Here is a 266581-nt window from a genome sequence, read left to right as displayed (position 1 = left end):
CCTCTGATCAAGCCATACCTGAAGTCAGAACTATACTTGGACTTCTCAGCTTTAACAACTTCTGCTTTTGATTAAGCCTCTTTTGGGTCTAATTTTTGGTCTCTTGCAACTAAAAATGTCCTATTTGGACTAGGAAGATGAGTCAGAAAATAATAGCATTAAAAAATATATATAGGAAAGAACATTCCAGGCAGAGGTAATAGGAAGTACAGAGTACAAAAGCCCTGAAGTGAGAGGGTATGTTCAGGAACTGAGCCCCTTCTAAACTACTGTGCTAAGCTCTTTATGATCATTTTCTTTTGAGCCTTCACAACAACTCTGAGACGGCATTATCACTCCTATTTCACAAATGAGTAAACTAAAGCTTACAAAAGGGAGGTGACTTGCTCAAGGTCACGGAATAAGGACACAAACCTAGGCCTCTCTGACCCTTAGATCTAGGCGAATGATCTTCATCTTACATGTTTCTATCCCATGTATGATCTATGGGGACCTCCATCCCTTCCCTTTCATCCCACTCCTCTGACCAGCTGGTTTCTAGTTGGGTTCAGCCAGCGGAGGCACAGAAGAGGTTAGAAGGCGAGAGGAAGGGAAAAGCCAGCCTGGCTCTGGCAGCATCGTGGTGGTGGCTGCAGCTGGGTTGGAGGTAAGGGGTGGGCATAGGGGGTGGCTCCTCCAGCAGTGAGGTGTGTGGCCTCCTGGGACGTAGCAGCCCTCTGATCCCTGGGAAACACATTTGTCATGCTTGTGTTTCTCTAGCCCTTCCAACACCTTTAACCAATTCCCTTCATTAAAATTGCTTTGCCTGAAATAACTCGTGGTTAGTATTTTCCTAGCTGGCTGCTGATTGATATAATCATGATGGGGTGACTATTGCGAATTGCTGCTCTCATTGGCAGAAGGTGTCACTTCCAGCTGCTGCCGGGATAGTCCACTGGGATCAACAAATAGCAGATAAGGCAGTGATGGGGTCTGATCTGGCTTCTGTCTGCCCTGAGATCTCTTAGCCACTGCACTACAGCAACTACTCATTAAGGTTCTTCTGAGGCTGGAGGCAGACAAACTTGAAGAGCTTGAGTTAGCTCTGGAGAATTATGTCCCGCCCGGGCCAGCCATGGGCTTAAAGTGACTCTAGAAGGAAAGGTTTTCACTGAGAATCAGATTTTTATTCCAGACTCGAGATCACCTAGGCCAGAACCAAAAGGTGGTGATGAAATAGCTTGTCCAGGAGTCAGAACTGCACTCACCTCTGACTGCCACCAACTCCTGTGTGACTTGACTTGAGAAAGTCCCTCTCCGCTCAGGTCCCCGTCTGTAAGAGGAGGAGCAGAGCTGTTTGTTTCCTACCTGACACCTTCTTCCCTCCTCTCTGCGTGTGCTTCCTGGGCTCTTCCCAGCCCGTGGGGTGATGCTTGACTGGTTTCAGCCAATCACGGTCACTCCTTTCCCCGCATCAGGGATTGGATCAGTCATGGGCAAGTGACACACCCCTGGTCAGTGGGCTGTATGGGGTGGTCCGGGGGACAGAGTGCAGGGGGTTTCTAGGAAAGTTTTCCTCGCTCTGAAAAAGAGACACAAGAGAGACATTTGACTGCTTTCTGCCTCTGGAGTGGCTCGGTGAGAAAGTGATGCCCGGAGCTGTTTGAGCCACCTGGCCACCGTGAGGGGGAGCTGCCAACCCCTGAGGTGAGGATGGCAGAGTGGAAAGATGGACAGAGCCTGTGTCATCGCTGTCCCGAGTGCAATTACAGAACTGCTGGATGAACCACCTCTGGAACCGCCCAACATCTGAACTTGTTATGGGGTGTAAAACATTTTTGTTGTGTAAGCTCTTTTCAGTTGGGTCTTCTTTTATCTGCAGCCCAAAGCCTTCTACCTTACATGAGGCCCCCAGACGAACTTCCTTGTCCTCTTTAGAGATAGCATTTTGTGATTTAACTTCTCTTTTCAAAGAAAGAAACAGGCTTGGCAAGAGGGGACTTGCCCAAGGCCACAGCACACGGGTGGCAGAGCTGGGACCCCCAGTCTGCTGCACTCTTTCCCAGTGCACCCCTTTGCCTGACCTCTTCACACAATGATGGATATCAGTGTGAAACAGTTCTTGTAGTTCATTTCATTGTGTCACTCACAACCTCTCTGAGCTGAAGGGGAGTATGAGCTGGGATAAAGATGACCCTAGGTCATCTCCCACCCTGCAGCCTGCCCCTCTGCATGTGTGCCCTTGGGACCCAGCAGAGTTCAGAAGTCCAGGCTGGGACAAGACTCTTCTTCCCAGCACATGATTAACGTGCCTGGCAGTGATGGTGCTGCCAGCTTCCATGGGTGCCCAGCTGCGGCTAATCCTGAGTTTCAGAGGGGGTGAGTTCAAAAAGGCTCCTCCTCCTTCTGAGATGTGAGCATGTGCCAGGGCCCACGTGATGGCCACAGAGCACTCAGGGAATCCTGCTTCCTGGCCTACCTTTGGTAGGAGACCCGACGTGTGGAAATTTTGTGTTCTCCTGGCCCACAATGTCAATTTCTGAGATTCTCTTGGTTACTGGCCATTCAAGGGACAGAAACTGGGCCTCTACTGGAATTAGCCCCATCCCAAAGTTAAGCAGGGAATCTCAGACAGGAGAGAAAGAAGGAGAAGGATTCTACCCCTCTTATGGAGACTCAGCTGCAGAGGTGTCCAGAGAAGCAGGCAGAACTGAGTCATTTCATTACAGCGAGTGTTTTTCTTTTGTATTTTTACTTATAGATGTCTATGTAGGTATGTGAAAGCCGGGCTTTCTTTACCGTCACAGTGCCTGTTCTTGGACCCTGGACGAGCTGGTCAGATTTGTGAGATTTGGAGTGAGAGTCACAGAGGGTGCCTGCAGCCCAGGAGCCCACCTCCCCCTCTCCCTACACAAGGCTGGCAGTCTAGGCTGACCCCCAGGCATCAACCAAGGGTTGTGGCTATAAGTCACAGAGTCCAACTCTGGCTGCCTTAAGCAAAAAAGGAATTTTGAAGAAGGGATATCAGGGTGCTTTGGGCTATAAGCAGCACAATGACAAGAAGATTTCTTATGTCATGTAACAAGAAGTCAGGCAGCAGGTGCTCCAGGATTGGCTCAGTGGCTCAGTGACGTCATGTGGTACCAGCCACCAACATGGTCCAACGACCCCCAACCTCCTGAAGCTCGTGCCCCTGTGGAGGGCATTCAAGAGGGCTGGCCCGTGTGGCTACTGCAGAAATGACAGTGTGCGACTTCGAGACTACATGGTAAAAGGCATGTAGCTCCCACCTCATTCTGTCCCTTGGATCACTTGCTCTGGAGGAAGCCAGCCTCCAGGGGGTGAAGACACTCAAGCAGCTCTAGGAGAGGCCCATGGAGAGAGGAACTGAGGCCTCTTGCCAACGGCCTTGTGAACGAGCCATCTTGGGAGTGGATCCTCCAGCCCCCATCAGGCCTTCGAAGGACTGCAGTCATGACCAACAGTTTGACCTCAACCTCATGAGAGAACTCAGCCCAGAACCACAAACTTAGCCACACTAAGCAGGCCTTGGACTGAGTTTTTGCATGCTACCCTGACAACATCCATGCAGGAGGTTTTATCACTCCCCGCACCACAAAAGAGGAAACAGGGCACAAGCAGGAAGTGGCTGAGATGGGATGCAGCAGAGCCCTCTCTTCAAGGGTTGGGCTGGAAGAGTTGTCCCATCTCTGCTTATCTTTACCCCTCTGGGACACCCTGTGCTAGGCCACTTGCCCTGGGTGTCTTGGCCCCTAGTATCTCTCCAGTACAGGGCAGTACAGGGCTCTGCTAGTACCTTCCAAACCACCCAACCTTCTGGTGGAGCCAGAAGGGAAATCCTTCCTTCCAGGTTCACTAGGTCTTTGTGCATAACCCTGCCTTGTACCCTCATCCCCAAGCTGACAGCTCACCCTCAGCCTTATCCACAAACCCAGACAGTTCCTGGGTTGCGCAGGTGAACCTGAAGGCTGGATGTCCAGGAACAGCGATGCCTTGTTAGAAACAAGGCCACCTGGGGCATGATGCAACACCCCAGGGAGAAGATTCCACCCCAAAGTGGCCCCTGGAGAGGTCCCTGCAGCAGCAAGTCCCATACAGGGCTGCTACCAGCAACACTGTCTGCTGTCAGGTCTCTCCTGGGGGTTTAGGCTTATGCAACTTTTTCTAGGATTTCATTTCCTTTTTCTTTTTGGTCTCTAGGTTCATTGACATGTCTGGGTCTGAATGAATTTTGTGCAACTCCTACGTGAGTGGGCAAGAGTAACTAAGTAGCGGGGGGGGGGGGTGAGAGTGGGACAGTGGGTCTGGCTGTCACTATTCTTTTGAGAACCAGTGGCTTTCAAATTGCTTTTTAGGAAGGGAACCATTTTGTTAAAAGAAATGAGAGCAGGAAGCACAGAAGCCTTCGGCGAGATGTGGGTAGAAACTTCACCTTAATGTTAGTCCCTCCCTCCCAGGGGCAGCCCCAGAGGCAGCGCTGCCTAAAACAGTGAGCACTTTCACGACCGCCCCCGCCCCCACACGCCCAACCCCTGGCATAACAGACTAGCATCTGTCAAGGCTTTAGTCCTGTTTCTGTGCAGCTGCATGTGTCAGAAAACCCGGAATAACAGAAGCTTAGACTACATGGATGCTGATTTTTCTCTCTGGTAAATAAAGCCCATAGACGCAGGCTCAGGTGATCCAGATTCAGGACAACCTGAGTGGCCTGAACTCACTATGCAGGCACCGTTCTGGCGGCCCAGCCTTATGCCATCCTCAGCACGTGGCTCCACCTCCTGGCTCCAGGCTGGCTTCACTCACACCCCCATACTAGTCAGAAGGAAGGAGGGAGAGATGAAGAACACGAGGTGACCAGCTCTCCCTGATTGCCCTGGACAGAGGGATCACCATGACACGGCACTTTCCGTGCTAAAACCAGGAAAGTCTCATGCAAACTGGGACAAGTCAGTCACCCTATATGAAAGGCATGGACCCTCCCTGAAGGACACACTTTGGAAGTCATACCACATACTTTATTTCATTGGCCAAAACTTAGTCACGTGGCCCCATTTAGCTGCAAGGGAGGCCGGGAAATGTCAATTTTATTCTACGGCCATATGTTCAGTTGAATATTTAATAAAAGAGGGGGCTGTGGGGGGCGATATAACTCAGTGGTAGAGTACATGTCTAGCATGCATGAGGTCCTGGGTTCAATCCCCGGTACTGCCATTAAGATAAATAAACAAATAAACCTAATTACCTACCCCCCGCCAAAAAAAATTAACAAAATTTTAAAAGAAAAGAAGGGGAAACAGATATTGGGATCAACAAGAAGTCTCTGCTGGTTTCCCTCCCTCATCCCAGCCTGCTCCGACCTGCTGAGCATTTCGTGCTTCTGCTGCACTTCACCCAGATGCAGGCTTTCCTCTGGGCAGTGACCTTTATTTTTCTGCTTGGTTGCAGTTAAACTTTCCCTTCAGCAATGTGGCTTTCAGCTGTCCTGGGTGTTCTCACCCCAACCTGTCCTAAATCCAGACAGGAGACACAGGCTCCCTAACCACCCCAACCAAACTGCCATCCAGGCCTGGGGACTGGGCTTCCTTACTGAAGAGCTTCACAGGCAAGGAGATCTCAAGACTCATGGGCAAGGCAAAGTGGGTGACACCAACCTTCCCTTTCCTCCCCTCCCCGCCTTCTCCTTCTCTTCCTCTTCCTTCCCTTTCTCTTTCCTTCCTCCTCATCACACATCAGGTACTAAAGATACTGTGAGCTTACAGATTAGCGTACGGGACAAAGAAACAATCCATTACAACAGGCATGACAAGGACCAAGACAGAAAATCAGAGTGCTATGGGGGGCCTAGAACAGATTTCCAATCTAGATTTGGGAGTTCAGAGGGCTTCCTAGAGCAGAAGACCAAATTTGGTCCTAAGGATAAATAGGATTTGGGTCCTGAGGGATGAGTAGAATGAGCCAAGTGGCAGAAGGAAGCGTTTGAGTATGTACAGCAGCCTGTAGAAGAGCCACAAGGCAGGAGAGAATGCAGCCCCTTCAAGGGACTGGAGCAGTTCAGTGAGGCGGGAGCTCAGGGAAGGGAGGGGCTGTGCTGGGAAGTGGCTAGAGGTGAAATGAGGGGGGTCATCAGGGGTGGGACCACAGTTATCCTTATGCGCCATGATGAGGAGTTGGCACTTTGCCTGAAAGCACCCACTGGGCCATCTGCCTCTTAACCACCCAGTTGCCCTTGTACCGCTCAGCTGCTGTCCAGTGCTTGTCCCGGGTCAGTCCCTTCATGAACTGGCCTGGTGTGCAGGGGCTGATAGAAGAAGATGAGCGTGCAGCCGGACCCCCAGGAAGGCCTCTTGCCTGGTCAGGCCAGAGTTGAAGATGAGCCAGCCCTGCCCACTGCAGCGCTGTGGGGTGACAGATGTCCCACCCTGTGCCACATGTCTGCTATTAGGTATCATATCTCCTTGTCCAACTCCAGACTTGGGCCCTGCTGCCCCACCTCCCTCTGGTCAGGAAATATTCTGATAGCCCATTCCAGCAGGACCTCAAGATGGAGGATTGGGGGCCCCTGCCTGGGGACACACATGGGTGGGCATCCATTCCTAGGCAGGGCGGCCCTGTCATCGCCTCACACTCCCTGGAATCAGGGTGTGGGACCTCTCCCCACCCTTCCCGCCCTAGTCACACTCCACCCCTTTCCCTTCTCGGGTAGAAATCTCTCTCTCCCTCCTTTCAGCTCTTAAAGGCTCACTCTTTCTTCCTCTTCCAAGACATGTTACAGAATCTCCACAGAGTCAAGGTTATTACAAAAAGCACAGCCACTGACTTCTGGAAGCTTCTGCACTCTGACTACCAAAAATACCCAAGACAAGGAAGTACCAAGGGACTGGCTCCCTGCTTGAAAGAGCCAAGGGAGGGAGAAACACAAAGTTAATATGTCAATAAATCATCTTCCTCTCCTGCCAGAAGGAGGGCATGTCTCTTACTGTCACGGGTTCAGCTGTTGCCAAGCACTTCCTGCCTCTCTCACGCACTGCCCTTACCTGGTGACTTCCTGTGGCTGGAGCTTCCCTCACCCAACATCGTCCTGGAGTACTTGGACCCCCTTGGGTGCTGTCGGATTAGTCATTCTTCATGACACTCTGCAGAAGTTAGAGGCAAACTTGGAATCTTAGTGGTTTACAGCCTTCAAGATTTCTCCAGGGGGGTTGGGTGGGGTGGTTGTAGCTCAGTGGTAGGGCACGTGTTTAGCATGCATGAGGTCCTGGGTTCAATCCCCAGTACCTCCATTAAAAAAATTAAAAAAAAATTTTTTTTTGAAGATTTCTCTCACACTCACAGCATAAGTCAGCTTGGGGGCTGCCTGTTCCGTGTGTCCTCTTCATCCTGGGCCCAGGCTGAACAAGAAGCCTGTCTCTGACACATGCTGTTCTCTAGGGAGGCAGGCTGTTTCGGTGGCTCAGAGCACTGCCTTGCACTCAAATAGGCCTGGGTGAAAATCCCTGCCTTCTCAGAGTTAATGTTCACAATGCCTCTGTGAGTTAGGAGGTGGCATTAGTCTCATTTGACTGATGAGAAATCTGAGGCTCACAGAGGTTGATTATCTCGCCAGGTCACACAGGGATGTGAAGAAGTGGAGCTGGAACTCAACCACGGATGTGTCTGGCTCCAGAGCCCACACCCTACCACCCTCTCCCTTCCACCCCTGCGGCATAGTCTCCAATCTGCCAGCTGAATGTGATAGATGGAGCACATGCGTTCAGCTGTTTTCTCTCAAAATCCCACTAAAAAGACAGGAGAGAAACAAAATATAAAACAAGGGCAAAGAACAAGAGTAGCAACGATAGAGGTGAGACATGTTAAATTTCAGAAGATGAGAAGTAGAAGGAGGAGGTGGTAGAGCTGAGAAGGCAGAACCCTAAGGAGTCAGAGGCACCTGTTACTGCAGAAGGCGATGAAGACAGGGGCCAGGCTGGAACAGAGAACCCAGCCTACTCACCCACCTGGTACAGGCAGGTGACTTTCCACCCCCGCCCCCAACACACAGACACACACATACAGACACACACACAAACACACACACACTGAGGAAACTGGAGTTTTGTTCTGAGAAGAGGTGGAATCAGGGAACCAGGCATAGTGGAGGGGAGGAGGCCCTGTACTTTAAAGGAGAGATGAAGTGAGAATTTATAAAGTGAATGTTGGGCACCACCTCCTCCTCCTTTGTGCCTCTCCACTCCCAGATTTCTCTCTGCCTGATGCATACCCCTCAGGCAGGATGCTGGAACATTCTTCTCTAGAGAAACACAATGACCCCAAAAAAGAGATCTGTAGTACTGACATTTGGGAGTTCCTCCAGTGAAATGTCTGCTCCTGGCCCTATTACGCCACAGTGAGTCCCAACAGTTGATAAGTTTTATCTCTCACAGCTCCCAGTACCCAAACAACAATCTGGGGCCTCACTGTTAAGTATGGATTTTTCAAAAAGCTCTTGTAAATTAAAATTATGGTAGCAGGAGAAAAGTTGAGAGAGAAGTTGGAAGATAAGCTTAAGGACGATTTCCAGAAAGTAAATAAAATCATAAAGAAAGAGACAATAGAAGAAAGGTTAAAAAAAGTAGAAGATAAATCAGGAGGGTCCAACATTCAAAACAATAGTTTCAGAAAGAGAGAAAGAGGAAGGGAAAGGAAAGTATCAAGGAATGAGATCAAGCTTCCCAGAACTCAAAGACTTGGATTTGCATATTGCAAGACGCGCCTAATTCCCAGCACGATGACTGGAAAAAGATTCATTATGATGTTAGAACACCAAGGATTAAAAAAAAAAAAAAGATTCTAAAAGCTTGCAGAAAGGAAAAACCCATTCACATACAAGTGATCGAGAATCAGAATAGACGGCATCAGATTTCTCAGCCTCAACATTGGGAGCCAGAATGCAGGTGGATAGTCTTCAAAACTGTCAGAGAAAATGATTTCCAAACTTAAGTTCTATTCCCTGCCAACCTAGTAACGGAGCATACTGATAGAGACATTTTCAGATATGCAATGCTTCAGAAAATATTATCTCCTGTGTATGCATTCTCCACCAAAATGAGGGAGTAAACCAAGAAAGAGAAAGACAAGGAATCCAAAAACAGTCGATCCACACAGGAGGGAGGTGTAGGAGAGTCCCAGGAGACAGCTGTGCAGCACGCTGGAGTCAGAGGGTGGGGGGCTCCCCGAGGGACATCTCCAGGAAAAAAGCTAATCAGATATAGCGTCTGGTGTGTTTGACCTACAGAAACTAGGTCTCAAGGTCTTTGGCTTTAAAGAAAAAAATAACTTTCTTTAAAAATTTGGGAAGAATTCATGATAGAAACAAAGAAAACTGAGCAATAAAAAGGAGGCAAACATAGTATTATATGAGCTTGAAAAGGTACACGTATTTCGTATTCTAACATTTCTGTTATTGAGATGCATCCTGCAAACGATGACATGTCACAGTTTAGTTGGGAGCATGCTTTTTTTTTTAACTTTAACCTGCATTCTTTAAAAATTTTTTAAAAAAATTAGAGTTGATTTACAATGTTGTATTAGTTTCAGGTATACAGCAAAGTGATTCAGTTATATATATACACACACACACACACACATATATATTTCAGATTTTTTCCATTACAGGTTATTATAAGATACTGAATATAGTCCATTGTGCTATATAGTAGGTCTTCGTTGGTAATCTATTTTATATGTAGCAGTGTGTATATGTTAATCTTAAGCTCCTAATTTATCTCTCACCCCACCCTTTCCCCTTTGGTAAACAGTTTGTTTTCTACGTCTGTGAGTCTATTTCTGGCTTGTAAATAAATTCATTTGTATCTCTTTTTTTTAGATTCCACATATTTGTGATATCATATGATATCTGACTTACTTCACTTTAGTATGATAGTCTCTGGGTCCATCCATGCTGCTGCAAATGACATCATTTCATTCTTTTTTATGTCTGAGTGGTATTCCACTGTATATATACATCACATCTTCTTTATCCATTCATCTGTTGATGGACACTGAGGTTACTTCCATGTCTTGGCTATTGTAAACAGTGCTGCTGTGAACATTGGGATGCATGTATATTTTCAAATTAGCGTTTTCTCCAGATATATGCCCAGAAGTGGGATTGCTGGGTCATATGCTTACTCTATTTTTAGTTTTTTAAGGAATCTCCATACCGTTCTCCATAGTGGCTGCACCAATTTTACGGGTGCATACTTTCTTGGCATCTTACAATATTAGATTAGGAGAATTATAGTTATATCTCCAGAAGGATAAAAAGAAGTGTAAGGAAGGAAATATAATTATGGTATGCTATGTAGTTCATGAACAGACAAGACACACAGCCATAATGAGGTAAACAAGCATTAATGGAATACGGCTTTTACCAAAAACTGTGATATTACAGTATTGGGAGGATGAAAGGAGAAGTAGGGCATGGCTGGTATAAAAGAGTCAACGCTTCCTCTTCCATAATGGGGAGTAAAAAGACAATATCTAAAATCAATAATTCCAAAAAAATAGCAGTGTGAGTACATTATTTAAAAATATGTAGGTAAATACCAGAAGAAGCAACTGAAGGAGTCTGAAAGGAAGAATTCAGGGATGGGGAGGTGGGGTAGGGAATCGCTGGAATTTTTTTCCTGTTCTTGTTGTTGTTATAAACCTTATGGTACTGTTTGACTTTCACAATCATGTATATGGAGTACTACGGTTTGAATGGAAGGAAGAAAGGAAGTGAGGGAAGGAGGCAATAAATCGGGGATTCTCTGTGGATCCCAGCCCTTGATCAGGAGCTTCATGAAGGTCGATGGGAAGGGGCAATGAACAATTCTGAGGGGGCCCTGTTAATGGAGAGACTGTAGTGGGATGGCAGATCCTGCAGGAGAATTTTGTTTTCAGGTCCTACTCTCCTTTAGAGGCTCTGACTTCCTCAAAAGAAGGAGGCAGATCCCAGCAGCAGCCTCACCCAGGCCCTCCTGGGGCTCAGCTCTCTACAGCCTGCGAGCCAGGGATCCAGACTGGGGTGGGGTCATCCACAGTCTGGCAGAGCAGGACAGTTCTCTCCCCGTGCCTGGGGAACTGCAGAGGACAGAGAGCCGATGCATCCACTCCACCTGGTGGAGGAAGGGAGAATGCAGCCCCGAGCTGTCAGGATTTTTGCAACAGCTTCCCTACTGGGAAGAATCACTACTTAGCTACTTTACTGTTGCAAGATAATCCTCAATTTCATCTTTCTCTTATGTCATACTTCATCTTAGGCTCCATGACCAGACATCTTTGATTCCTACTCTGGAGCTGCTCCAGTTGTCCACTGCTGTGTAATAAACCCTCCCGAACCTGGTCACATCAAACAACCACTACCTATTATGCTCTTGGAGTCAGCGGATCAGGAGTTTGGATGGGGGCACCCTAGGGATGCATTGTATCTGTTCCCTGATGTAGAGGCCTCAGCTAGGAAGACCCAAATGGCTGAGGGCTGGAACTGCCTGGAGGCGCCTTCCCTCATGTCTAGCATTTCAGCTGGATGACCTGAAGGCTGGTCTCAGCTGGGACTGCTGACTCATGCCTCCCTCTGACCCCACCGTGTGGCTAGGGCTTCCTCAAAGCATGGTAGTTTCAGAGTAGCGAGATCTCCTACCTGGTGCATCAGGGTTCCAGAGTGAATATTCCAGTGAACAAGGCCAAAGCTGCCCGGCCTTTTATAGTCCAGTGCCATGGACTGAATGTGTGTGTCCCCTCAAAGTTCATACGTTGAAGGCCTAAGCCCCAATGTGATGGTTTTTGGAGGTGAGGCCTTCAGGAAGTAATTAGGTTTAGATGAGGTCATGAGAGTAGAGTCCCTGTGATGAGTTTAGAGCCCTTTACAAAAAGACAAAGAGAGACCCAGCCAGAAGGTGGCCATCTGCAAACCAGGAAGAGGGTTCTCACCAGACACTGAATCTGCCAGCATCTTGATCTTGGACTTCTTAGCCTCCAGAACTATGAGAATTAAAAGACTGTTGTTTAAGCCACCCAGTCTATGGTCTTTTGTTACAGAAGCTCAAGCTGACTAAGACACCCAGCCTCAGAAGTTCCATAACATCGTTTCCCTCAGAAATTACTGTTTGAAGTGGGCACGAGCCTGCCCAGATGAAAGGAGAGGAGGCCTAGACTGGCCTCAATGGGAAGAGGGTTACAGAATTTGCAGTCATCTTGTAAAACCACCACAGATGTCCAATACCGTTCATCAGAACAAGAATAATTTAAAGTATTTACACATATATCTGTTCATTGGGTAGATTAATGAGGAAGCCAATATATTTTGATGGCTAAGAGTCTGAGATTAAAGTCAAGGAGAACTGGGTCCAAACCTGGCTCAGCCACTGAGCTGTGTGTCCTGGAGTAAGCCACCTCACTCCTCTACACCACAGTTAAGATGGGGATAGTAATACCTACTTCGTAGGTTTTTTTTCTTTTTTTAGGATTACACAGGATAGCGTATGCAAAGAACTTGTCCCACAGGAAGTATTTATAAAATGTTAGTCTCTTTTTTCTAAGTTATTTCAAAAGCTGAATTTCTGTTATTTCTGTTATCTCAGACTCTAAGATGGCTATAATTGCAAATCTTTATAGATATATGGAAAGAATAGCCGCCTTTCTTCAGGGGATAGCACCCCCATTCTTTTGGGGAATTGCTCAGCCCCCTGCCTCCAAGCAGGCTGTCCAAACAGGAGCCACCATCTTCTGCCTCCCAGGTCACAGCAATGGATCTGGGAGTGGACAAAAGAGCCAGACTGGACTAATCATCACATCTCACCTCCTAGGCCTTAATGGTTGTCTGGAGGAACACACGTGACCCTGGAGAATCAATTACACTCTTGAAGATTTGCCCTTTTATTCCCAACTAGCTCTCAGGGAAGTGAGCTCCCATGTGAATCCACGATTTTCTGATGACCAGGATCCCAGCCTTATGGAAAAAGCCAGTTCAACAGCAGGACGCCACCATGCACACACAAAGACACAAACACAATGAAAAGCAGGGGCTGAGAGGTATAGAGAGAGTCCTGGAGCCATGAAGTCCCTGGGTCTTGTGACCATGACCTAGAGTGGTCCCCTTGCAACTTCCTGGTGACAGAGCCCATCCATTCCTTTTCTTATAAATTACTTCTTTTCTGTCATTTGCAACCAAAAGAATTCTGAGTAAAATACCACTCTGATTTGCATATTTTTTATTAAAAAGGAAAATTGTTCATAAACTCCTGTACTTTCACTGTTATAAGGAAACCAATAAATGTGACACACCTCACAAGTGATAAAACCCACAGTGTGTTAAAAGCTGCAGACTTGAGCTTCCTGGAATTCATTCCAGCTTAAGTAGCTGAAAATGATGGAATTTTTCAGTACTCAATGGCCATGCCAGCCACCAGACTTTCTCACCTTTGGCTTCTGTTCTTAACAAGATGACCCTGGTCCCAGCCCCCAGCATTTGGCCACACTCTGGCTCAGAGCAGCTGACACCACAAAAACAGCTTGCCCCAGACCCCAACAAAGGCGATTAGAGGAGATTAGAGATATTTGCTCTTGGGGCACTGCAGAAGAAATGATCCCTTGAAAGCTGTACGCTTTGATACAGTTTATTTCTCTTCTAATTGAGGCTTTGGCTTTGAAAACAAATAGTTCAGTTAGAATATAAACAAGTTGATGCCTCTAAAAGTAAAAAAGACTCTTACTGAGAAGCCAAGTTTCAGGAGATAAAAGCCATCTTTAGTCTACAAAGTGAGTTTCTGATCCCATCCCTAAATGACTTATCTTTTTTCCTTGGAAAGAAAAGAGAAAATTTTCTCTTGGGAGGAGGGGGAGTGGGGAGGGGTCCTTCATCAGTTGGAGCTGAATGATGAAAGCAGCCCACGTGGTAGCTTCCCAGGCCTCACCAGACTCACTCTCATTGGCTTAAGCACATGCAGTCACTGGATGCAAAGTACATACTGACATCTGGGAGAGCTCTGGCATTCTGAGTGCCAGTCGTCAGCTGTCGGTTATTGCCGTCCTTACTGTCTTGAAAAGATATGAAAGTTGACTGTTGGGAGAGAAGTCAGTTCCAAATGGTCCTTGGAAGCTCTATGTACACTTTGCAAGGCTTGGTGGGCGTGGTGGGCCGGAGGGGCACTGGTTGGGGAGTAGGGAGGAATGCCCTTCTGCTAGCTCAATCTTGCTGTTCTCCAAGAGGAGGGAATGCAGATCTAATATTGTGGATTGGGCCACATTTACCCATGGGCCAGGTCACTGCTCATTCACGGGTTATGTACAGCACATCAGCCTCTTTTCTCCTGCCTGCTTCTGTGAGCCTGAGGTGCAAAGTTGGTATGACCCTGCCTCGACCTTTCTTTCTCTCTCCGGTGCTCTCCTGTTACGAAGCTGAATTGGAAAATTTTGCAGTTTGGCCGAGTGGCTCTCTCTCCACTTCCTCTCACACATATATTTGGATTCTTCTCTTTCCTAAGTGGGTGGTATATTTCAGATTTGGACTTTGTTTGAGGGCGTGGTCATTTTTTGGGCTCTAGGGGACTGCACCAGCCCCACGCTGCCAGAGAACCAGACTGGGGTGATGGGCACCTCATTAGTAGTATCTTGTTTCCCACTTGTTCATCAAGAACCTCCCACGGAAGAGGCATAACTGCTCTTTCTTCCTGCCTGTCTTGCTCTTCTTGTCCACTGGCAGGGTGTCTGCAACAGAGATCCCAAACACTGACATGTACAAGACAGATGCTCTTCTCTCCCACAAAGTCTGCGCTGTCACGGCAGCCTTGTGCTCCTTCTGACTTGTGGCTGCCCCATCCCTAGGGTGTTGCTTTTGTTTCCATTACCTAAGGAGGCTCACCTGCACATCTGTGTTCCATCTGGCATGGGGCCAATGGTGCAGTGTACCACGGACATGGAGGATGAGCCCCTTAATCTAAGGCAGAGGTCAGCCAACTACAGACTGTGGGCGGGCCACCTGTTTCTGTAAACCCAGTTTTATTGGAACATAGCCCCTTTCATTTGTTTAACTATTGTCTAATGGCTGCTTTCAAACTACAAGGGCAGAAGTGAGTAGTTGCAACAGAGATAATATGGGCCAAAATTTCTAAAATATTAATTACCTGGCCCTTTAAGAAAAAGTTTGCTGACCCCTTCTCTAAGGGCATGATCTAGAGACTGCCTCCTTGACTTCTGCTCACACTCCATTGATTTGATCTTCGTCACATGGCCATGCCTAACTGCAGGGAATGTTGGGAAATGTAGTCTTTAAGGTGGGCAACCATTGGCCCAGCTAGACCCTTAGTTATTACTAAAAGGAAAAGGGAAGAATAACTGTTGGAGGACAACCAGCTATCTTTCCTATGCTGGGTCATGTGTCCTCCGGCCAGATTTTGATGCCTGTTACTTAAAAATTCTTATAAGCCAGTTTCCTGATGTTTATTCATAACTGATTTCTTTTGTCATCTCTGCCTTCCCTGCCTCACTGGGAGATTTTACTACAGCAGAACCTGAGTTCTGTTCAAGAGCTGGCTTTCCACTCAGAATCTTCCTGAATGCGTTTATCTTCCAGTGTGGAGTAAGTGCCTGGCTGGGCCAGCCCCCACTTCGCTTCCAGTCACAAAGTCTCTGTTGGCATGGTTATTCCCACTGCACAGTTCCACATCTTTCTCAGAACTCGGCCCAAAGCAGCAAGTCCCCTTCACCTCTGGGATGGAAATCATCCCGCAAGCAAGTCAGGAACTTGTTGTACCCTTGATGGTGGGTATGTAGGAGTCCTAGTTAATGTCCCAATAGATAAGGTCCTCTACCCCCATTCTTATCCTATCTCTGGTCCCTTTTGTCATCTGGGCCAGGACTTTCTCCCATTCTCTCTCTCAATGACAGCTTCTCCTAGTATTACACTCTGAACATGTAAGCCCTCAGCTATGAGGATTTCTGAAGCAGGCATGTAGCTTCTTAACACTCACCCTTTCTAACAGGTCTGCCTCTTTTAAACATCCTCCCAAGGCTGTATCCGCTCTTTAGTCCAGACACATCATCTTGGTTACACCCATGATTTCACATTTACCACCCTGTGTTCTGGCTTCAATCTTGGGCAGTTCATGACTCATGAACTGTCTGCACATGAGTGCAGAACAACTACGAATCAGGTCTGGGGCAAATTTTGAGACTATTACGTGCTATGTGAAAAACAACTGAAAGAACTAAGGGTTCCTAGCTCAGAGAAAGGAAGACTGGATGGCTACCATCTTCAAACAGTTGAAGGGCTGTCATGTGGGAAAGAGAGCAGAACATTTCCATGATATTTCTATAAGATTTAACTTCTTAAAACTAATGACCAAGTATTACTTTGCTTAAAAAAAAAAAAAGGAACAATAAAGACACACATGAGATTGGACTTGTTCTGAGCTGCCCAGAATGGCAAAACTGGGATCAAAAGGGAACCCTTTTGGATGCAAAATCAAAAAGAACCTTCTAAGAAGTAGAGCCATTCGATATGCAACAGGCTGCACGAAGAGGCAGTGAGATTCTTGTTTGGGTGATATTCAAGCAAATGATGATGATGATTCCAAGCAGAATGGGGAGTTCAACAAAGGGGCTATCCTGGGCAGTATCCTCTTGATTACAGAGTAAAAGGAACCTTCTCTCATTAGCTCAGGTTAGGAGGGATTTTGGAAAGAATTCAGCTCTCATTGAATCCCAGGAAAAGCTGAGCAACAAGGCTGCAGGAAGGGTGGGAATGAGATCAGCTCCAAGTCAGTCCCACTGTGGTGACTCAGCTCTCAGTTCTGTTTTGGGTTTGTTTTTTTTTTATTTGAATTCTTCCCCAAGAATCTGCAAGACCATTGGCAAGATTGGTGGCTTTGCTTCTTTTGAGTTAGGTGTTCAGTCCTGGTTCAATCAGTGATGGTCATGGGGGTGGAGTCTCATGATTCAGACTAAAGTGTGATGACAGAGGCCATCCATCTGTGCAGTGGGTGTAAAACTCAGAAAAGTTGGGAGGGGCAGACACCCTCAAAATGACACAGAGAGTCCTGTCCAAACTCAGAGCTCACTAATTCTGAGTCAAAAGTAATCTCAAGCAGATGACGTTCTTCATGTGGTTGTGAGAAGGTCAGGACTAAGTCATCCTCAGCTGAAGGCAGACGCTGGAATTAAAGCGAGGGGACTGCAGGACCATGGGAAGAAGTGGTGGAAAAGGAGTAAATGTGACCTATTGATCAACACACAGACCTTGGTGGGTTGCCTCCTAGGACACGCACTGTCTAGGACAGAGCCACCCACAGGCTGAATTACAAGTTACAAAGCACCTGCATCAATACAGGGGTTTTTTTCCCATGCAGTTTTTAAACTAAACTTTAAAATTTTAGAATCATTTTAGATTTACTGAAAGGCTGAACCAATAATACAGAGTTCCAATCATCTCACAGACTCCTCACCCAGTTTCCCCTGTTGTTGACGTCTTATGTGACTATGTTATATTATCACAACGAATGGACTGATATTAATATGTTTTTAACTACACTCCATACTATTCTTGGATTTCATTAGTTTTTCTTTAACGTCATTTTTCCATTCCAGGATCCCATCCAAGATGCCTGTATTAATTTCTCAGGGCTACTGTAACAAATTACCACAAATTTGGTGGCTTAAAACAATAGACATGTATTCTCTCTGGAGTTCTGGAGGCTTGAAGTTCTAAGTCTGTAGGCACACTCCCTCTGAAGGTTCTAAGGGAGAATCCTTCCCGCCTCTTCCGGCTTCTGGTGGCCCTGGGTGTTCCTTGGCCTGTCACCATGGGGTGGGTGCTATCTTGGAGTGAATAATGCCAATCTCTGCCTCCATCTTTACATGGCCTTCTTTGTGCATCTCTGTGCTTGTGTGCCTCAAATTTCTTTCTCCTTTCTCTTATAGACACCAGTCATTGAATTTAGGGCTCATACTAAATCTGGGATAATCTCATCTTGAGATCCTTAACCTAATTACATCTGTAAAATCCTATTTTCAGCTAAGGTCACATTCACACATACTGGGGGTTGGCACATGGACATTTCTTTTGGGGGACACAACTCAACCCACTACAACACACATGACATTTAGTCATCATGTCGCCTTAGGCTTCTTGGGGTTGTGACAGTTTCTCAGACTTTCCTTGCTTCTGATGACTGGTCAATATTTTGTAGACTGTCTCTCAATTTAAATTTGTCTGATGTTTTTCTCATGGTGAGACTGGGGTTATGGGCTTTGGGGAGGAAGAACACTGAGGTGAGGTGCCCTTCTCAACACAAGATATCAAGGGTATATGCTATTAACTGGACTTACCACTGATGAGGTTAACCATGACCACTTGGCTAAGGAAGTGTTTACCAGGTTTCTCTACTGCAAAATTCCTTTTCCGTTCTCCCACGTCCGCACTTGTACTCTTTGGAAGCAAGTCACTAAGCATAGCCCACACTTAAGAGGTGGGGAGTTAGGCTCCACTCCTTGAGTGGGGAGCGTTTGCATAAATTATTTGGAATCCTTCTATTGTCCTTGCAATTTTGCATGCATTCTCTCCTAGGAAAGGCAGGTTTCATGGATTCCAACCAGAGTTCTACGGCCTTTACCCCATTCCTCTTAGAGAATCTGAAATTCAGGACAACCATCTGAGGAGAAAAGTCATTGATGAGTTTTCATTAACAGAAAATACTATAGGACAGAGCTATTCACAGCATGAACTGGTGTGGTCCATGTCTGCTTCATGACATTCAGGTCTGTAGTAACGTAAGTATAGATGTTGAAAGTGACATTCAGAAACTGCATAGCGGTTTCACAGAGTAATCTTATGTTTGTTGAATCTAACAACAAGGAATTAGAGCTTGTATGTTATATGCCATCATCATTATTATTATTATTAATTATTTTCCTCATAATTCACCTGTATTGTCTTTTATACAAGTACTGGTCCAGGACAGATTGGAGGGAAATGGTCAGAGAGTGGGAGAGGCACAGAAAGTGGACCCCTCTGTGTGTAGCCTCACAGAGGCCCTGGGGTTCCAGGCTGCCCCCTCCCCTCACCCACACGGCACATGCCCCTTGCTCCCCAAAATGAGAGGGCAGCCTGGGCCACCAGTAGGCTGCTGTCTGGGCCTCATCTTGCTGAGCTCAGGGCCATGACCTTCCCTGCAGGGCATACTGTTCTCACCACCCCTACACACACACACCCAGGCAGGACAGCCCCCACCGCCGTGCACCCAGGGCCAGCACTCTCCGGCTGCTCTGAGCCTGTCTGTGGTCAGCTCCATGGGCAGCCAGAGCCACCCTGCCTGGGGGAGGTGTGCTCTCACCAGGATCTGGGCATCCAGGCTTTTCCAAGAGTAAAGACTGTTCAATTTCTTTTGCTGGTGATTAGGCACGTGCAGGGCCCAGCAGAGAGATTCCACACAACACAGCTTGTGGAACTGGATGGCAGGCGTTCAAGTCCTGCCTCTTCCTCTTCCCAGCTGTGCTACATTGGGCGACTTAACCTCTCTGGGACTCTGATTCCTCAACTAGGGATAATAACAGCACCTGGCTCACAGGGTTGTTGCACGGATTGAGTTAGAAAGTATGAAGCACTGAGAGCAGGGCACTGACAGAGTGCCCTGTACGCATCTGCAAGTAGCGCAGCTGTGTAGGCTAAAGCAGTTTGAATTATTAACCAACATTTCCCAAATTATTTCCCACGGAAGCCTCAACTAGGTGATGCTTCCACCAAAAAGGTTCTTACAGCCAAATCTCGAAAACATCTGCTAGCATATCCGCATTAAACCCTGACGAGTCCACAGCAAAAAACATACAACCACCACCACAACAAACCCTAGCTTTATTTAGCCCAGCGTTTTCCAAACCTAGCGGATCCTGGAAACCTCTGCACACCTCGTGGGACAGTGTTCCACAGGACACCAGTTTGGGAAGTGCTATGGGTGAAGGCAGTGAGGGGAGTCTCTGAAAGTAGAGGAAGGGTCTCCAGGAGATGCTGTCTGGGAGGGGTGAAGCCACAGCAAGACCCCAGTGCCCAGAGAGCAGGAGGGAAGGGGGCACCTGGAATGCCAGGGCTGAGGGCCCAAGAGCAGAAGGGAAGGGCAAATCTGAGGGCCCCAAGTCAGGGGGGATGGAGATGAGCAGGGTGCTATTTGGATGCAGAGGGGAGAGAGGAGGCAGCAGCAACCCTGAGAATTTACATTGTGGGAGGGAGGAGATGGGAGAGCAGAAGGGGTGAGGAGGGAGGATTATCCCTCATTTACTTACAGAATCACTCTGCCCAGTCACCCTTCCCACCTCTGTGACTCGGGTGGGTCCAAGCCCTGTGGTTTCCCCAAGCCAGGGGCTGGAGAGGGAAAGATGAGGACAGCTGCTTCCTGGCGAAGAATAGCCCCCAGAAGGCACAAAGATGTTCTATCCCCACTATGCACAGATCGTGTGATTGTAAAATCGACAGCAGTTTTCCAGGGCCGTTAGGCTGAAATCCGGGCTGGTGCTGAAAAGAAGCAAAGGCTGCAGTCTGAGTTCCAGGCCTGGCTCTGCTGGCCACTAAAGGCTGTGCAACTTTGGGAAAATTGCTCCATGTCTCTGGTTCAAACTTCCTCTCCAAGTTTGGTCCTCAAGCCCCACTTCCCCCTCCCGTGGTCACATCAACCATAGCCAGAACATTTCTACCCCTTGCTCTGGTGCTAAAGGCATCCCCTGGTACTCAGGCCTTCTGCTCCTCCTCACCGTCAGTGCCCCCGCCCCCTGGGCCAGGCCCTCACCTCTGGAAGACCTGACGGCAGCACTGGTACACCTCAAAGCTGCTGCTGCTGAGGGTTGTGTTCAGGAGGGACAGGCAGTCGACCTCAGCCCCCCTGGGCACGTAGAGGATCCCTGTGCAGGGAAAACAGCTGGTGGGCAGGGCCCACGCCCTCCTACCCCTCAACTCCGCCCAACTGCCTGGCCCTGCACCAGGGCCAGCTAGAGAATCAGGGCTCTGAGTCCTGAGCCCGCCAGGCTGCACTCACCTGCCACACAGGCGTTCACTATGGACACAATCGCCCCTGTGCAGAGTGCCCGGAGCACGATCTGGGAGAAGTCGCTCTTCCGCTGGGGGGCCATAGAGGCTGCAAGAGGACAGGAGTGCTCAGGGCCAGGCTGCCTACACACTGAGCTTGGGCTGCATCTGCTGACCCCCTTCCTCTTCTGGTGCCAGAGGGGCAGACCTTGTCCCCCTGATGGTTGTTGACTTTGGGAGTCCTCCTTGGCCTGACTTGGGCCCCTAGGTAGCACTCCACACCTCCCCACGCACCATCAGTGGCAGGTGTAGGAAAAAACTGTGAGTTTAGAGTCAGGCTGGCCTGGGATTAAACACAGGTTCAGCCACTTATTAGCTGAATGACTTGGGACATCACTTCGCTTTTCCAAGACACAGTTTCTTTCTCTGTAAAATAGAATAAATAGAGTCCCCCCGCTGCAGGGGACTCTAAGGGGTGGAAATGTTTCTTGAAAAGAGCTGAGAGCTGTGCAGAGCCTTCCTCCCTAGGCCCCACCAGGCCTGCCTGTCCATTGTGGGTGTGAGCACTGGAGACCAAAGCCTCAGGAGACAGGCCACCACCACATCTCCCATCCCTCTCCAGAGCCCTAAGCCAGGCTTGGCCCTCAAGGCCAAGGTGCAGACCTCCTGGGCCACACCAGCAGCAGAGAAATCATGAAATTCTAGGGCTAGGTTGAGGTGGGGAAGCTCTGTGGTCATCTTGTTCAGGCCCTGTCTTAGACTAATGGGAGAGCTGAGGCCTGCAGACCCTCAGGAAGTTGTCTCAGAGCCAAGACTGGAATCCATCCCTGACCCTCCAGGATACCAGGGACCCACTGGACTCACTCAGGCCTCCCAGCATGATCCCAATGGAGCTGAAGTTGGCAAATCCACAGAGGGCAAACGTTGTGAGGGTTTCTGCTCTGACCTGAGAATACAGAAGATGAGTGGGGAGGGGCTTCCCTCAGAGGTACCGGGAGCACCCCCTCACCACCCGGCTCCTTGGCCTTAAATTTCCCTCAACTCCTTTGTGTCTCTGACCTTTGATGCGCTCGATGCCGCCCCCTTTCCAGGCCTTGCACACCCATCTCTAAGTCAACTCAAGCTGCACCCCCTCACAAACATAGCCCCCTTCCCATCCACCCATGAATCATCTTATCTTAATGACCAGCCTTCTGGGTATGATTCAGGCTGGCTCAATCCTCAGTTGGGCCCTTCTAAGCTCTGTACCTGGGGGCACGTGGGTGAAGGGCCCTTCCCTGAATGCTGCTGTCCTGGGCTTCTGCTCACTGCGAATGCACTCAGGCTGAGGCCCTCGGAGGGTGCTATCATGCCCAGAGAGGGACTGCGGCCCAGTGAAGGAAGTGTGGGATTCGGAGCCCAATCAACCTGGGCTTGTTACAGCCTATTTTCAGGTGGAGCAAGTCCATAGTCTCCTAAGTTTTAGTTTCTGCATCCGGAATGTGGAAATAATAGTACCTGCCTGAAAGGACTGCCATAAAGGTCATATAATGTATAGGAGGTACCAGGCATAGAGAGCGTACTTAAGCAAGGTAATTTTCCTTCCCTTTTGCTCTGAACAGTTTAACTTCTCAGAAATAAGGGTTAAGAGCCAAAATGAAACAATTTGGGGGGGGGGGGAATGGCTTAGACCCAGATCTCACATCATATAAAATTAAATCTAGATTATTGAAACAAATAAACATCAAATAACAGAAAATATAGGACAGTAATTATCATAGTTACAAAGTAATAGTATTACCTTTATTTTCGAGAGGAGCAAACTGAGGCTCAAAGAGGTTAAGTAACTGAGAAAGTTCACACAGCAAAAAGGCAGCTGTGTCAGAATTTGAATTCAGTTTTATCTGGCTCCAAAGCTCATACTTTTAGCTACCATATTGTTTCAGGAATTTAACACTTACCAGGTTTTTGGAATGGAGATAACTTTCTAAGATAAGAAATAATAGAAGAAATCACAAAGGCAAAGATTTGGTGTAAATTTTGTCTTAAAAGAAAAACCCCTAAATACAGAACAAAAGGGAAAAAGACTAGGAAAAATATATATAGAAAATATAACAGAAAAGAGTTAATTTCTTTATAACATACAGAGCTTTTACAAATTGATGGAAAAATATTAAGGTACCTGCATTCTGCTTGCTCGTCTATAATCACCCTCAAGACAGTAGCTCAAGTAATCTTAGAATGTAGACTGTCAAATCTTCAGTAACTTCCTACTGCTCCGTGGCCTGTGCCACTCTCCTACAATTACCACCTGTTCTAACCTCATTTCTCTCAGTTCTCCAAACAAGTGCTTTTCAACCTCAGGGCCTTTGGCTGTGTCTCTTTCTTGGCTTGGAATGCTCTTTCCAACTTCTCCTGGCCCCTTTTACCACCCCTCAGGGAGGACTTGTCTGACCAGCCCAGTCAAGGAAGACCCCTCCCTGTTTCCTCTTCTTTCCATTGTAGAACTTACCACAAATTGTGTTTTAAAATTTTTTATTCCTTTGCTTTCTTATGCTTTTCTTGTGTCTTTCACTAGATGTAAGTTCTATGATACTAGGGACGATGTCTGTCTAGTTCTCCTTTTTATCCCTGGTGCCTAGCAGAGTGCCTGGCACCTCAGAGGTCTCAAGAAATACTTGCTGAAGGAATGAAGTTCGTGTAAAAAGATCCTGGAGGAGCATATCACCCGTTATCTCTAGAGGAGTGGAGAGTGGAGCTGAGGATGAGGAGTGAGGGGAAACCTGGGCTTTTTACTCCATACTAACTTTTTTTTTAAACTAAAGAGCACATTCCTTTACAATTAAAAAAATAATTTAAAAAGCAAGAAAAGGAGGGTGGATATAGCTCTGTGGTAGGGTGCATGCTTAGCATGCATGAGGTCCCAGGTTCAATCCCCAGTACCGCCATTAAAAAAAAAAGGCAAGAAAAAATATTTCATGTTCAAAGTTTCTAGCAACCCAGGAAACACAAATTCAGTTCAAAATTCCTAGTAACCCAGGAAACAAAAATTAAAACAATGAGCTATTATTTGCCCATTAAAGTAGCAAAACTTTTTTATTTTTTAAAAAGGCTACTCAGCCCTGTTCAGTGTATGATAAAATCAATGCTCACAGGCACAGCTGGGGCAGTTTCAGTTGCTAAGACCCTTTGGGAAAGTTACTGGCAGCAACCGCTCGGGGATTCGTGCCATGTGATTCAGTCATCCCACATCTGGGAAAGCTCCGGAGGAAATGATCCGAGGAGGGAAAAGTTTCTGTGCAAAATGTTATTCACACACAGACACACAAAAAGCTATTCACTTCAGCATTGTGTATGATAGCCAAATAATGGAATTACATATTATATAATTATATTTATTATAATATAATTAGTTATAATTAATTATATATTATAATAGATGTTATTTTGGGATAGTGAGATAAAGGGTGATTTTTTTCATTCTTAATCATGTTATATACAGCTGATATTCTTTGAGAAAGTTTCATTTTAGAAAGTTTTATAGTTATTAAAAATAAATCTTAACAGAATGAACCAATCCCTAAGCTGAATCTAATATGCTGATGGTGAATGTGGTGGTGAGGTCTCCCTGTTTCCCTCTCTTACTAAGCTCACTGGATGCTCACATCCATTTCTTTGCGGGCAGGTGTCACACTGGTTTTCCAACAGAAGAGGAAGGTGCAGCGGCTGGACAAGGGCACATGGGATGGTGGCCCATCTACAGGTAGAGCTCAGCTACCTCCAACAGGCAGGTCCCCGCACCTCAGCCTCCTAAAGGCCTTGAGAAAGATGGCAGTGAAACCTGAGCCATTGTGTGGCCCAGGGCAGTAGGATGTGGGAGGCCAAGCGCCACCTCATTGTGTCTTAGCCCAGCCCCAGGGCTCTCGGGAGCAGCCGCATTACTCCCTGCCCCAGGGAGGGGACAGGGACGGGACACTCACAGAGATCCATTGCTTCCTGGAGCCGACCCACTCCTCGGCCCCCGCGAGGCGGCGCTGCTTGTACTCAGAGAGCTCCTGATAGGCCACAAACTCATTTAGAAACAGCTTCACCCCCAGCAGCTCAGCCACCACCGAGCAGTCCTCCCAGGCCACGCCCATCAAGAAAGCCACAGGCCGCAGGATGTAGGAGCAGATGAGCTGAGGCACAAGGCAAGAGGAATTGCTGGGACCACGGTCAGCCTGGACTCTGTGGGCATCCACCCACTGTCACCCACTGACCAGGGCCACCCCCTCCACAGGCTGAGTGGGCAGCCAGAACTGCACCTGGAAGCTGAGACCTTGGACGTCCACCATTTCTCCCAGCCAGGAGAGGGCAGCGTTGATGAAGGCCAGCACAGCCAGGAAGGCGATCAGGTTGGCTATGATGTTGGTCACGACCTTCACAGACAGGGCGGCCCCATTGCTAGCTGCTTCTAAAAGGTTTTGAGCATCTCTGTTGATGGGATCAAGAGCCATCGTTACTGGCCTTTACCCACAAACAGCAGGGCTCCCCAGACAGACTCAAAGAGGAAACTTGGACAAAGCATTTCAGAACCACTGGTCCTTGTTTTTCCTCTGAGAAGGGAGAGAGAAAGGGGCTGGTCCTACCACTAGGATAAGGCCCAGACTTCGGGAATATACGCTGTCCAAGATGGAAACCATTAGCCACATGTGACTTTTGAGCACTTGAAAGAAGGCTGATCAGAATTGAGAAATGTTGCAAATATACACACCAGATTTCAGAGATTTAGTACAAAAAAAAAAAAAGAATGTGAAATATCTTATTAATGTTTTTTTACATTGATTACATGTTAAAATGACAATATTTTGGATATATTGAGATAAATGAAACATTTTCTTAAAATCACCTGTTTCTCTGTACTTTTTTAAGACGGTTACTAGAAAATTTTAAATTATAGATGTGACTCATTATATTTCTCTAGGGCAGTGCTGCTCTGGACTTTCAGGAAGTTGTGAGGTTAGGGCTGCTATTCTATCCCCAAGCACATTTGTCAAAAGTGGTGTCTTTTGACATTTTTTAAGGATTAAATGTTACACAAAGGTTGCTCACTCTATGACGAAGAGATGCTAGGAAGCGAGTGAAATCAAGGGAGGCACTCACTGTATTAATGTGTGATTGACACTGGGGGGGGGTAGAGCTCAAGGCATATAGAGAAGGTGGCATGGAGCCTTTTCACGACCCTCCTCAAAACACACACACACACACACACACACACACACACACACACACACACACACACACACACCAGGCATATCCCCAAGAACCAGGCCAAAATGCCTTGACTAGTCCATGTTTCCTGCTGGTCAGAGACTGGAAAATAAGATGTGAGAACTGGAGCCTACATTTTCTCAAGGGAAGCCTCAACCAGGGCAGTGAGCAAAGAGAGGTGGGCTGGGCTTGGTGGAAGACAGCGATGGGCAGAGAAAACAGGACCTGCTGTTGCCCCTGCTCTGCTCCAGTCCCCACCCCCACCCCACTCCCCGCTCTGCAGGCCCTCCTGCTGCTCACCCATAGGTCAGTTTCACTCCTTCCTCACTCCTAAACTTGGACTCCTCCACCTCTGGGTAGACCAGCTTGGAGAGGGCTAAAGCACAAGGAGCAGCCATCACGGAGGCAGCAATTAAGGAGGCAGCATCGATCTGCAAGAATGAGAAAGAGGGTTATAGAGAGACAAGTCAGGAAATGTGGAGGCCAAGAGGTGCAGCTCAGGGCAGCAGGAGAACATGGTATTCTACCCCACTGGTACGTCATCATTGTTGGTACTTCCAGCATCACTATTGATAATAATAATACCTTTTATGTGTAGAGGGTCACAGGCTGTATGCACAGAACCTCATATTTTACCCCCAGCACTTCTGTAAATCAGGCAGGGCAAGGATTATTAACCCATTTGACAGACAAGGAAACTGAGGTTCCAAAGGGTTAAGAATGACTTGCCCAAAATAACAGAAGAGAAGCAGTTAGACTTATCATGTCTTTGGGCTCCAAGTTCAAGGTTCTTCCTTCTCTTCTAGGCTGACTACTAATCTGAGGGCTGATTCATCATTGGCCGAAGGCTTTGTGATGGTTTCAGACAAAGCTCACAGAATCTGAGAGTTGGGACAGATTCAAGATGTGAGCTAATTTGACCTGGGAGTGAAGGAATGTCCTACCTCTATAAGATCCCTCCTTGAATCCTTACTGTGAGAGGGAACTCACCACTTCAAGGAAGCCCATCATCCACTCCCATGGTCAGAGAGCTGTTTCTAAGGAAACCTGCCTCCTTCAACAGCCAGCTTTTGGCCCTGAGTCTGTCTTCTGGAGCCACGCGGTAGGAGCCCTTCCCAACAAGATGAAGCAACCAGAGCCCCTGGGAATCTCCCTTTCTGAATTTGTATCCTCGCTGTGATCCCAAACCCTTTGCTTCCCTGTTCTCTTCATAGAGATGGGACACTCTTCACCACTGTGTTATTTACCAAATGGGAAAATTAGGTCCAACCCAAACATCTAACAATGGGGGATGGCTAAGCATTGTCAAGCTGCCATCAAAAATGATGGTTACCAAGGCTTCACAATAACGTGGAGAAATGCCCACAAACTTGCACACAGAGCGTAACCACAATGGTGGAGAAAAAACAAACCCCACAACTATGCATAAAAAGAAGATCAGAAAGAAACACACCAGAATGGCAACCAATTGTCTGTTCCTGGCTGCCAGGGCCAGAGTGATTTTCTGTTCTTTTGGCCTTTTTGTCTATTTCTAAATGTCCACAGTGATATATATTGCTTTCATAAACAGAAAAGTAAAATAGACTTATTCTTCTTAAAATTTATAATAAATCAACTGCAGTTCTTAAATTTTAGATAAAAAGGAAAAAAGGTCAGGAGGGGAGTTTAAGCTACATGTTCAGGCTTATAAAAGCAGAGGGCCAAAGAAGCCCACGGAAGTACCAGGAACTGCTGATGAGGAACCAGACCTGGGAGACCCTCTGAAACCCAGGTAATATCCTTCTTCTTCTTCTTTTAAAGCCCTTTTGTTTCCTTTCAATGGAAGGCGAAACCCCTTAAGACGTGTACAGCATCAGCACCCACCTCCCGCACACCCCCATCACTGGCACTGGGTGCACAGGCTCTGCTCCTTGAGGGGATGGCCAGCCTCATGCAGGTGTCCTCTCTGGGCTTTCCGGGCTGGGCTTCGGGACGTCACTGGCCTCCTTCTCAGGTGCCAAGTTCCAGTGGGCATGATGCCATACCTGGAATCTGGGGTTTTCCCTTCACCAGCCAGGACTCTCCCCTTTCCTCCAGCTTGAAGGTTACATCTGGTTTGTCAAGTCAGCTTCCAGTGGGGAATACACCCTGCGGTTGTCACATCCCTGGACACTGCCCATTGAGTGGGCCATTCGTGGCCACCGCTTCAGATGCCCCAGGTGGTCATCTCCCGCTCATCTTGGACAGGGCTGAGTCCTGCACAGGCAGGGCTCCCTGGGACACAGGGTCAGCCCACACGCGGCTTCCCTGCTGCTAGCTTCTCTCAGTGCCGGGACATCCCCCAGCCCTTCCTCCAGGCACTGGGTCAGGAATGCCTTCTGTCCCAGCCTCTCAGGGCCCACTCCTGCCCAAGACCCTCCTCTCTCTACTCAAAGGTGTCCTATGTGAAGAGGGATAGAGGGAGACACAGAAAACAAACTTACGGTTACCAGGGGGGAAAGGAGGTGGGAAGGGATAAATTGGGAGTTCAAAACTTGCAGATATTAACTACTATATATAAAACAGATAAACAACAAGTTTCTTCTGTATAGCACAGGGAACTATATTCAACATCTTGTAGTAAACTATAATGAAAAAGAGTATGAAAACGAATATATGTATGTACATATATGATTGAAACATTATGCTGTACACCAGAAACTGACACATTGTTAACTTACTCTACTTCAATAAATAAAGAAATTAAATTAAATTAAATTAAAAAAAGAGGGATAGAGGGTATGAGCTCTCCACTTCAATTTTCAAAATGATCTTTACTGAGAAAGGAAATAAATCAGACAATTACAAAGCATAAAATGGGCTAGTTTCAGAAAGATGGATTTCCTTAATATGTCAGAACAATGACCATGTCTTAGGTGTTTTCTGTCTATTATTGCATTCAATTCTTAAACTGCTGCAAGGTGGGCAGCAATTCTACCCATTTTATAGATGTGGAAACTAAGCATGTAGTTGACTCTCACGTGGCCCTGCCTGGGACTTCACAGACTGTCCCAGGGGCTCCCAGTCTTGCACAATTGATTGTGGCCACCTGTCAACCCAGCCTGTGTTCACAGCCCAAGGCACACATCTGGATCCCCTTTCACAGTGGTCCTGAACCAAAGGGCTGGGTAGAGAGGCCAGTGTCCGGGGTGAGCAGAGAGAGTTAGTGCCTGCCGTAGAGCTTTTGGGGGAAATGCTGAAAAGGGACATGTATGTGGAGGTCTCAGTGAAAGTATTCAGTCAAGTGACCCTTGGGACTTCAGACCAGGGAGAAGGTCTAGACCAGTGTTGTCTGACACATATAAAATAACCTGTGATTTAAATTGTCTAGCAGCTAATTAAAACATAAAAAGAAACATGAAATTAATTTTGATAATGTGTTTTATTTAACCCCATATATCCAAAATATTATCCTTCTACCCATGTAATCAATATAAAACTTATGAATAAAATACAGTAATTGTCTTTTCATACTGTCTCACAGCAGCTCTCATTTCAGACTGGCCGTACTCCAAGTGCTCAAATAGCTAGTGGCTACTGGGTCAAACAGCTCAGGTCTAGAAACATCCATATTTTAGCAGAAGGAGGGGCACAGGGCAGAGGGAGCCAAAAGTTGAGCAACAAAGAGAAAGGAGTAGAGAGTAAGGGGGATCTCTCTGGAATTCAGGGCTTAAGGGCAGAGCCAAGGACACAGCGAGGGATTGCTTCGAGGAGGAGAGAGTGGGAGGAAGCCCTGGGTCTGCTGCAGTGGCAGCCAAGAGCCAGGTGGGGGCAGAAGAGGGCTTTTCTGTTACAGGACTGGGGGCCCATCCAGAGGCAGGAAGGAAGAATGGTAGGCTGGGTGCCCTTCACTTTTGGCTAGCTATGGTGGTAGCCTGGGGCTTCCGTGCCAGAGGCTATGGATGGAGACCCACAGCCACGTGGCCGATGCTGGCAGCACATTCTATAGAGCTAAAGGGCAGTGGGTACCCCGGCCCCTTCGGGGGGAGGCCTGACTGCCTGGGGCTGGGGCTGGACGCTGGCCTGGGAAAGGGAAGGAAAGGAGTCTGAATTGTAAGGCAGCCTGTGAAAAAGGGAGAGTTCTTCCAGTATTTTAGTCTTAAGTAATGGCAGCAACGCACATGCAGTAGAAAGAATACCATTCTTCCAACTGGCTGTGGGATGCAGAGCAAAGTTAAGACATTTAAAAACCCTAAATCTGCCCCCAACCCCTCAAATAGTAGGGCAACATCTCCCCCAGTACACCGCCATGAAAAAAATTTCAGGAACAAAGTTCAGAGTTCCCATTTTTGAAACATCAAATTCCTTCCCAAATCAATTGGTGGTGAGGTGTCTTTGTTGGGGGGTTCTGATGGGCCCTTCCTAGGCCTTGGTGAGACAAGATATGAACCTAGATAATCTCTAAAATTCTAGATGTGAGTGTGCCAGGCCAAGAAGACAAAGCCCTGGAGCACAAGGGGACTTTCTGAAAAGTCACGCAGCAGCTGCTCTGCCCAGACAGCTCTGTGAGCACGTGGAACTGAGCCTCCTGGTGTGGCCAGGTGTCCTGAGGGAAGAAGGGACTGAGAGGCAGATTTGCTCATCCCCTAGGCCAGCCCCAGGGACAGAGATGAGAAAGACAGGTGGAATTTGGGTCCTGAGAAGGGGACAGTGTGGGTCACTCTGTCATCCGCAGCATCATGCACAGCATCAGGGGAGACTAGGTGCAGTGAAGGCAGGCTGCTCTCCTCCAAATCCGCACTGAGTTACAGTGCATTGCATGGATGAGCTTACAGCTTTACATTTACATTGTTTTGTGTTTTTTTTTAATATCACAAATAATGTTGGAATTTTGCATCTTTTGACCACTTAAGAAAATATTTCTGTATCATAATATTCCTAAACTGGATCAAAGGGAAGGAGTAGTCTTAAGTTGACTGATAGGTGTTCTTCAAAAAGTTTAGAGCAAATTGTACTCCCATCAAGAACATACGAATTTTTGCAAATGATGTGACTGACAAAAGTTTAATTTCCAGAATATATAAACACTCATACTTAATAACAACAAAAAAAACCCAATTCAAAAATAAGCAGAAGACTTAAACAAGCAATTTCCCGATGAAGAAATACAAATGGCCAATAGGCACATGAAAATATTGCTAATTATCAGAGAAATAAAATAAATACAATGCGGTATCACCTCACGCCACTCAGAATGGCCATCATTCAAAAGTCCACGAATGATAAATGCTGGAGAGGGTTTGGAGAAAAGGGAGCCCTCCTAAACTGCTGGTGGGAAGGTAGTTTGGTGCAGCAATTATGGAAAATGGTATGGAGGCTCCTCAAAAAACTAAAAATAGACTCACCATTTGATCCAGCAATCCCATTCCTGGGTATATATCTGGAGGGAACTCTAATTTGAAAAGATACATGCACCCCAATGTTCACAGCAGCACTATATATAATAGCCAAGACATGGAAGCAACCTAAATGTCCATCGACAGATGACTGGGTAAAGAAGTTGTATATTTATACATTGGAATACTACTCAGTGATAAAAAATAATAAAATAATGCCATTTGCAGCAACATAGATGGATCTGGAGATCATCATTCTAAGTGAAGTAAGCCAGAAAGAGAAAGAAAAATACCATGTGATATCACTCATATGTGGAATCTTAAAAAAAAAAAAAGAAAGAAAGAAAAAGGAGGACATTAATGAACTCATCTACAAAACAGAAGCAGACTCGCAGACATAGTAAACAATCTTATAGTTACCGGGGGAAAGTGGATGGGAAGGGATAAATTTGAGAGTATGAGATTTGCAAATGTTGACCACTATATATAAAAATAGATTAAAAATAAATTTCTTCTTTATAGCACAGGGAAATATATTCAATATCTTGTAATAACCTTTAATGAAAATGAATATATGTGTATACATTCATGACTGGGACATTATGCTGTACACCAGAAATTGACACATTGTAACTGACTATACTTCAGTTGAAAAAAAAAAGAATTAGAAAAAAATAGAATATGAATACCTCACAGCCTTGCTGTTTAGAGGCATGTACAATGTTGCATATCTTTTAGAAGACACATGTTATTATTGTTTTATTTCTTTGACTATCAGTGAACTTGAGTATCTGCTTATAATGTAGGAACTATTTTCTCCTGATCAATCATTAAACTTTTAAAAAATTGTGACTTTTCTCACCATTCAGAGGTTTTTCATTTTTATCAGTCAGTTCTGTTAGCTTTTTCCTTTACACTTCTGGATTTCATTTCATACACAGAATTTTACAAGAAAAAGGCAAGTTGCAGAAAAGTATGGATAGAATTACCTCATCTTTAATAAAAAAAAAGAGAGGGGAGAGTATAGCTCAAGCAGTAGAGCACATGCTTAGCATGCATGAGGTTCTGGGTTCAATTCCCAGTACCTCCTCCAAAAACAAACCAACAAACAAACGTAATTACCCCACACCCACCAGAAAAAGAAAAGAAAGCAAGTGTGTGTGCTTTCTGGTATATACTTAAATGACTATTTACACAGAAGTATCTGGAATGACATATTTTAAGTCAGTAGTTCTCAAATCGAGTGAGTATCAGAATCATCTGGAAGCATGTTACAATACAGGATCTTGGGCCTCATCCCTCGTGGTTCTGATTCAGCAGGTTTGGGGAGGGACCCAAGAATTTGTTTCTCTATGTGGGGAGGGTATAGCTCAGTGGTAGAGTGTGTGCTTAGCATGCACAAGGTCCTGGGTTCAATCCCCAGTACCTCCATTAATAAATAAATAAACAAACCTAATTACCCACACTCCTCCTCAATACAAAATAAAATGGCCTCAAGAAAGCAGCATTAATTTAAAATACATTAATTGAAAAAATAATTTGTATTTCTAACAAGTTCCCAGGTGAGGCTGGAGCTGCTGGTCTGGTCGATGGACAACAATTTGAGAACTACAGTTCTAATCTAGGAAAAGCAGTTATCTGTGGGAATAAAGTTGGTTTTTTTACTTTATTAACTTCTGTAAGAAGCAAGAATCTTTTATAGTGAAGGAAAAAATTTAAGATCTTTAAAGATTTGCGTGTGAAAGTACACACAAATGCAAACATTATTACCAGGCACTTTGCTGGGGACACACTGAAGATCCATCTCTGCTTGCCATGCAATAGGATGGTGATTGGTTTAAGGGCCCGAATCATATCATTGGAACTTGACCTAGAATGTATTGTGCTCAGAAAGCTGCACAAGTTAAAATTTAGGAGTAGAGGAAGGACTTGTGCCCAGAAAGGGTGTCTAGAAGAGGAGGTGGGAAGAGGGGGTACAGGAAGAGTAGGATAAATCTCCAGGGATGGTCTAGATGAGGGACTGTGTGTATGAGTTTCAGAGCCAGGCAGATCTGGGCTCAAGTCCTGGCTTTGGGCATCTCATCTCACTTGTTCTCTGTGCCTCAATTTCCTCATCTGTAAAATGGGGATATTAAAAGCCCGAGCACTCTGCCTGGTGCATAGTCGATATACCAGTAAGCTGAACACTGGAAGTCTTTGCTCCCACTGGCCATGTGAGAAGCCCAAATAGTTCAGCCCACTTGGCCCACTTCAATCAGGTGAAGCCTCTCCTCCCACCATCACAGCAGCCCACAGGAGAGGACCCCTGGTTGCTCTGGCCAGGAGTTGTGTGGGGCTTCTACAAAGGTGGGTTTCAGGTTCTCAGTTTTCAGCAAGCAGAAGGAGGGCTCTACATACCCCAAAGGAGATGTAGGCGCCCAGCAAGCTGCCGGCAATCGTGGCGTAGCCTCCGGTCATGACAACGTGGATTTCAGAGAGTGTCATGTCTGCCAAGTAGGGCCGGATCAGTAGAGGGGCCTCATTCTGCAAATGGGAAAGATGTCAGGCAAGCAGTGCTGGCCAGGCAAGCACTGGCACCTGGGGTGTTCCTCTTCCCCCTGGGAGTGGGCAGGTCACAGTGAGTGCTGGGGACCCCAGGGGAAGAGTGGGGTGGGGTGAAGACCATGGTCTGTACTTGGCTGAGCCTCTCTGAACCTCAGTGTCACCCTGGCTTGGTTAGAAGGACCCCCAGCCCTTTCTTTTGGCCTGATTATGCTGCCTCTGGGTTAAGTGCCTCCAGGGACCCCATTAAGCACTTCACACTCACTACTTACAACCTTCTGAGAAAGAAATGGTCATCTTATTTTCCAGGAGAGCAGAGATCAAAGAATTACCTCTATTCATGCAGATAGCCAGAAGCAGATGTAACTCCAGGCCTGAGCTTTTAATGAAGCCATGCGGGTTGCCAAGAAGAAAGGAGCTGGCGCGTTAGCTGGCATATTTACTTCAGGGCACCTTGGGAAGCCTGAGCCATTTATTCATTCAATAAATAATTACAGCACCTACTATGTTCCAGACTGTTACATGATATGGGGATACAGCTGGGGGAGACGGAAGGCAGGTGGGCAAGCCAGGGTAAGGAGTGGGTTTGAATAGGGTGTCACATGATCTGACTTGTGCTTTTAAAGGGTCACTCCAGCACGTGTGTGAAGGATGGATAGTAGGGGCAAGAACGTAGGGAGGGCTGGGAGGAGGTGATAACAGTGCCAGGTGAGAGACTCGTAGCAAAGGAGAAGAAAGGCAACAGGGCAAGACTGAGATGAGATGTAGGGGCAGAGCTGGCAGGGCTTGCTGATGGATTGGATACAGCTAGGAGCAAGGGAAGTATAGGAAGAAAGTATGACTCCTCGGTTTTTGTCTAGACAACATTGTGCAAGATGTTGCCATTTACCAAGAAGGGAAAGACTTGGAGACGTGCAGGTATGTTGAGGGAGGAAATCAAGGGTAGGACTTAGCCTAGTAAATTTGAGATACCCCTTAGATATCCAAGTGGAGGGTCAAGTTGGATATGTCAGACTGAAGTTTAGGGGAGAGGAAGTGTTTAAGCCATGGGGCTGGTGTGACCTGCCCCCCACCTTGACACCAAAGTTAATTCAACTTCAGAGCTCTTCACATCACCCAAGGTGACATTCACCTAAGATTTGTATTTTCTCAACAAAAACCATTGATCACTTTGCAGCATTTCATGTAAAGTAAGTGCTTTTGTATTTCAGTATCCTTTTCTCTTTTGCCTCATTTTGAACATGAAGGGATTTTGGACAATTTATCTGACAGCACATCTGTCTTAATTGGCTTGGGAAAAAACCTTTAAGATCAACAGACTTGCATCATAGCAAAGAAGATGCAAATATTCTCCAAACTTTCCTAAACTATCCAGTGAAATATAGCATACTTTGGCAAGTATGTTGTTTTGTGACTCAAGTGTTAGGCAGATGGGCCAGGATCCTGGACAAGTCACCAGAGTCTCACCCCTAGGAGAGACTTCTCAGAAAGAGGGAGAGAAAGAAGGCAACCTGATGTTGCAGAAAGAACCCTGGCCAGGAAGGAGAAGAGGTAGATTCTAAGTCTTGGTTTATGTTGTGGGATCTTGGAAAAATCATCCCCACTCCTGAGTCTTAGCTTCTGCATATATGAAAGAAGAACACTGGACTCCATCTGTAGGATTTGTGAGTCTCTAAGCTGATGAAGACAGCCTAGGCCTAGGGTGGTTGGAGGTGCCAGGCAGGTGCCATCCTCCCTGGCATGACCCAGGCAGGGAGTGCATCCTCAAACAGAGCATCCTAGGGCAGCAGCCTTTGGTGACCCTGGGAGGTTTGACTGGCTCTTCTGATGACTGAATCACAGCTCTAGGGAGCCAGGGCACCTGAGGGCAGGAGGATGCGGTACCCACCTGGCTTACAAAGATATTTCCAGCCACACTCAGGGTCTCTGTGGCCGTGGTGCCCATGGTGACCTGCATCAGCCAGGAGATCTAGAAGGAAGCAGGGTGCTTTTTGTGGGCTGGCATCAGCAAGCCCAGGGGAAGAGAGAGTCAGGGGTGGAAGAACCTTAGAAGCCTTCCTTCCAACTCCCAACCCAGGTAGGACCCCCCTCACCTACATTTTCCACCAAAGTCCATTCATCTCCTTCCAAACTTTCATTGATGGGGGCTTACCACCCATTGAGAATTGCTATACACCTACACCTTGGAGATGACCAACACTTCTTAGCTTAGTAAAGGCTCTGAGAAGTCCTGCATGAAAAATTGTTTGAATTTGTTTGGCCTGGTGTCTAGCCTAGCTTCACAAAATTATTTGCCCATAGGATCCCTTTGCCTAGTAGCATTTTTTAACCTGTTAAGAAACTAGAGTTTTGTGAAAAGGCTTCGGGAAACTTCTTCCTTTCAATCAGTGTGAATCTGCTTCCCTGGAATTTCTCTCCACTGCAGGTGACTTTCAGGCTGCCTGTTCCCTAATCTTTCTTCTACAAGTGTTTGGAATCCTACACCAAACCCTCTTCATCCTGCCTTTTTTTTCCAGGTCCTTCATCCCTACTTCCTTCAGCCATTCTATGGAAGGTATGGTTTCAGGCCCTTTCACTCTCCTGCTGATGGTTCAGTTTATCACAACCCCTTGGTCAAACACATTCTCCAAATTTGGGGATAATGGCCTCCCTCATGCCATGCACTGTGCACTATTAACATAACCACAGGCGGTTTTTGCACTTCTGGCAATTACCTGGTGGTACTGGTTTGTTCTGAGCTCAGTCAGCTAAAACCTCAGAATCTCTTGCCATGCCCAGTACTATCCAATGCTGTCTCCTGCATCCTGGTTTTATGCAGCAGATTTTATGAACATAAGCACAGGATTTGACATTTATGTCAGCAAAGTATGGCCAATATGGCTCATTCCTCTCAAGATCTTTTTGGTATAAATTATCTTTTCCCCTAACACTTCTCCTTAATGCAGCTTCAGTTCTGTTAACTTCACTTCCACCAAGACCACATTGGGTCTTGGTGCCATTTCTCCTTAGTATCATGACAAGAGACTCTGAAAGGATGTTTGGTTAGCAGTAGATTCTGAGAGGCTGTTGGCCCTGGGAGCAGGCGGTTCCGGGAAGGTCCAGGCTCTCGGAGCAGGGGGTTGGGGGGGAGGGTTTGGGCCCTGGGAGCATGGCATTCTGGGAGAGTGCATCCCCATGAGACCGTGACTCGAGATGGGGGCCCCGGCCAGGACATTGGGAGCTCACCTTCAGGATCACCCACTGCATGAGGCCCACGTAGTAGAGAACTGACATGGCGCAGCTGAAGAAAACAATGACAGGCAAAACCTGCCAGGAAAGAGCACAGGCCCCCGGGTGAGAGGCAGATGGGTGGCAGGGTACCACGCAGGGCCTCGGGGCCCCCAGATAGCCTGCTTCATCCAAGGCCTCTCCCTGAAGAGGCCTGACAGGGTCGGGGAGAAGGTCTAAATTGGTACATAAAATCACACGTGGGACCTCTCTGGAGACAGTGTCCTCACCGTTCCCCTCTAAACATTAACCATCCACCCAGCCGTCCCTCCTCCTCCCCTCACCATGGATGAGGGCTGGGCTGTGGTGGAGAATTGCTTTTGATCATTTGCTTCTTTATCTTTGAAATGAGGAGGAAATGACTCCCTCTCAGGCTGTCCAGAGTATTTAAGGAGCTGGCCTACCACCTTGCGCAATGTCCATCTTCCACCCTGAGCTCAACCCCTGGCCCAAGACTCTGGCCTTAACCTCACTCCTGTGCTCTGGGCCTGCATCAGGGGCCCCCCATCTTCCTAGTGTTCTACTTCCACTCATGACAGCGAGCGCCGAATGCCACTCACTTGGACCAGCAACCAGTATTGCCCCCTGTCACCCCATCTCCTGTTACCAGGCTTATCACCACTCTTCACTTACTCTGAGCCTCTTCAAGTCTTCCCTCCAAACTTCCTCAGGTCCATTCTTTCCACCCCAGGGGCCATGGCCCCGTCCCCTCCTTGCCTCCTCACTGCAGGCTGACTTATAATAGCAAGGACTGGCAACAACTGAAATGTCTCCCAGTGGAGGACTCCTCGGATAACCTGGTGCACTCAAAGTCAGGAAACAAGAATGAGGACACTCTCTATGAGCAGTTTGGGGATGATTTTCAAGACAGGTTGTTAAAGGAAAAAAAGGGAAGGTGTAGAACTGGGTGCCAGCTGTGCTACTTTCTGGGTAAGGAAGGTGGGGGCATGGCACCTGCTCTGGTGTGGGCACCCCCCCATCATTAGGGGGATATGCAAATAATGGGAAGGGGAGCTGCCTGGGGGAGGGGACTGGGGAACTTGGGGGTCAGGGGTGGGAGGAAGACTTACTTTTTACCATATCCCCTGTTGTACCTCTGGAATGTCCTATCTGTTCCAAACAGATTTAAAATAATAAAGTATGCAGAACTGGTAATAACATGGGAGCATTCTTATGCTAAAATGTTATGTGGGGAAACTGGAATATTAAAAGCATAGAAAGAAGGAGGCATATAGTCAAAGTAGTCGCTGCTGTGTGCTGGGACTGTAGAAATTTTGTTTTCTTCTTTCTTCATTTCCAATTTCTCAGCTGCTCCTATAATTTTCTATAAGAGGTGGACACTTCTCAAGGGAGGGGAGCCTGGGCAGAGGAGAGCCCTGGGGGCAGCTCATCAGCTTGGTTTTGGACTTGCTGAGTTTGGGATGCCTGTGGAACATCCAAGTGGAATGTGGAGTGGGCCAGGCAGTTGGGTGAAGGGTCCAAGAGCTCAGAGGAGAGGAGAGGTCTGGGCCGGGCCTCTGTTTGGGACTCATCTGCACAGAAGTGCAGGCTGAGGCTGTGGGGCAGACGCAATTCACTGAGGAAATTGCCCTAAGTGAGAAGAAAAGTGACTGAGGACACAGCCCTGGGGTCAGCGTCGCTGAAAGGGGAGAGAGGAAGGAGGGGTGCTAGGAGGAGATGGAGAAGAAACAGAGAGGTTGGAGGACATCCAGGAGAGGGGTGCGATGGAAACTAAGGACAGCTTTTCTAGAAGGGACGGTCGGTCAGCTGTGCCAGACGCATCAGAGAACTCTGGAAGAGTAAGGACTGAGACAGACCCTTGGCACCCAGCCATTCAGGGGCCTCTGATGACCTAGGTGAGAGCAGTGTCAGGAGGGATGGGGACAGAGGCTGGGAGTCGGCGCACCGTGAGGAAGTCGAGACGGCAGGATAGGCAGCTCTTTCGAGGAGCTCAGCTGTGCAGGAGGGAAGAAGGGCTGCAGAGAGGGGTGAGGGTGGAGGAAGAGTTGTTTTCATTTTTAAGAAGGGAGAGTCTTGGACAATCGAAGTCAGGCGCCCGTTTGGAGTGAACCAGGACTACGGAGTGGTCGTTGAGGAGAACAGAGACGGCGCAGGCGGCTCCCCCGGAGGAAGCAAGCCCTGCTGCCGTGGTTCTCCCTTTCCCCTCCCAGGCCAGTGCTGTGGGATTTATCTGGACCTGCTCCACTCTCCGTCTCTGTCACCAGCCTCCCTGCATGGGCGATGTCACCTGACAGGGAACACAGGCACCGGGTGGAGAAATCCTTTTCCTGTCCTGTGACTCCCCCTGGCCGCCTGGTGCTGGACACACCTCCCAACACAAGGGGTGGTGACAGCATCTGGCTCTCCCTTGGAGGAGAACGCAGAGAGGATCACGCACTGTCTAGACTGCCTCTCCAATTTATCATGCGAGGGGCAGCTAGGCAGCCTGGCAGGGCTGCAGAGGGGGCCTGGGCCAGGAGGGAGAGTGCCTGGGGCAGCAGGACCTGACTGCAGAATTGAGACTTTCTCCTGGTAACAACCAGGAGACATTTTCTATCTGTGAGATGGGGATCTTTGGTGGAAGGGGAGCTGTGACTGTCTAGGGAGGGAAGAGGAATGAAAAAGAAGAGAGGTGATTTCTCAGGTGGGACATTTAATGCTAATAAGGTCCCCGAGGTCAATATGATCTTCCCGCTTGGGAAATACCCTTGGGACCTGAGGTCTGTGAGATGGCAGAAGACAGGGCGGGCAGCTGGACAGTGCGGCCATGGAGAGGGGGAGGAAAGTGCCATTAAGTATGTGTCTACTATGTAGTCCTGCTGTGATCCCGGTACCCAATGTGTGGTGACTTGGATCCTCAAAGCAACTGAGGTGGATGAAAATCCACTTCACAGTGGGGACACTGAGGCTGCGAGGTACTGGTTACCTGCCCAAGGTTACACACTGAAAAGAGACAGAGTACCTCCTGGCCACAAAGCAGGTTGCCAAGGTCACACTATGTCCCTGAGGAGGTTTGCCCTGATGCCAGTCCTGGAGCCTCATTTCTCTGTCTTCAGGAGAAGCATCCTCCAAGGCAGAGCTTAGCCCAGGATGTAGCAGCCCCAAGTAAGTCCTGACCACTGCTTGGTGGGCACTCAGAGCAGGCTGGCCCTGCTAGTACCAGTGCTCACCCTTACTCAAGGGAAAAGGAACTTTGAGTGCCTCTAAGCCAGTGCTTCTCAAAGGGTGGCCCCCGGACCATCAGCATCACCCGAAAATTTGTTAGAAATACACTTTTGAGCCCCACTCCCAGAGTTCCAGATTCAGGAGGTCTGGGGTGGACTGGAGAGTTTGGCTTTTCCAGCTGCTGCTGGCACTGCCAGTCTGGACACCACACTCCAAGAACCACTGCTCTGGAGTCTACACCAGACCCTCTGGCAGACACCATCTCCTTCCCAGGAAACAGGCTCTGGAAGGAGACTAAACCCTTTAAGGACCTGGCCCTGCTGCTTCCTCTCCCTGGAGGGAGCTGAGCCTGGGCTTCTGATGCCTTTCTGAGGCTGTCCTGGCAGCCCCCACACCCCAGGCCCCAAGGCCTAAGCCCTGCAGACAGAGCCCTATCACCAGAGCCAGGCCACAATGAACCACAAAAAGCCCAAAGCTGGAAGATTCCTCAGCGGGGACTGCTGCAATGCCCACCCCCCAACATTACAGAAGGGACCTACTCCGAGGCCAGATAGGCTGGGCATGACTCCTGGTTTCCTGGTCATGCTGTCCTTTCACCCAGAACGACCACACCACTCGGCCCCTCCTGCCTGTCTCTGCGTGTTGATGTCTCCCTCGGAGGCCTTCACAGATGCCGCATTCTCATCAGATCTTCCGTTGTCCTGTCTCCCTCCTTGCAGCACCCACCCCATCTCCACTCACTTTCCATTCCCTTCTCTGAGAATTGTGCTCACTATGATTACCAGTGAGCCCTTAATTGCTAAATCCAGTGGCACCTTTCAGTCCTTATCTTATCTGATCTTACCTTTTTTTTTTTTTTGGCTAAATTTGGCACTGAGGACCCTTGGGGATTGCAGAAGCTGCATCAGGCAGACACCCTGACACCTTTGGGAGATGAAAACACTTTCTTTCTCCCTAGGGGTTAAATGTAGGGAGAACATTTAAGCAGCACTGCTGAGCTTAGAGGGTGGGTTTGTGTTCCTGAGGCCAGACCCAGGAAGGGTGAGGGAGCCGGCGGAGGCAATCATGTGGCTGGAAAGTTACTAGAAGGGAGATGGGGCCAAGGTGGAATGACTAATCAAGGCGATACAGCCAGGAGGTGGCTGCCACGTTGCCTGGGCCAGGGGAGATGGAGGGCTGAGGGGTCCCAGGCAGAGACTCGGCTTCCTGGAGAAGCAACGAGCTGGACTGTGGCCCAGCAGGAAGCAGCTTGGATTCTGAAAATCTGCATGAGCTCCGAGACTTCCCGAGGCTGACACGGGCCAAAGGACTTGGACTAGGTCCACATGATTCATGGAAAGAATGGAAGGAAAGCTCTTGAGCCTTCTATTCGACTCAGCAGTAACAAAGCTAAAGCTACCCACAGCCTGAGGACAAGTCCCGAGCTCTGCAAGTGCGTGAGCGTGTGTGTGCGTGATGCAGGGAGGCATGATGAATTACTGAATCTTATTGACAAAGGGAATTCTGTGGCCATGGAGCATTTGTCTTGCGTCCTCCCTCACTCTGGCCTGCCTTTTCTAAGGAGGCCACTGGCTAATACACTGACCAGGAGTTTGTCCAGAAGACAGGGCCTCCTGGGGGCCAGGAAACAGTTAGCGTTTGACTAGGAACTGCTGAGGCTGGTTAATGATAAACCCACCTCCCTTGTTTTTCTCTCTCGATTAAGCATCCAATCTCGAAGTCTTTTGCAACCATTAATAGGTTTTAAATTTACCATTATTGTTATTAGGGATGCTTTTTGTATTTGGAAGGGAGATGTGATGCCATTGACTTCTACCCGGAGTATGAAGAAGAAAACATCACTTGCCTGGAAGTCCAACAACCTGGTTCTAGCCCTGATTCTGCCTTACCTCACTGGGCAATTGTGCCCAGGTCACTGCTCCTCTCTGGGGCGTGGCTTGACCCTCTGCAATATAAAGAGGAGGCCCAAAGATCAATGAGCTCCCTCCTAGCCCAATGGTCTATGAATCCATGGTTCTAAAGGGTGATTTGGGGAGAGATGCAAGTAGCAGGTGTGTGCACATTCTTCTACAAAGGGAAGAAAGACAGGAGGACACAAAACTAACACTGGCCAGAGGATGGATGTGGCAGCAAGCCAGGTGATACTTCCAGTGCTGGAATGGGAGAGAAGCCAGACAGGGGCTGCGGTGTAAAGCAGCTGCCTGGACTGCCCAGTGCCCCTTCAGTCACTTCTTTTGGAAACAAAGCTTTAATTTCCTTTGGGAAACCACCCTTCCTCCACTCTCAGCCCAGAGGCTCCAGGTTTGGCTGACCAAAGCCATGTATCCTCCCTGGCTACAGTTCAAAGATGACATATACTGCAAGCTAGGCTAGAAGGAGACTACTCCTGGATTTCCTGCTGGAGCTAGTGGAAAACAGGGTCTCTCTCTTTCTCTCCCTCCACTAAGGTTGCCAAGTTGGTTGGATGTAAGCCTGGTACCTCTTTGCCATTGTCTTAAGAGAGCCTACCCAAGATTAAGACCAAAGCCAATACTGAGAACACAGAACCAGGAAATAAGCAAAGCAAATCCCCAGTGATGTTGAGGACCTGGATCTAGCAAGACCTGAAGCCTTTGGATTTTTTAGTTATTGAATCAATCTTGTTTTTGTTATTTTGTTTTGTTTTGTTTTTTTGCTTAAGTCAATTTGAGTTGTGTTTCTGTCATTTACAACTGATGAACTCAGGAGCTAAGCACCCTAGTCAGGAAGTACAGCCTAGACTCCCAAATGTGGCCCCACATATGGCTGGGAGGGGCTATAGATCAAAGGGTCCATGCCATTGCTGTCGCTCCCAGGCAGGTATGCTAGCGAGTCACCTGTGCCCTGCTCCTATACTAGACCACAAACACTCACTTGGAACACAAGGGCACCCTGAAAATGGAGCTAATGGAGGTCCTACAGGAAGCTGTCTGCCTTGTTTTCTATAATGGGGCATTAATAGTACCTGCCTGTCCTAGGCAATAATCCTTCAAATGATGCATTTTGGAAGTAGCTTCCACTCAATCAGAGACCCAACTCCCTGGTTTTGGGTGGGAGCAGGAGACTCCAATCACTCCAACTGCAGTATCCCATGCCCTGGTCTTCATGGTTGGTCCAAGAATGGTCATAAAGCAGACCAAACCAAAGCCCACCCTGGGATTTTTTAATTTGAGCTGGCAGAGGAGAGTTCCCCCATTCTGGTGGACATGCTTTAAGAATGAGCATCTGGTGTTGCTGGGGGCCAGGGGAAGATGTGGTATGAAAGAATGAAGCTGACACTCTGGGATAAGCAGAGACACAAGGCTGAGGGCCGTGAGCCTGGCAGCTCTGGGGCCTGGTTCCAGCCGGCACCAGCCCTACCTTGCCTTCCTCCAGTTTGTGAGCCAAGAAACAGTCCTCCCTCTCTCTTCCTTTTAAAGCAAGTTTCAAATGGGTTTCTGTCACTGGCAACCAAATAGTCCTAAAGAATACTGTTTTCTGCTAAACCAAGGGGAAAACAAAGATCTAAGTTCTAAGTTACCACTGCCTACCAAGGAAAGGGCCCTGATATCAAGGCAAGAAGCTAATAAGAGCACTGGACCTGATTCCAATCTTGAGTCCAAGACTCACTAGCTTTGGCACCCTGCACAAGCAACAACCACTCTGAGCCTCAGTGTCCTCATCTGTAAAAAGGAGATAATGACAGTATCCTCCCTACAAGGGTTGTTGTGAAGGTGAAGTGAGTGCCTGGCACACGGTCCTGGCTCCATACCCAGCAGCTGCTGTTATGACTTCCTTCTCCCTAAGCTTTTCTTCTCTGTTCCACCAGGATCTCAGGTCAGAGGGGGACAAAACTGTTTCTCAGGACCCTGGATCTTGCTGCAAAACCTGTGTATAGCTGTTGGCTCTAGAGGATTGGGAAGCTCGGGCCTCTGCTGGGGAGGTTTAGAGAAAGAAGAGCTCAGCCCTGGTCTTGGGCCAAAGGGAAAGCTGCTCAGGATCACACAGTCCTGGGAATGGTCGTCCAGCTGGGGAGAGGCTGGTCGTGTGGAAGCCCAACCCCCAGCCAGGGGCTCACAGAGCCAGACGTTCTCAGCAGGCACAGAGGGACTTCCTACATGCACAGAAGAACAGCCATTCATTCACTTCACTCACTCAACAAGAAGCAATGTACTAGGCACCAGGCAGGGCTTTGCAGGGCTTGGGGTCAGTTAAAGGACACAAGGATGAGTAAGACCCAGGCTTGGTCTTCCAATAGCTAAACACAAACACAGCTGCAACATGGAGCTAAGTGATGAGCTTTATACAGCTAGTCTCTCTACCCCCACCCCCCACCTTCATTCCCCAGAGCGACCTCTCTTTGGGACTGTGGCAGGCTGGTGGTCCCTGCATCATCACCTGGGTGTGAGGCAGCCTCCTCACTGGTCCCCTGTTCCAAACATCCTGGCAACAATCGCTTCTACCTTCTATTGACATAATAACCATCCCAAAGCTCCAATCAAGTTCCTCCTTGTTCAAAAACCTTTAAGGCCCCTTATTTCCTGGGAACAAAATCCAGGTGTCTCAGCCTGGCATTGAAGACCCTTGAAGATACTGCCCCACCCCACCTGCAGTTTATCTGCTAAGCCATCCCTTCCTTCAAATAGCTTACATGCCTGTCAGGCTGAACTATGCCCTGTGCCTTAGACGGCCCAGCGCTTTCTCACCTCCATGCTTCTGCCCAGGTGTCTCTTCTTCCTACCTATCTCCCTGTGCCCAATTTTCTCCTGTCCTGAAGCTCCACATCAAATGCCACCTCCTCAAGGAGGCATCCTCACTGTCCCGAGTTTAAACAATCTCTCCCTAAAGGAACTCCCCAGGCACTTTCCTTTGTGCCAGTTACACTTGAACAGGCTGCTTGGGGAGGTGGAGTTGCAGAGTGCTGTCTGTTTGCCTTGCAAAGTGTGAGCTGCTAGCTCTCTGTCTGGTGGACACAGGAGTCACCCTGGAGCAGGACTATACTGATATTCCCTGAAACCTTGGCTGGCCTCTACTTGGAAATGCAAATATGAAGGGAGCTGTGTCCCCCCTTTTCCCTGCCCTACGGGAATAGGGTGAGGGGACCTTTGGAGGGGCTGACAGAAGCTTCCCTCCTGATCTTCCCCCCACCTAGAACTGGTCTCAGAGAAACATGATGGACAAATTTGTCCTGAGAGGACAGGAACCTGGTCCCTCCCCCTTTCCTCCTAGGGCTGACACTATTAGAACCCCTTGGATGGAGTGGACATTTCCCAGAAAGTTGCCGGCACAAACAGACACTGAGGCTCCCAGAGGACCTCATCACGAGTCAGGACAGGGGTGCTCTGGAGGAGGTGTCTGGACCCGTGACCTGGCTTGACACCAGCCCAGGGGTTCATGGCCAAGCCCATGGCTTGGGGTAGAAGCCTCTGGGGCTCAACACCACCAGCAGAGTGGGGATGCTCTGGGAACAATGGCTGAGTAATGGTGAAAAGCAGAAATTCTGGAAGCTACATATGGGATCCTGCACTGCAGCCCCATGGTGACAGTGGTCCAGGACATACTGAGTGGACGGCACCAGTCCCCATCTGCAGTGCCATGGCAACAGTGGCAGAAAATTGGGGCCAGCTAATGGGTAATGCGGCCCCAGGACTCTCTCCCTACCTGGCATTTGGAAGTGGAACTTAAGCCTGGAGTGGGCCTCAGGGTCCTGAGACAATTTGGGTGTGAGGTAGGTACACGAGCTCTTCTTAGAGTTCTTATTAAAGGAGGCATTTGGGTGCTTGGGAAGTCAATTGGAGAAAGAAGTACAACCACAGTCCACCTGAACAGTGAAGCAGTCACACCATCGCATACTCAGCAGAGGTTGCCCTGTTCTAAGTGAGGGTGGGGGCTCCACCATCGCACAATAAGTCTTTGAGTCTTTATCCCAGTTTCCTCGATAGCATTTTGTCCTGAAGTAGGCACACAATACATTTTTGTTGGAAAGAGGGAAGGAGGGAGGGAGGGTGGGAGGAACTGTGGGTCTAGGAGAGTCCAGAGGAGAGAGTTACAGCTTGCAACAGGACTAATACAGGCAGGCTTCCTGGCAGAGGTGGCCCATGAGGGGCCCTGAAGGAGGAACACCCTGAAAGGATCTTTTGAGCCTAAGGGTTCCTGGAAACCATCCCTTACAGTTCTAGGGCCCCTGAGCACATCAGGGGTGAAGGTCACAGCAGGTCCCATCCCCAGGTCTCCTACCCTCTCTTCTTGTCCTCAGCCTCCTAGCAATTCTATGACTTGGGGATTCATTTTTTAAGAAAAAGAATTCAGATTTACCTTACTTTCACAAGTTTTACAAAATACACTGAAAACACACCCTCAGGCAAACACATTGCCAGGGCCCCTCTCAGGACCCCGAGGCTCAACTTCATTAGCTTCTGGTACCCAGACTCTGCCCGCAGGAGCCCTCCCACTCCGCCTGGGCTTGGCTCAGACTCCCCACTAGCTGGAGGCGCTGGGCAGAGGGGGCTAAAGGCTATGTGGGCCAAAAGTCAAGCTGACCTGAAAGGCGAAGACATCCTTAATCAGAGTCTCCCCAAACACGAAGCTGGAGCCGGCCTCGGTGTAGCTCAGGAAGATCTGAAAGGAGAAAACAAACAAAACATAAACCAGGGCCTCGCCTGCTCCTTGTGCCTTCCCAGCAGCCTGAGGGGGAGAAGGACACAGAGGCTGCAGGCATCCCGGCCCCAGGCAGGTTGATCTGAGGACAAGTCCACCAGGCCCTGGGCCTTACAGGGGCAGGAGCACCATGTGCATGGTGAAAACCACACTCATGGGTGCTTGCTCCTTCTGAACACGTCCTCCAGAAGAGACACCTTTTCAATAAACTTTAAAGAAATACTCTGAGATGAGAGCTGTTAGGACAATCAAAATAGAGACGAGACAGTGGAGGAAGCAAACAGGGAGACGCACGGAGAAGGCTGTCAAAGGTGGTGCTCTCTGAGCCTGTCCTCTCCCTTCCCCTCCTGACCCAGGATGGCACAGCCCCGTCCTGTCCCATTCGAGGCTCTTGGCCTTGGTGTCCCAATCTGGCTACACGTTTGCTGCAAGAGTCCTGTATTTAGAACCAGATCTTGCATTGTGATTGCAGGGACAAGTCACTTCTCTTGTCCAGGCCTCAGGACTCCCATCTATGAAATGGGGGTGTGCTCAGAGCAGCAAGTGTCTTTCCTGCACAACGCCCACGGATACTGTTGGGGTGGTCAACAGGCATGCAGAGTCAAGATGCGTGGCATTTCCCTGCTCCACCCCGCGCTCTCCCTGTAGACAGCACGTGGAAATTCGAGATGGTGAGTGGGGATGAGTATAGGATTAACCTTGTGTCCTCAATGATTTATATTTTAAAAAGTAAATCATTATGGTTGCCCAACAATATGAATGAACTTAATGACACTCAAAAAGTGTTAAAATAGAGGGGAGGGTATATCAGTGGTAGGCTGCATGCATAGCATGCACAGGTCCTGGGTTCAACCCCCAGTACCACCATTAAAAATAAATAAATAAACAAATAAACCTAATTATCTCTCTCCCAAAACAAACAAAAAACACACAAAAAAGAATTGTTATATTGTTTTAAAAAATGGTTAAAATGGTAATTTTTCTGTTATGTCAATATATATATAGCACAATTTTAAAAATGGAATTAAAAAAGTATAACTTCAACAAACTGAACACTATTTTTAAATACACACATACACAAAGTAAATCATTTGCAATTTTTAAAGCACTTTTAACTATCATAATTTCAACTTCACTGATGACTACTGAGAGCCACGTGCCTTGGTGCCTGTGTACCCCAGGAACCTGCCTTTTTTGAGATTCTTTTCCACATCAGACCCAGCCTCTGAAAGAACTGTTCTATCTGGGCAAGTGGTACCAGGCCTGAGGGAAGTAGCAGCTGCACTGCCCAGCCCCCAGCTGTCCACCTGGTCTGGGGTCCCAGTACACACCCACCATCCTGGTCCCAGTCCCTTTCTGTGGCCTCACTGCCCACCTCCCTCCAGCAGAGAGGCTCCTCCTCCATCCCCAGGCAACCCAAGATGATGTACACACCTGGATCTGGTCACCCAGCCACTGAAATGCAACAAATCCTGGTTCTGTTCTGATGACGAAGAGTCCGAGTACAAACTGTATTCCAAGACCCCAGGACACAGCCCGCCAGGACACCTGCCACCCGATAGAAAGGTCCTGGTGAGCTCAGCAATTCAAGAGATCCACAGGGAAAAGGGTGGGTGAGGGCAGAGGGCACGGTACTGCTGAAGGGCCTTGGAGCTTTGGACAGTCTGTAGGATGAAGGCTGGACCCACGTAGACTTCTGGGCCTGTTGCCAATGGTTACATCCCCTGTGGAGTTCAGAATAGGCCATGCTCTTGGCAGCAGTGGGCCTGGGCAGTGGGCAAGGGTGGGGCAAGGTCTAACCAAGGACCAGCCCTGAGCATGCCATGGCACTTGGTGCTGGGTCATTGCTGGGTAGATGGAGCTGGAGATGTGGCCTCAGAGTCTGGCTTCAGTGTAACCTGTGCCTGGATGCTTCCCCATCCCTCCTACATAGTCAGGGCTCCCAGGCACCCTGACTCCAATCCCTACATGGCCCCCTCAGCAGAAGGCAGCTGGACTGCTAAGGGCCACTACTACCTCCCAGCATTGAATGATTCCTTAGACGTGATCCCTAAACTCAGGTGTGCATCAGGATGTCTGGAGGCTTCACTGGAGCTTGGAAGAAGGTTTTAACCACACTGTGAAACAAAAAGAGGTCCTGACATCAGAAAGAGAAGGGGTTGTGGCCCACTCTGGGCCTGACAATTAAGCACTCACTGCGCGGTGATGCTTTGAGACAGCAAAAAGAAGGCCGATGAACACGCAGACTCCTGCAAAGGACACTAGCTGCTCAGGCCGCTGAGAAGTGTCCAGAGCCAGCCACAGGATGAGGCCCAGGAAAGCGACAAGTGCTAGACCCCTGCAGGGGAAGGGTAGGAAGCCATTACTGTCAGCATCACCCCCACCGCCCGCACAATAGCACCCAGGGCCCCAGGGAAAAGCTACTCAGGGCTCGTGGGAGGAGAGAGAGTGCTGTGTGACCTTGGCAGATCACCTAGCCACTCCGAGTCCAGTTTCCTTACCGGGAAATGGAAGCCAAAGACAGTCTATTTCTCAAGGTTGCTAAGAGGACTAAATCAGAGGATGTGTGTACTCAGCTCAGCCCAGACATTCATGTGCAAGTCTTTGTGTGGCTGCATGCTTCCATTTCTCTTGGGTAAACACGGTAAGTGGAATGGGTGAATCATATGGTAAGGCCTAACTTTTTAGGAGCCTGTCAAATTGTCTTCCAAAGTGATTGTGTATTTTCACATGCCCATCAGCAGTGTATAAAAGCTCCAGTTCCTCCACACCTTTGCCAACACTTGGTATGGTCAACCTTCAGAAATTTAGCCATTCTAACAGGCATATAGCAGTATCTCCCCACGGTATTAATATGCATTTCCTTGATGACTAATGATGTTGAGCATCTTTCCATGTGCTTATTTGCCACCTACATATCTTCTTTAATTAAATGTCTGTTCAAATCTTGAGCCCACCTTTAAATTGGGTTGTTTTTCTTATCACTGAGTTTTGAGAGTTCTTAATAAGTGATTCTGGATACAAGTTCTTTGTCAGATAGATGATTTTCAAAATTTTTCCTCTAATCATGGCCTGTCTTTTTATTCTCTTAAGTTTTTTGAAGAGTGGAAGTTCCTAATTCTGATGAAGTTCAATTTATCATTTTTTAAAATGGATTGTGATTTGGGTTTTGCATCTAAGAGATTTACTTAACTCAAGGTCACAGAGATTTTCTTATAGTAATGTTTTCTTATAGTAATTTTATAGTTTCAGGCTTTACATTTAGGTTTATGATCCATTTTCAGTTAATTTTTTATGTAATGTGACTCCTGGATCAAAGTTCCTTTGTTTATCTCTCCTCCTCCCCCTCTTTCTTCTTCGGCATATGGATATCCCATTGTTCTGGGAGAATTTGTTGAGATGATTATTAGTCCCTCACTGAATTGCCTTAGCACCCTTGTCAAAAATCCATTGGTTATATATATGTAGATCTATTTCTGTACCCCCTATTCTGTTCCACTGATCCATTTGTTCTGATGCCCATACCACATTGTCTTGATTACAGTAGCTTCATAATAAGTCTTAAAGACAGGTAGTGTAAATTCATAAACTTTGTTCATCTTTTTCAAAGTTGTCTTAGCTATCCTAGGTTTTTAGCATTTTTAAAAAATTTTATTTTACTGAGTTATAGTCAGTTTACAATGTTGTGGAGGGGGGTTCTTAGCATTTCTATATGAATTCTAAATCATCTTATTAATTTCTACCCAAAAAGTCTGCTATAATTTTGACTGAGATGCTATTAGAATCTATAGATTAATTTGAGGGGAATTGATATATTATCAACACTGCTTCTTTCAATCCATGAACTTGAATTTTGAATATTGCTCCATTTATTTAGGTCTTCTTTAATTTCTCTCAGCAGTGTTTTGTAGTTTTCAATGTATAGGTTTGCAGAACTTTTGTCAGACTTATCCTTCAGTATTTCATGTTTTATGCTGTTCTAAATTACATTTTTAAATTTTAATTTATGATTGCTTGTTGTTAGTATATTGAAACACTATTGTTTTTTATGTTGATCTTGTATCCTTCAACCTGGCTGAACTCATTTATTAGTTCTACTAGCTTTATGTAGATTCCGTAGGATTTTCTATATAGATAATCATGTTGTCTGTGAATAAAGACAGCTTTAAGTCCTCCTTTCTAATCTACATGTCTTTTATTTCTTTTACCTCCAGGACAATGTTGAATAAAAGTGGTGAGAATGGACATTCTTATATTGTTCTTGATTTCAATGGAAAAGTACTCAGTCTTTCACAATTAAGGATGAGGTTAGCTATAAATTTTTAGTAGCTGGCCTTTGTCAGATTGAGAAAGTTCCAGTCTATTCCTAATTTGCTTAGAATTTTGATCAGAAATGGATGTTGAATTTTGTCAGATGCTTTCTCTGAGTCTATAGGCATGATCATATAGTTTTTCTTTTTGGTCTGTTAATATGATGTGTAATGTTGGTTGATTTTTTTAATGTTAACCCAAATTTGGATTCCTGGGATAAACCCTTCTTGATCATGATATATTATCCCTTTATATGTTGCTGCATTTGGTTTTCTAAAATTTTGTTTGTAATTTTTGCATCTTTGTTCATAAGGGTTATTGATCTATACATTTAATGTGATTATTGGTATGGGGGAGGGGTTAAATCTACCATCTTGCTATTTATTTTCCATTTCCCCCATTTTTGTTCCTCTTTTCTTATTTTTCTACCTTCTCTCTGATTGACTACTTTTTAAATTATTCTCCTTTTTTTTTTTTTTTAACTTGTTAGCTATAACTCTTTGCTGTGTTACGTTAGTGGTTGCTTTAGCATTTATCGTAAACATATTTACCCTATCACAGTCCACCCTGAAGTGATATTATACCACTTCACATGCAGTATAAAAATCTAAAAGCACTATGATTTCATTTCCTCCCTCCCAGCTTTTGTGCTATGGTTGTTTACTTCTACATATAACATAAACTCCACAATACTTTGTTATTATTCTTGCCTTATAAGCTGATTACACTTGAAAGAGATTTAAATAATAACTAAATCAGTCATTTTATTTATCCATGCAGTTACCCTTCCAATGATCTTCATTCCTTTGTGTGGATCTAGGTTTCCGTCTAGTACCACTTTCCTTGTTTGAAGAATGTCCTTTAACATTTCTTGCAGTGCCTCTCTGTTTCTCGTGTGTCTGAAGATTTCCTTCAGCTTTTGTATGTCTGAAAAATTCCAATTTTTCCTTTTTTTTTTTGTAGGATATTTCACTGGTAAAGAGTTTTAGATTGACATATTTTTTTTAGCTTTTCATTTTTTACTGTTCCACTGTTTTCTCATTTGTATTGTTTCTGAGAAGAACTCTGCTGTTCTTTGTTCTTCTGAACGTACCTTTTTTTCTCTAGCTGTTTTTAAGATTTTCTCTTTATTGCTTAAAAAAGCAATTTTTAAATGATATGGCTTGGTGTAATTTTCTTTATGTTTCTTGTGCTGTGGGTTTGTGGAGGCTCTTGGATCTTTGGGTTTATAATTTGCATCAAATTTGGAATTTTTTAGACATGATTTCTTTGAGTATTTTTTTCTCTCCTTCTTCTTTGGAAAATTCAGTTACCCATCTGTTTGTCCACTTAATGTTGTTCCGTGGTTAACTGATGCTCTGTTTGACTCTTTCAAGTTTTGTTTTCAAGATCTGTTAGGCAGAACCTGAGCAGGGTTTATTCTTCGGTTAATTTTTCCCTGTTACTGACCCAAGATCTTTCTTGGTATTCTAAACAATGCCCTGTGAATTACGAGGTTTTCCACTCTGACTGTTGAGAACAAACACTGTTCCTGGCCCTGTGTGATTTCTGGGCACTGTTGCCTCTAATCCTTTTGGGAGGTTCTTTTCTAGGTCTTGGATATTTCCCTCACATACATTCACTGATCAGAACTCAGTTGCGTACTGAGGGAAGACCCTCTGAAGATGGCTGGAGTTTTCTCTCTGCACAGCTCTCTCCTTTCTGGTACTCTGCACTGTGAACTCTAGCTGCTTTGGCTTCCCTGAATGCCAAGCTCAGTCTGCTCAACTCAGGAAATCTGCAGGCCTCACCTTGGTACCCCTTCCCTGCACTGTGGCCTGGAAACTCTCTTAACGCAGTAAGTTGGGGCAATCACAGGGCTCACCTCATTTGTTTCCTCTTTCTCAAGGATCACTGTCCTTTGTTGCCTGATGCCCAGTGTCTTAAGAGTTATTGTTTCATATATCTGTTCTGGTTTTTTAGTTATTTCAAGTGGGAGGATAAACCTGGTCTCTGTTACTCCATCTTGACCTGACTTTGGATGCCGAAATCATATGCATGTATTTTAAAAACAGTTTTATTGAGACAAAATTCACATACCATACAATTTGCCCATTTAAAGTGTATGGTTCAATGGTTTTTATTATATTCACAGAATTCTGCAACCATCAGCACAGTCAACATTTTCATCAGCCCAAAGAAAAACCTTGTACCTCTACCATCACCCCTCAGTCTTCCCATCCCCCTCCAGCCCTAGGTAATCACTAATCCACTCTCTGTCTCTACAGATTTGCCTATTCTGGACTTTTCATATAAGTGGAATCATACAATATATGGTTCTTTGGGACTGGCTTCTTTTACTTAGTATAGCAAACAATACAAATGAGAAAATAGTGGAACAGTAAAAAATTAAAACTAATGTTTTCAAGCTTCATCATTATTGTAGCATTTATGAATACTACATTCCTTTCATGGCCAAATCACATTCCATTATATGGATATATGATTTTATTTATCCATTTAATGGTTGATAGGCTTTTGGGTTATTTCCACTTTGGCTATTGTGAATAATGATACTTTGAACATTTGCATGTAAGTTTTTATACAGATATATGTTTTCATTTCTCTTAGGTATATATCTAGGAGTGGAATTATTGGATATGGTAACTCTAGTTACTGTAAGTTAACTCTAAGTATAATGTTTTGAGGAACTGACTAATTGTTTTCTAAAGCATCTGCACCATCTTACATTTCTACCAGCAGTGTATGAGGGTTTCAGATTTTTCCACGTCTTCACCAACACTTGCTGTCATCTATCTTTTTTTGTGACAGTCATCCTAGTGGATGGGAAGTGGTATCTCATTGCGGTTTTGATATGCATTTTCATGATGGTTATAATATTGAGCTTTTTTCATGGTTATTTGAGTATCTTTGGAGAAATGTCTATTCAGATCCTTTCTCCATTTTTCAATTTGGTTGTCTTTTTATTGTTGAGCTGTAATTCTATATACAAGTCCCTTATCATTTACACAATTTGCAAATTTTTTCCCATTCTGTTGGTTGTCTTTTCACTTTGTTGTTGGTGTCCTCTGAATCAAAAAGTTTTAGTTTTTATACAGTCTAGTTTATCTGCATGTATTTTTTAAAGGAAACTTTACATCAATACCTCAAATGGAAAACCAGTATCAATGATTTGTCATAAATAGAAGATAATTATAAAAATAAATCCTTTTATAAATCAATTTAATAAAGAAAAGTCTAATGTAAAGACAAATCTACTTAGAAATAAAGTGAAAAATTTTAGGCTGGCTCAAATCATGCTGTGGTATGTGGATCTTACTTTGGGAAACACCATTGTGCCCTGAACCTGCCTGGCTTAGTCATTGGATATCTTTGGGCACCAGTTTCTTCATCAACAACAAAAAAAGAATACTGGAATAGATTGGAGGCCTTCAGACTTTTTTTAAGCCATAGAAACTTTTTTTTTGTTGAAAACTTGCTTACAAAACAGATAAAATAGAGCTGCCTTCTTGAAATGGAGATTGGGAGGCGGGGTGTCTGATGTTCCCCTCTCCAATTTCCCTCACCTGCCCTATGGCATCTCCAGGGTTTCTAGAGCTGTGAGGAACTCAGCTTGAAAGTCAGGGAATCCTGAACGTGGCTGGCTACATTAGCATCCCCTGGTGGCTAAAATGATTGACACCTGGACCCCAGTCCAGACTGCTGAATCAGACTCCAGGGGTGGCCCTGTGCAACTGTATGTCTCACACACGCCCCGGGTGATCTGATAGGAGGCACTGATATGGGCCCTCCCTGCTTGAATGGGCTGGGATCTCTGAATTTAGGAAACTGTTGAGTCCTGCTCTCAAATGTCATAGTCACCTGTTGTAACCAGACAGGAATTGGCAAAACACCATAAAGATGCTACAAAGTTGCCTTTTGAAGCCACCCACCCAGCAACACCTGCCCTGGGGCTCCCAGGAGGCAAGCAAGTATGGTGTGCTCCCCATGGCCCAGGAGCCCTCTGGTGGGACGAGGACTGAGGCCCTCCTCACCCAGCCCTGGAGCTGACTCAGAGGCCCTCAGCCAATGTGCCCGCCCCCTGCCCCCAACCCCATGCCCCACCTGGGGGGCTCACTTACCTCTTAAACCAGAGGTTCAGGCGAGGATGCCCCAGAGGCTTGACACATCTCTGCAGCTTTGGCCCCAGCAGCCTCTTCAGCAGGCTGTAGGCCAGGAAGACGAGGACCACACAGGTGAGGACAAACAGTGCCAGGGCCCTCTGGAAATCCAGGAGGCAGGCAATCAGCAGGAAGGCAGCGAAAGCTGGGAGTCGGAGGGGGATGAAACAGAGAAGGGGTCATCAATAACGACACTGGCCTCTCCCGGACCCTGCAGTCCTGCCCTCCGGCTCCACCTTACTCCAGCCAGAGTGCAGAGAGAGAAGTGTTACCCAACCTCTCTGAGCTTGTTTCCTCATTTGGAAATAAGTCATCTCTACCATGTCAGAGGGTTGTTATGGAATTAATTGACAGAATGTGTGTGAGAGGACTTTTCAAACTGCAACGTGCTGACCAAATGTGAGGGAGATGTGTAAGGACAAGAAAAGACAGCATGAATCTCTGAGCATCAATGGAGCACCTACTATGTTCCAGAGCCATGCTAAGTACTGTGGAGGACAAAGATGGATAAGTCAGTTACTCCAGGAAAGTGGTTGCTTGTGTGAGCCAGCATCCCATTCTGAAGTATTAATCAATGACCATTTTTCTTCCTGGAATTTCCTTTTCCCCCTTTGCCCTTCTCCCCTTCAAGCAGCTAAGCCAGTCTGTGCTGTATCTCCAGAAAGGAATATGACCGTGGCTAGCAGAGGGGAAATAGCTCTCCCTGGCCCTTGAAGAATGGAAAGGACTTACAGGCTTTCCTTTGGATAAAAAACGAGGGATGAAAGATTATGAGCAAGCATAATCCCTACCCTTACTTGTTCTGCAGCCAAACTAGTTGGAGGACACTAGTTAGAGGAGATCAGTGGGTCCCAAGGGAAAGGGCTCGGAGTCTGGGGAGGTGGCAAAAGCCCAGATGTGTTTGTGGCATTGCAAGCAGAGAAGCCCTGCCCTAGGGAGGCAGAAGAATTTCAGGGAGAGGAACACCCATGGAGTGTGTGGGTAGGCAGAGCCATAGAAATCTCCTGAGATTCTGCACACCTCAGCAGGCAGAAAGCAGCAGAAGCGATCTCCGTGAGGGGCTCAGAGAGGAAACTAGAACAGGCCCACGATGGAGATGGGGTATCTCCATGGCTACCAGCAGGGGCAGAGAACCTAGGACCAACTGGAGAAATGGACAGGTTGGCAGACACCTGAGGATTGGTAGCAGATAAGCCTCTTTCTAAGGAAAGGGGTAGAGGGATGTTCCAAACTGACCAGACATCCAGTTCCTATCATTCAGTGGAAATGACGAAATCGAAGTGGGAAATAAGTTGAGTTGTGGAAAATAAAGTTACTTTTCTCTCACATAAAAGCTTGTGGGCTGGAATTGCTACCTGTATGGGTGTCATTTAGAGGCACACAGGTGAGGCTCTGCCAGTCAGTGCCCGGGACGCAGGCACAGGACTGTGGGTGGACAAGGGAGGGGGAGCTGGCAGGAGAGAGGCGCCGAACTCAGTACTTTACAGCACTGGCAGGATTGCTCGCCACAACCGTCTCACAGGTACTATGGTGATGCCCATATAGACACAAGAAAGGAAGTGACTCACACAGGGAGGATTCCAACCCAGGTCTGTCTGTGGCCAGCGGGGACTCAGGCACGTCGTACAAGAGAGGAGGCTGTTTGGACAAGTCCTCCAGGCAGCACACAGGAATAACATGTCTCAGGGAGTATTTTTAACCTTCTAGGATCAGTTCACCACTCTGGTGACAGGACTTTCTGTTCCTTTGGGGCTCCCCTCCCCATTCCTAGCCCACGTGGTCCGGTGGTGCCTGATATGCTTCAGGGGTGGGAGACCACAGCATCCCCCAGGCCCAGGGGTGGGCACATGACCCGAGCTAGGCACATCAGAGACCTCCAGGGACTTGGCCAGAAATATGGGCAAGAGAGGCACACTCTTCTGAGATTGGGGACACTGAAGCCCTCTATGTCAGCTGGCTACTAGTGCTGTCTTTGTGTCCAAGGAGAAAGCCTGTCTAAGGTGAGGAAGCCATTGCTACAGCTCCGACGAAGTGCTGAGGACATTAGCTTCATTTCTCTGCCATGCCTACTTTCAGGAAGTACAGGAAGGGCCTCCTCACCATAGAATACGTGACTCCATAAAAATATCAGAATCGGAGGAAATCAAAATCACTAAACATGGAGAAAGTAAGGGATGATTTAAGGATGGAGACTGAGTTCCTGAAGGCCAAGAGAAAAGTGGAAGTAGGTAGGATATGGGAGGTAATTCCCATTATCTGCTAGAAGGAAGTCATTCATTTCTTCAAGAGAAATAAATCTGAGTCTGAGTGGAGGTGGAAGCCAGGGAAACAGAAAGGCCCTGATCAGATCCTGCCGAAGGAAGCCTTCTCTATGTCAGACATCTCTTGGGGGGAGCTGTGAACCAGCCCCATCTCAGCAGATGACCCTGCTTTTGATTTCATCACGAAGATTGGGGCCACCACTGCCATGTCTCCATGTCCTCTCCCCTGCGGGACCCCCTGTGAAGGTCCGTGCGGCCACACCCACCTCCCTGCACTACCTCCCACCTGACAAGCCTTGGCCAGCCTCCAACCAGGAAGACCCGCCCTTATGCCTGGGCCAGGAGCCCTCCTTCTCCATGCCCAGGGGGACCTTGCTCCACCGGTCATCTCTGCCTCCTAGCGTGTCACCTTCTTCCCACAAACTCGCTGCCTCAGCTCAGAAACACAATCAAAGGGTCTCCCTTCACAAATGCACCTTCTTCCTTGACACTGCCACACCCTTCCATGAATATTCCCGCCCAGTTCTCATAAAAAATGTCTCGGAAGAGCTGTCTAGACTTACTGTCTACACTGCCTCACCTCCTGTTCTCCAGTCTAGCTTTCGCACCTCTGCCCCAAGTCATCATGACCTCCTTGGTCCTAAATCCCACGGACGCTGCTCAGTCCCTGTCCCGCTGGGCTCCCAGCTGCAGAGATGCTGCGGATCTTCCCTCCTGCCTGAAAGCCTTGGCTCTCTGGGCTCCGGTGCCAACTCTGCTCCTGGTCTCCTGTGGCCACCCCTGTCTCCACTCCTCTCAGGCTGTTTCAGGGCCCTCTTCCTCTCCAGCTCCTGTGTGGCTGGTCCCCAGGTTTCTGTCCTTGAACCACCTCTCAATTCATTCTCCAAACACTCCTGGGAAACCAACCTCCTCTCCTCCTGGAGGGCATGGCAGCAGTACCTACAACACACTGTCCAAGATGACTTGTCATCCCTCTCCCTGCCAAGACCCCCTCCTCCACCCCTGTTCCCTACTCTGGAGGGCAGCAGCACCCACACCGTGGCCCAGGCAGTACCCTGAGGCATCCTGAATTCCAGGGCCTCCTTCATCCCGCACAGGTGATCAGCTCCCAAGGCTGACTGGCGCTGCTTCCGGGGATTTCTCAGATCCACCCCCTTCCATCTTTTACCACTTTGTCTTCTCACTCATGTGCTGTCATCCTCAACATCTCCTCCCCGTCTTTCCAGCCTGCCTCTTCCGGGTTTCCACAGTGTGAATTTGACCTTGACACTTTACAGTTTAAATCTTTCCATGGCTTTCTTTGGCCTTAAGGGTAAAATTCAAGGCTCCCAACCCCCTCCCCAAACCAGGCCCCTTCACATCCCTCCAACCTCATCCTCTGGCACACCTGGTCTAGAACTTTACCCTCTAGCCACACTAGATTGTTCATCAGCTTCCTGCCCATGTCCCGCAGGTTTTCACCTTTGCTCCTGTGGTTCCTCCGCATGGAATGCCTCCTCACTCTTATTGTGCTTCTCCTCTACCTGGCTAACTCCTGCCCAACCTGTGACACTTGAATATCACCTCCTCCTGGAAGTCTTCTATGATCACCCCCACATCCTTCCTTCATGCTCCCAAATGGCTCTCTGCATTATGTGGAAATACTTGTTCCTCTTTCTATTACTGATCAGAGAGTACCTTGCAAACAAGATCTGGTCTGGTTTAAATCTGATGCTCCAGCCTCTGGAATAAGAGCTGGCCCTGAGCTGGTGCTCAACCAACCTTTGTTGAGTTATTGGGTAAGTCAATGACCCTGCCCAGGGACATGGGTGGCTAGGATGGAGGTGGCTGAAACCAGAGTGGTGGGGACTTGGGGGCTAGGACGGGGGTGGCTGTCCCAAGTAGGGCTGGGCCGCAAGCTCACCAGTACAGAGCAGGCCTTTGCAGATCCACCGAAACAGCTGTGTGTGCTCCCTGTAGAAGCGTCTCACTTTCAGGGCTGGCTGCAGGCTCCTCCTGGGGAGAAGACCAGCAGGGTCCACAAGTGGTTCCCCCAGACTCCCACCCTGTGGGGATCCTCAACACCTCCAGGTAGAAGCCACGCAGGTACATCCCCTGTAAAACGGCAACATGGGACATCCCACAGGACTGAAGGGCAACCCTAGTCCAGAGCAAACTAAGGAACAGCTCAGGCCATCCACTCCTTCTGGCCTCTGTCTGTACCAGCTTTGCCTGGGCCTGGAGCAGCACCACTACCCCAGGGATAATCCCGTCTCAGGCTCGGAAAGGAATGAACTGAGACAAGGAGAAAGAAATGCACAACCAGGATGGCTGCCTCCCCGGCCTGTCCCAGTTCCACCTGTCCCTGGGGTGAGGTGGGGAGACTCCCAGCCCTGCATCTACTCCCTTGGGACCCCAGACACTTATCCTCTGAGTCAGTAGCTCCTCCCAGCAAGAGAAAGTGTGAACAGCCCACTGGCAGCCATCATGTATGCCCCCTGCCTTCCCGGTGCAGTGCAAATGCCAATTCCTGCCTGGTCATTTGGTTGCTTGTCTGTCCCTGGAGGAAAGGCTGGTACCTGAATAGCCCCTGGGGTCCCCAGGCTGATTTTGTAAAAGATGCTCACTCATGTTCATTCAGCCACCAGCCACTGTTTTAAGGAAACTTTCTCCCCTCTCTCTGTCCCTAACTCCCACCTCCCGCATGAGGAATTCTTCCCCAATCTCCCCCCAAGGCAGATAGATGGAATCCTCCCCAGCTCCCTTCATGCTCTCTTCAGCTCAGGAACTGGCCAGGGAGGGACCCCCCAGTAGGCCTGGGTGTCAGGAGGCTGAGCTCTAGGCTTGAACTTGCCTGTGTCACTTGGGCCCATCCCTCTCCCTCTCCGGGCTTCAGCCTCCCCATGTGAAATGAGGGGCCTGGCCCAGTCTAGGGGTTTTCAAACTAAGCCTCAGGGTTCCCTGAGGTGCCCCAGAATGGGGTAGAAGGAAGATGCGGGGAGAGAGGGGACCAGGCTGGTTCAGGGGTGCTGTCCAACTTCAACCAGAGCAGTCCCACAGTATAAATCAGGATTCCCAATGGGATTTTATTCCGGCTGCTTCAATACAATTTAGAAACCTCCTGCCTGGCTCACGTTGGAGGCAGAGGCCAGCAGAACTTGTTTGTTGGCTAAAACATGTTTACCCATTTCTTCAACAAAGGTTCAGGGAGCCCCCTCCCCAACAAGAGACCAGATCCCCATCTGTGCTCCCCACGAGGGCCTCCTCCCCAGGTTCACCCACATCTCTCCAGAGACCACCTACCATCCTGAGGAGGGCTCCAGGCCAGTCTTGCTCCAGCTGTCTCCAACTTCGGTGGGGTTTGGGTCACTGCCAGGGGCCTGGTCCTCCTCCTAAAGCCACCAGAGAGTGACCAGAGTGTGTCTCCCACCTCAAGTGAGAACACTAGCTGGGGGCCTGGAGCTGGGAGAGATCCAGACTGCTACCAGTGTGCCCACAGCCACCTCAGGAGTGGGCTGGGGTGGGGGGAGGACACAGGAAGTAACCAGAGGGCAACTTAACTAAATCCCAAAAAGCATGCATTAAATGCCTACTCTGTGCTGGGCTCTGTACCAGACACATCCTGCCCTCGGGGAGCTCATGGTCTGCATGAGGGAGGGACGCTCATGCTTCAGGGGAGGTTGGGAGGGAAAGGGTGTCACTTAGGGCCCCAGTGTTCTGGTCATTCTAGAGCAAGGCCAAGATTGCCAGCTCCTCAGAGGCTGAGGCGTCCCCAGAGATCTCCTGTCCTCACCATGAGGTTTCTCCTTCTCATCCTTTAGATCACAGCTCAAATATCACTTCCTTGTTGAGACCTTCCCTGACCTTTCAGACAAGGGCAGGCTATACAGGCACATGGTAGGTAAACAGCAAATGTTTAATGAGTGAAATAAGGGGGCTTCTCTGTGCGGAGGAGGTCAACATGCTTGGGGTTCCTAAGTGTTCAAGCAAAGACGTGAGGAGGAGGTGGGAGCGGGAGGAAGATGGTGGACAAAGGCCCCTCCCAACAGGGGCTACACTGGGATGGGGGAGGGGACAGACCAGGCTTTCCGACAGCTCAACGCCCATGTTCTCCAAACCACTGGCCACGGATGTGAGAGAGTTGGACTGTCTTCGTCTTGGTGTGTGTTGCTCCATGTGCCAGAACTTCCAGCTAAAAGACAAAGTAAGGGCCCAAAGCTGAAAGGGGAGGCCAGGGAGGACCCAGGGGAGGGGAGGGGTGGTGGGAGGAGGTGGGGGGAGGAAGGGGGCTGGGAGAAGGGAGCAGCAGCCTGGCACAGCCTCTACCATCCCAGAACTCAGGTGATGTGCCAGGGGCCCCAGTGAGAGAGGAAGGCCCCCTTTCCTGCATTCACTTCTGAACCTGTGAGAGGCAAGTCCTTCCTTGTAAATCAGGAAGGCCAGGTAGAAACAGGGCAAGTTCCACCCACTTCACAGGGAAGGAAAGGAAGGAATTACACAGAGCATATGCATATACCCGATATAAGCATTTTTCTGAAGAGAGGCCCTCACTTTCCTCACTCCCCACAACAGGTTAAATGATTGCCATTAAGTGATACTTCCATTGTATTATACTCTCCCATCTCTGAAAGATGGAAAAACAATATCCTGAAGACATCATTCTAGTACCTGGATCCAACTATTCCTGAAACCAATCCTACCCCTGGACTTTTCAATGACAAGAGCCAATATAGTTTTTGTTTGTTTGTTTTGCTGAAGCTCAGTTCATACGCCTAAACTTATCTGTAAATAAGAGCTCTAAGACCCCATTTCTCCACACTCCTGTTTCCTGTCTTTCTCTTCCCCTTCTGGAACACCCTACCATATCCAATGCCAGCCTGGCTCAGCTCACATACCCAGGGGCACACACGGGTGCACACATGAGTGGGGACATGTGAGGGAGGGTAGAGCCTGTGGGCACACACGCAAACACACACAGCTGCACCGAGAGGGGCAGCCTCCTCATCCTACTCACATATTTGTGGTCAGCAAGTCCCTCTCAGGGACAGACGGAAGCGCGTGTTCCCACAGGGACAGGCTGGATCCAACCCGCTTACGCTTTGGCCCGTCTTCTCATTTCAGTGGAAATCCCTGGGCAGAGTCCAGAGTTGGAGTAGGTTGGGCTTTCCACCCAGCTCTGCTAGCACCTTCTCTAGAGCCCAGGGCCACGGCCAGGGTGGGGACCCCAGCCTCTCTCAGGAAAAAGAGAAACCAGAGCAAGTGGGCCCACTCTAGGCCTGGCCCACGGAGCTCCTGCCTAATCACTGAATCTGCCTTCCTCATCTGGGACGCCCTCCTCTCTACTCTGCCCTGCTCCCAAACAGGCCCACCTCTTCCAGGAAGGCTGCCTTTATTATTCTCATCTTCCCCACATCCCCTCCTGGGGTCTCCTTTTCCACCTGCCATCAGTGCTACTCAGTTTTTTAGATCATGCATTTTATCTCTCATTTGGCATCTTACCCAGTCTCCCTTTTCTCACTAGATCAGTAGTTACAACAGCAACATATTTTCCTGAGAGTGAAGATAAGGAAAGCAGTGAAGCACCACAAGTAAAGTGTTTCAAGTCTAAGCAAAACAAAACAAAATCACATTGTTTGCCCTTGTTCCTTTTTTTTTTTTTTTAACTGACACTTAAGCAACAATGTGCAAAGTCAAGGAACAAACTCTTTAATGTTTCAGTCCTCAAACTAAACATTAAACTTATCTGGTGGGATTGACAACATTTCTTTAATAATTAATCAAACACACTCAGTACAAAACCCTTTATGATGCACAAACACTTCCTGGTACACAGAGGCAGAGTCATCGACACATGCTGGTTGTTTTGGAAGTGTAGGGACCGTGATGGATGAAGGGTGGGGGAACTCCCTTTCTTTAAAAACATTTTTTGTCTGTCATTCAGATCATCAAAGCATTACACATGCATCATTAAACATTTAAACATTATGGAAATATATAGAACACAGGAAGTTAAAAATCCCTCTAATCAGAGCCCTCCAGAGATGACTACCACTGAGCTGGTGGAATTTTTCTCCAGACTTTTTTTTTATAAATGAATACTCTTTTATGTTATTCATTTTATACAAAGGGGGCTCATACTATACCAACAATTTGCTTTTATGGGTGGTGATCCACACCATGCTCCACTCACTCTGTTGGGGACCCAAGTGCTGCCTTGATTATAAACTAAATGTCTGTGGTGTCATCTGGTTTATCCTGAGCAGGACACCTGTCGCCATGGGTAGCCTCCACAGGGATGGGCTTGGAGCTGCCCTAGCAGGGACCTCATGAATTCCCAGTGAAGGGCAGATGTGACTATATCTGTTTCTCTGCCTCTGCCCTCTTCTAGCCTCGCCCCTCCCCTCTTTCCCTTCTCCCCTCCCCTTCCCCCCTTCCTCCTCCCTCCTCTCCTTTCCCTTCCTCTCTTGATTTCTCTTGGGGCTCAGAGAGAAGCCAGGAGGCACAAAACTTTCAGTAGCAGCCAAACTTGTTTCGAAATGTTCCCTACACTGGACCTTAGAGCCTTGACAGCTTCGTGTGCCCTGATCTCTAAAACAAGGATGTAATAGGCTCTGTGTCTTAGAATGACAGGGTTGGAACGAACCTTGAGCTTAGAGCCCAAAGGTCCAGATTCAGTCCTGACTCTGAAAGTTAACTTGTTTTCCTCATCTGTAAAGCAGTGGGGGTGGATAATAGTACCCACCTCATAAATATATATTGATGGGGACTAAATGAGCTAATGCAGGTGAGGTGCTTAACAGAAAGGCTGGCACTGCCAACCTGGCAGGTGTCATCACTGTCACCGGTCCCATCTCGGGGCTGTCCTGACACACTGCTCTCCTCCTCCAGGACAGGAGGCCCAGTGTGGCTCCACTGCTCCTGCCCTCAAGGAGGGACAGCCAACAGTAATTCTGGAGAGAGATTCTGGGAGGAAGTCAGATGCTCTTTTTGGGTGGAATTTGGCTAAGAGTCACAGGCTGGGTAGTTGGGATGAGCCCCAGGGAAAGAACGAGAGCTGGAGGACCTCTGGATGCTGGGGTCTGCCCCATCCAGCTGTGTGACCTCAGCATGTCTCTTGATGCTTGTGGCTGCTTCCTGAGGGGATGATCTCACTGGGGTGGTAGAGTGAGGCCTGAGACCGAGCCGGGGCAGGGGTTCTGGGTCCAGGGCAGAGGTAGGCAAGGACTACATATATATATATATACATATATATTTCCCTTCCAATTTCCCTTCCAATCATAACAAAACAGCACTTGGAAGGATTTATAATGAGGAGGCTGCTCCACCTCTCCCATCCCCGTCCCATTCCTCAGAGGCAACCCCTTACCTGTCTCTGGTTGAAGTTCTCTGCAGCCACTCCTGTTTCAGAGGAATCCTTGGTCAGAGAAGAAGAAAAATCTCCTTGCCAGGCTCTGATATAACAGGATATTTTTGTAAGTGGCGAGTGAGACATTCGGAACAGTAAGAGGCGGACCTCATCAGAAGGGGTGTTCAACAGTCCCCTTATTTTCTTCTCACGGTGTTGCCCACACTCATTTCTCTGCTCTTCACAGATGAGGTCTCTTTCATCACATTGATTCATGTGTTCAAACAGTAGCCAAAAAGAGCGGCTCCTCCCTGGTCAAGTTCCATGAACACGGCCTTGTCATTCCTTTTTCCTAAACTTGCTTTTCTCTCTTAAACCTGGGCCGTTGGCAGAAAGGATATCCAATACAATGTCTCCTTTCTCATTTGGAGCATTGAAAGATGGGCTTTTTATAGTCATAGTAGAAATATTTAAAAGTAGAAAGCATTTACAAATTCTGATGACACAGAGCAAAATAAAAGCTGAAGACATAGCTTAGACAGTTGAAAACATCAACTCCTACTTGAAACCCTGACACATTTTCCATAGGAATGGGCCCACCCAAGACTTAGAGCAGAGTGCTCTTCTAGCAAGTATACAGCAAACCCAAGTGTTCACAGGGAAAGGAAACACTCCCGGTATCCCAAAGGCCAAAGCTCCCTGCCCCAGCTTACTCGTAATCACTAGCCAAGCATCTCCTGATATGGTCCCTCCCTTGACCCTTTCTGTTCATTGGGAACAGATGGGCACAAATGGCCATTATCCAATACAAAATGAAAGAATGGGTCTGGGGCTCATCTGTCTTAGCAACAGTAAAGAGCTAGTAAGGTAAGGATGCCTGGTCCCATGCCCATGAGGGCCCACGGCCACCAGGCAGGGGGATTTTCCCCAAGCAGCTAAGAGATCGGTCTTTCCAAATATTTAACTGGCTGCCGCTTTGTGAAGTGTGTTTCCCTGGTTGTTGCTGCTGCTTTACTTTCTATCCCTCTTGCCATTCCACCTCATACTAGTTGTGTATATAATGAGAGACTGACATGTTTCCTTTTTCAGTTCAAACCAGGTTAAGATGTTCCACAAACCAAGGCAGGTCTTAATTCACATCATCTTGTCGGACTCAAGGATGAGATCCCTGGCTTTTGTGGGCTTTGTAACAAAGGCTATTTCTTCCTCTTGAAGGTGCACCATTTTCCTTCTCCAGCCATTCATTGGCAGGGGCTGTGGGGGTTATTAACTTGGGTCTCCATTGCCTTGTTGGCCCAGAGCCTGACACTGAGTTGAAGTCGATAAGCTGGTTACTTATATAGACAAAAATAGTTCCTTGGTTGTTCCATCTTCTCCCCATGTCAGGGAAGTGGTCTGATGTGACACCCACTGAGCCTTAGAAAGAAATCAGATATTTTTACAGAAGTTTCCCTGAAGAGGACTTCAGGCCTCCTGCGAGGAGCCAGTAAATGAACCTGCCACAGATCTGCAGTGTTGTAGCGAAGGCGCCGACAAGTGGTGGCATCACAAATTAAGTACAATTGTTAGGAAGAACAAAAATGGACACCTCTGAGTGTCACATCTAGACATGGAAACTTTCCAGGCATATCTTGCCTCCCAGGACCCAGATGGAATTCAGCCAGTAATATCGTGCCATAGAGCGCAAGGCACAGCCTCCTCCTCCCTGACTTTCCTCTGGTTAGTACCAACTGTTATTCCTGGGTGGGCCTGCCAAGTATGATCATGACTCACTTTGAAACACTGCTTTCCGTTTCACTATGCCTGTAGAAGCAGGCTTCCTATTCCAGATGTTGTGTCCAATTCCCTTCAGTTCCATGACCGTGGGAGTCTGTGGAGAACCTGACCCAGCACAGGAGCTAAACGTTGGCCAGCTCGTGAGTCAGGAGGCAGTGCCGATTGTTCCCTATGGGATGAGACCTGGAAAGACAGTTTTCAGGGGTGCGGGTAGAGATCTTTGTCAGCCACCCCACCTTGTAGGTTGGGAGAAACACCAGGGTCTCACAGCTTGGAGGAGAAGAGCAGCATGTGAGTGGCCCTGAGAGGGACCCTGTAGTTCCTAGAGAAGGTGACAACAGTGGCACCAGCTGAGAATCTTATGTATGAGAGCTTGAGAGCTTGGTATGTGCTAAGAGCTTTACTGCATGATCTCAGTTAACCTTCACAATAACCCAATGAATTAGGTGCTGGTCAACATTTCCCTTCACCTGTCCGGCACAGAGGTGTGTGACGGAGGAGTCAGGACCTTAAATGGAGCAACTATTGAGAAGTTGAACAGCCTGAGGTGGAACCATGGGCCACTATGCTACATGTTTGTATTTGGGAGCTCTGAGCTGGCGTTTCAGGTGTCCACCATGTTTTCACCTTCAACTGCTGCTTGGCAGGCAGAATGGATTCTGGGCCCACACTTAGGCCTAATGGCTGTGAATTGTTTTGGTTTTTTTGAGGGGGTGTGGTAATTAAGTTTATTTATTTAGTTATTTTAATGGAGGCACTGGGGATTGAACCCAGGACCTTGTGCATGCTCAGCACGCACTCTACGCACCGCTCCCTGTAATGGCTGTGAATTGTATTCTCTAGTCAGATTCCATGAAATCAGGGATAGAGTGTCTCTGAGCAATTTCCTAAGTAAGACCCAGCACAGATTCTGCAGAGGCTGATTTACTGGACACTCAGCCACATAACCTGAATAACCACATAACCCCAATTGCTCCGAGAACACAGATTTTGCCTTGTTAGAAAAGCAGAGCCCTAGTGAAATTTCTCTGCTTCTAGTGAGATCCAAATCAGTGACAGTCTACAGAGCAGGAGGCCTGATGTGTCTTAGGCAGGTTTATTCACCTGAGGTGGGGATTCTTTTTCAGACCATTTACCTGGGGTGGTGATGGGGATTGTGCTCTGGGCAGAAGTGGGGTAAGGCAGGCAGAACAGGGCAAAGGTAAAAAGTGAGAGTGTGGTCTTAGCTAGAGTCTGGCTTTTGTCTGATCCCACAGGGAAATTTTGGAATACAAACTGTCCCCTAGGTTAGTCCCACCTTGAGGCAAGGCCCAGCCAGTCAGTCATGGGCCAAGAACTGGGGAAGGGTTTGGGAGGGGAGGGGGCATTGCCTCCCAGGTGAGATGGTTTCCATTTGACTCATGGCAGTTCTTCAGACAGGAGGTAGATGTGAGCTAACTCACAGCCCCTGGGAGCTAGGCCCACAGTAAAGGGGATTTGAGCTGGGCACCAGTGGCCTCCACCAGTACCTCGTGGGTTCCAGGACCTCTGGGTGTCAGTAGCGGATGCCCGTTTTGTTTTTTTGTTTTGTTTTGTTTTGTTTTGTTTTTAAAAAAGGACAACACACCCAAAATGGAGTCACTTGTTCCTAGAATTGCAAATCAAGACTTAACTAGACTTCCAGCCACTCCCAGGAATGTGGCCTTTAACCCATCAATCTGTAATTACCTGATCAACACAGTGAGATAATCTTCATGATAGATTCCCCACTTCCCCCAAGGAAAGGTGACCTTGCCTGAAATAATCCTTCCTTTCATTTATGACTTCCTTGTCCCACCCACTTCCTGCCTTTAAAAACCTTCCACTTTGTACACCTCCTCAGAGCTCCATTCTACTTGCTAGGTGAAATACTGTTCAATTTATGACTTGTTGAATAAAGCCAATCAGACCTTCACATTTACTCAGCTGACTTTTCTTAACATTCCTACCCAGAGCTAGCTCCAATCATGCAACTACAGCCACCTGAAGATAGGTATGCCTGTCTGGCCATCAGTCTCACATTCTCCATTGCAATTTAACATTAGAGTTCAAATTTGCCTGGTTGAATGGGATATGATCCAATTTCTGATAGGCAGTTCCTGAAGCAGAAGGAGCTGGGGACCTTCTGTAGATCTTTCTAGTCCAAATAAGTGACGGGCAAAGGAAACTTAAAGGAAGCTCAGCACTAAGCTGTCTCAGGGAGGCGAGAGCTGGGAAAACCAGAGAGCAGCCCCGCCCCACCCCCAACCCCCCACTCCAGACAATTACAAACAAGCTGTTCTTGTTTTTTCACTTCTGGTAGTAACCTGTATAAATAAAATAGATGAATGATGGATGGATGGACAGGTAGATAAATAAAATATAGGTACTATTTTTTATTTTCAACTTTAGACATTATCTATTGACTCTACTATATATAATGAAGATTTAGCGCTCTGATGTTTGGCTGTTTGGCAGTTGTATTACTATTTTGGTTCTTCTACTCATGACATTGCAGTTGGGATCAATGACTACTCCTGCTTGGGCTGGCAGGGCAGAGCAGGCAGCTAGAGGAGCGTGTTTCAGCAACATCCCAGAGCTGCCACGCCAGCCCTAGATCGACCACATCCAGATCTCCTACTGCCTACAAACTTCTTCCTGACGAAGAAATAACTTTGTCTTGCTTAAGACCACTGTCATTAGAGTGCTTCTCTATTATTGCCAAATGTAGCTGATCTTAATGGATCCTAGGGCTAAATGGAAATGTCCTTCCATGGCCTGGCCTTGCCCCTCTCTGAACCTCATTTTGCAATACTACAGTCCACTATTCACACAAGCTTCCATTCTGTCCTTCTAATACAACATGACTCAGAATCCTTGCACTAGTCATCTCCTCTGCCTGGTACTCTCTCCTGCTTTCCCTTCCTCAGACTAAAATCCTTCAGATCTCAGCTCAGGTCTCACACCCTCGGATTGCCTTCTACAGCCCTCAGTCTAATTTGGGCCCCACACCCTGGTATTCTCTCCCATTCTTCTGCTTCGTAGCACTACTTAGTACTTACATACTCACCATTATGCATTTATTGGTGTGTTTGTTCAATGTTTGTCTCCCTGACTAGACTGCAAACGCCATGAGGGAGGGATCTATGTCTGTTTTGGTCACTATTACGTACCCAGGGTATATAATTATCACATATGATAAGCAGTCTGTAAGTATCAGTAAAATTATTTTTAAAAAAGATAAGGAATCTCAGATCAGAGAGGGTAAGCAACAAGTCCAAGTTCACATGACCAGTAGAGCTGGATTTGAACTGAGGTTTGTCTGACTTTTCCTAAGCTCACCAAACAACTATCTGATAATTTGGCTTCTCTTGAAGTTTTCCTTTCAGAAGAAGGGAGTAATTCACTTGTCAGGTAAAGACAAGTGTCCAGTCTTCTGGATGGTTACATTTCTCATAAAAAGTTAGCAAGATGCATTTTTAGTATGCAAATTCCATTTCTTTGTATGTCTAATGAATGAGACAGCCTCCCTGAGTGTGAGCAGCTCAGGGGTACTGACAGCATCAAGTTACAGATTTGAGACCCTGACCCTGCCCCACACAACACTGTTGATCTGCCAGTAACTGGTGTCTATGCTCAACGTAACCCAGGGGATGAGAGGGAGAATCAGACCAGGAAAAAGAAGAGTTACTCCCAGAAGAAATTCTACGAGCTAGCTAGTAGACATTGCCAAAAAATATAGGGGAAATTTATGGAAACTTTTTAAGGCTGTTTGACCAAGATAGAAGAACATAATTTTGATTCAAATTTTGTTTATTGATATGTTCACTCACCAGAGATTCTATAGAAGCTCAAACAGCCAGTTAACAGTTCTTACCATTTGGGCATGGGGTGGTGGGGTGGGGAGGTCAACAGTACAAATCTGGATCAAATGTTGACTGATGCTAAATTATAACAAAAGACCAAAAATCCAATAAAGGCAGGAACTCACAGATCTCAGGAGACGAGAATGCTTTATTGGGTCCCTGGCATGCATCCAGCCCATCTACCCTTTCACTGTCCTCTGCCAGGACCCAGAAGATGGTCTCACTCCTTGCCTTGAGAAGCTGGTGAGGCTCTGCTGGCTTTCCTCTCCAGGCCTGGAATGCAGGTTGGAAGAGCTGCTATGAAAATAAACTCTTTGATCTCAGCAGCAGAGAGAGATAGAAGGGACACAGTAGGAGGAGTCATCGTAATAGACATGGGCATAGAAACCAGACCCCTAGCTGTGGTCAATCAGTCATTGGGCCCCAGGAATGAAAAGACCAGACAGTGCCTAAGATATCACCTAGTTTTTTACCATAACTAAAGACTTCCGGGTGGGCAAAGAGGTCTGTCTCAAGCTGCCAAGGTAGAGTCAAAATCTCCCACTTAATTTCCAGACCTTCAATGGAGAGGAAGTCAAGCATCTTTGAAGGAAAACTTTATTTTAACACTTAGAGGCATATTGTGAACCTTCCTTGCAGCCTTTCCCAAAGGGATCTATGTTCACTTATCTGGGAACTACAGAAGGGAAGGGAAAATACTCAAACTTGAGGAGAGAGTTTCTGTAGGACACTAGCTCCAAGCTAAGTCCAATTTCTGGGGACAATAGAAAAGCCTGTGGTCTGCCAATCCAGAGAGATGTTTAATAGACCAAATTCTGTGCCATAGTAGACCCAGTGGAATCTCAAAGTCAATCAGGGGTTAGAGTGTACAGTTGAAATGGATATATTTTGAAACAGGTATAACCCCCACAAAGGCTCTGATTAGTGGGGTAAGAGTGACTATTGTGGGACAGAGTAAGCACAAGCCATTAGAATCCCGCCCCCCCCCCAAAGATGGTAAGTCAAAAGTGATACTGTATTCATCGGGGAATTATAGAAATTAGTGTTACTATCAGCTTTGAGAGTGAAGCCATAGTGATTCCTACCACAGTTCAGCTTGACCCATGCAAAACACCAGGAGGTCTTTGGATTGTTGTAAACTTTAAAAAATGATGACTCCAATTGCAGGTGCTGTTCCAGAAATGGCCTTCTTGCTAAAGCAAATTCATCCAGCTCTTGGCATTTGATATGAACACTTTGATCTAGAAAATTCATTTTTTCCTTGATTTTGATGAACAGAGAACATCAGAAGCAATTCGTCTTCACTTGGCAGGGCAGTAGAACTCCATTGCTGTCCTGCTTAAAGATACATATTACCTTAGCTGTCCTGCTCCGTGCCACAACCTGGCTCACAGGGACCTTGCCCTCACCACTACAGTGTTCCATCACACTGATGGCATCATGCTGATAGGGCCTGGAGACCAGCCATTTCCCTAGATGCCTTGGTCAGACGTGAATGAGTCAGAGGTAGGAGATAAGTCACGTGAAAATGCAAATGTCTGCTCCCTTGATAGAGTTCCTGGGAATCAAGGGGTCCTTTGAGGGCAGAATTGTTCCTCCATTAATGTACACCAAATCCCTATGTTTGGAATCTGTTACCACTAAGGCCCAATTCCAGGCAAAAATGTCCCTTTGGGGCATGTTGATCCAACACATTTACTTACTGACCCAGAGGCTACCAGCTTTGGGCTGGGCCCTGAGCAAGTGAAGGCACTCCAGCAGGGAAAGCCTTTAGCACAAATGGTTTTGCCACCAGGCCATGTGACCTGGCAGATCCAGTAGTGCCTGAGGTTTCTCTCTGTGGCATTTTGGGAGCCACATGGAGCCTGTGGCAGAGCAGAGTGATGTATGGAGCTTGTGGCAAGACTTGATTGAAAAAATATGGCAGGGGAATCCAGGTTTTGGAACCAAGTGATAATCTGGCCAACAAGTAATTATTATCCTTTTGAGACATGGCCATGGCTTGCCACTGGGCTCTGGGGGAGCCTAACTGCTTGGCTACAGCATACCAGGTGGCCACGTTGGCCCTCATGAACAGGGGTTGTTGGATTCATCCAGCCATAGTCAGATGTGACCAGAAGTACTCCATCTTTAGGTGGGTGCTGCAGGACAGAGCTCTGGAGGCACAGGCAAGCCGTGTGTGTAGGACACTCACTCACTGTCCCATGATGCCTCTTCCTGCCCTGCAGTTGAGCTGGCCTCAATCTACACCTATGCTATGGCTTTAACAGGCAGGAATTTGTCTTGATCATTATGAGCCCTTCTTCTGGATTTGGATTTGCTTTCCTTACCCATCCTGCCTCTTTGCCATCAAAATCCATGGAATTACCAAATGCTGTAAACATCGTTGCGGTATCCCCACATATTGCATTCAACCAAAGAACACACTTTAGACCAAAGTAAAGTAGATGCCTATTGCATTTGCTCATTTTGTCAAGATCCCCACAGTCTAGAAGCCTGTGGGGTTAGCCTGATAGTTTGGTGAAACGGTTTGTTGAAAACTCAGCTATGGCACCAGCTGAGAAATAATACCTTGCAAGGTTGAGTCAGGCCTGCGAGATGTAGCATAAGCTCTGAACTGGCAACCACTTCGTGGTGCTATTTCTCAAACAGGCTAGGAAAAAGGGCGGAGAGGGGCATGTTATCACTACATCTCAATGCTTTTCTCGTCCCTGAGGTTTAGGACCAGACTGGTGTAGAAGTTTTAGTCCCCAAGGAAACATGTCCTCAAAGATTCATAGTAATAATTCAAGTGAATTAGAAGCCTAGGCACCTGGCCATTTCAGGTTGCTCATACCTCTGAGTGACACATAACAAGAGGTTATGGGAGTAGCTAGGATGATTAACCATATCAATCAAGGGAAAATATGATTGCTGCTACGTAAAAAGGGGCAAGGGTACGGATGGGTGTGGGGGGTTGCTAAAGTGCTTCCTGGTACTGCCATGTCCGCTAATGCCTGACACACAAGCAGGACCATTAAGGAGCTGGACTTGAGAACTGAAGATTTGGGTCAATCCAACAGGCAAAAAATCCCTAGTCATAAACACATTTGTTCTCATGACCACTTACAGAAGTGGACTGTAACCTTTACTCATACTTCCCTTCTTGCTGGGTTATATCATTTCCATGGGTTGCAGAATTTCAAAATGAGATTGTGATAAAAGAGGGAAGAGTATCACTAGTGACACTGGACTTTGGAGAATTGTAGCGCTGGTCATTACCCCTGGACTTAGTCACTGGATATGACCTTGAATGGCTTTTGGGTGTATGTGGGAGTCATAATACATCAGATGGGAAGAAGGGTTTATGTGTGTTAGGGTGTCGTCTGTGGTTGCCTACCAAGCCCTTTCTATCCTCCCAGTTTCCACCATTCTTCTGGTAAGAATCCCTGTGCTTTGGAAACTTCCTCTCTCCCCTCTGCAATGCCCTGAGCTCCAGGACAGGAATTTGAATGTTGAGTGGAGGGAGACCCCCTGGAGCCAACAGAAGTGGCACCTGGGAGGCAAGCTCTGGTGCTCCTGCCTTTCTAAAAGCCAACTATTCAGCTATTCCTTTGGTTCTGTGAACTACTCCCAACACCCTTTTCATGAACCCTTCTCCCCTGCTTAAGTTGGTCCAAGTCCATTTCTGTTGCTCAAAACCCAAGAAACCTAATGGAAAGAATCTCTTCTGAGACCACCTCATACATCTTTGCCTCCCAACAGCAGTCAGCTCAGGGTCTGGCATAAAGTAAGTCTGCTCAGTATGTCTGCTGAATGAATGGATAAATGAATAAACAAATCAACAATATTCCAGCTTTCAGTTCACCAAGGCCATCTGGATACACAGGCTGGGAGAGCTGAGGGCACACTGGGGCAAAAGGAAAAAGTGGGGAGAGTCACCTGAGCACAAAAGGAGGTAGAGAAGTCAGAAATGTCAAAATGGAGGCAGGTAGATATTAGGTAAAGAAAAGACTGGGTGGTGGGTTTGGGAATGAGAAACCTCTGCAGCTTGGGAAGCAGGAAACAGTCAGTGAGCAGCTGAGAGGCAGGCACTGGCTATCTCCTGGGCTGGTCTTGCTACAGTCGAGGTAGCCAGAGACACTGGGCATTTCCCCAGAGCCCCAGCTCTGCTCTTCCTTCCTGGGTTCCTTCCTTTGCATTCTTCTTCCAAATGAAGGAGCAATCCCAAAGGTCTAGGTACCCTTGTGCTAAGGGGCACAAGCCATCATCCCAGTTGTACAAGAAGCACAGACTGTCTAGCTGTGGCCACAGAAGGCTGAGACTGAATGTCAATCCAGGAGCCAAATCATGGATTAATTTTTCCAGTGGGTCCAAGGAATACAGGACACCTTCAGAGAACTTGCCTGGGGAGAGGGGACCCTGACCCCATACACCTACAACCACACCAGATGAGGGCGAGCAGGATACAGGTTGCTGCATTTATTGCATTCCAAGAGGAGCAGGCTAGCTCCAGACCTACCCTATCCTAGGTCTCAAAGAAGGGCTTTCAGAAAGGACCCAGGGTGCTGGGCTGAGCACTGCAATTCCCTGGGAGCCTATATATGAGGCCCAGAGCTAGAGCCCCAGGATCAAGAGCTAATAGTTGCAGGCAAGGGTCCTAATTCCCAGGCACAGAGACACCCCTCCATACCGCACATGGATGGACTGCATTCTTCCTAGAACTCCCATGTGCACTCCCTCTGGAGATGAGTCCCAGCCCTCTATCCCTGGTCAAGACAGGATGTGACCCCATCTCCTTTCAGGATGGGACACAAGGTCCATCAAAGTCAATACCTTCCCTCTGGCCGCAGTTGCTGATGCAACCTGTGTGCCAGCTCTCACCTACTGAGCAGAGGGCCTGGGAGAAGTAGGGGAGGAGTGTACTGGGGTGGGCTGAGAGGCCAGAGGATCTGCTCCTCATCTGGGTATGGTAGGTACGGAGCAGGGTCAGGCTAGGGAGCCCTTGGGCAGAGGGACAAGCAGAAGTCAGTGAAAGGCAGGCAACAGCCTATAACTGGGCTCAAAGCCAGGGATGGGGGACCATGTGCAAGGGAGCATGGGAAGCAGGTGAGTGAGTGCCTGAGTGATGGGAGAAGGAAGAGCATGAACACGCATCACCAAAGACCACCGCACAGGGATATGACAGGCTCTGGAAGGGCCCTGAGCCCTATCCAGGATCAAGGACAGGTTAGTTGCAGGATAAGCTGGGATGAATGAAGCAAAATGGCTGGAAGGAGAAGATACCCTGAGAGTCACCAGGCCAGACACAACAGAGGAAGTCTGGAGCCCTGAGAACAGGGAGAGGTCAGGGCCAAGTGAAGGGAAAAGGGTAAATGCTGCCCTGCATGCCTGCAGAATACATCATTCACAGCAGGGTCTGGGGCAAGGGGTTGGATGCAGAACTCATGCAGAGGACTCAGGGAGCCTCCAGCAGTGGCCAGTGTAAACTTCAAGGAGGGCCTAGGCCGCCAGGCACTTGGAGGTGGGGCCTGGGAGCCCTGGGGGATGATGGCACCAGGAGAGGCCACCAGGCTGTGCGCCTTGTACCAAGCTGTCTGATGAGGAGAGGCTGCTCAGAGAGGCCCCTGATTGGTGCCTCCTCAGTGCACCTTCTCCGGTTAGTTCCATATTGGGAAAATCTCCATCGGTTTGAGCTGCTTCCTTGTTGGTCTGCTGCTGGGTGGAGGCCCCCAGCCTCCTGTGGGGGCTACCGCATGCCCTGGGCCTTAGAGCCACCCTCTTGGATGGGAGGCTGTCCCAGTAACTGGGTGGTGACTGCCTCTGAGGCCTGAGGGGTGGCCTTGGAGCTTGGGGCACTCTTCCGGGTGCCCTGGGGACTGGGGGGGCCTTTCTTCTGGGGCTGAGGACTCAGTTGGGGTCCCTTTCTTCCAGCAGATGGACTCTTGGAGCCTTTGGCCTTGGCTTGAGGGTGGGCAGCCTCAGGGCCCTTGAGGGGTTTTAGTCCCAGCATTTCACAGAAGGTGTTGCACTGGTGGGAGGAGGCAAACTGGTCCAGCAGGGCAGGGAAACAGCTCTCCTTGAGGCCTTGGTATCTGCAGCCAAACAGTAAGAGCTGAGTGGGAGCTCCACCCAGAGAGAGAGTCCTTGGGGGGCCAACTGTGGGATGGCCATGGCCAGGGTATCATGCCCAAGGTACATCTGACTGTACCTGGGGGTGCTGGGGAGTCCACCTGGTGCCACCTGAGGTGGCAGCATCCAAAACCTCAATTCTAAATTGAGGTCTCATTACACCCGCCCATGAAATTTATCATGTGGGACATTATTTGGCATAAGGATGCTCTGCCTTATTAATATAAAGTAGAGCAGATTCCCGGTCACCACTCTACTCATAGGGCCCCTGCTCCTCTGCATCATGATGAGCTTTCACAGTGAGAAGGAAGAGGAGCAGGTACACTGAGAGCCCAGGACTGCAGGGGGCCCTGCGTGTGGGTGTCAAGAGCTGCTGGTCCACACCTGGGGTCCAGGGCACAGTGGGTGGGGATCAGTGGGCCCTGTGAAGTCACTACATGGCCACAGTGCAACTGGGACCATTTAGCCACAGGCCCAGCATCTCAGGGATGGAGAACCAGAAGAACTTTGAGCTTTTACGCCCTGAGCAGATTCTCAGAGGGCACTCTGTCCCCCAAAAGCACTCACCCTCGCAGTTTGGTAGCAATCTGCACATCAGTCATCTTCCAGTCAACCCCTGAAAAGAGAGAGAGTTGGGAATTGATGGCAGCCTGGGCCAGTTTTAGGGACCCCACGTGTCCAAGATGGATATCACTTTAGACAGGAAGGTGCCAGATTTCAGGGCACATCTTCAGGTACCCTTTCACTGGGCGTCACCGCTGGTCTGTCTCATGGTAAATGTGGGTATCTCTGTATTATTGGTAATAACAATATTCCCATTTTCACATGTGAGTAGATAGACTCAAAGTTAAGCAACTGGAGCAGTCACATTTATTTATTAATTTAATAATTGCTCACAGCGAAAAAAATGCAACAATGAATATATGAATGTTCATGTATAACTGAAAAATTGTACTCTACACTGGAAATTGACATAACATTGTAAAATGACTATAACTCAATTAAAAAATGTTTAAAAAATTTTAAAAAATGATTGAGCATTGACTGTGCAATGGCCGCTGTGAAACAAAGTTCAATTTTCTTACTCCTAGATCCAAAACACTTCCAGCTTTGCAATCCTGCCTTGACTGAATGAGAGTAGGTCACAAACTGGGCTGGCCTCTGGCTTTGAGCTAAAACTTTCTCCTTCCTCTTACATTAGCCCATCTGGGCAAAAAAGAGAAAGTGAAGGTACATCAGGGCTGGGCCAGCAGAAATGTAACACTGGGTAAGACTGGCTTCCATATACTCCTAAAGGCAGCAAGCAAGCACTCCCAGAAGCCCAGACGGGCTCCTAGGTCAAGACAGCACTGGAAGAATAGAGCCAGGCAAATGGTGATGGAGGAAACGTTTCCCACCCCAGCCAGTCTTCCCCAGCATCTTAGCCTTCATGCATTAGGCCTGTGACTCTCTTTCCTCACTGGCACGCTGTCCAGTTGTGTTCCTCCAGGGGCCTACCTCTCACTAACGGGGCTGAGTACCAGTGGATGATAGAGGGGCACAAATGTGGGCTTGAGAACAGGCAGACCTGGATTTACATTCCAACTCTGTCATTATGGAGCTGTGTGTACTTGGCCGGTCCACTTACTATCTCTAATCCTTAACTGTAAGAGTAGGGATAATACTGCCCATCTTGCAGGGGTATTGAAACAATCACAATATGTGTAGGACTCTACCTTAGTGTCTGAAACACAGTAGTTTTGCAAGAAACATGAATTTCTTTGTCATTTCTTTTTCAGCATTTATCACATCCCATTTTGCATTATAGTCATTCTGATCCCTTACATTTGCACAGAATTTTGGTTTGCAGAAGGCTTTCACAAACACAGCCTCATTTAATCTTCAAAACAAGTCTGAGAGATAGGCAGGGAAGATATTATTATTCCTACAGAGGAAAAGGAAATGGAAGTGCAGAGAGATTAAGTGACCTAACCTGTCTGAGCTAGTTTTCTTCTCTAAAATAGAGACCCAGCTAGAAAACAATGAGACCTAGACCTGAATTTCTTTGACCCCCAAAACTTTCTGCTATATTGTGTTACCATCTCATTTTAGAAATTGGTATACTTATCATAGCTTCTCGAGGACAACAGCTAGTCTTACTTCACCTTTTTATTTTCCCAATATTTAGTAATGTTAGATGGATGGATAGATGGAAGGATGGAAGGAAGAAAGGAAAAAAGGAAGGAAAATTTTATGCGTTAACAAACAGTGAGTGATAATGGTTTAATGTGTTACTAGCTACCCTCTCCCTGCAATATATAGAGTTATATATCCAATATTCATTGTACAGTTTCACCCTAATGAAAAGCACATTTGAGCCAGTATCCTAGCTCTGGTCCTTAGTTTTCTCACTTATTTATATCAGGGACAAGACATAATAATGTGTGATATTCCCAGCATTCTATTCCTCCCACTGCAGAGGGAATTTTATCTTTTCCTCTCCCCTGCCCAGTTCTGGGACTGGTCAAAGAAGGAAGGTGAATTCATGCTTGCTGGCCTTCCTTTGTTGGGGAGAATCTGCGTAATGGGAGAAATAGAAGTAAATAAAAAGAAGCAAGAGAAACTACATTTGTTTCCATAATAAAAAGCTACCAAAGATGGAGTGGGGAAGGAGGAGACAGTAAAGCTATGTGTGTGAAGATGGAAGAGAGAGTTTGGTGAGTATGAAGGGTAAGAAAGTTCAGAGCAGAGCTGTGGGGAGGAGGAGAAGGGAGAGTTTGAACAGATGGTTGTGATGATTGAATTAGATTCCATGTAATGTTCTTTGAAATAAATTCCTTTTTGATTGTAAGTGGAGCCTTGAGTGCACTCCTTCAAACACAACTGCAGTTAGACTGGGTTACATGAGGCCCTGGTCTGTAATAAGGTTGCATACAAAGTGGTTCCTGTCCAACCCACTTTACAAGGTTACTGTGAAAGCCAGAGAGAATACGTGCGGAAGTGTGTTGCAGACTAGCCAACGGGCACTGTGGCGCTGCCCCTCCACGTGCTCCCCTACACATGTACGTGCACACCCTCACACCCTCGTACCTGCCAGATCTGTGACAAGGAAGCTGCCGTTTGTCCACAGATACAGCCAGTGCTGGAAGGTCTGACATTTCTGCATGGCCTCAGAGCTGCTAGGTGCTGCTGGAGCCACAGCACAGCCCCATTCCCGGGAGCAGAAAGACTCCAGAGGCTTCCCCAGGTCCTCCTCCAGAGTAGCATATGGGATATTGTTCGCAGGCCGGTAGATCAGATACAGTGGGATGATCCTAAACACAGTGTCACCCTGCAGTGAGCTGGAAGCATGGCCCCAGAGAGCTCCTCCCTCCACCTCAATTCTATACTCTTGGATCCAACAGGAAGGCCCTTCCAAGAACAGAACTCTCAGCTCTGAGCCTGAAGGACAGCAAGGGAGGGGGCTTCTACCCTGAGTTCAGTAAAGAAAAGGGAGGTCACTGGCTTCAGAGTCCTGTCTGTTCTCTGAGGTCAGGGGCATTAGAACTAAACCTTGCTATGGCCCCAGGAGGCCTCTGTGCTTGGGTGAGGGACTGAGGTCAGTATGTGTCAAACAGAAAGGAATAGATCTAGAGAAGATTGAGCAAGAGTGTGCTCAATGTCAGCTAGACCCTAACACTCAAGAGTTGAAGTTCAAGTCTCAAAATGGAAACAATTACCATTTATAGCTGACTCCTGCAAAAATCCACACTGACTCTGCCCACCTACCACATTAGAGTCCTGACCAGTTTGCCCAGAAGCTTTAGCCCACCCCATCACCTCCAGAGAGGCCCAGAACCTGCTGTGCCCAACCTCTGCAATCAGCAAAAACTGGGCAAGGGGATGGGGAATTAGGGTGGGTGAGAAGAGACTGAAGACCAGAGCAGAGGCTTTCCTAAAGTGGGCAGTGAATCCTGAGGTCTCTATTCCTAGACTTTGTGGAACCATCGAACTGAGCACGGGGTTAGCTGGGGGCCCGTTTGCACATGGCTGTAAGTCAGGATGCCCTGGGGAGGCTGTAAAATCACAGCTCTTTACAGAAGCTGAAGTCAACAGGTCTGCGCACTGCATGCCCCCGTCCCTGTGCACTTACTCAGGCACCTCCCCAAAGCCAGGCGCCGCCCGGGCTTCAGCTGCAAAGATTTTGCAGTACTCCCGACTCATGTTCTGGATCTTGCACCCCTGTGGATTAAAGAGAACCGACTCTGCTCAGCAAGGAAGCTGCCCTGTTCTCTATCATGCCTCGCTCTAAATGGGAGGGCCATCTGCTAGAGGCTTCAAGGAGGATTCCAGCCCTGGGAGAGGTGGGGTTCACTCCTTCCCTCCACCCTATTCTGCGCCTCATTTTTCTCATTTGCAAAACAAGAGGATTTGGACTTGTTCTCAAAGTGGTTTCCAAAGTATATTTCCTGGAGCCCAAGTGAGAGGTGCTGTGCCCCAGGGGCCATGCTGTGGAAAGCAAGACACCCACCCCACTCACAGTCACTCGTCTTTTATCTCACATATAAGGCTTCTGTGCAAGACATATTTGATCGCAGTGGGAAAGCTTTCTGCTGCAAAACTATAGTTTTAAAACTATGGCCCCAAAGGTGTAGCCTACGCTACATCTCAGGCTCTCCTCAGGGCCTATCCCAGGGGCCTCATAAAGCTGAGATTCAGATGGCTTCTGCCTCCATATTGGGCTTCTCAGTAGCACGCAGGCTGGGAAAGGAGAGGGATAAGAGAGTGGAAGGATGGGGCAGGGGGATGGACATAGTACCTGGATGGTGACGTCATAGTTTCTGCCGAGGAGAGAAGTCTCACTGCTGGACCCAAACACGAGCAGGCTGGACACCTTGATGATGCAGGTGCGGCCTGACTCGAAGATAGGTTCCAGCCCGTAGATGACCTTGGCCTGGGAGGCCTTCCGAAGGCCATACCCATGTCCACCCTCTCGCAGCTCCTCACTCACCAGGCGCCCAAAGAGCTTGTCCCCCCAGCAGCCAGAGTCAGCCAGACCCTTAGCAAACACCATGGGGGTCATCTCAATCTCTTCTCCAACTGAAGGGAAACAGGAGAAATGTGGAAAACTAGAAGCTCCCACCTGACTGATGTGGGTACGCAAGGCAGGAAAAGGCTGAAACAGTCTCCCACTCAACTACTCTGGGACACTCAGTCTCTGTCCATTACTGCTCTTTGGGTGTGCACCCTCACTGGACTGTGAGCTCCTGAGGGCAGAAAGTGTATCTGATACAACCCCTGTCATTCAACACTGCTCGTGTGTGCCTATCACACAGTAAGTGCTCAGCCAGTGTCTGTGGAAGACAGGGGTTTTCTGACGAAGTAACAATCAATACAGAATATCAGAATTACTTTGTTTTTTAATCTGTTGTTTTGATCAAATGAATAAATGCCTCCTTCTCAACCAACATGTTTGACTGAAACAAAAAGTTTACATGATCAATCCAGTAGCAGTGAGCACTCCCAGTGCTCAAATTGTGATCACTAAATACCATTTTCCATTAAAAGGAACCAGAATTCCCTAAAGAGATAGTTGATTCCAGTTCTAGGGCAGGAAGTGTCTTGGATTGACCTGAAACATCTTGCTGGACCAGAAAGCAGGAAAGCTACCAAAAATGATTGGAGGCTTATCAAAACGACACAGGAGCCAACCTGAAGGGGCTTCCATTGGCCAAAAAAAAAAAAAAAAAAAAAGAGAGAGAGAGAGATAATTTTAACAACAACAACAAAACACTGCAATGTTTTGTTAAAAATTCATACTTTCATAATTGTAAGTAAAAAAAAAAAACCCTTACCCTCACCTAAAAAAACCCTCATTGGTGACCTCTGGAAGATTCTAGGGCACCAACTCACTATTCTGAAATCTAGCAAGGAAGAAAAGAAAGTATTTATCCCTCATCTTCTGTTGGACCTATATATAATAAGTGTTACCAAATAACCATTTCTTCTTTATTGAAAAACTTCAGCTAATGAATAAAGAAGTAATGACAGAATTAAAACACTCCATGTTGCAAACCTTAATGAAATACTGGATTTAGGTGATAATCAGTGACTGCTACAATCCCTAGATAAGGAGAGAGGTTGTATCAGGTACAATTTTTTTAAATTTAAAAGGGATGGATCAGGCAGAAAACATCTGATCAATCTTAACATTACTAAAACAATCAGATACCATGTGCCTCCAGATAGGATGTAAAAGGAAATACACAGCACACCTGTGAAGTGTTCTTGCCCCCCAAAATTTGCACCTGAATCAGAGAAAGCCCCTCAAGCTAATTACCAATTTAGAGGAAGCACATTAATGAACATGTTAAATGGTGATAAAATCAACAAAACCCCAAATGTAAGAAAATCAAGTGCCTTCAACAAATAAATGGCAAGGAAGGAAAACAAATGGAGAAGGAGCAACATTTGATAGATTTAAGAGGTATGTCAGCCAAAAGCGATGAGTGGTTCCTAATTCAAATAAACCAACACTTACAAGATAGTTGGGGAAATCTGATTGGAAATCTGATGATAATAAAGTATTATTACTAAGTTTTTTAGGTGTGAGGTTATATTTGATATTGATTAAATTTGATTTGATAACTGAACAAATATTAGATAATTTCTCTAATTTTTGAGCCTTTAAAATGCTTTGGGGCATATCACAATCACCAGGGAGTCTAAGGAAAATGCAACTGTGTTAGATCCTTCTCCAGAGATTGTGATTACAAGTATCTGCAGTAGGGCTCAAGATATTGCATTTTTAGCAGCCTCCCTATGTGAATCGAATGCAAGAGTCCACAGGCCACTGTGAGGAACTCCAGGAAGGGAGCTGGCAGGTCAGGAAGTACCCAGTGGCCAGTCCTGCCCTTGACCAAGGGCTCTGACATGGGCAAAGGGCACAGGCTGAATTAGCTCCTGTGGGATGGCCCCTTAGCCACTTCTTCCCCACAATCTTCTGAAACAGCAGTCTTCCTCCTTCCTCCTCCGTAAGTCTTATCTTAACTAGGGGCAAATGTAGCTGTATGTGGAGACAAACATGCCATTTGGAACAGATTCCCAGTCTTTAGAGAACTCCCTGCAGATAGCAGGGGTAGAGACAAAAGCCCACCCATTCTTCCCCCTGAGGGGCACCATACCTTGACCTTCTTCTCTGGAGATGAATCCTGACAGCACTATGGAGAGAAAAAGAAGAGAAAGCAACTGCCCTCAGGTTGGTCTGCCCAGAGAGAGCTCCATCGCTGCAAAGGTGACTGTTCCCACCCTCCACTCAGCAGCCAGGCTGGGCAGAGCCCCGGGGGATGGGGGAGGAGGGCGTGGGGGTCACACTCACCCTCGGGGCTGAGGCAGAAGTCAGTGGAGGCCGAGCCGTGCTCATTGTGGATGGTGCATCGATACACGCCACAGTCTACAGGGGACGCCTGCACGATGGCCAAGGCCGCTGGCCCCTCATCCCCTGCACTGCAGAGTGGAAACCCTTCCCGTGAGGCCATCACCAGGGCATAGCCCAGGACCAGACTGTGGTCCTGGGGCTCCTCAGGCCCTGCTCTCAGAGGCTGCTGTGAACCCCGGCTCTGAGAGCTCTGGGCAGGTGGCGTGAGGTACTGGGGTCAAGAGCTGATCCCGGTCAGGTTTGCAATCCTGACACTCACCTGCTGTGTGACTTTGGGCAAGTGACTCACTACCTCTGAGTCTCAGTTTTCTCCTCTCTACCATGGGAATATCAGAATCTCCTTCAGGGGGTTATTGTGAGGGAGAAATGAGGTGACAGATCCAAAGGGCTAGGACAATGCCCCCAATATTCTTATTACGGTAATTAATTAGGGAGCCAGGTCAGGTGGAGGTGGTATCCAGATGGCTTACCTCCTGCTCACCTCGCCCACTGGGCGCTGATCCTTGGCCCAGGTCAAGACTGAGTCACTAAGAATGTTGAAAAACTGGCACCAGAGCTTCAGGCTGCCCGAGGTATCAGGAAACTGCTCTACCCGAATCTTCCGGATCACCTGTGGGGCTGGGAGCAGGGGTACAGTTAAGAGGGACAAGCTACTTTCCCTCCATCTCATGCCCTCTCTGCTCCTACCCTGCTTCCCTGTGTGTCCTCGGTGGCACAGGCGGAGAGAAAATAGGATTCAAGTCTCCACACAAGCCCATTACTTCACAGCCCCGCCTGTATCTCTGAGGCTTCTGCCCTGACTTCAAAACACACATCTTATCTAGAAAGAACCCACTACTGTACCCCGACTCCAGGCCAGGGAGAACCTCACAGCTGAGGACACAGACAGCAGTCAAGGGAGGAACTTCAATTTGCAGTCTAGGCTCCTGACTCTAGGAAGCTGCACTTGAATCCTGTCTGTACCACTCTGTACTGGGACAAGTCTGCAGAGAGGGGACTACAGTGGTGGTGATGATGACAGAGACAGAACGCTATGGAAGCCAGGCCCTGTGCTAAATACTTGATTTATTCTCTCCCATCTAACCCTCACAGTGTTACCAAGTTGGTACCATTACCAGCTCAAGAGGCAGAGCCAGGACAAGAACTGGGCCTTTCTGATTCCAAAGCCTGTGGGATTATTACACAAGGATACCTTTATGAAGGCACACTGTAAACCCCTAGCGGGCACGTGTCACCCCAGCAGTGTCCTCTTCTGGGCAGCCCACTTCCATGATGTGGTACCCATCCCTTCCACTGCTCACCTTTCAGCAGGTCTTTGGCTTTCCTCGGCTTGGCCAGAGTATCTTGCTTGCCTTCATCCTGGGCCAGCTCTGCATCTGGACTGCTGGCCTTGTTGGGGCTGGAGCTTAGGTCTCCTGCTGCTGGGTCCTCCTCTGCCCGCGGCACCTCCAGCATGCCTGCCTTTCTGCCCTGAGTAGGGGAGCGTTTCTCCCGCCCTGGAGTCCCTGGGGACCCAGGTGCAAGGCCCTTCCTGTGCCCCCGGGGGGAAACCGAGGGGCTTTCCCTTTCTTCAGGCTTAGTTGCCTCCCCGTCTCCTGCTGCTCTGACCTTAGGGAGGAATCTCTTCCTCCGGGCCCCCAAAGCCAGTTCCTCAGGTGTAGCTGCGGGGAGACCTGTCAGAGCTTCCCCTGGGGCCTCCTTCTCTTGGAAGGCCTCCTGGGCTCTGCTCTCTGCTGACAGCACTCCCTGCCCAGGGGCTGCCTGCCCACCCACCTCCCTCAGTGGCCCACCCATGCTACTCTCCTGGGAGGTCCCCAGGAGGCCAGGCCTCTCAAGGGAAACCTCTCCCTCACCCTCACTGGATCTTTCTGAGGCCAGCCCAGGGCCTTCCTCTTCACCTACCACAATGGCAGGGACGGAGAGGGGGCTGGGGCCAGAGCGCCGGGCAGCAGCCAGGGCCTGACGGCCGGCCTGCACCTCGCGGTCCAGGAGGCCGGTGAGGCGGCGGGAAGTACAGGGGCTCAGGAGCAGGGTCTGCGCACTCTGCACCAGATGGTTGTTCTCCACACGCTCCAGGATGCGCCTCGATGTCTGTGGACTCAGACCGGCCACTTCCACAGTAGGGATCAGTGTAGGCGAGGGCACCAGACCCCCAATGGCAGCTTCCCCCTGGGACTCTGTGCCCCCTCCACTCATCTCTGAGCTGGATAGCTTTAGCAGCAGGAGCAAGTAGTTCTTCAGGGAATCTATGAGGCCAGGGTCACAGGTCCTGGGACCTGAAGTCCTCCCTTCCACATCTGGCACCTTGGCACAGGCCCCCTCAGTGTTTGCTGCCATGGTTTCTGGTGGGTGACTCTGGGTGGGGGTCCCTGGCCCCAGGTGCAGTCCAGGGGCAGAACTCGGCAAGGCCTGGTTCCCTGAGGGCAGGAAGGCAGTTGCACTCACTTGGGGAGAAGTTGGGGTGCCAGGCAGCCCCTGCTGTGAATGATCAGTCAGGCTAGTCCTGGGAACGGAGGGTGGAGGGGGCACCTGCGGGCTCAGGCCAGCTGGAGGACAGCCACCCCAGTCCACAGACAGCACTTCTTCCCGTTGCTCCTCCTTGGGGCCCTGGAACAGGCCCTCTTCTGGCTTGTCCTTCTCTGGACCTGACCACTTCGGCCCTCCACATCTCTCTTCTCCCATCTGCTCCAAACTACCCTCAGGAGGCAGCTGTGCCCGGAGTGGGAGGCCCCCTGCCAGGGGACCCAGCACAGCTTTCTCATGGTTCTCCGGGGCTGTTCTTGCTGCCTTGTCAGATCTGAGCAGAAAACCAGGTTTGTCTGGGATAGATAATTCTTCTGGGGTCTGTTCAAAACATTCAATAGTCTGAGGAGACCCAGGATCCTCTGAAGGTGGGTGTTCCAGGGCTCTGGACCGCGGGCTGAGATTGGTCGGCGATTCCTTCTCTGACTGACCTTTCACGGCTGTGGGAGTGCTCCCCGCTGACTGTGTCCTCTTGTCTTCCTGCACTCGTCTGTGTTCCTGCGTCATCTCATCTGCCTGTGTCTTCCTGTCTGCCTGTGTCCTCCCATCTGTCTGTGTCCCCACCCTTTCTTGTGCCACCACATCCTTCTGGGAATTCCTGTCTGACTCTGCCCTCTCACTTTCTTGTGTCACAACATCCACCTGCATCTTCCTATCTGCCTGTGTCCTCTGGGTTGTTTGTGTTCTGTCTCCCTGTGTCCTCCCATGCACCTGCATCTTCCTATCCACCTCTGTAATCTTCTTGCCTCCAGTTTTCTGATCAGCAGATGTTCTCCTATCCTCCTGGGATTCTGTATCCATGGGCTCAATGATGCCCTGACTTCTGGAGGTGCTGCACCCAGCAGGGACTGTATCAGAGCTGTTGCTGGATGATACGGCAGGAGCCATGGTTGCCTGGGACTCCTGGACCTGAAAACATATGGACAAAAGCAAAAACTTAACTACATGTGCCTTAGGATCTCCTTCCAATCCAGCATCCCAGCCTCCTCTGACCTCATCCAGAACTGCCATGACTGGAATCCTGCCACGTGGTTTCTCAGGCCTGCTAGGGGTAACAAAATCCCAAGCCCACCCACCCCAATCCCTGATCCCAGGATCTAGACCAGGGAATATCCGAAATCCAGATCTAGCTCTGCCCCTTCCCACCTCTACCTCAAGGAATCCTGCCTTTCCTGAAAGACCCTGCTCCAGTTCTATCCCACCCCTCACCCCTGCCACTTGGAGGACAGTGTCTCTCCCTAAGGCTTCTGAGTATCAATCTGTCCCCTTCTTGTGGCACTAATTGCCCTGCACAGAATTACGGGTGAAGTGGGAGAATGCCAAAGGGTCTCCTTGACAGCATCAGTGACAGCATCCACCATTCACATTGAGTGAATGGTAATTACACAATGCCATCCAAAGTGAGAGGGTTAAAGGAATTATGAATGACACCTATGCCAGGACATCAATGAAACATTGTAACATTACCCCTCTGAACACCCACTATTTGCAAAATACTATGCTAGGCCTCTATTTATTTTATATATAAACCTCACTTACTCCTCACAACAATATGAGAATTATCTCTATTTTAGAGATGAGAACACCAGTGGTCAAAGAAGGAATGTTATTTGCCCATTATCAGATGGTAAGGTGGTAGAGTTTAGCTTAGAAGCCAGGTGTGTCTAGCTTCAAATCCCATGTCCTTTGCTGTTATACTATAACATCATGCATTTAAATATAATTAAAGGACTTTCTGTCTAAACATACTGGCATAAAACAGTAATTTGCCTCTTTTCCTCTTGGATATAATCAAAACCAACAAAAAAATAAGAAAAAACAGAGCAAATTCCATTGTTAGTGAACCTGGAGGCAAATAAAACCCACAGTCTCTAGGGAAAAAAAAAATGGCTAAGAGCTGCCAAAAGCAGACAGATGAAACTCTGGGAGATTGCAAGAGCTGTAGGATCATGGAGCACTGGGTGGAAGTCAAACAGAAGACACATAAGAGAGGTGTCCAATGGAGTCAGGGGAAGAAAAGTAGAACAGCCTGCCAGAGACAGATCTCAAAAAACAGCAAAAATACACTCCTGAAGAAACTTCCTGAAAATTGTTAAGAAAATTGTTTTTAAACATACAGGACTTAAGGAATGTTATTCCTGGGGCCCTGGAGGGAAAAACTACTGGAGAATAAACTTGGGTCAACCAAAAGATGGTCAGGGAAATCAAGGCAAAAGAACTGATGGTAAGCATTAAATACTTAACCATAGAACCAAGACTAAAATCAAAAAAGTTTAGAGTGGTAGATCAGAACGTCAGTGTTTGTGCCCTGACAATGCAGAAATGATATAAGTAGCACAGAATGGGAAGGGGAGGGAGGTGACAAGTGGAGTTAAGTGCCTAGATTGTATCACTTATACAAGCCTGCAATCAAAGGATGACTCAAAGCTGAAAACCCAGGTAACAGGAAGACAGGATATTTAACTATACAGACAGTCCCTTAGAAATAAAACTTTGGGCTAATAGGAGACAGAAAATGAAAGGGAAAAAAGGTAGGGAGGTGGTGGAAACACTTGAACATTGCTCATCATAAAAAATTAAAAGACACTGACACAACACATAAAATAACTGATATTTTATAAAATTTAAATTATAAATTACTACACACAAATATTTCTAAGTATAAGAAGAACCACACACAAAACCAAAGTAAACAGATCATATAATGAAAGACTAATATATAATTAAATTATATTTAAATTAAGTATAGAATTTAAAGTTATTTTACTGAATATGGAATTTTGAATGAATGGTATAAATATAAGAAAAATAGAAGAGCTTGGTGAATATCAGGAGCCATCAAATGTAAGTCTGACTGACTGAAGTATGTTAATAAAAACGCTCCTCCAACTTCTCTGACAGCCAGTAAGATATGAACAGACAAAAATGCCTTGGAGCCAGTAAACAGCACTTAGTAATATAATAGCACCTTCCGTTAACTTCTTATATTCTAGGATTAGGAAATATTAATATGGACGTGAAAGCTATAAATTTACAAAGAAAATGCTGACTTTGCTCACAAGACTCATGTGAACAGAACTTTTGATAAAAGCTATCTTCATTCCCCCTCACCCCAAGACTAAGCAGTCCCTGAATCCTACTGAATCTACTTCTTCAGAATCTCAATATCCATTCCCTTCTCTCTGTCTCCATTGCCAACAGCCTAATCTAAGCTGCCGACAATTCTGTCTTGCTTGGACTACAGTAAAGCCTCCTAATTGGTATCCATGACTCTCATCTTGCCTCTACTAAAACCGTATCCTCAATGCCGCTCAAGTGATCTTTCCAAAATATAAATCTGATTGTGACACTACCCTGCTTAAAAGCCTCTCAGTGGCTTATCATCACTTACAAGATAAAGCCTAAAAGCCCCAGCCTAAAAGAGCAAAAAATTTAAGAACATTGTCTGCTGGCCAGGGTATGGGGAAACAGGCATCTGCAAAGCCTCTATGGACAGGAATTTGGCATTATCTAGTAGAATTAAAAATGCTGACACTCTTTGACCCAACAATTCCATTCCTAGGAATTTATCCTATAGATGTGTTTTCATGTACAAGGATATATATAAAAGGATATTCACAGCAGCATAGTTTATAATAGGAAAAGACTAGAAATTACCTGAACTATATCAATATAAGACTGATGCAGTGAATTATGGTATATCCACATCCCAAATAAAATAAATATCCAAATAAAAAGGTAAGGTACAGGATAGAAAGTATCATATGCCACCTCTGTGTGGAAAATACAGACACACACACATAATTGTAAATGCACAGAAAATAGCTCTGGAAGAATCCTCAAGACACCAGTAACAGCAACTGAATTTAGGAAGAGGAATGGGGTGGTGGTTGTAGAGAAAGAGGGAAAATTTTAATATTCTGTAAATGTTTTTCATACTTTTTGAATTTTATAGCATGCGCCTATGACACATATTCAACAAAATTCAATGAAGAATGAAAATAAATAAGTAAATAGACCCTTGTGAGATCAGTGAGGCCCATCCTTCAGCAAGGGTCTCAGGTCTGTCTCTCCAGGTTTATCTCCTGGGTCCCTCCATCCAACAACACTAACTTATCATACTGACTACTGTGCTATTTTGTAACCAGTTTGTTTTTTCTCTGCTGGACATTCTCAGCCTTCTCATTGATCACCTGGAGGACTCCTTCTCTTTCCTAAGGTTTCACTCAAGTTTCTTCTCTTCTTTGAAGACTTCTGAATTCCCTCCTCCACTTCCCAAAATGTAAGCGGCTTCCTATCCTAGGTACTCATGACAAATGTACCTAATTCCATCATTATACCCTCATTCTGTGTGGTAGTTATTTGTTTCATGCACGTGTCACCTGCTAACCTGTGAACTCTTCCCCTCCCAAAAGGGCCCAGCACAGGCTCAGGGTTAGACTTGGTACATAGTGGTGAATGATTGGTTGAATACTTTCTGAACACTTCTACAAAGACATATCCCTCTAAACACTGTTGGGTGTGTGTCTGCATCTGGAACTATGTAAAGAGATAAGGAGAAATGTCGCGTATTTCTTAAAAATAAAAATTGTGTGAGCTGGGGTGAACCTCCTGGTTCTCTGTGAGATTTTTTCATTACGAAGAACATTGTTAGGTTCTGAGGCACATAGGAGGTTCACAGGAATAAACCACTTAATGACAAGTACTATGGCTTATAACCCTCTAAGAGGGCATGGCCCTGGAGTGCTGGTTTAGCGGGGCAGGAGACAAAACCAGGGGCTTAATAGGGATGAAGCCGGGCAGTGTCAAGACCTGGAATTTACTTCCAGGGCTCAAACTGAGGCTTCGTCATCTTTAAATGTGTGGTATAATTTCCCGGTGAAACCATCTGGCCCTAAAGATTTTAGGGGGAAGATTTTAAAAGACAAATTCAATTTCTTTAACAGTTATAGGCTTATTCAAATTATCTTCTTTAATTTTTGCAAGAGTTTTAGAAGTTTGTGTTTTTTAAATTGTTTTATTTAATGTTAATTGTTGAACTTGAGTGTTTTTTTTTTTCTTCATAGTAGTCTTCTATTATTCTTTTAATGTTTGCAGGGTCTCTAGTGATATTCCCTTTCATTCATTTTTTTAAAAAAAACTTTGAGATGTAATTGACAAATAAAATAGTATGCACTTAAAGTGTACAACTTGATGTTTTGGTATATACTGTGAAATGATCACAATCAAGCTCCTCTTCCATTCTGAGTGCAAGTAATTTCTGTCTTCTTTCTTTTCTTTTTCTTTTTCTTTTTTTTTTTTTTTTTGAGTCTTGCTAGAGGGTTATCAATATTATTGATCTTTTCAAATAACAAGATTTTGGCTTAGTTTATTTTTTTCCTAGTTTTTCTGTTTTCAATTTCATTGTTTTCTGTTCTTTTCTTTATTGTTTCTTTCCTTCTGCTTGCTTTAGGTTTATTTTGTTCTTCCTTTTCTAGTTTCTCAATATGAGAGTTTAGATTATTGATTTGAGATCTTTCTTCTTTTTTAATATTTAATGCTATAAATTTCCCTTAAGACACTGATTTGGCAGCATCCAAAATTTTAATGTATTATAGTTTCACTTCCTATTTTACTTCTTTTTTAACCTCCATTGTTTCTGATGAGAAACCTGCAGTCATTTGAGTTGTACCCCTATAAATAGTGCATTATTTTTTCTCTATTTGCAAGATTTTGTTGTTATTGTTGTCTTTAGTTCTTAGCAATTTGACTATAATGTTTCTTGGCATGGAATTCCATGGGTGTTTCCTATCTGCTGAACTTCTTGATCTGTAAGTTTGTGTCTTTTGCCAAATTTGGGAAGTTTTCAGACATTATTTCTTTACATATTTTTTTCTGTACCACATTCCCTCTCTCCTCTTCTTCTGGGTACCCAGTGACATGAATGTTAGACATTTTTATATTCCACCACAGATTCCCTGAGGTTCTGATCATTTCTTTTTCTATTATTCAAATTGAATACTTCTGATTATTAAAATTAAAAGTCAAGTGCACTGACTTTCCTCTGTCGTCTTCATTCTGCATCTTGCCAACCAGCAAATCTTCTTATTTCAATTATTGTATTCTTCAGTTCTAACACTTGATCCTTTATGTTTCGTATTTCTTTGCCAAGACTTTCTATCTTTCCATTTATTTCCAGAGTGTTCACCCTTACTTTTTGTCACATTTTTGTAGTAGCTGCTTTAAAGTCAGATAATTCCAACATCTCTGCCATCTTGACATTAACTGCATTTTCACATGCAAGTTGAAAGTTTCCTGATTTTCTCATATGCTAAGTAATACTTACTATATCCTGGACATTTTGAATATTATGAGATCTGTTCTCCTGTATAAATCCTATAAAGAGTATTAATATTTTTGACTTAGCAATATACCTGGTTGTGTTCAGGCTGCAAGTTCTGTTCAACCTTCTGAGGTTGTAGTTTCAATGTCAGTTCCATTTTCAGAATCTTTGCAGTGCTATCAGATCTGTCCTATATGTGTGCCACCCGGTGGCCAGTCTGGGACTTGAATGATGGTCTCAGTTCTTTTCTCAAAGTTCTTAATACGATGTTCAGAACCAGATCCACACACAGCTTGGGAATAAGCCCAGGAATTTATAAACAGCTTATGAAGTCACTTTCCTAAACTTCTTCCTCCCCATGATCTACCCTTTACTTTCTGGGTCCCTAGGATTCACTTTTCCAGTCAGTCCTCTGGCCAGATGGATGGGGCTTCATTTACCCCTCTGTCACATACTTTCACACATGAGCTGGTGTCTTGGCCACAGAAGAATACCCAGGAGAGAGAAAAAGCAACAGGATTGATCCCAGCTCCTCTGAAGGGGGAAGGGGGGCCGATTCTCCTCTGTCAAAGTTTTAGATCTCCGTGGCTTCTGCTACCACTACTGTCACTACCAGAAGACCGCTTTCCTATCTCTCAAGCCTGATCTAAAGGGCTTCTCCTAGAGCTCTCTCTGTTCATACTAATGCCTCCCCTCATGAAGGCAGATCACCCAACCCTCCCTCCCTGAACACCTCCTGCATTAACTTTCACCACAGCCTCTTTGAACTTATGATTTGGTGTTAAGTCTAATCCCCTTGATTCATTAGGTAATTCCTTAAGGCAAAGATCATCTCTCTCTTCAAGCCCTCCCCCTCAACAGCTGCCAGAAAACACTTATATTCATGTATTTCCTGAAAATCAAAGAGCCCTAATTATAAGAGGGGTGTTCCCACATCTTGAGATGATCATCCTCAGGACTTACAGGATTTCTCAAGAAGAGACATTCTGAGGGCTTAAGGCATTCAGCCATGCTCTCTCATGCCTATACTGTCCGCTAGGAGGATCTGAGCAGATGGGGTGTTTCACCACATCCCCAAGCCCCTGCACCTCAGGTCCAGAGATCTGAACCAGTCTCAGAGAAGATCTCAAATTAGGGTACAAAAAGCAAGCTTTGAGGGCATTGAAGGCCAGTTCCCATTCACCAAGTGCCTTTAGGCAAGTCTGCTTCTGCCCAGGGAAAGTGCTCCCTGAATAGCGTGGCTGGGCTCAAGGAGAGGGTCTCTGGGCATTCTTCACAACCCAAGAGGACTCAGTTTTATCACCTGCTCCTCATTTATAACCAAAATGGAAGCCTAACTTGAGCTGCCAGAGATAACCCTTATTTCCAGGAAAGGAAATCAGGACAGAGTAGGGGAGCAGCAGTATTATATCCCAGACACAGAGACCCTTAAAATATCTAATGCTAACAAGATATATGCTGGACCCATATGAAGAAAATAACAGAACTTAAAAAGAAATAAGAAAGAAGGCCTGAATAATGGAAGTAAAGAAAGAAAGAAAGCTAATGTTAAGATAATGATTTTTCCAAATTAATTCTTCTACTTAATGCAGTCTCAAAGTACCAACGGTATAGAGACAGAAAGCTGATTAGTGGTTGCCTGGGTCTGGGGTTGGAACAAGAATTAACTGCATAAATGAACAAGGATATTTTTAAGGTGATGGAAATGTTTTAAAACTGGATTGTGATGATGGCTGCACAACTCTGAGTTGTATATATTGAATTGGACACTTTAAACAGGTGAATGTTATTGGTATATAAATTATACCTCAATAAAGCTGTTTAAAAATATATATCAGCAAATTCTACTAAAAGACCATTCAAAATTCAAATCTGACTAGTCTTCCATGAAAGGATTTAATAGGCTTTTGATCTTATTAAAAATAATTAATCACTTTTTTTTAAAATGTGGTTTTTAAAAATGGTGAATATAAAGATACAGGGTAAAAATCAATGGTATCTGGGAGTTCGGAAAAATTCAAACAATGATTCTAAACAAGAGGCATAAATAAGAGAGATTAGCTCAAAAAATGTTTAAAAGAAGTATAAGAGGGTTGCTCTGCCAGAAATTAAAGCTACAATAAAAATGAGATCATTCTGTTATAAAAGTCAATAAACAGATTAATGAATTATGATAGATTTATATATGGGAACAAAAAGTCTTTAGTGGATATAAAAATTAGTATATAAAGAAAGAATCACAAACTAATAGGAAAAGGTTGACTATTCCACAAAGATTGATATTGGGGGAAATTACCTACTTATTAACCAAAAACTGAGCTAGAGACTGATGCTATGCTATACTCCCCAATAAATTCCAGGTTAATTTAAACGTCAAATGAAGGAATTCAAACAACAAAAATCATAAAAATATAGATTTATATTTAACTAACCTTGGAATAAGGAAGGAAAACATAAACACTTTGGAAGAAATGATAAAAATAGGCATATTGTGGCATCTACATAACCACTAAAAATGATGTTTTTCAGATAATTTTAGGAACCATGAGAAAATGTTTATGAAATAATCAGGAATAAAGAAAGCAAGATGTAAAACTGAGTAACAATGTAAATTAAATTTAAAAAATAATAAAATGCATTATAAAAAGATTGGTAGATATACCAAGATGTCTCTAGGTGGTAGAATTATAGCGAATTTTTACTTTTTCTTCTGAATTTTTAGAATTTCCCCCCATATTTTTTACTATGGCCATGTGTTTCTTTCACAACCAGAAAAATAGATTAAAAAAATATGTATATGTATATTTAGTAGAATGAGAACATTAAAAACCAGTCAAATTCAGCCACTAAAAAGCAACAGCTTCAACATTTACATAAATGTTAAATGCCTTTTTCACATGTATGATATATTTACATTTTTTAAGCATAAAAAAGTAAAATAAAAGTCACAAAAGCTCTTTGCAGGAACAGCAGAACCTCTGTAGACAGCTTCTCCTGTACCTGCACTGCCCAAGCCCATTCTTCCCACATTTGGGAGGCAAAGAGGGTCTTGCCGTCCTGGCTGTGATATTTGCCACTGCTGTGGGTGGAAAAGCTAGAGTCACTCACAGCCTTGGCCACCAGCCTGGTCTCTTTCCAAATGTGCTCCCCAGGAGGGGTCCATGAGGGCCATCCCTACAGTAGGCCCTGCTGTCCAGCCTGTGGGCTGTCAGCCACATGGAGGGGCCCCACCTGGGCCACTAGGAACTCACCTCTCCATCTCCTGAAATCTCCTGAGACCACGCATGCAGGGGTGAGAGTCATGAACAGAGTCCACAGAGTTTGGTTTGAGGTTCACCCCACTCCAAAGACCTCTGAACTACTGTCCCCACAGACTAACCTCAGCACCCACTGAAATAAAACCATTTCCCCTGACCACCCTTAAAACTGGTCTCTCCCTCCTGCCCTGTGAGAGTTCTCTCCATGGGAAAGGCAGCCCCCTCACCCCCCGTTCCCCACCAAGCATCCCTTTCCCATTGCCCTCCAGGAGATACTGCGGGGCTTGTCCCTCATGTGTTTCCCTTCACTGTTCTAAGAAGCCATCTGTCCTCTGCCCTGACTCCTATGACACACTGCTTGCAGCTGCTCCTTCTGTTGCCTGGGACCCACGCTCCTGTTTCCTCCATCCCAAGAAACAATGTCATCTTAGTTCCCGCCAAAATGCTGTCTCCACTTAGGGTTGTCAGATTTAGCAAAGAGAAACACAGGACACCCACTTAAATTTGAATTTCAGACAAACCACCACTAATTTCTCAGTATAACTATATCCTATCTACTTTATCCACCCCACTCCCACTCCTGAAATGCTTTTTCTTTCTGCCACTCGTAAGAAATACTGTCTTCTTTCTGCCCCACTATAAGTCACTCCGTCTCTCTAAACTCCTGTGAAATAACTGCCTGCCGTTTGCCCCCTGAAACATGAAACACTGACCAAATGGGACAAACTGTTTCTCTTCTGTCAATCCTCTCAATCCCGTTCCTCCCTTCCCTCTTTCCCCCCCATCAAACTCCTTAATACTTAATGTCACCCATCTGCCTCTTTCTTTGAAGAGTAGATACACCCATCTCCACACAAAACTTCTTTCCTCTGTTCACTACCTGATAGTCAGAAAATGACAGCACTTCTGTTCCCAGCTAATACCTTAAACTTACCGCCATTTATTTCATTCTTAACATGCACCAGGCCTTGTGCCAAGCACTCTGGTTCTCACAACAGCCCTACGAAGTAGGCATTATTACTATTATGGTTTTATGGCTTGCCCAAGATCACACAATTTTAAGGGTAGTCAGATTTGCATATAGGTTACCAGATCCAAAATCTTAGATAAAAACCTGGGTTAAGCCAGAATTTTCTGGATATTGGATATTTTTTAAATATTCTAATAAGCATCCAGGTCAAGATCCACTGCACACTACAGACACTCATCACTCTCTCCCTCCCTTTTCCTCCCCAAAGAACACTGTCTTCCTCCACTTCCCTCTGGGGTACAGACCCCTGGCAGTGAACTCCCATGCTGTCAGAGAAAAGGGTCACTGTCAGGCTGTGCTGCCCACATGCCTGGCATCTGGGGACTGCCTGGAGAGAGGGCCAGACCTGTGGTCCCCTGCTCCTGGCTGGCACTCCATCCCCACCTCACCCGCTTCTATAAATATCCCGCTGCTCACTGGCTGCCGAGCTGTTGTAGCAAGAGTTTCCATGAGGTCAGCTTCCCTGAGTGGCCTCCAGGCACCCAACACCCATGCTTACCTTTCCTGGAGTCCTGTGGGCTGCTCGCCCCTGCAGTGGGCTATCCCGGGTGCTGTGTCTCCGCCGGGCGGGGGGTGTGGGCACTTGGGCAGAGGCCTGAGGCGTGGCCTTCCCTTGGTCCTGGGCCCCAGGTTCTGGATCTTGACTCAGGGAAGAATCTGGCTTGCTGCTGGTGGTGGGCTCCCCTTTGGGCTTCGGAGGGGCAAATCTCTTCCTGTTGAACAGCTTAGTCTGCTGAGGGGCTGAGGACATGGGCTGGCCAGGGGCTGCAGGCCCCCTCTCACCTCCAGCCTTGCTGGGTGCCTTCCCTGAGGGCATCTCTCCAGGGGCCCTGCCGCTGGGGGTCTGGGACTCCTCCCTCCCCTGAGGCCTGACTGCCCAGGTGCTCTCTAGATACATGTCCTTCAGGGAGAAATACACTTCCTGGTCTGGGCCTGGGACAGGGGCTGCGGCAGGGACATTCTGGGCCTGGTCTTGAGTGCCTGCAGCAGAAGCAGGCTTCCTGGTGCCATCCACTTCAGAGGACCCAGGCCCTCGTGCGGCCCTGCCTCTGGGCCGGGTCTGAACCTTCTCCGTACCCATGGGCCCCTGTGTCCCACGGGAGTCAGGCTTGTCTGAACTGGGGACATAATTTTCAGAGAAACGGTGGCTTCGAGCTGCCTTCTCTAACTCTGGCTTCTGTAGACCTTGCTTAGGTTCTTCATCTTTCTTTTTCTTCTTGGCCCCAGACTCCTTTCTGGGGACTCTCTGAGGCCCCAGCTCCATGGCCTCACAGATGTATGTTAACAGGCCATGCTCCCCATCCTCCCCATTCTCAGGGGCAGCCTCCCCATTGGTGGTCACCTCTCCTGAAGCAAAACTGTTGATCAGGCCCAAACCTGCGTGTCGATCAGGCTCAGTCTCTCCTTCCTGCCAAACCATGCGAGTCCCATCCTCGGCCTCCCGGGTTGGGGCTGAGGGGGCTGGCACCTTGGCCCCACTCAGCCGCCGCTTTCGCTGGAAGCGGTCAGGGCTGAGCTTGCGCAGGGTGTCGGCCTCTCCCACCACCTCCTTCCCGTGCTTCCAGCTCTGCTCAATCTCCCGCAGCTTTGCTGCAGCCTTGCGCTTCAGCTTGGCAAACCAGCGCTGGTGGATCTTGTACTCAGTCATGGTGCCCACCTCCAAGACCCCTGAGCAGGACACAATGCCTTTGGCATTCCGGGCAGAGGCCTGGTAGATGGCAGCATCTTCTTCTCGACACCTAGAGGGAGGAGCATGAGAGGGAGGTGAGAGCCCCCACGCCCTGCAGCCAGGGCCTCCCTGAGTTGGGTGTGCTGCCCCACCCACTGCCCATCCTGCCCTGAGTGCCACGCCCTGCCTCAGATGTCACCACATCCAACACTCTCCATTACAGCTGAGGAAACTGAGGCTGGCAAGAGGGTGGGAGCTGACCAAGGTCATGCTGTTCCAGGAGGGATTAGACTTGGGGCCCAGGAGAGCTCCCATCAAAAGCAGGTGACCCACACAGCCCCTCGTGAAGTAAGGATGACACAGGAGCTTTTTTTGGCAGCTGACCTCATGGAAAATGTTTCTGTGGGTCAGGACCTCCACTGGTTGCGCTCAGCTCTCTGGCTGTCAGAAATACTCCCACCCTGGCCTTAGGAGATCCCAGACACTGGCAGGCAGACACAATTCACCAGGTGGTTCAACTCAGCTGCAGAACCCTTGATCCTGCCTGGACATCTTCATCCAGCTGACTCCATTTCTGAGGGCAGGCTTGGACCATAGGACCCTAGGGAGGGCGGAGAGAGCAGAACAGGCCCCTCTCCCTCACCTGTAGAGCTGCAGTGTGTGGCGGTTGCCCTGATGAGTGATCTCATATTTTGGCAAGCCACAGTAGCGGTCCAGCTCTGTATCATCCTTGTACCAGGTCACCTCTGGCTCTGGGTATCCTAAGAAGAAAGCGGGAGATTTTGTTGCAGGAAAACCAGTTCCAAAATTGTGGGAGGAGAGAACAGAAGGCCATGGCTTCCCCAGACCACCTGAAGGACTGGTTTCCCCAGACCACCTGCCCCAGGCTTGCAGGAAGAGGAGGTCTATCATATGGCTCAGCTTATTTTTAGAAGCTAGGCCCTGTCAAACATGAAAACTGTTCCCCTTCAGCAGCTAGAAGGCAAGTATAGAGGACAAACTTCCTAACTTCTGGTAAGAAGGGAAGCAGGGCATTTCCATAAAGCTTTGGCTGGTAGTAATAAGCTCCCTTTCCTCAGTGGCCTGTTTCACATCCTTAACTGTAATAACAGCTCTACCCTCAGAGGTCTTTCCCCAACACCCAACATCAACACCACTGCCAAGAGCCCTCTGTCTCCCATTCCAGGTTCCTGAACTGTTAGTATTCCTTGATGACACAGCTAAAACATCCAGCCATCCAACCAGTCATCATCCATCTATCCACCCATCCACACCTACCTTCCCACCCTTTCACTGTTGTGAAACTGACTGAGGTGTTTTCCCAGCCTCTCCTCTCTGGACTTCCAGCCCTATATACAAAGAGAGCTTCCAACTGTGAGAATCACTTGTCCCTGCCTCCACGGCCACATAACTGACTGGTCCAGTAATGTGTATCAGATTGTGTATCAGATAGTCTAATCCAATTCTTTGACCTAGTATTTGGGAATAAGAACCTAGAGACAGTCTACCCTAGTGTCTAGTAATAACTTTGAAAGGGTACAGCTGTGTTCTGCCACACGGACTGAGAAGCAAAGTTGGTCTACAGCGAGATGGAAAGTGAAGCTGACGTTCAGGATACAATAAGAAAAATGAGACAAGAGTCCCAACATCCTTCCAAATACTAGCTCCATTCCCTGTCTGGGTACAGCTACACTCCTACTTGTCAATTCCACAAGAAACCCATCTAAGCCTTATCAGTGAATTCTGCTTCATTTCTTTCTTTCTTTTTTTTTTTTCCCTACTAGGAAGTACTTTAATCTTTTTTCTTAGAAAAAAAAATTCCAGACACTAACAGTTCACAACATTTCAACAACAAAGTACTGGTTTAGAGAGGTTTCCGGGAGCTGGGGGTTCTAGAGTATTAGGAAGAAAAGTTGCTATTCTGCTTCACCACATATGGATGGCATAGGTCATAAATGGGAGACTTCTGGCTACTAAGCCAGTATCCGAACCCAGTGGAATGACATCTGCTTCATTTCTTAAGCTGACTCCAAGTAGTTTGCAATGATTATTAGAAATCAAAGACTCCTAAAACATATTCCCTCAAATATATATATTAGGTGTGTGCTGACTGCCAAGCAAGGTTATGAAGCTACAGAAGCTTGACAGACAGCTCTGTGCTCTCAGGGAACCTATTATACAACAGAGAAGATAGGACAGGCCTCCACAAAAGGCAGGGGTGCACATGCATCTGTGCACGCAGGCTCTGCCATCCCTGCTGTCTATAGGTACACTGCCCACATGCCTGTCTAAAGCCACCCTCACTGGATCCCATCTCCTCTTGATGAGATGTCTCATCAAGGACATCTCCTTAACAATTATTCCTCCTCTCTACTGTATCATCAAACTTTTCCTCTCTTATGTCATTCTTACCACATAGAAGCTGCTGTACTGTCTCCCTCCTTTTAGAAGAACTTCATTTGAGCCCACATCCTCCTCCAGCCCCTGCCCCCATTTCTCTGTTCCCTCCTTTACAGAGAAATTCTTTGAAAGAGTTTTCTGTACTCACTGTCCTCACTCCCTCTCCTCCAGTCAGGCTGTTGTACACACCACTGCACCAGAATGCTCCTGTCAAGGTCACCCATGACTTGCACATTGCCAAATCCCCTGGCCGTTCTGAAGCCTCGTCTGCCTCATCTATCAGCAGTGACCCTCCCTTCCTGAAACCTTTCCTCACTTGCTTCTGGATGCCACTCCTTCTGAGTACTCTCCCTACTTCACTGGCCACTTTTCCTAATCTCTTTCACCTGCCCCTCTTCACCACCTAGGCCTATAAATGTTAGATGCGCCAGGGCTCAAGCCTCAGAACCGTTTTCCATTCTCTATCCATATAACCTAGGGGATCTAATCCTGCCCTGCGGCCTTTAAATATCTATATCCTCATGACTCCCAAATTTGTATCTCTAGCTCAGACCTCTTCCTTGAACTCTCAGTTCTTATTTCTGACTGTGTACCTATCCCCACTTGGAGATCTAATCAGTATCAGACTTAGTAAGTTCCAAGCCAAGATCCTCATTCCTCTTTCCAAGCCAGGTCCCACATATCTTGGTAAATGGCAACTTCATTGTTCTGATTCGGCTCAGGCCAAAACCCTGGAGGAAATCCTTTATTCTTTCCTTTTTCTCACACCCACTCCATCAGACCATCCTAATGGCCCTCCCTTAAGAATATATCCAGAATCTGGTCACTTCTTGCCACTCCCCACCATCAACCTGGTCCATCTCACACCTCAATTTCTGCAACAACCTCCTTGCTGATCTCACTACTTCCATCCTGGCCTCTCTTCAGCCCATTCTCAGCACAGCATCCAGAGCCTTTTAAAATAAAATCAGGTCCTAGCACTCCTCTGCTCAAAACACCCTGACAGCCCCCATCTGATTAAGGCCCTCATGATCTTGGCCCCTACAACACTGGCCTCACCTCCTCTCACTCACTGCCTTGCTGCCGCAGGCCAGCCACACGGCCCAAGGCCTCGAACACCATGTGAGCATCACAGCTGATTCCTTCTGCCCCTGTTCGCGTGTGACCTCCTCAGGGAGGTCTTCCCTACCACCCTGTGTGAAACAGCGACTCTCTCTCCCTGGCCTTCTTATCGCTCTTACGTTTCTTTTTCTCCACAGAATGCATTGCTACCTGACAGATTATACCCTTATGAATTTGTTAGTTTACATGCCTCTTCTCCAACCCCCGGGGGAAAGAACAGCTCCGTGACTTGTCCGTGTTATTCGCTGCTATGTCCCCAGTTCCTAGAATAGTGCCTGGTATGGAATCAACACTCATTAAATATTTATAGATGAATGAATGAAGCAACGCACTAAGGGCTCAGGGTACAGAGAAGGGAACAAGCACCTCTGGCTGGGGAATCAGGGAAGGCTTTATGGCATGAGTGGCATTTGAAATGGCTGCGAAGGGCGGGTAGAATTTCAGAAAATGTGGGTTCAGTGCCTCTGCTTCCCTTTCATAGCACCAGTCACGATATTGTAACTGACTATTTCCTTGTCTGTCTCCCCTCCTAGACTTATGTCCTGCGTGAGTCAGAATCATCTCTTCTTCACTTCTATAACCCCACCATCTCAGACATTGCATGGAACATAGTAGTTAATTAATAAAAATCTGTTGGATGAGTGAGTAAATAAGGAAGGGCATGAGTGAGCAAACAGACAAGAGGTGAGTGGGAAGGGCATGCCTGACAGATGAACCACAACAGTAGAGTGTAGGGTGGAAAGCAGAGGGCATGTTGAGGAACTGCATACAGGAGCAGGGAGCAAGGGAGGCGAGGCTGCAGCTGGGTCGGCCAGGAACAAACTCTGGGCAGCCCTGACTGTAAAGCGAGCCCCATGTTTCCACTGTGAGCTAAAGCCCCTGGTTACATCACTGTGTGTGTCCTCACCATCCTGTGGGATGATCTCATCCCTACAAGGGCCCGGCTCAGAGCCTCCTTGACCCATGATCTGCCCAGTTGGGCCTCAGCCTCCAGGGCATCTGAGTCCAGTCAGGCTGGAGCAAGGGGGCAGGGACGGGGCAAGGAAGGAAACGCTGAATGGACCCCACAGCCATAAGCCTGGGGCCTCAGCCCCCATGTCACCTTTGGTGCCTTTTCACAAAGTGGAGGCCAACCTGTTAGCTTAGGGTTTGATGACAACAGTGGGTTCTGGAAACAACTTTATTTAGGGAGGAAACATTTCCTTGTCCCCTGGATAATGTGAACTGTACTCTAAAACACACAAAAGCAAGGGAGGTCCTTCACTCCCAGCTGCACACACACATAAGCCCATGTTTGTGCCCAGAGGTAGGTGTGCATACGCACACACTCAGCCCTGGCCAGGAGAGCCCACAGCGGTGGCCTTCTCTCCTCCCATTCACACCCTGACACCTCCGCTTCATGGCCAGCGTGCCTGAGTCCGGAGCTCAGCTCCAAGACTATCAGCCTCATCCCAACTATTCCTAGTTTGGAGAAGCTCAGATTCAGGAGAAGAATAATGATGAATGTAAATTTAGAGTTTTCAAAAAGTTTCAAATATAAAAGTTCATTTGGCCCTCATAACAATCCTGTGAAAAGAATTGTGAACATTTATTTATTGAAGACTTACTATGTGCCAGATACTGAGATGAACATTTTTTCATGTAATCCTCATTTAATCCTCACGAAAGTCCTATGAAGAATGTACTTTTACTAATCCCCAATTTCCCCAAGAGGAAATTAAGGCTTCTGCCCAGTCATCCAACTCGTATGCAGAAGAGGCAGAATTCAAATCTCTCTCTTCTACAAAACAGGCAGGGTGTTTGAATCTCTATTTTACACAAAAGGAAGATGAGACTCAGAGAAACCAAGTAACTTACTCAAGGGCACACAGCTGGCACATGACAAAGCCCTTGGTTTCCTTCTCCTTATTCCACTGCTCTTTCCACTGGTGATTCTGGGACCAGTATGTAAGTTTCTGCCCCCAGCAGTCATTATCTTAGACTTATTTCTTTAAAATGAGTATTTTCAGGAACTTAGTTCTGTCTGAAGGCTGAGTCCCTCTGTCCAGCCAGCCTGCTACTGATGCTTCCTTCTCCTGCCCCAACACACACACACACACACACACACACACACACACACACACACTAACTCAGAATCTACAACAGAGTTGAGGAGAGTAGGGGAAGGGGGCCACCATGCTGGATAGAGATGGGCAGCCTCAAGGAGGACAGTGGCATTCTGGCCAGAGGGCTCCCTGGGGGAGACAGGAGCCAGAAGGCCCAGTCAAGGATACTGTGAGAGGGAAGAACCTCACTCAAGGCCACTTCTCCAGGTCCCCAAGGACTTCCCCCAGAGCTCAGCCAGCCAGGGCACTGGCACAGACTCTTCTTCCTCACCTGGAATAGGTTCTGACCCACTGAAAAAGAATCACCTACTCCTGGCAGGGCCTTGGTTAGGCTGATTCACCCCAACCTCATTTAGGGAATGCTACCAGCAAGGAGGGAGGAAGGGCAGCAGGTGTGGTCACTCAGTTTCCATGGGACAAGCCAGGATCACCATACCAGTCTCACACGGAGGCCAGTCTCAGCCATACATCCATTCACCATCCTCTATTCTAGATGGGGGAGATCCAATTTCTAACGCTCTTTCCTTTGTTCTCTGATCTTTCTGCACCACCTCTCACCTACAATCTACATGTTCTCCTTGCTAATTAAGAAAGGCTTGTTTACCGTGTGTGTACTGTGGTGATCGTAGAGACTTCTTTCCTAATCTGCCAAATAAAACTCAGGTAACTGAAGACTTTTGATAGACGTGGGGTGGGGGGCAGGCAGAAGGAGGGAACTAGGCACAACCACGGACTAAGGTATGGATGCTCGAGATAGCTAGAGCCCTGGAACTCTGATAGGCTCAACTGGTAGTGCTGTAGATCTCAGCAGGCAGGTGCTTCTGAGCAGAAGACCACGGACCTGACTGGCCATCATGAGACATGGGCATTATGGCAATTGAGAGGATACATTTTGTTAATTTGAGTTGGGCTTGAGATGGGGATAAGCTTACTCCCATGATGAGACTGTGGGTATTCAATAAAACACCCCAAGATTCTGTAAGTCAGAGTCATGTCAGCTTCACGATGTTCTCAGAGTCCATGGCTACAAAGGACAGAATGGAAGAAGGAGAGATGGGAGGCCCCCGCAGCAGCTGCTGTTGTCAAGTCACTGAAGGTGCAGCTGAACGAACAGGCAATGTGGACAGTGGCAAAGACACTGATTTTGTCATCAGCACAGCCAGGTTCACCGTGGTCATGTTGGCAAATGTGCGCTGAGCACCTTCGTGCTGCTGCAGAGGCACAATGTGTCCGCTGGGTGCTCTATTCCTGCAGACCTCACGATCTTGTTCCGGAGAGAGATGTACGAACAAAGAAACTGTACTATAAAGACAAAGCAAGAGCTCTCTGTGCAAATGCTGGAGGTGGCCTCCTGGAGGATGAGCTGTTTGAGCTGGCCTTAAAAGATGAGAAGAGGAGGCAAAGAACAAGTGGGCTTCGAGGTAAAAAGGTAGCATAAGCACACCTTCTGTTTCCACTCTCCCCCCAAACCCACTAAGCTACACTAGTGAGGTTTTTTATTAAAAACAAATAAATAAAGCCACAAAGAAGGTGAGAACAAGCAAGGAGAGGAACAGGAACAACATTTTGGAAGTTGGAAAGCAGATGGACAAGTAGAAACTGACTTAGCCGACCCAAGACAGCTTAATTCTAAGCTAGCAGTGGGGAAAACTGAGAACTATCCTTTGAACACTGGAAAAGTCCCAAAGGGCATAGGAACTGGCAACCAGATACTTCTGGAACTGAGGGTCAAGGGGAAGGAGAGGTTAAAGGATGCGTGAAAAAACAATCAGATCTCTGGATCCCCTCACCCACTCCATACCACTGTAACTGCTCCTTCCCCACCTTGGCCAAAGATGAGGTTTATTATCTGGAAAGGTAAAACTTTGCCCTAAGGGTAAGCCAGCACAATTAAGGGCTTGAAAACTGAAAAATTTAATAGCCATATATATAAAATAAATGCTTTAAGCTGAGACCCACCCAACCCTCTAATCAGCATAGCTCCCGGAAAACTAGGGCAAAACACTAAAGAAACTTACTTTGTCAGTTCCCAACAGTGGCCGCCAGATCACCCTACAGAGAAAACCTGTTTTCAAGCCCCTTCTACTTGCTCAGAACTTCCAATCAGCTTTTTAGTCCCCATCTATTAATCATTATTTAACAGCCAAAGATTCCTAGATATCTGAGGAAAGCCTATAAATAGAAGATTAAGGACCAAAACAATTAAAAAGAAAAAAGCAAATTGGAAGAAACACAAACTATGCAGGGAGAAGGAAACTTTTAGAAAACTATCACTACTCATCCCACAAAGCTAAAAGAAGATATTATATTTATAAAAAGAACAGATGCTATGAAAAAGGATTTAAAAAGAACTCTTAGAAATTAAATTCCCATGATGACACTGTGGGTATTCAGAAGAGTTGAATAGAAGAGTTGAAAGATAACACTAAGGGAATCTCTCAGAAAGAACAAAAAGACAAATAGATGAAAGGGAAGAAAAGATAAGAAAATAAGAGAATGAGTCCAGGGCAGCAGACATGCATGTAATAAGAGTTCCAGAAAGAAAGAACAGAGAAAACAAGAGGAAGAAATCAACAGGAAAACAATCTCAAATTTCCCAGAACTAAAGGCCATCAGTTTCCAGACAGAAAGCGTCCAAGCACGCTCCAGGATGAAAAGACACCCATATCAAGATACATCATTATGAAATATCAGAGCACTCTTAAAAACTCCCAGAGAGAAAAACCAGTCTCATGCAAAGAATCAGGAATCAAACCGTCTTCCTGTTCTAAACAGTAACATTGGATGCTGGAAGGCAATGCAGTAATGTCTTCAGAATTCTGAAGAATTCTTTTCAACTTAGAATTCTATACCTAGCCAAACTCTCCATGGAGAATAAAGTAGGGGAAAAAAAGACATTTTCAGACACGAATTGTCTAATAAAGGAGAAAGAGACAGATGTGGAATACAAAAAAACAAAACAAAACAGGAAATCTACCACAGGAGAGGTGAAGGGAGAGCCTAGGATGACAACTGTGCACCAGATACAGATAGCAATTAAATCTCACTGGAGCAGAATGACTCAAAGAGTACAGAGGTCGAGAGTTGTCATCACATTGCCTCCTGATGTTGTACCATCTTTGGGACCCGATGAAACCACTGGAGGATGTAGCTCAATAAAGCCAGAGAGTAAACCAAAGAAAGGGAAGACATGAGGTCCAGGAGACTGAATAAAACCCAGGAGAAAGGCAAAGGGAAGGCCTAGGATAACAGCTGTGTATTAGGCCTAAAAGGCCACCAGTTCAGATGGAAAAATAGGGACGTCTCCGAGGGAAGTAACCGACAGTACTGATGGCATTGACCTTGTGAAAAGTCACTTTAAAGGCTATTAGAAGCTATAAGAAAAACTAGTCATAGACACCAAAAAGCTAACTAACTGAAAAATTAAAGAAAGTACTAACTTTAGGAAAAACAGAAGAAAGAAATACAATCATAGCATACTACAATGTTTGGTTATGAATAATACTGCACAGGTGTAACAAGGTAAACAGAAATACTGATTTAAGCAAAAATTATGATATAGCTCTATTGAGAAGATAAGTGAGGGGAAGCTGAGAAAATAATGGTGAAGAGAGCAAATTCCCTCTCTACCGTAACAGGAAGACTAGACAGCATCTAAACCTAAAGACTCAGAAGTTAGCAGTATTCACATATTACTCAGCATTATAGAAATGTATATACACCAGAAGAAAGAGTTAAAGGCTGAAAACAGTTGTTTCTGGGAAACGTTGGGTGAACAGGAGGAGTGAACTTAGATATTTTTTGATATATGCATTTTAGCACAATCTGAAGCCTTAAGCTTTTGCATGTATTAATTTGATAAAATAAAAATTAATTGTCTTTAAAAAGAAGGATTAAAGACATTCTATATAGGGAAGATAGCATATGAAAAAGCAGAGTTGTGAACAAGCCGAGTTTTTCTAGAAAACTGTTAGTGCCCAGGAATGTAACAGGTGCAGGCATAAGCAAGCAGCTTCAGATGCTGCAGAGCAAAAGCAGTATCTCCTCTTCACCAGCTTTGTGGGCCTTGTGGTCACCTAAACTGTTCTAGTTTCTTTCCTCTGTAAGATTTGACTAATAACAGCACTGCCTTCATAGAGTTTTGAAAGAATTCAATGGCAGATGGAAACAGATGAATTTTTGCAAAGCATGTTACGCTATACAAAGGTAAGGAAGGCAGGCACATCTCTGTCCTGCGGAAGTGTTCTCGGCTTCGAGCTTGGAGGGTTCCGGGCAAGGCAGAAAACTGCCTAGGGGAGCCCAATCCCAGGGAAGCTGTTCAGCTGCCTGGGGCAGATGAGGTCCCCAGAATCAGAGCATATCACAGCTGGAAACCACCAATGCCATGATTTACTAAAACAATGGGCTCTTGGAGAGAACCCTGACCTACTGGCTGCAGAGCTGGGAGAGGTAAAGCACCTGCTGGGGAGTCCTGCAGGCTGTGAAGCAGGTGGAGTTAACACAGTGGGAGAAGCTGCTGGGAGGTCTGGGGGAGGGGCAATGCCCAGGGCCAGCTTCCCAGTACTCTCAGCTCTTTCCCCCACCCTCCAAGGAGTGTCACTCTGTTTCCCATTCTACCAACTTATTGCTTCAAATTCCACCATGGAATTCAGTGACATGCACATAATGACAGTCTTAATTTCTAACACTTATATGATACTTACTGTGTGCCAGGTACTGTTGCAAATGCTTTGCATGAATTAATGCACTCAGTCTCACAATGAAGTTCCTACTATTCTCATCCCCACTTTGCAGATGAGGTGCTGAGAGGCCATATAACCTACTCAGTATCACATAATTGGAAAGGGGACGAGCCAGCATTCCAAGCCAGGCAGTCTGTCTCCAGGGTCTGCAGTCAGAAACACTATACATCACTGTCTCTCAGGCTTGAAACTCCCAAGACTCAAACTGCTCGACTATAAAATGGGGATATTTGAGGGAAAGGCCTCAAAAACTTTTTTCAATTGGAGAGCTTCTTTCCTTGGAATAAGATTCATCAGTCATGCATATATATATGCCTGAGGGTGAGGAACTTTTAGGGAAGACAGGTTTGAAGAAGAGCAGGGTGTATGTGTGGCTCCAGAATGGGAGGAGAAAGGGACCCCAAGCCACATAGGGAGATCAAACTGGAGAGAAAGCTAAGAAGACAACTGTCAGCTTGCACATTTTTGTGCACATAGCCAACCCCGTTCCATGCCTGTCCCCACAGCCCCCTTGGGCCCTGATCTGTGCAGCAGTCCTGGCATGGATCATACAGATGGCCTCGTTACCTGTGACGATGCAGGTGAATCTGACGTCGCTGTCCTCAGACACAGCCCGGGACTTGAGCGTGGTCTCAAATAGTGGCTGGGTCTCCTCTGTTAGCTGAGCAATGATGGAGCAGAAGGTGCTCCTAGGAAAGGCAAAAAACTACTCAGAGCAGTCTTCCCCCATTCCCACCACAGTATACCACAGCCTGGTGTTGTCCAAGGCAGCTTAAATCTTACCATGTCCGTCCGTCATCTCGTGGCCATGGCTCTAGCACCTGGGCAAGTCTTTCTTCAAAAGAGACTAGGTCTCTTGGCCAGGTCAGGAGCAGGGATGTTACCAAGGGGCTGAATGGAATCCTGACTCAGACTCATTACAACAGGCAGGCTTCTGACCATGGACCAGGCTCCTGAGCATGCCAGACCACCAGTCCTGGCATCCCCATCCCATCCTTACTGGGGGGGGGCCTGGCTTCACACTCCACCTTTCATCTCCAGGGAAGCTCGTGCACAGAGGAGACACACACATGGATAGGCCCAGCCTCAGAGATGGAGACCCCAGCACAGCAGAGCCTCCATTCATGCCAAAGAGGGAAAAGATGGCTAATCCCAAGGATCCATAGGCCTAGGAGCTCAGGGGCCTCTCCTAAAGCTTCAGCTCAGAAGAAAAGCCCCTGCATTTGTAAGCATAGGCCCATAGTAGAAAAGAATAAGCTGGCCGATGCCAGGGGTCTAGACCCAATGGTGGACTGTAGCTCCTAGGAGTATCAGAAAAGAAAGATTTAAATGAATTCTGACCCTAAACAGGGCTACAGACCTACAATGGAAAGCCAGCCATGGCTCCCTTGTTCCACCCTTGGATACCACATGCTCAAGCGAATACATGGCTGGCAGCTCGAGGACCAACCAGCAGGACTGCCACATCCAAACAGATCTGCTCCTGCAAAAGCCAGGGCTTTTAGTTCCCTTGTGATAGTCCATCTCGCAGGATTCAGGGGCATTTGTGGGCTCACTGAGTCCAGTACAGACTCACCAGCACTGCTCAGCATTGACAGCCCTCTCCTGCCTGTGCACACGAAGCAAACCACCATGCCAAGTCCTTTCATGGGCCAGCAGAGACAGTGCATCCCTAGGCGTGAAGTGTAACCACATAGCCAGATTGTATGGTGCACAAGTCGTGCCCAGCCCTCCTCCCCCTCCCAACTCACACACCCTATTGTGAGCAGCAGGGAGGACTGTGAGGGTAATGTGAAGAGGAGCAGGAGGAACTGTGGTGGGAAAGACAAATCATTCAAAGCTGCCCTTCTCTGTGCCTCAGAGGAGGGGTGGTCGCCCGCGGGCAGTGTGTGTCACCCACGACCTGTCCATCAGGGCAGGTGAGAGTCTGGGAACACAAGCAAACAGGAGCTGCCACCCTACTTTGTGGGGAGGGCATCCACATTCAATTTATCATTTCTGTGGGTGTCATTCTGGACTTGAGTTTGAGGAGAAAGGCTGCATCCCAGGAACAGTGTCTAGAATCAAGGAAGACTTCTGCACTGATTGGGGTCCAGCTGTGCTTCCTGGACAGGAATGCAGATGCCTGGGCCTTCGGAAAGTTGACAGGAGTCCTCCCCCACAAAGACTACCTAGAAAGGGGATCCCAACTTCTCATGTGCCTGAACACTTGAGTTGGGACTGCATTTAAGACTTCCATAACACTCTCTACAACACTCTTGCCTAGAACTTACTGTCTAATAAGTAACTTATTAGAACTAGGAACTGTCTTTTCCTTTCCCTTTTAATCCACTCAGAAGTAGTGGATCCTTTAGGATCTAAACTATCAACTCTCTGGAACTCAGGAATTACAACATCTGAAAACATTTCTTGCTGCTCTCATACTAACAGTAATTTCTGACTTTGGGGAATATCAAATCCCAACCAACAGTTTCTGGAGAAAATTGCCATGCCAAAAGTAATCAGAGTTCTACAATTTTGCAGCTAATTCAAAACATCCATAATTATGTCCTCCCTACATAATTTGAATCCTACCCTACTCTTGAACATGAGCCTGGATCTAGTATTTAGCTTAGGCTCTTAGGGATGAAGCCACTTGGACATGAAGTCTAAGAAAATAAGCTACTGGGTAAGAGAAAAACAGGGAAATTATGCTTCAAGAAAATTTGCAGACGGGGGTAGGGTGTAGCTCAGCGGTCGAGCAGATGCTTAGCATGTATGAGGTCCTGGGTTCAATCCCCAGTACCTCCATTAAAAAAATTAAGTACACTTAATTACCTCCCCACCAAATTAAAAAAAAGAAAAGAAAATTTGCAGAGACAAGTGCTCATGCTAGATATTCAACAACAGGTATTTATGTTATTTCATTATCTTTTTTTGAGTGAGAAAGAATGCTTATCTTCCCAAACTTTCCACACTAGGTCCTAAGCTATATTATAAAAAATGTTTACATTGGGAAATCATAAGTAACTGCTGAAAAGGATAACTAGAAGAAGGCCTTCTAGGGGAGCGGATCTGGGGTGTATTTGAGGGGGACAGGGAGAGTCACTGCATACACCATCATATTTTATTGCATGTCACCGCTTTCTGACCCCACTTTCCAAACCACGTAGATGTGGGATGGACTCTGAGTGTGCTGATTCCAGTCCCTTGGAAAGCCAAGAAATCTTCACATCTGGAAATGGTCTGGTCCCACCCTGACACCTCCAAGTCCTTCCAGTTCTGTGACTTCATAAGGATATCAGAGCCTAATCATGTGCCTCTACAGAATGCCAGAATCACTGGTTTACAACACGTTCAAAGGAACCTAACCCTACCCTTAGGTTTGGTTATTCACCTTGCTTTAAATAAACTTCCAAGATCCTCTCTTTCAGCACTTACCATGCTCCGCTTTGAATTAGTTGTGATACCCTCTCTTCCACCCTTTCAGACCATGAGCCACTCGGAACAAATGTCCCTCAGTATTCTCCCCTATCAAAGGAATTGTACATGGTAGATACTAACTATGTCTGTAGACATTATCAGCTGTTCAGAAACCAGTTAGCTACTCAGAAATCTTTCTTGGTGTAAAGAAACTGTAGTCATCTTTTCCCAAATCGACCAGAGTCTGGGATGAGGCCCAAGTGGTGGGAAACCTTCCCACTTCGATCATAAATGTCAGTTCAGCCAGGGGCAGAGAGCTGTCCCCAGCTCAGGAGGCATGAGGACAGTCATTCAACAGGCAAGCCTTGACCATGGGCCCTACTCAGGCACTGCCCTGGCTCTGAAGCAGATTCAGAGAACAAGCTAATGCAGGAATATGCTAACATGGTATTCCCTGACCTTACAGAGTTCACAGTCTGCAGGGGTGGAGAGGAGCCAAAGGAAAGGGAAATTCAGAGAAAGAGATGATAGAAGGAGAACTTCAAGAACAGAAAAAAAAATTTTTTTAAGGTAGTAGCCAGGGTTAGAAGATAGACAATAAGGTATCAAACCTAGATATGTGGTTACAAAAACCATGAAAACCTAGGATGGGGGAGAAATGGGTCACATGACTGGTGGCTCTCTGTTCTGGTCCCATAGTGCTTCTCCCAGGGGCACAGAGATATAGTTGCAGGCGTCTTGGGAACCCTTGCCTATTTCTGGGTCACTGCACCCCTTTCAAATGGTCCATGCAAGCATTAACTCTGGCCCCTGTGAGACCCATGCTCACATGAGTGCCCTTTCACACCCTCCCCAACCACCCTCCAGCCCTCCCTTCACCACATGCAGCCTGGTTAGTGCACAAGCAATCACCCAGAGGCCCCTCAATGCCCAGACCCAAGAAAAAAAGCAGTCAGAGAAAAGTAATGCAATGGTGCGTTTACCTTCCAGAGCTGGGGTGAGACAACCGGTTGCTTGATAAGCTAAGCAAAAACAGCAAATGGAATCATTAGGCCAAAAAAGCAAGGAGAGGAGGAGGCGAAATCAACAACAGTCGGCAAAGAATTAATCGGCCACCATCTGGGGCCTAAGGGCCTTTCTATTAAAAGGGACCAGCTGTCTCAGTTGGCCTGCTCCAGCTAGCAAGTGGCCTCACCACCTGACACCAACGTATCTGAAACCAAGAGCTCGTTAAATGCAGCAGAGTCCAGGGACGTGGTTAGGCAGGAAGGAAGCCCCTCGGGGCTGCACTTTGAGAAAGGTGTGTCCTGTGTACTTGAGTCACTTATAGGTGCCTGGCATGTTTCCCCAGCCCGCAGCACACCAGCTCCTGCTTCAACCCTTGATCTTTTGGGGGAGAAGAGCTCCCATTCCTGGAAATCCCCTCACAGGCTGGAAAGGAGATAGGTGGCTTGGAGAACACCCATTAATATGTTTAAGTATGGTTAAAGAGGCCACGCAAGGCAAACCAGCTGGGAGAGTAAAAAAGAGGAGAAAAACAAAGCGGTTAATTCAGCAGGAGCCAGGAGGCACCCAATTTGGTCAGACTAGCACAAGGTCCGTTATGCTTAGAGGCCCTGATCATTGATCCCTTCTGCCCTGGGGCAGCTGAAAGCAGACACCAGCTAGGGACTGTGTAAGCCACGAGGGTGGAGGCGTTGAGGACCTACACAGGGCCTCCCCTTAATGGATATCCAGCCCACTTGATATGAGCCAGCTTTTACCTCTGCCTCCGCTTTTCCTAACATAGATATCTCCAGTGGAGTCTGGGGCTGCTATCTCCCACAGCTCTCTGAGAGATCCCAGGGCCACTCTATCCACACACATTCCTTCAGCTGTCCCCACCATGAGAATAGCTTTTCCTTTGTTATCAGCAACCCAGCCTGCTCCATGGAAGTTTCAGTCTACATATCTAACTACTGACAGCCTGTATCTTTATAACCAAAATATCCAAACTCATCCTCTACCCAAAAACACGGCTTCCACTCTAATGCTCCTGTGTTTGTGTATACCGCCAGCACTCTCCCAAACTCCAAAGCTGTAAATCTGCCATTTTGGTCTACTCTTTGTCCTCCCAAGCCCAGTCAGTCAATAATCTCTTCTCTCTACTCCTTCTGCTGTGTTCTGATCTAGACCCTTATAGTTCCATATTTAATGACCACCTCAACCCCTGTTCCTTTACCCCTCATATCACACCATCTCTCTGAAAAAAAAAAAAAAAGCTACAACCCCCCCACTGTATATTACATTGTCTACACTCCTTGACTGGGCACTTAAACCCCTCTATCACCTACTCACACTCCTACTACAATCATAGTTCTCTACTTTCCAACACTCAGGTTCCACTGTAACCAGACCTGCCCTTCACTAGCATGGACACGGCCACTCCTGGCCTCTGAGACTTCAGTTTTGTCCTCCCTGCTTGGAAAGCCCTCCCACTTTCCTTCTGCTCATCTAAATCCTGCCCACCCAGGCTTCAAACCTAGATCTTTTCGTAGCTTCTATAGTTCCTAGCACAGTGCTAGGCATACAGTGGGTCTTCAATAGCTGTTTCATGGAAGGAAGAGAGAGAAAGAGGGACAGGAGGGAGGGAGGGAAGGGAAGTGCATCTTTCAAACCCAAAGGGTCCCACCCCCAAGAGGGAGCTCCTGCTCCAGAATGAAGCTGCCTTTGCTCAGAGCTTTAAAAATCCCTCAGAGGCTGTGAGGGTAGAACTTCCCATGGTTTCAAGGCACTGGCCAACTGCATCCTTTCCTGACCATGAACTTCGTTTGCCTTTCTTCTCAAAATGGAGAGATTTCTCCTTTGCTGAGTCTGGATCTCCTCCCTGGGAGAAGGAGAGCATCAGCTCTCTAATTCAGACAGAAAGTGACAGGATCCACAGTTTCTGCCTGCAGGTGGTGATGGTGACCCCTCCCTGGCTCTCTCTAGGACTGGCTGTAATGCTCTGCCCTCTGGCTCCAGGGTCCTGCTTTCTCTAGGCTTCACCCTTAAATAGTTAGCCATGTCAGGAGTCCTGAGTGATGGAGGAAACTTGTCTTCAGAAGGTGGGAGATCTTTGTGTACCCTGCTGACTGGGCCAAAGGTAGGCTCAGGGCTCTCACCCTCAGGTGAGAAGGGAACTCCTCATTTACTGATTATGAGGGGGTCAGAATCAGAGACGTCAAATGTTGGAGCAGAAAGGCCTAAAAGACCTATTCGTTCTATAGAATGGGAATTCAGGGTCTAGGAAGGAAAGGTCTCTTCATAAAGGAGAAAAGGGCAGGAGGGACGAGGACTGGCCATGGAAGCTGCAGCCACCCATTTTTTCCTGGTTTTCATATATTCTGGGACATAAAACGCCCTCAGAAAGTCCTGGCCTGATGCCCCAGTTTCCCTGAAAGTTCTAGATAACCTGCCTGACTCAAGCAAAATGGAAGAGGTGTTACAAAGCTGTAGCAAATATCATGAGTTCTGCTGCTCCTCTGAGCCCACATGGACCAGGGCCTCCAAGACATGATGGGGCAGGGATTTCTGGAATTTCTAACTCCCTCAGAAGCTACTTAGTTATAATTGCATCCACCCAGCTGTGGTTCCTTAACCAACTCTAGTCTATCCATGCCCCACCTTCCTGTAGACACTGGATACCCCAGGAGGTAGGGCCTAAAGTTTGGTGGGACTATATGCATGTTGGACCTCTGACCCCAGTAGGTATTAGAAATATCCTTGAGCTGACTATGGACTCGAAACCTCTCCAGGCTTGTGGGGAAGGGAAGGTACACACAGGAAGATAGGTTCTAGACCTGGGCCAAAGCTTCTGGCAGCTTGGCCCCCAGCCTAACTGTCCATCAGCTCCCAGGAGCAGCCCACCCTCCCAAGGGCCCCCGAAAATGATGACTCACAAGCTCTATGAAAGATCTGCATAGAGGTGGACCCAGAAAATGTTGAAGTCAGTACTGAGTGGGACAGAACTTGTCTCTGAGGACGCTGGGATAGTCAGGGCTCATCTGGACTGGAGCCAGGGACAGCTGGCAAAGTTCTCAAGGGACCCTCTTTCTCCTTGTCTCTTTGGCGAGAGGCTTTTCCATAGGTGAGAGAAATCTGGCCCTCCTTGTCCCTCAGGACTTGTGGGGGTCAGTGGCCAGTTGGCTGAGGCAAAATACAGCCCATAGTATTGGGTCATAAAACCCCCTCTCCCACTGCCCCAACTCTGCCCCTACAAACACTCGTAAAGAGTCTCCTTTTAAGAACATACTCACTTAGGTCCAAAGAGACTTAAGCCAGACACTAATCTACCTGTAGTTCTCAGGCTGACACAGTGCTTTGTTCTCATTTGATGTGCAGTTAAAATTTATCTAACATACAACTGTCAGGCAGGCAGCTTTAGGAAGTGTGCACTCTTTTCCTTTTTCCTAACAGCCCAGATCCCCTACCCTCCCAATTCTGCCTGGTTTTCAAGCCATCCTGCTGCTGTCTCCAAGAAGGGCCCTGCTTCCCTCTTCTACTTGTTCCGCTGGTATTGCCAAAGGCCAGACACGGGAGGCAAAGCCCAGACAAATCACTGTGACAACTGTGAGACACGTGTGAGGCTCCTACAAGGCAGTAAGCTTCACCACGTACTGGAATAAACATACAAATTTCATTCCAGTTTTTCCATAGAGCCAGTGGTTGGGAGGAAGGGGCATTCTTTCCTGGCAACCAGGGGCCTTGTTGAGTTTGACTCAGTCACCAACACTAGCCCTCAGCCCTGCCCCAGACATGTGACACCATTTGACGAGTTTTATGCAGAAACCGGTTCCGGTTACATTTGAACTTTTCCAACTCCAAGGTCAACAGAACTCAGCCAATCCACGAGGAAGTGCTTGGAACTTTTCCTGAATGTCCTTGATGTCTGTTTTTCTGCTGTTTTAAGAACAGAGGACAAGAGGTCTCCAGACAGCTTCTCAGAGGAGTGGCTGTTTTCTGCATAACCTGCAGCAAGCCAACTTCTGGGGCTGTGACACAACCACTGTCCCAATAGCCAACCATCACAATTACCTTTGGAATAGGCTCCAGAGTTGGAGGGAAACTGAGCTGCCATAGGGGACAGGAAGTGTCCGTCTCCATGGTAATACACCGTTCCTGTGTGTCTGTGTGCATCTGAGTGCAGATGCTTCTCTATTGTCTACGTGTCTTTATACCTGTGGATAGCCTAGCTCCTAGAACAAAGCATCCACACCTCTTTAACTCTTGGAAGAGGAGCAAAGGGCTCATCAGTTCAGTCCCCTCCCTTGGCATCCCATTTCCTCAAACTGGGCAGGGCAATTGGCCTCCTCAGAGCCACAAGCTCTGAATCTTCAGGCAGGGCCAACCAGCACCTCCTGCCACCCCTTCACCTCATTAGCCCCCATAAAGATCCCGGGGAAAACCAAAGTCCTCGGTCCAGAGGAAGAACCCTCTTTGCATGGGTTTATTTCTTCCTGGTGAATCGTGAGCTAAGCAGCCCCACTCAGGGCAGTCCGCGCTTCGCTCCTCCCGCTATCAGCCCACCCCCCATGAATGCTTTCCCCCTCCCTTCCAGTCGGGAGGAATTTCAGCCTCTCCAGCTCTCCTTATCTCGAACGGTGGAATCCAAGGCCAGGGAGTAGCTGCGCCTGGGGTGAGGGTGCGGAGGGGCGGGACTGAGGTACGCAGATAAGGAGAGCCTTCAGGCCCCTGTGAAATCACCCCAAAGTAGGTCCTTTCTCTTCCCCTGAGCCTCATATTGCCAGAGGCCTGAGGCCCACGGGCCATGAGAGGTCAAGAGGAGCCGTGAGGGGCCGTGAGGGCCGGGCCGGCCTGGCCGTGTCCCCAGGCCTCGGGCGGCGCGCCGGGGGCCCATCCGAGGGCCTCGCACTTGGCCTCCGCCCGCCCGACGCGCCACCCCGGCCCCCAGGGCGCGACTCACCTGGTCTCGGGCCGCACGCTGAGCAGGTAGCTGCGGCTGGCGGGGCTGGGAATCCACACTGGCCCGTCGTCCTCGCCGTCGTCCCCCGCCCCGGACCGTCCGCCCGAGCCCCAGCCGCGGCTGGGGGCCCTCCGCGACCCCATGCTGCTGCCAGCTCGCGCCCGCCGCCGGCCCCTGCCCGCTCTCCAGGCCCCTGCCCGCCAGGCCCCTGCCCGCCAGGCCCCCGCGCCGCTGGCGGCCGCTCCCGCCCGCCGCTGACGCGCGCCCCTATTTATAGTCCCGGGCCCAGCCGTCGTCGTCACCTGCTGCTGTCCCTCCCCCGGTCTGGCCGGGCCAGCGCGGCCTCCGAGGCGCCGGGGGGCGCCGGGCCGCGGGGGCCCCCGCCAGGCCCCGCCTGAGGGGACGACTCCGGTCCATGGGTTCCTTCCCTCAGTCGACGGCCCGACGTGTGTGGAGCGCCCCCTCCGCGCCCGCAGCTGCCCCGCGTCGGGGCCCGGGGCCCGGGGAGGCCTCTCGGAGCTAGGGGGTGAAGGGGGAGCCCCCTCACCGAGGACCCCGGCGTCCTGTCAGCCTGCCTTCCCCGCTCGCGTCCCGTTTTGCAGGCGTGGAAGCTCGGGTTCTGCGGCCTTTGCCAAGCGGAAGGTGTAGAAGTACCCAAGATGCTGCGCGGGGGTTGCGAGGGAAGCCCCGAGACCGGCGAGGCCAGGGGAAGGCGCCGAGGGGCGAGAAGCTGCTTGGAGCTTGGGCTCGATCCACTAGGAGCCAAAGACCCGCCAGTCTTTCTGGCAGCAGCCCTGACTGACCCTGGCCTTGCCAGTGGCGGCTAGTCCAGCACTTAGACAAACCCAAACCCACATACTTCCATAAGTGACCTCAGTCCCTAGGAGGCCAGAACTCCAATGAAAATGTCTTGTGTTTCCCTTCATTACCTAGCACACATTAGGGGTTCAGTAAACACTTCTAGAACCTCCTTCTCCTCCCTGTTCGGCCTCTATTTCCTAGCACCCGAGGGGGAAATGGGCTGAGTTCTAATGCCCAGAAAAACAATATAATCATTCAAAAATTTCTGACAGTAAAATTCTAAGCACTGTCTAAGCCTGGTTCTAAACATTGGGAGTGACCACAGTTTGTTTATCCATCTTTTTATCTCCTGTATCCTTGAGAGTATCCAGAAAGTCCCTGGAGCTGGGTGGTTATAATCATTAGAAAGTTGGAGCAAAAGAGTGCAACCCCTCTGTTCTAGAAGCTACACTCAGATCCCCACTCCTTTTGCAAACGGCTCTTCCCCCACTCTCAGTGTGGTTCCAATGGCAACTGCCTTGTTCCCACATGTGCCCACGCCCCCACTACCTCCACTCTCTCATCTGACTCAAGCCAGGCTATTCATGGTACCCATCTCCCTGACCACATCAGTCCCAAGGTGTGTCAAAGTTCTTCACCAAAACGTTTTTAACTGGAATCAGGGAAGAAAACCAGTCCTTCTGTGGTGGAAAACTGAGCTGTGAGGTCTAAGCTTTCAGCAGCCATATTTTCTGCTGTGTGGAGAAGGCCAATATGCAGTGAGGAAGAAGGAAGCCAAACAGAGAAGTGAAGGCAAGGGGCAGAGAGTCCTGATGGTTTTCAGGTGCCTTGTTGTAAGTGTTCCTGATACTCAGCTTTGTCCATGGCCTACCTGCAGATTGGCAGTTCAGCCATTTCTTGGAATCTGTACCCAGAAAGTCCTTCCTTTGCTCAAACTGCTTCAAATTAGTAGAATCTAAGAGCCTTGACCAATCCTGAAGCATTTTCTCCTAATGAGCTCGGATTTGTCTCCTGACCACACGGCCCCATCATTCTTTTTCTTGGCTCTCTGGAGGTGTGCTTATTAAAATCTCTTCAGTTGTCTACAGGACAGACCTTCACATATTTGAAAGCCTGCTTGAAGCTTTGGTTCATTTGTTTAAGTGACTATCCATGTATCAGGCTTGAGCACATGTGTTGCAGGCAAGGGTCACAGAATCTGCACCTTCAAGAATCTCATGGTCTAAAAGGAGAGACAAGCATAAAAGCAAAATACAATTCAAGGTGAAATGTGCAATTATAAAGCTATGTCTAGAAGAGCATAAAGTATAGAAGATTGGTTAGTTCTGCCTAGGGATTTGGTTAGGAAGGAAGAATCCAAGTAAAGCTTGAAAAGGATTTTAAAAATTGGGCAGAGGGCAGGGTGGACAGAATATTCCAGATGGAGGGAATAGCATGCACAAGGATATGGAGGTATGAAACAGCCTGGTATTCATTCAAGTATATTGGATTTGGGTAAGTAGAGAGGCAAGCGAGTTAGGCAGGGTCCAGATCCCAGAGGTCTTGCCTGGTACAAGGAGGAACCTAGATTTCCCTTTAGGCCATTTCTTATATGACAATGGATATGATGCCACTAGTTACCTAGTAGTTATTCCAATTTATCAATTTCCTTTTGAAAATGTGACACACACACCCCACCACCACCACCACCACAAGTGTCAAATTAGAGCAGCCTACAACTGAATTAGCACCTCTCTGGGGCTGGGCTTCACAAAATTAGCATCAATTTTTTTGGCAGCCAAATTATTTCATTGACCCTAAGCCTGTATGTTTTCAACATGAACCACTGTTTCTAAGTCTTTCCCACTCCTACTTGTAAAGTCTTTTTTATCTTAACTGCAAACTTTTACCTTTTTTTTTTTTTTAAGTTAAATCTCATTTTGTTCATCTCACACTCCCTTTCCTTCTCATCTGAATCTTTTTGAATTCTGCTCCTGTCATCCATTGTATAATCTGCCCTTCCGGGTTCTTGCTATCTGCCAATTTAACAAGCAGACTTTCATGATGGTGGGGGCACAGTTGAGTAAGGAGTATCAAGGCATTCAAGGATGGAGAGGTCAAAAAGGCACAATCTCTCCTGAATTTACAGTCTAGCAGAAGAGAGAGGATATGTAAGGTGGTGTTTAGCAAGAACTAGGCTAGGAGTCTGGAGACTCAGGTTCTAACCCTGCTCTTCCACTGAGCCACTGTGTGACCTTGGGCAAGTGGCTCACCATCCCTGAGCTTTACTTTAGACTTCTCTTTTGTTAAAAGGAGTAAGGTCATGATCCTTTATGATCCTGAAGATGACAGATGTTGATTCAGCAAGTATTTATTAAGTCACTACTGAATACTATAAGCCAGGCATTATGCCAGGTACCGATGGTATAGAAATGAATGTTATGGTCTCTACCCTCAAGAACCTCTCAAGCCTGAAAGAAAAATAGAAAATTAAACCAGAATCACCATCAATCCTCTAACAGAGGTTTGCACATGGTCCTGAAAGAGCACAGAGGAGCACATGCTGTGATTCTGTGTTTGGAAATAACCAAAATACAAGGCAGTCAGTGTTTGCTATTAAATACGAGTACTGATGAAGCGTTGTAGGAACTTGTTACTGGTGCCAGGATCCCCTCTCCCGATTGTTTTGAACTTCCAGAGTAAACTGGGTGCCTGTGGTAGGAAAATCTTGGGCTACTGTTAATTAACATCCTTAGCTCAGCATAACAAGAGAAGCTACTCTCAAGAGTATGACAGGGTCTCCCAGGACATTCCAGCTCAGCTACATCAGCCCCTCTCATCAAGGTCTGGATGAGTTTGAACATGACTTTTATTTTGACTTTGTTCCATCTTTTCCCTTCCTACTCAGCTCTCTCTCCTCCAATGCAAACAAAATTCCAAGGGAAAAGTCTGCCCTCCTTTGAAGCACTGGCCAAGGGCACACATTACCTAATATTTATTAGCTATCAGGATAACATTCCACATTTCTCATCATCTCCCACCTGAACTTATTCAATTCAGGCCACCTCACACTGAGTGCCACTGTGCACCAGGCTCTGGTTCCCTGTCATCAGCCCACCCTCCTCTGATAACTGAGTCAGCATTGATCTAATCCTCTCAAAGACCTTCACCCCAACTCCCTTGAGCAACCCAATCAAATGTCCACCACTTGAACCTTGTCAGAGGAATTTCTCCACCTCCAAAATGCCATCTGTTATCCTTCCCATCTACCAAGCTTGCCCTCAGCTTTAGGGCAACTCCAGACTCCAACTCTCTTCTAACTTCTCCACTCATGAGTTCCTTCGTGGCTTCTTTATCACCCCCATCCCATCCCCATCTACACATCTACACATAGACATGGACAGTAACTCCAACTACCACTAGACTTTCCTCTGGGATCTCATTTCACTTGCCCCTTGACCTTCTACTAAGTTTGCCTTGCTGCTTCCTAACCTGGAGTCTGGCTGTGGGCTTCTTGCTCTGAGGCTGGCCAACATTTCTGGTTTCCAACCTGAGTCCGGTCCCAGGCAGTTTGGCAATCCTTTTACATTTCCCCAAGCTGACCTTTTCCTTTCCCTACAGCAACTGTTCTAAACAAGATTCCAACCTCCCCTCGCCTTCTTCACTGGCAATAGTCAACTGTCCCTTAAAATACAGGGAAAAGTGAGACCACTGGGCAAGGACTTCCACTTTGGAGGAGGACAGGCTACTATATCATCCCTGAGTCGCCTACCCTCTGCTTCAAAATGTATATCATTCCTTTCCAAGGCCCTCAAACTTCTGCTCCATCAGCTCTCCCTGTCCTCCCCTGCCTGGCCTCCTTCCTCACAGCCTAGGAGGATGATCAATGTTTACTTTTCCCTGAAATATTTACCTTATCTTTCTCTTCCCTTCACTACCTTTACTTCTCAAAAGAGCTCAAAGGAAACCAGGCATGTTATCAAGCAGTAATGGGTAACCAGAATTGGGTGATAAAGTGCAAGCTTTGGCTTCCTGAACAAAGCAGAAGCATCCCAATGACCAGAGCTGAAGCAGAGGTCTGCCTGACAAGAGTGGCCAGATGCCAGCCCCTGAATGTTACAGCATTGCTCCTCAGGATCAAAGATGGTCCCTGGCCTGGGACGGAAAGAACACATGGCCCCAGCTGTGAGGTGGGGAGGCAACAGAGGGCAGGGACCACTCAGCATTGGCAGGAAAGGAACTTGGCATGTACCTCTAGCCTTGTCCTGCCACTGTGAGGCCTCAGCACTCTCTAGAACTCTCTGGGTGAGGTCCCTTCAGCCTGTGTCTGGACATCTCCGGGGACTGGGAATACGCTACTCCAGGTAGTCCATTTCATTTTTAGGAGAATCTTCCTTCTATGGAATCTAATTCTGTTCTGCCTTCTGAGGCCACACAGAGGAAATCTAGACTCCTTGGTGATATAATAGCCCTGCAAAGGTGTGAAAAAAAAGTGATCATGAAACATCTCTTTCCCTGATGAAACATCAAGTTCCTTCAATAGCTCCTTGAGTGAAATGGCCCTGAGAGCTCCACACCATGCTGGATGGTCCCCTCTGAACATATCCACTTTGCCAGTGTCCACTTTAAGCTACTATGCCATGAATGTCACACTTCACACGTGAGCTCCTCATGGAAAAGTATGACTATCATCAACCTCACTCTGGTCAGTAGACTTTTAAGATCTTCTTCCGCGTTTCCGGCACTTATGTGGACTCAGGCTGAAGTAGCCTTTTCCACAAGCAATGGCACAGGAATTGAGTTCAGAGGTCAGTGACACCTTCCTTGTGAAGCATCATCAGCTTCCACCCCAGTTTTCAAAGCTCCCCAGACTTGTGGCCAATCTCAATGCAAGTTAGTAGTAGTACGGTAAGTTAATTAAACACATGTCCATCTCCTCAGTTTCCTCTTTCTATTTTTCCTTCTCATGATTCCACTTATTTTAAAGATCTCGCCCTGAGCTCAACAAAGCCCTAGATTTCTGCCGATCATGCTCTCCTATGGGAAACTTCTGCCTTCATCTGCAAGCCAGTCTGCAGTGCTCTGGACTGCTTGTCTGACCTCTAAGACCTCCCACTGCTCCCAGCTCAAGGCAGCCGAGTCCCTAATCCTGGAGGGTGGAAACTCCAGATCCTGCCGCTCTGGGATGAGTTGGTCACTCTGGCACTCCTGGGACCGGCGATGTGGTCACAGCTGTGCTGGGGTAGGTGGACACCAAGTAAAGGATTATTGGCAACAAGAAACTACTCCTGATTCTTGTTTGATTGGAAGGGGAACTAGGGACTCGAGTGTAGAGCTACCCTAGCCAGTTGCCTTCCCCAACCCACCTATTCTGATGCAACATCCAATTAGAAAGGCCAGGAACTTCTAACACAAATGTAGGTCCTTTCTAGAATAAAGTTATCACTACATAGGAGGCTGACTCTGTGGTCAGGGGCCAGTAATTAATTGGTCAGGCCCAGGACACAAACTCCCCATCCTTAGAAAGGCCCCAGCCCAGCCCAGGCCTTTCCTGGTCTTCTTGCAGAGTGAACTGGTCCCTTTCCTCCCCTTCAAGTCTTTTTCTAAGGAACCTTTTGTATCTCAGCCAGCACTCCTTTTCCACAACAACCACATCTTCTCATTCTTTAAAAAAAATTTAATTATCTCCCAGCAATAGCTGCTGCAGTTACTGCTCAACTCAAGGGATGCCACTGACAAATCAAGTTACTGGCTCCATTTTTGAGTTTGCCAGTCCAATCAGCCACTCCTACTTTCTCACCCCACCACCACCATCTTAAAATCGTGTTGTTCCCAGATTCTAAACTCTACCTGTTCAAACTCCCCGGCCTGCTCCTCCACTGCTTTCTGTGCCTTTCCTTACCATCACCTCTCCCCTTCCCTCACCTCATCTTCTCCTTTTCCCCATTCTAAAATCACATTCAAAGCCCTACTCAAAACCAGTCTAGGGTAGAAATGGGAAGCCCCCTACTTAGGCAAAGAGCTTCTTAGAAAGGAGAATTTACCTTCCTCCTCAGATACCAAAATTATGGAGCCCTATCTATGCTCAGTGGGTCTTAGGGGAAAATTCCAAGCAAGTTGGTCTAAGGACTAGAAAATACAAAGGAAAATAGGAATTGTACACAGTGTGCCCTGGGCTATAACTGAAAGGGATGCCTAGAAGCAGTAGATCTTCCCAGTTTAAAATATTAAAGAGCAGCTTAATTTCTCACTTCAAGCATCAAAGGCATAATCAACTTTCCCCATTTTCACAGAAATTAGAGGCAAAGACTATGGGGTTAAGTTTTAGAAGTAACATCTAAGAGATTGTAGTCTATGTCTATCTGTTAATAATGCCATGCCCACCCATGAAATGAGATGGTGCTACTGATCCACTGTCACTTGAGCCCTCACTACAATGGGGGCTCTTCCCAGTTAGAGTTGACTCAAATGGTTTTATCATATCCTTTTGCCACATTTTCCATACAATCTATTACACATTTGTTAATTTTTTTAGTATTTGTGCACTAATAACTCAATTTTAATTTGCAAGTAATAATAAATATTATAAAAAAAAAAAGAGCATTTTAAAACGGCAATACGTGACACAATGAACTAACTCAAGAAGGTATCTGGACCTAGGTCCCTAATGAACAGGTGCTGGGGTAACAGAAGGATTTGAAGGTGCTTTGGAATTACCAAGGAAACAGTTCAAACTTGGAAAGGCTTGACAAAAGCCTAAAGAAACAGGTGCTCATAAAAGGGCTAGAACTCAATTGAAAAAGCAGAAATCTGATGCAAATTGAAACATAAATAAATGCAAAAAAAAGTGATATTGCCTTGGTGGAGTGAGGTCAGTGGGAGGGGTCTTTTACATATATCTTCTGTATGTATCTAGGCCAAAAGTCAATAAACAAATAAAACAAACAAAAGAAGAAACTCTTAGTTTTTTTTTTTTCCGGCAGAGGTACTGAGGATCAAACCCAGGACCTTGTACATGCTAAGCATGCACTCTACCATTTGAGCTATACCCTTCCCCCCAAAAGAAATTCAATAAGCGTTCTTGCCTTTGGGAAGGTCTCTTCTATTTTTACATAAAAATATACAGAAACAAGAAGATAAAATCTAGCCAGGCTCAATCAAGTTCTCCAGAGATTTAAACCAACCTTCACTCCCCCACCCCCACCATTTGATAGATGCAAGAACTGAGGCCAAGAGAGATCAAACGACTAGCTGCAGAGCCCAGACTGGAATCTAGGGCTCTTGATGTCTAGTCACTGGCTTTCTTCATTCTATCACACTGCCAGTAAGTTTATCTAAGGCTATGTAGAAACATGGAAAATGTCCAGACATCATGTTAAGCAGAAAAAAGTAGGGTACAAAATCAGAGGCAGTGTAGTGCTAGTCACACTTGAGTGAATCTCTGCTCTGCCCCTTACTAGTTCCATGACCTTAGGGTCAACCACTCCTAATCTCCAAAAGAATAGTGGTATTTATCTCATAGGATTGTTATGAGGCTAAATAGGGGAATGAATGTGAGAGTAATGTCTGTCACATAGAAATGTTTGATGTTAACCACTGTTATTATCGTAATTATACTATAAATTCAACTATGAACTGAACAAAGATTAGAAAATGATGTGCAAAGATGAAAATTGCAAAGGTAAGACAGGATTATAATTATGCATGGTTTTTTATTTTCTCTAATAATGCTGTATCATTTTCCAATAAGAAAAAAGGCATTTTTAAATAGGGACCTCAAAACAAACCCATACTGGGACTTGAGTCTTAATCTGCTCTTTTCTCCAGAAGGACCTAAGTTTCACAGTTCCTAAGACTGCTGTGGCAACTGGTAGCGGAAAAAGTCAGGTTGTGGACAACAGCCTGAATCCCTTGGAAAATACAGGGAGAAATGTTCCAGAATCTAGAAGATTCTGTCTCAGATCTGACCCTGAGAGAACTTTATAGCTACCACTTGAATCAGATTCTTTCACTCACGCATGCATGTATTAATTCACTCATCCAAACACCCTTTGAACCACTACTGTATACAAGGAACTGTGCTAGGAGCTTTTAAAGAATTGGACTGACCCTCTGGATGAATTGGGAACGATCTCCATTATATGTGAAAAAAGCAAGCTTCAGAACACTGTGTATAGAATGCTACCATTTGTATTAAAAATAGATATATAAATATACATATTTATAAACTTGCAAATGCATAGAATTGCTCAGAAAGGATACATAAGGTATAAGTAACAGTGATTAATTCTGGAGAGGGGGACTGGGGAACTGAAGGCTGACCCCCACTGGGAAGCTTATTTTTCATTGTATTCTCTTTTGTATTGTTTGGATCTCTTATCGTGTATATTCATTTAAAAAATTTTTTGTCTTAAACAAGTAAAAGAAAGTATGCCCAGAGCTGAATTTACAGTGGTGGCCAGAACAGGCAGGGAGGTTCCCCAGTCTGGGGGAAGGCAAAGTGTGTTGAACTTGCTGAGCCACAGCTGTTAAAGTTTTTAAAAAACCAGACTGTTTACATAAGTTAAGGGAAGAGTTCATTCTACACCAATTAGCTTATAGTAACTCGGCATATCATTTTACAGAGATAAAGCAGTTGGAAAATAAATATTAGTCATTTGTCAAGCCTTAGAGTGTATTAAGTTGTAGTTTCTACAAGGGTGGGGAATCTTATCTGTTTAAGTTGATCAGTAGAGCATTCACTCCAGCAGGTAAGTGCTTGTTACAGCAAGCATTTTCTGATAACACAACTATTTAACAATATCTTTTAAAAAAATCAGAAGACATTAGACCCTGAGGGAACCATGTTCCCTGTGAGGGTTGGTCCATCTTTTCTAGAATAGCCCCCCAAATGGTCTTCAAATGGCAAGATAAATCCCAATGAGAATGAAAGGTCATAGAGACACTGCATGTGCTTCGGAACGGCGCAAGTGACTGTGATGCACAGGGCCCTCCTTGGGGTGACAAGGCACAGACTGACTCCAAAGAGAACCTGGCACTCAGTGGGGCACCCCAACCACAGGGGAGGTAGGAAAGCAGATGTCTGGATGGCTGCAAACCTCCGACAAGCTGGCAGCCAGCCACAGCAGCCGGGACATTAAGGCAACACAGTGGTTGACATCATGGACTTCAGAACCAGATAGGCTTGACTTACAGGTCATCGAGCAAGCTGTTTAACCTCTCTGAGCCTTGGTTTTCTTTTCTGTAAAATGGAAGATAATTGTGAGATCACTGTAAGGACAAAACGAGAATCACTGGAAAGCATTTTTAGCAAGATGCTGGGTCCAAGAGCAGGGCTTCAAGTGTTGTTGTCACTATTACTAATAGTGGAGAGGTGCCCCAGACCAGTCATAACTGACCATCAGCATCCAAGCCTGAACAGAGGGTGAGGTGTGCTCCACCTTCCATGTCTGAAGTCAAGAATCCCTCACATTGATACTGTTTCATAAATTAGAAAATGCTTCCACACTCATCATCTCACAAAAGCCTCTGAAGCAAGTTGGGTGGGAATTACTAGGTCTATCTTGAAGGGAAGGGGCCAGTGAAGTTAGGGGGCTTGTTAAGAGCTGGTTGAGGGCAGAACTCAGGCTATGACCCAGGTTTCTTGGTGAGTGGCCCAGCATCCTGTCTTTCCACTCCACGCCATTCCCAGGAAGGAGAGGGCTTTGGAGTCAGGACAGGTCAAATCTGTGACTTCACCACCTCCTCTCCCCTAGTACCAGCTACCAGCCTCTTCTATAATCTATCTGTGCCTGCAAATGGCCCCAGGTGCAGGGTGGGCACCCTGCAACTGTAATTAGGAAGGGATGACAGCTAAGCTGGGGCTAGCTCTGGCTCTGGAGGGAGCCAGAATTAGGTTTGTCCTTGCTGCTGCTCAGGAAGCAGGGACATAGTGGCCTTGCCAGGTATGGCATGCATTAAAAAGCATTTTCTCTCTGAAACGGAAACAAGCACTAACCTTTTCTATTGCCATTAGCATTTCCACTACAAATGTGGCACTTGAGAGGAAGAAAATGTATTTTTTTCAATTGTGAAAAGGTCAGGCATATTTATTTGACTTAATAATTTATAATTGATATTCAATGCCTTCCTTGAAAGCACATCTAAGAAATCAGTCAGCACCCACTTCCCTTTGCTGCACTAGATCCTGCCAGGCCCAGACTCACATCCCCTCCATGCAGGGCTGCAGCAGCCGCTTGGGGCAGAGGTCAGAGGACACCTCCACACAGCCGGCTCCTTGTGCTTGGTCAGGTCCTAACTCTGTCATCAGTGAAACGGCAGCCCAGCCTCCCATGTCTAATCCCAGTGCTGCCACACCTGAGTTCCCTGTGGCAGTAGCAACACCAAGGCCTCCTGAACAGAGCAACTGCAGAATCCCCCCCTCCCCACCAGTAAAGGGTTCTCTTAGTTTGGAAAACCATTTGTAGGAAAGATGGAGGTACCCAGAAAAATTTCAGTAGGCCCTAAAAACCAAGGGAGACCTTGGAGATGACTCTTGACGGGCATTAAGACCCTCCCCTCACCCTTTCAGGTCCCTAGGGAACCTAGAAGTACTGAGCTCCTGGTTTCCTAACCACAGCTCCAAAATCTAGAGAGGACCTTCTGGGACAGCAGGGAACACTGTTCTCCCACAGAGGTGGGACAGTGAGGGAAGTCTGGGAGAGACCCTTGAATGGATCAGGGTAGGGCCAGGCTCACCTGAAGAGGAATACAAGAGCCTACCTGCTGTGGTAAGAAGATTCTTTTTATTTGAAATATAGTCTGAGCAACATGAGTGTAGCCAAGAAGAGGAGGGGCTGGCCTGCCTGGGGCAGCAGCCTCTCTAATGGCACAGGAGCAAGAGTACAAATATTCCAAAGTCTGTGGGCCCCAAACCCCGCTTGTCAGGAAAGGCAGAGCAGCGGCAGAACAAGGACGCACAGCTCCTTCTGCAGGGCCTGCCTCTCGGTGCCTGCCTGCCTTGGCAGCGTTTCCTGCTCTCCCGGGTTCCAAACAGAGGTGTGCTGCACAAGTTTCTCCCACCCACACAGACAGGATGAGCCAGTGTGACAAATCTCCGGACTATTTGGGGGGAAAGAATCAGAGAAGACAGGAAAGAAGGGCAAGGTGACCAAGGGCCCTCTGCAAGCCAGGCTGGGCGAGCTCTCCAAGAGGGGCTGCGCTGGCACCCTCATCCCCCTTCTCAGGCTCGGATGGCAAGAAGGAGAGCTGCTGTCTATAGGCCAAGGAGGCCCCTGGCTGAAGGCAGCGAGCGGGGAACCTCTCAGAAGAGCACAGCCGCTGAGGGGTTTCGAGCCAAGTGGACAGCATCGGCGTTGGGCCACTTAAGCAGCCTGGGGTTGGAAGGACACAGACAAGATTGGGGTACCAAGAAGCAGCCAGCACAAAGCCATAAATAACAGAAGCAAATTCAGAGCTGTGAGGGTCCTGGGCGACCCCGCATCTCCTGGGGCTGGGGATTCCCAGCCCCCCGCAGCTCAGGGCAGACACTGCTCCAGGGCACAGCGGGCCACACTCTCACCGGGGCGGAGCCTTCTCCTTCCCACTGTCCACAAGGCAGGCGGAGTACACCGCGGCACCACCCCAACTGAGCACACCGCAAAGCCTCCGGTCACACCTGCGGGGACGGTGTGTGGCTGTCCTGGTCCTGAGGGGCCTGTGGTTGACTCTGAGCATCCTGGGCACCGTCTTCATCAGGATCCAGGCCCAGGGATCTCCTCGCCTCTGGGTCGCCCAACAGAGGCTCCCCGGCACATTCCTCCAGTCCGTTCTCCCTAGTCTCCATGGGCACCTCCTCCCCAGAGCCCTCCTCTGGCTCTGCCGCCTCCACCTCTTCCTCCTCCTGGTCTCTCACCTTGTGGACGATGAAGAGGTGGCGGCTGAGGGAGCTGGCAGAGGTGTAGCACAAGCCACAGAGGAGACACTGGGCTGTGGAGCTGTCCTTTTGATGCTGAGGTATGTGGCTCTGAAACTCGAGCCCCGAGTCTGTGGCAAAGCTACATTTTGCACACTGGAAAAGGGACTTGTGCCTTTTGGTGGAAGAGACAGTCGCGCCATTGCTGGTGCCTGGAGCGTCCCCCGCTCCGCTGACTGGTCTTTTCAGATGGTTCACCTGAAAGGGAAACAGTGTGAGCAGAGTCCAGGCCAAGCCTGAGCCCTAGACATGAGCCCTCAGTCATGATCAGTGCAGCCCAAGGACTCGTAGAATCACTACCGAGGCCAGGGTCACCCCAGCCCTGAATGCTGGCTTAGGTTTGGTTTGTTTCTTTGCCTTTTTATTTTATTTTTTTAATGTAACATACACCTGTGGCATAACATTCCAAAGATATGGGAAGGATATAGAAAAGATTAAGTCCCTCTTACCCCCCTCCCCAGCCCTGCTCTCCAGTGACCACCGTATTACCTGGGTTCTGTGGCTCCCTCAAGAGATATTCTATGCATATACAAAACTTAAACTATTGTCTTTTACAAAATGATAGCATTACACGCACAGTTTTCTTCACTCTGCTTTTTTCACTTAACACACTGGCACTTGTCTCCATGAGAGCATATCCAGAGGCTTTTCTCCTAAGGGCAGCACAGTAACCCAACATGGGGATGAACGGTCCCCTGGCAGACATTCAGTGGAGTTCCTTCTTTGTTACTGCACACAGTGCTGCAGTGAACATCCTTAAACACATCTCTTTATGCCCAAGGCCAAAGATATCTGACAGATAAATCTTATAAGTGGAATTGCTAGATCAAAGGGTGTATGCATTTGGTGGGGAAGAGAGGGTGTGTATTTTAATCACAGACAGATGTTGCCAAAATGTCAGTCGACACCCCACCTGCTATGTGTGAAAGGACCTTTGCAGACCAGCGCCCTTCTCTGAATAATGAAGAACACCCTGAAACTCCAGGCCGTTCTCAGAGTTTCCCAGACATGCCTGGCCCTCTGAGGGGCAGCCCCTCAACAATGGAGTGGGAAGAGCCTACAGTGAGGAGGGACACCAGGCTGCTCCAGAAACTTATTAGAAATACGAACACCCAGGAAGGGGTCACAGTGACAGGAAACAGCAGGAAAAAGAGGTTGATGGGCTGCCTCATGGCTCTTTGGCCCTGTCCTTTAAATGTGTGCAGTTCCTAGGCAGGTCACACAGAGCTAGAGGGATGCTCCATGGCCACAATGACAGATGGGCTTCCTGTAGCCTTCCCAGAGCTCCTGCAGCCCCAGGCCTCACTGAGCAAGCTGTGCCAGTGGGCAGGGGCCCCACACTCACCTGAGGGGAATGTCCACCCGAAGGTCTGACTTTGGACGTCTGGCTCAAATCAGGGTTTCTGATACCATGCATAAGGCTGATGTGGCTCTCCAGGAGGGAGGGCCGAGGAAAGCTGGGGCTGTCCTCTGTGCAATACCTGCAAAAGTACAGCCAAAGGAGGTCGTATAAGATGACAGGCCCCAGGGCCCAGCAGGGCCACGCAGGCCAGGCAGGCAGACGGAAGGGGAGGTGCTCCCGGCTCTAGGGGAGAGAGTATGAGCCAGCAGGGTGGTCCTCAGGCTGGCTGGGCAGTGCTGGGTGCCCCTAGAGAAATCTAGCCGGCAAGCCAGCCAAGGTAGCAGACAACAGAAGTCAGAATATTGATACTGGCCTTAAGCTATGGTTTTACTCCCCACTCCCTGATATCACCATCCAGAGAGCCAAGTGCTGGGCTAGTGGTCAGCCTGAAAGAGTGGCCTGTCCTGTCCAGTAGCTCACACGGATGGTGTTGAGGCTTCTCGGTCAGAGGGCACAGGCTCATATCACCACCACACCTCTCAAACCTCAGGGCCCTCCACTGCTCACTGGCAGTGCAGCCCGGAGTTAGGGAGTTGGGAAGGGGAGGGCGCAAGAGCCATCCAGAAGCTCATTTCTGGCATGCTCTGTTTCCACTAGAAATTTGCTTATCTCTTGCCTGTGAGCCCTGATCTCACAGCAGAGAAAAGCCCCAGTGGTACCATGGGAAAGTCTTATTAAATTTCAGGCTTTCTGGCTCCCACCTCTAGGGACTCACCCACAAGTGTAGACTTTCTTCACTGTGTCATGGTTGTTGCGGATGTGTTTGCGGAGGCTGTTGGGGGTGTGGAAGGACTGTTCACACTGCCGACACGGATACCTCTTCAATGTCTATGGGAGATGACAGGATGCAAAGTGTCAGAACCATACGATAGTTTTGGGTGCATCTTTCTTCTTAGATGACATAGGCAGAAAGGAGGATGCCCTAAAACATTAAGATTTGCGACATCCACCCTGCCCAAAGCACCAGGAACCCTAGGGGGTTGTCCACAAAAGACGGCTCTGACCCCACAGCACAGAAGTCCAGAGAATCTGGGGCTGCACTGTGTCCAGGTGACTACACTTACCCGACCATGACTCTTTTTCATGTGGGACACATAGCTCTCCCGATCAGGAACCCACTCCTGGCACTCCTGGCAGGTCCAGCCAGTGTTCCTCAGCCGGGGCCTGGCCTCACCCCTGCGATGGGCCTCAGGCCTGCCCCATCGGCTAGAGGGCAGGGAGCTGCCCCGAGCAGCCACACTAGTGGCTGGGGGCTCAGTGGGAACTCGAGAACCTGGGCGACTTGAGGACGTGTCCACTGAAGACTGGAGACTTGATAGCTCGTCCACATTTCGCGGAACACCGTGGGTGCTCTGGGGATGGGGAGAGCGATTACTGACTGGGCAAGGGGAAAGATGCACAAAGTCAGACCCCCGGCCTGAGGCATATGCCCTTCTCCCCAGCCTCCTTCCCCACGGCGTCCCACCTTGACATGTTGCATCAACTCTGGCTTCTGCAGGAACAAGAGCGGGCACTCAGGGCACTTGAAGACGCCCACTTGTGTCTTGCTGGCATTCTGGTAAAAATGCTGCTGAATATGCCTCTTCTTGTTGAAGACCATTTCACAGGAGCACTTATAAATGAGCCTGATGAGATAAGCCCCAAGGTGTGAGGTAACCAAGGCTCTGTTGGCAGAACCACATGGCTCCTCCATCCTATCTCTGATCACTCTGAACCAGGGTCAGGCTCAGGAAAGCACTACTCTGAGCCAAGGTGGATACTCTTCAGTGGACTCCAGGCATCTCTGCCACTAGCCCAGGCTCCCCAGCCCATCCCAATGCTCCCCATACAGCACCCAGGCTAATCAGCTACACCCCACAGGCCTGCTGGCCATGGAGCTGCACTCACTGGGAGGGTCGGTGGGGCTGAGTGGGATGCTGGGTGGCGCTGTGGTCCGCAGTGCTACTGGCAGTCTTGAAGGCCATGGGGCAGAATGCACATTTGTGGAAAACCTGGCAGTGTCGCTCTTGGATGTGGCTTTTCAGCAAGGCCAAGGTCAAGTGGACGACCCCACAATGGATGCACCTGGATGACAGAGGTGGGGCGGGGGGTGCAGGGAGGAAGTATGCATGTCAGACCCAAAAGTAGTGTTGGAAAAGAAGAGATGGAAGACAGGAACAGAGCCATCTTCCTCTTCCTCTTCCTCTCAGTCTTCCATTCTCCACACCTACAACCCAAGAACCTACTTGCTGCCATGTGGCACAATGCAGTCATGGGGGTTCCCCAAGCCTAAGACCACATCTGGTAGAAAAGTGGAGCGAAAGCTTCCTCTCCTCTCACTGGTTGGAGAATATTCTGCAAACCAAAAACCTGAGCCTAGCCAAGAGAAGTTGATAGGAGTGGGAGAGGGAGGGAAATGGTTCAAAAATGACATAAACGGTATCTAGTTAAGTGTGATAAAACTGCAGGTGTCCGAGAGGAATTTCAGAAGGAGACTATAGAAAGCCTGTGCCTTCACACAAGCTGGTACTGAATAGGCAGGGACTGCCACTTAATAAAATGTACAGTTAAAAAATGCTATGCTCGTCATAAACTACAATTAAAAAAAAAAAAACAGCCCTAAAAGCCCAGGAAGAAATGTCTAGAGCAGCACTGTCCAATGGAACTTGCCGTGATGATGGAAATGTTGTATACTGTACTGTCCATGTGACTATTTAAATTTAAATTAATAAAATAAAATGGCCAGTTACGCTGGCTACAGTTCAAGTGCTCAACAGCCACATGTGCCTGATACCATTCTGGAATGTGTAGCTCATAAGTATTCTAGTGTCTCCTTGGTGGGACTATGGATAACTTTTTAATTTCCTTTTTCCCTACCAATTTGTATTTTCTGAGTTTTGTTTACTGAACATATCATTTTTATAATGTATGAACTGTCTTAAATAATTTTTCCAAAATTGAGGCCATGTTGGGCTCTTCTTTCAACTTTGAAATATCTCTATAAATATTGCATTTCCTTTCTTCAGTATCAGAGAATAATGTGACCTTTTTCCAGGCCAGCCTGCATTCATCCAGGTTCCTAGACCCTCATGTGTTTAGTCTTTCCCCCTGCCTATAAACACACACAGGTCTCCCCAGGTGAGAAAACACCTTCCCTGCTCCCAGCTATTCCTCTTGAGGTAACATTTATCTTCCTTTTGTTGTAGTACTGCTTGCTCCTATAACCTTGACATCCCAGTAGGCACCAGAAGAGAGGCTATTTCTTTACTGAAAGAAAGGACATCCCTTCACTTAAGAATTCTTTGACTCCCAAATATAACCCTTCATTTCAATATATTAACCCATTTTTCACAACCCATATAAATCATCACAGAATCTTGACCAACCCTTTTTGGTTTACTGCTTTTTATGTGTGTTGGGGGTGGGGTGGTAAGAACCATCTTGTGCAAACTCAGTTAGCAATGAGAAGTCCACAGAACCAGAAAGCTGTTTGCAACTAATGCCAATGAGCATTCATTACCGAATGTGTGTACGTGTGTTAAAGTTTCTATACAAACTACTTACATTTAATTATATTTTCTTTTCTCTCCTGCTAAACAAAATAGACACCAACTTCTAGCATATGAAGTACTTCCATACCATAGGGTATTATGAGGAAAAAAAAAAAATCCACATGTTTCCGAATTCATCCAAAGTGGCCAAGTATACCTGATGTGTGGAAAGAATCTCTTAAGTGGATTTATTTGTGCAGTTTGACCAAATTCCTACAGGACCAATATAAATGCGACTGGAAATCCATTCTATTTACCCAGTAGACATTCTTGGAAAAAACCTCATGGAAAGTAAGAACACAAAGGGGTAAAAGAACACATGCCAAGTAGCCTCAGTGAAAGACTGAATCAAGCAGGGTTTACAAACTGATGAAAAAATGTCAGAAGAGAAATCCAACCCTATGACAAAATTCTTTACCAACTACTTAAGAGAAAAAGAGAAATCAAAGAACCATAAGCCGTAAAGTATATAAAGTTTTAAAAAAGATAAAGAGCAGTAAAATATTTAGCTTTGCCAATAATCACAAATTATAAGAAAATAACATATTATTAAAAACAGTCTAAATTTGCTCCCTTATGTCATCATTTGTCACTCTCCAAAGAGCAGAATATAAAATTCTAAAAATATAATATTGTAGAACTCCATAGTAGAGTACAATGAAATGGAACATAGGTACCTTCTGAAAATTTATTTTAAAATATTAATACCCACAGAATGGGAGAAAATATTTGCAAATCATATATCTAACAGAGGATTTGTATCCAGAATATATAAATAACTTTTACAACTCAACAAAAAATGACAAATAACACAATTTTTAAATGGGTAAAAGATCTCAACAGATATTTCTCAAAAAAAAAAAAAAATATATATATATATACACACACAAATGGCCAATAAGCACAGGAAGATATGCTTGACATTATTATCTATCGGGGAAATGCAAATCAAAACCATAATGAGATATCACTTTACACCCACTGCGATGGCTATAATCAAAAGTCAGACAAAAACAAATTTTGGCAAGGATGTAAAGAAATCAAAACTCTCACACACTACTGGTAGGAATATAAATACAGCATAGCCATTTTGGAAAACAGTTCCTCAATTTGACTCAGCTTATTTCCTCCTAAGTATATATTTAAAAGAACTGAAAACATATGTCACACAATAACTTGTACATGAATATTCATTATCAACATTATTCATAACAGCCAAAGGGTAAAAACACCCAAACGTCAATCAACTGATGAATGGATAAACAAAATATGGTACATCCATACAACAGAATATCATTCAGCCATAAAAAGGAATGAAATACTAACACATGCTACCACATGGATGAATCTTGAAAACACTATGCTCAGATCACATAGAATATGATTCCATTTATATGATATGTTCGAAAGAGTCAAATCTATGAGATAGAAAGTAAATTGGTAGTTGCTTAGGGCTGGGTGCTGGGAGGGCTGTAAACACAGGGCTTCTTTTTGGGTGATGAAAATACTCTAAAATTGATTGTGGTAACTAACTGTACAACTCTGTGAATATAGTAAAACTCAATGGGTTTTTATGACACTTTAAATGGGTTAATAGTATGGTACTTGAATTACATATGAATAAAGCTGTTATAAAAATACATGTATTATTAGTTAAAATTTTAAGTATAATGGACACTGTATTAGTGTGCATATCTTCTGAATTCAACCATTGATTATTGAAGATTTTAATGTTAATATCTTCAGTAATCCCTCTAGCTGAATCATAATACTTTTTTGTCTGAACTTTCTTACAAAAAGGCTTGATAAACTAAATTCTTTTTCAGACATTAGGTTTCTTTTTCCTCTTGCAGAAGAAAGTAAAACGTTTAATTAAAAGACACAAAATGCTATTAATTTATCTGTTATTAAAAATTTCTTGGATTTAAGATTCAAATATAAAAATTAAAGTGTTAACTACATTGCTATTGGATTTGATCTTGAAACAAGCAGCATATGCTTAAGTCAAAGTTAGAAAGGTGTTTTCAAATGTTACAAGATACTGCAAAAACACATGTTCAGGTGTTTGGTTTAAAAAGGTAGCCAGCGATGCTGCCAAACACTGCTCTTCTGCAACATTGTGGCAAGAGCTTTGCATAACCCTATCTCTGGACTGTTTTGTTTCCTACACACTTTTGCTTCTCCATTCTTCATAATGTGCAAAGAAAATAGTCTACATTTGGAAATGCTTATACCAAGATAGAAACCTGGGAGTGATCACTAACCGCCCCCACCCTCACCCCCGTATACAAGCTATCATTCAAGACGTAACGCTGCTACTTCCTAAATCTCTCTCGAATTTAATTAATTTCTCTTCTCTCCACCCCATAGCTATGCCACAGCTGAATCCCTCAGTGTCTCATCTGAACTATCACATGTGCCACTCAACCAGTGTCTAGTCTCCCTCCTCTCTAATATAATGGCAGCTTCCCAGGATGATCTTTCTAAAACACAGATCTAGCTGGATCACTCTCCTGCTGCAAATCTTTCTGTAGCTCCCCACTGTCCACTGGACAAAGTCCAAATGTCTGCCAAGAAATACAAGATCCTGCGTGGCCTGGCCTCTACCAACTCCCTTAGTCTCATTTCTCACCCTCCCCGCCACCCCACCCCCCACCCCCCTGCCCCATTCATCCTGACCTACATCTATGGAAGTGCTTATCATTCTGGCAATCCCTTTGTGTGTGTGCTGGTATCCCTGGCCTATAGCCTTGCCAGGTATACTCTCCCCCTTTCTTCTACTAAAAATCTCCTAATATCTCCTCTGTGAAGCTTTCCTGACCATTCCTCATCTAAGGGACTTACCACTCTGAATCATAATTACTTGTGTGCATATGTTTTTAACTTATCAGACCGAATCCCCCTTGAAGGCAGGAGCTGGTTCTTAATCATCTTTGTATCCTGAGTGTCTGGCACAATGCTAAAGACAATAGTAAGTACTCAAAAAAAGTTTACTAAATGAACTAAATCAATATTTTTTTTAAATACCAAAAAGAAGAAAACTTGAGTAAATTTGCGCAAAATTAATCTTCGGAAGTGAAAGTGATCAAGTAAAACATCAGAAGATGCAGAAACTCCCAAGCAAGTAAACCAGGGAAGACCATCTGATTGGGTCCACGTGAAACTGCAGACCAATGGGTTTTGGAGGGAGTGTTTGCCCTCATTTTGATCTTTTTCCTGAAAATGACTTCTTACTTATATTTGTTTGACGCAGTGGAGAAGATTCAGTTTAAAATAGAGTTTTCTTGGTTTTATTATGAAGCTGATCATTTTTTCCGTTCTCAGGTTTTACTTCCTTCTCACAAACTGACAAAAGCTAATCAACACAAAGACACTAGAGTCCTTTGAATTGGGCATCTTGCAGCTCCACTTGTTAATAAAAATTGAGAACACTTGGAAGTACTGAAATTTGCAAATTTATTATTGAAACAGTACTTTAAAATTAGTATGCCAAACATAATAACCTTGTGAGCAAATTTATATACTTTAAAAAAAGACAGTGAATGTCATGTATATACTAATCTCCCCCAAACTTTCCCCTTTAAAGCTATTTTTTTTAATGTTTAATTGTTTAACTCCTTATTCTTCTTCCCCTTACTCTTGTTCCCTACAAAATAAAAAATGTCTGTACACATATCAATCAACATTCTTGTCTTATTAGGCTGGAGCCCAGACCGCTTAAGACCAAAACTCAGTTTTATAAATGAGTTCTGGCCCAGAAAAAGCAGCAGCCACTAGGCAAGCTCAGGACAGCCAGCCAGGCAGCACCCACCTGTAGCCCACTTTGCGGGCATAGTGCAGGCAATTCTCCTTTACGTGGGTCTGGAAGTAGGCAGAGCGACAGAGGGCTCCACACTCCGGACAACAGTAGGGGGACTTGTGGGCGTGGATCCGCTGGTGGGCACAGAAACTGCACTGGTTGGGCAGCAGCATCTGGCACACTTGGCAAGTCTAGGAAAGAACACCAAGAAAGCAGTTCACGCAGGAGCTGCAGGCCTGCAGCTCTGCAGCTGGAGCCATCTGGCTTTCCTAGGACATAGGTCAGAACAACCTCCTCCCCCAACCATCCTCTCTTCCAACTCTCCTGTGATACTTGGGACACCCCCAGGCCTCAGTAAGTGTTGACACTGACACCCAAGCTAGCCTTGCTTCTCACTTTATTAATCAGAGACAGATCTGACTGTTTTCCCAAAGATTAGCCCTGCACCTAGGACTGTGAGTGCTTCTTTCCTCTGGCTTAGCAGAGGAGCAAGCTTTCCTTTCCAGAGGCCCAAGGCACTTACTGAATCCTAAGGCTTCACTACACTGCCAGACTCACCAGGGCCTCTCCCCTAGCCCAGCAGAGTCCTACTCAATACCTTTAGTCAGATGGCTCAGGGACTTCCAAAGCAGACGGGAGCCTACCCTGGTTAATACTCCGAAGCTCCAAGGCAGCCTGACTGAGTTTCCATACCCTCAGCCCTGTTTGCCCATTCTGGGGGACGCCCAGATCCACAAGTGAACACACACACCCACAGAAAAGGGCAGAAGAGGCAGCAGCTCCTTTGTTCTCAGCCCCAGAAGAGAAGCAGAGGATAACAAGTCCTACAGGCTGACTCGCCGAAGCCCTCTAACGGCGGGAGTCCAGACGGCCCAGAGGGGGAGGCCAGAGACTGAGCTGGTGTATGCGCCTGGGGAGGCCCTTCTTAGTAAAAAGGGACAACTGGACTACTCACTGAGAGGCCAGTGACCTGGGGTCAGAGGAGTGGTCAGAGGGATAAGGTGTTAGGAAGGACAGGAAAAGACCTCTGCTTTAATCAGCAATATCCAGAATGTGGGGCCTCTACAGGACAAACAATCCAGTTTTTTTCAACAAAAAACTTACAAGGGGAAAAAAAAAAAAGATAAAGAGGGAAGAGGAATTCACAGATTAAAGACATTTAAAAGAAATTTTCAATAATTGCAATGTATAGCCCTTATTTATATCCTGATTCAAGCAAGCCAAGTGTAAAAAGAAATGAGACAATCAGGTATTTGAACACTAACTTAATGATGACAATATTGAAACAGCTGACACTTGATATTAAGACTTGACGAGGAGTTATTATTCATTTTGAGATGAAATGATATTATGTCTGTGTTTTTGGAGGAAAAAAGTTCATCTTTCAGATAAGCATACTGAAATATAACAGACACTATAGTGCTGGGATTTGTTTAAAAATAATCTACTAAGGGACAGATGGGTAAGAAAATAGACGAAACAAGATGGGCCACTGAGTTGGTAACTGTTAAAAGAGAGTTCAATATACTGTTCTTTCCACTTTTATATATCTTTGGGACATTCCATAATAAAAAGTTTTGTTGTTGTGGCTTTTAGTCTTGCTGTAGGTGCAGAACAGTAGATAAGTACACCACCTTTTGTGTAATAAAGGAGGGAATAATCACACACACACACACACACACACACACACACACACACACACTTGCTTACACTTGCCAAAAAGGAGCAATGGAGCAATAAACCAAAGTAAATAAAAATGGTTACCTATGGGGGAGGAGGAGGGTGAAAAGGTGAACAGGGTGAAAAGGACAGGGATGGAAGCAAGACTTTTCTAAATGTACCTTGTTATATAATTTTAACTTTGGAATCACATAAGTGTTTTACATAATTTAAAATATGTATATAAAATTAAGCTAAATAAACAAAAGCATTCCCTGAAAATGAAAAAAACAGAAACAACCTATGTATCAAGTTGGTGACATAACTATGTGGAGAAAAAATGATTCCCAGTGACTTTTAAAACACAGTATTTTGACTTATACATCCTTAATATGATATATTCTAAGGACAAGAAGAACAGCAAGTAAACCCTCAACTTTATGAAGTTGTCCTAATGTTTCAAGTAATATTGGTTTTGATATTTTGAAATGTGTGTCTATGGGGTGTGTGTGTGTGTGTGTGTGTGTGTGTGTGTGTGTGCGTAGTAGGAAAATCTTAGGAATCAAGATTTTCAGCACAAAATCAATCACATTAAAACTATAATCTTGTATTTGAACACCACTATAAACACATGATCTTCCATTCCTCTTGTTAAAAATTTGTATTTCTTAGCTCTGGTGACTGAAAAGGCCTAGAAACAGATATATCCAGTAGAATAAGTATGTCTGGTGCCAGAATGTTCTCTCTAAATATCATTCCTCACAAGAAATGTACCCAGGATATCTTGTTGGGGCTCAAAGTAATTTCTCAAGGCTTAATAAGTTCATGTCAAAAAGACATAGGAGCCAGCTTGAGGGGGCTCCCACTGACCAAAGATGGGATAATTTGAGCATCAAAAAGAATGACTGAATACATAAACATACTGAATATATAGAAACCAATTATAACACCAACACTAAAAATAACAGAGGAAGTCCCCTCATACCCATTAGGGATGGCTACAGAAAATAACAAATGTTGGTGAGAAGGTAGAGAAATTGGAACCCCTGTGAACTATTGATGGGAATGTAAAATAGAATAGCTGGTGTGGAAAATAGTATGGGGGTTCCTCAAAAAATTAAAAATAGAATTACTGTATGATCCAGCAATTCTACTTCTAGGTACATACCCAAAAGAATTGATATTGTACAACATGGGGAATATAGCCAATATTTTACAATACATATAAATGGAGTTTAACCGTTAAAAATTGTGAATCACTATATTGTGCACCTGTAACTAATATTACATAATATTGTACAGCAACCATATTTAATAAAATAAAATATTTGATCACACAAAGAATTGAAAGCAGGGTCTTGAAAAGATATTTGTACACCATGTTCATAGCAGCATTACTCATAATACAACTGGAAGCAACCCAACTGTCCATCAATGAATGAATGGATAAACAAAATGTAGTGTATACAATAATAGAATATTATTCAGCCTTAAAAAGAAAAGAAATTCTGTCAAAGGCTGAGATATACATGAACCTTGAGGACATTATACTAAATGAAATGAGCCGGTCAAGAAGAGAAAACTACTGTATCATTCCATTTATGTGAGGTACCTAGAATAGTTAAATTCATAGAAACAGAAACTAGAGTGGTGGTTGCCAGGGAAAGGGGGAGGGAAGAATAGGGAGTTATTATTTAATGGGTTTAGAGTTTCAGTTTTGCAAGATGAAAAGAGTTCTGGAAATTGATTGCACAACAATATGAATGTACTTAATGCTATTAAACTGTACACTTAAAAAATGGTTAAGATGGTAAACTTTATGTTATGAGTATTTTACCACAGTTTTAAAAAATAATAGAGGAGGTACGCTCAAAACACTATTTAAGATTGTTAGGGCATTGGCTCTTTTGCCTTCCAAGATGGCCTGCACTCTATCTCTGGAGTGTGTATCTACTTTTACTTTAAACTAAACACACACTTCTCGGTCTCTCCCTCTTGCCTTTCTGAGATGGCCCGCATTCTCCCTATGGAATGTGTATCCTCTAAGCCGTTCTCCCTTCTGAGTGAGATAGACCGCACTCTGTCTATGGAGTGTGTATCTCTCTAAATACACTTGCTTTCACTTTACAGAAAAGAAAAAAAAAAAAAAGATTGTTAGGGCATTAACTTACTACTCTGAAAACTGTAAACTAAGGGAAACAAATTTATCCCATTTTCCAACATTAAACTGTATTTCAGGGTAACCTAATAGCCCCCATGGAAAAGGGAAAGATATTTTATACAGAATTCCAGCTAATAAGTGAGAAAGATATAATAAAATTTAAAACACCCTCCTGCAACTCCTAATAAAATTACAAGCAGCAATTACTAGTGGATACTAAAATCATCAGGTAAAAGCTAGGAAACTTTATAAGGAAGGGATCAGAACATCACCAATATAAACTCACTGATCAAGTTTAGCATCATTAAAACCGAGACAATCAAGCACTTTGTGCCTCCCTGAAGTCATGAATTATGAAGAACACAGTATTCCCATTCATCAAGATTGAATCTGAATCTAATCAAGTCTTTATTGCTAATTTCTAGTCTTCAGACAAAATATGGGGTATAGAAGAGCAAACTGATTACAGGAGGAAGCAATCAGTCAAACCCAAAATTATCCTGAGATTCTCCGGAAGCAGTCAAATCCAGAATTGTCCTGAAAAATTCTAAGGACATATGACCTAGTTTCTTCAACAAATCAGTGACGTGGGGGAAAAGGATCGGTGAAGTAGGAAGAGGTACAATTCTAGATTGAGAAATTTAAAAGCTATAACAAGCAAACACAACATGTGGTCCATGTTTGGATCCGGATTCAAAACAAGCTCAACTATAAAGAGACAATTTTGACATGAAGGGAAATTTTGAATATGGACTTAAATTAGATAATATTAAGGAATTGTTATTAATTTTGTTAGGTGTAATAATGACGTTACAGTTAAATAAAAGCTTAAGAACAAGAAGAAATAGTCTCTGTCTGCTGACATCTGCCCAAGAAAGTGGCTTGGAATGCGAGGGGAAGGACCCCTCCAGCCACTGCAGAGGGAGGCATATCCTGTTCAGACTCCCAGGAAGAAGTCAAAGGCCCTGATGTGCCATCCTGCAGTCCCTCCCCTAGGGTGGAGCCCAATCTCACCCCATCTGTCCACTGCCTGCCCTAAGAGGGCTTGAAGCCTGGGTACCATCTCGGGAAATCCAAAGCCAACAGCCATCAAGGCTAGATTTTGATCCCAGAAGTCAAGCCTTATCCTTTCCCTGAGACTCTGAGGCCAAATTTATTGGCAGATTTTTGAGGGAATTGAGCTGGACTGAGAGGACCCTGACAGCCTTCCTGGGTACTCCCTCTCTTTCTCTCTGGAGGGTCCTCTTGTCCAGCTCCCACTAGAGGAGAATGAAACTGAGAATATGCAGGATAAGAAGGTGCTGGTCTGGGATCCTACACCTAGACCTCAGCCTGCTCGGTTTTTAAAAAAGAGGGTGAAGAACAGAGTGGTGCAGGTACCACACCTCCACTGGCAGTGGTTCTGATCACATGACCCAGAAGAAGTGATCCTGCCCAAGGCAACGATGCTGGTACAGCAAGAATACCTGAAGCCCCTGAGGAAAGGGCCTGGGGGCCACACTGTACCTGACTCATCAGAAAGAAAATGCAAACCAAACAGAGAAGGTGAAAATGAGAGGCAACAGCGACTTACGGCACCATGCTGGCCCTTTCTGGGGGCTGCCCACCAAATTCCACCTTCTGTCTCTACCCTAACACTCCAAACAACTTCCTGGTCCTCAAACTACCTTGCACTTTCCCATAGCTTTGCTCCCTATACCTGGAACAACCCTTATCCCTCGACCTTGCAGTTTCAACTCAAATGTCACGTCCACACAGCACCTTCCCTATGCCTGGAACCACGATGAATTAGTCCCTCTGAAGAATTCTACACAACCTTGTTTACAAGGCTGTTTTAGCCCCAGTCTTAGCCTGCCACACACTGTAGCTGCCCGGGTGGGAAGCCCTGCCCACACCAAACCATCATGAGCTCCTGGAAGAATGGTGCGACTCCCTCCTAGGGCATCCCTGCACTTGACACAGCCTCCATGCCCACACTGGGCACTCGGAACATGTGTGCAGAGCTCATCAAGACACCAACAGGTAAGCGGGCCGCTGTGAACTGAAGTTAAAAGAGCTGTTTTGCTTTCCTTCCAGGCCTCTGTGGCCCTAGCTTAGGGAGGCTCAGTGAGGGGGTGGGCTTGGCTAAGTCGTGAAGAGAGCCACCTGGAGAAGGAGGCAAAGAGCCTTCTGGAGGCCTGCTTCTTCAATCACTGACACAGAGGGTGCCAAAGGGTATATGCCCTCACACACACACACACACACAAACACACACACACACCCTCAACAAGCATAACCAAGAATCTGAACAAGACATAAGCGCAGTTGTTTTCTGAAGAGGCCCCAAAGCCTTTGCCTCGGGGCTGACACGTCCTTGTAGTCTCCTTCCTTCCACATCAGCCCTGCCGCCCGCCCTGTTACAGTTCCCCTGCAAAAACAGCTGTGTCCACTCTGGAGCACAACAACTTGGTAAAGACAGGGTTCTTAGAAGCAGAGGCTGAAACGCAGGGCAGCGATGCACCTACCTCTGCCCCCAAGTCCTCTGGGCACATGCATGGACTGTGCTGACAGCTGCCAAGGACCAGGGGATGTCCAGCAGAGACCTAGCCCAGGCCCGACAATGGGTCCTGACAGCCCACTGGAGTGGGCGCAGAGTGTCCATATACACTCGTTAGATCTTCAGGGTCTCCCCTCAGTTGTGGGCAGGATGCTTTCATCAACACCAAACACTATACATCCAGGCGGGTCGCTAACCATCAAGCCAGATTCCTCTTCTAAGACTCTTAAGATGCCACCACTGCCCCCATATCAATGAGCTCTTCTCTCCATGCCCAGTCATGGAACCCGTGTGAACCAGGGGCCTGACACCTATCACAGGGAGGGTCTGCTTACCAGCCCCTCGGTTTCCTCCGTCATCCTCTGGAAATGTGCAGCCATAGCCATGTAGTCACGCATCTGCTTGTGACATTCGAGACACTTGACACTGTGCCGGATGAGCCTCACAGGGTCTGGGTAGAGTGGCAAAGCTGGAAGGGGAGGGCTGGCACTGCTCAAAGCAAGGCCATGTTTGGGGGAGGAGGGTGGGGCCGGGGCTGCTGGTGCCGGGGAGTTCACAGGGGCCGACACAAACATTTGGTCCGCAGAGATGGGCTTCACGAGCAGCTGGGAGCACTGCATGACGAGCCCCTTGCTCTTGTGGTCACGGGCGTGCCGGAGCAGGCTGCACTTGTTGAAGAAGAGCAGCGTCTGGGAGCACAGTGTGCACAGCACCTCGATGTGGACGCTCCGCCGGCCGTAGTGCTGGCTGAGGCTCTTCTCTAAGGCAAACGCATCCCCGCACTCCAGGCAACAGTACCCACTGGCCGGCACGTGGATCCTGCTGTCAGCAGGCGGGCTGAGATTTGGCGCATAGAGGGGCACGGGGTTGGAGCTGTGGAGGACCTTGTTGAAGACCTCCACAACCAGGGGGGCGGCCTTTTTCACCTGGTGGACCAGGGGCACCGACATCTGTGTGAGCTGTGGCTGGCTCCGCCGCTGCGCTGAGGACTTGGCCGTCACTGAGGCGGCGACGCTGTGGGGGACCAGATTCAGGTTGGCCAGGTGCACAGCTTTGGGCAGGAGGTTGGCAGGGGCCAGAGTGGATGTCTGCAGTGCTGTGCTCTGCTGCTGCTTCTTGCCCATCTGTGAGCCTGAGGCAGCCCCCTTAGGGCCACGGGACCCAGAGCTGCAGCAGGAAGACGAAGATTCACTGGCTTTCGTCACGCTCTCATCCCCTTTTCTGTCACCCTGGGGGCTCCCTGAATTTGCGCCCACCTCAGGAAAGTGCTCCGCCACAGGCACGGCAGTGACCTCGTCCTCTGGCACCTCGCTTGGAGCCTCAGTGATGGTACTTCCTAGAGGTGACCCGACAGGGGACTTACAGGGATCGTCAGGGTCTGGCAGGATCCTTGTGACAGTCCGTTTGATTTCCCCTGATGATGTCTTAATGGTTTTGATTCTGACTTTGGGTATTGCTGGTGGGGAGCTGGCAGCCACAGAAGGGGAGCCTTTGCTGCTACTGTCACTGCAGATGCTCCGAGGGCTGTCTGATGGCTTGATACTTTTTCTAGTGGCCTCCAGAGGGCTCCGGGGACTCTTTGGTGACTTGGGCATTTTGGGGCTGCCTTTGGAGCCCTCTTTAGTGGGCCCTGAGGGATCCTTTGTGTGGCTGGGCTGATCCTCCTTTGTGACACTGGCTACTCGTTTGGCCTGCAGGGCCACCAAGGCTGCAACACAAGAGGACAGCTTGGAATGAGCTGGCTTCAGACGCTGCCTCGGGGGGACTGACGAGCAGGTACCGAGCTCCGCGGCAAGCCCCTTAGGCTCTCCGATACTGTTGCCGGGGTGGCTGTTGAACTCCAAAGCGTCCCCAAAGAATCGACTGGCATCCAGCTCCTTGTGAGGTTCCACTGCCTTCTGCCCACCTCGCTCGTGCTCCTGCTGACTCCCCAAGGGCAGGGGCTCCGGCTTGGGTTCTTTCTTACAAAAGTGATCAAACATATGCAGCTCTGGGACTGGAAACTTAGTCAGAGCCTCCAGGACAGGGCCCCCCACAGGCCCACACCCAGGAGGGGGTGAGAAATAACTGTCAGAGTGCTTGGGCTTTATCCCGAACCCATTATCTTTGATGGTATCCTCGGGTTCTGGGCTGGAGATTGGGCTGAACTGGTTAAAAGTTGGTAACGGCTCTGACTTGGAAGGTTCCAGCTTGCCAGGGAAACTCCTGGTACTATCTCCATTCATGAAAGTGGAATCAAACTTCCCACAGTTGTGGCCCAGGTTGTGGGGATCTGGAGGCAGGTCCGAGCCCCGGAATCCATTGTGTAGCAGGCTGGGAGCAATGTGATCCTTCTCCGCTTCAAATGACTCCTGGCGGCTGGTGTTCTTGACAATGACACTCACGGCCGGCACATCTGAGGCTGATCCTGAGTGAGACAAGGACACACTCTCATCCATACACATGCCTGGAGGTTTGAGGGGACTCTCATTCTCCTCACTGGGGGTCTGGATGGCCTCCTTGGCATCAAGGCTGGTGGGGTCTGGGATATCAAAGGCAGCCAGAAGGTCATCAAAATCTGGAGTTTTCATATCCCCCATGGCTGAACGCTGGCAAGGGCTATAACGGAAACAGAGAACAGAATCAGTGATCACCAGAACCCCACTGGGCTCCATCCAGCATCATCTTCCATCGCATACCCATCACGCTCACACACACGCAGCCAGCACGCCCATGCACAAACCCCTGCATAAACCCCTGCACTATGGCAAGTCACACACCTGAGTTTTACCCCAACAGGTTTCCAAAATGCTGGGGACATTGGGGGAGGAGTGGAAAGAAAAGTTAATATGTAGTGACAAGCCTGTCTGGCAGGCCCTAAACACCAATACCTGGAAATTTCTGGTTGGTTGCACAGCCAAAAAGAGGGTACACTCATACCACACCCTCATACTCCCTCAATTTCTCAGGGAATATCACTGCTCATGATTATAAGCACCAGCAAAAAACCAACCACTCAGCCCTTCAAAAAGAAGAAGAAGAAGAAGAAAAAAAAGCATGGCTCAGCACCTTCTTTCTTTAGAAAACTTCTGATTCATATGAGTCTTGGCTATAACTTCTGATAATTTACCGTTAGTAAGTAATCCTTAACTTTGTATAACTTGGCTTTTTGCCACATGAATTCACTCAGATCCAAAATGATTTACTACTGCCAGAATTTAAGCTGTCTCATAAGCAAACTCTAGCAAATTATATCAGCCCCTAGGTATTTTTTTTCTCTAATCAGTATCTGCTTGATTCCTTAATTTTCACCCCAAATCTGTTATTGGTTGGTGAATGGACCACTAAACCTGAGGGACAGGGTGACTCTCAAAGAAGCACACAGTTATCAATCTGGCTAGACAACAGTTCTAGAGAAGCCCTAAATTTTATTTTAACTTAATACACAAAGAAAAGAATATCCACCCATTTCCTTCATGATCTGGAGAAGCAGAGCTACAAAACTACTGCAGCAATGGAAATCCAAGGCCCTAGGAAAGAGGTCTTCCAGTAGGAAATTACTAACCTTAGGAAAGAGGCCTTCCATTAGGAAATTACTAAAACACTCACACTTAGATGAAACATGACGCTGGCTGGCTCAAACCTGCAGGAAAGAGGAAGAAAAATCCCACTATCTCCCTTGTTCTGCCCATATCCTGCATCACTTCAGCATCCCAGAGCCTTCCTTACTCCCATATTTCCTACGTGTTCATACTGAAACCTTTACGGATGTAGACTGATACAACTCTTATAGAAAGCAGTACAGTAGCTGCACAGAACCAGAAAAGGAGCAAATCCTTGGGTCCAGGAATCCCACTGCCAGAAATTTATCCTAAGAACAAAATTTCCCAAAAGCTATATGCAAGTGTACAGCACTGGGGAACGGTGCACGGGGTAGCTCAGTGGTAGAGCACATGACTAGCATGCATGAAGTCCTGGGTTCAATCTCCATATCTCCATTAAAAAAAAAATCTATACAACCTTGACTTTTTTTTTTGAAGTGTACAGCATTATTAAAACAACACAAAAAGGACAGACACACACACAGAGAGAATCTAAATGTCTTAGAACAGGGAATGGTTAAATAATTAATAGACTATTATGTAGTTATTAAAAATACCAATTATGAAATCTACATTGCAACATGGAAAATTACTTACAGTGTTAAGTTTAAAAAAAATACAAAAATGTTGTCAGGCTGTAGCAATGTAAAACTAAGTATACATTTGAGCCAAGATTAAAAGAGAAAATTAATTATGCAGAGTGGTAGAATTACTGGCGGATTATTTTTTCATAACTTTTTTTTTGTGCTGATAGATTATTTTTATAAGTTTAAAAAGGGAAAAAAAAGAAAAAAAAAAAACCACTTAGAACCACAGGGGAGCATTTGGCATGGCAGAAGTATATCTGTTACCACCCCATGGGATCAACACAGGCTTGTAGGTTTGGTTTCTTGTCCCACCCCACCAAGCCCCAGTAAAACACATCTATCTGCCTGCTTAAGAGTTCCCACAGAAAATGAAATAGACTCTCCATTGGTAAGAATCTAATTATGGTAGAGATAACAATGAAGTGAAATACTAATTATCTTTTTTCTTTTTTTTTCTTTACTTTTTTTTCTTTTTAATAGGGGGAGGTAATTAGGTTTATTTTTTACTTATTTATTTAATGGAGGCACTGGGAATTGAACCCAGCACCTCATGCATGTTAGGCATGTACTCTACCTACTGAGCTATACCCTCCCCCCTGAAATACCAGTTATCTTAACTAAATATGGGCTGGCAGACTATCTCACTGAAATGAGATATAAAGTTACTGGACAACAAATGATTGTCTTGTAGAATAGGAAGTGTTGGAGGGGAATATATTGGAAATAAGTGGAAGAAATCAGCCTCGCAATACCAGAAGAACTGCTATGCAGGATGATCGCAACTGTAAGGGAACACCTGTGTGATATTTGCTTCATAAGCTTCTCTCCCCCACCGCCTTTTCTTTATTATTATTATTTTTTACTGTCTAGGAAAAAAAGATTGAGGGAGAAGGGTGGATAGCTAGGTTGTCTTAAGGAGCTGGGAAAAGCAGGTGGGGGAGGAGGAGGAGTAGTTGGGGGTGTGCACAAGGATTAGCGAGGAGGCAACTATTGTCTAACTCAAAGTCACAGGGACTTGAAGCAAGATGTCACATCTGAAGAAAGTAATGTTCTCCACACAGAGAAATCTCAGGGACTGACTGAGAATGGTCAGAGGAAAAGGTATCTTTTACTAGGAAAACCAGAGCTAATAAATGGTATGGCAACTCAACATCAGCAGCAGGAAAAACTTTTATAACCTTTGAATTTTAAATACCAAAGTTGACACTTTTAAAAGCCAAAGATCAAGCCTTGTTTTCTGGTTAGCCTTAGTAAGGGAAACTAAAACAGCAGCAATCGATACCTGTGAATAAAGGACTCACAGGGAACCTAAGTGTTTGTATTTCTTTAAACTTTGCTCTAAAGTATCACACTGTTTATAAGAAGAAAACAGAAATTAATCAAAATGTAACCTGTTAAAAAAGCAAAAGAGAAACTGTAAAGAAAAAGACTATGAATAAAAAGTTCTATTCATCAAAAACTTGCCAGCACATAGTTAAAAGACAAACAACCAAAAGGAATATTTGCAACTTATGATAGTTACTATCATTAATATCTTTATTAATATATAAAAGGTCCTTTAAAACTAGTTAGTAAAAGATAAGCAACATATTAGAAAAATGAGAAAAAGTGATGAGCAGGCAATTAAAAAAAGAACAACCACAAACAGACAATTAATACATAACAAAAGTTGCAACCTCACAAGAAATTAGAGAAATACAAATTAAAATGAGAAACATCTTTGACTTATTAAACTGACCAAGATTTTCAAAAAATAATAATCCCAGTGCTGGCACAGATGTGGCAAACTGAGCATTTTGAAAGTATCAGAAATTAACATAAGGTGTTTAAAGAGGAATTTAGCTATGTGTACATAAGGCCCAATAATTCCACTTTCAGATATTTATCCTAAGGAAATAGAGATGTATGTGATAAAGATAATCATTATAGAATTATTTATAACACAATTATTTTATAATAAAAAATGAGACACAACCTGAAGTTCCAACAGTAGGAAACTAGTTCTATAAATTATGGTATATTTACACAATTAAATTCTAGGCAGCATTACAGTTCAATATTTAAGGCTATGAGAAATGCTCTTAATATAAAATGAAGGGAAAAGGATACTGAAATGTATACATAGTACCATCTCCATGTAAAACAAAAAATGTTAAATATAGTTTTCATGAGAAAGGCTGGAGGAATACTGTAAAATGTCAAAAGTATCTCAACAGATGATGAGATTTTTTTTTGTTTATCTGCATTTTCAAATTATTCAAACTACTTCTTTCAAATTGTACTGTTTATGTAATTTTATTAAATTATATTTTTAACATTCAAAAAGAAGAAAAAATTAGGCAGGCCAGAAAATTTGAGAAGTTTCTTACAGAGGAACCTAAAAATCATTACTATACAACTCTTAAAGCACGTCTGGCATGACTCAGCAAGGGACTGCCTGCTAGACGATCAGTGAAGCACCTTAACTAAAATTAAAGGTGTAGTCAAAATAATAAGCTTCAGCATACGCCAGTGTCTGCAACTGTTGCAGGCAGCCAAAGTTGAAAACAGCAAACCACAGACAGCTGCCTGTCTTGCCTGGGGGCAGTACCCAGGACCCAGAGCCTGGTGATGGCCCCTGCCCCATGTCCAGGAACATCATGGCCCACCCTCCGGAGCACTCAGCAGGGCTCACCCTGAAGCACCTAATCAAGCAGATCCAGGCATGGTGAGCTTACCAAGTGGTCTGGAGTGGCCTAGTCAACAGGGAAGGCAGGCTCACCAGTTCTCTGGGGACTAAGCTGAGAGCAAATTTCACTCAAAGGTGGAACCATGCCACAATATGTGCAACCCCCCTTGTGGGTAAAGAACAACTCCAGGACTGACAGATTGACACTATGTGCTCTCTCAGGATAAGTTTCTATTCAGGGAATATCTGGAAACTTAAAAAAAAAAAAAAAGTAAATATAAATTCCCATTATTTTTATTATAGGGTCTACTAGTTGCCCAGGAAATTTTACCAAACACTTAAGAAAGAGAATCAACTGGGTGAGAGGGAGGGAACACTGTAATTGTGAAAGGGCTTCATCAGGCCTAATTAACCTATTAGAATTCTTTGAGGGGATACAAACAATATGATTATGGCAGAACAGTAGACAGAATTTCTATAGACTTTAAATGTCAAAATTCCACCAGAAAACAACAAACTGAATTCCATGTTGTTGCTGTGAGGGTGAGTGCATGTGTCCTTATGTGACTGTCCTTTATGGGGAACTATGAACAGTGACATTTTTTAACCCACTGAACAGTTCTGGGCTGGAGCTTAATGTTTTCATAAACTGTCTAGAATGGTAATTCCCCACCCATAGGGGTCCCAATTTCATAACCACAAATGTGTTTCCAATGAGCAGCCATTAAAAACATCACTACTGAATGAGAGTCCCTGAAAAACTTAATTTGAAAAGGAGGTCTTATACTCAAAATGCTTTGGGAACCAATAATCTAGCAGAAAAACATTAGGCTGTAGGATTCATGAGGAAAGAAGCTTATCTGTCTCATTCATCACTGCATTCTCCATTAGGTACTCAATAAATATTTGTTGAAGCAATAAAATAAAACCTTCAAGACTGCAAATGGCCTTAAAGCTGTTCCAGAAATCAAAACGTGAAATTAAAAGACAAGTTCTCACGAGGCCATATGAATAGGAGAAATTATGGCAACGGTGCATCAGTGAAGGCAAATGTGAAGGAACATTTAGGGAAAAGCAATTTCAATTATACATTTAGAATAATGGATTCTAAGCTAAACTGTTCAATAAAGAGGTATCAGCTTAGACTGTTCCCTTAAGACACCACATTGCATGTTTCATTACAAAAGGCTCAGAAAATACTGAGCATTTTCAGAAAGGATATTGGAAACAAAATAAAACTTGTGATCCTGCCCTTATTCAAAACCACTTGGCAGGGAGGGTATAGCTCAGTGGTAGAGTGCATGCTTAGTATACATAAGGTCCTGGGTTCAATCCCCAGTACCTCCATAAATAAACAAACAAACAAATAAACAAACCTAATTATCTCCCCCCTCAGAAAAAAAGCTGCTTAAAAAAAAAAACCCACCACTCAGTGTCCAGAGTGAGATGTGCTACACAGTTTTGGTTCACCACACCTTAATAAACACATACCAGCGTTGGAAGAGGTCCTGAGAAATGAGACTGAGTAGATGGGAGAGCTTTCTAATGAGAACTCTATTTTATCCTGAAGAGATACAGATTTAGGGGAAAAGGGTAGGGGGTATAAATGAAGTAAAGATTTGTTCATCAAACCTCAAAACACTAGAGAGGAGAGGGCAGTATTTTTAAAGTTTGAAATAAAAGTTTTAGACCAAAAAAAAAAAATTACTTTATCCATTGGTCAGAAAATATACTGAAATTGTTACCACTTAAATGTAAAAATATAGTAACGTCCATGTTTATTGAAATCTAGAAAAAAATGTTAAAGGCTAAGGAACTAAGAACAAGGTATTGTCACTAAACCCATGAGTTTTCTTTCTCTCAGCATTGAAGCCTCTGAATTTCAAATGACGTTAAACTTGGTTATCTGCGTTTCTTATCAATATGAAGTTCAGTGAGACAGATTAATAAAAGTTCCCTAACAGGACATCAAGGAGGCAAAGGCACTCTAAATTCAAGAAAAATCTGATCTCTATTCAGTATATTCTGTTTAATGAGACATGGAAGCAAATAGTATGTCACGGATTTAGACAGTGAAAATAAAAGACTGCATGCCTTAAGGAACACTGTGCTGTAAGACAACAAAATTAAGTTTCCTTGAATTTGCCATTGCTTGTTGGATGAGGACTAGAAAGAAAGGATGTATACATGTATGTTTTACAACATGTAAGTGAGCTCTTTACCCTGCTCCCCCACATGATTGAATATGGCTTGGATATTGACATAATCTGTGTTCAATTATTGTTATAACAGTTAAGAGTTTAAAAATGGATAAATAAAAGTTATCCTCAGCTTTCTATTTTAGAAGCAGCATTCCCGGGGACAACAGAGCAAAAAATAACTCAGGCTGTATGAAACAGAGAGAGAGAAAGAGAAAGGGAGAGAGAGAGATCACTTGGGAGACACTAAGAAAGTACCTGAGCTGGTTCCTAGGTGGGAGAATTTCTGTACCAGGAATGGAAGAGGGCAAGGGGGAAGGAAGCACCAGAGTAAGCTGCTGCTCCATGACCTGCAGGAGGTTTCGTCCAGACTCTGGCTGGAACACTGATCAGAAAGAGACACTGCTTCCATGGTTGGTAGAAAATGTTGCTCAGTGAAACCTTAGCTGGATCAAAGGAAATGGAAAAAAAGAGTTCCATGTTCCTGGACCCAGAATGAAGCCCCAGACTGGGAATAGTAGAGCTAAAAGAAAAAGAAATTATGAACCATAGAAAACTAGTTTTCACCCTTGTGCTGTCACTGATTACCTGTGTGAGGATCTTGGGCAGGTCTTGGTTTAATACATAAAATTAAACTAACTTGAAAGATCTCTGAGTCCTTGAGCAGGCTAGGCTACAACAGCTGGGCAAATTAATCTAGAATTATTAGATTTCTATTGGATAAAACTTAACTCCTAAAGTGGACAAGCAGACTGCCATATACATACCACTGCCCTCCTGAATACACATCTTAGGCCTGCTTGTAGGTCTGACCCCAAGTCATAGGTATTCTGAATCAATCCAATGCTTCATTTCATGAGGCACCTGGTATTCTAATCATTAGCAAAAACTAGCATAAAGAGATTCTCAGCAGGATACAAGAAAACAGGTACCTCAATGGACTCAGGCAAAACAATAAGGCATTCCACTTGTCTTCCTCTATCTAGTCTTGGCCTCTCCAATGCACACTTTGCCAGAATGGCTGCTGTAAAACACTTATCTGATCACAGAGATGTCCCTGCTCAAAATCCCCATCACCTTCAGGATAGAGCTCAAACTCCTCCTAGCATGCAGAATCCATCCCCACCTGGTCTGTGCCCACTTCTCTAGCCACTTCTCAGGGTACCTTTTGGTCACTGGTGGTTCTCTCAGACTTTCTCATGCCTCTATGTCAGAGTCCAAGCTGTTCCTCCTGACTGGCCCCAAACACAAAGTAGCCTGAGAACTCCTTCTCATCCCCAAGCTCCTGCCCCAGGGCCCCTCCTCCTGGATGCCTTCTTCTCCTCCCGTCATCTGTGGTAGCACTTCCCATAGCGGGCTGGGATCCTGAGTTTTCTTATCAGTCTGTGAGCCTCTCCAAAAGTGTGGTCATGTCCTTACCTATATTTTCAGGACCTAACACACCTGGCACCTGGTGGCCTGTGGGCTGTCACTGCCCCCACCCCTCCCAGAACCATTCTGAGAGGCCCCTCCAAACCTCTGATTGATGCCCCTGCCCCTGCCTGCCCTGCTCCAGGTGCCCCTCACCCAGAGGCAGCTTTTCTTCTCCCCCTCCAGGCCCTTCCACCCCAACCAAAAATTCCATTTCCCAAGAAGAGAATTACATTGCAAGCATTCTAACAAGACTCACAGAATGTTAGAGCTGAAGGGGACCTCAGAAATGACCTGGTCCAGTGGTTTCCAAACACCCGTCTGCAGACTGCTGCTGGACTGACTGCAAAAGAATAACATGGGGGAGTGACTTTAAAATGCAGAACCCCACGCTCCACTGTGGAAATTCTGATTCAGTAGTTCTGGGGTGGATCCCTGCATTTTGAAAAAAGCTTCCCAGTTGATTCCAGCGCACTGGTCTAGTCGAACCTCTTCATTTTATACATGAAGAACTGAGGCTCAGAAAGGGGAAGTTCAACCATCAAACATTTACCAAATGCCAAGATGTATGCCCAGCACTGGGGACACAAAGGGAAGGCACACACAGACTCTGTTCCTGAGTGCCCCCCATGCAACCCACTGAAAACGCCCAACAGCCACACACCTGTGGGGGCCACTGGAGGCTCATCAAGGGGACACGGGCTTCCTACAGGCAGGGAAGGGAGGACTTTCTCTGGCTGCCCTTGTCAGAAGCCACCTCACCCTCCCTTGTACTCCCTTTTGTTTCACTTATTCCTCCTCATGGTGTAATTTTCTACCTTTACTGTAGATATTTCAGTAAAACATTCCCTCTTCTGCTGTTTCAATAGACATACACTAAATTATTAACTAGTTGGTATCCCCTCCACTCCAGACTTGGATGTCCACTTGGATAGGCATCTCAAATCCAGCATGTCCAAAATCTAACTCTTGATTTCCTCCCACAGCCTTTCTCATTTCAGTAAACAACAACTCCGTCTTTCCAGTTGCTTGGGCTGAACCCTGGCATCCCTGAGTCCTCTCCCTCAAACCCTTCACCCAATCCATAAGCAAATCCTGTCAACCCTGCCTTCAAAATATATCCAAATCCAAACATCTCTCATCTCCTCCAACTACCTCCTTTTCAATTCCCACAAAAGCTGCCTTCCTGTTCTTGCTTCTATCCTCACCTCCACTACTCCCTCTCAACACAGCAGCCAGAGCGCTGCTTTTAAAACATCCACTACATCATGTTCCTCCTCTCTTCAAAACCCTTCAACATCATCCCACCTCACACAGAGTAAAATCCAGTCTTCACCCCAGCCTACAGGCCAGGATGATCTTCTGTCTCCTCGACCTCTCTCTGTTGCCCAGTCTGCTCCAGGCTCCTTACTGCTCCTCAAGCCTGCAGGGCATGCTCCTGCTCAGAGTCTGCATTCCCTCTGCTTGGAATGTTCTTCCCCCTCAGACCTCTGCGGGCTCACGCCTCACTTCCTTCAGGTATTTTTCAAACATCACTTTGTCAGGAGCCTTCTATGACCATTGCGCATAAGATACCAATCCCCACCCTCACCACCTCACCATCAAACTCTGTCCCTTTAGTCTGCTTTGTTTTTCTTCACAGCCGTTATACCACCTGACACATAATACAATAGCTCATTTATTGTCTGTTTATAAGCTCCAGGATGCTTATTAGAAGGTAATCCACCATTAGAAAGTTCTCATCTGTCCAGAGGTAAAATTGTTGAAGGGTAGTCACAGATTCCTAAGCAGGCTTATTACCAGTCAAGCAGCTGGCTAACCTGCAATGTTATTTGTGTTTTGCTTTTTAAAACTTTTTATACATAGAGAGATCTTGAGTGGTGATGAGACCTTGCCAGTGGGAAAGGGTCTATCTGAAGGAGCACTTGTCTATGAATCTTGGGCTCCTGCAGGGCTGTTTAAGTTAAATATTTTATTGGTGGAAAGTGCCTACTGGCTAATGTCCCCACAATAAGGTCATCTGTCTTGAGGATGGGATCAGTGTGACGCTGGTGGAGAGAGAAGGCTGGCCATGAGAACCACAGGGAAGAAGAGGGCACAGGGTGGTATTGAGTCTTAAGAGGCTGCAACTCTTTGAATATAGTAAAAACCATCGAATCATGCACTTTAAATGAGTGAATTGTATGTCATGTGAATTATATCTCAATAAAGCTGCCATATTTTTAGAAAAGATAAAAGGAGAAGAGGGGATAGGACTGAAAGAAATTGGGATCGTACGAGACTGTACAGCTGACTGAGATGATACAAATGGAATCGAGGCACAGGCAACAAAGTTCAAGCAGAGCTAAGAACTGAGATAAAAACCGACACTTGGTAACCTGTACTCCCTTTACCTTTCACTATGTGCAAACAGATCTCAGCGCTAACTGGGCACTGCACTGTGTTAAAAGGGAACAAGACCCAGAGACAGAAAAGACGGGAACAGGACTCCTCTTGTTCACAGGCTATCCTTGAGGAGTCCCTCCCACTGAGCTTTGTAAAAGCATCATTTCTTGGTGGTAGGGACCCCCAAATTTAAGCAAGAAGTCAGTAGTCTCAGTCCTGCTGGGAACCAAGTCTCCACTCCCTGAACAAAAGGACCCCAAACAAGAAAAGGTAGCCATTCCACAGAATCACTATTTCCCTGTCTCTGGTCCCCTTGTGTTTGGTGGCTCTGAGTGCATCAACCTCATCTATCACAGGCAAACTACAGTCCCAAAGATCCCAAAATTAAAAGCGGGAATGGTGGGGTGGGGAAACATGTTATTAGTCTTGGGGTATCTCTGCAGTTCCCTTAGGTCACCGAGGAGTTTAGGAGCTGGTGAGTCAAGGGCCTGGTAGAGGGTTCCTCCCCAGGTGTTCTGCTTTCACTCCATTTTTCTTTTTCTTGAACCTCCACACACACATATATACATACTCTTCTCCTTCCCATCCCTCTACCCTCCTACTCCTTCCTCCACGCCCCTCTCCAGCCCTCTGTCCTTTTCTCCACGGCCTCCTCCACTCTCTCACACGCATGTTCTTCTATAGCCCCTTCTTCCTCCCTCTTCTCTCCCTTCCCTCTCAAAAGAGATCTGGCTGGGCTCTTTGACCATGGCTGCTCAGACCTAAGGGCAGTCAGCCTCCTGCAGGAAAGCAGGGCACCAGCCAAGGCAAGCTTTTGTTTTGTTTTGTTTTGTTTTTTGTTTTTACCAACAATCCGGCATGGCAATGTACCCAACATCCAGGTATTCACATGTGAGCCCACTGTCTATGTCCCTGGTGACCCAAGGGAATGACAGGGAATCATGATCCAAAGGAACATCCCTGTGTGCCCTTCTACCATCAGACAAAATGGAATATTAAAAGTGCTTATCTTTTTAAGATATCACCTGTGAAATGTTTACAGATAAAATGATGTGATATCTGGGATTTGCCTCAAAATAGCACAGGGCAGGAGGAAGCGAGCAGGGAGGGCATATATATATATATATATATATAAGTGAAATAAGATTGGCCATGAATTGATAACTGTTGGATCTGGGTGAGGAGCACGTGAGGGGGTTATCATATTATTTTCTCTACATTTGCACATCTCCGCACACTAGGGACCAGTATCTCGGATAGTGGACTCTATGGATCCAACTGCATAACCACCAAGGTCACACCCATTAGGATAGCTATTATCCAAACAAAACAAAACAAGACAATCCCAGAAAATAACAAGTGTGGCTGAGAATGTGGAGAAACTGGAATACTGGTGCATTGCTGGCAGGACTGCAATATGGCCACTATAGAAAACAATATGCAGTTTCTTAAAAAAAAAAAAATTACATGTAGAATTACCACATGATATAACAATTCCAATCCTAGGTATATATCCAAAAGAACTGAAAACAGGGTCTCAAAGAGGTACTTGTATATGTTTATAGCAATATTATTTACAATACCCAAAAGGTAAAAATAATCCAAGTATCCATCAATGGATGAATGGATAAACAAAACATGATATAAATATACAAAGGAATATTACTCTGCTTTAAAAAGGAATGAAGTTTTGACATATGCTAAAACATATGTGAAACTTAACACATTATACTAAATGAAATAAACCAGATACAAAAGGACAAATATCGTGTGATTCCACTTACATGAGGTACCTAGAGTAGGCAAATTCATAGAGACAAAAAGTAGAACAGCGGTTACCAGGGGATAAGGGGCAAGAGAATAGGGAGTTATTACTTAATGGGTACACGGTTTAGTTTGGGATGACAAAAAGGTTCCAGAGATGGATGGTGGTGATAGTTACATGAATATACTTAATGCCACTGAACAGTATGCTTAAAAATGGTTAAAATGGTAAACTTTGTTATATATGTTTTACCACAATTTTTAAAAATATTAGTAACTACCAAGGAATATTTTTAAAAAATCACTTGTGTTCAAACTCTCAGCTCTTCAAGGCCAGCTCAGGTCAGCCTAGACATCATACCTCAGTGAGGCTCTCAAAACAAGGGTGTGGTGAGTGTTGCTGGGGGTGCAGAGCTGTGGAGAAAGGAATAACTTCTACCTAGGCACATGGTCTAGTTTCCAAACACCACCTAAGGAAAGAAGAAAAATAAAATGTTTTTTAATAGGCCTGAAGGTTAGAGTGAGTTAACAATAATAACAAAAGTGGGGGTCAGACCCTGAGAAAAATCTCCAAACATAAATTCAAAGCAGGCCTCAAATGTAGTCAAAGATAAAACTTTTCCCAGTCCCAGATCCTGTCCCCTTCCCCTATTGTAGTGTGGTGGTCCAGAGCCCAGACTCTACCTAGGTTCAAATCCCAGTCCTACCACTTACTAGCCATGTGACCTTGTGGGTTTCTTCACTTCTGTGTCTCAGTTTCCCCCTATGTAAAATGGGACTGTTATAGGAATTAAATGAGTTAATACTTGCAAAGCTCTTACAACACTGCCTTAAACATAGCAAACACATGTGTTTAAGTATTATGCCACCAAGCTCAGTGGCCAGCAACCTTTAGCTCATCATCTTTCAGAGTGCCCCTGCAAACTACTGCTTCCCTAAACATCAGGCTGATTGGAAGCATGCACGGGGGACAGACACTGGGTAAGTGAGGGCCAGATACTCCTCCTCACAACTCATCCTCCAGTGCTCAGGAGGACTGCTGATGCAGAGGAAGCAGAGGTCAGGAAGTGGGCAAGGGGACAGCGGGGCAGGTAGGCTGGGAGAAAGTCACAGGTAGGGGAGAGGCAGGGAAGGGACAAGCACCAAACAGGGGATAAGAATGAGAGAAAACACAGGAAATGCTGACAGAATCCACTTCTTAAAATCTAGGTGGTTCTTGCTAAAAGAGAGAAAAGGCCACAACTAGAAATAAGAAAATTATGAAAGGGAAAAGCTCTCCAACAAAGGCAAACATGAAGTTAAGGTGGGAAACCATCCACACACAAACTAATAGGGAAGTTAAAAGACAAAAGTAGTGAAATCATCTGTATCCACAATAAGCAGTGAAAGGACACACAAACCATTAGATATAAAAGATGATATTAAAACTGGGTGGTCCTGTTGAACATCAGAATCACCTCGGGAACTTTGGAAACTACTAATGCTTGGCCACAACCTCCTAAGATTCCAATTTAACAGGCCAGTGTGGAGAAACTGATTAACAGTCCATCAGGTACAAGTACCCACAAATGACAGAATAAAAACTCTCTTCTAATTCTACTCATTCTCACTCCAATTCTGCATCCCCTCACTTGACTTCATTTTTGTCTTAACTTTGACAGGTCAGCATTTAGTTTGGATTCTACATAGAGAGATATAGACAACATTAAGGAAAAAATTTAGAAGGGACGAGAAGGAAACTCATTATCCCAATTCTACAGAAGGGAAATAGAGAAAAAAAAATTTTTTTTTTCTCTGCTGTTTTTCCTTTTCTCATTTTGGACCTCCACATTTCAAAACATAAACTAACCAGCAGACACCATGCTGTCCAAATGAGAATAAAGATAGAGATCAGGGGAACAGGTAGGGGGCTGTCTTCAATCTGATGTTCAACGTAAGTTAGTTCTAAGATGCTCCAATAAGTGTGCCTCATTATTGATTCCAGGGTAACCTCAGTTCCTGCAGACACTGGATTCTGTTGTGTTATTCACACCGCCTCTGTGTCCAGTAACACAGCGTGGCTATAGAGAAGGGTTGGCAAACCTGAGCACCAGGCTTCACTGACCCAGGCTGGCTGCTCTTCCCAGGTTACCCTACCACATTTACAAACTTGGATTTATAGGAGCTTTACAGTTTATAAAACACTACTCCCACTTCACAGGGAACTCACCAGTGAGTGGCAGAACCAAGCCTAATGCTCAAGCTCCCACTTGCCTCCAAGGACCGAGCTGCCCTTCCACTCAGGAACTCTGATCCAGGAGGTCTGATTTCACATTTCAGAATTCCCAACATCCTCTTCTTCCCAAGGTGCTACTGTATACAGCACACATTTTCCTTCAGTGTGGTAATGAGACATTCACTATAACCTTTGCCATAATTATGACACACCGTAGGGTGTTGAAAGACCGAGATGAGAAAACAACGCACGGAACACTGTTCTAGATTAGAGGTTCTTCCAACGCCAGAAAGATTAACAACTGTCAGAGTGAGGAAACCATTAAATGTAAGCCGCTAACTCTACAAGCAAGGAAATGTAGGCTCAGAGAAGCGAGGTAATCAAATGAGATAAAGTATATAAACTGAAGAGTTTTTATTACTGTGAAAGATTTCTGTTATTCCTGGCAAGATGATGGGCCCTGCCTTAGCCTTCCCAGAGGGCCTGACGTCTCTTACTCCCAGTTACCCATTCAAATCTCTCCATCAAACACTGAGTCGAAGGCCAGTAAGCCTCAGACTAGTGATTCTAGCTCTGGGAGCACATTAGAAACACCTGGGGAGCAATGCTAATCCCTAACCCCACCTCAGACCAATTAAATCAGAATCTCTAGGGGATGGAGCCAAGCATTTAAAAAAAAAAAAAAAGCCCATGTGATTGATGTTGTCTGGGGTTGAGAATCACTATTTTTAAATCAAAATGTGGTCCAGGGATCACTGGCCTCAAAAATCAACTCAAAACCTTGTTAACAATGCTGACTTCTGGGCCTACCTGGAGCCTGACTCAGAAGGAGTGGAGTGGGCCCCAGAAATCTGAAGCTGTGACAGTCACCCAGTGGTTAGAGAACAACAGCACTGGCACTGAGTGAGCCCTAGCAGCCACATGTGTGCTCCAGCTGACCCTGGACTCCGAGATGGCCCGAGCAGCTGGCCTGGGAAAGGCTCCCGGATGAGTCAAACTCTTTTGCCCATGCAGAGCTAAGAGCCACGGAAGGAGCTCCACTGCTTCAGTCACCAGAAGCCAGTCACCCAAAAAAAAAAGGAGGAATCCATCGTGGCTCCACACAGCCGCCACGGGCTTCGCATCTCACCCAGAGCTGGGGCTCAGGCCCCCACTAGGAGGTACAAGCCCAGTGGGACCACCAGTCTCCCGTACCTCCCTCCTCCTCACTCCAGCCCTCTGGCCTCAAGGGCTTTTTCTCTGCTTTTCCGGCCACCCTGGTTGCTCTTCCCTCAGATAAATGTGCAGCTGCCTCTCTCACTCTTTCAGATCTCTGCTCAAATATCTTTTATCAGTGAGAATTCCCTATTTAAATTAGAAAAGCTGCCTGCCCACCAAAGCTCCCTATCCTCTATCCCTGCTTTGTTTTTTCTCCATAATACTTTTCATCGTCTCTCATACTTTATGTTTTACTTGTTTACTACCTATAAGCCCCCACACACTAGACTATGAGCTCCATGAAGGTAAGATTTTTGTTTATTTTGTCCCCTCTTATAGTCCCAATGCCTACAGTACCTGGCACAGAGCAGGCACTCAAAATTTTTTCTAGGAATACATCAGAAACACCAAGCTCAAAACTTAACTTGTACCAAAGGATCATAAAGAAGCTCATTATACCAAAATCACTTCTCTACTGATCTCATCTTGGCAGAAGCCATTTTAAAAACAGACTAGAAGCCTAATGAAACAGAAACCATTTAGAAATAAGTATTTCCAGTCAAATTAATCCAATGTAAATGGATTTGTGAGTCAAAGACAATTTGTTCTGAGGAATAGATAAAACTATGAAGACAGAAAATGAAGTTGAAAGAAGGTAAATGAACAAATGGATTTCAGATACTGTGCTGGTATACGTGTAGGTTTGGAGAAAACCTGAGAGCACTCACAACTGCTTCTGGACAGGGAAGTTTCCCTCACACCAGGGAGAACAGACGGGCTCCAATCCTAGGTTATAGGAGGTGAGATACAGGCCCAGTACATGCTTCCCACCAGACCCATCAACCTAATGAATCTGGGGAGGACCCTCCTCTTTTCTTGCTCCTACTTACCACCACCTGCTTTCAAAACTCATTTGAAACCACAGACAACATTTTAAGCTCTACCAAGTCAGGAGTGCCGGAAGCTTTTGTCAAGGCCACACAGCAATTGGGGAGAATTCTGCAATTACCAAGTCTCACTGATGTCATCTGTTCCAGGTCACGTCTCCATCTTTGTCCTTGTTACCTCTTTCCTCACCACCTCTGGTCGCTCCCCACAGTCATCCTGTATGTCTCCTCCCACCCCAGCTTCTGGCCACACTGCCCTTTCCCACTCAATTTCCACAATGCACACACACTCCACACATGCATGTATGCACATTCATTCAATGATATTAATTGAGCACCTACTATGTGTCAGGCCTTGTTTTAGTCACTGTGGATACCATGGGAACAGAACAGGCTAAGTCCCTCCCCACACAGTGCTGACATTCCACTAGAAAGAGACAGACATTACCAAGCAAATTCACATGTCAGGTAGTCATATAGCCTTTCTCAACAGCAGCTCAACTAAAATCAGAAGTTGGAGTGTCTACATTCTCAATTCTAAAGCAAGCGAGAGAACAAGCCATGTAAACATGACAGAGAAGAGGTTTTAGGCAGAGGAAGAGCAAGCAGGAAAGCCCTGAAGAAGGCAAGTACTTGGTGCATTCAGGGAACCCAGACCAGAGCAGAGGAAGACACAGGGGAAGGGCTGGGAAGCAGATCGTGGAAGGTCACCGCAAGGACTGATTTCCTCTCGTAGATGGAAGGTTGCAGGAAGACCTGCCGTGGAGGAGGACTGACTTACACTGCAAAAGATCACTCCCCTCAGCCTGTACACTTCAGCTGTCTATCATCGAGTACTAAAATCAGGAGGGACTTGTTTTCTTCTTGAATCTTCCCAAATTTTCTAAACTAAGTGTATATTATTTTTTCAATGAAGAGAATACAGTCTTCCCAACCCTTTAAGACTGAGCCCAAATTCCACCTCTGCCTCAAAGCCCCCTGTACCAGGGCTAGGCCATGTTGTACCCAAGCCCCAGCCAGGAGGACCACCAGAGTGGCCCCAGAGTTAGCAATACCTGCCTGCAGCAAGTACTGTTCATGCAAGTTTCTTTTGCTTCCCTCACTTCTCTCCTGTCATGTAGGAGCACGTCCCTTCGGACACTCTTTCCCCCAAGTGCCTGCCTGGGTCCCAGTCTTTCTCTCACTTGACTTAATTAATTTCTGGTAATTAAAGCTACTGTTTGGTGATGAACTGCTAAGAGACTGACCTCTCCCATGGGTTGTAAATATTTTAAAAGGGGACTCTAAGTGGAAATGCAAACACCTTAAGACTCAGAGGAATGGAGCTATAATCATGGAATGATAGGCACGGGGATTCATATTTTGTGGGCAGGTGGCTACTCTTTCTCCTGAAGGGTACAGGTGCTTAGAAAAGCAGTGTCAAAGGGAAACAAAGTAATGAAAGATGAAATTACAGCACCGCCTCCCTCTTCCCAAACAGCAATTTAATCCATTTTGGATACCAGAGAATGTTCCCCAGAGGTAACCCCAGTCATCTCAGAGGGGTGACCTGTGTGAAAGTAACCACCACCCTCAGAAAGAAAAGCCCCCCTAAGACACTTTTGGTCTGGAAGCAAATTGTTCTCTAATTGCTTTCAGTGGGAGAACTCCTCGAAGGCAAAGTTCATCTCACTTGATTCTTTTATGCTCCACAGAGCATCCAGCTCTGGGTTGGGCTCTGGGTGGGCCTTTCATAAGCAACTGCAGATAACTGATCAATGATGGCCCAATTGCAAAAAGGCTCCAAAGGATTTTATGGGTTTTTGTTTTGTTTGTCTTGTTTGAGGGATGGGTAATTACGTTGGTTTTTTTTTTTTTTTCTTTAAATTTATTTTTTTAAGAGAAGTACTGGGGATTGAACCTAGGATCTCATGCATGCTAAGCATGCACTCTACCACTGAGCTATACTCCCCTTCCTCCAAAGGATTTTAAATACACATAAACATTCTAAGAATAACAGTAGTATTAATCACACACCTAATATTTTTAAGGGCCTGAAGATTTATAGCCTTAATGAAGTCTCAGACAGTGAAGCAGTTTTACAACCTCAGCCAGTACAGTTCAGGTTTGGGGAGTCTGTCTAACAAGGCAAAGGCAGAGAGCAGCCCATGCCCACACACACCAGAGCCTCAGCTGGGCCAAGCCCCAGACGGATCTCAACAGCTGCTCACTGCCCACCCCTGGACTCCCTTCTCCTTTGAAAATGCCAAAGCTCTGCCTCAGATGTGTTTTCAGGCCCTGGAATAGCCCTCAGAGGCTTGCAGATACAATGGACGCCTCCCTTCAAGCCCTCTCTTTCTGGTCTCACTCTGCCCTTTGGCTTGCTAGAGAACAGTGTCAACTTCAGGAACTGAACTGGCAGATAGGAGTAGCCTGCTGTAAACTGCAGCAAACCACGGCAGTAAGAGCGGAGCCAGAGCCCACTCCATTGGCACACGTTCAGCTCCAGCTTGCCAAGGGCAGTGTGGGTAAACTGTTCCTATGCCTAAAGACTGGATGGAAATGAAGAAGAAATAGCTCCCTGCCTCACCACCAGGATAGGCTGAACCTCCAGAATGAGGGAAATTCCAGGAATGTATGCGAGGCTTACACACAGGAACCCCTCTTGTTAGCATCCCCATGTCAATGTGTGGGAGACTGAGCTCTAAGGTCCATGGGAGGGGGCCCAGGACCATGTCCAAAAGGAACGGATTTGTTAGAAGCACTCCCCTGCAAAAAACACCCAACAAATGAAACCAGAAGTCAATTCGCACTTTTCTCATCAATCCTTCCCAGATGGGTGCAGCCTTGGCTCCCTAAATTCGGGGACTATCCCAATCAGAGGTCCTGGCCTAATTTTATCTGCCTGGGAGAGCTGTCTTTACTGCACACCTAACAAAGTCAGTGACCAAGGAGGGGTGGTTAGTTCCAACGTCATACCTCTTCTACAGGGATGTATTTCTGGGCAGTTTGAGTTTTTGCTTGAGGGCATTCAATAAAATTAAAAACACATTTACCATTTGTTTATTTTTGTAAAGACAATATATAAGCCTATAGAAAATTCAAATGAAACCTACAGCCTGCATAGGACTCAATGGTGAAAAACTCAAAAGCTTCCCACTAAAATCTGGGACAAGACAAGGATGCCCACTATCACCACTCCTATTCAACATAGTCTTGGAAGTCCCAGCCACAGCAATCAGGCAAGAGAGAGAAATAAAAGGGATCCAAACTGGAAAAGAAGAGGTAAAAGTGTCACTATATGCAGATGACATGATACTATATATAGAAAACCCTAAAAGGCCCACACAAAAACTACTAGAAATAATCAAAGAATTCAGCAAGGTTGCAGGTTACAAGATTAACGTTCAAAAATCAGTTGCATTTCTTTACAATAATGATGAATCAACAGAAAAAGAAAGTAAAGAAACAATCCCCTTTAAAATAGCACCCAAAGTAATAAAATGCCTAGGAATAAATCTAACCAAGAAGGTGAAAGACTTATACACAGAAAACTGTAAAACACTGATTAAGGAAATTAAAGAAGAATTTAAAAAATGTAAAGATATCCCATGCTCCTGGATTGGAAGAATCAATATTGTTAAAATGGTCATACCGTCCAAGGCAATCTACAGATTTAATGCAATCCCTATCAATATGTCCCCCCAGGACATATTTCACAGAACTAGAACAAATCATAATAAAATTTATATGGAACCACAAAAGACCTAGAATTGCCACAATATTACTGAAGAAAAAGAAAGAGGCTGGAAGAATATCTCTCCCAGACTTCAGACAATACTATAGAGCTACAGTAATCAAAACAGCACGGTATTGGTACAAAAACAGACATATGGACCAATGGAACAGAATAGAGAGCCCAGAAATGAACCCATAAACTTTTGGTCAACTAATCTTCAACAAAGGAGGCAAGAATATACAATGGAATAAAGACAGTCTCTTCAGCAAATGGTGTTGGGAAAACTGGACAGCAGTATGTAAGTCAGTGAAGCTAGAACTCTCCCTTACACCATACACAAAAATCAACTCAAAATGGGTCAAAGACTTAAACATAAGATAAGATACGATAAACCTCCTAGAAGAAAATAGAGGCAAAACATTATCTGACATACATCTCAAAAATGTTCTCCTAGGGCAGTCTACCCAAGCAATAGAAATAAAAGCAAGAATAAACAAATGGGACCTAATTAAACTTACAAGCTTCTGCACAGCAAAGGAAACCATAAGTAAAACAAAACAACAATCTACGGAATGGGAGAAAATTTTTGCAAATGAAACCGACAAAGGCTTGATCTCCAGAATATATAAGCAGCTCATACGACTTAATAAGAAACAACCAAACAACCCCATCCAAAAATGGGTAAAAGTCCTAAACAAGCAATTCTCCAAGGATCAATAGGCACATGAAAAAATACTCAATATCACTAATTATCAGAGAAATGCAAATCAAAACTACAATGAGGTATCACCTCACACCAGTCAGAATGGCCATCATTCAAAAATCCACAAATGACAGATGCTGGAGAGGCTGTGGAGAAAGGGAAACCCTCCTACACTGCTGGTGAGAATGCAGTTTGGTGCAGCCACTGTGGAAAACAATATGGAGATTTCTCAAAAGACTAGGAATAGACTTACCGTATGACCCAGGAATCCCACTCCTGGGCATATTTCCGGAAGGAACCCTACTTCAAAATGACACCTGCACCCCAATGTTCATAGCAGCACTATTTACAATAGCCAAGACATGGAGACAGCCTAAATGTCCATCAACGGATGACTGGATAAAGAAGATGTGGTAAATTTATACGATGGAATACTACTCAGCCATTAAAATCAACAACATAACACCATTTGCAGCAACATGGATGTCCCTGGAGAATGTCATTCTAAGCGAAGTAAGCCAGAAAGAGAAAGAAAAATACCATATGAGATCACTCATATGTGGAATCTAAAAAAAAAACCAAAACAACAACAACAACAACAACAACAACAACAACAAAACAAAAAACAAAAAAAACAAAAAACAAAGCATAAATACAAAACAGAAACAGACTCATAGACATAGAATACAAACTTGTGGTTGCCAAAGGGGCCGGGGGGAGGGATAGACTGGGAGTTCAAAATTTGTAGATACTGACAGGCATATGTAGAATAGACAAACAAGATTACACTGTATAGCACAGGGAAATATATACAAGATCTTGTGGCAGCTCATAGCAAAAAAAAGATGTGACAATAAATATATGTATGTTCACGTATAACTGAAAAATTGTGCTCTACACTGGAATTTCACACATTGTAAAATGACTATAACTCAATTAAAAAAAATGTTTAAAAAAAAGAAAATTCAAGTGATAGGCAAGAATATAAAGAAAAAAGTAAAAACCACCCAATCCCACCACTCAGAGATAAGCAGATCGTACAGTAAACTCTGTCCTGCAGAGGAAGCAAACCTATTCTGAGTGAAACCTAGAGTGGTTGCTCTTGCATCTCTGGATAAGCTTGTGGATTTAGTTTTGCAGAAGACCCTTAATGCTCCCCTTGACCCACTCAAAAAAAAATTTCAAGGGGCTCCAATAATTCTGGAGCTCACAAAGAGACATAACAAAGTTATACAGACGCCCTGCCTCACACACAGACTAATTTGAGGCCAGGAGTTCAGTAGACATACTCCTTTTCTTCACGCAACATTGTGGCAGTCTTTCCACAGTCAGTCACACAAATACACATCATCATCCTTTTCATCTCCTGGAGCATGTGAATGAGAGGAAGGGGGACACCACTTCCTCTTGATACAACACCTGAATCTGACATGGAGAAAGCAAAGGACTTACCCAAAGTCACACAGTGAACAGAGGACAGCTGTTCTCTAAGTGCTGATGGGTTTGAGGAATGACTCTGTGGTGACACCAAACTCAAAACGTGTTCATCAACTTTTCTTTCAGTCATAAAAAGGATCCGACCTGTCATTTCAGCACACACATAAACACTTCTCACTGTCAAATAAAAGCGAATAGTTGGCTGAAGTAGCACTTTGATCCCTAAAAACGTTTCTCAAAATTAATAAACTATTGGATATCACATCCTACACTCCTAGGACATAAAGGGGGAGAACAATGGACCAGATGCCCACAAATGGAAACATGCACAGATTGTTCACAGACATCAACACTCAGAACTCTCTCCCGTTAAGGATATTCCTATTTTTGCAGGAAAAGAAAAAGTTAAAAGTCACATATAAAGATAGACCTTGAGATAAAGGCCTAATACAAACACTAAATATTAAAATGTTAACAGTAGCTCTAGGTTATAGGATTTATCGGTTAGTTTTATTTCATTTGTATACCTATCTGTATTGTCTAAATTTTCCACATGAATATTCTTTAGTAGAGTTTTAAAAGAAAAATAATCCACAATCTAGGTTGGTCTATTTGGGTTTTATTCTTTGCTGTAGGGAAAAATAGATTCAAAATTCTAGAGGGTCCACCACTCTTTCCAGTTTCATGGAAGCAAAAGGAAGTGTTAAGATGTAGCTCAAACCTCATGAAGATTCCAATCCAATAGGAAAGTTCACCATGACCAGGTTGAGTAGAGGGTAGGAATTATTACCTTCTCTTCTGTCTCCAGTGTGTAGGGAAGATAAAAATTCTAAACCAACCGCTTCTTCAAGCGCAACCAAAAGCCTCCCACCTCTTTTGAGAGTTCACAGACCTCTGCACCCAGAACAATTTCCAACCTATCTGTCCACAACTACCTCCCAGACCACAAAATTATCCATACCACTTGGAATATGCATACCTTCTCCAATAACCCAATTCTAGGGAATACCCCTTTCCAATATTTTATTTCTTAAAAAGTTATTCCTCCTTTTCCTTAAGTTTCACAAACACAGGATCTCACCCAAATGATACAGAAACATTCACTCTATCGATTAATAATCATTGTTAACTACACTGTACAAAGCTTGAAGAAAGATTCTGTTAACAGAAAGGGTTAGTTTTCATGGAGCCTGAGAAAAACAAAGGGGAATTGAAGAGCAAGAGTTTGTTAGTATGTCCCAGCCAGAAGTGGGGGTGGGGACCTAGGGGGGAAAGGCCATGGCCAAAGGACAAAACATCTGTCATTCTGCAGTTTCCTTCCCCGTGGCTAGTTAATGCCCTGAGTTTATGCATCAGTCTCTTCCAAGTTTGGTTAGTCAGTCTCCCTGGACCTAATCAGCTCTGAGTGCCCTACAAAACTGAATTTCAGGCTTATGAAACTGAGAACCAGAACCCACCTAAACAACGTCACCCCCCAGGATGATATCTGTCTCCACTCTCTAACTGCAACACCCATCAAGGTATGTATTAGATGTATCTAATACTCTCGAACAGGTCCTTGTGGCTTACAGAATTAAATCCAAACTTAACCTGCCTTTCACAGCTCTAACTCAGCTTCCCAGCCTCATCCCTTGACAAATCAAGCCTCTCATGCAGGCTCCATGCTTTCACACATGACTCTCACTACATAGAATGTCTTTTGTCCAGTTTATGTGCCTATAAAACTCTTACTCTTCCTCCAAAGCCCAGTTCAAAAGTCACCTTGGCCTTGAAGCCTCCCCTACTGCCCCAGACATCTCGTTCTTACTCTTCCAAAAGCTCTCGAAGTACAGGAGCTTTAGAGAACTTGTTAAGTACATTGTAGCTCATTCCTTTAAATATCTGACCTCCTCTGGATACTCTTAGCTTCTTGAGGGAAGTAACTCACATTGTATCCATAAGCCCTAGCAGTGTCAAGACTGAAATGGGAGATCAATGTTGAATGATTGATCACATGGAACATTGGCATTATTTAGAGGAAAAGGGAGGGAAAAGAAGCTTCACAATATTCAAGAATTAAATTTTATCTGTATATTTAATCTCATCCAAAATGACAAGGCTGAGAGACAGGCAGCATGGATGTTTCAAAAAATTAAGTCATTGTAGCAACTAACATTTGAGCTAAGTTAATTTGATCAGCACAACACTCTTAGGAGGCAAGTACTTTTATCCGCATTTAAGCTGGAAAAAGCTTGAGGCTTTTCCAACCAGAAAACTGAGGCATAAGAAAGATTAAATAACTCAGAATCGTTCAGTTAGCAAGTGGCAAAAGCAAAATGCAAATTCAGTAGTCTGGTTCCAGAGCCAGTGGGTCTGGAATCAGGAAGATCTGGGTTTGAATCCAGATTAAGTTACAAATGTGGCTTTGGATAAGTCATCTACCTCCTCCGAGTTTGTATACGTAAAGGGAGCAGGACAACCCCTTTCTCTTAGAGCACAGAGAAGATTAAATTAAATATGATACTGTTTGCAAAAGTCTCTAAAATTGATTCTCCCACATAACAGGCACTCCATAAATGTTAACTATTTTCCCTTCTCTTCCTAAAAGCTGGGCAAAATGGTCTCTCTGAGGAAGAGGATCCTCCCCAGCCTGCTGGAGGCTTTTCGAAGCTGATCCAGTGGTTAGGCCACTCGGGACACAGAAAGCCTTGCCTTACCTGCTTATCTCTGTCCATACCAGAGAACTTTTAAACTGTAAATATCAAGTCACTCACTTAAAACCCTTCAAAGGTTCCTAATTACACTGGGGATACAATCCAAACTAAGGAGGGAAGGCATTCGGTCCCCAAGGCTCCCAGTGATCAGGCACACCTCTCCAAAGACTTACCTCCCCTCTCCTTTTCCTCCTTGAGACACACAGGCCTCTTTCACTTCCTCCAACTTGCCAAGCTCTGTACTGCTCCACACATGGTTAACTCTTAACTCTCCCTCAGGTAGTCTCAGCCTAAATGTCACTTCCTCCAGGAAGCCTTCCCTGACCCCCCTCAACCCAAATCAAGGCCCCTATCTCTCACCACTCTCTTCACCTTTCTTTCCTTGTACTCATCACAGTTTGAAATGATTGGTTTACCTCTTCCTTCAAAGTTTCATTCAAAAGACACCTTCTTAGGAGGCCTTTCCAGGCCACTCAGATGTAAGTTCAATCCCCACCCAATAACTCATATCCTCCTTCTCTATTTTCTTTTTCTCTTTAGCACTTATTAACAGACTATATTTTATTTTATTGTCTTCCCCTTCAACACCCCCCACCCCAGTAGAATGAAAGCTTCATAAGGGCAGTTATTTTTGCTTGCTTTCTTTACAGCATCTAAAACAATGCCTGGCACATATTGGTTGCCAAATATTTGTTGTTGAATGAAATTTCAAGATTATTTATTATTGGGTCTCCACACTAGTCTATGAGTTCAAGCTAAATCATGTCTATCTGATTTACTACTGTACTCCCAACACCTAGTCCAGTGCCTGGCACATAGTAAGTGCTCAGTAAAATTTTACTGAATGAATTAAAGCCATGACCAGCAGAAAAATTGGAAAATGGTCAAAAATATGTGGGCTAGCACCTTGCTTCCTCTTCTCTTTCACTGTGTAATGTACCTGCGAGTTTGAGGAAACAGACCCCTCAAATCCCACCAAGCACCCAGCAGACCAGGCATCTGTCTGTCCACATCCTGTATGCTCAGCCACACTGTACACAGCAACAGACGCACCCTACAGGCCCTCCACCAACAGAGCTGAAGGCAAGTGGGCCAGCCTTAGGCCAAATACCATCTTATCCCCAAGTCCCATTCTCCTACTGCCAGTCCTATTCCAGGCTAGTCCTGGGTGCCAGACATGCTTCCCCGGGTGGGATTATGGATTTATTTCAATCCAGGATTTTTAATGCCACCTCTGGCTTACTGAAAGAAAAAAAAAAGTTAAAAAAAAAAAATCCCTGAGCAGCTTCAGTAATCCTGGGGTGCTCCGAGGCAGGCATACCTAAGGTCATAAGGACCCCTCCCCCTCACACGCCCTGATCCAAGGCCAGGAGGCCATCTGTCCAGCAGACGCTCTCCGTCCTCCCTCGGGTCACATTGAGCCTCACCACCTCCCCCCGCCCAGGTTGGCAGGAAGAGCCCCCTGCAGAGAGACAATTTCCACCCTGATCGACAGGCCTGGTCACCCCCAGGACCCCCAACTCTGGAGCAGGAATACCTGTCTGCTCCCGAAGAAATCTCCCCCAGGGTCAGAACTTGGGCCGAGGTAGGGGGAGGGACTGAGGGGCGCCAAAAAAAGGTCGATCCCCCAAGTGTCTGCCCCGTGACGGCGCCAGCTCTTCGGGCGGCCGGGACGGTCCGACTGACAGGGAGCCCCGGCGGGGGAAAGTGGCACCGTTATGAGTGCCCGGGCGGGGGTCCGCGGGCCGACGCCGAGGGCGGCCGCCCGTCCCGCGCAGGGAGCACAGCATCGTGCCCGCCCGCCCGGCGGGGTAGCGGCGGGTCGCGGCGGCGGAAGGGGCAGGCGGCCCGTCCGCCGGGGGCGGGGTGGGGTGGCGGCCCGGGCCCGCCAGGCGGCGGTCGGGGGAAGTGGCTGCCGCCTCGGGCGGCGAGCAGGGTCCGCCTGGCTGCAGGGCCGGGCCGCGGCGCGGGCGCAGGCTCGGCCCCGGCTCCGCTCAGCCCCGACTCGGGCCGGGGCGGCCTAGGCGGCGGCCCCAGCCCACAGGCCCCGCCCGGCCCGGCCCGCGGGGGGCGCTTACCTGGCGGCGGCGGCGGCTGCAGGCCCCGGGCTCGGCCGCGCGCGTCCCCAGCGCCGGCTGCGGGAGCCACAACATGGCGACGGCGGTGGCGGGCGGGGCTGCGGCTCCGGGGGCGGAGCGGGGGCGGGAGCCGGCCTGGCGGCGGGACCTGGCTGGGGCCGCGGGCGGGGGTGGGGGGGCAGGCGGAAGGCGACTCGGACCTGGGCACCCGCCCAGGGCGGTGCGGCGGAGGGGCTGCCCCGGCCTGGGCCCGGCCTCTCGCTTCTCGCCTCCTGCCCCAACCGGACCGCGCGGCACCGACCCGACGGCGGTGGCGGGCAGGGCGCGGGCGGCGCCGGGCAGGGCTGGACCCTAGACCTCGCGGACCCGGGCCCGGCCCCTGGCCTCGCCTGCCCCGCCGGCCCCGCCTGCCCCGCGGAGCACTCGGCGCGGTTCCGGCCCGGCGCCCGCTCCCTGCGACCTGGGCCTCTCGTCCTCTGACGCGCCTCCCGGGCAGGGGCCTTAGGTCCGGGCCGAGGTCTCCCACTAGAGGGCCACGATCTGCCTACGCGGCTGTCTCGCCCCAGGGGACGGCGAGCGCCTCTGGAGCCGGGACGGCGTCCTCTTCCCTCAAATCTGGCACGTAGTGGGGCCTAGTAGGCTGCCAAACGAAAGGAAGTGAGGTGGCTGGAGCCTAGCACTTAGTAGGTGCGCCCCAAATGTTTGGACATTGCTGGATCGAGGGACTTGCACACAAGCCTGGAGGTGCGGGGCACTGTGACATGTTGCCTCTGGGGTCACCGTGACACTCGCGGTGAACAGAGTTGGAAGCCTGACAATGGGTGCCTCCCAGGGCTAGACTGCGAGACCCTGAGTGCCTAGGGAAGCTATGACTGTGCCAGGTGAGAACTCAGAGAGGCGGGCAAATGGCCAGGAAGGTGACCGGCAGGACCTTCCGAGAACCAGCGTACCTGGAAACGGCGGTGTGAAGGTAGCAGCTAGGTGAGAGTGTGACAGCACGGGATGAGGCCCTGGTGAGCGCCCACTGCCAACCATGGAGAAATGCCTTTTGAAGAACCAGGAAAGAGACGCCAATTTGCAAAAGGGGAGGAACTAACTTTCAGCCAGGGCCTGCTGTGGCCAGGCTCTAAGCTGAGTTGAGCACTTGAGTGGGGAGTATGTGGTGAAGAAATGAAGGCGGTAAAAGGTGATGATTCTTTCCAGAAGTTTGGCAAGGAGAGGGAGAGAAAAGTAGGCCTATAGCTCCGGCGGTAGTAAGAGTAAAGGGGAGAGGTGTTTTTTCTTTTTTCAATTTGAGGAGGAGCAAAGGAGCTAAGAGGGGGGAGCATAAAAGATAAGAAATAGGATAACTAATAGTGCATGATCTCAGAAGAGGAAAAGGAGATACGGCTTGGGGAGGGGGAGGAAGAAATCAGAGAAGAGGCACACCTCTTTCTAGATTTAAAGGATACGTAAAGACAGAAATATTTTGAGGTGGGGAGGTATGCATGACATTACTGTAAATATTTTGAGGTAGGGAGGCATGTATACTCAGCCTTGCATGTTTCCATGATCAACTGATCAGTCAACCATAGTCCTGCTGGGCTCACTGCCCTTTAAAACTTAAGTGCAATTGGCTCAAACCCCTATTTCACTTAGAGAGGGAAACTCAGCGTATCTGCCAATATTTCAAAAAGATTCATGAAGGAACTTACATTCATCCAAATTATCACTGGCCCCAATTTTCTATTTCCAAAAACAAAACAAAACAAAACTCCATTGTGCTCTTTGAGGAAATTTATCACTATAACCTGGGTACCACTCCATTTATATTCCCCCAAAATATGGCACCATATGTGAAAACAAGCAAAATGCCCAGTGTTATATGATTGTTAAATTATAGTTCATTTGTAACCATTAAAAATCATGCTGAAGAAAAAGATTAATGACATAGGAAATACTTGTAATTAGAAAGCACATCATAAGATGATATGATACCAGCTTGCAATATATAAACATACATAAATGTGTATCACACATAGATTTTAAAACGGGACTTTCATTTTCTTCTGTGACTTTTATATTTTCTTATTTTTATGGTAGTACATTAACGTGTACCTTGAAATCAGGAAAAATGATATTTTTAAATACATTTTAAAAGAATTTTTAAGAGGTTTTTTTTAAGGTATTTATGGAGTTCAAAATAAAGATATTAAGAATCAGGAAAGGAAATTGGAAATGGATCTTTGAAAGATGGATAGGGGGAGGGTATAGCTCAGTGGTAGAATGTGTGCCTAGCATGCATGAGGTACTGAGTTCAATCCCCAGTACCTCCATTAAAATTAAATACATAAATAACCTAATTACCCTCTCCCCCCAAAAAGATGGGACTTTAGCAAGCAGAGATGGACTAGTTGAGGAGGCTGCCCTGTGCAGAAGGAACAGTATCACTAATCAAAGACATGGAATAAGTTCAGCAAACACCAAGAGGTCAGCTTGGAGCAAAGGATTCATGTGGGAGAAGTATAGGTGAATCAGTCTGGAAAGGTAAGGCAGGCTACGGCCTTGAATGCCAAGTTTAACACTTTGTAATTTGTAGGTTGGGAGACTCTGGGGCTTGAACTGTACAGGTGATAAATTTTAAAGTAAATGTTCCTTTATGAGGTTCTAGATCTTAACCCTGTCCTGATGATATTTGGATATTTGATTGACTCAGAGTGAAGAGGTAGGGGCAGCAGTTTTTTCATTCCAGTTGTTTATAGAATGAGAAGTGGTCCTTGCTTCTCTGGTTACTCTTTACTACAATTTTTATTCACAAGGCAATTTTACAGAGCAAATTAGTAAAGAGAGAAAATGAAAGAAAGGAGAAATGTGCACTTTAAATCAATGCTTTGCAAAAACTCTTTTTTTTTTTTTACAGCTTTTCATGAGGTTGGCTTTTTTTAGATTTCATGAGTAAGTGAAATCATACAGTATTTGTCTTTCTCTATCTGATTTATTTCACTTAGCATAATGTCCTCAAGATCTATCCATGTTGTCAAAAGTGGCATGATTTCCTTCTTTTTCATGACTGAATAATATTCTTTGCACTCTTTTCTGACCATGATACTCCGTAAGAAATATATTCCACATCTCAACCCAGAATATACACACATGTGTACACAGACACACACACCTCTGAAACAAAAAGTTTCATTAAATATTACCATTATTTCATGCAATGCATGCTGATATTTTCAACTTTATTATTTTTTATTTCTTTTTAAATACTGGGCCTACTACATTGATCTTGTAATCTATTATAGGGCTACAAAATGCCTTAAGAAACATGGAAAAAAGACTAGACTATTATTCCCTGCTACATTTGCATTTCTCAAACAGCCATTCAGACAATGACCTTAAATTTGCCATGTTTACATGCCCCAGAAATCAGCAGGACAGACAAGACTCTTTCAGGATGTGGTGGGGGAGGGGATAGGAGGATTGGCAGAAGCCATGTTTGGATTTCTCTTCCCTTCTCCGTAAATATTTCCTGATATCAACATTTCTCAAGAGCTATAAATGTTTTCTCCTTTGTCTAGCTTGAGACACAGGCCGAACCTCAAACAAAGCTAGACTACTACCAGACTATCAGAGACAATGTTTCATTTGAATGAACAGAATCACGGACTAAAATGAAAGGGAAACTAATGTATCTTGATTGGGGAAAATAGAAGCCATCATATCCAACACGGTTGGAGTATTCCAGGGACAGTAAGTGCTACCCCTGTCCTAGAAATTTGAACTAGTGAAAAAATGAAAATATCAACTTTATTACCAATAAAGCTGAGCTGAGGAATGTCTTGGATGACGACCAATAGGCTTTTGACCATTCTTTGAATTAAAATAATCTCCCCCAAAACTCCAGCCTTCATTTTGTAGAGACCTAGCAACTTGAACCATGTCTGATTAAAGAAGACTGCACTCTCTCTAAGAGCAGGCAGACCCAAAATCACCCATTAGGTAAGTCACTCCTCCTGGAAGAACCAGGACAAATTCTTTCCTACCTGCCCTCCTATGGGGGAAAAAGATTAGGGAATAAGGATTTATCCTTACACAAACAAATTGGATCTGGCCCAGTAGTTGGTCAGTTAATTAGAAAAGTATATTACAGCAGTGAATTATAAAAAGTGGTAAATATACACCTTAACATTTTATTTTTACTTCACACCTTTAAGGAACACCCACTTGCCAATCTTTTGATGTGAGGCCAAACCTTTTCTTTGAGCAAAAGTGGTGATTAGAGTTCTTGAGTTGTCTTTCCTACATAATTCATATCCATGATATATTTTCTGTGCTTTCCAATTTATTTCTTTAAAGTTAACTGAGGACTTAAAACTTCTTGCAAAGCAATATTACCAGAGGCCCCTTTAAAAAAGAAAAAATCCTCTGTAATTTTCTCACCCAGATCTAGTTTGACAGTAATTTTCAACTAGTCTTTAATTTATATTTCCAAAGCATTCAACTGATATTTCATAGAAACAGCTCTTTTTCATGTTTATGTCTCATCAGTTTATGTGATTTTAATTAAATTAATTATACTCTGGCAAACAGCTGTCATAAGCAGTTTTGGGACCAAACACAACAGACTCTTTTTAGACATCTAATTCAGCTAGTAGGAAGAAGTGTGTAGGTATTCCAGAGATGGACTAACTAGTCCAAAACATTCAGCAGGCATGGGCAGTAGTCAGTATGTTTATTTGGAGGGAAGGGAAAGGGTTGATTACAGAGAGTCCATTAAAAGAAGGCCAGTTAATGCTCATAAACAAATATAACCAACTCTGGGTGCATATAGCTAAACATTCTTCTTCCATCATTTATCCATTTTATAAATGTTTATTGCTATTCAGGACAGTGCCAGGCACTATGCTAGATCCTGAGGAAGCACAGCTCACTGATGAGGAAGAAACTAGTATGTAAACAAGATGAAGAGGCAGAGTGGAGAACGAATGTTCAGGAGCAAATCCCTTTACCTTCTCTCCACTCCATCCCCTCAAAAGCACTGTCCCTTATTCCCATTTAGCCAAAATATAGCTTTAAATGGCTTGGGATTGGTATGGTTATCACAGAAGTCCAAATGGTAACACCACCTACACTACATTAGCTTTATATATATGCATATATCTTAAGTACTTTCCAATGCTAATAAGATGATGCATTGATGAGATGGTACATTCAGAGAAAGCTGTGGGAGAGGGAATTGGTATAATCCTCTTCAAAAGCAATTTGACAATACTTCTGAAAAGCCTTAATAGAGATGTGATGCTTTTTTGACTCATCAATACCACTCCTAGAAATTTTTCCTCAAGAATTAATCCTCCCCAAAAGAGAATGGCCACATGCACAGTATTTACTATAACCTTATTTTTGAAAGTTTGAGACATATGAATGATTAAGTAACTTATGGTATGCAACACTGTATAAATTACTATTGAGTACACACACGATGGGGTAAGAGAAAACATTTGATTACATATTAAATGAAAAAAGATACAGTTTGCTCAATTATACTAAGAACCACTGAATTATATACTTTAAAAGGGTGAACCTTGTGAATCATATCCATTTTTTTAAAAAAGAAACAATTCTCTATTTTTGCTTTTGTATCAGCCAAAATCAGCAGGAAACAGATGGGCCCCTCAAATATGTAACTGAAGAAAGAAAGTTAATGAAGGGACAGAGGACAAAGATGAGGGAAACCAACAAAGGATAATAAAGCACCCCAGGGCTATTACCTGCTCAGAAGCCATTATCAACCACGGGCCTGAAGGGGCAAAGAGATGGAACCAGTGCTCAGTTGACAGCCAACAGCTGAAGGAGAGGGAGGGCCAGCGGGAACTTAGAGGAATATAGCTCACTCTTTCTGTCTCTCTTTTTCTAATCTCCTGCAGTACCTCCTACTGGCTGAACCCAAGAGGAAGCCTAAGGGCAAGGGAGTCCAGATGACACTCTCCTTCAAGGTTAGCCTCTGGAGAAGGATAGAGAGTGGATCTGAAGGCAGAATACCCAGCAGGTATGTAATCATATAACAGTGTGAGAACTGTCTAAGCATATGGCCAAAGGCCAAGGGAACCTGGAAAAGCAGTCTTTCTAGATAAAAAGTGGAGATAGTTGGAGAATGGGTAGGCTAGGTAGAGATGGCAGGAAAGATTGTTAACTCAGGCTGAGACAAGGATGAGAGCCCAGCATGGGAACAATTTATCATTTGGTCAAATTCTGAGCTCTGGAAGAGATTAGTAGGAGATACAGAGCTAAATTAGACTAGAGTATGAGAAATTCTTTCCCTATTATCTATTACCCTGTATTTCTCTTTCCCAACTAAATTTCATGCCTTCAACAAATAATTGTTTAGTACTTATTATGTGCCAGAAACTGTTAGGCCCTGGGGATTGAGGAGGGAACACAGGTAACATCCTTGCTCACTTGGAGTTTACATCTTGGTGGGAGGAGTTGAACAACAGACAAGTAAAGTGCTAGAACAAAAGCACAGGAGATCAGGGAAATAAATTTCTGCCCATCCTGCCTTGTAGAAAACTCTTGATTTAGGCCATACATGCCCACACACACCAGAGCTCCTGAGTAAATCTGGACTTTTGTATCTCTCACCTGGACTAAGACCAGACTATCCTAATTGATCTTCCTGCCTCCAACACACTCCAACCTGCTGTGAGAATCTTTCTGAAATGAATCTTGCTAGTACCCTGCTTTGAAAAGTACCCCGCGATGTTCTGATTTGCTTATCATGTGGAATCGTGCCTAACCTCATCATCATGGACCTTATCTTCTGGATCCCTCACTTGCATGTACCTCTCTCATTCTCCTTTTCTACCAACACTAATTATCTCTAGTCTATTGGGCATGTTGCCCTTTCTCTCCTTCCTGTCCCTTTGTGCTGCTCCTTCCATTTGGAATGCTCTCCAAAACCTCCCCGCTTCCTCCCAAATTTGGCAATCCTCTCCTTATTCTTTTAAATCCATTAACTGTCACCTCTTTGGTCAAACTTTCCAGATCTCCCCTGGTGTGAGGGAGTATCTTCCAGTCCCTGCCTTTGTGTTATCAGTATATGTTATAGATACCTCTCAGTGTATTTACCATACCATATAATCCTATGTCCTAGAGCTCAGGTGTACAGGATTGGGTTAAACATGACCCATGGGTCAGGGACTCTATATATTGGTTCATGTGTGATCCTCTTTTGTTACTTATCCACCCTAAAAACTAGAATTGACAGCTTACATATATTCCCCCCCCCCAGTGTTTAATCTTTTTTTCTTCCAGTTTTGTTGAGATATAATTGATACACAGTACTGTGTAAGTTTACAGTGTATAGCATAATGATTTGAATTACATCATGAAATGATTACCACAATAAGTTTAGTGAACATTCATCGTCTCATGTAGATTCAAAATAAAAGAAAAAGAAAAAGAAAAAAATGTTTTCCTTGTGATAAGAGCTCTTAGGATTTACTCTGTTAGCAACTTTCTTAACATACACCAGTGTTCATTATATTACTCATGTTGTATATTGCATTCCTAGTACTTATATCTTATAACTGGAAGATTGTACCTTTTGACTACCTTCATCCAGTTCCCAGACCCCCTCACCCCACTCTCCCACCCACCTACATGCCTCTGGCAACCATACATCTGATCTCTTTTTCTGTGAGTTTGTCTGCTTGTTTCTTTGGGGTTTGTTGTTGTTGTTGTTGTTTTTAACATAATTGACCTGTAACACTACATTAGTTCCTGGCATACAACATAGTGATTCAATATTTCTACACATTACAAAATGATCACCATCTCATTACTTAATCTGTTTATCATTTTCTTGCTCTTAAAAATATTTTACCTAAAAATATTTTATTTAAAAAAATTTTAATTGTCCTATCTTTATAAACATTTAAAGTTAAAAAGTCTTGCATTTTAAGAAAGTTGCAGTTGAATGTGTTTATATATGTTATAAGCTATATGTATTTTCTCTTGCGAAATATCTTTTTGTATCTTTTTGCCTACTTTTCTATTGGTTATTTATCCTTTTCTCATTAATTTTCAAGATTTCTTTATATTTTTTCTTTATATGTTCTTTGCAGTTTTTCTTTTCTTAGAAATCAAGTACACTAAACTTTTTAAAAATTTTCAAATATTTGTATGTGTCTATATAAGTATATATTTATGTGTGCGTAAGAATATGCATACATATTTCTAAAACATACTTTTAAAATTTATTTTACTTTTTAATTTTTTATTGTTGTGGGGGGTATATATATATTGTTAATAGTTGTTTTTTTAATTAAAATGGTACTATTCCCTACATAATATCCTGGGACTTCTTTTTCACTTTTCATGTTATGTTACTAAGACTCATCTCAGGCTTGTTGCATGTAGTTGAGTTTATTTATTGTGGCTGCTATAGACTATTTAAGTATGTGAATATGCTAATGTTACTTTATCCCTGGCAGCAGCAGAGGCTGTTGGTACACTGTGTTCTTCCCTTTGGCCCACATCTGATTTCAGCCAAATGTGTGGTGGCCAGTTTTGTGGGACCTCCCATTTACTAACAATGTCCACTGCCAGAGGCCTTGGGCCTCTCCAATTCTGCTTTAGGCCCCTTCTTTTTTGGGGGGGTAGTTAGGTTTATTTAATTAATTTATTTTGAACCCAGGACCTCGTGCTCGCTAGGCTTGCTCTCTACCTCTAGAGCTAAGCCCTCCCCCTAGGACCTTCTTGAATGCTGCAGAGCCTTTACAGCCCTCTCCCAGGCACAGACTGAAAGTAAAGAGAGTTAACCCTCAAGCAGTGGGGGATGTGAGCCAAGAGATAAATGTCCTGTCTCTCTTTCTTCAGATGGACGATTCTAGGAGGCATCTTGTATATTTCTCAGATGTCTCCCTGGAATCACACTCCTTACATTGGCTTTTCCTGCTACTTTGCCTCACTGTCCCTCTTTCCTTCACTCTTGCTGCCTGAAATCACTTCCCCAATAAACAACCTGCACCCAAGTCCTTGTCTCTGCTTTAGGGGACCTCAAACTAATGCAACCAATTTCCTGATAATGAGCACTTGGATTGTTGTAGGTTTTTGCTGTTACAAAAGTGCTACTAAGATTGAACCTAGGACCTCATGGGTCCTACCACTTGAGCTGTACCCTCTCCTAGTTTGTACTTCTTGATGAGTAATGGAGCTGAACATATATTCATTTATTTATTGACCATAAATATTTCACCTTCTGGGAAATATCTCTTCAAAGCTTTTTCCCATTCTCCCTTTAGATGACTGTCCTTTCCTCATTAATTTTACCAATTTTTTGACACATATGGTGATTCTCCTTTAGAACTCAGGTGCTCAAAATAAAGTTAACCATAATCTTCACTGAATATGACATTATTTTCCTATTTACAAAATTAATGCATGCTTGAGGGGAGGATTATAGCTCAGTGGTAGAGTGTGTGCTTAGCATACATGAAGTCCTGGGTTCAATCCCAGTACCTCTGTTGAAAAGTAATATCAAATAAACAAGTAAACAAACAAACAAGCAAACAAACAAACCTGATTACCTTCATCTCACCCCCCAAAACCAAAAATAAAATCCAAAATTAAAAAAAATCCCTTCAAATTAATGCATGCTTGTTGTAAAAGAAACATGTAAAAAATACAAATATGTTTAACTTAGTTTTCATTACTAGTGGCTTTACCCCACCTCCAAGCAGGAATAATTTCCATGAATAATTCGCCACCCCATATTTTGGGGATTTTATTGTCACAACTATCTCTCAGATTAGATTGATAATATCTCAAGGGTAAGGACTATCGTATTCATCTTTGTGTTCCCAGGCCCAGGCAGAGTGCCTGGCTTAGACCACAAATGGAGTACATTATTGTTGAGTGAACCGCTGAAAGCTGGGCTACAACAGAAATTTTGAAGTTACCAGAAGACTTCACTTGGGAACAGAGGACTCAAGTGAAAGAAAAGTGGGAGATAGCACTGGTGAAATGTGCTGGGGCTAGATTACCAAAAGCCTTGGCCGTTGGGCCACAGTGTTTAATTTTTATCTTGGAGGCAGCCAGCCAGGAAAGCATTCAAGACTTTTCAGGTGGAGGGAGGCTATTTGTTCTTATGTTTTTACCAGTGACAGAATTAGAACAAAAAACTGACAATCCAATCATCTAATGGCAATGTACAGGATGTAAGGGGGAGGAGTTTGGGGAAAATGAAACTGAAGACAGAAAAATGAATGAATCAAGAAGTAATTAATTTAGGGGGGCACCAGACTCCCATGAAAACTGTTTATTTCACAAAAATAGACATAAACTCAAGCCCATGCACTTTTAAGGAACCCTTTGATTTGTGTTGATTATTCTAAGAGTGAGAGAATAAGAATCTAAACCACAGAGGCAGGGTGTGTTCATTCATTTAAACATGTTTATCCATCTCCTGCTACATGCAAGGCACTGTGCTGAGCGCTGAGAACAGACACTGTCCAGTTTGAGGCGTGGGGTACTGTATGGCATGGTGGCCAAGAGCACAGACTCTGAACCCAACTGTCTGGTTTCAAACTCCTGCCAGGTGTTTGGAATCTTGGCTAATTTACTGAATCCATCTGCACTCCACAGATGTTTGACAGAGACAGTAATATCACCACCCTCGTGATTAAGGGAATCCTACATCTCCATAAAACAGTTAGAATTCTTGGCATGCAGAGAGCCCTCAGCAGAGCTGTAAGGCAGAAACCAGAGTGGAGAGCAAGAGGAGGAAGCAGAGAGCACGGGTTTGATTTCAAGAACTTTGGCTAAAACAGAAGAGGAGAAAGAAGACTAGAGGGGGAAGTAAAGGCAAGGAAGAATTTTTTTTTTTTTTAATCTGAAAGAAATCCTCAATGCTGACAGGGAGAATGTAGCAGAGGGGGAGAGGCTGCAGAACATCACTGCTGATCTGTTCTTTCCCTCTAAGGGTACCCAGATGGCAGGATGGCAAGGGCTCTCTGGCAAAGGTAGAAGGCCTGGTGACAGCTAGGAAGCCACTTCCGCTTGTGAGCTGGAGGGGTGGTGCCAGTGTGGCTGCAGGTGCTGGCTCTGAAGTAACCCCAGGCAAGTGAGAAGGAATGTCACCAACGGGGGAGGGGTGAGGAGTGGCGGCTGGTGGGAGGTCTGTGGAGAGAGGAAAAATTGTGACATACCATTTAAAGTGGGATGATCAGTGACTAGAGGAAGGAGACAAGACTGTCAGGAGCCAGGAAATTTGTAAAGATACTGTCTGGTTGGGTAACTTCTGGTGGTCCCGGGAGCTATAAGAGGAGGAAAGCATCAAAAGAAGTGGTGCTGAGAGCCAAATGTCATGGTAGTGAAGTTGTGGAGGATGCAGACGGATAGGGGCTGCTGGACTTGCCAACTGATTGGTCATTTCTGAAGTCGTGTCTTGAGAGTCACTATAGTGTCAGAGCAGATGACATATGGCAGAGGAGGAAGGAGAGAAAGAATGGCAAACAGTAAACCACATGCACACCAAGAACACTGACTGCGAAGTGAAAGGGCAAAGTAAGACCTTAACCAAAGAGAGTAACTAAGTCAGTGAGGTGTATTTTTCTTTCTAAAGGTCAGGAAAGCTACATATGTAAATTTTTTTTTAAATAAGGTAAAGGCAGCACTTGTACATGCTGGCAGGAACAGAGGCCCCTAAAGTCAGGAGGGGCAGGATGCAAGCATAATGTGGTTAATAAGCAGCTCCTCTGAGCCAGGTGTTTTCCATAAGACTAGGTTTTCCCCAATTTATAGAGGAGGAAACAGGCTCAGAGAAGTGAAGTCTCTTGCCCCAAGTCACACTGCTATTATGTGGCAGAGTCAGGATTTGAATCCAGGTCCTATGGCTGTAAAGCATCAGAGCTTGCCTACCCCTACCCCTCCCACAAGCAGAAAAGTTGGCACTTCTGAGGAGGAGGAATAAAAGTGTATGGGTTTTTTAATTTGGCATGATTGAGAAAGTCTCACTTTACGTAGAAGAAAATTCAGGGCAGAGAACGGCACTCACCTTTCTGCAGGGAGAGAATTCGTTGGACACAGACAAAAAAAGTTACAGCTGAAGACTCAGGACACTTGCATGGCCAGTTCATTCACCCAAATTTCTACCCAAATGGTTGCTTCATGGGAGAATCAATGTTCTCTTAATTCGAGGGAATGGAGGGGGAAAGAGTTTTTGCATATCGACCAAGTATTTATTACAATTAGCAACTTGAGGCATTTTGTAGTGCATTTCTCATCTATTGATATTTTCTGATAGATGACTTCAAAATACCTGCCTAAAGAACAGACCTCATTTCTTTTTGCCAAACTCCCACATGCAGTAAACACCGAGTAAACCAAACCACGGCCAAAGGGAACTGCATAGTGTAATAGTCAGGTCACAGGCTATGACCAGAAACAGAAACTGAGAGCTTTAGTGAGAGAACTGGGCAAACAGGACCCAAGATCAGGACACGGGGACAGACCCTGTTGCCACACCAAAGTTCCAGCCCCAGAGGTCACACCAAAGGCCATGGAGAACATGCCAGGGTTCAAGGGCATCTAGTAGACCAGGAAAGACTGAAAAAATGAGATCTGAGCAGAAAAGAGATAGTCACCTGATCCAGCCTGCACATTAACCTCTACGTGCCTACAAATGCAACTTTAAATAATCTAGTAGCCACATTCAAAAGAGTGAAAGGAAACAGGGGAAATTACATTTAATGTATTTTATTTAACTCAGTATATCAAAAGTATTGTCATTTCAACTTGTAATCAATATGACCAATAGTTTTCCTTCCCTTTTTCATACTAAGTCTTCCAGATCTGGGGCGTATATTTTACTTGCAGCGCATCTCAGTTCAGACTAGCCCTAATTCAAGTGCTCAGGGGCCCATGTGGCCAGGGGCTTTTGTGTCGGACAGCCCAGGCTTAGAGAAAACCATCCTTCACATTTTGACGTTCAAGTGTTTTGTCTATATATTTTTCTTTTCTTTTTTCTTTCTTTCTTGCAGAACATGTTGAATTGAGTAGGGCTGGATTATAAAGGAAGTGAGTAAAAACTCTCATATTCTGAGAGTTTCAAATTTGAAATTTTAAATGTTCCAAGTATAACTCTCCCAGTTAATTTTCTTTCTACCCCCAAGAGATGGCTATTTTGTTTGTTTGTCTGTTTTTGTATTTGCTTTTGTTTTTGTTTTTTAGCCCCACAGTGCACAGAATCCCTTGGGAAGCTAAAAAGGCAAGGAGGGAGTGGGAAACAGGTGCAACCAAATGTTCATTCCTTTTGTTCACTTGTTTGTTCATTTTTTCTCTCATAACAAAAGTTACTAAACATCAACCATGGATCAGTTGTGCCTAGGGCTAGTTTTACAGGCATTTTCCCTGGCTTGTGAAACCTACAATTTAGCAGGAACGCCAGACAAATAATTAAAATTAAATGTTGTGATAGGGGAAATATGAGAGGCTGAGTGGCTATCTAGGAGAATAATTTAACCCATTCTTGGAGAGATAAGAGGTCTTTGGCATGGAGGAGGGAATGAAGATTGCCTAAAGTGTGGGCTAAGAAAAGGGTGAAGAGAAGGCTAGAAAATGCTTGAGGCAGAAAGAGCAGAGGTAGGGAAGGACCAGAAGCCTTTGTGGAACTGAAAGAAGTCCACTGTGGTTGGGGCCCCCAGGGGAGGAGGTAAGGCTGGTATCATGCATTTTCCTCTGGGCAGCCTTGTTAACAGTAGGAGTTGGAAGGCAGGATGTTGACAAATCTGGAATAGGCAGCCCCAGCACAGGAAGTACTCCACCCCAGACATATTCCTTCACCAGTTCAGTTGAGGTTTACTAGTTAGAGACTCAAATGGGTTAACAAGCTCCATTCAAATCCAGATTTACACAAACCACATTTCTAGTGGTGATTCATTGTCTCAACAGTTTCCCACCGGATCCCTTAAGCTACCAAGAGAAGCCAATTCCCTGTCATTAGCAATAGGATGTAAAAGCTCAAAAGGCAACTCATCAGTGACAGAGGAGGCATAAGCCCCAATTAGAGGAGAGAGGTTACGGTTGCCCCCACTCTTGGCCCTTCACCCACAGGACCTCCACATTCACAATATGGCTCTCTCCTAAGAACTAAAAGACAAACAGCAAGGCCTCTTTCTTCTTTTAGCCAAAGCAGAATGGCCAAACAGGAAACTGATGCTCCCCCTCCCCCCACATATACACACATACCAACCCTGAAGGCCAATACTTCCTTCTTCCAGCTGCCCTTGCAGCTGTCCAGGACCTTTTAAAGACAGCTCTCCAAAAATATTCCAGGGAGACTTGAGTGACTCTAATAATCTCTCTGCACAGAAGACACCTTTGATTTGGGGGAAATGATACTTCTTCTTGACACCCCATGTTACCCAAGCTACTGTATCTTTTAAAACCTGTATCTCTGATGTCCACAGTCACTGGGTTGGTGGGCAGAAATTCCCATTTCTTTAGCCCCTAATCTGACCTTGGGGAGGCTTGTGGATAGGCCCTCCTGGAAAACCCAGGTAGGTCCTTTTGAGATGTGGCTCCAGGAAAGAGCTAGGCTTCCGATGTGGCCTGTGTGCTGACCTGCCCTGATATGCCCAGGCCACTTCCTTTCCTGGCAGGATCATAGGGAGACCTTCTCCTTCCACTTATCACTTCTTTCATTGGGAAGGTCAAAGAGAAACTGGTGAGATCAGAGTTTTTTTGAGTAAGTTTTTAAAAAATGAAGTTGACTTTGCTTCTGCTGGTATCCATCCTTGATTTATACAGAAGTGATTAACCAGGGTGCAATTATAGAATGACAGACTTTCTTAGGCCTAAGCATTTGTACATCAGTTTGAACCCACTTCTTGTTTTTAATAATTATTAACACTTATTGTCCATTTACCATTTGTCATCCATTGTGCTAACAGCTTTATTAACATGTACTATCTTGTTTAACCTTCAAATTATGAAAATGATTTTCTATTCCCATTTTACACACCAGAAAACTGAAGATAAAAAACAGTTAATTGATTGGCCCAAGATCATGCAGCTAGTGAATGGCTGATCCATGATTCCAAATCAATTTGGCCTGAGTTACTCTCTAATAAGGTACTTCCTTCAGGCAGTCCAGCAGGCTATATATAAAGGAAAATACCAGGCATGCCATTGTGATTGATGGGGTCCAAAAGACTACGTGTTGGGAAGATTGACAGCCCAGTGAGCGGAGAAAATAGCATGTCAGAGCCCCACATTTGGAAAAGTTAATTCCTTAGGCTTTACATCTTTATCTAGTCTGGGATCACCTGTCCTAAATATCTGAATTATTTTCATGAGAGACACTGTTTCCACCCCAGCACTGCAGGGAAACCTCATTAAGCCTTTCCAGATCTGCCCAGTTTATATTAATCTCTCCATGTCCCATTCCTTCCTAATGGATTCTTTTCATCCCATTATTTCTTGCTCAGCCTATCTTTTCTTCAAAACTGTAAGCTCCCAGGAATGAAGTCTGGGTATTAGCCATCAACCCACACCTAACCCCATTTCTAATCTGTGCTTGACATTCCTCTGTTACAATGCAAAGCTGACCCAGCTGTGGCTTCCCTCACAAGTCTCCTTTGACTTAGGCCATGCCTGAAAGATTCTTTTCTTCTCTAGTTTCTGTAGCATGTGTAGGCTAGCAGTTATACCTGAACTTGTTTCCTTTCATAAAGATGCCTTTTTTTTTTCCTGCTGCAAATCTTGCTGAAAGCTCTGTATCTTCTGCTTTTTACTTTGATAATCCACTTTCAGCCTTAAACACACACACACACACACACACACACACACACACACACACACACACACACACAGTGGGCCACCATCCCCGTAAATCTGAGTGAGGATAATCCTATCCTGAGTGTCATTCTTGATCCTTCAGTCTCTGGGAGGGCTGGGCCTCCTGGGCTTTAAGGCCTCCATTCATTCATTTGACAACCTTTTTTTTTTTTTTTTTTGAGATGAGGAGGTAATTAGATTTATTTACTTATTTTAATAGCGATACTGCGGATTGAACCCAGGAGCTCATGCATGCTAGGCATGCACTCTACCACTGATCTATACCTTCCCCGTCATTTGACAACTTTTCTTGAGCGTTTGTTTCGTGTGAGATGTTGGGGGTACATAGATAAGTAATAAGGCCCTTGCCCCCAGAAAACTCAGAGTCTGATGAGAGAAACAGATATACAATTAGATGATGAATATGCAGATACGAGAAGTACTGTGAAGTCTCCCCAGAGAAGGTGGGAATGAGCTGAATTTGAAAGGCAAGGAGGAATAAAAAGTGCTGGGGTGAGGTGGAGGTCTTTTCAGGCAGAGGAAGCAGCTTACACCAAAGTGAGAGTATGCAGCATTCAGAGAACTACACACTCTCAAATGTGAGAAGAGTGAGACTAGTCAGAGAAGTAGGCAGGGGCCAGATCACAAAGTGCCCTTTGTAGCACGCTAAGGAATTTGATCTTATCCTGCAAGTCAGGAGCCTCTACTGAAAGATTTTATGTAAGGAAGTAACATCATCAAATTAATGGTGTGGTTAAAGTATTCTGGCTGCAGTGTGGAGAATACATTGGAGTGAGGCAAGACATGGGAGGAAGACTGCAGGGGCTGGAAGACTGATTAGGAGTTCACTGCAAGAATCAGGATAAGTGACAGTAGCATGAGCCAAGGTAGTGACAGTGGGAATGGAGAGAGTAGATGAATAAGAGACATATTAAGAAAGTAGAATGGGGGGAGGTGGGTATAGCTCAGTGGTAGAGTACATGCTTAGCATGCACAAGGTCATGGGTTCAATCCTCAGCACCTCCATTAAAAAAAAAGAGAAAAGAAAGTAGAATAACAAGACTTGGTGACTAATTGGATTTGGGAAGTGAGGGAGAAAGAAGAATCAAGAATCACAATCAGATTTCTTACTTTTGTGATGGAGTGGTGCCTCTGTGGAGATTTGCAACATAAAAGGAAGAACAGGTATTTTATGGGGAGTAGTGAGGATGGGGAGAGGTGACTTTTGGACATGGTAAGCTTGAGGTGTCTGTTGGACATCCAGGTGGAGATATCTAGAGGCAGTTGATATAAAGGTCTGATACCCAGGAGGTGATCAGAGCTGTAGATATTGGAGAGTTAGTTCAGTGCATATAGAAGATAACTGAAGTCATGAGAACAGATAAGATCACCCAGAGGCAGTGTAGGGTGAGAAGATGGTGCAGGCAGGATTCCACCATCTAAGGAATAAGCTGAAGATTCCTTGATGGAGACTGACAAGCCAGAGAGATAGGAAGCAATGTTGGAAAAGGAGACCTAATGGACCTTGAGGTTTCAAGCAGCTGTTTTATGACTTTCAGCCACATGATGGGGGGCAGGAACCAGTTTTCAGTGAATTGAAGAAAGATGTAGATGTTAAAGTTCAATGGATATGCATATTTGCTGAAATTCATCCAGCTGTATACATATCATTTATGCATTTTTACTGTATGTAAATTATGCCTCAATAAAGCACTCAGCATAAACATTTTGTAAGAAATAGTTGAACATGATCATATGCTGGGAAAAGAGAAAATTGAGGGGAAGAAATTAAGGGAGAGAAGAGAGAAGGAAGGGGGAAAAGTTCTGAGGTGGAAGAGATAAGGTTTGGGCAGGTGGAAAGATTAGCTTTAGACAGGAGGAGGGATTCCTCTTTCACTGACAGGAAGGAATGAGGAGGAAGGGATGTTTATGGAAGCAGGTAAGTTGGGTAGGGGATAAGGTAGAAAGTTGAGTTTCTCTGTAATACTTCTTTTCCCTTGAAACTGGGCACCAAATGTTGTGGTTTTAGAAATATGTCTACAGATCCTTTGACATTCCTCCCTGAAAAAGGTGGAACTTAATTTTCCTCTCATTTGAGTCTACACTGGACTAATTTCTAACGAATGGACTATGAAAGAAATGATGATATGTTATTTCAGAGATTAGGACTGCCATGTTTGTCTTGATAGGGTAACAAATCATCCTGATTTACCTGGAACTGAGGGATTTTCTGGGATGCAGAAATCTCAGTGCAAAAATCAGGATAGTTCTGGGACAATCAGGATGAGTTGGTCATCCTAGTCTTGAGCTTATTCTTTTCTCTCTTTGCTCATTCACTCTGATAGAAGTTAGCTGCCATGTTGTAAGCTGCTCTAAAGAGAGGCCCACTTGGCAAGAAACTGAAGGAGACCTACGGGCAACAGCCAAGTAGGAATTGAGCCTTCAACCCAATAGCCCAGGAATAACTGAGACCTACCAACAACTACATGAGTGATCTTGAAAGCAGATCCTCCCTCAGTTAAGCCTTCAGATGAGACTGTAGCCCCTCTGGACAGCTTATAACTTTATAAGATAACTTGACCCTGAACCACCCAGTTTCTGATCCACAGAAACTGTAAGATAATGTTTGTTGTTTCAGGTTTCAAAATTTTGGGGTAATTTGTTACACAGAAATAGATAACTAATTCATCAGATCAATGAAGATGAGGGGGAAGTGGTGTGATAGGTTTCCAGGGCCTAGCATGGTTGGATGACTTTCTCCAGCAGCCCTAGACAATGCCAGACAATGTGCTTGTCCACTTTGCATGCCATTCATATTATGCAGTGTCCAACAGTATCTTTTTCCCCCCAACAATATAGTTTGATAAAGGAATTTTGCCAGTATCTTATTTAGCTTTCTTACTGACCATATTTATCATTAACACTATGACTGACTTTAAAAGCTTTTTGGCAAAAATGTGTCCTGCCACTGCTTTGGCTATAAAAGCGGATAAAGGATAGCTTTATAGTTTTGATCATGTCTCTTATCTTTAGGGAGAAATTTTATCAATGTTATATTAGGAACCACTGTTCTCTAGGTTTTTTCCTTCCTTTAGAAAAATTCTTTTTATCAGATTGGCCACTGAGCTTTTTTGAAAAATGGCACTAAAGCTTCATTGTCTTTATGCCACTATTTGATCAAGTTTCATAACCTGTGTAATGAAACATATATAATGTACTGGGAACCAGGGGCAAACAGACTACCAGTTTAATAAAACATAAGTCTTAGAGTCTCGTTGTATGTCTTATTAGTACTTTTCTTTTTCAGGTGCTCATCATAATTCATTGCACTTGTGGATCACCCTATATTTATACGCACTGGATTCCTGGGCAATGTTTAACTTACAACTTTTTTTCTGTGTTTAAAAGTATTCAGCATCCTGATTTAATTAACTTTCAACTAACTGATGTGAGTTATTGATCCATTTTTGTGAGTTGAAAATAAAATGTAACACAATGAAATCTCAAATTTAACATATAAACAATAACACATATTACAAAATAATACATTAGTTTAGATTATTACAGGTCTTCATTAAGAAGAAATGTTTTAAGAACTGAATGTTTTAAAGTTTCATCTGTGTTGTAGATTTTCTTTTTGTTGCCAAATAATATTCCATTGTATGGATATACCACACTTTGTTTAACCCTTCATCAATTGATGAATATTTGGGTTATTTGCACTTTTTGGTTATTATGCATTATGCTGCCATGAATTCATGTACCAATTTCTGTGTGGACAAATGTTTTCAGTTCTCTTAGGCATATATCTTGGAGTGGAATTGCTGGTTAATATCGTTAAGATAGTAACTATAGAAATATAGTTAACATATTTAACCTTTTGAGGAACTGCTCTATTTTCCAAAGTGGCTGCACCATTTTACATACCCACCAGTGGTGTTCCATCCTTCTCCAAACTCGTTATAATAAAAACTATCTATTTTATCATTGTAAAAACTGTCAAATATATTTAAATTTTTATTTGGAAATTATTTTCAATTTAAAGAATTGCAAAGATAGTACAGAGTTCCAATTCTATATCCTTCACTCAGCTCCCCTCAACGTTAGATAACCAATATTTTGAGAAAGATAGAAATAATAGCAAGAGACCAGCTCTGGTCTTTCTTGTCCTAGGTATATATTAGTAGCTTTGGCCAGTCAAAGCAAAGGCTTTATATGCAGACATTCTGACTTCAAATGGTTTGACTTAGAATTTTTGGACTTTTACCATGGTGTGAAACTGATATTCATTCAGTAGGAACTGTACTTCTTTTCCCAACCTAGTGATATGCAGTATGATACTCTCTTCTGATGCTGGGCAGTGCAGCAAGCCACAGCTCCCAGTCAGTCACATGATCACGATGGTAAATAACCGGCATACTTAAAACCATTCTGTACCCACACAACCATTGTTTTTCACTTTCAGTATAGTAGTTAATAAGTCACATGAGCTATTCAGCACTGTTTTTTAAAATAAAATATGCTTTGTAAGTGTTCTGAGCACTTTTTTCACTAATTTTTCAGTTTTATTAGGTAGAATTATTACAATTTGACTGCATATATACAATAAATTGCATGTAAATACATATACACAATATACTGCACATATTTTTTAAAATTTACATATATGTACTGTTCATTGTTTCTAAAAACAGTTTAGAGCTTTAGCTTTTTAAACTTAGTTAACAAAGGGATAAAGCCAACCACAAAATAAGAATCAACAGAATGCAGTAATCCAATCATAAAGGACAATCAAATACTGAGCACATTTAATTAAGGTAGGCTACACCAAGCTATAATGCTCAGTAGGTTAAATGTATTGAATGCATTTGTGACTTACGGTATTTTCAAATTATGAGGGGTTTTGGGGAGGTAAGTCTGTATAGAGACAGAAGTCAGCGATAATAGGGTCACATTGTGGTGCCGGAGATAAAATCAGGTTTTTGTCAAGGAGACAGTCAGATCCTGTTACCGAGGTCAAATTCGGGAAGGAGGGGACTACCTGACAAACCGCACCACTGGTGGTCTCATCACACTGCTGCATGGTTTGGTTGTTTTCTAATCCTAGTGGGTTGTTTTCTCTCCAACCAAGACTTTCTTAAACTCGTGAAAGGTTCAGGCAGTGCTTTGAAAGTCTCTCACATCCTCCGCCCTTACCCAACAGCACTTACTGAAACTCCTCAACCACATTTCCCGTAGCTAAGAAGACACGCCCCACCAGAGGAGGCAAGGCCGGGCGACACATACAGTGCCACACCCAGAACCGCGGCCGGACTTGAACACGCCGGCCACTCAGGGGCCGCTTCTGCCCTCAGACCTGGAGACTCGGCTTCCTATTGGCCAGGTGTGCACCAGGGCCCGCCTTCTGGAGGGTAGAGGGCGGCCTCCTACCTTACCCTGAGGGGCCGCCTCCGTGTGGGGCCGCGGGGCTGAGCGAAGGAGGTGGGCTCAGGTCGGTTCTCAGCAAACAAAGTTTGGGGTACAAGAGCCCTCTTACAGCGAGGCCAGGCCAAGCGGCTGGACTAGGACGGTCCCGAGGCCTTTTGTCTGCTCTCCGCAGGGAAGGGGCGGGGCCGCGCCGGTTCCGCCCCGGAAGCGGAAGTGCGGGCGCCGCGGGGTCCTGTCCAGTGTGAGCTCGGCCCGTGCGGCAGCCGTTCCTCTGGCGGGTCACATCGCGCCGTCTCTTCTGCCCGTGACTCCTCGCCGAGCCCGCCATGCTGTCTCTAGATTTTTTGGACGATGTGCGGCGGATGAACAAGCGGCAGGTGAGGTTGGCCGCCCACTGTTCCCCCTTGTCCCTTCGACGCTGCCACTGCGGTGCCCCGCGGACCTTTGGGCCCCAGTGCGAGGGCCGGAGCGGTTCTGGCGCCTGGATTAGTTCATCTCTTTGTGGAGTCTGTGGCCAGAGATAGCTTTATCCACCTCCTATTTTTAGCCCCTAGCTGTTACCGGGCCTTCTGGGGGCGGAGCGGGAAGCCTAGTCCTCACGTTCCATTTCCTCCAACGACGCTGGGGAGCAAGTGGAAAACGTAGGGCGCTTTCTAAGTGGGAGTTGGGGTTGCTTATTGTTTTAGATTTGATTAGGCAGCGTACTCACGGTTTCTCCAGTCGCGGCGACTTCCAGTGGATTCCGGCCACTAGGTTTAGCAGTTCACTTCTACTCCGGCTTCTGGGATGCTCGGGAAGGCTGTTGTCGGCCCCACAAAAGCCGTTTTCCTGCTTTCAGCCCGTTGCAACCCTTCTAGTACAGCTGGGCCCTAGCGGGCTGCACTGACTTTCTTGAACCACCCCTGAGTTCAGAGTTGCAACAGTTACTCCTCTTACCCTTGAGTCCACTCAGCATTAATTGGTGGCAGCCCTCAGAATCCTCGGGTATATCCCCCAATATTAGTGGTACAGGGATCTTGAAATTTAGATCTCCTGATTTTTGTCCTTAAACCTTACTCTGTCTTGAACTTATAGATCATAGTCCGAATGGTACTGGGAATATTGTAATTATTTAGTGATTGGAAAAAATTGCTCCTTTTTGTCTTCTCACCTAGTTTTGCTTGCCTCAGATCTTTTTACAGTGTTTCGCTGTTAAGAATTATCCTGATGTCACTGTTAAAGATTTCTCTTGGACTTGTATTTTGCACTGTTTATGAATACCACTTAGGGGAAAAGATATGCAGCCTCCTCTTACCTTACTTCAGACCTTAGTTAGCTCATTGTCACCTCTTCTTAGACATGTTTCCTAATTCTTTCAGTCAGAATTGATCATTCTTTTCAAGTTGCACAAAACTTTTATGTCTTTATGATAACATTTCAGGTTCTCACTTGTATAGTGTTATTTTCATCCATATCTGAATTTCTAGGTGCCACAGACATTTCTCTGAAGAAATTCTTATTTTGGGCCTAGTATTTATTGTACCCGGTGGTAGGTACAATGAGAGAGATGCAGAGATAAATAAGACAGACTCTGCCTTCAAGGAGCATAAATGTGTAGAAAAGTACTAAGAGCTCTTTTGAGCTTTTGTTATGTGTGAATTGCTTTATATACCTGTGAGGTAGATAATGTTATGCCCATTATACAGATGAAGAAAACGAGCAACCTCCCAGGGGTTGTTAGGAGAGGATGGGAAGGATTGGATAGCATGGGGATGGGGTGAGTGTAAGTTATGAAATAAAGTTTTACCTGCACATAATATCTGGGGAAAAAAATTGATAGTGACTGTGTGAAATCAGATGAAAAGAGGGAAACTGGAAGTTTGATTTTATTCCTCTAAAATTGCTGTCATTTGGGTAACTTTTCCATTTATGCTTAAATATATATCATCAAACATCTGATCCATTTGTTTGAGTTGTAATTTTTTTTTCTTATCAGGTTCATAGAGGAATACTTTGGTACAATAAATTCCATCCATTTAAAGTGTATCATTTGATAAGTTTCTACAGTTATATATGCACATTACAATCAAGATACAGAGCATTCCTATCACCCACGAGATCCCTTGTGTACCTCTGTAGTTCATCTCTCTAGCACTTGGCAACCACTGATTTGCTTTTTGTCAGTATAGTTGGGTTTGCGTACTTTTTTTGGTGGGGGGAGTTGCATTTTCTACAAATGGAATCACAGAGCGTGTATTCTTTTGAGCTTTGAGATTTAATTGATTTTTAACACCTTATTCAAGACTTTTGTTTATTATATGTAATTTTTTTGGTCTACTTCACAATTTTCAAAGTTAAAATGTTTCACTACCTTCACAGCATCCAATACACTGTTGCCAAATTAATGTCTTCTCTCCTGCCCTCAAACCTTCTGTAGTTCCCATAGGTTAAAGCCCAAACCCCTTAGAATAGCATTTGCAGTAAGTCCCAGTCATTTTACAGTTTGCCATTTCTCACTGTTTCAGTCTTGTCCCAGTTTACTTTTCCTGCCTATTTCATGTCACTGTGTGTATGAACATTGTTCTATTCAAACTGTGCACTTAACTGTCTTCAGATCTTGCCTTATATTCTTTGTGGACTGCCCTAGACTATTAGGTGATCTCTAAAGTCCTTTTAGCTGTTATATACCATTTTATTTGTCTTCTCCCCTTTGGAGAGTGGCTCTTTTACTGGAGTATCAGATCACAGTTTTCCTGAGGCTTATCTTAATCCATGAAGCCCTGATTTGTAGTTTGCCTATTTCTATGGTGTGAATAGTTCCAACATGGCTGATTTCAAGCTACTACCATGATATCACTGAATATGGAATTGGGAAGAAATGTGGTAGCATGCAACTGTAACGTCCACCTTATAGATAAAATTTTTAAAATAATCTCAAGAATACAGATAATAGTAAAATGTAGTAAAATAATTAAGAACTGATGAATTTAGTATACATATTACCTTTGTTTTTAATAAAACTTAATTGTATTAATTTTTAATAATACTGTTTATCAGCTGGCTTGCAAGATTCCTAAAAATTCAGCAAATTAGCTCCAGCACACCTCTGGTTGTAGGTTAATTTCTTGATGCCCATTGAGGTGGCCTTTGTATGCAAAAAAGTCTATTTGAATTATCTTATATTAAAACTTTTTTTAATTTGTAAAAGCTAAAATTTAAAAAATTTTTAGAATCAGTTTACAAATCTTAATCCTATTTAAAGTCTAGCAAATTTTAACAATCACTTTTATGGTCCTTTGGATATTTAGGCTAAATAACAAACAGGCATCTTAAAAACATTAACTTTAATTTATAAATTTAAATAATTTCCTTTTTAAGAATGTATATTATTCAGTAAACATCACTACATGCTTATATTATTTTTGTAAGTCTGGAGCTTAGCTTCTCTCAAATGTTTCAACATTTGAATATAATGAAATAGTAAGCTTTCTGATTAAAATAATAAATCTACAACAATTTATTATACAGTTAAAATTGGAATTACAAACCTGACCTATTACTTTAATAAGCCGAATTCTCTTACATTTTACAAAACTTAAAAGACCAAATATGCACGGAGTCCTTAACATAAAAATATTAACACTAAACATAATTCCCTTTAAGTATTTCTGTTCTAAATTATAAATTTTCCTGGGGTCAAAAGATACTCACTCACTAAATAAGTATGTCAAGTTATATAATTTTTGTATTATTTTTTGCATATAATTCTCTGCTTGCTCAGAATTCTTATGACCAGAGGATATTGGCCAGCGTGTGACTAGATCCATGTTTGAGCCCTGATGGGACTAATCTGACTTTCACAGAACTTGCTTATTACCTCCTTGTTAGGCTTCTTGCATTGCTTGATTGAATTTTGCATTTCTTTGGATTTTAATCAACTATGTATCATCCTGCCTAAACCTGAAGACCTTAGGACTTGGCACATTCCTTCATTCATTTTACATCTTCCTGTCTCTTAGGATCACTTAACTCCTAATGGCTATTCTAGTGATATTTATTGAATTCTGGATATCTTTGGTAATTTTTTTTTTTTTAAATGAATTGGTCCTCTAGTGAAGCACACGGAAACCTGGGAGATTTTTCTTAGACTTGAGCCTAATGTGAGTAAGTGTGCGGTGAATAAGAGGTGTGTACGACACAGAGCATAGATCCATTACTTTTTTTGATTATTGAAAACTAATCTGCTCCTGTTTAGGATCAGGAAAATCTTTATCACTGGCAGGGAATCAATGTTCAGTAGTGAATTGCTAAGTTTCAATGTAGGAGCATCAATCTCCATTATATACGGAAGGAGTTAGCAAGTAAAATTATATCATCAACTGCACTTACTATCCATGGGTATGTTCTTGAGCTTCCAGAAATCATTCTTTATCCTTTGTAACACTGAACGAATCTAGAATACAGTGCCATAGTAAGGATTAGGCATTTACTTGCAATGGTTCCTATATACTTCATGTTTTTTCCCCCGTAATATTCTCTCCATGGACATACAGACAAGCATGATTATTTATTCCCATGCCAGATGGCACAAGCCTCCAACAATAAAGGCAAACCCTACTGAGATATAGCCAGAAATTATGACCGTAAGTCTTCTTCAAAGAGTTGTCTTTTCTGACTTCAAGGAAGGAGATGAGATAGAGTATCCAAACACAGATGTTCAAAGGGACAGAATGTTTTGTCTGAAGAATATGGTTTATTGCTTAGAGTTTAGTCTGGGAGGCAGAACCACTATGAATATTATGGAATTAAGGGATTTATTATAGGAATGAAATTTTATACAATTGTAGAAGAAGCTGAATAAGTAAAAGTCTAAAGCTAAGAGATGAAGAATCAGAGAAATATTGCCCACCAGATCTGTGTATAGACAAATCTGTGGAATTGGGGGCTAGATTCCACATCTGGCTGATGGAGTGAGACCACATCAAAGGAGAGTAGATGAAGTCTGTGGAAGGCTGTTGCCTCTGCAGCTAGTTTCTGATTGTGAAGCAGGGAAGAGCAAGGACAAATTGGATTCTTCCAGGCCTTTAATGTCTGTTTCTTACCATCTCTAACCACAGTGACCTTCAGCATAATAGCAGCTGCTTCTCTTTCACCTTCTAGGTCTTGGACAGATTTCTCTCTTTTGCCAAATCTAATCCAGAACCATACAGGGAGGGAGATTTGGGGAAACCTAGTTCTAGCTTCCCCAATTTGGCAAAACTTCTGTAATTTTCAATACTATTGTAGTCTACTCTGTCAGTTTGGCATTTATTCACACCTCTTAATCATATTTAACTTTTTGAATAAAGATAAAAACAAAATTATACTTCTGTCTAATATGCAGCTATCCTTTGTTTCTGTAATTGGTCACATGGGCTTAGCTGTATTCTTTCTTTTTAACCGTTCCATATTCCTTTTGCTCTCAGCAAGAACATAAGTTGGTCATAGTTTCTTGCCTTGTGGAGTGACCCAAACCTTCATTACTAAAGGGTTAATGTCATGAGGAGTCCTGTCTGAACTGGATTGTTGTAGTTTTCACTAACTTTTATCGTAGGAGGCGGGAGTACTAAGAAAGGCCTCAGAGGATTCTCTATATTCCTGTCTTACTCACTTCCCTCATTACATAGTAACAAACTTCTATTTTCCTCTGGTGGTCAGGGGCAATCCCCTTTGCCAGCAGATAGCCCTCATTCTTTGCATTTTGGTTCATTGGCATGAGTAGCCCAAAGTGGCCAGGTGGCAGACTCAACTTACAGATTAATGGAACCATTGTGTCCCCTGGTGGAAGGATATCTCCTTTGGGAATAAAAACCTCTAAACCAGCAGAACCCAAAGTTGTGAGGCTAGGAAGCAGAAATTTCACTAGCAGGCTATTAGGGATAATAGAAGAGTCACTCCCATTCCCACCATTTAATTCTGGGCTAGTGAATCCTACTTACAGAAGAATTTGGTTCTGGTTCGGAGCATACATCATACACTGGAGGACATTAGATGTTATCCTAGCCCAGCAAAGTGTTCCTGGTGACTAGCTGGTACTATAGCTGTCCTCAGAAGACCATTTGTATTACTCAGAATATAGAAACCACACCAGTAATTGAACAGGGAAAAATTAAATACAAAGAATTTTTAACTGTTAAAAAATGCTTAACTACTAAAACAAGTTAAAGAGGACTCTTAAGGGATTCAGAAGTAGCACATGCAGAAAACAGTTATTACCCTATTGGATAAGGGAGTGAACAGGGAAAGAACTACCAAAACACCTTGATTCAGACCTCTTTGGGGAGGGTGTGGCTGCCACAGGGACATGCATCCTGTCATGGCAGTGACATTCGCCATAGCAGAGAGCTGGAGCTGGTTCATGGAAATGGCCTGCTGGGAGGCTGAGAAATTTGCCAGTGTGTGTGGGCGGGAGCCAGTCAGTGATGGTCTGTGAGGTGTGGATACCAGATCTCCTATACATGGATCCACTAGCTGCCATGTGAAATAAAAACACTCCGTGGGAAGAGAAGCCATTTCTTCCCTCTTGTCACCTTGCAGTAGTCCTTCAGTGCATTTATTAATAAAGCCTAACATCATTGAGCCAGTTGGAAAAGGATAATTTGCTTACAGGGCTTAACCTAGTAGCACAAAGAAGATGGATTTGGAGCTGAGAGACAAGGAATTGATAAATGGCTTACTGTTCCACTATTCTTTCAGGCCAGCCACTTAAGATGATGGGGGGCACAGTAAGACCAATGAGTTGCACGACCATGTGCCCACTGCTATGCTTTAATTACCCATAAAATAAGTTCCCTGGTCAGAAGCAGTGTTAGTTATAGAATACCATGTTGAGGAATAAGACATTCTGTAAGTTTATGGATGGCGGTTTTGTCAGAAATACTGAGGACAAGGAAGACAGATCCACATCCAGAGTCTAGCTGCCCCTTCCATGGTGGAAGTGAGCCAGAATCAGAAATCGTGGCATTGTTGTTCTTTGCAGTTGGCAGTCTAGGCACTCATCATTGGCTAGAACCAACCTTGGTGAGTGAAAGGCCATGTTGCTAACCTTCATCTTCACTGCTACAGCCACTTTGATCATGAGTCCATTGGGTAAAACAGGGGTGACTGGGGAAAGAGGCTGCCTGACATCCACAAAACAGGTAATTTTATCCACCTGATTATTAAAGATACTCTTCTGTTGAGGTAATTTTTTGGTGGGACACAAATATCTTCACATTCTGTGCACCTACTTGGAAAGCTCAATCCACATACCTCTTCCCCAGACCTCTTGTCTCTAACTTTCCAGTGATGTATCTTTTGAGTCCCTGGCCATCTAGCCAAATTGCAAGTCAGTCTTGAATTAGTGTAAATTCACACCTGTGGCTATCTCCTCTTCCAGGAAAAGCGATCATTCTATCACTCAAAATTCTGCCCATTGGGAGGATTTCCCTTCACCATAATCCTTTATGGTCAGCCCTGAATGGGGATGTAATGTCATAACTGTCTACTTTCAGTTGGTACTAGATAGTTCATGTAGAACCATCATCTAAACACCAGGTCTAACGTCTTCCTTAGTCGTCTGGTCATAGGGAACTCCCTGTGAGGCGAGAGGTATAAGCTGAGAGAGAAGAAGCAATGTAGCATGAGAAGGAACCATGAGTATCTGAGTCTCTTTCTCGTACAACTTTCTTGTGTATTCAGGACCTACTTAAGCCCAGTCTTGTATATACCACTTCCACTTGATGGAGTACTGCTGTGAATGTCTAGCTTTATGGCTTGGTGGATCTGGCAGCATCCAGTTCATGCTGGGACGTTCAGGTTATATGGTAACTTGGTGATCATGGTCAAGTGTTTAGTCTGTACTAGAATTCAGCAGCAAGCTAGAAACTGTTACTGAAAAAGAGAATAGTTCTCCAAAGTACAGCATAACTTTACCCCCAGATCTGGAGATCTGTGCTGTTGTTCACCTGTAGAGGACTGCCAGAGGCTCTCTGTCTGTCACAGATATTTCAGTTACCATGAGATCTTCTGGGTCTTAGGGCCCAAGCGATAGAAGAGCTTGCATGGGAGCTTGGACTTTTAGTGGAGCCCTACTAAAAACTGGATCAGAATTGGTTTGCTAGGTAAATAGGTTGGAGTAGTACACTCAAATGTGGTATATATTGCTTCCAAAATCCAAGGAGGACCACTAGGCTTTAAGTTTCTTAGTGGTAGCAGGAACCAGATGGAGAATGTCTCGTGTGTTTGAAGAGAATGTGTGTTCTGCTGTGTTGAACGGAGTGTTCTATAGATATTATAGACGTTTAGTTGGTTGCAGTATTCAAGTTTTTTATATCCTTGCTGATTTTCTGTTTCATTCTATCCACTATTGAGATGATATTGAAGTCTAACTTTTTGTCCTGAGGTAAATCCTGCTTGGTCATAATGTATATATTGTTGGGTCTGATTGTTTGCTAAAATGTTGCAAATGATTTTTAGATCTATGTCCTTGATTCCATTTTGTGGTTTTCTTGTAACATCTCTGTCTGGTTTGGGTATCAGAAATGCTGGCCTCAAAGAGTGAGCTGGGGCATATTCCCTTTCCTGCAGTCTTCTGGAAGAGTTGGCATAGAATTCTTATGATTTTTTCCTTAAATGCTTAATAGAATTCATCAGTGATTACCGTCTGAGTCTGTAGTTTTTCTTTGTGGGGAGGTTTTTAAACCATAAATTCGGTTTCTTTAATAGATATTGGTCTGTTCAGGTTATCTGTTTCTTTTTCAGTGAGCTTCTGTAGCCTGTGTATTTCAAGGAATTGGTAATATATTGGTGTAAAGGTGTTCACAGTACTTGCTTATTATCCTTTTGATATTCATATATTAATACAAATTAATATGTATTACTCTAGTGATGTCACGTCTCTCGTGCTTTCCTGATATCAGTAATTCATATATTCTTTCTTTTTTCCAGATTAGTCTAGCTAATAGATCTTCTCAAGAATCAACTTTTGGTTTGATTGTATTTCTTTTTTTGTTTCTTGTCTTCTGTTTCATTTATTTCTGATCCTATTTTTAATATTTCTTTTCTGGGAGTTACTTCAAGTTTCGTTTGATTTTCCTAGGATTAAAGGTGGAAGCTTAATTTGGGAAATCCACAAATATTTGGAAATGACCCATGGGTCAAAGGAGAATCACAAGGGAAATTACAAAATATTTTGAACTGAGTATAAACAGGAACAACACATAATTTGAGATCTTTCTGTTTTTCTTAATACAGGCCTTTCTTTACTACTATAAAATTCCCTCTATGTACTACTTTAGGTACATCCTACAAATTTTGATATGTTGTTTTCATTCTCTTTTGATTTCTTCTTTTACCATTGGTAATTTTGAAGTGTATTACTTGATTTCCAAACATTTGGGGGATTTTTCAGGTATCTTTCTGTTACTGATTTATGTTTTCATTTCATTGTGTTTGGAGAATACACTTTGCATAATTCAAATTCTTTTCTATTGAGACTTGTGTTCTTGAATATAGTCTATTTGATAAACGTTCTGTGTGTGCTTAAAAGGAATGTGTAAATGCTGTTGTTGGGCAGCATGTTCTGTAAATATCAGTAAGGTCAGATTGGTAACGTTTAGATCTTTGCTTTGCCCTTTTTTTTTTTTTTGGTCTTGCTGTATCTGTTATTGAGAGAGAGGTATTGAAATTTCTGACTATAACTGTGGATTTGCCTGTTGCTCCTTGCATTTCTGTCAGTATTTGCTTCCTATATTTTGAAGTTATTAGTTGCATAAACATTTAGTATTATCTCCTCATAATGAACTCACCTCTTTACCATTATGAAATGACTCTCATCTCCTTGAATATTATTTCTGTGAAATCTACTTTGTGTAATATTAATGTAGCCACTCTTTCTTTCCTTCTTTCTTTTTTTATCTTCAATTTTCTTTTGATTACTGTTAGCATGATGTGTTTTTCTATCTTTTTACTATTATAATATTTGTGTCTATATTTAAAGTGCATTTTTTGTAGACAACGTGTAACTGGGTATTTTTAAAATCCAATTGGACAGTATCTACGATTTAAGCATAGTACTTCTAAGCATGTTACCACAATACCTTATTGTTATTCTTGCTTTAGTCAATTATCTTTAAAACTTCTTAATAAGAGAAAATATATTTTATATTTACTGACACATACTATTTCCAGTGGTCTTCATTCTTTGGTGTAGGTCCAGATTTTATTTGATATTTTCCTTTTGCCTGAAGGACTTTTTTAAAGCTTTTTTTTTTTTTTTTTTTTTGTAGTGTAAGTCTGCTCATGATGAATTATGTTGTTTTTGTGTGTTTGAAAAGGTTTTATTTTGCCTTCATTTTTGAAAAAATTTCTCGGGGTGTAGAATTTTAGGTTGATAGTTTTTCTTTTAGTACTTTCAAAATGTTACTCCAGTGTCTTCTGGCTTGTGTTTTCAAAGAGAAGTCTGCTAGTGTATTTGTTCCTTTTTACATAATGTCTTTTTTTATCTGGCTGCTTTTACAATTTTCTCTTCTCTTTATTGTTGATTTTAAGCAGTTTGATGATTATATTTTGGGGTAATTTCTTCAAGTTTCTTCTGCTTAAAGTTTGTTATACTTCTTAGATACATAGGTTTATAGTTTTCATCAGATTTGAAAAATTTTTGGCCATTATTTTTTCTTTCAAGTTTTTTTGTCTTTCCCTTCCTCTTGAATCCAATTACATGTATGTTAGGCTGTTTGATGATGTTCTTCAGCTCACTGTTGCTCCATTCCCTTTTACTTAGTCCTTTTTTAAAATTACTTTTTCATTGAAGTAGTTTTTTTTTTTTCTGTGACTTTAGGTACACTAGTCTTTTCTTCTGTGGTGTCTAATCTGCTATTATTCCATCCTGTGTGGTTTTCATTTCAGACATTTTATTTTTCATCTCTAGAGGTTTGATTTAGGTCTTGGATATATTTTCTGTCATCTAAGTCTCTATTTAATGTGCTCAATCTTTCCCTAACATCTTTAACATACTGTTTTAGTGTCTTTGTCTACTCATCCTATCATCTCTGTCATTTCTGGTCTGTTTCTATGTACTGGGTTTTCTCCTCATTTTGGGGCATAGTTTTTTGCTTTTTGGTATATGTGGTAATTTTTTATTTGTTGCCAAATTTTGTATTACCTTTTTAGGTGCTGGATATTTTTGTATTTGCGTAAGTATTCTTGAACTTTATTCTGGGATACAGTCGTGTTACTTAGAAACAATTTAATCCTTTCAAGGCTCTTTAAAAAGGCTTTAAGTCCAGTGCAGCCTTCAGTCTAAGGCTAAATTTGCACCACAGCTAAACAGTAACTTTTGAGTACTCTATCCAAAGCCTGTGTGTTTTGAGGATTTCCACTCTGGCTGGTCAAAACAAATTACTCTTGCCCCATATGAGCTTTGAGAATTATTCCATCTGCTCCTTTTAGGTGTTTTTTTCCATTCTTTATACTTCCTTCAAATGAATGTACTGATCATTGCTGACCATCACTCAGCTGAAGACTTGTGGAGATACTGTCTGTAGATCTTTGTATAGTTCTCATTTCTGTACTGCCCTATACTCTAAACTGCTTTCACCTCCCCAAACTCCCAGATCTTTATCCTCAAGTCACAGAAACTTCTAGGGTCTGGCATCATTTCCCTTTTGCCCTGTGGCCTGGAAACTCTCTAGTCTGTAAGTTGGAGCAATTGTAGAGCACTGAGGAACATAATGCTCTAGTCCCTTCTTAGAAAAAATAATGAGGCTATTCAGTTCTGTGGTTGCTACTCCACATATGTCATGATGTCTTATTAATAAGTAGCTTGATGTGGTCAAATGCTATGAGGTTAGATAGCTGCCACCTTATTTTTGCCAGTACCAGAAAAAGCACTTTTTTCTGTACGTTCATTAATATTCAGATATAGTAGTGAAGAAAGCAGGGGCTAGGGAGGCAATATGTTTGTCTTTTGAATAAAGATTTTGGCAGAAAAAGGGAAGAAAAAGAGGAATATGACATTTTCAGATTTACTCAGCTAGAGTATTTGTTTCAGCAAATAGTGTGCTTCTGTGTAGGTTTTGGCTCGCAGAGACTGAATTAGCAGTATGCAAACAGGCACCTCTTAAGGAACATACCAGTTATATACAGTGAGGGACTTGTAACCTCTTTCTCTAGTAAGAATGATGAAGATGATCTTGGTGATTAGATATATTTCACAACAATGATTCAATAGTGAAAAGTAGTATTACATGTCTGAAGAAAAAGAGAAGGGTAATTGTGGTGACCTTGTTGCAGAGACACAGAAAAGAAGAAAATCAGAATTTTTAAGTCTTTTATTTTTCTTTTAAAGAACAGTTATTTCATTAGCTATCCCATACCTGTTCTGACAATGCTACATCTGTGCCCTTCTGAAAATGGAAAGATTTTTCTCAGCAAAACAGGTTTGAACTGGTTAACAGTAGCAATTTTTAGTTTTTATTTATTTCAGTGTGAATTTTTAGTTTTGCTGCAGAAATATGAAATACCTTTCTGGTATTATAGAAATTATAATTCAAATTATAGAATTTTACGATTATTCAAATTATAGAATTCAAATTATAGAATTTTATGATTAATCGTAAAAGCAGTGGAAATTTAGTAAGACAGAGGCTGGCCATCAAGTCCTAACTATGTGACTGAAAAGCTGTGTGACTTTGGTGAAGCCATTTCCTCTCTTTGAGACTATTTCCTCAAGTTTAAAATGAGAGGAGGAGTTAAATGTCTTTGAATACCCATGACTATCAAGGGATAAGTATTGTAGAAAAGTAAGAACTAGAGGAGTTGAGAAGCAGAGGTATATTACTGTTAGCGGAGATAGATTACATATATCGTGGATGTGACTGAATTTAAGCTGAATGGTTGTGAAGCCAAATGAAATAATTTATGTGAAAAATTCTGAAAATAATATTATTATATAAGTGTAGTGTGTTTTAGCAAACAAAACAGAGCATAGTACTTTGGATGAGAGAAGGGGGACTGTTCTGGGATACTGATGGTATAATTATTACAGTATTTTAAAGAATGTTTAAAGCTGCCTTAATAGTCCTACTTGAAACTTTTAAGAGGATACTACTGTCAGTTGCTTTCCAGGGTGGGGATAATTATGGATCTGATCTCTTCTCTTGTTGTTACAGCTCTATTATCAAGTCCTAAATTTTGGAATGATTGTTTCCTCGGCACTGATGATCTGGAAGGGGTTAATGGTCATAACTGGAAGTGAAAGTCCAATTGTAGTGGTGCTCAGGTAACAACTAATTTTTCTTTTCAAGTCATGGAATGCATGGCATTACTTAGGAGAAATTGAGATATTGAATAACTGATATATCATTTCTTTAGAAACTACTCTTTCCCAAAAGAGGGCCTGGAAGGAAATTAGTTACTATTTCTCAGTTGTGAGAAATTCTCAATCTTGTTAGGTGCTTTTCATTCAGACCCCAAAGGGCACATGGCCTTTCTATGAAATGTTTGCTGTATGAGCTTTGTTTTTGGCACATCTCTTTAAGTGTTTCAGTGACTTTATTTTCCTGTAATTCTTCTGTCTTCTACATTCTTTACTTTGATTTATCAGGGCTGATATTTAGTTGTTAATTTACTAGCTTATGTATCATCTCCACAAACTAAGAGTTTTTCTCCAGCGTGTTCTCAGTGTCAGTACAGAAGCATCACTAATTATTTCCATGTTTCCTGCTGACCTTTAAATATCACTTCAAGTAGACGTCAGGAATTTTGAATATATTAATGCTGTCTCTTAAAGTGACAAATGGTACTGACTTTTTCTCTACTGTCTTCCTTCTCTGTACTTATATTCATACTCTTAGTCATGAAAAAACCTACTTTAGCAGCTCATTTTTGGAGAATTACCACTTGGTTATTTAATTGAATCATTATAGATCTATCTTATTTGGGGCTTAATTATGTAATCTATCTCAAGTCTTTGCTGGAGATAGTGGAGTATAAATATAAAATAAATTGAATCATTAGCATTATCTAGAGCCTAGATAGTAGTACCTTAACAAGATGAATTTGACTCTTTCTTGTCATACTAGGATGCACTTCCAGCAACAAGTGGTTGGAAGCACTGGGTCTCCAGGGTCTTACTCCTGCCCTACTCAGACTCTTACTCGTATCTTAGGCTGGCCTTTATTAGTAATCAGATGCATCTGTAATTTTAGAGGTCCAGTGAAATGTCTGGATTTTATTAGCTGGGAAAGCATTTATCGTACTACTATGGTAGTATATAGACTTGGGTCTCCAGCTCTTTCATTGTCTAACTGCCACTTTGGGCAAGTCACTTATTCACTGAATCGTAGTTTCCTCATCTGCAAAAGAAAGGCTAGACGTAGATGATATCAGGTATCTTTCCAGTTCTACAGTGATGTGGCCCTAAGTTCCCAGACAGTCTTGAATTCAGTGGAGAGCTTCAGTTTGCGATGTGTTCAACACTAACAGAAGGAGAAGCCACAGTAATTGGCACTGTGGTGAAAGGGTGTAGAGAGGAGGCCCAGGGAGGCTTCTTTTGGAGATTTTTCTGGGATTATTTCAGATTGAGCTCCCTTCAGTGGTTATGTTTATGGACAGTCTAGTGACCTTTAAACTGGGAATGGTGGAGTGAGTAGAGGATGAGACCAAGGACCTGCTTAGCACTTTGGTGGTCCTGAAAATATCAGTTGGGACTAAAAAGGTGTGTTCGGATAAGTTACGTAGTAACTAGGTTACTAAGTAGCTAGGTTATTTGTATACTGAACTTTTCTGATTGCCAAAGTGGAATAAAGAAAAGAAATGAAAAGAGAACAGATCATATTAGAAAAGAATCTGGTCAAGACTGGAAGGAACAGTCATTAGAGAAAGTAATTTATGTGATTGGGTAATATATATGTGATTTTTATGAAACTTCAAGGAATATGATTTTTACCTGGAACCAAATATGCCCCAGAGGACTCAGGCCAACTAGGAATCCACTTTTGGTACTTTTGTGAAGCCACTAGGGGAAAAGACAAATACGTTCTTATTATTTTATTAACTGAAGTTTCAGGGAACATTCAGAACTAGTTTTGTCCCCTTTATAAAGCTGAAGTCGGTTTAATTTATAATATAACTTCTTATAAAATTGAGAATGATTGATGTGTTAAATTTAAAAGTATAGCTTAATCAGATAATAGTAATAAGTTTACTAGTAATTTATTTAATTTTTAACAAGTTGCCCCTGCTTTTTTCTCTAATGATCCTCTTACCACATGCTTTTATCTGTTTTTTAATTGCCATCCATATCTGAATTCGTTTTTTTTTTAACATTCTTTTATTGAGTAATAGTCATTTTACAATGTTGTGTCAAATTCTGGTGTAGAGCACAATTTTTCAGTTATACATGAACATACATATATTCAATGTCATTTTTTTTTTTTTTGCTGTGAGCTACCACAAGATCTTGTATATATTTCCCTGTTTATACAGTATAATCTTGTTTATCTATTCTACATTTTGAAATCCCAACATACCTGAATTCTTAAATCTTTTTTTTTTCTCATCTGACTTTATTCCCTGAATCCACGCTCTTGTTTTCATCCTGCGCTAACATCTGTATCTGGATGTTGACCAGGCACTTGAAACTCCTCCTGATAAAAGTGAAATTCATCTCCTTTTCCCACAGACCTGTTCTTCTTCCTTGTATTTCTGTGACTGTCACGGCCATCTGTTCAGTTGCCAATGTTAAAAACCTCAGAGTCATTCTTGATCCTCCCGTGTGTCGTATCCAATTGGCCATCAAATTCTTTATTTTCCCTCTTTCTGTTCCACCCTTTTATTACTGTCCTCCCTACTGTTGTTCTGTTTCAAGTCTTCATTATTTCCTGCCTTGGCTGTTGTAGTGACCTTAAAAAAAAAATTCTTTCATAAGTGGAAAAAAGTTAATATATTTTCATTCTATGAAATGTTGAAAACAAAAAAAATAGATGAAACAAATTCACCCATAGTTCTGGAATATTCACTGTTAACATTTTGGTCTTTTTTTTCATGTATATTCTTACATAATTGAGGTAGTTCTGTGTGTTCTTTTCTCTATCTTTTCCTCTTATTGTCCTGTTCCCATGTTTTTAATAACATTTTTTTTTAATGGAAGTACTGGGATTGAACCCAGGTTTTCATGTATGCTAAGCATGTGCTCTACTACTGAGCTATACCCACCTCCCCATAATACTTTTAATAGTTGCTAAGTATTCATTTATAAAGTAATAGCCTGGACAGCTGGTTTCCAGTCTGCCTTCTCACTTTTTTCCACTTTACTCATCAATTCAATAAATATTTGAATGTCTTCTATGTACTCTATAGCTTCCGAAGTGATATCTTCTAAATGTAAATATGATGATGATGCTCCCTGCTTAAAATTCTGGAGTGTCTCAGAGGCAGTTTAACACAGTGAGAGTGGACTCCCTTGGTTCAGATAGCACCTTTATCATTTTTTTGATTTATGACTCTAGCCTTTCTAAGCCTCAGTCTCTTTGTCTATAAAGTTGGGGTAATAATAATATCTACATTATAGAGTTGTTCTAAAGATTGTTTAAAAAAAACACGTAGAATTAGCACTTTGCATATAATAAGTGCTCAATAAAGATGCGTCATCAACTAGAACAATTCAGCTTTTATCTATTTTATTTATATAATTTTCAAGCAAGGTTTTATTTGAGCAAAGGATGTCACTGATTTAAAAAAATCAACCAAAATAAAAACTTGAAAATTTCATGTCTATAATGCCTTGTATAATATTTTCAACAAACACGTTCTGTCTTCTGAACAGCTTCTGAGGAAGAGAACTCATTGCCCGATGGGGAACCTTAACAAAAGTTTTAAGAATAAACATGTACTGAAAATCCATATTTCTAGTGGTTCCCAGATTTTGCTATATATTAGAATCACCTGGGATTTTTACAAAATACTGTTGCCTGCTTCCCATCTCCAAACATTCTGATTTAAGTGGTTTGAGATATGACCTGGGCACAGAGATTTTTAAGTTTCCTAGGTGATTCTTCTGTGCAGCCAAGTTTGGGTACCACTGCTATATATTCCCTTATGTATGTAGAGGGACCAGAGTCTTCAAGCAGAAGTGTTTGGACTTTGTCCTTGTTCCTGTATTGAATTTTATTCTTTGTTTATCCATTTCTTTTCTTACTAAATTTGTTGTTATTAAAAACTGGAGCTTGAGTTTCTGAAAATAGTACAAATGGGCTACTCCTTAGAAAGACAAGTTTCATTAGTGCATATATCTTAGGATTTTTGAAGAACTTGGTATAGGGAAGAACACGTGAAAGGTGAGAAGACACCTAGAAGTTTGTCATCACTAATTACCATGGAATTGAATTCTTTCCTTGCTTCTGAAATTCTTAGGCAAAAATCTCTGCTTTTGCCTTTGGTTTTCTTTCTTGTTTCTCTTTTTTAAATAAATAAATTGAGGACACAAGCATTATCTCTGTAGCTGACTGTTCTTTGACTTGATAAGTTGTTTTTCCTTCTTGTTGGGTTGAAACCATAAGGTCATCTTGGTCTGTATCTTTATAAATGGCAGAAGATGATCCAGTTGTTATTTGAATATTTAAATAGCTTTAGTGTTTTCAAATAAAGTGAGAAGAAGGGCAGTGATTATAAAGTTCATTCTTTTATATTCTGTTTGTCATTTGAAATTTTAAAAGGTTAAGGAATTACTAACCTTGCCCTTTTCAAAATTTAAGCTCCTTTGAATAGTAATGCTTGAAATGGAACTAGTTAATGAAGGCTGTTAACTAAAGGAAATCTTTAGTATAACTAATTAGTCTAAGGAAACCATATATGGAGGACAGTACACATTTTTGTACTTGATAATGTTGATATGTTTGTTAAGGTGTTAAGTATATTCCAAAGGTGATACTTTGAATTGTTTTGTTGAATATCTAACTTTGAAAGTAAATTTAATCTCAGACTTTCTTTTACTGTTATATTCTTTCCCTCCCAGTGGCAGCATGGAACCTGCATTTCATAGAGGAGATCTTCTCTTTCTAACAAATCGAGTTGAAGATCCCATACGAGTGGGAGAAATTGTTGTTTTTAGGATAGAAGGAAGAGAGATTCCTATAGTTCACCGAGTCTTGAAGATTCATGAAAAGTATGTGCAAACTATATCTTCTCTATTTTAAAATATTTTTCAGTTTTAGTGTTTACAGTATTTAATTTTGATAGCCTAAAAATTAAGAAAGAGTGGAGAACTCCTAGGTCCTTCTTCTGATCTATTTTTATCAATGTCTGAAAGTTTGGTGAACATTTGGAAAATTAAATACTTATTTATTAATTCATTTATTTCCCTGAAGGTGTTTCTTGGTTCCTTTCTACTTCTTAACCAGATCAGTAACCTTGTATATAACCCCAGAAAAAACATGACGTAAAGATTGACCACAGTAGAGTCTTCTCATAGAATTGATGAGGTAGCCCTAATCTTTAAAAAAACAAAAACAAAAAAACCCCAACCCTTTAAGGCAATCTCACAGACATTTCAAATAAGAATCAATATATCAACTTTTAATAATTCCAAAGAAAATTCATTGAATCTTAGTTATTCTTATAAATACAGACTCTTGCATTTTATAATTGAAAAGGACATACGGAAAGTCTTTAGAATCTGCTATGGTAGAGGTGTGCATAACAATGAGCAAAAGATTTCACATCTCTGGGTCTCAGTTTCCCTGTCTGTAATGGAAAGAGGTTTAGGAAGATGAATTATAAGATCTCTTGGTTCTAAGCCTGTGCTTCCCCTGTGCAACTACATATTCCTCACCCTACTCTTCCAAATCTATAATATTTCTAATTAAGGAGAACTTTCAGAAGGGAAGGAAAGAAAGAAATGAAGGACAAGGGTATGTCCTGAAGGACACACAGGGAAGTGAGACAATGGGATTGATGTCAGTTCTTGAGTATGCGGAAGCCCTAAATAAATGCTCATACTTACCACCCTCTCAAGTAGTCTATTTTTTCCACTTACAGAAGAGGGAACTGTCAACTGTTGCTTTTTGAAAGTCCCTGTAAACATTCTAGCTTAGCTTTCTTCATTGATAAAAGAAAGATCTGACTGCTCTTTTTTTTCCCCCAGACTTCAGTATATTGAAAGATTGTAATTTTTAAATAATATTCTATTGTTGACTAATAAGGAATAACTTAGTTCTTTTTAGGATTGTGAAGGTTTATTCAGTACAGGTAGTGTTTGCCAGATTCTTAAAGTGGATTTGTATTGTTTGTTCTCAGCACTGCCTATTGTGAACAAAGCAGAACCAATTTTCCCCTTATTTATCAGAGAAAGTCAAATTAAACCCAAGTCCTATTTTGGGTAGAGCAGAAATTGTTCATTTTTACAGGTGATCCTTTGAAATTGAGTTTTTATTTTGAAATAGTTATCTTGTTTCAGGGCAGGTTCTTTGACAGATACTGTCTCAATTACAGATTCCTTAAATTTTGAGAATAATTTTTAACAGAATTCCAAATACTTTAACGTGTATGGTTATTTGTAATCTGAGGTTATTGGTCATTTACTTTAGACACTTGAGGTGCCTTCAGTTTGCAGGCTGTTTAGATAACAGATCCTATTAATCTTCCAAAGTTTCCAGTTTCCTTTTTTCTTTTGAGGAGACTAAAATAGCTGGTTGTAATAATCATTTGATTTAATAGTATTAACATTGTTCTTAAATATGAGACCAAATGACAACCAAAATGGATTAAGTTTTTGTAATAAATGTGTCTTGAACATTTTCAACCTTGTTTTTGCACTATTCATTCATTTTTTTTTATCTGAACCTTGTTTTAATAAATAAAATCCTGAGCTTTAAGAAGAATAGAGGTGGGAATTATCCAACTGACTTCTTTCTTATCTCATTCCTCCTTTCCTTCTCCATCTGTTTCTGTGTAACTTCGTAAATTTGTAAATACAGTATAAAGCTCTTTTTTCATATGTTGAATTTCCATCTTGTTTGTTTTTGCTTTTTTTTTAATTTACTTCTTTTTTCTATTTTTACATTTTTCTTTTTCTTTTCTTTTTTAAATTGAAGTATAGTTGATTTACAATGTTGTGTTTCTGGTGTACAACGTAGTGACTCAGTTTTACATATAAATATGAATATATATATTTCCTTTCCTATTTTTTTATCATAGGCTATTATAAGCTATTGAATATAGTTCCCTGTGCTATAGAGTAGGACCTTGTTGTTTATTTTATATATAGTAATATCTGTGAATCCCAAATATGTAGTAGTTTGTATCTGCTGATTCCCAACTCCCATTTTATCCCTCCTTACTTTCTTCCCTCACTACCTGTAACCATAAGTTTATTTTCTATGTCTATGAGTCTGTTTCTGCTTTGTAAATAAATTCATTTATCATTTTTTATTAAAGATTACACATATAAGTGATAACACATGGTATTTTTCTTTCTCTTTCTGGCTTACTTCACTTAGTATGATAATTTATAGGCCCATCCATGTTGCTACAAATGGCATTATTTTGTTCTTTGTTATGGCTGAGTCGTATTCTGGGGGGGGGGGGTGTATACACCAAAACTTCTTTATCCAATCATCTGTCTGGACATTTAAGTTGTTTCCATGTATTAGCTGTTATAAATAATGCTACTGTGAACACTGGGGTGCAAGTATCTTTTTGAAATAGTTTGAATCTCCATCTTATGAACATTCTTATTACATGTATATTCTTATACATGATGCTGTATAAAATTGGAAAATATAGAAAACAAAATCACATATAATTCTAGAATCCAGAGATAAAATATTAAAATTGGAAGTATTTCTCTTTGTCTTATAAACATATACCCCGCCGCCATGTAATACTAGGATCTACTCAATACTATTTTGTAACATGATTACCTAATGAGCATATGGTAGAATATACCTGATATTACCACATATGCAAAGAACCCCTGAACTAAAGATCAGCTTGCCAAGTGCTGCTTAATATGAGGGTACTGGGTCCATGAATTTGAATCTGTTCTTTGTGCCTAGTCCTGCCTGTTCTCCAGTTGAGACTAATTATGTGTACTGATCTATATGACTAGGCAGTGGAAAAAGGCATGTAATCTAGGGCTTCTCTCTAGTGCACTACTGAGCTCAGGCAAAATTCTCTTATCAGAAACATTAAGAAACTTCCAGTATTTGGGGACAATAGTAAATAGTGAGAAAGTGGCTGGCATTGTTTTTTAAAAAGGCTTAACTATGTCCTGCAATTATTGTAGTTACTAATATATTTTTAATTAAGTTTTTTAAAAAAGGAAAATTATTATTCCTCACTCCTACATGAGGGCTATGTATGCAGGCAAGTTTATATGTACTATGGCAAACAGCAAAAAATGTCTTTGTTCTCCCCTCACCTGTTTCTTATTTTCCGTTTTCTTCCAAAAGAGATGAGTTAGGAAAGAGCTAGAAAATAGTGAAGTTTGTTTTTTAATTTAAAAGGTGAGCTAGCTATTCAGTGTTATCAGTTGACTTAATTCTCCTGGATAGCTCGTCATATTAACCTGTTAGTCAGCCATTCTTAATACTTACTTTTTTGCCACGTATAAACTCTTACTTTATCTTACTGTGTAGCCTACTCTAATATGTATTTAGTAAGTGCAGCCTATAGGAAGTATTATAATTGGATGAAATTGAATAGTGGCATATGATCAAGTATTTGGAAGGAGAAATTTCACCATTGGGTGACCTAGTCCTTAGCTTTGCTCTTTTCTGTACAGATAGATACATCATTTTGTACCCGTTTGGCTCTTGGGGGTCTTTGTTATCTTATCTAAGCAATTATTTCTTCCCTCCTGACATCACAGTATTGTGATGCTTGAAGTAAACTGTAAGTGCTTTGAGCTCCTTGGAGATTGATAATATTAAATATTTGGTCCCTGTGCTAGCAAGGGAAAAGTCCCATATAAATGTTGCCAGTCAGGATTTGGGGCCTATGGGTTGTGAAGTGCTGGATTAGGTCTTTATAGCAGGCTTAATAGGAGCTGGCTGCCACAAGAGACTATTTCTTGCACTATTAAGTAAATGAAAGAAAGCTATGTTTTTCAAACAGTTGTGGTGGTCTCTTCTGATTACATCCCAGAGCGGGGAAATTGGGTTTGTTTGTTTGTTTTGTTGGCAAACCATGTCTTTGGAAATAGCCCAGATCTCTTGTAGCATCCCTTTCCTTTCATGGGGAGATTCCCATTTTCCAGTTTTTCTCTCCTCATACTTGATTTTATTTCTCTGCCTCTGTGGGGTTGCTGTTACTTCATGGTTGAATTGACTCTTCCTTCCTGCTGCTCCCGACTTTCACTCTTGGAGCTAGCCCCCCTCTTGGCACCTGCCCTCTTTTACCCTCCAGGATTTTTCAGACATTCTTTCATTTGCTGAGTTGTCAGCTGCAGATTATTTCTCTGTGTACATTTGCATTTTTTCTAATTGGAATCTCATTTTTAATGAGACTGTTGCACTTGACTGTTTTTAGTGTTTGCAACACCTCCCAATTTAGTTTTATCTGCAGATGATTTAGTGTCTAGTGAGCTAGTTTCTGGCTTAGAATCTAAGTAGATATTATTCAATAGGAGTTGAAGCTATTTTTCTTCTTTCTAGTATAGTGGTTAACCCAAACTCACTTGAATTAATTTTAAGATAGTCTTTATCAACTGTAATTTTTGCTTTCAGTTAAATTTTGAAATTACTAGAAGCCTCGTGGTTCTTTAGTAGAATTAAACTAATAGTTATCTGATCAAGTAAGATACTGTTTCCATAAATCCTGGCAGGTAAAAGTAATGTATATTTGTTGGAGAAAAAATTAGAAGCTAAAGGTAAGCTAAAAGAAAGCCATAGGTAGCTGCTATTTACACCTTAGTCTATCATTTTAGACCTTGTTTAACGTCTTTCTTTTTTGCTTTTATTTTTTAAATATGGGGAATTTATAACATGCACAAAAGTAGACAAAACAGTATAATGAATTTCCATGTACCAATCACCCAGTCCCAATAATTATTAATATATGGTCAATTCTGCCCCACCTACACTACCACCTCTTCTCATTCTCCTACTTGTACTATTTTGAGTCAAATCCTAGATATCATGTGATATCATATGTAAATATTTCAGTAAATATCTAGAAAACATAACCAATGAGCCTTTAAATAAAATATAACTACAGTTAGCATGCTTACACCTTAAAAAAATGACCAGTCATTCCTTTTTGACATTAGGTTTCCAATCTTTTAAAAAAAAATTTTTTTGTGGGGGTAATAATTAGGTTTGTTTGTTTGTTTGTCTTAATGGAGGTACTGGGGTTTGAATCCAGGACCTCATGCATGCTAAGCATGTGCTCTTCCACTGAGCTTATACCCTGCCCCCCAAGTTTCCAATCTTTATTCAAATTCCCAATTATATCAACTTTTTTTTTTAACAGTTTATTTGGATCTAGAATCAAATAAGATCCTCAGTTGCAACTGGTTAATATGGCTTTTTAATATCTTACTTAATCTGTAAATTATTTCTCTTTCTTTATTCCTTGCAACTTACTGGTTGAAGAAGCTGGATCATCCTGTAGTTCTGTAGTCTTCGTTTTGCCAATTATATCCTATGGGGTGCTTTAATGTGTTTCTTTGTTCTTTGTATTTCCAGAAGATTGATTGTGTTTATTTTAATATAAAAATGAAATTAGACTGTATGTGCTATTTTGTAATATTTTTTCACTTAATAAAATTTGTATGATTTTTGGATGTCATTAGATATTCTTCTATATCATCATCCTTAATGTTTGCATAGTATTTCAACTCCTGTTAGACTTTTCACTTGTTTCCAGTTTTTCCCTAGTATAAACAGTATAGCTGTGAACATCCTTTTAGCTAAAGAATTATTTTGCTATTGGGAATGATGATAAAATTCCACAGTTCCACAGATATTTTCAGTTAACAAGAACAAATTTTGTGCTTTCAGGTGGCATGACAGTATTTGATATCTTGGGTTTCCCTTACTCTTTTAAGGCAAAATGGACATATCAAGTTTTTGACCAAAGGAGATAACAATGCGGTTGATGACCGAGGCCTCTATAAACAAGGACAACACTGGCTAGAGAAAAAGGATGTTGTGGGGAGAGCGAGGGGGTAAGTATAGAGGGGAGCATTTAAGGAGCTTTTCATGTCACTTGAAAATGACTTTCTTGATCGTATTGTCTGATCATATACATATGAATATAATAGCGTGGTCCTGGTTCTACCAAGTTACCTGTGTCCTTTGAAAAAGTACGCTTCTTAAAATGCATCTAAAACTAAAGGTTTAGTGCTCCAGAGGGGAGGATATGGGGTGCTGTAAAAGAATAGGATATTAGCAATAAGGATGAATTGGAGTGATTATTTAAAAACTCATTTGTTTATTTAATTCATTTAAGAAATGTTATTGGGCATCTTCCATGTCTTCTAATGTCTATACTGTGCTAGGCTCTGGGAATCCAGAGCAGTATTTTTTTTTCTTTTTGGGGGTTAGGGGGAGGTAGTTAGGTTTATTTGCTTATGTATTTTTAACGGAGGTACTGGCGATTGAACCCAGGACCTTGTGCAGGCTAGGCATGCACTCTGCCACTGAGCTATACCCTCCCACAAAGAGCAGTATTAATTCTGCTTCTTGAAACTTACATTTCTTAAGTATTTACTGAGTCAGCAACTTACAGAGTGTTCATCTAGATTAATTTTATCATGTTAATTTATTCCATACTGCTTTATTTCTAGATTTGAAATTACTGGGGTTAAGTGAAATTTTAAAGTTATATTAAGCCTGTTTATTTCAGATTTTATCAGGAGAACAGATCAGTGGAGGACAGGAATTGTAAGTTATTGGTATGAGGAAGTATGGGATTATTACTACCTTCATGTTATTAATAGTATTAACAATAACTCGCATTTACTAGGGCTATGTGTCAGAAACTCATTTTAAGTGCTTTATAAGTATTACCTCATTTTAACCTCAGAACAACCCTAATATTTCCATTCTACAGATGAGGAAACACATGTTAGGTTGCTTATCTAAGGTCACACTGGTGATGGTAAGTGGCTGGCTGACTCCAGAGTGCACTCTCTTAACCATCACACCAGAATTACTGGCGTAACATTTCTGAGATGGGTAACTGCTTGTTCTCACTATTTAGATGCCTCATGGCACTCTTAACCACTGTCAGAACATCTGCTCCTTCTGACCTAGAATAGTCACTGTGGATTCAATGATTCCACTAGCAGACATGCCACCACACTGAGGAACTATGTTCCCATAAAGAAATAAGTTCAAGTTATTAAGTGAAAGCTGTCTCAGTTACAGCATAAGAGATGTTAAGTTTGGGGCCAGAGAGATCGGATCAGAAGAAGCACCCATGTGTTTTGTCTTCTGCAGAGCTGGTTTTTTGTGCATGCCTCCAATTCAAGGGAATTTCTTTTCCTATGATGGAGCTAACTATACTTTTATAATTCAAATTAGATCTTCAGTGCTTCTCGGAAGTCATAGTCCCCCTTTCCCTCAGTTCCCAAGGTGCTGCTAATATCATCTCTTTGAGTCTTTTCTTCCTTTAATCTGTGTACAAATGTACAGATTCCTGTAGAAACATAAGGAAATAACAGTCATCAAAAAACAGTCACCTCTCTCCATCTCCTCCCCCTCCATAAATATTTTAATTTTTTGGTTTATGTTCTTTTAATGTTTATATATAAATATGCAGATCTTAATATACATGTGTGTATACATAGTACGTAAACACATTCTGTGTATGGGGAGAGAATGGTCACATTACTTATAACCTCTTTTTCATTCCCCAAAGTTATCAATATCTTTACAAATCAGAAGCTTTATTTCCATGTCATTATTTTCAAAGCTGTATGGTATTCTACTGTGTGAAAAGACCATATTTATTTAGCCAGTCTCCTATTATTGGATGCCTTGATTTTTTTTTATTGTGAACAGTGTTATGGTGAGCATTCCTATTAAACTTATCTTAATGCCTCTGCCTAATCATTTCTTCATAGTAAATTCTTAGAAGTAGAATTACCAGGTAAAACATAAGCATATTTTAAGGCTTTTGACAAATTTTGCCATACAGTTTCATTTATACTCCTACAAGTATGATAGAGTGTCCCTTTATCTGGATCTTGATTTGCAGGTGTTTAATGCAGTTCTGTCTGCTAACTCTAGCCCCATTTGGGTAAAAAATGTATCATCCTATGAAAGGGTAGAGGCTTTCTTCTACTCAGGTAACTTGACTTTATGAAGAATTTTTGAAAAATCCCAGACTGTATGCAGTGTTATTTCTAAAATCCCAACATTAAAAGTATAGGCCTTTTTCAGGCTTTCATTTAACAAAACAAATGTTATAGCCTGGTACTCTCTGAATTAAGTAACTTTCCATGAAGTATAAACATCTGAGACATGAACAGCAGGAACACAGAATCTTAACTGTACAAATGCACACTTTGTTGATTATATCATCACCTACCCTTGACACATAATGGGGCACATCACCTCCTTTTGTGGAAATTGTATTTATAAAATGCTAAACTATATTTCAGGGTAGGGATTTTTTGTAGACCAGTCTGTGACTGTGGTATGGGTGTCTTTATGCATTAAAAATTTTTTTTTGTTTTCAAACAGCTGCACACTGAAAAATTTTACACTGAGGCCTAAGGCCCTAAATAAAAACGAGTTTAAAAAATTTTTATTGAGATATAATTCACATATATTGGGATATAAAATTTACTGTTTTGAAGTGTACGGTATAGTGGGTTTTATTACATTCACAAGGTTGTAAAACTGTCACCACTATTTAATTCCAGAATATTTCCACATCCCAGAAAGAAAACTGTGTACTCATTTGCAGTCACTCTCCATCCCCTTCTTTCTGCGGCTCCTGGCAACCACTAATCTACTTTCTGTCTCTGTGGATTGCCTGTTCTGGACATTTTATATAAACAGAATCTTACAATATGTGTTCTTTTGTATCTGGCTTCTTTCACCTAAATAATATTTTCAAGGTTCATTCATGTTGTTGCATGTAATAAAAACAATTTCAGAAAATGAAACTAATACTGAGCCGACTAAGTATATAACAGGGGTGATTCTAAATTCAGGAAGTTGAAAAACACAAGAGAAACTGTTAGTCAAAGAAGAGTTGAAAGCAACAGGAGAAAACGACAAAAGCCTAGCAAGAGATCAGGGAATAGAGAAATACTGATAATGAAAAGAGGAATAAAAATGAAGGGGCAGAGTAATTAAGCTCTATTGACTGAAGTCAGTTTTATGGAGGAGGCGTTTTTATTTTTTTTTTGGAGGAGGCTTTTAAAACATACTTTTTACTTAACTTGTAACAGGTCGTTCTCGGCTGGAAACAGTGATCCTTTTTAAATCAACTACTGGGGTCCACACTTCCTACACGTAGACTCCTTGTGACAACTGACAAAGTTATTTTCTCCCCAAACATCGGCAGATAGTTCTTCCTTCTGAGGCTCCTTCCTTAGCAACATCTTTGATCCCAAGAGCTCCAAGGGACATGTACTTATCCATACTCAGCACAGGCTGGTGTTGAAGTTGGCTTTGTGGATGGCATTTGTTTTACTTATTTTAAACCTCTGCTTATTATCAACTCTGCTTTAACAGAGTTTATCTGAGCAGCATAGGAAAAAAGTGCAGCTGATTTGAATTTAAGACGACTGACGGAAAAAAAAAAGGTGACTGACGACAGCAGCGTTAGGCACTTGATTAGCAGCTCTTGGCTCTCTGTCCGTGGAGGGAAGCAGTGGTACAGATGATTAAATCTTTTGTTTGACTTTGCACTGCCGGTCATATTCTGGCAAACTTAATGTTTTGCTTATATTACTCCCAAAGATCTAGTTGCTTCTATTTCACTATGGTGGGCAAGGAAAAGCCACCTTAGGGGAAAAAATGTTTCTGTGGATAACCCATAAGACTGTAAGATCACTGTAGTTTTTTGAGCATAAATATTATTGCATGGAGGTCACAGTGAAAGTCTTTACCCATGAGAATAGCTGCTGATTGACCACCAGTCCAGAATTAGCAGCTTCATGTTGTTTTAATAGAAGTCACAGATGCTTTAAAAACTTTTAATCTGCGTTTTACTGTGTGGCATTTGCCTTTACATTCTTAAGTTAGATGATATTCCTTCACTGCTTTTATGAAGATGTTATAAATGAAAAAAATAGTTATTGCATGAAAAAGAAAAAATATGTGCACTGAAAATATGGAAAACCTCTATCCTCTCTCCCAGAGCTTAGCTATGCTGTTCTGTAGTGACTGTTGCTTTTTATCTCTTAAGGGTCCCAGGGGTTGAAACTGAAATATGGGCCCCCAGAGGGGATATTATTTGTCACTACACCTCACTTGCTAGAACTGTGCTTCTTGTATGTTAGTGTGCAGAAGCATCATTTGGGTCCCACCTTTGAGAGGTGCTCTGACTCAGTAAGTCTGGGAAGATAGAGCAATCTTCATTTTTAGCAAGATGCCCAAGTGATTCTCACAATGGAGGTGTAGATTTTAAGAAATATTAACTTATGAGAATGGGAGTTTGGGTACGGGGAAAGAGAGAGATGGGTCTAGGTAAGGCTGCCAGAAGGGAGAGGAGCAGGATGGGGTGAGGACAGGAGACAGGAAGTACGAGGAGTTCTTAAAAAGAAGTGAAATCCACCAAAGATAAAATTTCTGTTTTTCTCTTTTTTCAAGAGTGCCTAAAGCTTTGACGGTAGAGGTGTTACATAGGAGGTAATTTCTGTTTGTGTGCCTTTGGTGTGTGCCAAGGTTGTGGATGCTCTGAAAAAAAAAGTATCTGGGCTGTTTTAAAGTATGCAAAGTTCAGTCTCCATTTCAGCCCAATCTCCCTCCTCTAGGACAGGCTCTAGCACAGTACCACCTAGTCCAGTCTGAAGTCCAGCAGTGGAAGAGGAAGAAAAGAAAAGTTATACAATTTTAACTGCTGTTTCTTCTCACATCTCTTTCTCCCCTGCATTATTATATGGTTGAAGAGTCTTGCTTTGAGGGAGAATTGAAGTCCTGGGAGAAAATGAGAGTCCCAAAGGAAAAAGACGAGGCCTGAACATTCCAGCATTCAAGCAGGCAGTATTTACTGGATGCCTGCTGTGTGCCAAATGTTATATTTGGTCCTGAAGGTACAATAGGGAACAGAACTGACATGGTTTCTGCCCTTAGGGTCTAGTAGGGGAGACAGACACTATACAGCTAGTTAAGCAATTAATTATGTAATTAAACTCCAGGTAAAGACTTCAAAGGAAATATATCAGGTGCTATGAGATTATTTAACAAGTGATTTTTACCTAGTTTGAGGGGACAGACTTTAGGGACAAGAGGAAAGCAAGAGCTAGTGAAAACAAACAAAAGTATAGCAGCCAAGAGGTAGATGGAGAAAGAGACTTGTGGTGTGTTACAGAAACCACGGAGAAAGATTTCATGGGCAAGTTTCTGGTCATGGAAGTCAAATGCTGCAGAGTTGAAAAGGAAGATAGCTGAGACTCATCTGCATACAGTGATTTAAACTGTTCCAGAGCAGTCCGAGAGAGCCAAAGCCAGATTACAGGTGGTTAAAAAATAAGAGGGTGGTGAAATCTTAAGTACTATAATAGAGCTATTACACTCACTTTTTGGATACTTAACATGAAGTACCTTGTAATGTTCTGGCTGTGTTTGCCTTGTCTCCCCAACTAGATCAACAGCTCCCAGAATTTATGACAACAAACCCAGGCCTTAGCCCCAAATCCGCACGTAGTGTTAAGAGTCACCAACTAGAGACCTGAGACCTTGGATCTGGTACTGGTTCCGCCACACAGAAGCCACGTACCTTGGGCATGAGCAGTTGTTTCCTCATCTATAAAATGGTGATATCCTTAACTTCCCTATCACATGGGCTGTTGAAAGGATCTAAAAAGATAGTATATGCAAATAGACTTTGTAAGCTGAAAATTAGTGTTCTATGGAAAACATTGAGAGTGTTCATTAAATGATAACAGCCTCTTAGGAAGTTCTGTGATGATCAGTTTGTTTGTTTGTTTGTTTGTTTAGATTTGTTCCTTATATTGGGATTGTGACGATCCTCATGAATGACTATCCTAAATTTAAGGTAAGATCCTGTACTATATGTTTCATTAATTTTGGAAACTATTAAATGGGTTACAGTTAAATGATGGAAGACTAAATTGTCTAGTTTAGTGATTTATCAGTTACAAAGGCCAGTTTGTTAATTAACTCTGAGGATTTGTGAATTTTTAAAAGCTTCTCTAACTTGGGGTACTGTGTTTATTTTCTAGTATGGAGTACTCTTTTTGCTGGGTTTATTTGTGCTGGTCCATCGTGAGTAAGAAGTCTACCTTGCTGTTCCTGGAAGATGCTGTACTTTTTGTTACTGAATGTTTGGAGTAGATAACGATCTGTGGTTGGTGGATGGCGAACACACATGTTGGCGCTTCTTGGTAGCACTGGTTTGCATTAGTTTATGTTTCCACGCCAGAGTACGTGTGGGCGGGTGCATGTGCACCACAGCGTGCACTCGAGGGGACTTTCAGTCACAGAATTTCATATGTTGTCATTGTCACACTTTCGCATTTTTGTACATCAGTGAATTTTTTATATTAAAAGGTTGAGCCAAAGCCCCCAGTGTTTGTATTTTGAAGCCAAGCTTCACTTCTAAAGTGCCTACAGAGTTCTGTAAATGAAAATGCAGCTCTGCACGAGTTTGAAACTGCCATTCCTCCTTATAATGGGAATGGCATATCCTGAGGTGGTCATAGTCTTAACTTTTCAAAATTTTAAATAAAAGACTTTGCATATTGAACCCCTTATCCCTGACTTGTGTTTGTCGGGAAAGCTGAAATTTGCTTCCCTGTGCTGGTTCTTAGTACCCCTTGGGAAGGTAAAGGCTTTGATGTGAACAGTTCTTCAGCCAAGAAGTTTGTCCTAATACTAACAACTGGCATTTGTTTGTTTGTCTTGTTTTTGTTTTTGTGAAGCAAACATAGCGATTGATGTTCGTAGGAAATCTCTTTGTTTTAAAATTGATTCTTCACTAGGGTATAACTCAGATACACATAAACCCAGCTAGTTGCTGAGAGGTTCAGAAAATCTCACTTTGCTTAGACTCATAACCTTTTCTACACCTGAGACATTCTCAGCCCTTTCTACAAGATGTCAGTGAATTTTAGCATCTGGGGGAGGCATGAGAAAGGTGCTGGAGGGCAAGCATGCTGCTTGTTTTCTTTTAACTCTAATTTGCCTAACCTGTTCTTGTAAGTGCCTGGCTTTGCTTTTCTCTAATGCAGACTTAAAGAAGGAAAGGTTCAAAGTAGTAAAGGCAAAGCCCAGTTGTGTTTTTCTCCTTTTAATATTGAGGCAGTTAGGGAAATAGGGAGTTGGGGGGGGGGTCAGTTTATGCGTTTTAAGCACAAAATACTCTTAATCCTTTCTGTTCTCTTTTTGTATTACTGTGAAATCTCAAAGTAAGCAAGTTTTCTATGTTGGGCTCAATGAATGGTTTCTATGATTTGTTCAACTGAGGTGGAAATCAGTCCATACTTTAATGCTAATGGAACGAGAAGAGGGACAATTAATCTTCTGAAGCCTTCCCCTGTAGAGAACAGTGCCATCCTCAATCCATTATCTAGGATGTGGGCTCTTAATGCTATCAACAGAGTATGAAACTTGGCAATTTACTGCTAACAAGTACTTCTTTGAACTTGTCTTTAAGGCTCATGTAGTACTTTTTCCTCCCAGTCACCTGCAGAGGATGGGGTTAACTGCTCGGCCTGTTTAGTGCCCTGGCTCTGTTTTTGTACCAGCCTTTGTAGACCACTCCAGGGGAGAAGTAGTGTGCTCTGCTGCCAAAGGGTGGGATCCCAGAGTTCCTTGTGGTCCCAGCTTGCCTGAGTGTAAACATCCTTGTACTTGTACTTGTAGTCTCAGCTATCCAGATTTCTCCTCCTTATATACTTAGGGGAAGGAAAGTGTCAATATTTTCCTCACTGGCATATTTTCAAACTCAGTTTTGTGAAATTATTGTTTTTACTCCTTTGCTGGATGCTCTAGTTTGAAGCAACAGCTTAATTCCTCTGAAAAAATCATTTAAAAATATTTAGATCATTTAAAATATTTGACTCACTCTAACAGCCAAAAATGAAAAGATTATTTGTGGAGAGAAGTGCTATGTTCTCAGTTTTCATATTTTCTAATTTAGTGCTAACACGTAAGACTTAAAACTGGTAGATTTTATTAGTAAATACAATGTATTTTAAAAGCTCTTTGCAAATGTAAGAAATGCCAGAGATGTTTAATTTGGTGTTTTAATGAAATTATAAGCTCTTTGAGATTTGGCAGGTCAAGTGAAAAGTTAAGAGGGTTTAACCGTTGTGAGTGAAGGAAATTGAAGAGGATGAGAATTGATAAAACTTCAAATGCGACTATGATAATGGGGTTATCTGTTGGCTGTTATTCATTCACTCTCTTTAGTCTCTACAAGTTATTTCCAAATGCCTGTCCTTAGTTCTAGTCCCGTGTCTCTCTGTTCCCACTGGACACTTCCAGTTGATTGTCCCATCTTTAAACTTAAGTTAATAGCAATTCCTGCAAACTTCCCCTCTGAATTTCAACTTTTCTTTAAAGGAGTATTCATCTAGATTTTTCATTTTCACACAATATTTAGTCACTTAAAAGCCAACATTTCCCCCTGTCATTCCATTCTCATTGCCATCCCCTGAATCCAGAAACATGCTCAGGGGCTCCCTGTTGCTTGGGTGACTTTATGTCCTAGTTTCTCTGTAACGTGCCAGCCTATTTTAGATCATTTCCACCTGGTAGTTCATTTTAGTACCCCTTTTACTTTTAAGAAGTATCTCTTTGAGGCTGTAAGTTTTGTGGTAACCGTACATATTAGCTACGTGTAAAGTCAGACTTTGAGTTCAGCTGACATGAAGCAGCCTTGTGCTTTACTGCTGTGTTTTCACTTATATTCTCTCATACTCTCATTTCTGCTTGTCTGAGTCTCACTTTCTTTACAAAGTTATTTTCTTCCTCTTTCACTCAGCGTCTACAGCCTTATACTATTTGTGTAAGTTTGTGGATATGGGCTCAAGTTCCTCCATCTTCCACGGCAGGAGTCTCATTTTATAGACACTGTACTCTGTTTTCCCAGTCTCATCTAGCAGCATATACTATATTTTCCGCATACTCATACATTGGAATCAGAGGCAGTAACTAAGGGTAGCATTATTGTTGTGCTTTTATTCTGGGGCAAAGCATATGAATCACTAAAGTGATTTGTACTTGCCTGTTATTTAGTAAGTACATTGTCTTGGTCTTGCCAAATTTGAATCTAAAAACTCCCTATGGTTCCATTTAAAACAGCATGTTCCCTTTCTAGAATTTTTTATGTTAATCTTGTTTTCTTCTTTTTTGTGTGTATCCTTGGTCTCTTCCTGTGTTCTCTTTCTCGTTGGGAGGTGTATTGGCATTTGTCATTTTTCTCAGGGAGTCACAGTCTTCTCAGAGAGCATAGGCTTGGAATAAAGGCTCTGTTATCCTTGAGTGCGTTTCTTGGTCATTTGCTTAAGTGTGTTACCAAGTCCAGATAACCCCTGTCCTAATAACGCATTGTGTGTGGGAGCTTCCCCAGGTTCTGAGGGTACCCTTCTTATGACATTCATCACTCTGTTCACCTTAAGAAATTCTAGTTGGCTAAATGGATTGTCCAGCTTTCTCAAGATGCTCCTTCAGTTGAGATGGTCTATTCATGCTTTTTTCTGGCCAAGTATATCTTTGTCACTATTCTCCCCTGCTAGAATGGTAAGTAATAGCAGAGAGGTTTTAGAAATAAAACAGCAAATACGACCTTTCACACTTAATTATGGTGAGTCTAAGTGTAGAAGGAATTCTGTGTAACCAAGAAGTGTTAGAGACTAAAATATGCAGAGGTTATCAAAAAAAAATAATGAGAACATTGCCTTCCAAGTCATGGAGCTTTCTAGGCCCTCAGGGCTTTTTCCATTGTCAGCTCTTAGCACACCCCACTTTCTCATACCCTTGACACTGGTCTCACTATATAGACATCCATTCTTTGCTTATGCTGGTCTCTGCCTGGAGTGCCTGCTCACTTCTCTACTTGCTAAAGGCTTTCTCATTCGGGAGACTTTTATTGAGCATCTACTCTGTGCCAGATTTCGGGCTAGGCCCTGGGGATACAAATATGAGTCAGATAAGGTCCCTTTTCCACCAGGAACTCAGTGCCTTAACAGGGGCAATGTGTAAACAAATCTTTCCACGTAGGATCATAAGATGCACAGGGAGCTCAAAAGAGTGTTTTCTAATTCTCGACTAAGCTCTTGAGTGTATAGTGCTTCCTTCTCGGTGCTGCCTTCTCAGTCCTTTGTTTGTCACCCTCAGGGTGGCTCGTCTTATGTGTGCCCTGCCTCCCAGTTAGCTCCTTGAAGGCATTAAGACAAAACTAGCCTGTGATTCATCCTTGTATGTCCCCTAGTTCCCATCACAATGCTTTGCACAGGTTAGATTTATTTATACCCTGTTTTGTTCCAAAAAGGATTTTGAGTGGCTCATAAAGAGACATCTAGTACTATGTTATAAGATATAGAACAGTTGAAGAATTTGGGGTTGAAATAAGTATGGGAGAAAAGGACAAAGTTAGAGGTGAGGTTAATACCTACAAGACACCTCAAAAGATTCTTTTTTCTCATGGAGGAGATCTGTAACGTCAGCTGGGACTAATGTAAAGAGGGAAATAATTATTTCTATGCTTCATGGAATGGGCATAAAATGGAAATCTTAAAAAATTTCTGATCATACTTCAAGATCAAAAAATTTCTCTTCTGGGACCTCACTACAAGGGCACTGTGTAATGTTAGGCAATAATCCTTATATTAATTAGTCTAATGGTTTTCATAGAACTGTTTCAGAGAATGTTCCTTCAGTATAGGTATAGTTCGGCAATTTCTGCAGAGAGCTGCCTCACCAAAGATCAGCTACCTATCTAATCAGCCAGGAACCTTCAGTTAGTTTTCCTATAGAATGGTATTCCTTAATCTTTAAAAATTCATGGTCTTTTTTAAGAAACAAAAATTTCATACATCTTCTCCATTCTGATAGACCTCACCTCAGATCCATTATATCCAACCTCTTGTCCTTACCAACCAAGAATATTATATCTTGCTTTTTTTTAAGTTTGTATTATAAAAACAATAACTACTCATCTCATATACAGTTATATTATTATATTAAATATGACATTCAAATTATAGATTCTTGTTCTACTAATCTTAGAAGTTTCTGGTGTGCCACCTACTCTCAATCAAGGATCATATGTGTAGAACTCTTACTTTAATTGGCCAGTTTGTTTAGATTGGTAAGCTGGATCCCAGCTTAAGTTAAGGAATCTAGTTAAAATAATTTGTACTCAGGACTTAGATCAGACAAGTAAATAAAACAGCTAGCATGAAGCTTTGATCAAAGTTGTGAGCCTGACAACTTATTTAAGCAAGAATAAGAGAAAATGCTGTACAGAACACATTTCTTGGAATTGATCAAACTTGAGGTAGATATGCTAGCATTTTAGTTTGTCAAACAAGTCACGGTGTAATAGGCATTTTGTTGACTGTTGCATCAGCATCACGGCCTTAGCTGCTATCCAGGGAACCTTTTTTCCCCTGTAGTGGGCTACAGATTTAAAGCAGGTTCAGAATCCAGCTAATAATATTGAGTACTTAGAATTTGCCATGTGCTCTGCTAAGTGCTTTTGAATTTATAACAGTTTTATTTTTCTCCTTTAGTCCTCAAAACAAACTCCATTTTACAAAAAAGAGAAATCAGAAGTTAAGAGGTCTTCTGGTCAATGGATGGATGGCAGAACCAGAACTTGACATCTGTTGCTTTTATCACATCACAATGCTGGTGTCATAACCCAGTTTATAACCGCCTTTATAAAATCTAATTTGACTCTTTCATTTGGAATAAACCTCACCATTGCAAGGCCCTTGGGAATTCTTCTTTAGAAGCCCTAAGTTGTTCTTCCATGGATTTACTCAGATTAGTAAATTTCCTAGAAATAGATTCTCAGGCAGATTTGTAAGCATTTAAACCTCTTTGGAGCTTAAAGAATATTTATTTCAGTTACTGAAATGCCCCCTGAAATACATGACTATTACATCCAAGTAATTATGAATGCTGGGCCTGGGGCTTCTTACTTTGTTAGGTTTTCATAACTTCCCTGAGCATCTGTGCCATTTAGCTCAGCAGCCGCTGCTTAGCTTTCTTAGCCACTGTTGGGATCATCTTCACTTTTTCATTAGATACATCTTCTCTTTTTTTGAATATTGCTTTAAAAAAAACCATTTTGTATTTTGTCAGTTTGAGTTTTTGAAATATTTCCTTATTTATAGTCAATGTTCTGATTTTTTAGCTAACCCCTATGAGTTCCCTCTGACTTTAGGAAATTATATCAAATATCCTTGATTCTCCTTTCTTCTTCTCTTAAAGATTCTGCTCTTCTCCTGATTCTACAGCCCTTCCCCATTCTGAAACTACAGAGCAGGACCTGAGATACCCCAGGATGTGTCTCTTCCTCTCCCCAGATGGAGATCTGTGCTCCGACGTTTGCCAGGAGAGTGATTTTACATCATCCTGTTCTGAGCAGCTCTGTTTGTCATCATTCCTTTTCTCTAGGCTCATTTATGTCTAATTAAAATTTCTGCTTTTTGCTTTCTCTGTTGTTCTCTGTACCTTTCATGTGTGTGAAGTTCACACTCTGGTTTTCTCCATTTGTTTACTTTCTCTGCAACTAACTTGCTTTGTATTTGAGTTAACTCCTCTATTAAATGGGCATAAGACTAATCTTTACTACATCAAGTCAGGAGCATGTGTGTAAATGCTTTTAGAAAACAATAACAAAAAAGATTCAGCTGTGAAAAGGTGTTATTTGTAATTGATTCCAATTTAATGAAAAATAGCAAACAATAATATATGTCCTTTATTTCAAGCAATCTTTGATTAAAAACATGGTGCAGTTTAAATGCTTTGTTGGTGTTGGTTGTAACAGGATTTGCCATGTATCTTTCATCCCTTGATCGCCTTTTAGCTTGTCCTTTGAATCTTCTCTACATTTTCTGTGAATGTCCTTGAATGTTGTGGAAACCTGAAAGAGTCAAGAGTGAGCTCTGAAGAACTTCCCCACACACCCCATATGATTCACTGTCAGTCTTCCCAGTGGGAGGGAGGACTTGAGGAACAGGCAGTCTGCAGTTGAGGTCCCCATTCTAAACTCAGAGCCCAGCACTCCCTGGGGAACCTACTGGGAAGCGCTGTCTTTGGCAAGCCCCTCTCTCGGCTGTGCCTAATGCTTCGCATTCCTGGGACTATTGTATAGCAGGCTGTGGAGCTGCTTCCCTGCTTCTTTCTCCAGGGTGCTCTCAGGCCCATTTTTTCTTGTGCTAGGCTGACAGATAGAATGATCCCAGGGGCATCCGGGGTTAGTTTCACAGCTGTGGTTGGAGCTGTGAGCCCAGGCTGTGTCAGGGGAGGCTTGCTTCAGTATAAATGAACCTATCAGAGCAGAACTCAAGGTCCCACGGTTACCTGCAGAAGAGAGGTGAAACTAAATTAGTACCTGCTCCCTCTCCCCGCTGAGAAATCTAAACCAACTTGACCTTTAAAAAGGATGGTAAAACAGGAGTGGGTGTGGTTGCAGGAAAGTGACATCTGTCCCATATGATTTGGGGGCCTGATGGAGTGGTCTGAACAGACCTGAAGTCTGATACTACTGTGATGTCTGAGCAAGTGACTCAGCTTCTAAGCCTGTTTCCAGCTATAAAATGAAGAGCGATAAGCCTACCAAATAAGGTTCCTTCATGCATTTAAGTGATGCAGTACTCAATACCACCTCGTATGTGTTCTTACTAATTTCTGTGACTGAGGACCAGAGAAGATAGGATGGGTGTGTGATTGATGCAGAGGAGAGGGAGCGGGGTGAAAAGGGAATGATTATTATGGGAAGGTGATAAGAGCTATATCTGTACACTATGTCTAAGCAGTGACAAGAATACAGAGAGGTGTAAATGCCAGGATGGGGGACGAGAAGCAAGGAAATTGGGAAGAAAGCCGGGGCTGGAAATGGAGTGTCCTTGTCCTGTGTGTCATGCTTCTGCGAGCTCAGCATAACAACCAGCTTCTCAAACATGCTTCCCCTTTTAAGATGGGGATCCATAGAGGTAGCAGGCCTTGCTGAGCTAGATGTACAGGAGTTCTAATAGCAAGCACCATTATTGAGCCAGACTGGGGAGTAGGTCCTGTCACAGCCACACTGTGCAGTGTTTCTGAGAAGAATCCAGAGCCCGGGAGTTGGTCCATACCCTGCTCCTCCATCATTCACTCCTTTTGTACTCTCCAGTAAGATGGTAGACTCCTGTGGGAGCAGGGCATTATCTTTTGTCTCCCCTCCTCCTATGCCTAGCGTAGTGTTCTGAACATTGATGTTTAGTGAACATTTAAGCAAAAATAAATGTATTATTCTGGAGCACAGCATCTTCTGTTCATTAAGTATCACCATTGACCTAAAAGTTCTTTCCAAGACAAGTCTGGGCTATCCTCCTCCTTGGGAGGAGGAGAGTGCTAAGTGTGAGAGGAAGTCCTATAGGACTGTTGGCTTCCTGCCACAAAATAATTGGGCTGAAAAATGTAAAATTATTAAAAAATAGGGCAGTGTGGTTATTTCCACTTTACAGGTAAAGGTGAGGGTCAAAGAGGTCACACAGCTTGTATATGAACTCCTGGCTCAGTGCTCTTTTCACTCCTTTGATCCAGAGGTCTGCCTCCTCACTAACTGATAAGCCAGGCTCTCCCAGCTGGGCTGCCATATCGGGGTGGGAGTGGAGGTGGGGAGGGCTTCACCATCCATCGTTCTCCAGTCTTATGCGGAGCACCTGCTGTGATTTCCGGATTACCTGGTGAGCGCTGGGCGTGAGAGGGCAGAGATCTGGGTGAACACGGGTCAGATTCCCCAGGAGGGAGAGGCCAGCAGGCATTTTATGGAGCTTCTCTGGGGTCTGGCACTTTGCTGGGCACTGAGGAGGAGGTGTCGACCCTTAGAAAGAGAGGCTTAGAAGTGAAGTAACCGCTCCTTGTCCGAAAGCCGTTGGGAGAGGCGCGAGAGAGAGCCATAGGAGCGGCTTTGCCTGGATATTCAGCTTGAAGGTGGTGGGCTTGGGCTCGAACCCCCTGAGGAAGCAGGGCTCACGTGGAGGCGGAAGTGCGGGCTCTAAAGGGACCCCTGACAACACCCCGGCCCCAGGACTGGAGGGACCGGAGGGTCCAGGGAGGGCGGGGCAGGGGCGGCAGTGAGAGCGCAGAGGGCGGGCTCCTCGGGGGCAGGCTCCGCCCCCAGGAGCACGGGTTTAAAAGGAGGGAAGGCGCGCGCGGGGGACTGGAGCCGCTGCCAAGTGCGCTGGAGCAGAGGCGCGGCCGGGGCCCAGCCATGACCCTGCAGGCGAGGGGCGCTCGGCTGCTCGGCGGCCTTCTGCTCTTCAATCTGTTCGCAGCCGGCGCCGTCCCGCTCAGCTGGGATCTCCCAGAGCCCCGCAGCCGGGCCAGCAAGATCCGAGTGCACCCCCGGGGCAACCTCTGGGCCACCGGTAAGTCTTCAGGGCCCGGGCAAGCACTCTCCACCCCCTGCTCTGACCCCATTTTCCTTCTCTGGCCTCTCTTCAGCCACGGACACTAGTGTCCAGGCTAGTGGGGACCCTGGAACTCATCTAGTTTATCAGATGGGGAGCTTAAGACCCAGATAGGTCAGTGAATTGGCGAAGAGCACTCACTCAGCCTGTTTAAAGCAAAGCTGGGTCTGGATCCTGGATTTCCTGCCAGCCCGTGTCCCTTCCTTTACACAACTGAATCTTCTAACCTCTGGTGTGTCCCTTCTGTACCTCTGTCTTCCAGACACCTCTTGTTCTCCACTTCCTTCCCTGCCGTTTCCTCCTCCCTCTTCTAAGCAGGCAGCACAACTAGCAGAGTTTCTCCCTGGGCCATCTCACCCTCCTTCCAGCTGTGCCAACCCCTCCACCCACTCCACCTGTTCAAGAAAAGCTGAGGTACAGGCTTTACCACCACCAGGGTCTTTGGCTCCTTGGTGACAAGGAGGAGGACGGTTGTTTATCTTCCTGCCATGGGAACTGAAAGGTCAGAGAGATGGGGAACTTTCCCACTGGGATAGGATCCTTGCTCCCTGACTTCCTTGGGCCTCGGCAACTCCTTTCTAGGTCACTTCATGGGCAAGAAGAGTCTGGAGCCCCCCAGCTCATCCCTGCTGGGGACAGCTCCCAACATCTCCCTGAGGGATCAGAGACTGCAGCTGAGTCATGATCTGCTCAGAATCCTCCTGCAAAAGAAAGCTCTGGGCATGAGCCTCAGCGGCCCAGCACCTCACACCCAGGTAAGCCAGGCCCCCACCTCAGGCCCAGGAGAGGCTCGGCCAGGGCTCTCCCTCATCCAGCATTGGGTTGAGGGTGTGATTGCCCAGCCAGGGTGTGATAGGCCCCAGAAAGCCAGGGATTCCAGGCTCTCCCTGTGACCCAGAGCTCAAAGGGAGAGGATTCCAAAGAAAGGAAGCTGACCTTCCCAGCAAACCTGGAGGAACAAAAAGTAGGGGAAGACTTTCCCCCTTGCCCAGTCTCAAATCACAGCCGGGGATTATCCAGCTTCTTCCAGCAGGACCTTCCCTTGCCTTCCCCAGTCCACACAGACTTGCCCCACCCCAGCTGTCCTCCTTTGCTATGGCCTGTGTGTGCTTGCGGTTAGAGTTGGGACCCTGAGGCCCAGAGAAGGGAAGAAGGGAGTTAGTCAGCGGGCAAGACAGAGTCTAGACTTTGTTCACCTTGCCCCGTGCTAACCCAGTCTCTCATCTGCCTCAGTGATCAATGGCAGGGTGTCTCAACCTCAGCACTTCTGACATTCTGGGCTGGATAGTTCTGTGTTGTGGGGGCTGTCCTATGCACTGTAGCTGGTCTCTGTCCACTAGAGCATCGTCCCACTCCCCCAACAATTATGACAACCAAAAATGCCTTTACGTTGCCAGAGGTCCTTTGGTGAGAGGACAGGGGAGGGAGCCAAAATCACAGCTGGGTATAAATCATTGACCTGTGGGTTTCAAGGCCTCAAAGCTGGAGCCAAGCCAGCCTTAGCCTCCAGCATGTAGGAGGGGCAGCTCCTCCATTCTCTGCTGCTGGTGCTGACGCCATCACACACCACCTTTCCTGGTACTTTGTTGCTACATGAAGAAGGCAGTGTGATGTGATAGAAGGTGGGCTGTGGTGAGATCATGCTAGGCTCATAATCTAGCTATTTAGTAGCTCTGTGACCTTAGAAATGTCATTTAAACTCTCTAAGCCTCATCTTCCCCATCCATAAAATGGGGACAATAGTGCCCACCTCCCATTAAATGAGACCATTTATGTCATGTTAGCATGATGCCTGATGCATAGAAAGCACTTAGTAAACAGGAGACGTTGCCAATCTGTGAGCTCCCTGGCAGCACCTGTTGCTGACTTACCTTTGTATCACCCACTGTGCCTAGTATATAGTGTGTATATATTTGGCGGGGGGGGGCATAATTAGGTTTATTTATTTATTTTTATTATTATTATTTTTTATTGGAGGTACTGGGGATTGAACCCAGGGCCTCATGCATGCTAAGCAGGCACTCTACCACTGAGCTATACAGTCTCCCTCTAGTATGTATATTTTGAAAGAAGAGAGGGGTATTCCCTAGAGAAGGTCCATTCTCAGCCGCAGTCAATCTCTTTGACCCTCCTAATGCACAGAACTGTTAGCCTCTGGGGAACCTTAGATGTAACGGCCAGGAGCTTGGGCTGGCTGAGTCTGAAGGGAGATGATGTCACCTCTGGGGCTGTTGGTCTTGAAGGCCTAAAACACGAAGACCAACTAGAGAATGTCAGAGGAAGCAGTACCTAGCCTTAGGGGGTGGGGTGGGACATCAGAAGTGAGGTCTCAGGCACAGCTGGGGGTGGGGGAGTGAAACACTGAGACTGACCCAGGGCCAGGTTCAGTACTTGGACTTTACTTCTATGATCTCCTTTGATTGTCATGACGACTCGGTGAGGTTGGAGCTGAGAAAACCACTGCCTTGACCCTTCCCCAGCTCTTCTTCAGGGAGAAAGGTACAGGGCATGAGAGCCTGCCCTGCCCCTGCCCTGCCCCTGCCGCTGCCCACTTCTGTAGATGCCCAGCACTTAGGAATGGCAGGATGCCCCATCATAGTCCCCTCTGCCCAGGTTAGTTCCTGTGTGTTCCCCTTCAGTACAGGAGGCTGCTGGTGCAAATGCTGCAGAAGTGATGCCATTAATCAGGAAGATACAACGACGCCCACCCTGGGAAGGTGCTGAATGGGACCAAGGTCGTGGCCCCATCTGGTTGTAAATCATGGGCTGAAAACTCTGTTACTCCATTACTGTGATTTCTGGTTGGATTGCCAGGAATATTGCCAATGCAGACACAAATGTCCTTGCTGTATTTCTTGCCTCCCTGTTTAAAGTTACGAATAAAACCCTGCTCTTTACATAGACTGTCTGGTCCTCTCCTTCTGCCATGTTTGAGGAAATAGGAGGGAGAGGGGGCTGGAACACGGGGCTGGCCCCAAGAGCCCAGGACACTCCATGGCACCAGGCTGGCACTGACTCGGGGCTCCTACTCATTTGCTCATTCAACAATCAGGTACTGTATGCCAGGTCTTGTGCTAAACACTGCGTTCTACTATCGCCTCTGCCACCTACCGGCAGAGGCAAGTCTCTCAAGTTTTCCACCTGTAAAAGGGAGCTGTTTACACTGCACAGCAGGGCTTTGCTTACCTCACGCCAAGCTTTGAGGAAAGCGCCCAGCGCAAAGAAGAGAGCTGAGCTGGAATCCAGACCCTGATGTCCCCTTATCTATTCTCTGGCATTGTGGGGTTGCTAGTTAGCAAATAAAAATACAGAACATCCAGTTATACTCGAATTTCAGATGAACAATGAGTAATTTTTTCGTATAAAGTATCCTAAATATCGCATGGACACACTTAAACAGAAAAATTATTCGTTGTTTACCTAAAATTCGAATTTGACCGAGCTTCCTGTATTTTACCTGGCCTTTGCCTTTGATCTGCAAATACCTGGTCACCAAACGGGCGGGCATTTGGTCCCCGCCCGGAACTGACGTCCTGGGAATCCCTGACTTTACGTCATTTTTCCCAGTGCCTTTACCGGGAAAATCCCGGACTTAGCCTGGCGAGGGCAAGCCGCATTCGCCTCTAGGCCCCGCCCCTTGGTGTGAGACCCACCCTCCGGGTCAGAGCAGGCCGCGCCCACTCCTCGCGAGAGAGCCGCGCAATCCCAGGAAGGCTCAGAAGCGGAAGTGGAGTACCGGAAGCGACAGTTGCCATGGAGTCCGCGGAGGACTGGCTGGTGGAATCCTTGCGCTTGTAAGTTGTGTGGGCCTGGGATGTAGAATTCGGGCCCGGAGCTGGCCTAGGGGAGGACAGGAGTGGGGTGGAGCATGCAGGGGAATCCTGGTGAGGGGCGGGAAGGTGACCCGCATCCGGGAAATGGCACCTTCCTGTGTATGTTGTGAGGTACTAGTAGGAGCAGTGCTTGTGGAGGATAACACAAGTGACCATTTATTTTGTGCCAGTCTCTGACTTAAACCTTAAATACAGATTAGCTCGTTGAATCGTCACATCAACTTTGAGAAGTCTGGGTACTCTGGGAGTTCCATTTTACAGATAAGGACGAGGGTCGGGAAAATTGTGACTAGCCTGGTACCAGTCACACAGGGGCTAAAATGTGTAACAAAACTTGATTCCAGGTCTGCCTGATTCCAGAGCCTGGGCCCCCAACCTCCGAACCATGCTACTGTCTCTTTAACAGAGTTCTTTAACAGCTGTAAAGTAACATGCACTGTGTATCATTGTGTCCCTCTCATGCAGGTACCAGGATTTCCATGCATTCGACCTCTCGGGAGCCACTCGAGTCCTTGAATGGATGGGCGACAAAGGTGATATGCCCTGAAGGAGATGGAATCCCGCTCCTCAAACTAGGTCTCAGGAGCTCAGCCCAGAGGGACCCAACTCACTCTTCTGGGAGCTTGAGGGCCTCTTGGTTACTTGTAACAATTTCATGCCCCATCAGCAATTACAGTACTCTTACTAAGATCTAGGTCTCTTCTGTCCCCCAATACAAAGCTATACCAATGGCAAAGGACTTAATTTTTGCTTTGGAGAATTTGGCAGTTTCTAGACCCAGCCATGGTCCAGAATCTTTCTAGCAGTATATTACAGCTACTTCTGCTTTTTTTCTAGGAATCTTGGTTGCTGGCTATGAAAGCCTGAAAAAAAATGAGATTCTTCATCTGATATTACCTCTTAGACTTTCTGTAAAAGAAAACCAGGTAACTTGAAATATATATGCTGAGTATATGTGTCTAATTCTACTCACTTATTAAACCTTTATGGAGCTTCTATTGTCTGCTAAATATTGTCCTGGAAACTAGAAGGAGAGAAACGATAAGCCCTGGGCCTGCTCTTATAGTCTAGTAGATGGAGGCAAATATGCACAGAGGTAAGTGCTACAGAATGTCCTGTGATTTACAGAGGGGTTCTAGAGCAGGAAGTCAGTTCTACTTAATCAAAAATAGATTTAGAGAGCCATTAAAGTATAGAGGGGGTTTGAAAACTTAGAACGGTTAATATCATGTAGGATGGATGTGTAGTGTGTAAGGAATAAGAGGAGAAGATGGCTCAAGAGAGAACCGCAGAGACTATGTTTAAAGAATGAGTAGAGGAAGATGAACCTGCAAGGAATACTAAGAAGGAATAGTCTTTGAAGTAGGAGAGTCTCAGGAAAGGCCAGTGTTTCAGAAGCCAGGAGGAAAGAATGTGTCAAGAAGAAAAGAGCTAGTAGCTGCCTGCTGTTACTATGAAATCACTCAGACTCATCAGATAGGTCATTCTGGCCCAGTGCTCTTGAGCTCCCTTGTCACCACCACTCAGGCTTGAGCCAGGAGCTCGCCCAAATTGAGCCTTGATGAGAGACCTGGTTTACCTCCCACCTTGCCCCTGGCTTTTCGTATTTTCTCTTGTGACCTCCTTTTCCCCTGCCTCTGGTTCCTCACGTGGAGATAGTAGAGTCTAGTGGCTAAGAGCATGGACTTTGGGTTCAGATTTATAACATAATCCCCTTGTGATCTTAGAGTTGCTTAAGCTCCCTGTGCCTGAGCTTTGTCATTTTTGAATAGGGCTAATTATAGTTTCTACACCACAGGATGATTGTAAAAGTTCAATGTCATAAAATAAAGCACTACACAGAGTGGCTGACATAGTGAACACTGGGTAATTGGCAGTTGTTATATTTTTATTGTTAGAAGAACCCACCTGACATCCAGTGGGAGGTGGGGGGAGGAATGGGGATGTGTTAGTTGGCTGATACTTTCCTGCTTTCTCTAAGCCTCTGTGACTCCTCTAACGAGGTTTGGAGTGTAACACTCGTGCTATAGTGAAAAGGGCTGGTGAAAGATTAGGAGAAAGGTTTTGGATGTGCAGGAAGGAACGGAAGCTGCCTATGTAGGCAGCTAAGACCAACATTTGCAAATAGCACCCTGAGGCCCTACAGGGAGAAGCATGATTGCCACCCGAGCAGCTCCCATGGCTTCCTGCCAGGGTGGTGCATGGCTCCTTACCTAGAGCTCATCTGAAATGTTTCTTTGGAGAGTAGCCCCTATCTGATTGGCCGCCTCTTTGTATTTTAGGGCTTATTTCCAGAAAGAGATTTCAAGGTACGCCATGGAGGATTTTCAGACAGATCTGTCTTTGCTCTGAAGCACGTGCCAGACACCAGGTATGGTGAACTTCGTGACCCAGACTTTCCATTCAGGATGGAATGGCAGGAAATGTCAGGAGTATCATGTCTCTTTCTCATCACTTCACCCCTACCCCTGTGGCACATGGGCACACAGAGGGGCGCGCACGCCCAGAGATCTGGAATACAAAGAAACCATTGCTCCATAGCATCATGGTCCCTCACAGACCTTTTGACTGTTGTAACCCACAGATCGCTGGAATTGCTCCAGGGAATAGCTACAGAGTAGAAGGGATGCCCTTAGTCTCTCAGAGCTGAGAGTGGGTAGTTGGGGCTAATAGCTCAGTTGGCAGAGGCCAAGAGCCTCTGGATCAGGGTTATGTGTTCAGGCTCCCTGTGGTGTCCTTGAGGACACATCACGCCACATGGAAGCTGGGGCTCAGTCCCACAGATCCCAGTGAACTGTGGGCCTGTTTCTGAAGGGGAGTGAACCTGCTCCTTGTCTGTTACATGAGGGTAACTGGTCTTGATCCCTCCCTACAGTAAGTGTTCCTGCTATGGGGAATGCAGGAATCCCAGGCTGAGTGGGCTGGAGAGGGGAGAGGATGAGGGGTATGTAGGGGGTTCTCCACTGTCTGGCCTGAGATTTCTTATCCATCTTGAATAGGTTGCTGGTGACCAGTGGCCTTCCCGGTTGTTACCTGCAGGTGTGGCAGGTCGCAGAGGACACTGGTGAGTGACTTTGACTTGGTGGAGGTTGGGGTTGTAGGAAAGCCTGATACTCCCACACCCCCAGCCCATCATCCCAGCCAGTTACAAAGCAGACTCAGAGCCAGGTGGGAATTCCGTGAAGTACCTACTTTAATGCAGCAGAGATGAATTAGCAACCACAGCAGGGCACACAGGCTCCAAATGGCGCTTCTCAAAACTTGCTTCAGGAATTGAGTTTTCCAACCCAGTCTTAGGCAGAGCATTTTGTGAACCGCAGGCCTCTCCCCTAGGCAGGGACAGAGGCCAGGGCAGAGCGAGGGCAGCTCAGGTGAGCTCACTTCTCAGAGGAGGAGAAGGAGGCAGCAGGGAGGTCACCTCTCTGCGGGCACACTGGTCTCAGGGAAGGAGAGCAGTGAGTGAGCAAGCGGCTGGGCTGAGTCTCCCGCTCAGAGAAGTCACTCTGCTCCCCAGCAGAGGAACAGGAAAGGAGCAGGAAGTGTTAATCCTGTTCCCTCTGGGAGTGGAGGGGAATTCCTTCATAGCATCACTCCGGGTGGGTTTGCAGTTCCCCTGTCAGGCAGGCACCAGAGCATGCCACCCTGATCCACCCCTTCCACCCCTCCTCCAGTTAGAGCATTGTTGGCCAGCGTGGAAGTGGGCCACACAGGCACAGGCAGCTGCTCTTGGAACTGCCCCTTGGCCTGAGTGATCCTTTGCCCAGTCCCCGCACAGCCTCACTTGGATGTTTCCCAGAAACTAGCAGGCGTTGGCATCTCCCCAAGCTTCACTGCTACAGAAAGGCTGTTCTTGTCCTAGTTTGGTTTTTGAGGTTACTGCCCCTGTGGGCTTTCCTTTGTTATTTCTTTCTTGTCACTTGTCTTATGCTATAACTTCCAGATGTTTATGTATACTTACTTGTATTTATGATCATTTTTCATAATTTTGTTGAAGTTCACCCATTTTAAGTATACAGTTCAATGATTTTTAAAATAAATTTAACAAGTTGTTCAGCCATCACTATACACCAGTTTTAGAGCATTTTCATGACCCCAGTGATATCTAGCATGCCAATTACTATGAATCCCATGCCCACCCCCTGCCCCAGGCAACCACTAATCTACTTTCTGTCTCTTAATAGATTTGCCTTTTCTGGATATTTCATATCAGTGAAATCATACAATCTGTGGGCTCTTGTATCTGGCTTCTTTCACTGAGCATAATGCTTTTGAGGTCCACCATGTCAAACAGTATCTGCTGTTTGTTCTTTTTTTATGGCTGAATAATATTCCATCATGTGATGTACCACATTTGTCTATCTATTCACCAGTTGATGGACTGAATTTTGATTATTATGAATAATGCTCCTAAGGACATTCATGTACAAGTCTCTGTGTGGACATGTTTTCATTCCTCTTGGATGGACACTAGGAATGAAATTTCTGGACCATATAGTAAATTTATGTTTGATTTTTTTTTAAGAAACTTCCAATCTGTTTTCCAAAATGGCTTCATCATTTACATTCCCACCAGTGGGGTTCCTATTTCTCCATGTCTTCACCGACATTTGCTATTGACTATCTTTTTATTAAAGTCATCCTGATTGATGTGAAATTGTGTATCATGGGGCTTTCATTTGCAGTTTCTTAATGACTAATAATGTTGAGCATCTTTTTATGTGATTATTAGCCTCTCATGAGAGCATTTTGTTTGTTTTTTTTCCCTTAGCAAGCTGAGATAACATGCTGTCACAGGTCCTTTTATATTCTAATTTAACTGTACATTTTAATAGATTCTTGTTCAGCTTAATCAGCAATCTATAAGATGTAACAGTTATATTCATAGTGTATATTATATTCCAGTCACTATATTATATTCCAGTCACTATACTAATCACTTTCTATGTGTGATTTCATTAAATTCTCATGAGTCTGAGAACAAACTCTGTCCCAGAGAGGCTACTTTGTTCAAAGTCGAAAAGATGGTAGCAGAACCAAGACTTAAGTCTTCTAGTCTGACTTCAGAATCTGCTTGTAACCGTGCCTAGTGGTAACTTTAGTCAGATAATAATAATTGATCTCAGTATCGTAGGTAGGGGCTCTGAAGAAAAGGTGGTGGGGTGTTTACTGACTGGCAGCATGGTCTCTGCCACCTTTTTGCTTAGAGCTAGTTCCTGGAAATAGATCTAATGAAGGGGCACATAATAATAATAAATTATTATTATTATTACTGTTATTTGCAGCAGTAGCTAACATTTCATCATTCAAACAACAAATATTCATTGTGCGCTTCTGATGTGTCAAGCATTGCGCAGGGTTCTGGGGCTATAACAGCAAACAGACACATAGATGTTCCTTGCTTTCTGGGTGCTTATATTTTATCAAATATTTTGCCCATTTTTTGATTAGGCAATTTTGTCTTTATTGAGTTGTTAGAATTCTTTGTACATTCTGGATACAAACTGTTTATCAGGTATGTGTTTTGCTAATATTACCTCCAGTCTTTTACTTGTCTTTTTATTTTCTTAATAGTGTCCTTTGAAACACAAAAGTTTTAAATTTTGATGAGGTTCATTTTATTATTTCTCTTAGAAACTGTGCTTTTGGTGTCAGAGCTAAGAAATCTTTACTTAACCCATAGATTTTCCCCTATTTTTCCCCCCAAAGTTGTATTGTTTTAGCTCCAACATTTAAGTCTGTGGTCTCTTCAGAGTTAACTTTTGTGTATGGTATGAGGGAAGGATCTCAGTTCATCTTTTTGCATGTTAATATCTGGTTGTCCCAGCACCATTTGTCAGAAAGCCTAAACTTTCTCCATTGATCAGCTTTGGTGCCTTGTTGAAAAATCAGTTGACCATGAATTTAAGGATTTATTTCTGGACTCTCAGCTCTGTTTCTGTGATCTATATGCACCCTTATGCCATTAACATAGTTGTTTTTTATCTTTCCCTAAAATTAGGCTACATGGGGCAGCAATGGTTTAGATGAGAGGGTGCCTTGGAGCTGCCTTTTGTCCTGACAGTACCTGGTGTTACCAGGTGTCACATAGAACCTGTGGCCCCAGGCCTAGGGGAGCTAATGGCCCATGGGGGCTTGCTCTGACACTCAAATGAGTAGGAAATCAGATAGTTATCTTCCCCTAGATATTAGTGCAGAATATTCCAGAGTCTGGGGAAAGCTGGCCAGCTCTTAGAAGCCTAAAAGCATAGCATTATCTTGGTGAATTTTCCAAGGGCCAGATTTTGACCCACAGCTTTGGTGTCTCAGAAACCGGATTTAGTCAGCACACCCAGAACAAATCTTATCTGTTTATAGGGGCAGACGCACTCACCAGACTCACAGGACTGCGGATAAACCACAATGGAGTTCTATTAGTTTATAATGAAAATATTCCACTTACGAGTAGAGTATTCCAGATCCTTGTTCTTTGTGAATAGACAGGTCTAACCTAATCAAAGCCTGCATGATGAGCATAACCATGACAAGAGGAATCAGCTCAGAGGTTTCCAAACTGTGTTTTCATGAGCTGTCCTAGGCAGAGGGTATAAAACTTGTGAAGGTATGACTGTCCAGGCCTCTGTGCTGTCCAAGCCCCAGGGGCAGGGTCTGTGGCCTCTCCTCTTGGCTCTGGGGCTGATGAAGCCTCTGAGTTGGAAGAGGACGTATCTAAAGGTCTCCGCTGAATGTTACCTGTGGGGCTTCCACTTTGAAGTTAAACCTTAGTCTGGAGTGGCGCTTCTGCTCTGGACCTGCCCCAGTGTTCCCTTGCCTTTGTGGCTGAACAGCCCCCTCTCATGGCCACCACTTTCCTTCAGACGCGGTAAGACATCGCTCAGTGTCGCAGGGCTGGAGCCACTCTGGCTCCTCAAGGAGTGTGCCTGCCCCTGCTCTGACCTGTGTTTGTTTAATCCTTCTGTCTTTCATTGCCCAGTTCTTGGAGGTGCCTCACTGTCTTTTGCTTTGATTTCCTAGTAGTTTTTCTTTTCAGCTGGGGCTGGTTTGGGAAAGGTAGTGTGGGTTTCCTAGAGGGGGCATTTTACCACTGATGAGAGAGAGGAAGCGGGGAACCTGCATTTTTTCTTGTTCTCAGTCAAGCATGGTCTTTCTGTTGATATACTATGGTGCTCAGTTTTTGCCTCTGTCAGAAATTCACACTATTGATGTAATAATGTGGAACTCCTCTGATTTTTAGACAATTACACTATTGTCTAAGATATCTATACTAATAAAAAAGCCTATGTCCAAAAAAAAGTAACTGTGGAGGACTCTAGTCAGGAGCGCTGAAGCCTTTGTTTTCCACTGCATCTTTGAAATAGGTCTTTGAAAGCTTTTCTTTGGCCTCCTCCTTCCCCCCGTCAGGGGACAAATCTCATCTGAGAACCACCCCTGGCTCAGAGCAGAGGGTCCTAGGGAATCTGTTCTAGGCTCCTTGGAGTCTCTGGAAAGGGAAGAGGGAGCCGCAGAAGTGAGGCCCTGGAGAGTAAGGCAAGCTCTGCTGGGCTGGGTTGAATTGCAGCCTCGCTGGCACTCCTCGGAGACTAAGTGGTCCTGAGACTCAGGTGTTGTATCTGCTCCACCCTCTGTGGCTCCTGGGGTAGAGCCATTAAATTTAGCAGGTCTGGATTAAGTGCACTGAGAGTCCATGGGCTCTGGGAGCTGTACTCAAGGGGCCTCTGCATCCTGACCAAGACCAGACACGTCCCTCTGTGACTCCTTGCATGTGAACTGTCTTGAGGAAACCCGCTGCCATGTGCTTGCTTGAAACACTGTGTTAGTGTTCCTTCTCTCATCCATCCCTTCTTCATTCTGATTCTTACCTCTCCTTTGGAGTTTAAAAATACATAGATCGCCATTGTCTCCAGAGAACGTAGAAACCAAATGGTGAGCCCTCTCTCAAAGCAAGAAAATATAAAATGGAAAATATACATCTCCCTTTAAGTTGTTTGTACAGTGAATTACTTATTCTGAACTAAGTTATAAGTGTAGAATGCAGAGACCAGAGCCTGCCTGCTATCTGAGCAGGCTGAGGCAGACAAAGCTAAAAATTGATTCAACTTGAGGTCAAGTATGTCTTTTTAACATTCAATGTGAAAGAGATGTGGACTTTCTTGCCCAGTTCATGTTTGAAGATGAAGACATCTGCGTTGTAACCTTTACCTGTTAGGCTTTAACAAATTGCTTGAGGTCATGGATCATGTTTTTGAAGAAATAATATTAGTTTATGAACTCTGTACCTATTATTTCCACTTAAGGTGTGAATGACATCATAGTGTGTTCTTTCCCTTTTTATACCTTTATTTGTTCTTTGCAAAACTATAAAAAGCCAAAACTGCTTTGGGGGTTTTGAGATGGCTGCTGTGATTCATTCTCTCTCATTTTGTGAAACAGTTCATAAGACAAACTATAGAGGTATTAAAGTGCTTCTGACAGTTTCAAAAGTGTAAACATAGATGGGGAAGGTATAGCTCAAGTGGTGAAGGACATGCTTAGCATGCACGAGGTCCTGGGTTCAATCCCAGTATCTCCATTTGAAAAATCAAATAAATAAGTAAATAAACCTAATTATCTACCCCCCTGCAAAAAAAAAAAGTAAACATAATACTGAGTATGTATGTCTCCACATCCTCTCTAGCCAGCTGTGAGCGTTTCCCCCCTGACCTGGCTGGCCTTCACCACGTGATGTTTCAAACCTGCATTAACGTTCTGGACTTTAGCCTCTTCCACCTTCCCCCCCAGATGTCATTAAAGCTGTTAGCACCATTGACGTGCATGAGACTGAGGGGAGCCTCTGGTCCAGGGTGGCCATCTTCTCATCAGCGGCGCCCGGAGTCCTGCACGGTGTGAGGCTCAGCAGTCTGAAGGTGGTGGACCTGGAGTCACAGAAGACCACGTACACCTCAGGTACTGCAGCCATCGCCATTGCCGGCTGCCCTGCCAACACCCGCCTCCCAGCCCTACTCAGCCACGCTGGGAACGGAATTCATCCCTGTGTGCCAGCTGCTGGAGTACCAGGGTGAATGAGAGGCAAGGCCTGGCCTCAGGAGGCTCCTGTTCTGGACTGGGGGTGACGGGGGGCCTTCCTGGGACCAGCACCCAGCCCGCTGAGCGGACTGTGGCGAGACGAGCGGTCCAGTCTGCCTGGGGCTGGTGGGAAGCTTCCCAGAGGAGGGGCTTGTGACCAGCAGGCCCCACCAAGCTGCCAGACCCATCTGACTGCAGCAGCTTTTCTCTTTCGCCCCGTTTTCCAGGTGTCGGTGACAGCGAGTTGCTGAGTAGCCTGCAGGTCCTGGACGCAGACACCTTTGCCTTCTGCTGCACCTCGGGCCGCCTAGGGCTCGTCGACACCCGCCAGAAGTGGGCACCGGCAGAGTACCTCGGCCCCAGCCCCGGGTCCGCGGGAGGGAGGTGGTGTGCAGCAGCTGGGGGCCGGGGCCCTGGGCCCAGCATTGCCAGCCTTGGCTCAGATGGGCAGCTCTGCCTTCTGGACCCCCGGGATCTCTGCCATCCTGTGAGCTCAGTCCAGTGCCCAGTGTCCACGCCTAGCCCGGACCCAGAGCTGCTGCAAGTGACTTGGGCTCCAGGCCTGGACCTCTGCTTGGCCATTTCAGGTACTGCTGAGCAGGACTTTGTCATTTGATCTCTCTTTCAGGGGACTCCAGGGTGCTCAGGAAGGAGCCTGTAGCCTCGTAATCAGTCTGGCCCCAGCAGTTAAAGTTGCTCACAGAAAAGCTCCAGGTGAACTCTCCAGGGTCTTCAGTGGCGGCCCTTCCCCCTCCTGGCTACCAAACTTCCACACATTGGCAGCAGGCCTTTTCCTGTCCTGGCAGGGATTCAGTTCTGAGACTGGCTGAGAGGCCTGCAGGTAGCTGGACACTAGGACGCCATGGGCTGGGGTGATGGGGTGCTTCTTAGTCTGCTAATGTTTTGAATCTAGCAAGCCAGCCCTCCTGCTCGGGTCTGGCAGTGTCTAGGTGAATGAGGGTATTTAATGAGAGTGTCTAAAAGCTAATGGGAAGGATCCACTGAGAAGGGGAGAGGTTGAAAGAAGAGGAGAGAGGGCAGCGAGGGATCACTGGTGATGGCCGGATCCAGAAGGAGCGGAAGAGGAGAACCAGTGGGTATTCCCTTTAAAGGCTTCTGTTTCCCCATCAAGTAGGAGACACGACCATCTGCTGAGGGGGACTCAGGTGTGGAAGAACTCGAATTTGGGGCAAGTGGAAAAGGTTTGAAAAATCTCTTCAGTTTCCTGGCGAAAATAACAGTACCTACTTCATACAGTTGTGAGCATTAAAGGAGAGAATGCAAGGTCAGCTCAGGCCTGGCACCTGTAGACGGACAACAGCTGCTCGTCGCTATGTGCTCCGCGGGGGCATCAACTGCTGACATTGAGAGCAGATGTTACGTGCCCTTCAGCTGACCTTTAAGTGTCTTGTTACTGTTTGAGTGCTCGTCCTGTAGCCTGTTTGGGTACCAGAGAGCAAATGATAAGAATTATTTCAGAGATTGTGTCAGTGCTCTCTTTTGTTTTTGTTCTTCCTCAGGTTTTGATGGGACGGTCCAGGTCTATGACGTCACATCTTGGGATGGAATGTGGGGCCGAGTAGATCCTCTCTTCACTCACAGAGGTCATATCTTCCTAGATGACAATGGAGTAGACACTGCTCCACTAGTCACCACCCATACCTGGCACCCAGACAAACCAAGGACCCTGTTATCGGCAGCGAGTGATGCCTCTCTGCACGTGTGGGACTGGGTAGACCTCCGTGCTTCCTGCTGACACCAGCATCTTTCAGCCCAGGCCTGAGGAAGAGGAAGGGCTGCTGTACAGCAAGGATGCTGATTTAGGATTCAGCTGACCACAGGGCCCTGTTACCAGCTGAGTGGCCATGGGCAAGTCAACCAGCCTCTCTGCCCCAGTTTCTTTATTTGTAAAATGAGAATGGTAATAACTGCCTCGCAGGGTTGTTAGGAAAGCTGGAAGTAATGTATTAAAGGGTAACTGATGGGCTACAAGGCACAGTCAGTATTTGGTAGCTGCTGTTACATCTGGGAGCCACACTTCCCCCTCGGTGTCAGACGGCAGTGTCTGACTCTGTCCGCATTCACAGTGTCACAGTGACACTCTAGAGAGATGTTGAATGTAAACAGGTTTTGTGAACTTTTTTACAGAATGAAAAATGTATAAGGGCAAATAAACATGAAAAAAAAGTTAATCCCAGTAGCAGTGAAGGAAATAGCAATTAAAACAAGATGATACCATTTCTGCCTACTAAACTGCCAAATTTCAATACACTTGCTTTGAGCAGCTGAGAGAGGTTACATGGCACACAGTTCAGAGCAGCTTGGCTCTTCGTCCCAGCTGCATGCTGTACCAGTGTTCAGCTGAACCATGGTTACATGTCCAGGTTCCTGTCAAATGGCAATTAGAATTTTCTAATTTTCTGCAGTCACAAGGAGTGTGAGCAGATTTATATCCATGAACAATATGTCTGTAGGATACATTTCTAAAACTAAGATTGCTAAGGCAGAAACTGTGTGCGGTTTTAGGCTTTATAAGTACTGTCCAAGTGCCTCCGTAGAGATCGTGCCCCTTTGTGATAGCGACAGTGATGGCAGGCCTGTTTCTCTCCTCTCTCCAGCAGTCTTCTTAGTGGCTTTTTGACCTTTGCCGGTCTGATAAATGAAAAATCATTATTTGTACCTTTTAGTCTGCATTTCTCTTATGTGAGAAGTTGAGACTCTTCCTTTATTTAAAAGTTTGGGAGCAACTGTGTTTCAAGGTGATAACAGTCGGGGTCGGGAGCCAGGCATTCTCCTCAGTACTACCTGAGGCCCCGGGAGTTCAGGCAGAGACTGGCCGCCCTCCTCTCGGGTGGGTCTCAACATACAGTTAATTTTGAAAATACATATGCATTGATTCAGATAAACTTTTTTTAGTAGGAAATCCTGAATTATCCAAAAAGAAAGAGAAACTGTTCAAGGAGTAACACCAGAAAGGATATTGGGGGGTGGGACAATTATGTAAATACATTTTTTTCAAATTTTTAAAGAACAGAAAATTCCTATGCTGTAGAGACTATTTCATATTTAAAAATCTAGAAAATCACTTTATGAAGGTACTATAATTAAAATACCAAAACTTGGCCAAGAAACTGTGTGCTCACTCACTCACACAGTCTCTCAGGCTTGGGTATTCATACTAGACCATGGCCCTCAAGACTATCAGCCCAGCATTCCTTTTATAACCAATATTTTGAACACCCCCTTTACTAACCGGAAATAGAATTTCACAGGAAACATTCACTATTTGAAAACCTAATATCAAAATCACTATAAAATACAAGGAAATAAAATACAAAAGTTTATGCATTTCAGTATATTAATGTTCATTCTTTTGCATAACGAGGTAATCAGATGCTTGCACTGTATGTAGTAAAGTCAAGAGCAGGGCATAGACCCATACAGGTGTGCTGTAGTCATGAGCCACACACCAAAGAGTCAGTGACATGATTTTTCTCAACTGGTGAACAACTCTTTGGAAAGTTCTAAATATAAGAATGTACTGTTTTCTTCAGCTTTATACAGTAGTTGTGTTTCTGGGAAATTCAAGTATATTAAACCTGTGCAAAACTTTCCTCCTGTACATGTAAAGTTAGGTTCTAGGCTCACGTAATTATAAACAGGTTTCCCCCTACATCAGGGGTTCTCAAACTTTAATGGGCATCAGAATCACCTGGAGGACTGGTTAAAACACAGATTGCTGGGCTCCACTCCCAGTTTCTGATCAGTAACTGAGTGTTAGCCAGGGTTTAGTGCGAGAAGCAGACCAGTAGGAGTTATTACACACACACTTGACCAGAGGGGATTACTTGTGGGAGCTGGGCCAGCAGTCTCTGCAAGGCTGCTGTCTTCCCATCCTCTGCTGGAGCTTGGCAGCTGGGAGGGAAGGGGTGAGCAAGGACCAGCTGGAACCTGTCAATTCCTGTGGTCTCCAGTCTTGATGCAGGTCACCTGTGAGAAAAGCCGGTCCCATTCACCACGGAGCTAAACACGCCCCTGGCCTAGGGGTGGAATAAGCTTAAGGAAGATCTGGGGAAGATGGAGTAGCCGCAGGCAGATAAGCAACCACCCGCGTGAGTCACAGACGCACCTGCCCCGTCACCCAGCAGGAAACCACAAGGGCTGCGGCTTCCCTCCCACCCTCCGAGGCTCACTCAGAAGTGTCTCTCGTGGCCCCTTCTACCTGCAAACACACAGAGGAATGACTTCTGGGGAATGTGGTTCCACCTTGCCAAGTCACCACATTAAAAGGCCACCTCAAGCTTGAGGGTGGGGCTTGAGAATTCGCATTTCGGTCAAGCTCCCAGGTGATGCTCATGCTGCAAGTCTGTGGACCGTGCTGAGAATCACTGCCCTACATGCGCGCCCGGCAGGACCGCCTCGGCCACTGCACTTCATCTGTGTGCTGCAGATTTAGTGACAACCACAAATCCTCACCTCCAATTTCCAAAGTGCTTCTTTGAGAACAGTCACATTCCACAGGCATGTGGAAAGTGGGGGTCTCTCAGCAGTTCCAGGAAGATGCCCCAGAGAACCCCAAAGGGACCAAAAAGAAAATCAGCTATTCACCTTGACGTCAGCACAGGATCCTCTCCAGTCCAGCTGTGAGTGGGGAGAGAGGAGACTCGGAAGCATGGAACACAGAAAGTTCAGGAACTGTTTTGGCCTCACAAAGATTCAAGTATAAGAGAAAGACTAAGTGGCTATTTGGAGAGGATGAGAGAGGAGGAAGCAAGAAACCTAGCAAACAGCGATGCAGAGAGGGTGAGTCAGTTTGGCGCAGCTCTTGCACGTGTGTGAACTCAGGAGGATGTGTTCCAGAGCAGAATATGTCAAGGTAAGACTGTGTCACCAGGCCAGGGGAGATGGCATGTTGAGGCATGTCCAAGGGAGTAGGGGACACCCTCAAAGTCTGTGTCTTTAGGGGCTCAGCCCACGCCCCTCCCCCTGAACTGCCTCCCACTCTTCTAGGTCCTCCCAAAGGGTGAGTCAGCCACTCCCCACTCCCCAGCCACAGCGGGTCAGCCCAGGGATGGACGTGTGACCCAGGGACCCAAATCCCTTCCCTAGGATGAGCCCATCTGAACTTCTCTCAGAGAATCTGAATGACACAGAACAGAACTACAGTCCAAAAGGGAGAGTGGGGTCAGTGCCAAGGACAGCTCCCTGTGGTTGAGGCAGGAACAAGGTCTGTGAAAGGAGCCATGCCCTGGAGATGGGAGCACGTGGAGAAAAGCAGAGGGAAGAAACGGACAGGCTGAGATAGACGGACAGAGAGGGCAAAGGACAGGGAGACAGCACAGCCCAGGTTGAACTGAATGAAGGAAACGTGAACCGGCCTTCCCATGTGTGATCTCTGTGACGTGATTATGAATGGGTCCAGTCACTGGAGGTTGGCGAGGGAAGCAGGTGTTCCCACAGCTGTGGGAGAAGGAGGTGATGCTATAGGTCCTGATTCTCCCAAGCATATTTCCTGGGCGTGGCTGTGCACCGAGCACCATGCTGGGTGCTGAGATGTAAAAATATGGCCCAGCTAGTAGGCGGTTTGGGGGAATACTTGTAGAGAGTCATGTGTTCTGGGAGCACGGAGGGCTGAGGATCTGCCTCTGCTTGGCTAGAGACCAGGTGTGATCAGGCAAGGTGATGTTTGGGTTGTATCCTTCCTTCAGGGTGAGTGTTCCAGGCAGAGGGCAGAGTGTTCCAGGCAGAGGGAACAGTGTAAGGAAAGGCAGAAGTGGGGGAAGGCACAGCTCTAGCCTGGAGAGCAAAGGAAGTTGGAAATACAATTGAGAAAAAGGGCTGTAACCAATCAGTAATGGCCTTGTGTGCAGTGCCAGAGGGGTGAGCTGGAAGTCCCTGAAGGATTCGGAGTGATGGGGCCATGAGGACAGAGAAAGTGCGTGGCCGTTGGGATGGTCTGGATGAGGGATACAGGGCTTCTCGAGGCAGGAGGAGCAAGGGCACCTGATCCACTGTTCCAGATACATTTCAGTGTAACCAGTCAATGAGTGATTTAGATTTTCTCTGCTCAGTACTACCCTTTGACTTGGGCAAAATAGATGCTAAGAAGTAAGCCGGACACAAAAGGACAAATATATGATTCCATTTATATGGGGAACCTAAAATAGGCCAACTTATGGAGAGAGAAAACAGAACAGTGGTTGTGAGGGGCTGGGGGAGTTGAGTTTGGGAAGTTACTGTTTAATGGGCACAGAGTTTCAGTTTTGGATGATAAAGTTCTGGAGTTGGATAGTGGTGATGGTTGCACAAATGTGCAAACGTACTTAAAGCCCCTGAATTGTACACTTAAAAATGGTGAAAATGGTAAATTTTATGTTATGTATGTTTTATCACGGTTTTTTAAAGGTGGATGCCAGGGCTCTGTGATCTAGAGGGCCGGCCCCACCCCACCCTCCCCTGGCTGTGCCTTCTCCTGTGGGCTTTCAGCACGTAAGCCTCTCACAGGCCTGAGAGAGAGGCTGTCCTCACGTCATGGGCTGTGGAAGGGGTCCCAGAGTCATGGTGACCGTACACAACCATTCCTTTCTGTACTGACTCTACAGCCCAACCCCACAGAAGCTGTAGCTCAACAGTTTGCACGGTTGGGAGGCTGATATAACAGGGAAGAAGACCCCCATGTTGGAGTCAGATCAGGGCCCAAGTCCCAGCTCGGTGTTACAGTCTCCCCTGTGTAAGATGGGCCTCATCATAGTACCGCTTCACGAAGCTGCTGAGATGGTTAAATGAGACCCTGCAATAAAGGGGTTAGCACTGGGCCTGGCACACGTGGGTATTCAGTGAATGTGGCTGTAACTCTTCTCACTCTGCGTTCTTGGAGAACTGATTATGGCTGTGTTGAAGAGAAGTGAAGGGAGAAGGTCGTGTCCTCTGAGGGTGGAGCAAAGTTATCCAAGCAGGTGAGTGGGAGCCCCCCATTTTGGGCTGACTCCGCTGGGAGGCCTGGGTCACGCTCACCAGGCAGTGGTGTTTGCAAGTCCCACACGGCCTGTTTCACTCTGCAGACATCAGCCTCCACCCTGGGGCTTAGAGTCTAATGATAAATTGGATAGAAGTGTCTCTCCCTTTGACCATTCCACTCACAGGATTCACTTAGAATTCATTTATTTAATGGGTTAATATGTTGCATCAGCTTTGGCTGAGCAGGACCAGTTGCGGGGAGCCACCTCATAACCTGAGGGCTGAAAGCAAAGACAAAAGGCCTAAAAACCCTAAAGTGCTGGAAGCAAGGCTCTGGGAATGATCAAAGAGACATTCCCTGTCCCGCCACTCCGAGAGTTAATAAAGATATATAGCCACCAGATGTTTTTCTTTAAGATGTTCTGCTTCAGAGAGGTTAAGGAATTTAGGTAAATAGGATCTAGTTTATGGCCAGAGTGATAAGGATCTTAAAAGCTATAGATAAAATGTTTTGCTAGAAATTGTAAACCTTAAAGATTGAGACATTTGTCTTTTACAACTGGACATGTAGTAAATCAATAAAAGTAGAAATAGTATATAAGTAGCTTGAAAAATAAAGCAGGCGGCGACTTTTAGCCTAGCGTCTTGCAGGCTTGAAGTGCATCCCTCTCAACCCCACTCTTTGTCTTGTCTCTTTCTTTCTCAGTCTCTCAGCCACGCCATCAGGACCTGTTGACTCGCCGGCTGGCCCCGGCAAGTGGCACCCAAACAGGGACCTGAATTGGCGTTGTGGGCTGTGACGACCGCCGCCGAAAAAGAGAGGTGAGTACTCCGGAGTCTTCGTATTAAGAAATTAAAATTAACAGAGAAACTGTTGTCGGCGGGGAGAGTATATCGAGAGTAAAATGGGGCAAAGTAGTAGTAGGGGTTTATTTGTACAAATGTTAAAAATGATGCTACGAGAAAGGGGAATTCAGGTTACTAAACAAAGACTGTAGCAATTTTTAATGTTCGTAGAAGAGGTCTGCCCTTGGTTTCCAGAACAAGGGACTGTAAATTTGGAAACATGGAAAAAGGTTGGGGTAAAGTTACATGATTTTTATACAGCCCATGGCCCCAATAAAGTTCCAGCCGATGCTTTTCCTCTTTGGCAATTGATTAGAGATTGTTTAAATCCTGCACCTGAAGGAGAAAAAATGAGAAATATTAAAAGAGAAGAAAAAGAAATAGAGTGTACTCCATCTGCACCTCCAGAGCCTCTTGATGAGGAGGTAAAAAATGATAAATTGTCTGTTTCTCAGGGTTTGCCACCCGCTGACCCGTATGACTCTGAGTTAGATCCTGCAGATCAAGCAAAATTAGAAGAGCAAGCTGCTCGTTATCATCATGATGATCCTTGGGGAATTTTTCTTAATGTAGAACAAAATAAATTTGACTTTTCTAAACTTAAGGATTTAATTACTGATTGCATACGACAAAATAAAATGGAAGAAAAGTCTAATGTTAATTCTTTACTTCCCCCTCCTTTGCCTCCACTTCCCAGTTATTCTCCTTCTATTATTGCCGGCTTAGATCCACCTCCAGTAAATAATATTTTAACAACGTCTTCAGGAGAAAAGGCAACAATGGAAATTTTGAGTCTTCTACAAAAGGCTTTATGGCAGGCTAATAAAGAGGGAGAGGTTCTCCCCGGTTTTCAAACAATGTACCCAGTTTTTGAGAATGCTCAACAGCAACGCTATTATGAACCCATACCTTTTAAACAGCTGAAAGAACTAAAGATAGCCTGTGCCCAATATGGGCCTACAGCTCCTTTCACACAGGCTATAATAGAATGTTTAGGAAATCAGTTTTTGCCTCCTAATGATTGGAAGCAAGTAGCTCGAGCATGCCTTTCAGGAGGTAATTATTTGCTCTGAAAATCTGAGTTTTATGAGAATTGTGCTGCTACTGCTGCTCTTAACCATCAGCAGAATATTCAAATTTCTCTTAAAATGATGACAGGAGAGGGACAATATAAGGATACTAATTCTCAACTTACTTATCTTCCCGGAGCTTATCCTCAAATAAATGAAGCTGCCTTGAAGGCATGGAAAAAATTACCAAATTCAGAAAATAAGACTGAGGATTTGTCAAAAGTGCGACAGGGTCCTGATGAGCCTTATCAGGACTTTGTTGCTCGACTAATGGAAACAATTGGGAAAATTATAGGAGATGAACAGGCTGGTATGGTATTAGCAAAACAGCTGGCATATGAGAATGCCAATTCCGCTTGTCAAGCTGCTTTAAGGCCTTATAAAAAAAAAGTGGGTTTAGCTGATTATATTCGCATTTGTGCTGACATTGGACCCTCATATGTACAAGGGGTGGCCATTGCCGCCGCCTTGCAAGGAAAAACTATGAAAGAAATTTTGTTTCAGCAAAATAAAACAAAAAAGGGGTTCCAAGGAACCTCTCGAGTTGCCGGCCCACCTGGTAGTTGTTATGCTTGTGGACAGATGGGCCATAAGGCGAATCAATGCCCGAGAAGAAGCCAGCAGCCTGTTGGACAATCTACATTAATTACAGCTCCTGGGACATGCCCAAAATGTAAAAAAGGGAAACACTGGGCTAAAGATTGTAGATCTAAAACTGATATTAACGGTCAGCCTATTAATTCGGGAAACTGGGTGAGGGGCCAGCCCCAGGCCCCGAAACAATGTTATGGGGCCATTCAGACTCCTCCAGGAGTCAGTCACAACCCATTTCTTCCAGGGCAACTATTACAGACCTCTTCAGAGCTACCGAAGGAAGCGCAGGATTGGACCTCTGTGCCACCTCCTATACAGTATTAACTCCTGAAATGGGAATGCAAGCTTTACCTACAGGGATTTACGGCCCTTTACCTTCTGGCACTATGGGTCTCTTGTTAGGGCGGAGCAGTACTACTATAAAAGGGCTACTAGTGGCCCCCGGAGTTATTGATGCTGATTATGAGGGAGAAATTAAGGTGATGGCTCATTCGCCAAAAACCATAACTGCTATTCCATCAGGTCAGAGAATTGCTCAATTAATTCTATTACCCACTTTACCTATGGGAAAAATTAAGTCTTATAAAATAAGAGGTACATCAGGATTTGGGTCCTCAGATTTATATTGGGTTCAACAAATCGGAAGTCAGCGCCCAGAGTTATGTCTTGAGGTGCAAGGTAAAAACTTTAAAGGGTTTTAGATACGGGGGCCGACATATCAGTTATAGCTACACATAATTGGCCACGAACGTGGCCCAAACAGGTGGCCATCTCTGCTTTACAAGGTATAGGACAAACTCATAATCTGGAGTAGAGTTCTGCAATTTTAACCTGGAAAGATGCTGAAGGGCACTCAGGAACTTTTCAACCATATATTCTGCCCGGTCTGCCAGTAAATTTATGGGGCAGAGATGTTATGTCACACATGGGCATTTTTCTCTATAGTCCTAATAATATTGTGGCTAATCAGTTGTTCGCTCAGGGTTTGCTTCCCCATGAAGGCCTAGGAAAAAACAATCAAGGCATTAAGCGTCCGATAGAAGTACAAATTAAGAACAATAGAAAAGGATTAGGGTATTTTTAGCAGGGGCCTTTGACTGTCCTGCAACCCATGCTGACCGGATTATTTGGAAAACTGACGAGTCAGTTTGGGTTGATCAATGGCCCCTCACTCAAGAAAAAATTTTTGCCGCAGAACAATTGGTGCAGGAACAATTAGATAGCGGACATATAGCTCCTTCTAATTCACCTTGGAATTCTCCTATTTTTGTCATCAAGAAAAAATCAGGAAAATGGAGATTACTGCAGGACTTAAGAAAAGTGAATGAAACCATGGAGCTAATGGGAGCATTACAACCTGGACTCCCTAGCCCTATGGCTATACCCGATGGGACTTATAAAATTATTATAAACCTGAAAGATTGTTTCTATACGATTCCTTTACATCCTGATGATTGTAAACATTTTGCCTTCAGTGTCCCTTCTAATAATTTTAAGAAACCCATGCGACGATATCATTGGCTTGTTTTACCACAGGGTATGGCTAACAGTCCTACCTTATGTCAAAAATTTGTTGCTACTGCTCTTAATTCCACTCGAAAACGATATCCTGATGTTTATATAATACATTATATGGATGATATTTTAATTGCACATCAAAATGAAAGATTTCTTTTAACCGTGTTTGATCAAATGCTTCAATCTTTGAAAAAATGTGGTTTACAGATAGCAGACGAAAAAATTCAACGTTATTGTCCCTATGCTTACCTGGGGTTTCGTTTACATAAACATACATTTCAGACTCAAAAAATTCAATTACAGATGGATTCATTGCTCACACTTAATGATTTTCAAAAATTATTGGGAGATATAAATTGGATACGTTCTTATTTAAAATTAACTACTGGAATGTTGAAACCTTTGTTTGATATATTAAAAGGTGATTCTGACCCACAATCCCCTCGACAACTTACAGAGGAAGCTCGTGAAGCATTACATTTGGTTGAAGATGCTATTGAACAACAACAAATTTCCTATTGTGACTATACTAAAGAATGGGGGTTACTTATCTTACCTACAGCCCATATGCCTACGGGGGTCTTATATCAAAAGTGCACCAATGTTTTGGATACATATGCATACTTCTCCTTCTAAGGCTTTGGCTCCATATCCTGACTTAATTTGTTCTCTTATAGCGAAAGGACGTCGTACCTCTGTTCTTTATCTAGGACGTGAACCTGCATATATTTGTCTACCATACACTACTGAGCAACAGACATGGTTAAAACAATTTAATGACTCTTGGGCTATTGCTTTGACTCATTTTCCAGGAAAACTTACTACTCATTACCCTGCTGACAAACTTATTCAATTTGCAAAAATGCATCCTTTTCTTTTTCCAAAATGTACAGCTCTTACTCCTCTTCCGTCGGCTGTAAATGTTTTTACAGATGGTTCCTCTAATGGCATTGCTGCCTATAAAATTGATGATGAAATTATATCCTGGAATACTTCTCAATCTTCAGCACAGGTGGTTGAGCTTCTGGCTGTGCAAGCTGCATTGTTAGCAGTTCGAAATTTACCTTGTAACTTGTTTTCTGACGGTCAATACATCGTTCATGCTCTTCAAATTTTAGAAACTGTCCCTTTTATAGGCACCGTTAATACTTACGTTAATCAGTTGTTTTTCGATATACAGCAGCTCCTGCGATCTCGTCGACATCCTTGTTATTTTGGGCATCTTCGAGCTCATACGAACCTTCCGGGCCCTTTAGCCTCTGGTAATGCTCAAGTTGACGATGCTACTCAAATTTATTCTCTTACAGCTTATCAATTGGCTCAACAGTCACATTCCCTGCATCATCAAAATAGTCATAGTCTGCGTCTACAATTTAAAATTCCTCGTGAAGCTGCTCGCCAAATTGTGAAATCTTGCATACGTTGCCCTCAATTTACTTCTGTTCCTCATTATGGCGTAAATCCTCGAGGGCTCCTTCCTAATCATCTATGGCAAATGGATGTAACCCATATAAAAGAATTTCGCAATACCCCTTATGTTCATGTTACCATTGATACATTTTCCGGGTTTCTTCATGCCACTTTACAAACGGGTGAAGCCAGTAAGCATTGTATTGCCCATGTTCTTAAGTGCCTTGCTATTATGGGCCAACCAAAAATTATTAAAATTGATAATGGTCCAGGTTATACTGGCAAAATGTTTCAAACCTTTTGTGCAAGACTACAAATTTGTCACAAAACTGGTATTCCTTATAATCCTCAGGGACAAGGCATTGTTGAACGCAGCCACCAAACACTAAAACATCAATTACTTAAAATAAAAAAGGGGGAATTATATCCCTCCTCTCCACAAAACCAGCTAAATCATGCTTTGTTTGTTTTAAATTTTTTAACTCTCGATATTCAAGGGAAATCTGCGGCACAATGACTGTGGGGAGCGGTTCCTGCTCGACGCCCTATGGTAAAATGGAAGGATCCTTTTACTAATGTATGGGCTGGCCCTGATCCGGTTTTGATATGGGGGAGAGGCCATGTTTGTGTTTTTCCACAGGATGCCGAGGCGCCACGCTGGCTCCCGGAAAGGCTGGTACGCGCGACGGAGGAAATCAGTGATAAAAGGCATGAAACAGATGCAGCTTCAGGACAAGACACCTCTACCGACGACACAGCAAGTCCAGCAATTGATCCAACATGCTAATCACATTGCTAATACTACAGATCATCCACAGACATCATTAATGTTCTTAGTAGTTGGCCTGGCTTGCTCCATCGCTGTTACACCAGTCCCGGGAGCAAGAGGGAACGTCTTTTTATCTTGGGCACAGTCCTATGCTGAATTTTATAATTCATCTGATTGTTGGGTATGTAGTGCTATGCCGCTGTCAGTGGGAAGCCTCCCATGGTGGGTAGCCCCCTTACAAACAAAAGATTTTTCAGCAGTTTGTGATTTTTTAAGGCAACAAAAAGAAATATATTCCATGCTAAAATCCCAAAATGTTTCAGCTCTTGCATGGTGTTCACAGTCTGATTGTAACAGTGAGGTTATATTTGATGTTAATGTAACTAATATGGAAGCTATGGACATTTACCTTCATGAACTAAATTTTACTAAAAAGAATGGAAAAGGAGGACGCGACAGAACTGTTCGATTTCAAGATAAATTTTATCAAATATGGGACCAATTTATGTGGATGACACCTGAAACTGGACAATTGATAAATTCAGCCGACATTTGCTGGGAACAAAAGGAACAAAGATGTGGCTACAATCATATGAACTTATCCAACAAGGACTGGAGGTATATGGGAAAAATTGCACCAAGATTATGTAAACAAATTGTGGATGTTACTTTTGATTGTAATAAGCCTTTTAGTTGGCCCGGTTCTGATTGGAATAACCCTGGTTTACGATGGTCTGCACCTAATGGCACTAGATGGTTGTGTGGAAAAAATGTTTGGCCTTGGTTACCTGTGGGATGGGTTGGTCGTTGTACACTTGGTTTTGTCATGGCTCCGGGAAGGATTGTGAAAACTGTTGATAGTGTCCCAGCTAACTTACCCAATTTGCATGCTCGCTGGGGAAGATCTGTATTTGATTGGTATGATTATTTGGCATCTATATTTATACCTCCATTGGGTAATATAGATATAATGACTAAAGTTGATGCGCTGACCAATTTTACCCAAAAGGCCCTGTTAGATGTAAGACGGGCTATTGAGGATTTAAATGAGGAGCAAAAACAAATGAGAAAAGCTGTTATACAAAACAGGATGGCTTTGGATATTATTACTGCTGCACAAGGAGGAACGTGCGCCATTATAAAAGTGGAATGTTGTGTGTTCATACCTGATTTATCTGAGAATGTATCCCGAGCTGTTGAAGACATACAAAGACAAGTTAAGGCGATGGATCATCCTAAATCACCCCTTTTTTAATCAATTTATAGGATGGTTTAAGACTGATTGATGAAAACATGCTTTTGTGATTGTTGTTGTAATATTGATCATTTTGTGTTGCGGCCCTTGTATGGTTCAATGTCTATCTGATTTTATAACTCAACGAATGCTGATGTTTACCCAAATCACTTTTAAAAAAAAATTATTAGAATAACGCCTTTTCCTTGACCTCTCCGTAGCTTATTAGTCCTAAAATAAAAAAGGGGGAGCTGCGGGGAGCCACCTCATAACCTGAGGGCTGAAAGCAAAGACAAAAGGCCTAAAAACCCTAAAGTGCTGGAAGCAAGGCTCTGGGAATGATCAAAGAGACATTCCCTGTCCCGCCACCCCGAGAGTTAATAAAGATATATAGCCACCAGATGTTTTTCTTTAAGATGTTCTGCTTCAGAGAGGTTAAGGAATTTAGGTAAATAGGATCTAGTTTATGGCCAGAGTGATAAGGATCTTAAAAGCTATAGTTAAAATGTTTTGCTAGAAATTGTAAACCTTAAAGATTGAGACATTTGTCTTTTACAACTGGACATGTAGTAAATTAATAAAAGTAGAAATAGTATATAAGTAGCTTGAAAAATAAAGCGGGCAGCAACTTTTAGCCTAGCGTCTTGCAGGCTTGAAGTGCGTCCCTCTTGACCCCACTCTTTGTCTTGTCTCTTTCTTTCTCAGTCTCTCAGCCACGCCATCAGGACCTGTTGACTCGCTGGCTGGCCCCGGCAACCAGTGCCCTGAAACCCAACTCTGGTGTTTCTTGCTCTCTGTAAATGAGCATAAGAACCAGTATTTTTGCTGAGTTTCTTAAAAAAAAAAAACCTTTTTTTGCAATGTGGAGTTTGTGTCATCTATTGCAACTTTCATAGTGAGTGAATTTCATGCATTCCCAGTTACAACTTTCATTATTATTTTTTCTTGGGGGATTTCCAGGTAAACTGCTTCCACCCTGCTTGTCTGTTTCAGACAACTTGGAAGCTGTAATTATGAGTTAAAAATAAGAGCCTTGCTTATGCCGAGTACAGTGGTAGACAAAAAGGTAAATCAAAACACTTTTGAGCAAATGGATAACTAGAGTTTCAAATAAAAAATTAGGACATTATAAAAATCCTCATATTACATTTGGTTCGCTGGGGAACATCTCCATGTGACTACTAACCCACATTTAACTCACTGTTGCAAGCATTCCATGCAGGAGTACCAACAGCAAACGTTACTTAAAGCAACTGACACATCACGTTGCTCTAAGGGTTGTAAAATACGTATGAAATGTCTGCAACCTCCAGCTCGATTTTCCCATTACTTTGCCAAGGAGAAAAATACACATGAGATGAAACTGTATGGATATTATATTTGAATCTTCCAGTTCCATTCCAAAGACGTATAATGGCAAATTTTCTAAAAGGGATCTGGTTATTTCCAAAGTCTTTTTATAATGCAGAGCTACATTAGGTTTTAGTAATGATGAATTTCTACTTAAGGAAGGACTTTCTCATTGAAAACAATGAAATGACTGAGAACAATCCATGTCAAATTTATTTCCTGGCTATGGAAAAAAAACTCTAAACTCAATTTCTGGGATACTTATTTGAAAACTATCTCCAAAAATAGGCTCTATAAAGAGTCTCGTCAATGGCAGCAAATTGACATCCTTTGAAGGGATTCTGTTTTTGGAAAGCAGAGATGGGCTGAGCCATGGCTTATGGATAAGGGAGGTGATCAGGGGAGATAATAAGCAAGCTGTCTTCTCTGTCAGCGTTTATCAAGCCTTCCCCCTATGCAAGGCACTGTTCTGTGTGCTGGAGATACAGGAATGTGAGGCTTTCTAATGTGGCTTGAAGACAGTTCTCAAAGGAAAACTCAAAGTATGTCTCTAATATGGCAACCACATAGAAAGTCTACAGCCCATCAAAATGACTACTTTTGACAGACATTTATT

General features: G+C 44.6%; 6 protein-coding genes, 1 long non-coding RNA gene and 2 other non-coding genes across 27 annotated transcripts; 5 read left to right on the top strand and 4 right to left on the bottom strand.

The window, feature by feature from the left end:
- Positions 1-19850: 19850 nt before the first annotated feature.
- On the bottom strand, positions 19851-65758 carry SLC28A1 (solute carrier family 28 member 1). 5 transcript variants are annotated; one of them, XM_064480621.1, is made up of 19 exons: positions 63449-63577; positions 62964-63079; positions 62030-62141; positions 61253-61341; positions 59874-59965; positions 55671-55854; positions 49435-49576; positions 48673-48786; positions 47122-47199; positions 37378-37458; positions 36041-36121; positions 34009-34134; positions 26558-26688; positions 25312-25480; positions 24988-25185; positions 21893-21974; positions 21039-21137; positions 20793-20904; positions 19851-20521 (listed from the first exon to the last, which is right to left on the bottom strand). In XM_064480621.1, the coding sequence occupies exons 3-19, from the start codon at positions 62123-62125 to the stop codon at positions 20449-20451; spliced, it is 1947 nt and encodes a 648-aa protein (XP_064336691.1). In that variant the 5' UTR covers positions 62126-62141; positions 62964-63079; positions 63449-63577; the 3' UTR covers positions 19851-20448. The 5 variants fall into 5 exon arrangements, with proteins under 5 accessions (XP_064336691.1, XP_031296488.1, XP_064336692.1 ...); XM_031440628.2 differs by lacking the exons at positions 62964-63079; positions 63449-63577 and adding an exon at positions 65316-65758; XM_064480622.1 differs by lacking the exon at positions 62964-63079 and having other exon boundaries at positions 63449-63578.
- Positions 32970-33042, top strand: TRNAA-AGC (transfer RNA alanine (anticodon AGC)). The gene has a single exon. It is a non-coding gene; the product is annotated as a tRNA-Ala (tRNA).
- A 5755-nt stretch (positions 65759-71513) lies between the features above and the next one.
- Positions 71514-119160, bottom strand: ALPK3 (alpha kinase 3). 3 transcript variants are annotated; one of them, XM_031440625.2, is made up of 14 exons: positions 118957-119160; positions 113996-114034; positions 110178-110299; positions 99885-100002; positions 98072-99311; positions 85742-87872; positions 84911-85058; positions 84381-84508; positions 84187-84222; positions 81822-82102; positions 81156-81244; positions 80114-80337; positions 77612-77660; positions 71514-77007 (listed from the first exon to the last, which is right to left on the bottom strand). In XM_031440625.2, exons 1-14 carry the CDS (start codon positions 119097-119099, stop codon positions 76662-76664), a joined length of 5094 nt encoding a protein of 1697 aa, XP_031296485.2. In that variant the 5' UTR covers positions 119100-119160; the 3' UTR covers positions 71514-76661. The 3 variants fall into 3 exon arrangements, with proteins under 3 accessions (XP_031296485.2, XP_031296486.2, XP_031296487.2); XM_031440626.2 differs by lacking the exon at positions 113996-114034; XM_031440627.2 differs by lacking the exon at positions 80114-80337 and having other exon boundaries at positions 76980-77007.
- Positions 119161-127910: 8750 nt separating this feature from the next.
- Positions 127911-176395, bottom strand: ZNF592 (zinc finger protein 592). Of its 9 annotated transcripts, XM_064480614.1 has the most exons (13): positions 176298-176395; positions 171542-171703; positions 161731-161839; positions 157480-157563; positions 150321-150398; positions 147112-149374; positions 140433-140611; positions 134979-135155; positions 134557-134716; positions 134156-134443; positions 133807-133919; positions 133035-133170; positions 127911-131887 (listed from the first exon to the last, which is right to left on the bottom strand). In XM_064480614.1, exons 6-13 carry the CDS (start codon positions 149353-149355, stop codon positions 131387-131389), a joined length of 3798 nt encoding a protein of 1265 aa, XP_064336684.1. In that variant the 5' UTR covers positions 149356-149374; positions 150321-150398; positions 157480-157563; positions 161731-161839; positions 171542-171703; positions 176298-176395; the 3' UTR covers positions 127911-131386. The 9 variants fall into 9 exon arrangements, with proteins under 9 accessions (XP_064336684.1, XP_064336683.1, XP_064336685.1 ...); XM_064480613.1 differs by lacking the exon at positions 150321-150398; XM_064480615.1 differs by lacking the exons at positions 150321-150398; positions 157480-157563.
- TRNAV-AAC (transfer RNA valine (anticodon AAC)) lies at positions 151464-151537 on the bottom strand. The gene has a single exon. It is a non-coding gene; the product is annotated as a tRNA-Val (tRNA).
- Positions 176396-176509: 114 nt separating the features above from the next.
- LOC105094709 (uncharacterized) lies at positions 176510-196763 on the top strand. The gene is made up of 3 exons (XR_837690.3): positions 176510-177483; positions 182207-182328; positions 195427-196763. It is a non-coding gene; the product is annotated as an uncharacterized LOC105094709 (long non-coding RNA).
- A 626-nt stretch (positions 196764-197389) lies between these two features.
- Positions 197390-228444, top strand: SEC11A (SEC11 homolog A, signal peptidase complex subunit). Of its 3 annotated transcripts, none has more exons than XM_031440623.2 (6): positions 197390-197502; positions 197719-197923; positions 210716-210825; positions 221593-221712; positions 227669-227726; positions 227914-228444. In XM_031440623.2, the coding sequence occupies exons 2-6, from the start codon at positions 197873-197875 to the stop codon at positions 227962-227964; spliced, it is 390 nt and encodes a 129-aa protein (XP_031296483.1). In that variant the 5' UTR covers positions 197390-197502; positions 197719-197872; the 3' UTR covers positions 227965-228444. The 3 variants fall into 3 exon arrangements, with proteins under 3 accessions (XP_031296483.1, XP_031296482.1, XP_031296481.1); XM_031440622.2 differs by lacking the exons at positions 227669-227726; positions 227914-228444 and adding exons at positions 215560-215709; positions 222393-222462 and having other exon boundaries at positions 197392-197502; XM_031440621.1 differs by lacking the exon at positions 197390-197502 and adding an exon at positions 215560-215709 and having other exon boundaries at positions 197526-197923.
- A 144-nt stretch (positions 228445-228588) lies between these two features.
- Positions 228589-240221, top strand: NMB (neuromedin B). The gene is made up of 3 exons (XM_010986786.3): positions 228589-237282; positions 237907-238079; positions 239964-240221. Exons 1-3 carry the CDS (start codon positions 237126-237128, stop codon positions 239997-239999), a joined length of 366 nt encoding a protein of 121 aa, XP_010985088.1. The 5' UTR covers positions 228589-237125; the 3' UTR covers positions 240000-240221.
- An 835-nt stretch (positions 240222-241056) lies between these two features.
- On the top strand, positions 241057-265292 carry WDR73 (WD repeat domain 73). Of its 3 annotated transcripts, none has more exons than XM_064480610.1 (11): positions 241057-241118; positions 241623-241690; positions 241995-242083; positions 243440-243528; positions 244157-244221; positions 249933-250097; positions 250445-250550; positions 250846-250931; positions 251738-255093; positions 257095-257173; positions 257881-265292. In XM_064480610.1, exons 1-9 carry the CDS (start codon positions 241078-241080, stop codon positions 251971-251973), a joined length of 945 nt encoding a protein of 314 aa, XP_064336680.1. In that variant the 5' UTR covers positions 241057-241077; the 3' UTR covers positions 251974-255093; positions 257095-257173; positions 257881-265292. The 3 variants fall into 3 exon arrangements, with proteins under 3 accessions (XP_064336680.1, XP_064336679.1, XP_064336678.1); XM_064480609.1 differs by lacking the exon at positions 250846-250931 and having other exon boundaries at positions 250445-250804; positions 251738-252086; positions 254192-255093; XM_064480608.1 differs by lacking the exon at positions 250846-250931 and having other exon boundaries at positions 250445-250804.
- Positions 265293-266581: the final 1289 nt, after the last annotated feature.

The sequence above is a fragment of the Camelus dromedarius genome, chromosome 29 (genome assembly GCF_036321535.1).
Source record: "Camelus dromedarius isolate mCamDro1 chromosome 29, mCamDro1.pat, whole genome shotgun sequence".
Taxonomy (NCBI): Eukaryota; Metazoa; Chordata; class Mammalia; order Artiodactyla; family Camelidae; genus Camelus; species Camelus dromedarius.
The sequence above is the reverse complement of the archived record's forward strand: the minus strand, read 5'-3'. Positions and strand labels throughout refer to the sequence as shown.

Bases quoted from the DNA above. Each gene is read 5' to 3' on its own strand.
- SEC11A (XM_031440621.1), top strand. From the start codon at position 197,873: ATGCTGTCTCTAGATTTTTTGGACGATGTGCGGCGGATGAACAAGCGG. The intron at 197,924-210,715 runs GTGAGGTTGGCC...TTGTTGTTACAG, and splicing joins GGCGGATGAACAAGCGGCAG to CTCTATTATCAAGTCCTAAA. The intron at 221,713-227,668 runs GTAAGTATAGAG...TTGTTTGTTTAG, and splicing joins GTTGTGGGGAGAGCGAGGGG to ATTTGTTCCTTATATTGGGA.
- SLC28A1 (XM_031440628.2), bottom strand. From the start codon at position 62,125: ATGGAGCAACACACACCAAGACGAAGACAGTCCAACTCTCTCACATCC. The intron at 61,342-62,029 runs GTCTGTCCCCTC...TGGTGGCTTTAG, and splicing joins TTGAGCTGTCGGAAAGCCTG to GAGGAGGACCAGGCCCCTGG. The intron at 21,138-21,892 runs GTGAGTCCAGTG...GTCCTCTTGCAG, and splicing joins GATCATGCTGGGAGGCCTGA to CCTCTATGGCCCCCCAGCGG.
- WDR73 (XM_064480609.1), top strand. From the start codon at position 241,078: ATGGAGTCCGCGGAGGACTGGCTGGTGGAATCCTTGCGCTT. The intron at 243,529-244,156 runs GTATGGTGAACT...CATCTTGAATAG, and splicing joins AAGCACGTGCCAGACACCAG to GTTGCTGGTGACCAGTGGCC. The intron at 244,222-249,932 runs GTGAGTGACTTT...CTTCCCCCCCAG, and splicing joins GCAGGTCGCAGAGGACACTG to ATGTCATTAAAGCTGTTAGC.
- NMB (XM_010986786.3), top strand. From the start codon at position 237,126: ATGACCCTGCAGGCGAGGGGCGCTCGGCTGCTCGGCGGCCTTCTGCTC. The intron at 237,283-237,906 runs GTAAGTCTTCAG...ACTCCTTTCTAG, and splicing joins GGGCAACCTCTGGGCCACCG to GTCACTTCATGGGCAAGAAG. The intron at 238,080-239,963 runs GTAAGCCAGGCC...GTTCCCCTTCAG, and splicing joins GCCCAGCACCTCACACCCAG to TACAGGAGGCTGCTGGTGCA.
- ALPK3 (XM_031440625.2), bottom strand. From the start codon at position 119,099: ATGGGGTCGCGGAGGGCCCCCAGCCGCGGCTGGGGCTCGGGCGGACGG. The intron at 87,873-98,071 runs GTAAGCATGGGT...ATATGTTTTCAG, and splicing joins CCCACAGGACTCCAGGAAAG to GTCCAGGAGTCCCAGGCAAC. The intron at 82,103-84,186 runs GTATGGTGCCCC...GTTTCCCTTCAG, and splicing joins CTCCAGAGAAGAAGGTCAAG to TTGGAGAAGAGATTGAGATG.
- ZNF592 (XM_064480614.1), bottom strand. From the start codon at position 149,355: ATGGGGGATATGAAAACTCCAGATTTTGATGACCTTCTGGCTGCCTTT. The intron at 135,156-140,432 runs GTGGGTGCTGCC...TCTGTCATCCAG, and splicing joins GCCCGCAAAGTGGGCTACAG to GTGCATCCATTGTGGGGTCG. The intron at 133,171-133,806 runs GTGAGTCCCTAG...GTACTTTTGCAG, and splicing joins AAGAAAGTCTACACTTGTGG to GTATTGCACAGAGGACAGCC.